This window comes from Bombina bombina, chromosome 1, assembly GCF_027579735.1.
Source record: "Bombina bombina isolate aBomBom1 chromosome 1, aBomBom1.pri, whole genome shotgun sequence".
In the NCBI taxonomy this organism is placed as follows: Eukaryota; Metazoa; Chordata; class Amphibia; order Anura; family Bombinatoridae; genus Bombina; species Bombina bombina.
Window position 1 is genome coordinate 1,152,635,071 of NC_069499.1, and position 222,500 is coordinate 1,152,857,570.

At 41.2% G+C, this 222,500-nt stretch overlaps 1 protein-coding gene across 1 annotated transcript; it reads right to left on the reverse strand.

Annotated features, from left to right (window-relative positions):
• Nucleotides 1-7,066: 7,066 nt before the first annotated feature.
• VAT1 (vesicle amine transport 1) lies at nt 7,067-208,183 on the reverse strand. Its single transcript, XM_053699584.1, has 6 exons — nt 207,710-208,183; nt 104,226-104,433; nt 74,070-74,240; nt 25,580-25,669; nt 17,823-18,064; nt 7,067-11,917 (listed from the first exon to the last, which is right to left on the reverse strand). The coding sequence occupies exons 1-6, from the start codon at nt 208,112-208,114 to the stop codon at nt 11,816-11,818; spliced, it is 1,218 nt and encodes a 405-aa protein (XP_053555559.1). The 5' UTR covers nt 208,115-208,183; the 3' UTR covers nt 7,067-11,815.
• Nucleotides 208,184-222,500: the final 14,317 nt, after the last annotated feature.

The window sequence follows — 222,500 nt, forward strand, 5'->3', positions numbered from 1 at the left end:
ATGAGACATGAGACCGAACAATGCAGAAGAGCTGAAGGCCGCTATTGAAGCATCCTGGTCTTCCATAACACCTCTGCAGTTCCACAGGCTGATAGCTTATACTTTTCAGAGGTCCGATATTGTTCTATGTACAATCCTTGTTTTATGGATTGCATGTAATATTCTAATTTTCTGGGATTTGAAGTTTTCATGAGCTGTAAGCCATAATCATCACAATTATGACAAATTACGGCTTGAACTATCTTGCTTTGAGTCTCTCTCATATTAGTTTCACCTTTTAAGTTGCATTAGTGAAATAAATTAACTTTTGCACGATATTCTAATTTTTTGCCTTTCACCTGTAAAGGGGGGGGGGGGGAAATCCCAGTAGTGGCTATTAATGGTTGGTTATATAAAACAATCGATGTCCTTATTCAGACCATGTGGATCCAGGCATTTCAAAGCATGGGTCCAAAAGGTCTCCCTTTTTCTAAGTTCCAGCAGCCTACTGCCACCGCTAGGACCCATCTGTACCTGCTAAATCGCTTTAATAAAGAACTGGGAGGAATCACCGTTATAAGACACAAAAAAAAACCAACATAATTTATGTAAGAACTTACCTGATAAATTCATTTCTTTCATATTAGCAAGAGTCCATGAGCTAGTGACGTATGGGATATACATTCCTACCAGGAGGGGCAAAGTTTCCCAAACCTTAAAATGCCTATAAATACACCCCTCACCACACCCACAATTCAGTTTAACAAATAGCCAAGAAGTGGGGTGATAAGAAAGGAGCGAAAGCATCAAAAAAATAAGGAATTGGAATAATTGTGCTTTATACAAAAAAATCATAACCACCACAAAAAAGGGTGGGCCTCATGGACTCTTGCTAATATGAAAGAAATGAATTTATCAGGTAAGTTCTTACATAAATTATGTTTTCTTTCATGTAATTAGCAAGAGTCCATGAGCTAGTGACGTATGGGATAATAAATACCCAAGATGTGGAACTTCCACGCAAGAGTCACTAGAGAGGGAGGGATAAAATAAAGACAGCCAATTCCGCTGAAAAATTAATCCACTACCCAAATCAAAAAAGTTTCAATTTTTATAATGAAAAAAACTGAAATTATAAGCAGAAGAATCAAACTGAGACAGCTGCCTGAAGTACCATTCTACCAAAACTTCTTCTAAAGAAGAGAAAACATCAAAATGGTAGAACATAGTAAAAGTATGCAAAGAAGACCAAGTGATTGCTTTGCAAATCTGACCAACAGAAGTTTCATTCTTAAAAAGCCCAGGAAGTAGAAACTTACCTAGTAGAATGAGCCGTAATCCTCCGAGGCGGGAATCCACCCGACTCCAAATAAGCAAAAACTTTAAACAAGATGCCAAATAAATGGCAGAAGCTTTTTGACCTTCCTAAAACCAGAAAAGATAAAAAATAGACTAGAAGTCTATCTGAAATCTGAATAGCTTCAACATAGAATTTCAAAAACTCTTACTATATCCAAAGAAAGTAAGAATCTCACCAAAGAAGTCTTAGGAAAACAATAATTCCTCCCTAATGTTTGTTAGAATTTACAACTTTAGGTAAGAATTGAAATGAGAACAGCAAAAACCACCTTATCCTGATGAAAAAAAAAAAATCAGAAAAAAGAGATTTCACAAGAAAGAACAGATAATTCAAAAACTGTTCTAGCTGAAGAGATGTCCAAAAAGAACAATACTTTCCATGAAAGTAATTAGTCCAGAGCAAGCATATGCTCAAATAGAAGAGCCTGAACAACCTTCAGAACCCAATTAAGACTCCAAGGAGGAGAAATTGGCTTAATGACAGGTTTGATACGAATCAAAACCTGAACAAAATGATGAATATCAGGAAGTAACACTGCCTTATCCTGATGAAAAATCAGAAAAGGATATTAAAAAAAAAGAGCAGATAACTCAAAAACTCTTCTAGCAGAAGAAATAACCAAAAGGAACAATACTTTTTCCAAGAAAGTAATTTCAGAAAATGCATAGTTTCAAACGGAGGAGCCTGTAAAGCCCTCAGCACCAAATTGAGACTCCAAAGAGGAGAGATTGAATTAATGACAGGCTTGATATGGACCAAAGCCTGTACAAAACAATGAATATCAGGATGATTAGCAATCTTTCTGTGAAAAAAGTACAGAAAGAGTAGAGATTTGTCCTAACAAAGAACTGAAGACAAAACCTTATCCAAACCAACCTGAAAAAATAATAAAATTCTATGAATTTTAAAAGAATGCCAAGAAAAGTAGGTCTTCCAGACTCAATAATAAATCTTTCTAGAGACAGATTTACGAGCCTGAAACATAGTATTAATCAATGAGTCAGAGAAACCTCTATGACTAAAAACCAAGCGTTCAATCTCCATCCCTTGAAATTTAATGATTTGAGATCCCGATGGAAAAAATGGGCCTTGAGAAAGAAGGTCTGGTTTAAACGGAAGTGTCCAAGGTTGGCAACTGGCCATCCGAATGAGATCCGCATACCAAAACCTGAGAGGCCATGCTGGAGCCACCAGCATAACAAATACTCCATAAGAATTTTGGAAATCACTTTGGAAGAAGAACTAGAGGCGAAAAGAAATAGGCAAAAAGATAATTCCAAAGAAATGTCAATGCATACACTACTTCCGCCTGAAGATCCCCGGACCTGAATAGGCCCCTGGGAAGTTCTTTATTCAGATAAGATGCCAACAGATCTTTTTCTAGAAATGCTCACATCTGAAAAATTGAAAAACATATCTGGGTAAGAGAGACCATTCTCCCGGAAGTAAAGCTTGATTAACAGAGATAATCCGCTTCCCAAATATCTATACCTGGGGAAAAAAACACAGAATTTAGATAGGAGCTGGATTTAGCCCAAGCTAATATCCGAGACACTTCTGTCACAGCCTAAGGACTGATAGTCCTACCCTGATGATTGACATACACCATAGTTGTGATATTGTCTGAAAATCAATAAACGTCTCCTCTTCAAAGAGAAACTAACTGAAAAACTCTGAGAAAGCACAGAGTTCTAAAATATCAAATGGTAATCTCGCCTCCTGAGATTTCCAAACCCCTTGTGCTGACAGAGATCCTCAGACAGCCTCCCAACCAAAAAAGACTCACATCTGTAGAGATCATGGTCCAGGTTGAAAGAAACAAAGAGACCTGTAGAACTAAATGATGGTGATCTTAACCACCAAATCAAGAGAGATGAATATTAGGATTCGAAGATTTGAATTGAATCCAATGCTGTGGCCATAAGACCTAAAACTTCTATGCATATATAGCAACTGAAGGAAATAGAAACTAAAGGTACCGACATACGGAACCCAATAAAATTGTCCCTTGTCCGATAGAGACAAAGACAGTGACACAAACTATCTGGAAACCTAAAAAAGGTGACCCTTGTGTGAGGAATCAAGAGCTTTTGAAAAAAAGATCCTTTAACTATGTCCTGGAAGAACAAAGTGAATATGAGATTCTGCATCCTCAGAAAATAATCTGAATGAAAACAGAAAAATGAAAATATGCATTTATTGTATCTAATGAAAACAAATAATGCTATCACTGACCAAAAAAAAGGCAGAATAGTTTGAATACAACTCCAAAACCCAGTTCCTAAAAATGGAACTGGAAGAAATACCCCAGAAGATTCCAGGTCTGAGCAGCGCTTGAACCCCACGGGTGATCAGCCATGCTTCAACAGTACCCAAAATATATAGGACCGAAACACACTTAAAGTGTTAGCCTTACTGGAATAAAATCAAAGAAATTTGGACCGAATAGAACCAAAAAAAATTTCAAAAAAGTCTTAACCTGCCCCTTGCCAGCCAAGCTGGAATACGGCACGTACATCACATTTTTAGGGAGCTGATTTCGAACTGAAAAATTTCCAATTAAAAACATGTTACTTGGGAAAGAATTCAGAAATTCGTTCCTTAATAAGAACAACCAAACTAGTATAAGCTTAAAGTTTTAGACTTAGAACTCAATCTTGAAGCCCAGAGTAACAGTTAAGAATTGAATCCAATTATAAAACAAATAATTGATTATCTTAGAACAAAAGAAATATGGATTTTTAGAAATCACAAAATTCTTCTAGCTAAAACAGCTAGACATAGATTAAACCTCATTTGTGAAAATATTCAATAAAATGAAGACACAAATGAAATTATTAGCATGATAGTCCAGTTAAAGGACCAGTCAATACAGAGGACTTGCATAATCAATAAATGCAAACAGCACCTAGTCTAGTAAATTTTGTCCCTTTAACAATGCTAAAATAAATCATAATCTGATACTTGATCTTAAAGTAAACAGAAAAAATGAAGCAATTGCAGCATCCAAATAAATCACAGGTCCAAGAAAAGTACCTGAAACTAAATAATTTTCCATGAATAAGATACAACCATCTAAAGGAAAATAAATACTATTTTGCTATAGAAAAAATAGCATAATTAGTAGGAGTAGAGATAGCCCCAATAAATTGGAGAACCCTCCAAATTGAATTTAACTGCTGGCAAAGAATATAGTTTAAAACCCTTGAAGAAGGAATAAAAGAAAATTCTCAGCCTATTCCATTCCCTAGTATGAGGAATTGGAAAAAACCTCTGAAAACACAGAAGAATAAATAAGTAGAAATAGTGTTAGCTAGTCTTGAAAAATAACTAGTTACCTTAATATCCAAAATAATCAACACCTTTTCAAAAAAGAATGTACTTTAATAAAAAAATAAAATAAAAAAGTAGATTTGTTAGTGTCAATATCTGATGAAGAAAATTCTGAATGAGAAAAATCATCATCAGAGAAGGATAAATCAGTATGTTGTTGGTCATTTGAAAATTCAATAATTAAAAAAAGAAGTTTGAAAAAGACCTAAAAAATTTTTATTAGAAGGCACGATGTCAGACAAAGCCTTTAAAATAGAATCAGAAAAATATTTCTTACCCTAAATATTTCTTGTACATAAGATGTAAAAAGAATGGCAATATATAAAGCATAAATACTAATGGATTCTGCATGTAAAAGTTTATCATGATAACTTATTACAAACCATAGCTAAAGATAAACATTCATAACATTTAAAATAAATGAACTTAGCTTTGGTAGGACTGAACTCAGTCAACAAGAATCCTTTTAGATTGTTTTGAAACAGGAACAGTGAAATCTTGCAATATGTAATAGAAAAAAACAATATTTAAAGCAAAATTATCAAATTCCTTAAATGACAGTTTCAGGAATGGGAAAAGAATGCAAAATAATAAGCTTCTAGAAACCAGAAGCAATAAAAAAAGTGAGGTTTAAATAATGTGAGGAAAAAAAGTGAAACAAAATACGCCCACATTTTTTGCGCCAAATATGACGCCCACATTATTGGCGCTAAATACAACGCCCATATTTTCGGCGCCAAGTATGACGCCACATCCCCTGACGCCAGAACCGACGCCCACATTTTTTGGCACAAAAAAAATGTCTGAATACACATGCGTCAAAAATGACGTATTAACAGAATACAACTTCTGGCTTCAACTACGGCGCCGGAAATGACAAAATTTTTGCGCCTAACAGCACACAGGGAAAAATGATTAATTGAAAATTTTCAAGGTAAAGAAAAATAAATTGAATTAAAATGCATTATCCCAAATAATGAAACTGACAGTCTGAATTTTAAAGGAATACTGATTATCCTGAATCATGGCAAATATAAGTTTAAAGACATATATTTAGAACTTTACATAGAAAGTGCCCAACCATAGCTTAGAGTGTCATAATAAAATAAGACTTACTTACCCTAAGACACTCATCTACATATAGTAGATAGCCAAACCAGTACTGAAACGAGAATCAGTAGAGGTAATGGTATATAAGAGTATATCGTCGATCTGAAAAGGGAGGTAAGAGATGAATCTCTACGACCGATAACAGAGAACCTATGAAATAGATCCCGTAGAAGGAGACCATTGAATTCAAATAGGCAATACTCTCTTCACATCCCTCTGACATTCACTGCACTCTGAGAGGAAAACCGGGCTCCAGCCTGCTGCGAAGCGCATATCAACGTAGAATCTAGCACAAACTTACTTCACCACCTCCATGGGAGGCAAAGTTTGTAAAACTGAATTGTGGGTGTGGTGAGGGGTGTATTTATAGGCATTTTAAGGTTTGGGAAACTTTGCCCCTCCTGGTAGGAATGTATATCCCATACGTCACTAGCTCATGGACTCTTGCTAATTACATGAAAGAAAAAAACATAAGTGGCGTTTTCAAAATCCCCGCCTCTATACTCTTAATGTGCTCCAAGCACCTTACTTTAAAAATGATTTTGGTTCTTCCTATATATCTTAACGGTATCTGCCACTTGGACTCCAGCATGTACACAACATGATCTGACAATTGCTGGAAAAGGATCAAGCTGCATTTTTTAGTGGCCGTCTGCCGCACAGCGTCTTAGCCATACCTCATAGGAGTTGAGGTGGAAATACACGAGTGTCCATTTGGCTTTATTCTTTAGATCATCTTCAAGTTTACTTTACAAACACCAGGAAGGTCTCTTTTGTTGTGCGCCCTTCCCTCTTCTGTTCTAGATTTTCTTTGGAAGTTTTCCGGTCTCCAGGTGGACTCCATTTGCTTTTTTGGGATTAGGCTGCGAGTGAAGGATAAACCTCTCACTCCCATTCATACTGGACTGGTGTGTTTGGGATTTTCTGGGGAGACCTACAAGTTCAGGACATTACTGGTACTCCAAATTTTGGGACATTTATATTTGTAGCTCTGCATTTATTTTTCTGTGTGTATATCTATATATCTCTCTCTAGCTCTATCTATACATCTCATTTCTCTTGTCTATACTACAAACCTTGCTGGTGTGAAAGATTGCTGGGTAAGTTTACAATTAATTTTATAAAATTCCCTAAGAAATACAATACTAGGCAACAACAGTTTTTAAAGCGTATAACTAAAAGGTACCACTAGATTATGCAGCACAATTTTCAGTAATCAAGCACTCATCTGAGAACGTTGCTCATCTGGAGATCTAGGTGAAAAGAAAACAGGCAACAGATGAATTGATTTTATTATGCTTTTAATTGACATTTGAAACATGTAAGGCAAACGGCAACATTAGGCATAAAAGCATTACACTTTAGGCTCATGTAAACAGCATTGGCACACAAGTTTATTTTTGTTCAACTTTTACAAGTACAAAAAGCAAGGAATTTAAAGAGGTTAAACAAAACAAAAAATACACAAACCAGACACCCACCAGAAATGTGAGGACCAACTTTTAGTAAAGATTTTTTTTTTTTAGCTGGTTACCAGTTAACTATTTGCAATGCAGAGTGGAAGTTTACAGTGAGGACTATAGATGCAACTGGAATGGTGCAACAGGCATTTTACGATTTTAAAGCTGAAATTAACACTACATCATTTCCCCCCTCTTTGGATCTGTGGAACGTCTCAATATTATTGATAAAAATGTAAACACATCATCGGCTAATGCCAAAAAAAAAAAAATGGAGTAAATTAGTCACAATATTACTGCAACATTAGACCCATTTTTGACCATTTCAGAAGCAGGATGAAGGCTGCATCCTCTCCTGGTGTAAGCCTACCACAACCTAAACCAGATAGTCTAGTATACTGTACTTTCAGATACAAAGTAGTTACAATGTCTATACATATGGTCAAAAAAAGGCTCATGTCATCTCCAGATCAATTCTTTATTTTCACAGCTTGTCAAGATTTTTCACATTGACTGGCAAAGTTACGAGTGCTGCAAACATCGTATAGTAGGAAATTTAACATCCATGCCAGTGGCATCTCCTCTATGTGTACTGTCTACCAAGCAAGCAGTAACCAGCACAAAGAACTCACATAAATCATTGCATGAGAAACTGAAAACATGAAAGTAAAATTGGAGAGGAATTTTTTATTTATTTTTACAAAACACAAACTGCCACAGTATTTTGCAAGAAATGAGGCAGCTCTTGTTCCTTGTAAGGGCTAGGTGTTCTACACTGGCTGAGCAAGCAGATGTGTGTTTACATCAGCCAGCAGGGCCACAGTGGTGATTCAAATACATTTGTTTACAGACACAGACGTTAAAGAAATTGCCATTACAGATGGGTATTTTGGCAGTAAATTCCATAGTGATAAGAAATCACACAAACGACAAGTATTTACAATCAAACGCAACATTTTTGGGTTTTATTTTGGGGTGGGGTGAAGAATGCGAGCCTTGAGAGCTTGCCAATTTCACATCAACTATCCCACAACTACATTCTCTCTCTCACACATTACTCAGTCTTTTTAGACTGACCAGTATAACCCCTAAACATGATAGGATTTAGACTTACTTAAAATAGCAGTTTTATCAATTCAATGTGGCATTTACCAATTCAAGCTACAGCTCTATTTAGCTTAATATCTAAAAGATTGTTATATATCCATTTTAAAATTGCCTTCTTTAAAAAAAGAAAAAATTCTATCAGGTTTTTCTGGTAATAGTATTTACTATTCTAGCCAGCAGAAGAATCCCATGCATGCTGCAAGATATCAAGGAGGAACTACATAGCCTAAACCTGCTCCAAGTAGAAATTATGTATAAAACTAGACAAAAAAATAAAATTCAATAGTTATTTTGGACATTGACATTTATTTTGGTCATACACCGCAGCATGACTAAAAAAGGACTGACATAAGGTTCCCTAGTTATATACATTCAAACAAGATCTCCACAACCAATGGTATGAATTCTGCAGTGTATGCTATAGACCCTATTCTTATATAGGTAATTAGATTTGCATGGGATGAGACTGTTTTGACAAAGGGACCCCGTTTGTCTTTCCCAAACATTGCTCTAGAACACAGACATCTCAATCCCGACAATCTGTTAATTCTATTTGTTATCAGTCAAGCACTGACTATTCCATATTTATACCAGTAACGTTATTCTTCCCATTCATATTCCCCATTAGTGTTCAGAGGACTTGCGTAAAGACAATTAACAAACATTTAGAGAGTTGGAGTTAAGTCAGGAAATACTGACTTTTGGGTTCACTGAGCACCTTTGTGTGCCAATAGTGGAGAGTATGCATTTCCACTAAATCTATTGTAAGCATGAAATAGATGGTCCTCCTATTAGGCAGTGCCGTCTATACAGTATGGTATTTGGAGGATGGCAGCAATTTGGTATTCTGATAGTCTCTACCCCCTTTACAAGGAAAGGGCAGGTTTTCAATGGGCTGTGTTACTCCAAGGAGAGATAATAAATAAAAATTGAGTTAGAATGGAAACGGCCCAGTGCCATTGTGCATTATGTTACTGTCATGAGATAAAGGCAAGAGAAGTAACAAACTTATCCCAACATCTGCCTTATTCATGGGGATTTTATATCCAGGACATGCACTTAAAGTTAAGTCAAAATTAATGAAGACTAGGCTGAACATAAGGTGTTTGTTTTTTACTTTTTAAGTTCAAATTACCTTGCAGGAGTTCTGCATCAGTTTAAAACCACCAGAGTTTATTTTATGTAGCTACTTTCAAGCTGATTTTGTGGCCAGTTTAAATAGGAAAAACAAGCTGATGGTTCTTAGCAGGAAGAGCTCTTAAGAGAAGGTTCCTCATTTTGTTTAGGGTACTTCCACTAAAATATGCTAGTTTTACACGCTAATTCTGATTAGTGCCAAGCTCAACTGAGTCCACAAGACTAAGTGCTAGAGATAAGATGCTTTTAGTGGTAAATTTAATGCTGGCATGGGAATTCTTAAGTCAGGCAGTAAGAAAATGCCTGAATTAAAGATTTTTTTTTTTTTTTAAAACAGTTATAGTAACAACGGTTAGCTAGAGACTATGGAACAAGTAGTGCAACTTGCTACTGAACACTTCAGTGATTAAAAACTTACTTGTACAGTGCAGTAGTGATAAAAACCCAAGATTATAAACTGCATTAAACTATTCATTACAGGTTGCTTGTAAACACAAAAAACTCCATCCTTTATCTTTTATGTTTGGAATTCATCAATGGCAGTAAAAAGGAATTTTTGGCACTCTTAAAAAACCCTCAAACTGAAATTAGAGGGGCAAAAAAAAACAAGCCCTTTTCTGCTGTATGCATCTGCATTGCTTTAGGAGATATGGAGACAAAAAGTTTTGTGCTTTGGCAATAAGGCACCCTGTGGTTAATCTGGGAACATGCCCCAAAACCAAACTACACACTAGAGTGAGGTTCACAGGTGAAATCAAACTAACAACCTCCACTTAGTATATTTGTAGTTTTACATAGAGGAAGAACCACCATCTGCCATAAATATGGCTCCTTTAAGGCTGTGGCTGCAATCAGGACTTCTATCCGCTAGCCACCAACACCCTTTAAGTCAGCAACATTTCCCAAATTGAATCACAATTGCTGAGATTTTAATCACAACTGCATAGTTTAAACAAGCTTCATCCCCCCTCCAAATTAGATTAAAGTTTGATTACTTTTATTTCATTGAACATAACTTGTCGAACCCTACTACATTCAGTATTTGAGGAAGGCTGACGATTTAAAGCAAGTCTCAAACACAGAACTGGTAAGAAATGGAATGTGAACTATACACTTTAGTGGTTTGTAAACTTACTAGCAGCTTTTCTAACTGGAATGCTATTTTTCACAACTACTAAGGGGGGGGGGGGTTGAAGAAAAAAAAAAAAAAAAAACAACCTTTCCCCTAATTCCTTAGGAGCATGGTAATTTTAGTTCTAGTGCTCCTTGCAAACTGTCATAGGTTTTGTTTTAACCCCATGGCTGTTAAAACGTAGCTAAAGTCCAACTTGGAAATAAGTGCAAAGTCTACAATAATTTTATAAAGTCTAATGCAAATTGCTTTGGCACAGATGGGTAAGTGACATGTTCTAGATTGGAAATATTCAATTAAAACAAAACCTTACTCTTCATGAATGGTCATTACAGCAAATCCTACATTTAAAACATTTGAGATTCAGGAGCTTTAATCAACAATGAAACGGCTGCATAAACTTTAGATCATATGTTTTGATGTTACCATTTAGTTCAATGGCAAAACCCTTTAGTAAAATTAAATCTCTACAACCCGCATAATATTTAAAGGGTTTTGTCATTGGAGTGGTATTCTGCAAACTAATATATCAGCCACCATAATTATAAGAATTGTTTTGCAGTATACAACATATGAAGGTCTATTTTAGTATTGACTTTTATTTTAAATTTCCCTTTTATAAACCTTGTTTCAATTTCATGAAAAAAAAACAAAAAAAACGTAGAAACTGCCTCATTTTGATCGAAATGTTTAGTGTATAAAGAGGTTTATTTAGCAGGAATTTTATAAATTTACCCATGGTAAAATAAAGAAAATGTAAATTTGTGTACAAAAAGGAATAGGTCCCATGATCTCTGCATAAAAAGCATATGCAGATTTTCTACAAAAAGCTAGTTGAACCTGACAGGATATAAAATTAGTGTAAATCTCCATATACAATTCATTTATCCAAGGAATGTGATCATCTTAAAGTTTCCCTCCCATAGCAGAGCCAGCAAGAGATCAAATAAACTGGGTAGGCCTTTGCCAATTCTTAGGCTATTCATAGTTACAGGAATGTTACAATATCCACTAGTTAAAGAAATCCGAGAAACCCATATAAGTGCCAGAGTGGGGTGATAACTGGGAACTAAAAGATTTATTCAAGGCCTAATCACACCCACCCACAAAAAAACCCACGCACATTAGTATAACATTGTTTCACAACCGGCAACAACCTTTACAACCTCCCCTTATACTACAGAAAAAAATAAATCATCAATTCTCTTCCTTCTTTGCTTCTTCCTTTGGCATTTCAGGAACCAGAACAACTTTCCCAATGTTTTTCTTCTCTTGCATCTGTCTCATAGCATCTCCCACCTGTGTACAGAAGACAAAACGGTTACTACAAAATGGTAAAACATACAATTACTCTTCATAAAGTCCCCAAAAATTCTGCCGTGCTGCCCATGGGTACAAAGACTTACAAAGACGTACAAATACACATAATATTTAAAGACGTACAAATACACATAATATTTAAAGAGACAAAATGTTAATCAAGTACAAGGGGAATTGAGGGCCCCATTCTCGTGGGAACTTACAATCTAGGAGGGCAAGAAACAGGAGATGGGGACTGAAAGATTAAGGTTAGTACAGAGTTAGATGAAGATAATTACGTAAGCAATACATTGTAATCTTAAACTATACCATTTATGTAGCCCTCCATTGAGCAGTTTTCAATTCATGTATATCCTTGTGAGATTTAATATCGTCTAGTTCTGGAGACATTACAAAGGCCTATCCATAAAGTGACAAAACTAAATACCCATCTGTTATACAGCAGGATTTTAGTTTAAATTGCAATGTGGTAATGCAGCAGGGGAGTAGTTTACTTCCCTGCTGAATTACCGCATTGCAGTTTAGTTTACTCCCCTGCTGCATTAGTGCATTGTTTACCAAACTTAAAATAACAAAACTAATCTTTGTTTCACACCTTAAATTGATCTTTTGCACTATGGAGTTAACAGTGTGCATAGTAATTTGCAGATCTTATCAAGTTGTACAATTTTCTCAGACTAAAAATATAATCAAAGGTCTCATTTGGATAGTCCTTTTTTAAATCTTGATAGTAGGGATCCTTTTAAACAGGGGAGATCTGCACAGAATGACCCTGTAACCACAGAAATTCTTTAAGCTATAGTAGCTATGAACATGGGAGTAAAGTCCTTAAAGATAAGCACCCAAATTGAAACCCCTAACCAACGCTGGAACAAAAAGTGATAAATAGCATATGTCTGAAACCTTATGTTAATGATTTATTAAGTGGCCAATGTGAGACACCAAATGGTGACACTTCTTTAAAGGGACAGTCAACACCAGAATTTGTTTAAAAAGATAGAAAATTTCTTCATTGCCCATTCCCCAGTTTTGCATAACCAGTTAGAATACACTTTTTACCTCCGATTACCTTGTATCTTAGCCTCTGCAAACTACCCCCTTATTTCAGTTCTTTTGACAGACTTGCATTTTAGCATCAGTGCTCACTCCAGGGTAACTTCACGTGCATAAGCTCAATCTTATCTGACACACATGAACTAACTCCCTCTAGTGGTGAAAAACTCAAAATGCATTCACATAAGGATGTGGCCTTCAAAGTCTAAGAAATTAGCATATGAGGCTACCTAGGTTTAACTTTCAACTAACACCAAGAGAACAAAGCAAAACTGGTGAAAAAAGGAAATAGGAAAGTTGTTTAAAATGACATGCCCTATTTGAATCTTGAAAGTTTATTTTGGACTTAACTGTCCCTTTAATCGCATGTTCATGAGCTATAGTAGCTTAAAGTCCTCTTGGAATGGAAGAACTTATGTGACTTTCGTTTGAAGTCTACAAGGATCTCTGCAAATATGCTCTTATGTGAACAGTAATTATATGAGCCTTAAAAAAAAAAAAAAAAAAAAATATGAAACCCAAAAAAGGATATGAAACCCAAAAATTCTCTTGTGCTTCAAAACGGAGTGCACACACGAAAATAAAGTCACCCGATTTATTATCACATTTGCTTTGTTACCATGGTATTCTTTGAGATAAAGGCAGGTGTCGAACACTACATGGCAGGAAATTGAGCAGCCATCTAGAAAAATCTGAATCATGAAAAAAAAAAAAAAAACTTTGGGGTTTCAGATCTCTAAGCCTTTTACCAAATCTCACAAATGAATGTTAACAGACCCCAGCACAAACCCTTGAGGCACACAATAGTGCCACCCCCATGGATCTCAAACAATCCATAGAATATGAATGCAGATGACGCTATCTTGAGTTGCGTTTCCTACAGAACTAATTTTTCTAAATTAAGTGACATCATAAAAAAAAAACATTTTTTTGTTTTTCTAAGTGCCAGAGTTATATGTATAGACCAAATAAAAATTGGTGTTAATTTTTTACAAAGAAACTCACAAAGGCTGGAAAAGCGATATAAAAGCAGGAACACTTCTTCCTTTCCTAAAAGCTGCCACACAGCTAACACTTAGTGGACATTAGAATATAGAAGTAAACTTTTTTTAATATGTGCCCAGCATTACATCACTGTTCAAAAGGGTTAAAAACACTGTACACGATCGTGCAGTTTTGCCTGTTAAACATTTTAGGTATACAGTAGCTGATCTTCATGTATTATAGGTTAAGACTGACATTTCTAAAACTACAAAAAAACATAACAAAAAAAACACAGCCCCCCCAAAAAACCTGTTTACAAGGTGGGCGTTTCATATACTCTGAGGAGTTCTGCAGTTCATATCCATCAAAACCAATGATTCTAAATAGAGAGCTCATAACTAGTGATTCTAAATAGAGAGCTTAACTGCATAATGGGTTTGCGTTGTTTCAAACTATTGTTCCAGGAGATAATCCACTATATTTACAAAATAAGTTTTTTTGCATTTGAGCCACTTTTAAAAACGTATTCTACTGAAAATTCTTACGGCTAGATTACAAGTCTTGCATTAGCCTTAAAAAGCAGCGTTAAGGGGTCCTAATGCTGCTTTAACGCCCGCTGGTATTACGAGTCAGGCAGGAGAGGATCTACCGCTCACTTTTTTCCCCACGATTTTAGCTTACCGCAAATCCCCTTACGTCAATTGCGTATCCTATCTTTTTAATGGGATTTGCCCAATGCCGGTATTACGATCGCCTGAAAAAGTGAGCAGTAGACCCTTTCCTATCCAGACTCCTACCGCATATAAAAGTCAGTAGTTAAGAGCTTTATGTTACGGCGTTGCCAATAAAACTCTAAACTAAAGTGCTAAAAAGTACACCAACACCCATAAACTACCTATTAACCCCTAAACTGAGCCCCCCGCCACATCGCAAACACTATAATAAAATTATTTAACCCCTAATCTGCCGACCGACATCGCCGCCACTTTAATGTATTAACCCCTAAGCCGCCGCACTCCCGCCTCGCAAACACTAGTTAAATTTTATTAACCCCTAATCTGCCATCCCTAACATCGCCGACACCTACCTACATTTATTAACCCCTAATCTGCTGCCCCCGTCGCCGCTACTATATTAAATTTGTTAACCCCTAAATCTAACCCTAACCCCCCCTAACTTAAATAATTTAAATAAAACTAAATTACTACAATTAAATAAATTAATCCTATTTAAAACTAAATACCTATAAAATAATCCCTAAGATAGCTACAATATAAATAATAATTACATTGTAGCCATTTTAGGGTTTATTTTTATTTTACAGGCAACTTTGTATTTTATTTTAACTAGGCACAATAGTTAACTATTTAATAAAAAGTACCTGTACAATGAACCCTAACATAGGTTACAATTACACCTAACACTACACTATAATTAAACTAATTACCTAAACTACCTACAATTAATTAAAATTAAACTAAATTACAAAAAAAACAAAAAAAAAAAAAACCTCTAAATTACAGAAAATAAAATTACAAGAATTTTAAACTAATTACACCTAATCTAATCCCCCTAATAAAATAAAAAAGCCCCCCAAAATAATAAAATTCCCTGCCCTATACTAAATTACAAATAGCCCTAAAATGGGCCTTTTGCAGGGCATTGCCCCAAAGTAATCAGCTTTTTCACCTGTAAAAAAAAAAAAATACATTACCCCCCCCAACATTAAAACCCCCCACACACCCAACCTTACTCTAAAACACACCCAATCCCCCCTTAAAAAAAAAAAAACCTAACACTACCCCCTTGAAGATCACCCTACCTTGAGACGTCTTCACCCAGCCGGGCACAAGTGGTCCTCCAGAGGGTCCAAAGTCTTCATCCTATCTGGCCAGAAGAGGACATCCAGACCGGCAGAAGGCTTCATCCAGGTGGCATCTTCTATCTTCATCCTTCCGGAGCGGAGCCGGTCCATCTTCAAGACATCCGACCAGAGCATCCTCTTCATCAAACGACTGAATGACTGGTCCTTTAAGTGACGTCATCCAAGATGGCGTCTCTTGAATTCCGATTGGCTGATAGGATTCTATTGGCTGATCCAATCAGCCAATAGAATGCAAGCTCAATCCTGATTTAACTTCAATCCTATTAGCTGATTGCATCAGCCAATCGGATATTTCCTACCTTAATTCCGATTGGCTGATGGGATTCTATCAGCCAATCGGAATTCAAGGGACGCCATCTTGGATGACGTCACTTAAAGGACCAGTCATTCAGTCGTCTGATGAAGAGGATGCTCTGGTCGGATGTCTTGAAGATGGACCCGCTCCGCAAGGATGAAATAGAAGATGCCACCTGGATGAAGCCTTCTGTCGGTCTGGATGTCCTCTTCTGGCCGGATAGGATGAAGACTTTGAACCCTCTGGAGGACCACTTGTGCCCGGTTGGGTGTATTTTTTTTTTTTTTTTTTTTACAGGTAAAAGAGCCTATTACTTTGGGGCAATGCCCCGCAAAAGGCCCTTTTAAGGGCTATTTGTAATTTAGTATAGGGTAGAGAATTTTATTATTTTGGTTTTTTTTTTTATTTTATTAGGGGGATTAGATTAGGTGTAATTAGTTTAAAATTCTTGTAATTCTTTTCTTCTTTTCTGTAATTTAGCGTTTGGTTTTTTCGTAATTTAGTTTAATTAATTGTAGGTAGTTTAGGTAATTAGTTTAATTATATAGTGTAGTGTAAGGTGTAATTGTAACTTAGGTTAGGGTTTATTTTACAGGTAAATTTGTATTTATTTTAACTAGGAAGTTATTAAATAGTTAATAACTATTTAATAACTATTGTGCCTAGTTAAAATAAATACAAAGTTGCCTGTAAAATAAATATAAATCCTAAACTAGCTACAATGTAACTATTAGGAATAATTTATTTAGATTTATTTAAATTATATTTATTTAAAACTAAATAAATACCTATAAAATAAACCCTAAGCTAGCTACAATATAACTAAGTTAGAGGAATGTTAGACTTAGGTTTAGGGGTTAATAAATTTATTATAGTGGCGGCGACAGATTAGGGGTTAATAAATTTAATATAGTTGCGGTGACATTTGGGGCAGATTAGGGGTTAATAACTATAATGTAGGTGTCGGCGATGTTGGGGGCAGTAGATTAGGGGTTCACAAGTATAATGTAGGTGGCGGCGGTGTCCGGAGCGGCATATTAGGGGTTAATATTCTAATGTAGGTGTCAGCTATAGCGGGGGCGGCAGATTAAGGGTTAATAAGTGTAAGATTAGGGGTGTTTAGACTCGGGGTTCATGTTAGGGTGTTGGGTGCAGACATAAAATTCCTTTCCCCATAGGCAACAAAGAGGCTGCGTTAGGAGCTGAACGCTGCTTTTTTGCAGGTGTTAGGTTTTTTTTTCAGCCAGCTCAGCCCCATTGTTTCCTATGGGGAAATCGTGCACAAGCACGTTTTGCCAGCTTACCGCTAACGTAAGCAATGCTGGTATTGAGGTGAGATGTGGAGCTAAATTCTGCTCTACGCTCACCTTTTTTTGCGGCTGAAACTAAGAGTTAGCAAAGCACCCCTGTTACCGCAAAACACGTAATCTCGCCATTAGATTTTTAAAACTATGAATTATCCAATGCCTAAAATAATTAGAATTTATGCAATTGAACAAAGATTTTTAACTCTTAATAGCATCTCCACAATATTCAGGAAAAGCTATGCTTTCACATGCATAGTCCCCTGAAGAGCAGAACTTTAAAGTTACAATGGTAAGTCACAAAAATAAAGCAGATTCCTGATGTGCTTAATAACTATTGCATATGCTTTGTCTCCACATTACCTGCTCAAAAGGAAACACTGTATCAATCTTGGGCTTTATCTTCCCCTGTTTGTAGAGGTCAAGCAGTTTGGTCACCACCCCTGTGATGAGCTCAGTTTCATCATCCAGGTGGCCAAGGTGAAAGCCACACACTGCTTTGTTGGATGGAATTAGTTGCATGGCATTTATGCTGAACTGGTTCCACCAGGTCTTTGCCAATGCCATGAGGTTTTTCTTCTGCCCAGTTAAGAGATTTGCTGCACCTAAAAACATTTTTAGATTTATAAAAAGAACATTCATTTTGCAAAAACATATGGGGAGGGGGGGGCACAATATTACCACAAACGCACACCAAAAACATAATTTATGTAAGAACTTACCTGATAAATTCATTTCTTTCATATTAGCAAGAGTCCATGAGCTAGTGACGTATGGGATATACATTCCTACCAGGAGGGGCAAAGTTTCCCAAACCTTAAAATGCCTATAAATACACCCCTCACCACACCCACAATTCAGTTTAACGAATAGCCAAGAAGTGGGGTGATAAGAAAAAAGTGCGAAAGCATATAAAATAAGGAATTGGAATAATTGTGCTTTATACAAAAAAATCAAAACCACCACAAAAAAGGGCGGGCCTCATGGACTCTTGCTAATATGAAAGAAATGAATTTATCAGGTAAGTTCTTACATAAATTATGTTTTCTTTCATGTAATTAGCAAGAGTCCATGAGCTAGTGACGTATGGGATAATGATTACCCAAGATGTGGATCTTTCCACGCAAGAGTCACTAGAGAGGGAGGGATAAAATAAAGACAGCCAATTCCTGCTGAAAATAATCCACACCCAGAATAAAATTTAATGAAAAAACATAAGCAGAAAATTCAAACTGAAAACACTGCCTGAAGTACGTTTCTACCAAAAACTGCTTCAAAAGAAGAAAACATATCAAAATGGTAGAATTTAGTAAAATTATGCAAAGAGGACCAAGTTGCTGCTTTGCAAATCTGATCAACCGAAGCTTCATTCCTAAACGCCCAGGAAGTAGAACTGACCTAGTAGAATGAGCTGTAATCCTTTGAGGCGGAGTGTTACCCGACTCAACATAGGCATGATGAAATAAAGATTTCAACCAAGATGCCAAAGAAATGGCAGAAGCTTTCTGGCCTTTTCTAGAACCGGAAAAGATGACAAATAGAGCTTTGTAATATTATGTTGAAGCTACTAAGTCTTTCCGAAAGACTTCTAGTCTAACAGCATCCAAAGAATGCAATGATTTCTCCTTAGAATTCATAGGATCAGGACATAATGAAGGAACCACAATTTCTCTACTAATGTTGTTAGAATTCACAACCTTAGGTAAAAAATTCAAAAGAAGTTCGCAGCACCGCCTTATCCTGATGCAAAATCAGAAAAGGAGACTCACAAAAAAGAGTAGATAATTCAGAGACTCTTCTGGCAGAAGAGATGGCCAAAAGAAACAAAACTTTCCAAGAAAGTAAAATAACGACCAAAGAATGCATGGGTTCAAAAGGAGGAGCTTGAAGAGCCCCCAGAACCAAATTCAAACTCCAAGGAGGAGAAATTAACTTAAAGACAGGTTTTATACGAACCAAAGGTTGTACAAAACAAATATCAGGAAGATTAGCAAACCTTCTGTGAAAAAGAACAGAAAGAGCAGAGATTTGTCTTTCAAGGAACTTGCGGACAAACCTTTATCTAAACCATCCTGAAGAAACTGTAAAATTCTCGGTATTCAAAAAGAATGCCAAGAAAAAAGATGAGAAAGACACTAAGAAATATAAGTCTTCCAGACTCTATAATATATCTCTCTAGTTACAAATGTACGAGCCTGTCACATAGTATCAATCACAGAGTCAGAGAAACCTCTTTGACCAAGAATCAAGCGTTCAAACTCCATACCTTAAAATTAAGGTTTTGAGACAGACTGGTCTTAACGGAAGAGTCCACAGCTGGCAAGAGGCCATCCTGGACAAGATCCGCATACCAAAACCTGTGAGGCCATGCTGGAGCTACCAGCAGGACAAACGAGCATTCCTTTAGAATATTGGAGAATACCCTTGGAAGAAGAACTAGAGGCGGAAAGATATAGGCAGGATGACACTTGTAAGGAAGAAAATAATGCATCCACTGCCTCCGCCCGAGGATCCCGGGATCCGGACAGATACCAGGGAAGTTTCTTGTTTAGATGAGAAGCCATCAGATCTATTTCTGGGAGTTCCCACATTGAACAATCTGAGGAAATACCTCTGAGTGAAGAGACCATTCGCCCAGGTGCAACGTTTGGCGACTGAGATAATCCGCTTTCCAATTGTCCATACCTGGGATATGAACCGCAGAGATTAGACAGGAGCTGGATTCCGCCCAAACCAAAATTCGAGATACTTCTTTCATAACCAGAGGACTGTGAGTCCCTCCTTGATGATTGATGTATGCCACAGTTGTGACATTGTCTATCTGAAAACAAATGAACAACTCTCTGTTCAGAAGAGGCCAAGACTGGAAAGCTCTGAAAATTGCATGGAGTTCCAAAATATTGATCGGAAATCTCACCTCCTGAGATTCCCAAACCCCTTGTGCCGTCAGATACCCCCACACAGCTCCCCAACCTGTAAGACTTGCATCTGTTGAGATTATAGTCCAGGTTGGAAGAACAAGAAGCCCCCTGAACTAAACGATGGTGATCTGTCCACCATGTGAAATAAATGTGATAAAGAAATAAACGTGACAAGTGATTAGTAAAGTATGCTTAAGTGTAAACTAAATACTTAAAAAGTTCATATAAGGATATGTATGTTCTTCCACAATCTTCACGCTTCTATTTTCTTTTGATCCTCATATGAAAAGAAAGAAAGAAATGCCACATAGCGTAATTCTGTAACCTTTTCAAATGCAGAATGCGTGTGTGCAAATGCTTACTCACATGAGATGGAGCTATAGCCAAGCTCAGGTTTGTGCGCACACCCAATGTTATACTGTTGGGCAAACAGTTGCTTGAACCGGATATTTGAATAAAATGGATTTATTTAAAATATAAGTATAAAAAGCGCCACAAGAGCTGCAGAAATCACCAAATACAATGAGATCGGCAATACAATCAAGTAATTGCTCAAATTGAGCTTATACACAATGCTAGAGACCGTGGTAAGGAGTGCAGAAACTTAACCACACAACCTCCCCCTTAAGAGTCCAGCATATGTTGCTCTCCTCGCTTGGTGTGCAGATTCTTGGAAGGACGCCAAAGAACAAGAAACAATGTATCCGACGTACGTTTCGCAAAAGAGCTTTTTCAAGGAATCCTTGAAAAAGCTCTTTTGCGAAACGTACGTCGGATACATTGTTTCTTGTTCTTTGGCGTCCTTCCAAGAATCTGCACACCAAGCGAGGAGAGCAACATATGCTGGACTCTTAAGGGGGAGGTTGTGTGGTTAAGTTTCTGCACTCCTTACCACGGTCTCTAGCATTGTGTATAAGCTCAATTTGAGCAGTTACTTGATTGTATTGCCGATCTCATTGTATTTGGTGATTTCTGCAGCTCTTGTGGCGCTTTTTATACTTATATTTTAAATAAATCCATTTTATTCAAATATCCGGTTCAAGCAACTGTTTGCCCAACAGTATAACATTGGGTGTGCGCACAAACCTGAGCTTGGCTATAGCTCCATCTCATGTGAGTAAGCATTTGCACACACGCATTCTGCATTTGAAAAGGTTACAGAATTACGCTATGTGGCATTTCTTTCTTTCTTTTCATATGAGGATCAAAAGAAAATAGAAGCGTGAAGATTGTGGAAGAACATACATATCCTTATATGAACTTTTTAAGTATTTAGTTTACACTTAAGCATACTTTACTAATCACTTGTCACGTTTATTTCTTTATCACATTTATTTCACATTTTCTTTGGTTTTGTGATTTTTTGGTATTTGTTATCACGATCTGTCCACCATGTCAGAGAGTGTCGTATAATCGGTTTAAAGATATTAATTGAGTAATCCCTGCACCATTGGTTCAGCATACAGAGCTGAAGAGGTCGCATGTGAAAACGAGCAAAGGAGATCGCATCTGATGCGGCAGTCCTAAGACCTAAAAATTTCCATGCATAAGGCTACCAAAGGGAATGATTGTGACTGAAGGTTTTGACAAGCTGATATCAATGTTAAACTTCTCTTGTCTGACAAGGACAGAGTCATAGACACTGAATCTTATCTAGAAACCTAAAAAGGTTACCCTTGTCTGAGGAATCAATGAACTGATTGGTAAATTGAACCTCCAACCATGAACTTGAAGAAACAACACAAGTCGATTCGTATGAGATTCTTCGAAAATGAGAAGACTGAGCAAATACCAAGATATCGTCCAAATAAGGAAATACCAAAACCCTGTTCTCTGATTACAGAAAGAAGGGCACCGAGAACCTTTGAAAAAAATTCTTGGAACTGAGGCTAGGCCAAACGGTAGAGCCAAAAAACTGGTAATGCTTGTCTAAAAAGAGAATCTCAGACACTAAAAGTGATCTGGATGAATCGGAATATGCAGATACACATCCTGTAAATCTATTGTAGACATATAATGCCCTAGCTAAAAAAACAGGATAGTCCTACAGTAACCATCTTGAATGTTGGTATCCTTACATAACGATTCAATATTGATAGATCCGGAACTGGTCTGAAGGAATTGACCTTCTTAGGTACAATGAAGAGATAAAATAAAACCCCAGCCCCTGTTCCAGAACTGGAACTGGCATAATTACTCCAACCAACTCTAGATCTGAAACACATTTCAGAAATGCTGAGCCTTTGCTGTGTTAACTGGGACACGGGAAAGAAAAAAATCTTAGCAGGAGGCCTTAACTGAAGCCAATTCTGTACCTTTCTGAAACAATGTTCTGAAACCAGAGATTGAGAACGGAATTGATCCAAATTTCTTTGAAGAAAACGTAATCTGCCCCATACCAGCTGAGCTGGAATAAGGGCCGCACCTTCATGGGTACTTAGGAGCTGGCTATAGATTTCTATAAGGCTTGGATATATTCCAAACTGGAAATAGTTTCCAAACTGATACCGCTCCTGAGGATGAAGGATCAGGCTTTTGTTCCTTGTTGTGAGGAAAGGAACGAAAAAGACTATTAGACCTAAATTTACCTTAGATTTTTTATCCTTTGGTAAAAAAGTTCCCTTCCTTCCAGAAACAATTGAGATAATAATTTAATACCCTGGAAAGAAAGGGAAAGCAAAGTTGACTTAGAAGACATATCAGCATTCCAAGTTTAATCCATAAAGCTTTTCTAGCTAAAATAGCTAGAGACATATACCTGACATCAACTCTAATGATATCAAAAGATGGTATCACCAATAAAATTATTAGCATGTTATAGAATAATAATAATGCTATAAAATTATGATCTGTTACTTGTTGCGCTAAAGCTTCTAACCAAAAAGTTGAAGCTGCAGCAACATCCGCTAAAAATATAGCAGGTCTAAGAAGATTACCTGAACATAAGTAAGCTTTTCTTAGAAAGGATTCAATTTTCCTTAAATAAAGTACTATCTGCCGTAGGAACAGTAGTACATTATAACAGGAGTAGAGACAGCCCCATAACCTTAGGGATTTTGTCCCAAAAAAACTCTAATCTGTCAGATGGCACAGGATATAATTGCTTAAACGTTTAGAAGGAGTAAAAGAATTACCCAAATTATTCCATTCCCTGGAAATTACTTCAGAAATAGCATCAGGGAGATTAAACACTTTTGGAATAACTACAGGAGATTTAAAAACCTTATTTAAACGTTTAGATTTAGTATCAAGAGGACCAGAATCCTCTATTTCTAATGCAATTAATACTTCTTTAAATAAAGAATGAATAAATTCCATCTTGAACAAATACAAAGATTTATCAGTATCAGAATGATTATGTTCATTTAAAAATTCATCTGAAAAAAGAGAAAAAAGTTTTAAAAGACTTTTATGTAAACTAGAAGGAGAAATAACAGACATAGCCTTCTTAATGGATTTACAAAAAATAAAATCTCATATGTTTATCAGGAACACTCTGAAAATTAGATGTTGACGGAACAGCAACAGGTAATGTAACAGTACTAAAGGAAATTTTATCTGCATTAATAAGTTTGTCATGACATGCAATACAAACAACAGCTGGAGAAACAGATACCAAAAATTATAGCAGATACACTTAGCTTGGTAGCTCCAGCACTAGACAGCGATTTTCCTGTAGTATCTTCTGACTCAGATGCAACGTGAGACATCTTGCAATATGTAAGACAAAAAAACAACATATAAAGCAAAATTGATCAAATTCCTTAAATGACAGTTTCAGGAATGGGAAAAAATGCCAAAGAACAAGCTTCTAGCAACCAGAAGCAATGAAAAATGAGATTAAAATAATGTGGAGACAAAAGCGACGCCCATATTTTTTAGCGCCAAATCAGACGCCCACATTATTTGGAGCCTAAAATGCTTTTGGCGCCAAAAATGACGCCACATCCGGAACGCCGACATTTTTGGCGCAAAATAACGTCAAAAAAATGACGCAACTTCCGGCGACACGTATGACGCCGGAAACGGAAAAGAATTTTTGCGCCAAAAAAGTCCGCGCCAAGAATGACGCAATAAAATGAAGCATTTTCAGCCCCCGCGAGCCTAACAGCCCACAGGGAAAAAAAGAGTCAAATTTTTGAAGGTAAGAAAAAAATTATTAATTCAAATGCATTATCCCAAATATGAAACTGACTGTCTGAAAAATAAGGAAAGTTGAACATTCTGAGTCAAGGCAAATAAATGTTTGAATACATATATTTAGAACTTTATAAACAAAGTGCCCAACCATAGCTTAGAGTGTCACAGAAAATAAGATTTACTTACCGCAGGACACTCATCTACATGTTTGTAGAAAGCCAAACCAGTACTGAAACGAGAATCAGCAGAGGTAATGGTATATATAAGAGTATATCGTCGATCTGAAAAGGGAGGTAAGAGATGAATCTCTACGACTGATAACAGAGAACCTATGAAATAGACCCCGTAGAAGGAGATCACTGCATTCAAATAGGCAATACTCTCCTCACATCCCTCTGACATTCACTGCACGCTGAGAGGAAAACCGGGCTCCAACTTGCTGCGGAGCGCATATCAACGTAGAATCTAGCACAAACTTACTTCACCACCTCCATCGGAGGCAAAGTTTGTAAAACTGAATTGTGGGTGTGGTGAGGGGTGTATTTATAGGCATTTTAAGGTTTGGGAAACTTTGCCCCTCCTGGTAGGAATGTATATCCCATACGTCACTAGCTCATGGACTCTTGCTAATTACATGAAAGAAATAATCATACCAGTAAAATTCACTTCAAGATTTTCATTGCAATCTGCATAGAGTGCGCTAAACAGCAATTTGTATGTGGGGGGGTTGCTAAAGTGGAGTTCTCCAAGTGCTCCCTCCTCTCTATAACCATCAACCTTCATATTGAAAAAAAAAAAACCTCTTTAGGGAAAAAAGAGACTGCTCCCTTTAACAATAGTGTACCAGGTTTAGACACGTAGCAGAGTGCTGTAGGAATAATGTACAGCCATACTGGCAGAATGGGCTTAGAATGCCAAGTTCAGGAGTTCAACTACTAAGATGCTGGGGGAAGAGAAACAGTCTGTAGAAATTTATTTAACGGTCATTTAACTACAATGGAAGCACATTTTGTCTATGAAACTTTCTAAAACAGTATTTGTAACAGTTTTTGTACTTACCATAAATAACCAGTTTTCCCATAGGTTTCAGAAGGTTGAAGGCTTTGCAGGTATCTGAACCTCCCAGAGGGTCCAACACAATGTCCACACCTAGAAAAGCAGATTAAGAACTATGGAATGTTATCCTCAAAAAAACAAAAAACAAAAACAAAAACAAAAAACAAACAAAAAAAAAAAAACTCAAGTTTAACACAAGGACAATGTTATTCAGGATATTGCCTTTTGCAAAATTGTACTTTCTACCTTGCAAATAGCACAATGTACAGTAGTAAAAAAATAAAATAATTCATGATTCAGATAGAACACACAATTACTACCTTCCATAATCTGAATGTGCACATCTTTATATGCACACTGAGGCCCCAGGATGATTGATGGCTGATAAATTCCTCTTTCCTGGCAGGGAGAGTCCACAACTTCATTTATTGCTGTTGGGAATATCAACACCTGGCCACCAGGAGGCGGCAAAGACACCCCAGTCAAAGGCTACAAATATCCCTCCCACTTCCCCAATCCCCACAGTCATTCAGCCGAGGGGACAAGGAAAAGTAGGAGAAACATTGGGGTATAGAGATGCCAGAAGAAAAAGTAAAAGGGAGCAGCCCCAAAAAGACCACAGGGTGGGGTCGTGGACTCTCCCTGCTAGAAAAGAAAGGAATCTGGTAAGCATAAATTGTTTTCTTTCCAAAGGCAGGGAGAGTCCATGACTTAATTACTGTTGGGAACCAATACCCAAGCTCCAGAGGACACAATTAATAAACGGGAGGGCAAAAAAATTAAAAGAAAAAAATAAACAGACCCTAATCTTAAGGCGCACAGCTTGCAACACCTTTCTCCCAAAAGCTGCTTCAGCCAAAGCAAAAACATTGAATTTAAAAGAATTTTGAAAACGTATGCAAGGAGGACCAGGTAGCCGCCTTACAAATCTGATCCAGAGGCTTTGTCCTTAAAAGCCGATAAGGAAGCAACTGCCCTACTATGATCTGTAGCTGCTTAAGATCAACAGCATGCATGGGTTCAAACGGAACCTGCCGCAAAACATGAGCAAGGTTGAGGCTCCAAGGCCGAGAAACGGGTTTGAATACAGGTCTGATTCTAGTCAGAGCCTTAAAAGGACTGCATGTCCGGAAGATCTGCTAACCTCTTGTGCAATAAAACCGATAGGGCCAAGATCTTAGCGCTGCAGAACCTGTTGGCGCTCTACAAATAATTAGTATTAAATTTATTATTTATTTTTATTATTTTTATTATTTCTATTATTTCAGAGAGCAGGCAGACAGTCCTTCACCGTGTGCCATGGAAAACCCACATTCCTCACACCAATGAAGGCAAGTCCACCACACCTTATGGTAAATGCGCTGAGTAACTGACTTACAAATCTGACGCTATCAGAGAACCATCTTGAAGATTTAGCGTTCAATTTCCACACAGTCAGCCTCAGAGAAAATAGATTTTGATGTAGGAATGGGCCCTGCATTAGAAGGTCCTTCCGATAAGGTAACCTTCATTGAGGGGATGAAGACATTCTCACCAGATCTGCAAACCAGGTCCTTCGAAGCCAGGATGGTGCTATTGGAATCACCTGAGCCTGCTTGATGCAAGCCACTACTCGAGGGAGAAGAGCCAATAGAGGGGGGGGGGGGGGAAATGGAAGCATTAGCGGTTCCATGGAGGTTCAAGCTCATATTTATTTTACCATTTCTGCTTGAGGGTCCCTCAATCTCAACCCGTACCTGGGTAGTTTGGCATTGAGACAAGAAGCCATGAGGTCGATCTCTGGAATCCCCATCTCAGTTCTCTGCAAACACCTTGGGGAGGAGAGCCAATTAACCCGGGTGAAAGGTATGTCTGAGGAAGTCCGCTTCCCAGTTTTTCACCCCGCAGGATATGAATTGCAGAAAGGCAGTTGTGGGCATTTCGCCCATTGTAGAATTAGACACCTCCTTCATCACTAGGGAACTTCTTGTTCATCCCTGATGGTTGATGTAAGCGACTGAAGTTATATTGCCTGATAGGAATCCGATATACTGGGCAGAACAGAACTGGGGCCATACCCTTAGAGCTCCGGGCGATTCACAATTCTCTAAGATATTGATCTGAAGAGAAGCTTCTTCTCAGGAACACGTCCCCTGAGCCTTCCTGGGATCCCAGACTGCTCCCCAGCCTGAAAGGCCGGTATCCGTAGTCAATCTCCCAGAACAGTTTTAAGAAGCATGTGCCTAGAGACAGGTGATCTTGACAGAGCCACCAAGAGTGTCTCTTGTCAGGCTGTCTAAAACGATCTGTTGAGACAGGTTTGAGTGATCGCCATTCCATTGCCTCAGCATACATAGTTATAGAGGTTGGAAAATGAAGCAGGCAAAAGGAATAATGTCCATACAAGATACCATGAGCCCATGCACTGAGCCTCCAATGGGCTTAAGATGGCTTTAATTGCTAGAAATGCTGCAACCAGCTTGGATCTTTATGGACACAGAGTCCATAAATCCCTTCTACTACGGAGGAGATATTTTACCCAGATCCTCTAGAGGAATGTCAAGCGTCACACTGACTAAAGAGGTCCCTGATGCATCTTAGGGGGATTGAAAAGACCCACTAGGCACATTCCACTAAGATAAAAATAATGTATTCTTACCCTCCAGGATCAGCGCTGTGGAGCAGACAGCATCTCAAGGTATGACAGTCTCTCTGCATTGTGCTGACAGGGACCTAAGTGAAGGGGGAAAACAGTAAGTCTTCAACACTGGTTGCCCAGGGGTTGTTAGATTAGTTGTCTAGATCAATGACAGAGACCAATCCCTGCACATCTAGATGCCAACCTTCACCACCACTCTCACCGAGAGATTTACATGATTACTTGAAAAACCCCAGTAAAAGTCAAAGGAAGAGACTGCACCATGCCATATGACAACCAAAGGGATACCTCAAGTTCCCAAAACCCTACTAGCAGGGCTAGTCTCCCCGTCACCTCCACATAGGCAGAGGAACCAATCACACTGCAATTCAGACACCTTCCGAACAGAAGAAATAACAGAAGAATCAAAACTTTCCAAGATAACTTAATATTTATGGAATGCCTAGGCTCAAATGGAGCCTGAAGAAAAAAACAAACAAAAAAAAAAAACTTTGAGTCAGTTGCTCACTTAGAGTCTTAACCTTGTTCTTAAACAGTCCTGATTCAGGCCAGGACTTGACAAAAAGGATTTTACATCCAGCATGTCCGCTAGACACTTGAGCAGCAGAAAAGAGCTGAATCTGACTCTTAAAAAAGGTACCAACAAATAACCCCTTCTCAAGGCCTACCTGGAGAAAGGAAAAGATCCTTGAGATTCTTCCATATATTCTAGATAATATTTCTAGTAATAGGTTTACAAAATTGAATTGTGGTCTCAACAACCGATTTGAAAAACCCATGTAGCTAAAAACAAGTGTACTATCTCCAAACAGTCAGCAACAGAGAAACTATATTTGGATGAAGGAAAGACCCCTGAAGGAGAGGATCCTTCCTCAGCAGAAGTTTTCATGGAAGTAGAGACGGTATCTCCACTAGATCCAACTACCAGATCCTGCAAGGCCACGCAGGAGCTAGGAGAAAACCAATGCTCTCCTACTTGATCCAAACGATGACACCTGGAAGGAGTAGAAAAGAGGAGTATACGCCAACCTTAAGTTCAAAGGAACTGCCAGAGCATCCATTAGAAAGGCTTGAGGATCTCTTGACCTCGATCTGAACTTGGAAACTTGAAGTATAGACAAGACCACATCAGAAGCCATTCTGGAAACCACCATTTGGTAGATAACATGGAGAACATTTACGGATTGAGTACCACTCCCCAGAATGGGAAATCTTTCTGCTCAGAATCCGCTTCCCAGATGTCCACTCCAGAAATGTGGATGGCAGACAGGAACTGTGAGCACCCACCCACAGAAAAACAGAATTTATGTTTACCTGATAAATTACTTTCTCCAACGGTGTGTCCGGTCCACGGCGTCATCCTTACTTGTGGGACATTCTCTTCCAACAGGAAATGGCAAAGAGCCCAGCAAAGCTGGTCACATGATCCCTCCTAGGCTCCGCCTTCCCCAGTCATTCGACCGACGTAAAGGAGGAATATTTGCATAGGAGAAACCATATGATACCGTGGTGACTGTAGTTAAAGAAAATAAATTATCAGACCTGATTAAAAAACCAGGGCGGGCCGTGGACCGGACACACCGTTGGAGAAAGTAATTTATCAGGTAAACATAAATTCTGTTTTCTCCAACATAGGTGTGTCCGGTCCACGGCGTCATCCTTACTTGTGGGAACCAATACCAAAGCTTTAGGACACGGATGAAGGGAGGGAGCAAATCAGGTCACCTAGATGGAAGGCACCACGGCTTGCAAAACCTTTCTCCCAAAAATAGCCTCAGAAGAAGCAAAAGTATCAAACTTGTAAAATTTAGTAAAAGTGTGCAGTGAAGACCAAGTCGCTGCCTTACATATCTGATCAACAGAAGCCTCGTTCTTGAAGGCCCATGTGGAAGCCACAGCCCTAGTGGAATGAGCTGTGATTCTTTCAGGAGGCTGCCGTCCGGCAGTCTCATAAGCCAATCTGATGATGCTTTTAATCCAAAAAGAGAGAGGTAGAAGTTGCTTTTTGACCTCTCCTTTTACCAGAATAAACAGCAAACAAGGAAGATGTTTGTCTAAAATCCTTTGTAGCATCTAAATAGAATTTTAGAGCACGAACAACATCCAAATTGTGCAACAAACGTTCCTTCTTTGAAACTGGATTCGGACACAAAGAAGGCACGACTATCTCCTGGTTAATGTTTTTGTTAGAAACAACTTTCGGAAGAAAACCAGGTTTAGTACGTAAAACCACCTTATCTGCATGGAACACCAGATAAGGAGGAGAACACTGCAGAGCAGATAATTCTGAAACTCTTCTAGCAGAAGAAATTGCAACTAAAAACAAAACTTTCCAAGATAATAACTTAATATCAACGGAATGTAAGGGTTCAAACGGAACCCCCTGAAGAACTGAAAGAACTAAATTGAGACTCCAAGGAGGAGTCAAAGGTTTGTAAACAGGCTTGATTCTAACCAGAGCCTGAACAAAGGCTTGAACATCTGGCACAGCTGCCAGCTTTTTGTGAAGTAACACAGACAAGGCAGAAATCTGTCCCTTCAAGGAACTTGCAGATAATCCTTTCTCCAAACCTTCTTGAAGAAAGGATAGAATCTTAGGAATTTTTACCTTGTCCCAAGGGAATCCTTTAGATTCACACCAACAGATATATTTTTTCCATATTTTGTGGTAAATTTTTCTAGTTACAGGCTTTCTGGCCTGAACAAGAGTATCAATGACAGAATCTGAGAACCCTCGCTTTGATAAGATCAAGCGTTCAATCTCCAAGCAGTCAGTTGGAGTGAGACCAGATTCGGATGTTCGAACGGACCTTGAACAAGAAGGTCTCGTCTCAAAGGTAGCTTCCATGGTGGAGCCGATGACATATTCACCAGGTCTGCATACCAAGTCCTGCGTGGCCACGCAGGAGCTATCAAGATCACCGATGCCCTCTCCTGATTGATCCTGGCTACCAGCCTGGGGATGAGAGGAAACGGCGGGAATACATAAGCTAGTTTGAAGGTCCAAGGTGCGACTAGTGCATCTACTAGAGTCTCCTTGGGATCCCTGGATCTGGACCCGTAGCAAGGAACCTTGAAGTTCTGACGAGAGGCCATCAGATCCATGTCTGGAATGCCCCACAATTGAGTAATTTGGGCAAAGATTTCCGGATGGAGTTCCCACTCCCCCGGATGAAATGTCTGACGACTCAGAAAATCCGCTTCCCAATTTTCCACTCCTGGGATGTGGATTGCAGACAAGTGGCAGGAGTGAGTCTCCGCCCATTGAATGATTTTGGTCACTTCTTCCATCGCCAGGGAACTCCTTGTTCCCCCCTGATGGTTGATGTACGCAACAGTCGTCATGTTGTCTGATTGAAACCGTATGAACTTGGCCCTTGCTAGCTGAGGCCAAGCCTTGAGAGCATTGAATATCGCTCTCAGTTCCAGAATATTTATCGGGAGAAGAGATTCTTCCCGAGACCAAAGACCCTGAGCTTTCAGGGGTCCCCAGACCGCGCCCCAGCCCACCAGACTGGCGTCGGTCGTGACAATGACCCACTCTGGTCTGCGGAAGCTCATCCCCTGTGACAGGTTGTCCGGGGACAGCCACCAACGGAGTGAATCTCTGGTCCTCTGATCTACTTGTATCGTCTGAGACAAGTCTGTATAGTCCCCATTCCACTGACTGAGCATGCACAGTTGTAATGGTCTTAGATGAATTCGCGCAAAAGGAACTATGTCCATTGCCGCTACCATCAAACCTATTACTTCCATGCACTGCGCTATGGAAGGAAGAGGAACAGAATGAAGTATTTGACAAGAGTTTAGAAGTTTTGATTTTCTGGCCTCTGTCAGAAAAATCCTCATTTCTAAGGAGTCTATTATTGTTCCCAAGAAGGGAACCTTTGTTGACGGAGATAGAGAACTTTTTTCTACGTTCACTTTCCACCCGTGAGATCTGAGAAAGGCCAGGACAATGTCCGTGTGAGCCTTTGCTTGAGGAAGGGACGACGCTTGAATCAGAATGTCGTCCAAGTAAGGTACTACTGCAATGCCCCTTGGTCTTAGCACCGCTAGAAGGGACCCTAGTACCTTTGTGAAAATCCTTGGAGCAGTGGCTAATCCGAACGGAAGTGCCACAAACTGGTAATGCTTGTCCAGGAATGCGAACCTTAGGAACCGATGATGTTCCTTGTGGATAGGAATATGTAGATACGCATCCTTTAAATCCACCGTGGTCATGAATTGACCTTCCTGGATGGAAGGAAGAATTGTTCGAATGGTTTCCATTTTGAACGATGGAACCTTGAGAAACTTGTTTAGGATCTTGAGATCTAAGATTGGTCTGAATGTTCCCTCTTTTTTGGGAACTACGAACAGATTGGAGTAGAACCCCATCCCTTGTTCTCCTAAAGGAACAGGATGAATCACTCCCATTTTTAACAGGTCTTCTACACAATGTAAGAATGCCTGTCTTTATGTGGTCTGAAGACAATTGAGACCTGTGGAACCTCCCCCTTGGGGGAAGCCCCTTGAATTCCAGAAGATAACCTTGGGAGACTATTTCTAGTGCCCAAGGATCCAGAACATCTCTTGCCCAAGCCTGAGCGAAGAGAGAGAGTCTGCCCCCCACCAGATCCGGTCCCGGATCGGGGGCCAACATCTCATGCTGTCTTGGTAGCAGTGGCAGGTTTCTTGGCCTGCTTTCCTTTGTTCCAGCCTTGCATTGGTCTCCAGGCTGGCTTGGCTTGAGAAGTATTACCCTCTTGCTTAGAGGACGTAGCACTTGGGGCTGGTCCGTTTCTGCGAAAGGGAAGAAAATTAGGTTTATTTTTGGCCTTGAAAGACCTATCCTGAGGAAGGGCGTGGCCCTTGCCCCCAGTGATATCAGAGATAATCTCTTTCAAGTCAGGGCCAAAAAGCGTTTTCCCCTTGAAAGGAATGTTAAGCAATTTGTTCTTGGAAGACGCATCCGCTGACCAAGATTTTAACCAAAGCGCTCTGCGCGCCACAATAGCAAAACCAGAATTTTTCGCCGCTAACCTAGCCAATTGCAAAGTGGCGTCTAGGGTGAAAGAATTAGCCAATTTGAGAGCATGAATTCTGTCCATAATCTCCTCATAAGAAGAAGAATTATTATTGAGCGCCTTTTCTAGCTCATCGAACCAGAAACACGCTGCTGTAGTGACAGGAACAATGCATGAAATTGGTTGTAGAAGGTAACCTTGCTGAACAAACATCTTTTTAAGCAAACCTTCTAATTTTTTATCCATAGGATCTTTGAAAGCACAACTATCTTCTATGGGTATAGTGGTGCGTTTGTTTAGAGTAGAAACCGCCCCCTCGACCTTGGGGACTGTCTGCCATAAGTCCTTTCTGGGGTCGACCATAGGAAACAATTTTTTAAATATGGGGGGAGGGACGAAAGGTATACCGGGCCTTTCCCATTCTTTATTTACAATGTCCGCCACCCGCTTGGGTATAGGAAAAGCTTCGGGGGGCCCCGGGACCTCTAGGAACTTGTCCATTTTACATAGTTTCTCTGGAATGACCAAATTCTCACAATCATCCAGAGTGGATAACACCTCCTTAAGCAGAGCGCGGAGATGTTCCAATTTAAATTTAAATGTAATCACATCAGGTTCAGCTTGTTGAGAAATTTTCCCTGAATCTGAAATTTCTCCCTCAGACAAAACCTCCCTGGCCCCCTCAGACTGGTGTAGGGGCCCTTCAGAACCAATATCATCAGCGTCCTCATGCTCTTCAGTATTTTCTAAAACAGAGCAGTCGCGCTTTCGCTGATAAGTGGGCATTTTGGCTAAAATGTTTTTGATAGAATTATCCATTACAGCCGTTAATTGTTGCATAGTAAGGAGTATTGGCGCGCTAGATGTACTAGGGGCCTCCTGTGTGGGCAAGACTGGTGTAGACGAAGGAGGGGATGATGCAGTACCATGCTTACTCCCCTCAATTGAGGAATCATCTTGGGCATCATTTTCTCTAAATTTTGTGTCACATAAATCACATCTATTTAAATGAGAAGGAACCTTGGCTTCCCCACATTCAGAACACAGTCTATCTGGTAGTTCAGACATGTTAAACAGGCAAAAACTTGATAACAAAGTACAAAAAACGTTTTAGAATAAACCGTTACTGTCACTTTAAATTTTAAACTGAACACACTTTATTACTGCAATTGCGAAAAAGTATGAAGGAATTGTTCAAAAGTCACCAAAATTTCACCACAGTGTCTTAAAGCCTTAAAAGTATTGCACACCAAATTTGGAAGCTTTAACCCTTAAAATAACGGAACCGGAGCAGTTTTTATATTTAACCCCTTTACAGTCCCTGGTATCTGCTTTGCTGAGACCCAACCAAGCCCAAAGGGGAATACGATACCAAATGACGCCTACAGAAAGTCTTTTCTATGTATCAGAGCTCCTCACACATGCATCTGCATGTCATGCTTCTCAAAAACAAGTGCGCAATAGAGGCGCGAAAATGAGACTCTGCCTGTGATTAGGGAAAGCCCCTAGAGATAAGGTGTCCAATACAGTGCCTGCCGGTTATTTTACATAATTCCCAAGATTAAAATAATTCCTCAAGGCTATGGAATATAAAATATTTTTATATATAAATCGATTTAGCCCAGAAAATGTCTACAGTCTTAAAAAGCCCTTGTGAAGCCCTTTTTTTCTTTCTGTAATAAAAATGGCTTACCGGATCCCATAGGGAAAATGACAGCTTCCAGCATTACATCGTCTTGTTAGAATGTGTCATACCTCAAGCAGCAAAAGTCTGCTCACTGTTCCCCCAACTGAAGTTAATTCCTCTCAACAGTCCTGTGTGGAAACAGCCATCGATTTTAGTAACGGTTGCTAAAATCATTTTCCTCTTACAAACAGAAATCTTCATCTCTTTTCTGTTTCAGAGTAAATAGTACATACCAGCACTATTTTAAAATAACAAACTCTTGATTGAATAATAAAAACTACAGTTAAACACTAAAAAAACTCTAAGCCATCTCCGTGGAGATGTTGCCTGTACAACGGCAAAGAGAATGACTGGGGAAGGCGGAGCCTAGGAGGGATCATGTGACCAGCTTTGCTGGGCTCTTTGCCATTTCCTGTTGGGGAAGAGAATATCCCACAAGTAAGGATGACGCCGTGGACCGGACACACCTATGTTGGAGAAATCAGAAACACATCCTTTATGACCAAGGAACTCAGAGTTCCTCTCTGGAGGATGATGTAAGCCACAGAGGCCAAGTTGGCTGACTGGAACCCGATAAACTGGGCTAAAGGCAACAGAGGCCAAAACAGAGCATTATAAATTGCATTCAACTCCAAATGATGAAGGGGAGAGCAGACTTCAGAGTCCCTGCGCCTTCAACGAGTTCCAGACACCTCCCCAGCCCAGCAGGCTGGTGGCTGCGGACCCAAACACCCAGGGAGGACTCCTCCAGATAAAACCACCACAGGAAGAGACCCTGATCGACAACTAGATTCTCAGACACAATCCAGACAATCCCCTCCAATATCTGAGCATGCACAACTGCAGAACTTTTAAAGGATAACTAGCAAGGGAATGATGTCCATAGAAATCACCATCAGACCAATCGCCTCCATACACAGAGCCACTGATTCCCAGGACCAGAGTCCCTGTCAAACAGTAGACTGAAGAGAGGCAAGAAGGAAGGATTTTGGTTCTTCTGACCAACGTCAAACAGATTTTCATCGATAAACAATAAAATAGTCCAAGCACACTACCCTTGTAGCTGGAACAAGGGAGCTCCTTTCCAGCTCCACTTCCATTTGTGGAACCAAGAGGCCAACAAAAACCTCTCAATGAGATATTGCTTGTAGAAAGATGGTGCTCGAACCAATAAGACATCTAGGGACGCCCCTGCAATTCCAGGAACAAGTTGCAGCCCAGAAAGAAAACATTGGGAGCTGTGGCGAAGCCATTGTTGAACCACAAACTGAATGTTTGGGTGGAAAGTCAAAACTCACAATATCTGAGATAATTGAATGGGAAGCTAAGGGAAAACATCCTTAAAAAGGACAGTTTACCCAAAAAGTGCTCAATTTTTAAATACAATAGTAGGAATAGTTAAGTATAGTGGAGCTGAACATTCTGTTTTAATCATGCTCTATATTTAGAAATTGTTTTTGAAATGTCTGTTTACAAATTACATTGCCTAAACCCCTTAGAATACTTTCTGGCCATGCAGCCAGACTGCTGTTACTCCCATTCAGTGCATTGCTCATGTGCTTTCCTCTCAAAGCTATTGCAACAAGCTGACTGATGACTTGAGCGCACAGAATATTTAAATACATTGTATAGCTGTTTTATGGCATGCTTCGATGCCGTGGCTGCCCTTACAAAATACCTATGTGTAATAAACATCAGCTTTCACTGCAGACATTGTCTCTGTAATATTGATGAGACTGGGACAGGCTGTGGATACAGCAAGACAAGCAGAGAAATCACTTAAGAATTAGAGGATTTGTGCAGGCAAATTTCTAATGTTCATTTGACATAGGAATTTGCATATATAGCCTATGATTGGAGGGTGGGCGTGCTAGACTAAAGCACAGCTCAGCCCTTTCCTGGAGGAGTGCCAGCACTGTGGAAAATACTCACAAGAACAGCAATAAAAAGCTAACATTGCCAAAATGTATTGTTAGCAAGTTTAACTATATAGGACTAATTTCTTTAGTCACTTTATTACCTTTAGGAATATAGTCTTTTGATTGCGGTGTAAACTGGCCCTTTAAAGTCTAAAGTCGTTATAAACTGACCCTCTTGCACCAAGGAAGAATGGAACGAATAGTCTCCATCTTGAGGAAAACTGTACTCCGAGAAACTTCGACAAAAAAAAAAAAAAAAAAAAAAAGTTTCCTCTTTCTCCCCCCCCGATAGCATGAAAAAGAAACTAAACTCTGTTCCAAAACTGGAACAATAACTCCAAGGGAGGAAGATCCTGACCACATTTCAAGAACGCCTCTTATCTGGTCTACAGATAAACCAGAGGAGGTGGAACCTGCTCCTGGGAGGAAAGAGTTTAATTCCAATTCGTAACCCTGGAATACTATATCTACAGCCCTTTAGAGATCTAGGGCATCTAGTATCCAGGTATGAGAAAAAACTGAGATAGACTGCCCCCCTACAGGACCCAATCCTGGCTCGGGGCAAACCCTACATGCTGAATGAGAGCTGCAGGTTACCTTAAGTACTTCCCCCTGATCTAACACTGATTGGGTATCCAAGAAGACTTTAACTGCTCCTGCTTGGACGACAAAAGGGAAGACTTCCTAAATTTACAAAGGAAGCAACATAAATAAAAGATTGGCCCACAGCCCTTGTCCTGGATCTTCTCATGGAGTACTCCAAATGGAATCAGCCAAGGTGTCGCATAAAAAGGATGCTGCACTTGTCCATAAAGACTTCCATCTTTTAAAAGAGCATCTATGCTCTATATAGATTGATTGTCTCTTAAGCAGAATATCAAAGGCCCCTACTGCTTCAACCACCCTGTGCCAAAACATTTTAAAAGGAGACAGCTTATTACTGACAGGAGATAGGGAAACTGGAATCCTTTACTTCTCCCATACCTGAGAAAATTCTCCTAGCACTGGAAAGGGACCAAGATTCAGAGGATTGACAACGACCGGGGAACCGAGGACTATCCAGTAGCCAACCCCTCTTAATACCCAAAGGAGCTCAGGCTTAAATCTGAAGAGAACTACTTCAGTACCAGATGAAGGAATTATACTGTCCGATTCTGAGTTTTAATCCTCAGATGCTACCGACTATCATCCTTATCGGACTATAAGAGGGGCAATATGCATAGCAGCAAGCAGAGCAGAAACCTTACTATCCGATACATTAAACTTCCTCTTGCGATTTCCCTTTAAGATGGGAAAAACAGATAATGCCACAGATATCATACTAGTCGTTATTAAATCACTGTAATCAGGCTTACCTTAAATAAATCCGGTATTAACAGCATTTTCTAGCATATTCATTTCTCTAGAAAAATTTAAACTTCACATACCTCATAGCAGGAGACCCTGCACGCCATTCCCCCAGATGAAGTTACCTATCTCTTCAGTTATGTGTGAGAACAGCAATGGATCTTAGTTACAACCTGCTAAGATCAAAGACCACAGGCAGACTCTTCAACTTTCTGCCTGAGGCTAAAATAGTACAACTCCGGTGCTATTTGAAAATAAACTTTTGATTGAAGATAAACTAAATAAATACACCACTTCTCTCTAGCTACTTCCTTTCTTGTCGAGAGCTGCAAGAGAATGACTGGGAGTGGCAGTTAGGGGAGGAGCTACATAGACGGCTCTGCTGTGGGTGATCCTCTTGCAGCTTCCTGTTGGGAAGGATAATATCCCACAAGTAATTGATTATCCGTGGACTGGATACACCTTACAAGAGAAATACCTGGGCAGAGCATTCTGCAAGCAATTAACGCCGCCTGGAGATAGAGAGGAACCGCAGGGCACTGCATGTGACACCATACAAGGCTTGGAACGTCAGGAGAGAAAGCTGCAACAGTCAAAACGGCATCATCCAGGGAGACACATGGCTAAGCAGCTATAAATAACCTTGGAAATTATAGTATTTAAAATTTATAATAAATACATTTAGATTTTTAGGTAAGCCTTATAATCTTAAAGTGAGTTTTTTTTTTTTTTTTTTTATTAACAGACCTCTGTTCCAAACTCTAGCCAATAAAAATATTGGATAAGAGAATTTATACCAATATGTGGAACCTATTTAACACAAATACAAACAGGTCAACATTTCTTTACACAAATTTTATTGTTGCTTCAAAGGTAGGGGGGAGAAAAGATTCCTTATTTGCTTCTGATCCATTCCCTTTCACTCTTGCAGAGTCTGTTCATCCCTCTATGCATGCAATTGTCCCAATATGCAAGCTAAGTAATGCCCTTCTTTTAGCTCTAGGATTACAGCTTACCCTCCTGGGTAAAATGTCAGCCTTTCTGAAATAGTCTCTCCATAAAAAAATATGACTGAACATACCTTATTGCTGCATAGCATGAAACAGTTCCTCACACTGAAGTTTCCTGTACTCCTCAGCCTCTGTGGGAACAGCAATGGACCTTAGTTACAAATGCTAAGATCATCCTCCAGGCAGCAGTCTTCATCCATCTGCTGCCTGAGAGTAAATAGTACAAACCGGTACCATTTAAAAATAACAAACTCTTGATTGAAGAATTAAAAACGAATATTTTATCACCTTTTTCACATTACCCTTCCTAGTACTTAGAGTAAGCAAAGAGAATGACTGGGGGGTGGAGCTAAGGGAGGAGCTATATAGACTGCTCTACTGTGGTGCTCTTTGCCACTTCCTGTAGGGAAGGATAATATCCCACAAGTAAAAGGATGAATCTGTGGACTCGTCTTACCTTTATAGAAGAAAATGGCACCAATTATGCTTAAAAAGAAAAGCGGGAGCTTCAGATCTTAACAGTCCCTATATCATTCTCCCGATTAAGGAGCCTACAATAAAGCATAAAATCTATACAGCAAATACAATATTAGCCCAACTGGTCGTTAACGCCTTCCTAGCTGTGAAGGAAGTAACAGTCTCCATGTCACATGCATTGTGCCTGCTACTGCCATATAATCTAAAAGGATGTCCCATATAAAAGCAGATGGTCTTAACCCCTGAAGAACAAGGCACTTACCTGCATTCTTGCCGTCCGGCAGTCAGACGACAATGTATGAGAGACCTGTGTAAAAAGAAAGAGTAAACTTACTCAGGCTTTCTATACCAGGGCAGCAACAGGTTAGGAAAAACGCAGCAAAGCCCACTTTACAAGTTCCTAACTGCTTTGAAGCTACCACAGCCCTGCTGAAGAGACTAACGTGGAGTACAGCTAGACCCAAATTGTGATGGAAGATCAGAACAATCTTGCCCTGACTTCAAAATAAAAAAATCTTGATAAAAGAATCTTAAATCAGGACACATTACTTCACCTCCTCCTTGCACTAGAGGCAAAGAGAATGACTGGGGATTGTGGGAAGTGATACTTAACAGCTCTGCTGTGGTGCTCTTTGCCTCCTGCTGGCCAGGAGTGATAGTCCCAACAGTAATTGATGATAATCCGAGACTCACCATGTCATTAGAAAGAAAGCTTATTCTGTAACTCTGTTTGGGACTCTTGAGTATTAAACAACCTCACACTTTAACTAGGCCTACTGAAACCAGTTCAATCTGATCCAACCAGAGATGGGTGGCATGGAGGCTGCACCTTCATGCTGACTTGGAAGAAACAAAATAGTCCAATAAATCTTCAAAATACTCTCCAAGAAACTCCTGACTTCCAGGATGATTTAGTAGTCTGATTGAGAATCAATAGGACTCTTCTGTAGAACCCCGAATTTGATTGCAAAAAGGATTAAAAAAGCCCAGCCTTGCCTTGTTCTTTGACTGCTTATCCTAAAGGTAAAAAGGCTCCCTTACCGCCTGTACCAGTGGCGATAATGGAATCAAGGCAATGACTGAATAAAGACTTTCCTTTGAAAGATGCAAAAGTCTACTCTTCGAAACCATATCAGCTGACCAAGTATTTAACCAGTGTCCTAGCTAGCACAGCTAGACACACATTCAAGAGGACAATATCAATGGTTGCCTTGCAAATTTGATCACCCTCCAGCAATCCTGCATCTATTCTATGGAAGTTTCCTCTGTAACCAACTCCAAAAGCAAAATCACACCACAAGGTGATCGCACCTGCCACACAGGCAATGCTAACAGCTGACCTGAAGAGAAAAAAACACCTTCCTGAGGTAGGCCTTCAAGATTCTTATCCATGGGTTCCTTGAGAAGTCCTGTCTTCTACTAAAGAACTTGTGGTTCTTCTTGAAAGTAGATATGGCAGAGTCTACCTTCAGACTGAGGAACAGGATCCCGGAAACATCTTAAGAAATAGCTTCAGGAATTTGAAAAACCAAGGCAGGTTAGCTCCAATTCCTGAAGCTATTTCTCAAAGTTTAAATAATAAAAAAACAACAAAAAAACGATTCGTCTGTAGAGACTGGAACATCTAGTGTAGAAAGAAGGTTCTAAATATTGCTCAAACCTAATCCTGGCCTGACAAAAGTTCACCTTCAGAAAATTAATCTGAGCCAGCTGATTGACTCCTTAGGACCATCAGTCTGGTCAGAAATTGAAGAAACCCTGGCTATTGGTGAAAGATGCTTGAGTTTACCGGAAGGCAGCATCACCCCAACACCTCCTCAAAAGGACACTGAACTCAAATTTTCTCTTTTGTGATTCAGATAGAGCATGCAATATTAAGCAACTTTCTAATTTACTCCTATTAAATCTTACTTTCTTGCTTTCCAAATAAAGATACCAAGAGAAAGAAGTTTAGATGCCAGCCTATTTTTGGTGAACAACCTGGGTTGTTTACTGGTAGGTGAATTTATCCACCCATCAGCAAGAGCAAGTGCACTCCAGGGTCCTGAACCAAAAATTGACTGGCTCCTTAGCTTAGATGCCTTTTTCAAATAATGATAGCAAGAAGAAAAAAGTAATAAAAATATATATGCCTGTCTTAACAAACAGGGCGGGCCGTGGACTCGATACATCACAGGAGAAATAAATTTATCAGGTAAGCATAAATTATGTTTTCTCTTGTAAGATGTATAGAGTCCACAGATTCATCCTTACTTGTGGGATACCAATACCAAAGCTTTAGGACACTGATGAAGGGAGGGACAAGACAGGGACCTTAAACGGAAGCTACCACTGCTTGTAGAACCTCTCTCCCAAAAATAGCCTCCGAAGAAGCAAAAGTATCAAATTTGGAAAAAGTATGAAACGAAGACCAAGTCGCCGCATTACAAATCTGTTTAACAGAAGCCTCATTTTTAAAAGCCATGTGGAAGCAACAGCTCTAGTAGAATGAGCAGTAATTCTTTCAGGAGACTGTTGGCCAGCAGTCTCATAAGCCAAACGGATGATGCTTTTCAGCCAAAAGGAAAGAGGTAGCCATAGCCTTCTGACCTCTCCGCTTACCAGAATAAACTAACAATTAAGATGTTTGATGGAAATCTTTAGTTGCTTGTAAGTAGAACTTTGTTGCACAATCTTGATGTGGTTCGTGCTTTAGACATTCCTTCTTTGAAGCATTAGGACACAGTGAAGGAACAACAATCTCTTGATTGATATTCTTATAAGAAACAACCTTAGGAAGAAACCCAGGTTTGGTATGCAAAACCACCTTATCTGCATGGAAAATAAGATAAGGGGAATCACACTGTAAAGCATATAGCTCAGAAACTCTTCGAGCCGAAGAGATGGCTACTAAAAACAAAAAACTTTCCAAGATTGAACCTATGCATTCCGTGGATATTAAGCTTCTAACGGAACCCCTTGAAGAACTTTAAGAGCTAAATTTACACTCCATGGCGGAGCAACAGGTTTAAATACAGGCTTGATTCTGACCAAAGCCTGACTAAATGCTCGAACGTCTGGGACATCTGCCAGAAGTTTGTGTAGATATTTGTCCTTATAAGGAACTAGCTGATAATCCCTTCTCCAAACCTTCTTGGAGAAAAAAACAATATTCTAGGAATCCTAACCTTACTCCATGAGTAACCTTTGGATTCACACCAATAAAGATATTTGCGCCAAATCTTATGATACATCTTCCTGGTGACAGGCTTTCTAGCCTGAATCAGGGTATCAATGACAGACTCAGAGAAACCACGCTTTGATAAAATCAGGCGTTCTAATTTCTCTGCGTCTGACTGCTTGGAGGTTGATTTGGTTGCGTGAACAGACCTTGGATTAGAAGGTCCTGCCTCATTGGCAGAGTCCATGATAGAACCGAGGACATGTCCACTAGGTCTGCATACCAAGTCCTGCGTGGCCACGCAGGTGCTATCAGAATCACCAAAGCTCTCCTGCTTTATTCTGGCAACCAGACGTAGGAGAGGAAATACATAGGCCAGATTGAAGGACCAAGGCACTGCTAGAGCATCTATCAGTACCGTCTTGGGATCCCGGGACCTGGACCCGTAACGAGAAAGTTTGGCATTCTGACGGGACGCCATCAGATCCAATTCTGGTGTGCCCCATAGCTGAATCAGCTGGGCAAATACCTAGATGAAAAGTAACTACTTAGCAATCCACATCCCAGGAGTAGAGAACTGGGAGGCGGATTTCCTGAGAGATGGCAAGAGTGATCCTCTGCCCATTGGATTATTTTGGTTACCTCCATCATCGCTAGAGAACTCCTTGGTCCTCCTTGATTGATATAAGCTACAGTCGTGATGTTGTCCGACTGAAACCCGATGAATTTGGCTGCAGCAAGCTGAGGCCACGCCTGAAGCGCATTGAATATCGCTCTCAGTTCTAGAATATTTAAAATCGGGAGAAGAGATTCCTACTGAGACCATAAGTTCTGTGCTTTCAGGGAGTTCCAGACTGCATCCCAGCTTAGCAGGCTGGTATCTGTCGTTACAATGAGCCACTCTGGCCTGCAGAAACACATTCCCTGAGACAGGTGGTCCTGAGACAACCACCAGAGAAGAGAATCTCTGGTCTCCTGGTCCAGATGCAGTTGAGGAGACAAATCTGCATAATCCCCATTCCACTGTTTGAGCATGCATAGATGTAGTGGTCTGAGGTATAGGCGGGCAAAAGGAACTATGTCCATTGCCGCTACCATGAGTCCGATTACCTCCATATACTGAGCCACTGATGAATGGGAATGAAGGAATGGAATGAAGGAATGGAATGAAGGAATGGAATGAAGAGCTCGGCAAGTGGTTAAGAGCTTTGATTTTCTGACCACCATCAGAAATATTTTCATTTCTACCGAGTCTATCAGAGTCCCTAGGAAGGAAACTCTTATAAGAGGGAAGAGAGAACTCTTATGTTCACCATCCACCCGTGAGATCTCAGAAAAGCCAACACAATGTCCGTGTGAGACTTGGATAGCTGGAAAGTTGACGCCTGAAATTAGATGTCTCGTCTAGATAAGGCGCCACTGCTATGCGCTGTGGTCGTATAACCGCCAGAAAATTCTCTTAATAGGGATGTGTAGATACGCATCCTTTAAGTCCACGGTGGTCATATATTGACCCTCCTGGATCAGAGGTAGAATAGACCGAATATTCTCCATCTTGAATGATGGAACTTTGAGGAACTTGTTTAGAATGTTGAGATCCAAGATTGATTTGAAAGTTCCCTCTTTTTTGGAAACCACAAACAGGTTTGAGTAAAAACCTAGCCCCTGTTTCTCTTTTGAGACTGGGTGGATCACCCCCATGGTATGTAGGTCTTCTACACAGCGTAAGAACGCCTCTCTTTGTCTGTTTATAGACAATCGAGAAATGTGAAAAGTCCCCCTTGGAAGAGAGCCTTTGAATTCCAGAAAATATCCCTGGGACACGAGAAAGAGAGGAAGAGAGAGAGCCTTTGAATTCCAGATAATATCCCTGGGACACGAGAAAGAGAAACAGAGCCTTTGAATTCCAGAAAATATCCCTGGGACACGAGAAAGAGAGCCTTATTTAGCCAGTTGAAAAGCGGCATCTGTAACAAAAGAATTAGCCAATTTAAGGGCCTTAATTCTGTCCAAAATTTCTTCTAATGGAGTCTCCATCTGAAGAGCCTCTTCTAGAGCCTCAAACTAGAAAGCAGCTGCAGTAGTTGCAGGAACAATGCACGCAATAGGTTGAAGAAAACCTTGAACAAAAATTTTCTTCAGGAGACCCTCTAATTTTTTTATCCATAGGATCTTTGAAAGCACAACTGACTTCAATAGGTATAGTTGTACGCTTAGACAGAGTAGAAATAGCTCCCTCCACCTTAGGAACTGTCTGCCACGAGTACCGCATGGTGTCAGATATGGGAAACATTTTCTTAAAAACAGGAGGGCGAATGAACGGAATACCTGGTCTATCCCACTCCTTAGCAATAATATTCACAATCCTTAGGGACTGGGAAAAAAAAAACAGTGTAAACAGGAACCTCTAAGTATTTATCCATCTTACACAATTTCTCTGGGACCACTATAGGGTCACAATCATCTAGAGCCGCTAATACCTCCCTGAGCAATAAGCGGAGGTGTTCAAGCTTAAATTTAAAGGCCGTCATATCAGAATCTGTCTGAGGAAGCGTCTTTCCTGATTCAGAAATATCTCCCTCAGATAACAAATCCCTCACCCCTACCTCAGAGCATTGTGAGGGCATATAAGATACGGCTACTAAAGCGTCAGACTGCTCAGCATTTTTCCTTAACCCAGAGCTGTCCGCTTTCCTTGAAAACCAGGCAGTCAGGATAAAACCTCTGTGAGGGTTGTATTCATAACTGTGGCCATGTCTTGTAAAATAAATGAATTTGACGCACTAGAGGTACTTGGCGTCACTTGTGCGGGCGTTACTGGTTGTGACACTTGGGGAGAGCTGGATGCTAAACCCTCATTTACTTCTGACTGAGAATCATCTATTGCTCTATTTTTAGGTGCTAATATATGTTCTTTATAGTTTATAGACATATCAGTACAATTGGGACACATTCTAAGAGGGGGTACCACAATGGCTTCCAAACATATTGAACAAGGATTTTCCTTTGTGTCAGACATGTTAAACATGATAGTAATGTAACAAGCAAGCTTGGAAAACACTGTAATCAAAGTAAATAACACTTAGAAATAAAACGGTACTGTGCCTTTTAGAGAAAAAAAGCTGCACAAATTCTGCAAAACAGTGTAAAAAAGCAGTAAACATAACAAAATTTTTACAGTAGTATCATATAGCCTTAGTAACTTTGCACAGCTATGCAAATAAACAATTAACCCCTTAATGGCAAAATCGGATTGAAAAAACATCAAAACCAGTAAAACACAAAATTTATGCTTACCTGATAAATTTCTCTCTTGTGGTGTATCCAGTCCACGGGTTCATCCATTACTTGTGGGATATTCTCCTTCCCAACAGGAAGCTGCAAGAGGACACCCACAGCAGAGCTGTATATATAGCTCCTCCCCTAACTGCCACCCCCAGTCAGACCGAAGACAAGCAAGAAAAAAGGAGAAACTATAGGGTGCAGTGGTGACTAGTTTAAAAATAAAAAACACCTGCCTTAAAGGGCGGGCCGTGGACTGGATACACCACAAGAGAAAGAAATTTATCAGGTAAGCATAAATTTTGTTTTCTCTTGTAAGGTGTATCCAGTCCACGGGTTCATCTATTACATGTGGGATACCAATACCAAAGCTTTAGGACACGGATGAAGGGAGGGACAAGGCAGGAACTTAAATGGAAGACACAACTGCCTGCAAGACCTTTCTCCCAAAAATAGCCTCCGAGGAAGCAAAAGTATCAAATTTGTCGAATTTAGAAAAAGTACGACCAAGTCGCCGCCTTACAAATCTGTTCAGAGGCCTCATTTTTAAAAGCCCATGTGGAAGCTATCACTCTAGTGGAATGAGCTGTAATTCTTTCAGGAGGCTGCTGGCCAGCAGTCTCATAAGCTAAACGGATTATGCTTCTCAGCCAAAAAGAAAGAGAAGATGCCGAAGACTTTTGGCCTCTCCTCTGTCCAGAGGAGACAACAAACAATGCAGATGTTTGACGAAAATCCTTAGTAGCTTGTAAATAAAACTTTAAAGCACGAACCACGTCAAGATTGTGTAATAGACTTTCCTTCTTTGAAGGATTAGAACAAAGTGACTGAACAACAATCTCCTGATTGATATTCCTATTAGATTCCACCTTAGGAAGAAACCCAGGTTTGGTACACAAAACTACCTTATCTGCATGGAAGATCAGATAAGGGGAATCACACTGTAAGGCAGATAACTCTGAAACTCTTCGAGCCGAAGAGATAGCTACCAAAAACAGAACTTTCCAAGATAAAGCTTGATATCTATGGAATGCAGAGGTTCAAACAGAACCCCTTGAAGAACTTTAAGAACTAAATTTAAACTCAGGCTTGATTCTAACTAAAGCCTGACAAAATGCCTGAACGTCTGGAACATCTGCCAGACGCTTGTGCAGAAGGACAGAGCAGAAATCTGTCCTTTTAAGGAACTAGCTGACAATCCCTTCTCCAATCCTTCTTGGAGAAAGGATAATATCCTAGGAATCCTAGTTACTCCATGAGTAACCCCTGGATTCACATCAATGAAGATATTTATACAATATCTTATGATAGATTTTCCTGGTGACAGGCTTTCGAGCCTGAATTAAAGTATCAATGACCGACTCAGAGAAACCACGTTTTGATAAAATCAAGCGTTCAATCTCCAAGCAGTCAGCCGCAGAGAAATTAGATTTGGATGTTTGAATGGACCTTGGAGTAGAAGGTCCTGCCTCAGCGGCAGAATCCATGGTGGAAAGGATGACATTTCCACCAGATCTGCATACCAAGTCCTGTGTGGACACGCAGGTGCTATCAAAATCACTGAAGCGCTCTCCTGCCTGATCTTGGCAATCAGACGAGGGAGGAGAGGAAATGGTGGGAACACATAAGCCAGGCTGAAGGACCATGGCACTGCTAGAGCATCTATCAGCACTGCCTGGGGATCCCTTGACCTGGACCCGTAACAAGGAAGCTTGGTGTTCTGACGAGACGCCATCAGATCCAGTTCTGGTTTGCCCCATAGTTGAATCAGCTGGGCAAATACCTCCGGATGGAGCTCCCACTCCCCTGGATGAAAAGTCTGCCGACTTAGAAAATCCGCCTCCCAGTTCTCTACTCCTGGGATATGGATAGCTGAGATATGGCAAGAGTGAACCTCTGCCCATAGAATTATCTTTAAAACCTTTCTTGTTCCCCCCTGATGGTTGATATAGGCTACAGTTGTGATATTGTCCGACTGAAATCTGATGAACCTGACCGCAGCTAGTTGAGGCCAAGCCTGAAGAGCATTGAATATCGCTCTCAGTTCCAGAATGTTTATCGGAAGGAGGGCTTCCTCCTGAGTCCATGAACCCTGAGCCTTCAGGGAGTTCGATTGTTCCCCAGCCCAGAAGACTGGCATCTGTCGTCACTATAGTCCACTCTGGCCTGCGGAAACTCATTCCCCTGGACAGATTGACCCAAGATAACCCCCAGTGAAGAGAATCCCTGGTCTCTTGATCCAGATTTAGCAGAAGGGACAAATCTGTGTAGTCCCCATTCCACTGATTGAGCATGCAAAGTTGCAGTGGTCTGAGATGTAGGCGGGCAAACGGAACTATGTCCATTGCCGCTACCATTAGGCTGATTACTTCCATACACTGAGCCACTGACGGCCGAGAAGTGGAATGAAGAGCACGGCAGGAAGTTAGATTCAGTAGAAATGAAATTTTTTCTGACAGAGGTCAGGTTATCAAAGCTTCTATCAGTGTTCCTAGGAAGGAAACTCTTGTGAGAGGGGAGAGAAAACTTTCTTTGTTCACCTTCCACCCGTGAGACCTCAGAAAGGCCAGAACAATGTCTGTATGGGACTTGGCGATTTGAAAAGTCTACGCCTGTATCAGAATGTCGTTTAGGTAAGGAGCCACCGCTATGCCCCGTGGGCTTAGAACCGCAAGTAGGGACCCTAGAACCTTCGTAAAGATTCTTGGTGCCGTGGCTAACCCGAAGGGAAGAGCCACAAACTGGCAATGCCTGTCTAAGAAGGCGAACCTGAGGAACTGATTATCTCTGAATCGGAATGTGGAGATAAGCATCCTTTAGATCCACAGTAGTCATATATTGACCCTCCTGGATCATAGGAAGGATGGTTCGGATAGTCTCCATCTTGAAGGATGGGACCCTGAGAAATTTGTTTAGCATCTTGAGATCCAAGATTGGTCTGAAAGTTCCCTCTTTTTTTGGAACTATAAACAGATTTGAATAGAAGCCCTGCCCCTGTTCCTCCCTTGGAACTGGGTGGATCACTCCCATAACCAGTAGGTCTTGAACACAACGTAAGAATTCCTCTCTCTTTATCTGGCTTACAGATAATTGTGAGAGATGAAATCTCCCCTTTGGAGATTAAGCTTTGAAGTCCAGAAGATATCCCTGGGAAACAATCTCTAATGCCCAGGGATCCTGGACGTCTCTTGCCCAAGCCTGGGCGAAGAGAGAAAGTCTGCCCCCTACTAGATCCGGTCCCTGATCGGGGGCTACTCCTTCATGCTGTCTTAGATTCGGCAGCAGGCTTTTTGGCCTGCTTCCCCTTGTTCCAAGCCTGGTTCGGTCTCCAGACTGGTTTGGACTGGGCGAAATTTCCCTCTTGTTTTGCATTAGAGGAAGCTGAAGCTGCACCACTCTTGAAGTTTCGAAATGAACGAAAATTATTCTGTTTAGTCCTTAATTTATTGGACCTATCCTGAGGAAGGGCGTGACCTTTTCCTCCAGTAATATCAGAAATGATCTCCTTCAGGCCCGGCCCGAATAGGGTCTGTCCTTTGAAGGGGATGTTAAGAAGCTTAGACTTTGAACGTCTGCTGACCAAGATTTAAGCCATAGCGCGCCAGAATGGCGAAACCTGAATTCTTAGCCGTTAGTTTGGTTAGATGAAAAACGGCGTCAGAAATAAAGGAATTAAGATGATATTTTAGACCGTATTAAAAGCTCTCAAGTTAGCTAACGGGGTCTCCACCTGTAGAGCCTCCTCAAGAGACTCGAACCAAAAATGCCGCTGCAGCAGTAACTGGGGCAATGCATGCAAGAGGCTGGAGAATAAAACCTTGGATGGATAAAAATTTTCTTAAGGAGACTGTTACGGTTACCCTTAGTCTCGCTGAGAGATGGACCGCTTAGTAGCCTGGATCCCTATTGCTAAAGAGGGGAGAAGCTGCTTTCCATAGTATTCTATATGAGTCTCGCAAATATAGAATAATCTCCCTTAGCTGCAGTACAGCTAGGATACCCTTCTGCCCACAAAAACGAGTCAACGCTGCGATTGAGGGTCAAACAAGAACTCAGGACTGGGATGCCCAGCCTGCTTTTTATTAAGGTTACATGCACACAGGGCACTCCCAGGGGGAGAGGGGGGGAAGCACAAAATCCCCCATCACACATTTAGATAGAGAGCACTGTCCTTTGACAGGCCACAATAGGATTACAGTACTTAAGATAACAAGTTCACAAGTTCATCTTATCAATTAGCAGTCTGGCTCCAGAGGTGATTAGACAATAGTTTCTAAAGCTGAAAAAAAAGAGTTAACTCTTTATGAAATGAAACTTGTTACAGTTTTCTTGGAGCCCTTCTTAGGCGCTGGCTTGCTGGTTCAGGCATTGCTGCTGGGAAATAAGCTCTTCACAACAAAATAACTAATGCTTCTGTAACATTGCTCCCTTTCTGTGGAACACTCTGGCAGACACGGTCTGACCCCTTTTCGGGGCAGACTAAGGCTGTCCAGACCGCTGGTTATGCGGGGCTGAGGTCGGTTTGTCTGGACAACCCGTCGGCGTTGCCATTCTGTTTCCCAGGTCTGTAAGTAATGGTGAAATTGAAGGTTTGCAACGATAAGCTCCAACGTAATAGCCTGCCGTTATCTCCAGAGACCCGGTTCAGCCACACCAACGGGTTATGGTCGGTGACCAGAGTGAACTCCTGACCATATAAATAGGGAGTCAATTTCTTTAATGCCCACACCAAAGCCAAACACTCCTTTTCGACCGCTGCATAGCTGACTTCGCGGGGCAGGAGCTTCCGGCTGATGTAGGCAACTGGATGCTCCCCTCCATCTTCGCCTACTTGGCTGAGGACGGCTCCCAGCCCGAACATGGAAGCATCTGTATGGACGATAAAACGTTTGTTAAGGGCTGGGGCCGCCAAGACAGGAGCGTTAATTAGAGCATTTTTGAGAGCCTGGAAAGCCGTTTCACAGTGGGGAGACCACAGGACCTGTCGAGGTAAGTTCTTCTTGGTCAAGTCAGTCAGGGGTTTGGCAAGTGTGCTGTAGTCTGGTACGAACCGTCTATAGTACCCTGCCGTGCCCAGGAAGGCTAGGACCTGAGTCTTAGTGATGGGGGTGGGCCAATTGGCGACAGCTTCTATTTTGGCCGGCTCTGGTCGCTGCTTTCCACACCCCACCCGGTGACCCAGGTACTGTACCTCGGCCATCCCAAAGTGGCATTTTTCTGGCTTCAGAGTCAGGCCAGCAGCCCGGATCTGATCCAGAACCATTCCCACATGAGCTAAGTGGTCCTCCCAGGACTCACTGTGGATCGCTATGTCGTCCAGGTAGGCGCAAGCAAAACTCTGGAAGCCATCCAGGAGCCTATCCACCAAGCACTGGAATGTAGCTGGGGCATTCTTCATCCCAAACGGCATTACCCTAAACTGATATAAGCCGAATGGGGTGACGAATGCCGACTTGGGGATAGCCTCCGGGGCCAGGGGAATCTGCCAGTAACCTTTGCAGAGGTCAATAGTGGTCAGGTAATTTCCCCTGGCTATACGATCGAGTAGCTCGTCTACCCTGGGCATAGGGTAAGCGTCCGTCACGGTATTTTCATTGAGCCTCCGATAGTCTACGCAGAACCGGGTGGTCCCATCTTTCTTGGGCACCAAGACAACTGGGGAGGCCCAGGGACTATCGGAGGGCTCAATTACCCTGAGCTGGAGCATCTCATCGATCTCCTTCTTCATTCCTGTCCTAACTGCTTCGGGGATTCGGTACGGAGCCTGGTGCAAGGGAGCTTGTCCCGGAGTATCTACCTGGTGGGTGGTTAAAGTAGTGTACCCTGGCTTCGGGGAGAAGGTGAGGTGTTTGGACTGGAGGAGTTGGTTGAGCTGCTCCCTTTCAGTGGGGCTAAGTCGGTCCCCTATCTGAACCTGCGCCACTATACCTGTGGGGAGGCTCTTTTCTAATAGGTCTGGAATGGGTAAACTGTCGGGGTCTTCCTGAGGGGAACAACATACGGCCGTCACGTTCTCTGGTCGCTCAAAATATTCCTTGAGCATGTTTACATGGAATGTCTTTCTAAGATTGTTGTCGTGGCAGCTAGCTATCACATAAGTGGTGTCTCCCCTTTTCTCTACGATCTGGTAGGGACCCTGCCAGGACGCCTGCAATTTGTCTGTCTTCACCGGCTTAAGTACTAACACCTTTTGTCCTATGGTGAAGATTCTCTTTCGGGCCCCCCGATCGTACCATACTTTCTGTCTTCTCTGGGCCAACTGGAGATTAGCCCGCACGGATTTGGCTAATTGCTCCATTCGGTCCCTGAGTTCCAGCACGTATGGCACAATTGGGACACCGTCAGCCTCCATCTCTCCCTCCCAGTGCTCCCGGATCAGGTTTAGGGGTCCCCGTACCTTTCTTCCGTAGAGCAACTCGAAGGGAGAGAACCCTGTCGTTTCCTGGGGCACCTCCCGATAAGCAAATAGGAGGTGCGGCAGGAAGCGTTCCCAGTCTCGGTATTCCTGAGTGAACGTCTTGAGCATTTGCTTGAGGGTCCCATTGAACCTCTCACACAGCCCGTTCGTCTGGGGGTGGTATGGGGAGCTTAGGAGGGACTTAATTTTGCAAACCTGCCAGAGTTGTTGGGTCAATTCAGCCGTAAATTGGGTGCCTCGGTCGGATAGGATTTCTTTTGGAAATCCTACCCGGGAGAACACCTGTACTAGTGCATTCGCTACCGTATCCGCTTGTATGTTGGATAGGGCGACAGCCTCTGGGTACCTGGTAGCGTAGTCCACTACGGTAAGAATGTATCGCTTACCGGAGGGACTAGGGGTAGCCAGTGGTCCCACTAGGTCAATAGCAACCCGGCTGAAGGGTTCCTCTACAATGGGCATATTTACTAGCTGGGCTTTAGGGTGATCGCCTCGCCTTCCTACTCGTTGACACACATCGCAGGTGTTACAGTAAGTTCTAACGTCAGCGTGCACCCCTGGCCAAAAGAACGTGTGAGTAATGCGGTGTAGGGTACGGGTAACGGCTAGGTGGCCTGCTAAGGGGATGTCGTGGCCTATTTTGAGGATTTCTTGACGGTATTTGTGGGGCACTACCAGCTGTCGCCTACGCTGTCCCCTTTTCTCTGTCCAGCGGTATAGTTTCCCTTTTTCCCATAAGAATGTTTCGTTATCTGCCCCGCCCCCTCCGGTCTCTGCTCGTTCCCGGTACTTTTGTAAGGTCGGGTCAGTCTTAGACTCTGCCTCGAAGGCATCTGGGGTGTCCCAGGGTATGGGGCCTAACCTGTCAGGCAAGGTCGGGGTAGGTCTTACCTGTGTCTCCCGCACTGGTGAGAGCTCTCGCTCCGTCCGGGCTTGGGCCCGTGTAGTCACTGGGTCCGCCTCGTTGTTGCATACTGGAGCATAGGCAGAAGTCATGGGGCCCAAATCGTTGCCCAGTAGTACTTCGGCAGGTAAATTATCCATTAGGCCCACGTTCACAGCCCCCTTTCCCGCTCCCCAATCAAGATGCACTTTAGCTGTTGGAATTTTGTACACATCCCCCCCCGCCACTCTAACGGCCACAGTCTGTCCGGATCGCTTGTGCTCTGGCACCAAATGACTCTGTACCAGCGTGATAGTAGCCCCTGTGTCTCGCAATCCCTCGGTAGATCGCCCCTCGAGCCATACCCTCTGCCGATGGTGCTGGCGGTTATCTGAGGCAGCATATACAGGGTCTGCCTCGTGAAGCGGCCCCACATATCCCTCCATAGGGGCCTCTTGGTTAACACAGAGGGCCCGGGCCGGACGATAGGACCCAGAGGGGTAATTGTAATTCCTGGGTGTCTGGTGCGTATTAAGGGGGCAGCTAGCCATGAAATGCCCTGGTTGCTTGCATCGGTGGCAAGTCGGTCTGGGACGCTCAGAGCTGTTATTGGGTGGTCCTGAGTGTCGGACGGGCCCTGTGGGCACCGGGGCTCGGAATTCAGCACGAGGGGGTGCACGGTAAACCTCTCTGGGTTCGACCCGTGCTGGAGCTCGGTAGTTCATGGGTTCGTGAAGACGGGAGTCATAATGTTCATCGGCCAATTTGGCTGCTTCTTCTAAGGTAGAAGGCCGCCTGTCTCGCAGCCATTCCTTCCCTTGCTGTTCCATGCCATTATAAAAATGTTCTAAGAGAAACAATTGTAAAATTTCCTCCCCAGTCACCGCTTTACTTCCGCTCAGCCAGTGATTTGCCGCTCTCCGCATTCGGTGCGCCCATTCCATATGGGTATCGTTAGGCTTCTTTTCCGTGCCCCGAAACTGTCGGCGATACGTGTCCGGAGTTACAGCGTACCGTCGCAACAGTGTCTCCTTAACTAGCTCATACTGTGTCACTTCCTCAGCACCCAGAGTACGAAAGGCTTCCAGGGCTCGCCCGGATAGTTTCCCAGACAATATCGTGGGCCACTCTCTGTTGGGAATCTGGTGCAGGGCACATTGCCTTTCGAAGTCCGCCAAATATTCATCAATCCCTGTCTCGCTCTCTAGGAAGGGTCGAAATGCCGCATAGGGTATCTTGGGCCTCCCAGCATTTTCGACAGGGATGATTACCTGCGGGGCTTCAGCATTGCGGTGTGCGTTCGCTAGGTTGAGTTCGTGGGCTCGAGTCTCTCGTATATCCTCGTCCGCCTCCGCCATCAACTGCTGTACCAATTCCATGGAGGGGTTCGGCCCGTATAATGAGAGCCTTTCCCGAACAATCCTGGTTTTTTCGTCACTAATCGTGGTCGGTGTTTCCGCCATTGTGAAGCTCTGATCCAGTTCGGTCAATTCTGCGATCAGCTCTCTCCTCGGCCGGTTGCTGGCGTACCCCCCTCTGCTTTCAAGTAAATCCTTTAGGGTTGTACGCTTCAATTTTTCGTAAGCGCTCTCCATCCGTTCTGTACCTCTCCTAGGAAATCCAGGAAAATCCCGCCGCTGCCGCCAAATGTTACGGTTACCCTTAGTCTCGCTGAGAGATGGACCGCTTAGTAGCCTGGATCCCTATTGCTAAAGAGGGGAGAAGCTGCTTTCCATAGTATTCTATATGAGTCTCGCAAATATAGAATAATCTCCCTTAGCTGCAGTACAGCTAGGATACCCTTCTGCCCACAAAAACGAGTCAACGCTGCGATTGAGGGTCAAACAAGAACTCAGGACTGGGATGCCCAGCCTGCTTTTTATTAAGGTTACATGCACACAGGGCACTCCCAGGGGGAGAGGGGGGGAAGCACAAAATCCCCCATCACACATTTAGATAGAGAGCACTGTCCTTTGACAGGCCACAATAGGATTACAGTACTTAAGATAACAAGTTTACAAGTTCATCTTATCAATTAGCAGTCTGGCTCCAGAGGTGATTAGACAATAGTTTCTAAAGCTGAAAAAAAAGAGTTAACTCTTTATGAAATGAAACTTGTTACAGTTTTCTTGGAGCCCTTCTTAGGCGCTGGCTTGCTGGTTCAGGCATTGCTGCTGGGAAATAAGCTCTTCACAACAAAATAACTAATGCTTCTGTAACAGAGACCCTCCAATTTTTTTATCCATAGGATCTAAGAAAGCACAACTGTCCTCGACGGGGATAGTTGTACGCTTAGCTAGGGTAGAAACAGCACCCTTCACCTTAGGGACTGTCTGCCACGAGTCCCGTATAGCGACATCTATGGGAAACATCTTTTTAAAAGCAGGAGGGGGAGAGAACTGAACACCTGGTCTATCCCATTCCTTAGTAATAAATTCCGAGAACCTCTTAGGGACTGGAAAAACATCAGTGTAAACAGGCACTGCAAAGTATCTGTCCATTTTACACAATTTCTCTGGAACTACAATGGGGTCACAGTCATCCAGAGTCGCTAAAACCTCTCTGAGCAATAAGCGGAGGTGTTCAAGCAAGGCTGTCATATCAGAATTGGACTGAAGTAACTTCTTCCCTGAATCTGAAGTCTCACCCTCAGATAGCAACTCCCTTGCTGGGGCTTCGGAGCATTGTGAGGGTATATCGGACATAGCTACTAAAGCGTCAGAAAGCTCTGTATTTGTTCTAGCCCCAGAGCTGTCTCTCTTTCCTTGTAACCCTGGCAGTTTGGACAATACCTCTGTGAGGGTATTAGTCATAACTGCCGCCATGTTTTGTAAGGTAAACGCATTGGACGCGCTAGATGTACTTGGCATCACTTGAGCGGGAGTTATAGGTTCTGACACGTGGGGAGAGCTAGATGGCATAACCTCCCTTTTGTCAGTCTGAGAAACCTCTGTTGATAAATCTTTAAATGCCATAATATGGTCTTTATAATTTATAGAAATTTCAGTACATTTGGTACACATTCTAAGAGGGGGTTCCACAATGGCTTCTAAACATATTGAACAAGGAGTTTCCTCTATGTCAGACATGTTTAACAGACTAGTAATTAAGCCAGCAAGCTTGGAAAACACTAATAAATGTTAAACAGCAATTAAACAAAAACGGTACTGTGCCTTTAAGAGAGAAAAAAAAAATATCACATAAACTGCAAAACAGTGTTAAAAAGTAGTAAACTCTTCGAAATTTTTACAGTGTGTATAAGGGACTAAAGCAGCATTGCACCCACTTGCAAATGGATGATTAACCCTTTAGGCCCCAAACCAGATTTGAAAAAAGTTAAAAAAACGTTAACAGTTAAACACCTTGCCACAGCTGTGATGTGGCTCCTACCTGCCCTCAAATACGATTTAGGGAAGAAATAAGCCCTCTATAGTGGTCCTCAGATGCCAAAAGACTCCTTTAGGGAAGCTGGATGTCTCAGTCTGAAGAACTGCGCACCTGGAGCGCGAAAATAGGCCCCTCCCACCACTCGATGTCAGAGGGCCTTAAGAAAATACTCCTAGGAGTATCTGACTAGCCATGTGGAAACTAGGCCCCAAAAAACAATTTATCACCCTCAGAGAAAAAAAAAAAACGTTCTTTCTATATAACATGTAAACGTTTTGCCACTAAGAAATATGAGTATTAACATGAATATTACCCTTTTTGTAAGCATGATCCCAGTCGTTAAATCACTGCATCAGGCTTACCTCAATTATACAAAGCTCTGTCAGCATTTTCTAGATCTTATCTCTCTAGAAATAAATATGCTGAACATACCTCAAAGCAGGTAATCTGCAAACCGTTCCCCCAACTGAAGTCTTTCCCATACTCTTCAGTTGCGTGAGAACAGCAATGGAGCTTAGTTACAAACCGCTAAGATCAACCTCCAGGCAGATTCTTCTTCTAATTTCTGCCTGGGAGTAAAACAGTACGACGCCGGTACCGTTTAAAAATAAACTCTTGATTGAAGGTAAAAACTGCACTAAGTCACCACATATCTCTAATACTTCCTATCTTGTCGAGAGTTGCAAGAGAATGACTGGGGGTGGCAGTTAGGGGAGGAGCTATATAGACAGCTCTGCTGAGGGTGTCCTCTTGCAACTTCCTGTTGGGAAGGAGAATATACCACAAGTAATGGATGAACCCATGGACTGGATACACCTTACAAGAGAAAAGACTTTCAGCACTTTGCCACAGTTCTGCTGTGGCTCCTACCTGCCCTTCAGAACAATTTGTGGGAAAAAAAAAACTTTTTACAGCCCTCAAACACGGCAGGAACCTCTGGAGAAGCAGTTGTGCAGTTTCTTTTCCTCTGAGACTTCTGAGGCACGAAAAAATTTATGTAAGAACTTACCTGATAAATTCATTTCTTTCATATTAGCAAGAGTCCATGAGCTAGTGACGTATGGGATATACATTCCTACCAGGAGGGGCAAAGTTTCCCAAACCTCAAAATGCCTATAAATACACCCCTCACCACACCCACAAATCAGTTTAATGAATAGCCAAGAAGTGGGGTGATAAGAAAAAAGTGCGAAAGCATAAAAAAAAAAATAAGGAATTGGAATAATTGTGCTTTATACTAAAAAATCATAACCACCACAAAAAAGGGTGGGCCTCATGGACTCTTGCTAATATGAAAGAAATGAATTTATCAGGTAAGTTCTTAAATAAATTAGGTTCTCTTTCATGTAATTAGCAAGAGTCCATGAGCTAGTGACGTATGGGATAATAAATACCCAAGATGTGGAACTTCCACGCAAGAGTCACTAGAGAGGGAGGGATAAAATAAAGACAGACAGCCAATTCCGCTGAAAATAATCCACACCCCAAAATAAAGTTTAAATCTTATAATGAAAAAAACTGAAATTATAAGCAGAAGAATCAAACTGAAACAGCTGCCTGAAGTACTTTTCTACCAAAAACTGCTTCAGAAGAAGAAAACACATCAAAATGGTAGAATTTAGTAAAAGTATGCAAAGAAGACCAAGTTGCTGCTTTGCAAATCTGATCAACCGAAGCTTCATTCCTAAATGCCCAGGAAGTAGAAACTGACCTAGTAGAATGAGCTGTAATCTTTTGAGGCGGAGTTTTACCTGACTCAATATAAGCATGATGAATCAAAGACTTTAACCAAGACACCAAAGAAATGGCAGAGGCCTTCTGACCTATACATTCCTACCAGGAGGGGCAAAGTTTCCCAAACCTCAAAATGCCTATAAATACACCGCTCACCACACACACAATTCAGTTTAACGAATAGCCAAGAAGTGGGGTGATAAAAAAGTGCGAAAGCATATAAAATAAGGAATTGGAATAATTGTGCTTTATACAAAATCATAACCACCACAAAAAAGGGCGGGCCTCATGGACTCTTGCTAATATGAAAGAAATGAATTTATCAGGTAAGTTCTTACATAAATTATGTTTTCTTTCATGTAATTAGCAAGAGTCCATGAGCTAGTGGCGTATGGGATAATGATTACCCAAGATGTGGATCTTTCCACACAAGAGTCACTAGAGAGGGAGGGATAAAATAAAGACAGCCAATTCCTGCTGAAAATAATCCACACCCAAAATAAAGTTTAATGAAAAACATAAGCAGAAGATTCAAACTGAAACCGCTGCCTGAAGTACTTTTCTACCAAAAACTGCTTCAGAAGAAGAAAATACATCAAAATGGTAGAATTTAGTAAAAGTATGCAAAGAGGACCAAGTTGCTGCTTTGCAAATCTGATCAACCGAAGCTTCATTCCTAAATGCCCAGGAAGTAGAAACTGACCTAGTAGAATGAGCTGTAATCTTTTGAGGCGGAGTTTTACCTGACTCAATATAAGCATGATGAATCAAAGACTTTAACCAAGACACCAAAGAAATGGCAGAGGCCTTCTGACCTTTCCTGGAACCGGAAAAGATAACAAATAGACTAGAAGTCTTTCGGAAATCTTTAGTAGCTTCAACATAATATTTCAAAGCTCTAACTACATCCAAAGAATGTAACAATCTTTCCTTAGAATTCTTAGGATTAGGACACAATGAAGGAACCACAATTTCTCTATTAATGTTAAAATTCACAACTTTATGTAAAAAGTCCGCAACACCGCCTTATCCTGATGAAAAATCAGAAAAGGAGATTCACAAGAAAGAGCAGATAACTCTGAAACTCTTCTAGCAGAAGAGATGGCCAAAAAGAACAACACTTTCCAAGAAAGTAATTTAATATCCAGAGAATGCATAGGTTCAAACGGAGGAGCTTGTAAAGCCCCCAGAACCAAATTCAAACTCCAAGGAGGAGAGATTGACTTATTGACAGGTTTTATACGAACCAAAGCCTGTACAAAACAATGAATATCAGGAAGATTAAAGATTAAACGGCACAGAAAGAGCAGAGATTTTGTCCTTTCAAGGAACTTGCAGACAAACCTTTATCCAGACCATCCTGAAGAAACTGTAAAATTCTAGGAATTCTAAAAGAATGCCAGGAAAATTGATGAGAAGAACACCAAGAAATGTAAGTCTTCCAGACTTGATAATATATCTTCCTAGACACAGATTTACGAGCCTGTAACATAGTATTAATTACGGAGTCAAAGAAACCTCTATGACTGAGTATCAAGCGTTCAATCTCCATACCTTCAAATTTAATGATTTGAGATCCTGATGGAAAAAAGGGACCTTGAGATAGGAGGTCTGGTCTTAACGGAAGAGTCCAAGGTTGGCAAGTAGCCATCCGAACAAGATCCGCATACCAAAACCTGTGAGGCCATGCTGGAGCCACCAGCAGAACAAACTAACGCTCTTTTAGAATCTTGGAGATCACTCTTTGAAGAACTAGAGGCGGAAAGATAGGCAGGATGATGCTTCCAAGGAAGTGACAATGCATCCACTGCCTCCGCCTGAGGATCCCTGGATCTGGACAGATACCTGGGAAGTTTAGATGAGAGGCCATCAAATCTATTTCTGGAAGTCCCCAGATTTGAACAATCTGAAGAAATACCTCTGGGTGAAGAAACCATTCGCCCGGATGTAACGTCTGGCGACTGAGATAATCCGCTTCCCAATTGTCTATACCTGGGATGTGAACCGCAGAAATTAGACAGGAGCTGGATCCTGCCCATGCAAGTATCCAAGATACTTCTTTCATAGCCAGAGGACTGTGAGTCCCCCCTTGATTGACATATGCCACGGTTGTGACATTGTCCGTATGAAAACAAATGAACGATTCTCTCTTCAGAAGAGGCCACCACTGAAGAGCTCTAAAAATCGCACGGAGTTCCAAAATGTTGATTGGTAATCTCGCCTCCTGAGATTCCCAAACCCCCTGCACTGTCAGACCCCCATACGGCTCCCCAACCTGTCAGACTCGCATCTGTTGAGATCACAGTCCAGGTTGGAAGAACAAAAGAAGCCCCTTGAACTAAACGATGGTGATCTGTCCACCACGTCAGAGAGTGTCGTACAATCGGATTTAAAGATATTAACTGTGATATCTTTGTATAATCCCTGCACCACTGGTTCAGCATACAGAGCTGAAGAGGTCGCATGTGAAAACGAGCAAAGGGGATCGCGTCCGATGCAGCAGTCAAAAGACCTAGAATTTCCATGCATAAGGCTACCAAAGGGAATGATTGAGATTGAAGGTTTCGACAAGCTGAAACCAATTTCAGACGTCTCTTGTCCGTCAGAGACAAAGTCATGGACACTGAATCTATTTGGAAACCTAAAAAGGTTACCCTTGTCTGAGGAATCAATGAACTCTTTGGTAAATTGATCCTCCAACCATGTTCTTGAAGAAACGACACAAGTCGATTCGTATGAAATTCTGCTAAATGTGAAGACTGAGCAAGTACCAAGATATCGTCCAAATAAGGAAATACCACAATACCCTGTTCTCTGATTAGATAGAAGGGCACCGAGAACATTTGAAAAAATCCTTGGAGCTGTTGCTAGGCCGAACGGCAGAGCCACAAACTGGTAATGCTTGTCTAGAAAAGAGAATCTCAGAAACTGATGGTGATCTGGATGAATCGGAATATGCAGATATGCATCCTGTAAATCTATTGTGGACATATAATGCCCTTGCTGAACAAAAGGCAGAATAGTCCTTATAGTTACCATTTTGAATGTTGGTATCCTTACATAACGATTCAATATTTTTAAATCCAGAACTGGTCTGAAGGAATTCTCCTTCTTTGGTACAATGAAGAGATTTGAGTAAAACCCCAGACCCTGTTCCAGAACTGGAACTGGCATAATTACTCCAGCCAACTCTAGATCTGAAACACATTTCAGAAATGCTTGAGCCTTCACTGGATTTATTGGGATGCAAGAAAGAAAAAATCTTCTTGCAGGAGGCCTTACCTTGAAACCTATTCTGTACCCTTGTGAAACAATGTTCTGAATCCAAAGACCGTGAATCGAATTGATCCAAATTTCTTTGAAAAATCGTAATCTGCCCCCTACCAGCTGTGCTGGAATGAGGGCCGCACCTTCATGTGGACTTGGGAGCTGGCTTTGGCTTTCTGAAAAGCTTGGATTTATTCCAGACTGGAGATGGTTTCCAAACAGAAACCGTTCCTTTAGGGGGAAGGATCAGGCTTCTGTTCCTTATTCTGACGAAAGGAACAAAAACTATTAGCAGCCCTATATTTACCTTTAGATTTTTTATCTTGAGGTAAAAAAAGTTCCTTTCCCCCAGTAACAGTTGAAATAATAGAATCCAACTGGGAACCAACTTGGAAAGAAAGGGAAAGCAAAGTTGACTTAGAAGACATATCTGCATTCCAAGTTTTAAGCCATAAAGCTCTTCTAGCTAAAATAGCTAAAGACATATACCTGTTTCAACCCTAATGATATCAAAGATGGCATCACAAATAAAGTTATTAGCATGTTTAAGTTTAACAATGCTATGAGTATTATGATCTGACACTTGTTGTGCCAAAGCCTCCAACCAAAAAGTGGAAGCTGCCGCAACATCAGCCAAAGAAATAGCAGGCCTAAGGAGATTACCTGAACATAAATAAGCTTTCCTTAGAAAGGATTCAATTTTCCTATCTAAAGAATCCTTAAAGGAAGTACTATCTGCCGTAGGAATAGTAGTACGTTTAGCAAGAGTAGAGATAGCCCCATTAACTTTAGGGATTTTGTCCCAAAACTCTAATCTATCAGATGGCACAGGATACAATTTCTTAAACCTTTTAGGAGTAAATGAATTACCCAGATTATTCCATTCCCTAGAAATTACTTCAGAAATAGCATCAGGGACAGGAAAAACTTCCGGAATAACTAAAGGAGGTTTAAAACCCGAATTTAAACGCTTAGTAGATTTAGTATCAAGAGGACTAGAATCCTCCATTTCTAATGCGATTAAAATTTCTTTAAGTAAACGAATAAATTCCATTTTAAATAAATATGAAGATTTATCAGTGTCAATATCTGAGACAGAATCCTCTGAACCAGAAAAATCATCATCATCAGAAACAGACAAATCAGAATGATGATGTTCATTTAAAAATTAATCTGAAAAATGTGAAGTTTTAAAAGACCTTTTACGTTTACTGGAAGGAGGAATAACAGACATAGCCTTCCTAATAGATTTAGAAACAAAATCTATATTAACAGGAACATCCTGAGTATTAGATGTTGATGGAACAGCAACAGGTAATGGAATATTACTAATGGAAATACTATCTGCATTAGCAAGCTTATCATGACATTCATCACAAACTACAGCCGGAGGAACAGTTAGCACAAGTTAACAGCAAATACACTTAACTTTGGTAGAACCAGCATCAGACAGCGTTTTTCCAGAAGTAGCTTCTGATCCAGGGTCAATCTGAGACATCTTGCAATATGTAAGAGAAAAAACAACATATAAAGCAAAATCTATCAAATTCCTTAAAAGACAGTTTCAGGAATGGGAAAAAATGCCAATGAACAAGCCTCTAGCAACCAGAAGCAAATGAAAAATGAGACTGAAATGTGAAAAAAAAGGTGGAGACAAAAATGACGCCCACATTTTTTAGCGCCAAAAAAGACGCCCACATTATTGGTGCCTAAATGCTTTTGGCGCCAAGAATGACGCCACATCTGGTGACACCGACATTTTTTGCGCAAAACGTCAAAAAAATTACGTAAACACGAACAACTTCCGGCGACAAGTATGATGCCGGAAATGACAAAGAAATTTTTTGCGCCAAAAAAGTCTGCGCCAAGAATGACGCAATAAAATGAAGCATTTTCAGCCCCCACGAGCCTAACAGCCCACAGGGAAAAAAGGCAATTTTAAGGTAAGAAAAAAAAATGTTTTATTCATATGCATTATCCCAAATAATGAAACTAACTGACTGAAAAAAGGAATATTGATCATCCTGAATCAAGGCAAATAAATGTTTAAACACATATTTAGAACTTTATATAAAAGTGCCCAACCATAGCTTAGAGAGTGTCACAAAAAATAAGACTCTTACCCCAGGACACTCATCTACATATAGTAGATAGCCAAACCAGTACTGAAACTGTAATCAGTAGAGGTCATGGTATATAAGAGTATATCGTCGATCTGAAAAGGGAGGTAAGAGATGAATCTCTACGACCGATAACAGAGAACCTATGAAATAGATCCTGTAGAAGGAGACAATTGAATTCAAATAGGCAATACTCTCTTCACATCCCTCTGACATTCACTGCACGCTGAGAGGAAAACCGGGCTCCAGCCTGCTGCGAAGCGCATATCAACGTAGAATCTAGCACAAACTTACTTCACCACCTCCACGGGAGGCAAAGTTTGTAAAACTGATTTGTGGGTGTGGTGAGGGGTGTATTTATAGGCATTTTGAGGTTTGGGAAACTTTGCCCCTCCTGGTAGGAATGTATATCCCATACGTCACTAGCTCATGGACTCTTGCTAATTACATGAAATAGGCCCCTCCCAGACAAACACTAGAGTGTCTCTAAATTAACCATGTGGGTTAGAAAACTCAAAAACAAGCCACAATTACCCCTTTAGTCCCTTCAAAAAAACGTTATAATTGCATCATTCACTGAATAAACAAAAACGTTTTTACCAAACAGTGTCACCAGTAACTAATGAGCCCTTCATGCAAGCTGAAATTCCTATCCAAGTGTCTGAATACAGCATACCCTTCCCTCATGGGGATATTATTGCCAGCCTTTTCTAGAAATAACATAGTCTGTCTAGAAAAAAAAAAAATAGACTGAACATACCTTAACGCAGTTTAGCCTGCAAACTGTTCCCCTGTACTCTTCAGCCCTAGTGAGAACAGCAGTGGATCTTAGTTACAAAATGCTAAAGATCATCATACTCCTTGCAGAAATCTTCATCCCTTTTCTGCCAGAGAGTAAATAGTACACACCGGTACCATTTAAAAATAAACCTTTGCTTGAGAAAATAAAAACCTAACGTTTGTCACCACACTCCTCTTTGCCCTTCCTAGCAGTTAAGCAGGCAGAGAGAATGACTGGGGGTGGAGCTAAGGGGGCGAGCTATATAGGCAGCTCTGCTGTGGGTGCTCTCTCTGCCACTTCCTGTAGGGGAGGAGAATATCCCACAAGTAAGGATGAATCCGTGGACTCGATACATCTTACAAGAGAAAAATTGTTTGTGTCCCTTTAATCTGAGAAGGCAATGCTTAAAAATCAGGGGGAAATTCAAACTTCCTCCATGAGATGTACACTGGAGCGGGGCAAGTCCCCTGAGCATGTAGTACAGGTGGAGCGTTAGTAATCCTCTCTGCTGGAGGACAAACCTGAACAATTTTGCAAAGTAAAACACTGTTTGCTCAATCAGCCTGTTCCTTCAGAGGAAGGATCTGCAGATATTAGTCCTCCGTGGGGACAGTTCCGGATTGCTCCATATTACATAAGTCTAGGAGTCACTATGTCACTAAGTAAACGGCACTAATCTTGAATAAAATGTCTGCTCAAGTATTTAGCTTGATAAAAAGTATGCAAATATATACAGACACTATATATTGGCACAGAAATAGCAAGTATTCGCTATAACATAAGTAAATGTACTAACGTATTTGAAGTTTGCCATATTTAACGCAGTGTGCAACTGCCCCCCCCCGAACCAAAAAGGAGGCAGAAAGCACAAATTACAAACATCAAAGAACCTTCAATAGTTTCCAACAGATGGTGCTCTAGATTAACTTGCCTCTAAAAATGGGCGAATTAAGTCAGGCACAAGGTCCAACGTACACACCTCAGTAGCTTTTAATAGTTTAACATTGCTTTACCTCACCTCATTTACTGAAGTACTTCTATGTTGTTGTAAGCTTGCAGTCGGATCATCTAGCCCAGTGTGTACACATGTAAGCTTGCAGTCGGATCTAGCCTTGTGTGTACACATGTAAGCTCTCAACAAACAAAGGCCGGTCCAGCACTTCAGGCCACTGCACGCAAAACCAAGGTCACCACAACAGCCTTAAATGGAACTTCAAAAAGGATGGCAGCAAATGGTGGATAACAGGATTTATTTAGCACACAAACATAGCAACGTTTCGGGAATACCTTCCTTAATCATGCAGTAAAACATAATGGTACACAGCCCCATTATATACCAAACCGCCACAAGAGGGCAGTAAGGCTATATTTACAATCTTAACCTTTTAAAATCTTAAACAAGTGCACATAAGGGATGCTATGAGACCTTACAAGAGGGCAGTAAGGATAAATTTAAGATTTTAGAGGTGAAAGGGTTAAAATTGTAAACAAGTGCACATAAGGGATGCTATGAGACCTTACACTGAGCAGCAGTCAGACAAGGGCAAATTAAACAAATATCAAAATATAACTTGTCAGCAAACTAATAAAGCAACAAAAACATAATTTATGCTTACCTGATAAATTCCTTTCTCCTGTAGTGTAGTCAGTCCACGGGTCATCCATTACTTATGGGATATTAACTCCTCCCCAACAGGAAGTGCAAAAGGATCACCCAAGCAGAGCTGCTATATAGCTCCTCCCCTCTACGTCACACCCAGTCATTCGACCGAAAACCAAACGAGAAAGGAGAAACTATAGGGTGCAGTGGTGACTGGAGTATAATTTAAAATTTAGACCTGCCATAAAAAACAGGGCGGGCCGTGGACTGACTACACTACAGGAGAAAGGAATTTATCAGGTAAGCATAAATTATGTTTTCTCCTGTTAAGTGTAGTCAGTCCACGGGTTATCCATTACTTATGGGATACCAATACCAAAGCTAAAGTACACGGATGACGGGAGGGACAGGCAGGATCTTTATACGGAAGGAACCACTGCCTGAAGAACCTCTCTCCCAAAACAGCCTCCGAAGAAGCAAAAGTCAAATTTGGAAAAAGTATGAAGAGAAGACCAAGTTGCAGCCTTGCAAATGTGTTCAGAGGCCTCATTCTTAAAGGCCCAAGTGGAAGCCACAGCTCTAGTAGAATGAGCTGTAATCCTTTCAGGAGGTTGCTGTCCAGCAGTCTCATAGGCTAAACGTATTATGCTACGAAGCCAAAAAGAGAGAGGTAGCAGATGCTTTTTGACCTCTCCTCTGTCCAGAATAAACGACAAACAGGGAAGAAGTTTGGCGAAAATCTTTAGTTGCCTGTAAATAAAATTTCAGGGCACGGACTACGTCTAGATTGTGCAGAAGTCGTTCCTTCTTTGAAGAAGGGTGAGGGCACAATGATGGAACAACAATCTCTTGATTGATATTCTTGTTAGTGACTACCTTAGGTAAGAACCCAGGTTTAGTACGCAGAACTACCTTATCTGAATGAAAAACCAGATAAGGAGAATCACAATGTAAGGCTGATAACTCTGAGACTCTACGAGCCGAGGAAATAGCCATTAAAAACAGAACTTTCCAAGATAACAGCTTGATATCAATGGAATGAAGGGGTTCAAACGGAACACCCTGTAAAACATTAAGAACTAAGTTTAAGCTCCACGGTGGAGCTACAGTCTTAAACACAGGCTTAATCCTAGCCAAAGCCTGATAAAAAGCCTGAACGTCTGGAACTTCTGATAGAAGTTTGTGTAAAAGGATGGACAGAGCAGAGATCTGTCCCTTTAAAGAACTTGCAGATAAACCCTTTTCTAAACCTTCTTGTAGAAAAGACAATATCCTAGGAATCCTAACCTTACTCCATGAGTAACTCTTGGATTCGCACCAGTGTAAGTATTAACGCCATATCTTATGGTAAATTTTCCTGGTAACAGGTTTCCTAGCCTGTATTAAGGTATCAATTACTGACTCCGAAAATCCACGCTTTGATAAAATCAAGCGTTCAATTTCCATGCAGTCAGCTTCAGAGAAATTAGATTTTGATGTTTGAAAGGACCCTGAATTAGAAGGTCCCGTATCAGAGGCAGAGACCAAGGTGGACAGGATGACATGTCCACTAGATCTGCATACCAGGTCCTGCGTGGCCACGCAGGCGCTGTTAGAATCACCGATGCTTTCTCCTGTTTGATCCTGGCAATCAAAACGAAGAAGCATCGGGAAGGGTGGAAACACATAAGCCATCCTGAAGGTCCAAGGTGCTGTCAAAGCATCTATCAGGACCGCTCCCGGGTCCCTGGACCCGTAACAAGGAAGCTTGGCGTTCTGGCGAGACGCCATGAGATCCATATCTGGTTTGCCCCAACGTCGAAGTATTTGGGCAAAGACCTCCGGGTGAAGTTCCCACTCCCCCGGATGAAAAGTCTGGCGACTTAGGAAATCCGCCTCCCAGTTCTCCACGCCTGGGATGTGGATCGCTGACAGGTGGCAAGAGTGAGACTCTGCCCAGCGAATTATCTTTGATACTTCAATCATCGCTAGGGAACTCCTTGTCCCTCCCTGATGGTTGATGTAAGCCACAGTCGTGATGTTGTCCGACTGAAACCTGATGAACCTCAGAGTTGCTAACTGAGGCCAAGCCAGAAGGGCATTGAGAACTGCTCTCAATTCCAGAATGTTTATTGGAAGGAGACTCTCCTCTTGAGTCCATGATCCCTGAGCCTTCAGGGAATTCCAGACAGCGCCCCAACCTAGTAGGCTGGCGTCTGTTGTTACAATTGTCCAGTCTGGCCTGCTGAAGGGCATCCCCCTGGACAGATGTGGCCGAGAAAGCCACCATAGAAGAGAATCTCTGGTCTCTTGATCCAGATTCAGCATAGGGGATAAATCTGAGTAATCCCCATTCCACTGACTTAGCATGCACAATTGCAGCGGTCTGAGCTGCAGGCGTGCAAAAGGAACTATGTCCATTGCCGCTACCATTAAGCCGATTACCTCCATGCATTGAGCCACTGACGGGTGTTGAATGGAATGAAGGACACGGCAAGCATTTAGAAGCTTTGTTAACCTGTCCTCTGTCAGGTAAATTTTCATTTCTACAGAATCTATAAAAGAGTCCCCAAGAAGGGAACTCTTGTGAGTGGTAAGAGAGAACTCTTCTCCTCGTTCACTTTCCACCCATGCGACCTTAGAAATGCCAGTACTAACTCTGTATGAGACTTGGCAGTTTGGAAGCTTGACGCTTGTATCAGAATGTCGTCTAGGTACGGAGCTACCGAAATTCCTTGCGGTCTTAGTACCGCCAGAAGAGAGCCCAGAACCTTTGTAAAGATTCTTGGAGCCGTAGCCAACCCGAAGGGTAGAGCTACAAACTGGTAATGCCTGTCTAGGAAGGCAAACCTTAGATACCGGTAATGTTCTTTGTGAATCGGTATGTGAAGGTAAGCATCCTTTAAATCCACTGTGGTCATGTACTGACCTCTGGATCATGGGTAAGATTGTCCGAATAGTTTCCATCTTGAACGATGGAACTCTTAGGAATTTGTTTAGGATCTTTAAATCCAATATTGGTCTGAAGGTTCCCTCTTTTTTGGGAACCACAAACAGATTTGAGTAAAACCCTTGTCCGTGTTTTCCGACCGCGGAACTGGGTGGATCACTCCCATTAGTAAAAGGTCTTGTACACAGCGTAGAAACGTCTTTCTTTATCTGGTTTGTTGACAACCTTGAAAGGTGAAATCTCCCTTGTGGAGGAGAAGCTTTGAAGTCCAGAAGATATCCCTGAGATATGATCTCCAACGCCCAGGGATCCTGGACATCTCTTGCCCAAGCCTGGGCGAAGAGAGAGAGTCTGCCCCCCACTAGATCCATTTCCGGATCGGGGGCCCTCACTTCATGCTGTCTTAGGGGCAGCAGCAGGTTTTCTGGCCTGCTTGCCCTTGTTCCAGGTCTGGTTAGGTTTCCAGCCTTGTCTGTAGCGAGCAACAGCTCCTTCCTGTTTTGGAGCAGAGGAAGTTGATGCTGCTCCTGCCTTGAAGTTACGAAAGGCACGATAATTAGACTGTCTAGCCCTTGGTTTGGCTCTGTCTTGAGGCAGGGCATGGCCTTTACCTCCCGTAATATCAGCGATAATTTCTTTCAAACCGGGCCCGAATAATGTCTGCCCCTTGAAAGGTATGTTAAGTAATTTAGATTTAGAAGTTACATCAGCTGACCAGGATTTTAGCCACAGCGCTCTGCGCGCCTGAATGGCGAATCCGGAATTCTTAGCCGTAAGTTTAGTTAAATGTACTACGGCATCAGAAATAAATGAATTAGCTAGCTTAAGGGTTTTAAGCTTGTGTGTAATCTCATCTAATGGAGCTGAGTCAAGGGTCTCTTCCAGAGACTCAAACCAAAATGCTGCCGCAGCCGTGACAGGCGCAATGCATGCAAGGGGTTGCAATATAAAACCTTGTTGAACAAACATTTTCTTAAGGTAACCCTCTAACTTTTTATCCATTGGATCTGAAAAGGCACAGCTATCCTCCACCGGAATAGTGGTACGCTTAGCTAAAGTAGAAACTGCTCCCTCCACCTTAGGGACCGTTTGCCATAAGTCCCGTGTGGTGGCGTCTATTGGAAACATTTTTCTGAATATAGGAGGGGGTGAGAAAGGCACACCGGGTCTATCCCACTCCTTAGTAACAATTTCAGTAAGTCTTAGGTATAGGAAAAACGTCAGTACTCGTCGGTACCGCAAAATATTTATCCAACCTACACATTTTCTCTGGGATTGCAACTGTGTTACAATCATTCAGAGCCGCTAACACCTCCCCTAGTAATACACAGAGGTTTTCCAGCTTAAACTTAAAATTTGAAATGTCTGAATCCAGTTTATTTGGATCAGATCAGTCGCCCGCAGAATGAAGCTCTCCGTCCTCACGTTCTGCAAATTGTGACGCAGTATCAGACATGGCCCTAGCATTATCAGCGCACTCTGTTCTCACCCCAGAGTGATCTCGTTTACCCCTAAGTTCTGGCAATTTAGACAAAACTTCAGTCATAACATTAGCCATGTCTTGTAAAGTGATTTGTAATGGCCGCCCTGATGTACTTGGCGTTACAATATCACGCGCCTCCTGAGCGGGAGATGCAGGTACTGACACGTGAGGCAAGTTAGTCGGCATAACTTCCCCCTCGTTGTCTGGTGAATGTTGCTTAACATGTACAGATTGGCTTTTATTTAAAGTAGCATCAATGCAATTAGTACATAAATTTCTATTGGGCTCCACCTTGGCTTTTGAACATATTGCACAAAGAGATTCCTCTGTGTCAGACATGTTTAAACAAACTAGCAATTAGACTAGCAAGCTTGGAAATACTTTTCAACTAAATTTACAAGCAATATGCAAAACGTTACTGTGCCTTTAAGAAGCACACAGTTGAATAACAATGAACCGGATTAGTTATAGAAACCAAATTTTCACAGTAAATGCATAAATTTAGCAAAGGATTGCACTCATTAGCAATGGATGATTAACCCTTAATATCAGAAAAAACGGATAACAATTGAAAATAAAAGCGTTTTTATCACAGTCAAAGCACAGTCTCACAGGTCTGCTGTGAGTGATTACCTCCCTCAAAACTAGTTTTGAAGACCCCTGAGCTCTGTAGAGACGTCCTAGATCATGCAGGGAGAAGAAGGCAGACTGTGACTGAATTTCTAATGCGTAGTAAAAGCGCCAAAATAGGCCCCTCCCACTCACAATACAACAGTGAGGGAAGCTCAGTAAACTGTTTTAATTCAAAACAAACGACAGCCATGTGGAAAATAACGCCCAAAACAATTTTTCACCAAGTACCTCAGATAATTAAACGATTTAACATGCCAGCAAACGTTTAAAATCTAATTTATGAAATGTCATTAAAAGCCTGCTGCTAGTCGCTCACACTGCAAGTTAGGCTAAAAGTTATATGCATACAGTATTTTCCCAGTGAAGTGCCATTCCCCAGAAATACTTAAGTGTAAACATACATACATATCAGCCTGATACCAGTTGCTACTACTGCATTTAAGGCTGTACTTACATTATATCGGTATTAGCAGTATTTTCTCAGTCAATTCCATTCCTTAGAAAATATACTGCAACATACCTCTTTGCAGGTGAACCTGCCCGCTGTCCCCTGTTCTGAGGTTACCTCACTCCTCAGAATGGCCGAGAACAGCAAATGGATCTTAGTTACGTCCGCTAAGATCATACACAAAACTCAGGTAGATTCTTCTTCAAATGCTGCCTGAGAAGAAAACAACACACTCCGGTGCCGTTTAAAATAACAAACTTTTGATTGAAGATATAAAAACTAAGTTTAATCACCACAATCCTCTCACACATCCTATCTATTATTTGGGTGCAAGAGAATGACTGGGTGTGACGTAGAGGGGAGGAGCTATATAGCAGCTCTGCTTGGGTGATCCTCTTGCACTTCCTGTTGGGGAGGAGTTAATATCCCATAAGTAATGGATGACCCGTGGACTGACTACACTTAACAGGAGAATAAAGGAATACAATAGTAAAAAAAAACCAAAAAAAAAAAAACTTCATAAAAATAATGAAAGATCCCAATCCCTATTCATACCCTCAGTTTCCATAGTGTCTAGTTCATATATCCAGAAACACTCCCTCTTTTTATATTATTTACAGATACAGGGCAAAGCACTGGGTTCCAAAGTCGCTCCTAATTATGCCAACTTGTTAATGAACACGTTTGAAGTAAGATTTGTTTTTCCTAATGTAGATTTCATTTGGTGTGGCACCTGGTGGTGGCGCTACATCGATGTCTTCTTCGGAATATGGTTGAGCAATGTTGGAACCCTGATTGCATTGGTTAATGATTTGAATAGTTCCACTTCTCACTATGAGTTTAAACTTCAAATGAGGAGATCTGGTATTTCTTGACAGTAGGGTTATCAAATTGGGTAACTCATTAAAAGGTGGATCTCTTTAGGAAATCTGACCGCAATAGCATTTTACACTTTGACAGTGCTCACCCCCTAGCCAATTACTCAGGATTTGTAGAATTGTGACTGACGAGACTGTTTGATATTAGACTTAGGGAAATGAGAGATAAATTTGTAGAAAGAGGCTATCCGCTGACCATGGTTGAAAATGAGATGAATTTGGTCTCAGCGGTCCCTAGAGACCCTTTTGGGTCCTAAGAAGGATTCTGTGACTAAATATAATAGTCAACAGATGGTCTTTGAGTTTAACTCCCAAAGCTATGTAATTCATAATATTAAAAAACATTGGGGTATTCTAGCCAAATGCAACCCTGATGTGATTGAATTTGCAGATGTACCTATGCCGGCCTTTAAAACGGGGATATAACATTCATCAAAAATTGATTAGAGCTGATCTCGATTACCCTGCTATTTGTGATAAACAAAAAGGTATTTAACCAGTAAAAACAGTGGGTGCTTTCCATGTCTTGGATGCTCCTGTTGTAGGAACATGATTAATGGTTCGGCTTTTTTCCATCCTAGATCTGGTAAAAAGTATTCTATCAAGGGGTACCATACCTGCAATACTCAATATGTGATCTATTTGGTTAAGTGTCCTTGTGGGCAGGGCTATGATGGGGAGACTACTAGGCCCATTAGGGAAAGGATAATTGAACATAAAAGCAATGTGAGGACTAATATGTTCACCCCTGTATCCTGCCGTTTTTCCAAAATGGCACATGCTGTTAACCAGCTCAGATTTCAAATTATTGAAAGAGGGGGTGATAGAGACTTCCTGCTAAAACAGAGGGAGTGTTTCTGGATGTATGAACTAGGCACTATGGAACCTGAGGGTATGAATAGGGATTTGGATATTTCAGTATTTTTATCAAGTTTTTTCTATAACTATTATACAGTATTCCTGTTTTTGTTGCTTTATTAGTTTGCTGACATGTTATATTTTGATATTATGTTTCATTTGCCCTTGTCCGACTGCTGCTCAGTGTAAGGTCTCATAGCATCCCTTATGTGCACTTGCTTACAATTTTAACCGTTTCACCTCTAAAATCTTAAATATATCCTTACTGTCCTCTTGTGGCAGTTAGGATTTATTTAGCACACATAGCAGCGACGTTTCGGGAATACCTTCCCTTAATTATGCAGTAAAACATAATGGTACACAGCACCCTTATATACCCGTTATCCACCATTTGCTGCCATCCTTTTTGAAGTTCCATACACATGTAAACTTGCAGTCGGATCTAGCCGTGTGTACACGGGTAAGCGGGCAGCATTTTTCCTAAGCATTTGCTAAATCTCATGGACCGAGGTAAGAAATTTGTTATTTTAAACCAAAAACTGTACCTTTTGGCGAGACTTTTTTAAGCTCATCCACATAATCTGTTGTCCTATAGTCTATGGGATGGGTCACACCATTTTCCTTTAGACTTTCGTGTTTTGCTGCTGATGCAGTTCCAAATATGGTCACATTTTCCACAGTTTTACATAGTTGTGTTGCTGCAGTCCCAACACCACCTAGAGAAAGAGGGGGGAAAAAAAAAAAGTTATGTGCAACAGTCGGCATTAAACCATGGTAACGTTTATAAAATGGTTTTGAAAACAAATGGCTAGTGACACTCAAACCCAAGTCACCCTTGGAGAAAGTGAAAAGCACAATTTAGATTTATTTTACAGCAAAATAATGAATGTATATTGCAATAATGAAACATTTTACGAGTCACTGAAATATAAACTTAAATAAATATAAACACTCCTTTTAAACATAGCACCACATGCGTGTTTGTAAACAAATGGTGAGGCCACGTTTTCATTTTTGCAGTAGAAATATCCAAAGCACTCAGATCTAATGAACTCCCAAAAAAGAATGTATAGGTAGTCTGTTGCTTAATCTAATAAAAAGCTGTTGTGTACAAGAATCAGATATCTGTTCTATAAATTCCTGGAATTCACATATTCCCTGTGTGTGGGAGGAAAATGCATTGTGCATTTAACAGACAGCTAACGACCCAAGTTATTATTGTATGCCTGCAAAACATTCATAAAAAAGTACTTCCTGACTTGGGAACAAGTCACTAGTGGACTACAAAGACCTTAATGAACCATGGCACCTGACAAAACTCAATTTTGAGATGTTAACATACTGTACACTATTAATCCCCAAGTCACATGCATTTCAAATCACCGGGGTAGCCACCTCATTCCACTTATGCATCGTCCAACCTAAGCCACCTTTCTGATCAATATTCTCAAACCACCACACAGATTTTTAGTGTAATTTCCAATGTATTTCTCGCTTTGCATACTTTGCTAAGCATGCAGGCTCAGGAGTGTGCATGTGCCTGGAGCAATAAACAGCAGTTCTGTAACAATGCTATCAACACTTCTACATTTACAAGAGCACTAGAAGGCAGCTATTTCCACAAACTGTTACCATACATGTGCATACTAAATATCTAGGTATGCTCTTCAGACGATACAAAAGTAGTAAAAATGTAATGAGTCATTGGGTTCATGAATATCTAAGCTTAAAAATGGCAGCTTCCAGAATAAAAATGCAAAGCCATTTTAACCCCTTACAGGTCAGCATGGTGAAAAAAAAAAACACAACTCATTACTATTAGTCTAGTAAATGGAGTTCTGGAAATTTGGCATCTGCCCCTGTATTATGGAGGGGCGGTTAGCATTAAAGAAAAAAAAAAGCCCACAAACTACTGTGTGCGCCACCACAAACACCAATGCTCCAAACCTGCACCGATACTTCATAAGGGGTGCCGCGGCAGTGTTCAGTTACAAACACCCTTACTCTACCACACTGGAAGAACAAGTAATATTCATAAATATGATTTACATGGATCGGTTGCTTATCTCATCTACATGCAAGGTGATCGACTAGTTGTCAGTTCAGTAAATGTAGAATTAGCATTAAAGTACATTTTAGAGGAGCTGGATACATTTTAATCCCAGGGATACACTCCTGTTAAACAGATCCTTATGACCTGAAAGGTTACAAACCAGAATGGAAGTAGGATAAATAGGAATTGCAAGTGAGCATAACCCCCCCCCCCCCCCCAAAAAAAAAAAAAAAAAAAAAAAAAACACAACCCACCAACATTTACTCTAGTGGCCAAAATGTCTGCAAACTGGAATATGGACTCATTTCAAATAACCATGGAAAAGCAGAGCTCAACGGAACCAAGGATGACCGTTGCTACAATTCTTAGGCGTCTGAAGTTTATTTCTGCTCTTCTAGCACTGGGTTTAGACCATGAAGTAGAGGAAAAAAGACAAAATTATGCTTACCTGATAATTTTCTGTTCTTCAGATGGAACGAGTCCACAGCTGCATTCATTACTTTTGGGAATTCAGAACCTGGCCACCAGGAGGAGGAAAAAAAACCCACCCCAGACAAAGGCTTAAATACTGCTCCCACTTCGCTCATCCCCCAATCATTCTGCCGAGGAACAAGGAACAGAAGAATCAGGATGCAAAGGTGCCAGAAGAAAAAAATAACGGCCGCCCCACATAAACACGGGCCTAGAGCCGTTTTTCTTCATAAATGGAAAGTCCACAGCTGCATTAATTACTTTTGGGAAAATACCCAAACTATAGGAGGACACTGAATGCTAAAACGGGAGGGTACAAGAGGCGGCCCATTCTGAGGGCACCAGGCCTGAAAAACCCCTACCCAACAAAATCCCGCTAAGTCCGAAGCCGAGAACAACCCTTTGAAAAAAAGGAGAAAGGCCCCAGGACACTGCCCTGCAGATAGTCCACAAGCCTTGCTAGAGACCGCAGGAACTAGATGTGACTGAGCCAACAGCCTCCAGGAGACCCCGTCGCCCAGCAGTCTGTCTGTTCCTTTTCTCTAGTAAGGGGTGTTTTTGCAAACTACCGTACTCTTCCACAAAGAAAAGAGAACAAGCATAAGGAACTCCAGACAAAACCCAAAAAAAAAAAAAAAAAAAAAAAAAAAAAAAAAAAAAAGGCACAACGAGTCCTTAAACCCAAGAAACAGAGTCAGGCTAATAGAGACCCAACCAGTCTTATAGAAACAAGGGGAGGCAACACCCAGACCCCAGAGATACAGAAACCACAGACTAAGGCCTGAAGTTTGAGCAGAGAAGAAAATCTTCCCCTAACAGTGCAACTGCACTCTGGGGACCTTAGTCTTCAATCTTAACTGGAGTCGTAAAAAATTTTTTTTCAGAACTGAACATCGTGCAGCAAGCTCAGAAAGGTGAAAATCTGATATACAACCCCTGGAGACAAAACACTGCATGCTGCAGTCATCGAAAGGGACGCAGAAACTTGCTAAGCATCCACCAACCAGCGGATAACCTCACAGGCTATCCAAGAGCCGCCAGTCTTTCCCACAGACCTTTGAGGTTTTTTTTTTTTTTTTTTTCTCTCCATGTTCAAAGAGGCTCACCGTACCTCGAATGACCCAAGGATAATTAGCAGAGCAACAGTTCCTGCTCCAAACACCGGACCAGCCCAAGCAACAGGCATGACTGATATACCGGGGAACAGAAAAACCAACCACAGGCCCCCAAAGACAGGAAATAATGGGGGACTCACCCACCCCAACAGAGCTCGGGTGCAAACCCAATCCAATAAGGCACGCCCAAGGAGAACCCCCTAGGACCTGGAAAAGAGAAAGTGCAATAGATCCTTAGGAAGACCTATCAACTCTTTGAAATCTCCATGTAGAGACTGTATTTCCAACAGTTGGAACAGAGAATTCCACAGAGCAGCAGACTGTAGTCCCTCACAGAAGAAACAGAAGCCACCTGTTCCAACCTCCTACACACAGGGAAGGACAATTACCTTCCAGAGAGGAAACCCAAGCTCTTAAGGAAGACAAGCTACCCCCTCAAAGGGGAGGGCACAGATAAGAACAGCACACATGCCCCAAGACATGACGACAGACTGATCTAAACACAGAATGAAAAAAATCAGACACCACAGTTTAATCCACAGAGAAAACCCCCCATGAAAGGAGCACACTCCGTCCGAAGGACAAGTCAGGCCTTAAAGTTTAAACCCAGGACCCGAAGGTGGATATGAACCCTGGCCTTCCTGCATGCAAGCTCAATGAGCTAGCACCTATGTCCAAACAGTCTTCCTGAAAAAACTGGGTGTCCCGAACCAGTCTGCAGGATCATAAGTCTCTTAAGAAAACTGCCACAGCAGGATTCAAACTCCAAGCCTATGGCTTGCTAGGCCAGAAGTAATCCCTTCGACCACTTAGTCCTGTGGGCCCTGGACCCGGGACCCAGATTGCCTTAAAAAACGAACGACACCCTCAGGGAACACAAGATACCCAGTCTGATAAAAAAAAAAACTACCTCACAGGGGACAATAACCGGGCTAACCCAGAGAACGGGTACAGGACTCTCTGGTAATTCCCAGCCCAAAGTGAAGAAAAACACCCTTAGCAGGAGATAAACACCCCCAACACGGTACTAGGCCTCAACAAAGTGACGCCATCACTCTAGAGCTCCAGGCCCCAAGGACAACACGAAGTCCAAGACTAAGGGAATAACGAGAACAGAGTCACCCGAAAGAGGAAGAAAAAGGCTAGTCTCCATAATCCTTTCAGACTAACTTACCGGAGGACCACACCCAAGGAAGAAGAATGCAGAGCATCCCAAACAATGGTAGAAACATCCCTTAAGCAAACACTTGGAAAAGGAGACAACGCCGCATTTCGTCCGACATGGAGACGACTAACTCTCTGAAGTAGACAAAGCCGCATGACCCTCACTACCAAAATAAAATTAAATGATGAATCTGGCAGCAGTGGGATCTGAACCCACGCCTCCGAAGAGACTGGAGCCATATCCAGTGCCTTAGACCACTCGGCCACGTTACCTAGCTCAAAGCTGTCCAGAAGTCTTGACTCTAAGAGAAACTAATGAACAAGCCCTAAAAGGACACTCCCAAATGGACCTTAAAAAGGCAAGGCCGCCAAGAACCGGCGGCATGAAGGACCTAAATCCTCCAACCCACAACAAGGAGAACTATTCCCGCAAAATTCGGAAACTGAGCATGTTGCAGCGGATGTCAACGGACACCTGACCGACTAGATTAACAGGCTAATGAGGACTGAACTATCCCCCATGCCCCTAAGCAAACCACGGACCCTCAAGTCATCTCAGGATGCTAGTTGAAACTTGTAAAGGAAAACACCACAAGTCATATTGTGAGCACTAGGCGCCCTCACCGGACCAGCCAGGCATAAAAAGGCGACACGTGTCGGTACAAATCCTTCTCTCTTTGAGGCCTAGTTCACAGTCAGGACCAGCCTGAAACTAAGGGCCCCAGCACTGTCAAGGCCACATAGAGTCTTCCCCGAGAAGGAGGGATAGACAGAAACATAGGACTAGCACGTCCTCACTCAAACAAGAAGGTTGACCCCCCCGAGACCTCAAGGGCAGTCGCTCCCCTGGAGGACTGAACTGGACCAGGCGATCCCACGCCTGACGAGCCCCGGTAAACGGAACGCTGACAATATCGTAAGCACACTCCCAGGAGGTGCAGATGCGCTAGCTCCAAAGATATGGGAACAGGCCACTCTCCATAGAAGGATAAGCAGCGTTTGGGTTACCTGCATGCGTAGTAAGAGTTGGGGGTAGAGAACTCTCCTTGTGGGAAATTGAATCCCCAGAAGCAGATGGCTCAGCGGGCCGCCGATTCCCAATCTTGAGGGACAGAGCACTCTAAAACGCCATTCGGAACATAACTGATGGGCATGTATCACCCGGGCCAATTCATATTCTTCAGTAGAATCTGAATCAGATACACCCGTCTCCACAAAATCAGAATCCTCCATAACTGGGATATTGATTAAAAAAAAATGGACAGATAAGAAAAATCTAAACTGCACCTTACACCCCCCCAATGGCTGTGACACTCACCACACTCTGTGAACCAGACACCAGCGGACCAAAATGTCTCCGTCGCCACACGGTCAGGTATGCAGAGCTAAAATGTCCCAAGGTAAACCGTGCAGTCCCTGAAAAAACATAATTTATGCTTACCTGATAAATTCCTTTCTTCTGTTGTGCGATCAGTCCACGGGTCATCATTACTTCTGGGATATAACTCCTCCCCAACAGGAAATGCAAGAGGATTCACCCAGCAGAGCTGATATAGCTCCTCCCCTCTACGTCAGTCCCAGTCATTCGACCAAGAATCAACGAGAAAGGAGTAACCAAGGGTGAAGTGGTGACTGGAGTATAATTTAAAAGATATTTACCTGCCTTAAAAAACAGGGCGGGCCGTGGACTGATCGCACAACAGAAGAAAGGAATTTATCAGGTAAGCATAAATTATGTTTTCTTCTGTTATGTGCGATCAGTCCACGGGTCATCATTACTTCTGGGATACCAATACCAAAGCAAAAGTACACGGATGACGGGAGGGATAGGCAGGCTCATTATACAGAAGGAACCACTGCCTGAAGAACCTTTCTCCCAAAAATAGCCTCCGAAGAAGCAAAAGTGTCAAATTTGTAAAATTTGGAAAAAGTATGAAGCGAAGACCAAGTTGCAGCCTTGCAAATCTGTTCAACAGAGGCCTCATTCTTAAAGGCCCAAGTGGAAGCCACAGCTCTAGTGGAATGAGCTGTAATTCTTTCAGGAGGCTGCTGTCCGGCAGTCTCATAGGCTAAACGTATTATGCTACGAAGCCAAAAAGAGAGAGAGGTAGCAGAAGCTTTTTGACCTCTCCTCTGTCCAGAATAAACGACAAACAGGGAAGAAGTTTGGCGAAAATTTTTAGTTGCCTGCAAGTAGAACTTGAGGGCACGAACTACATCCAGATTGTGTAGAAGACGTTCCTTCTTTGAAGAAGGATTTGGACACAAGGATGGAACAACAATCTCTTGATTGATATTCCTGTTAGTAACTACCTTAGGTAAGAACCCAGGTTTAGTACGCAGAACTACCTTATCTGTGTGAAAAATCAGATAAGGAGAATCACAATGTAATGCTGATAACTCAGAGACTCTTCGAGCCGAGGAAATAGCCATTAAAAACAGAACTTTCCAAGATAAAAATTTTATATCAATGGAATGAAGGGGTTCAAATGGAACACCTTGTAAAACGTTAAGAACTAAGTTTAAACTCCATGGCGGAGCAACGGCTTTAAACACAGGCTTGATCCTAGCTAAAGCTTGACAAAAAGCCTGGACGTCTGGATTTTCTGACAGACGCCTGTGTAACAAGATGGACAGAGCTGAAATCTGTCCCTTTAATGAACTAGCCGATAAACCCTTTTCTAAACCTTCTTGTAGAAAAGACAATATCCTAGGGATCCTAACCTTACTCCAGGAGTAACGTTTGGATTCGCACCAGTATAGGTATTTGCGCCATATTTTATGGTAAATCTTTCTGGTAACAGGCTTCCTAGCCTGGATCAGGGTATCAATAACCGACTCAGAAAAACCACGCTTTGATAAAATCAAGCGTTCAATTTCCAAGCAGTCAGTTTCAGAGAAGTTAGATTTTGATGTTTGAATGGACCCTGTATCAGAAGGTCCTGTCTTAGAGGTAGAGACCAAGGTGGACAGGATGACATGTCCACTAGATCTGCATACCAAGTCCTGCGTGGCCATGCAGGCGCTATTAGAATCACAGATGCTCTCTCTTGTTTGATTTTCGCAATCAATCGAGGAAGCAGCGGGAAGGGTGGAAACACATAAGCCATCCCGAAGTTCCAAGGTGCTGTCAAAGCATCTATCAGAACCGCTCCCGGATCCCTGGATCTGGACCCGTAGTGAGGAAGTTTGGCGTTCTGGCGAGACGCCATGAGATCTATCTCTGGTTTGCCCCAACGTCGAAGTATTTGGGCAAAAATCTCCGGATGAAGTTCCCACTCTCCCGGATGAAAAGTCTGGCGACTCAAGAAATCCGCCTCCCAGTTCTCCACTCCCGGGATGTGGATTGCTGACAGGTGGCAAGAGTGAGACTCTGCCCAGCGAATTATCTTTGATACTTCCATCATTGCTAGGGAGCTTCTTGTCCCTCCCTGATGGTTGATGTAAGCTACAGTCGTGATATTGTCCGACTGAAACCTGATGAACCCCTGAGTTGTTAATTGGGGCCAAGCCAGAAGGGCATTGAGAACTGCTCTCAATTCCAGAATGTTTATTGGAAGGAGACTCTCCTCCTGATTCCATAATCCGTGAGCCTTCAGAGAATTCCAGACAGCGCCCCAACCTAGTAGGCTGGCGTCTGTTGTTACAATTGTCCAGTCTGGCCTGCTGAATGGCATCCCCCTGGACAGGTGTGGCCGATAAAGCCACCATAGAAGAGAATTTCTGGTCTCTTGATTCAGATTCAGGGTAGGGGACAAATCTGAGTAATCCCCATTCCACTGACTTAGCATGCACAATTGCAGCGGTCTGAGGTGTAGGCGTGCAAAAGGTACTATGTCCATTGCCGCTACCATTAAGCCGATCACCTCCATGCATTGAGCCACTGACGGGTGTTGAATGGAATGAAGGACACGGCATGCATCCTGAAGCCTTGTTAACCTGTCTTCTGTCAGGTAAATCTTCATTTCTACAGAATCTATAAGAGTCCCCAAGAATGGAACTCTTGTGCGAGGAAAAAGAGAACTTTTCTTTTCGTTCACTTTCCATCCATGCGACCTTAGAAATGCCAGAACTAACTCTGTATGAGACTTGGCAGTTTGGAAGCTTGAAGCCTGTATTAGAATGTCGTCTAGGTACGGAGCTACCGAAATCCCTCGCGGTCTTAGAACCGCCAGAAGGGCACCCAGAACCTTTGTGAAGATTCTTGGGGCCGTAGCCAATCCGAATGGAAGAGCTACAAACTGGTAGTGCCTGTCTAGGAAGGCAAACCGTAGATACCGTTGATGATCTTTGTGAATCGGTATGTGAAGGTAAGCATCTTTTAAATCCACTGTGGTCATGTACTGACCCTTTTGGATCATAGGTAAGATTGTCCGAATAGTTTCCATTTTGAACGATGGAACTCTTAGGAATTTGTTTAGAATCTTTAAATCTAAGATTGGCCTGAAAGTTCCCTCTTTTTTGGGAACCACAAACAGGTTTGAGTAGAACCCTTGTCCTTGTTCCGACCGCGGAACTGGATGGATCACTCCCATTAATAACAGATCTTGTACACAGCGTAGAAACGCTTCTTTCTTTATCTGGTTTGTTGACAACCTTGACAGATGAAATCTCCCTTTTGGGGGAGATAATTTGAAGTCTAGAAGGTATCCCTGAGATATGATCTCCAGCGCCCAGGGATCCTGAACATCTCTTGCCCAGGCTTGAGCGAAGAGAGAAAGTCTGCCCCCCACTAGATCCGGTCCCGGATCGGGGGCTCTCGGTTCATGCTGTCTTTGGGGCAGCAGCAGGTTTCCTGGCCTGTTTGCCCTTATTCCAGGACTGGTTAGGTTTCCAGCCTTGCCTGTAACGAGCAACAGCTCCTTCCTGTTTTGGTGCAGTGGAGGTTGACGCTGCTCCAGTTTTGAAATTCCGAAAGGGACGAAAATTAGACTGTCTAGCCTTAGCTTTGGCTTTGTCTTGAGGTAGGGCGTGGCCCTTACCTCCTGTAATGTCAGCGATAATTTCTTTCAACCCGGGCCCAAATAAAGACTGCCCCTTGAAAGGTATATTAAGTAATTTGGACTTAGAAGTAACATCAGCTGACCAGGATTTTAGCCACAGTGCTCTACGTGCCTGTATGGCGAATCCAGAGTTCTTAGCCGTAAGTTTGGTTAAATGTACTACGGCCTCCGAAATGAATGAATTGGCTAGTTTAAGGACTCTAAGCCTGTCCATAATATCATCTAGCGTAGATGAACTAAGGTTCTCTTCCAGAGACTCAATCCAAAATGCTGCCGCAGCCGTAATCGGCGCGATACATGCAAGGGGTTGTAATATAAGACCTTGTTGAACAAACATTTTCTTAAGGTAACCCTCTAATTTTTTATCCATTGGATCTGAAAAAGCACAGCTATCCTCTACCGGGATAGTGGTACGCTTAGCTAAAGTAGAAACTGCTCCCTCCACCTTAGGGACCGTTTGCCATAAGTCCCGAGTAGTGGCGTCTATTGGAAACATCTTTCTAAATATTGGAGGGGGTGAGAACGGCACACCGGGTCTATCCCACTCCTTAGTAACAATTTCAGTTAATCTCTTAGGTATAGGAAAAACGTCAGTACTCGCCGGTACCGCAAAGTATTTATCCAACCTACACAGTTTCTCTGGTATTGCAATGGTGTTACAATCATTGAGAGCTGCTAAGACCTCCCCTAGTAATGCACGGAGGTTCTCCAATTTAAATTTAAAATTTGAAATATCTGAATCCAATCTGTTTGGATCAGAACCGTCACCCACAGAATGAAGCTCTCCGTCCTCATGCTCTGCAAGCTGTGACGCAGTATCAGACATGGCCCTAGTATTGTCAGCGCACTCTGTTCTCACCCCAGAGTGATCACGCTTGCCTCTTAGTTCTGGTAATTTAGACAAAACTTCAGTCATAACAGTAGCCATATCATGTAATGTTATCTGTAATGGCCGCCCAGATGTATTAGGCGCCATAATATCACGCACCTCCCGGGCGGGAGATGCAGGTACTGCCGCGTGAGGCGAGTTAGTCGGCATAACTCTCCCCTCGCAGTTTGGTGAAATTTGTTCACATTGTACAGATTGACTTTTATTTAAAGTAGCATCAATACAGTTAGTACATAAATTTCTATTGGGCTCCACCTTGGCATAGGAACAAATGACACAGATATTTTCCTCTGAGTCAGACATGTTTAACACACTAGCAATAACTTGCAACCTGGTTATAATCTTTTTTAGCAAAAACGTACTGTGCCTCAAAGAGGTACTTAAACGATTAAATGACAGTTGAGATAATGAACTGAAAAACAGTTAAAGCATCAAGTTTAAAATAACACAACTTTTAGCAAAGGTTTGTTCCCATTAGTAAATAACTAAATTTGACATAAAAAATTATAGAGTAACGTTTATATTCACAGTCAATAAAAATTCTCACAGCTCTGCTGAGAGAATGTACCTCCCTTCAAAGAAGTTTGAAGACCCCTGAGATCTGTCAGTGAACCGGATCATGCAGGAAATATGATAGTAGCTGACTGGAATATTTTGATGCGTAGCAAAAGAGCGCCAAAAACGGCCCCTCCCTCTCACACACAGCAGTGAGGAGAAACGAAACTGTCACAATTTAAAGCAGACAATTGCCAAGTGGAAAATAATGCCCAAACATTTATTTACTCAGTACCTCAGCAATGTAAACGATTCTACATTCCAGCAAAAACGTTTAACATGACATATTTATTAAAAGGATTAGTGACCTTTAACAGAGTAGTTCCGGTGAAAAACCATTCCCAGAATACTGAAGTGTATACATACATGTCATTATAACGGTATAGCAGGATTTTTTCATCAATTCCATTCAGAAAATAAAAACTGCTACATACCTCAATGCAGATTCATCTGCCCGCTGTCCCCTGATCTGAAGTCTTTACCTCCCTCAGATGGCCGAGAACAGCAATATGATCTTAACTACTCCGGTTAAAATCATAGTAGAAAACTCTGGTAGATTCTTCTTCAAACTCTGCCAGAGAAGTAATAACACGCTCCGGTGCTATTGTAAAATAACAAACTTTTGATTGAAGTCATAAAAACTAAGTATAATCACCATAGTCCTCTCACACATCCTATCTAGTCGTTGGGTGCAAGAGAATGACTGGGACTGACGTAGAGGGGAGGAGCTATATCAGCTCTGCTGGGTGAATCCTCTTGCATTTCCTGTTGGGGAGGAGTTATATCCCAGAAGTAATGATGACCCGTGGACTGATCGCACATAACAGAAGAAAAGCACGCCTGACCATAAAGGCTGAGTCACTAGACTTATGTTCCAAAATAGCCATGAGCCGAAGTATCACTACACTGTGGCAGACAATCACATAAACATGATTAAAACCCCCCTGTTCAATAACCCCCTTTAGGAGATATTAATCCTCGATTCCAATATGTTAAGGTTATCCCTGAAAGGTTGTAGTCCCTCTCGAATAAACAGTTGTAATTACAATACAACCATGATTAACGTAAAATGAAACAATCTTACCGGAATCTACACCATGGAACAGGAACAAGAGCCTTCAAGTGTGACAGTGTTGCTTCTGCCATGGACTTGAGAGAAGAAATCAGACAGTGAAACTCGTCAACGCCGATTGCTTGTGGAGCGGTTGAGTCGGGATGGTTTCTCAGAAAGACTCTCCCTGCATCTCCGGACTCTAACTTTAGTCAATTCTCTCATTGAGAGGCTGACAGGACTACTTTAAACTCCAGTCCCATGCCCAAGAGTACTACCCTCCATAAGAGACTATCGAAAACTCCTGGGACAAAAGGCAAAGAATGACTGGGGGATGAGGGAAGTGGGAGGAGTATTTAAGCCGTTGGCTGGGGTGTCTTTGCCTCCTCCTGGTGGCCAGGTTCTGAATTCCCAAAAGTAATGAATGCAGCTGTGGACTCTTTCGATTTATGAATAAAAAATTAATCTAAATATTGGATTATGTATAGGATTAGGGACATTAAAACGTAATTTATGTAAGAATTTACCCAATAAATCCATTTCTTTCATATTGGCAAGAGTCCATGAGCTAGTGACGTATGGGATATACAATCCTATCAGGAGGGGCAAAGTTTCCCAAACCTCAAAATGCCTATAAATACACCCCTCACTACACACACAATTCATTTTAACGAATAGCCAAGTAGTGAGGTGATAGAGTAAAAGCATACAAAAAAAAGAAGAGGAACTGGAAATATAATTGTGCTTTCATACAAAATCAAAACAACCATAAAAGGGTGGGTCTCATGGACTCTTGCCAATATGAAAAATGATTTTATCAGGTAAGTTCTTACATAAATTATGTTTTCTTTCATGTAATTGGCGTCCATGAGCTAGTGACGTATGGGATAGCAATACCCAAGAAGTGGAACTCCACGCAAGAGTCGCTAGAGAGAGATAATAAAAACAGGCATTTCCCTGAAAAAAAAAATTAATCCACAACCCAAATAAGTTTATTCTCATAAATGAAAGGAAAAACTTAAATCATAAGCAGAAGAATCAAACTGAAACGGCTGCCTGAAGAACTTTTCTACCAAAAACTGCTTTCGAAGAAGCAAATACATCAAAATGGTAGAATTTAGTAAATGTATGCAAAGAAGACCAAGTTGCTGCTTTGCAAATCTGATCAACTGAAGCCGCATTCTTAAAAACCCACGAAGTGGAGACTGACCTAGTAGAATGAGCTGTAATTCTCTGAGGCGAGGCCTGACCCAACCCAAATAAGCGTGATGAGTCAAAAGCTTTAACCACGATGCCAAAGAAACGGCAGACGCCTTCTGACCTTTCCTGGAACCAGAAAGGATAACAAATAGACTAGAAATCTTCCTGAAATCTTTAGTTGCTTCAACAAAATATTTCAAAGCTCTTACCACATCCAAAGAATGTAAAGATGTCTCCAAAGAATTCTTAGGATTAGGACACAAGGGAAGGACAACAATTTCTCTATTAATGTTGTTAGAATTTACAAAATTAGATAAGAATTTAAATGAAGTCCACAAAACAGCCTTATCCTGATGAAAAATCAGAAAGGAGGAGATTCACAAAAGCAAATAATTCAGAAACTCTTCTAGCAAGAGATATGGTGAAAAGAAACTTTCCAAGAAAGTATTTAAAAATGTTTAAAAAAAAAAAAATGCATAGGCTCAAATTGAGGAGCATGTAAAGCTTTTAAAACAAAATTAAAACTCTGAGGAGAGATTGATTTAATGACAGGCTGGATATGAACCAGAGCCTGAACAAAAACGTGAATATCAGGAAGCTTAGCAATCTTCCTATGCAATAAAAACAGAAAGAGCAGAGATTTGTCCCTTCAAGGAACTTGGAGACAAACCATTATCCAAACTATCCTGAAGAAACTGTAAACTCGATAATAAATCTTTCTAGAAACAGATTTATGAGCCTGCAACACAGTATTAGTGCTTAGTCAGAGGTTTCTCTGACCTTGTGATTAAGTGTTTAATTTCCATACCTTCAGATTTGAAATCCTGATGGAAAAAAACAGAAGGTCTAGCCTTAATGGAAGTGGCCAAGGTTGGCAACTGGATATCCGCACAAGATCCGCATACCAAAACATGTGAGGCCATGCTGGAGCCACCAGCAGCACAAACGATTGCTCCATGATGATTTTGAAGATCACTCTTGGAAAAACTAGAGGCGGGAAAATGTAAGCAGGATGATAACACCAAGGAAGTGTCAAGGCATCCACTGCTACCGCCTGAGGATCCCTGGATCTGGACAGGTACCTGGGAAGTTTGTTTAGATGAGAAGCCATCAGATCTATTTCTGAAAGACCCCACATCTGAACAACCTGAGAAAACACATCTAGATGGTAGGTACTACTCCCCTGGATGTCAAGTCTGACAGCTGAAATAATCCGCTTCCCAATTGTCTATACCTGGGATATGAACCAAAGAAATTAGACAGGAGCTGGAATCTGCTCAACCAAGTATCCGGGATACTTCTTTCATAGCTTAAGGACTATGAGTCGCATCCTGATAGAGGCCAAATCTAAAGAGCCATGAAAATCGCACGAAGTTCCAAAATATTGATTGGTAATCTTGTCTCGAGACTTCCAAACCCCTTGCACTGTCAGAAATCCCCAACCTGAAAGACTCACAGCTGGTGAGATCACAGCAGTCAAGGTTGGACAATTGAGAGGCACCTAGAACTATATGATGGTGATTTAACCACCAAGTCAGAGATAGTCTAACATTGGGGATTTAAGGATATAAATTGTGATATTGTTGAAAAAACCCTGCACCATTGGTTCAGCACACAAAGCTAGAGAGGTCTCATATGAAAACAAGCAAGGGGGGGGGGGGGGAAATCACGTCCGATGCTGCAGTCATGAGACCTAAAACTTCCATGCACATAGCTACTGAAGGGAATGACTGAGACTGAAGGTTCCGACAGGCTGCAACAAATTCAAAACGCCTCTTATGTTAGAGACCGAGTCATGGACACTGAATCTATCTGGAAACCTAAAAAGGTGACCCTTGTCTGAGGAATCAAAGAACTTTTTAGTAAATTGATCCTCCAACCATGTTTTCGAAGAAACACTAGTTTATTTGTGTAAGATTCTGTACAATATAAAGACTGAGATAATACCAAGAAATAGTCCAAATAAGGAAACACTGCAATACCCCATTCTGATTACATAGAGTAGGGCACCAAGAACATTAGAAAAGATTCTTAGAGCTGTTAATAACCAATATTTGTAACTTTTTCTGCAGTGCTTTGTGAGGTCTGAATGGGTTAAATTTCTATGCAGGCATAGTTAGTCAGGAGAGGCCACTCTTGCTTAAGGTGGCATTGTTTTATGGTAGCTAGTGTATGTCTGTATTCATTCTAAATCTAATCCCTTCCTATCCTTGTATGAGATTACTCAAGCTCCTTGCTGTCCTGGTAGGCCAAATATATGCGAGTGTATGTATACCATAAATTAGTAAGCTTATAGAATGATATGCTTTACACACAACTCTTTGTTAACATAAGAGCAGACATTAGTTCATCCCTGACCTTTGCCTTTTTTGATATTCGGTCAGACAGTTAAACCAGCTACTTTGAGGAATAAAACTTAGTGAATAGAATTCTGTCTAAACTGTATTTTTTACTTATGTCATAACCATATTTGGTAAAAACCCTTGCATTTTAGCTAGCCAATCAAACTGTATTAGCCTAGATATGGAGTCCCAAACTGTATTAGCCTAGATATGGAGTCTTCCCCCCCCCCCCCCCGAGAAAACTATTCATTCTCTCCTCACTGCAGTGTGTCTTTCAATAAAACGAACCCTTTTTAACCTGTCGTGGTCTGAAGAGTTATTCAGTCCAGGGTGAATATCACCAACACATGGCGTCACGAACAGGATGGCACATTCTCAGACACCAGTCAAAGTGGCAAAGACTGCTCCAGGGGCACTCAATTAAGACCGGTCTTCTGAATGGTAAGACCATTTTCTGTTTTTAGTGTAACAGTAATTGAGTGTCTCTGGGTAAGGGGTCAGAGCTGTTTGGCGTCCTGGGTGACGCTATCCTAAGAGGCTCCGTTTATAGATTTATTAATGTTGTGTGTTGTATTGTGTAAATTGTTTTTTTTTTTTTTTTTTACAAAAACACCTTTTGACCTAGGAGAGTGTCTATTAAAAAGGCAACTGTGATTAGGAGACTGGGTTTACAGTTCTAGCCGCCCCAAACTGACTGCAAGTCCCACGGAACGTTAAACAGTCAGTGTTTGAATGCAAGGGGAACGGTGACAAACCTATATCCAAAACTGTGACCTGGCAGACATCCCAAGAGGAAACAGTTATATGTTATCTGATTATTTGTTTAGGAAAACCTCCTGGATAAGCCCTGATTAGACAGCTTTATTTCTTGTATGAGCACTGATAGTATTCCCAGTGAAGAAAAGGGAAAAGGAAATTTATGCTTACCTGATAAATTTGTTTCTTTTACGATAGGACAAGTCCACGGATTTCATCCTTACTTATGGGATATTGCTTCCTGGTCAGCAGGAGGAGGCAAAGAGCACCACAGCAGAGATAGAGATAGATATGATATATAGATAGATATGATATATAGATAGATATGATATAGAGATAGAGAGAGATAGATAGATAGATATGATATAGAGATAGAGAGAGATAGAGAGAGATATGATAGAGAGAGATATGATAGAGAGAGATAGAGAGAGATAGAGAGAGATGAGATAGAGAGATAGGATAGAGAGAGATAGAGAGAGGAGAGAGAGAGAGATAGAGAGAGGAGAGATAGAGAGAGATAGAGAGAGATAGAGAGAGATGAGATAGAGAGAGATGAGATAGAGATAGAGAGAGATGAGATAGAGAGATAGGATAGAGAGAGATAGAGAGAGATGAGATAGGATAGAGAGAGAGAGATGAGATAGAGAGAGATAGAGAGAGGAGAGATAGAGAGAGATAGAGAGAGGAGAGATAGAGAGAGATAGAGAGAGATGAGATAGAGATAGAGAGATGAGATAGAGAGATGAGATAGAGAGATAGAATAGAGAGATAGAATAGAGAGATAGAATAGAGAGATAGAATAGAGAGATAGAATAGAGAGATAGAATAGAGAGATAGGATAGAGAGATAGGATAGAGAGATAGGATAGAGAGATAGGATAGAGAGATAGGATAGAGAGATAGGATAGAGAGATAGGATAGAGAGAGATAGAGAGAGATGAGATAGGATAGAGAGAGAGAGATGAGATAGAGAGAGATAGAGAGAGGAGAGATAGAGAGAGATAGAGAGAGATAGAGAGAGATGAGATAGAGAGAGATAGAGAGAGATAGAGAGAGATGAGATAGAGAGATAGGATAGAGAGAGATAGAGAGAGGAGAGATAGAGAGAGATAGAGAGAGGAGAGATAGAGAGAGATAGAGAGAGGAGAGATAGAGAGAGATAGAGAGAGATAGAGAGAGATGAGATAGAGAGAGATGAGATAGAGAGATAGGATAGAGAGAGATAGAGAGAGGAGAGATAGAGAGAGATAGAGAGAGGAGAGATAGAGAGAGATAGAGAGAGGAGAGATAGAGAGAGATAGAGAGAGATAGAGAGAGATGAGATAGAGAGAGATGAGATAGAGATAGAGAGAGATGAGATAGAGAGATAGGATAGAGAGAGATAGAGAGAGATGAGATAGAGATAGAGAGAGATGAGATAGAGATAGAGAGATAGAATAGAGAGATAGAATAGAGAGATAGAATAGAGAGATAGAATAGAGAGATAGAATAGAGAGATAGAATAGAGAGATAGAATAGAGAGATAGAATAGAGAGATAGAATAGAGAGATAGAATAGAGAGATAGGATAGAGAGATAGGATAGAGAGATAGGATAGAGAGATAGGATAGAGAGATAGGATAGAGAGATAGAATAGAGAGATAGAATAGAGAGATAGAATAGAGAGATAGAATAGAGAGATAGAATAGAGAGATAGAATAGAGAGATAGGATAGAGAGATAGGATAGAGAGATAGGATAGAGAGATAGGATAGAGAGATAGGATAGAGAGATAGGATAGAGAGATAGGATAGAGAGATAGGATAGAGAGATAGGATAGAGAGATAGGATAGAGAGATAGGATAGAGAGATAGGATAGAGAGATAGGATAGAGAGATAGGATAGAGAGATAGGATAGAGAGATAGGATAGAGAGATAGGATAGAGAGATAGGATAGAGAGATAGGATAGAGAGATAGGATAGAGAGATAGGATAGAGAGATAGGATAGAGAGATAGGATAGAGAGATAGGATAGAGAGATAGGATAGAGAGATAGGATAGAGAGATAGGATAGAGAGATAGGATAGAGAGATAGGATAGAGAGATAGGATAGAGAGATAGGATAGAGAGATAGGATAGAGAGATAGGATAGAGAGATAGGATAGAGAGATAGGAAAGAGAGATAGGATAGAGAGATAGGATAGAGAGATAGGATAGAGAGATAGGATAGAGAGATAGGATAGAGAGATAGGATAGAGAGATAGGATAGAGAGATAGGATAGAGAGATAGGATAGAGAGATAGGATAGAGAGATAGGATAGAGAGAGATGAGATAGAGAGAGATGAGATAGAGAGAGATGAGATAGAGAGAGATGAGATAGAGAGAGATGAGATAGAATAGAGAGATAGAATAGAGAGATAGAATAGAGAGATAGAATAGAGAGATAGAATAGAGAGATAGAATAGAGAGATAGAATAGAGAGATAGAATAGAGAGATAGGATAGAGAGATAGGATAGAGAGATAGGATAGAGAGATAGGATAGAGAGATAGGATAGAGAGATAGGATAGAGAGATAGGATAGGATAGAGAGATAGGATAGAGAGATAGGATAGAGAGATAGGATAGAGAGAGATGAGATAGAGAGAGATGAGATAGAGAGAGATGAGATAGAGAGAGATGAGATAGAGAGAGATGAGATAGAGAGAGATGAGATAGAGAGAGATGAGATAGAGAGAGATGAGATAGAGAGAGATGAGATAGAGAGAGATGAGATAGAGAGAGATAGGATAGAGAGATAGGATAGAGAGATAGGATAGAGAGATATGATAGAGAGATATGATAGAGAGATATGATAGAGATAGAGATATATACACACACACACATAGATCCTCCCTTCTTCCCACTCCAGTCATTCGACTGAAGTTAGGACGAGAAAGGAAAAGCCAAGGTGCAGAGGCGACTAAAGTTTAAGAAAAATAAAGACCTGTCTCAGAAAATGACAGGGTGGACCGTGGACTCGTCATATCGTAAAAGAAATAAATTTATCAGGTAAGCATATATTTCCTATTTTTTTTTTAACAAGATGATATGAAGAGTCCACGGATTTCATCCTTACTTATGGGATACAATACCAAAGCTATAGGACACGGATGAAAGGGAGGGACAAGACAGGTAACTTAAATGGAAGGCACCACTGCTTGAAGAACCTGTCTCCCAAAAATAGCCTCGGACGAGGAAAAAAGTATCAAATTTGTAAAAAAAAAAGTGGAGACGACCAAGTTGCAGCCTTGTGTTACGGTTGCCTCCAGGCTGGCTGGAAGTTGGACCGTAGAAAAGGATGCTCCTAGCGCTCACCAAAGAATCATCAGCACCATAGTCAGCAATCCCTGTAGTGATATTAGCTGAAGCTGTCCCCTACAAACATGAGTCAAAGCTGCAAGTTAGAGGGACAGAAAAATAGGTCTGAAGTGCTGGAGCACACAGCCTGCTTTTTATTGAGGTTACATGCAAACAGGACACTCTCAGGGGGAGGCATAAAATCCCCCATCACACATTTGATATTAGATAGAGAGACACTCCCTTTGACAGGCCACAACATTTACTTCAGCAGATAACATTACACACAATAAAACAATGCAGTCCACCTTATCAATACTAGTCTGATTAGACAATGGGAAAGTTGATCACTAAACCTAATTAGAGCTAATCCCAGCAGACTTGTATTTAGAATAGGTTTCTTGAAGCTGAACAAAATTTAACTCTTAATGGCACACACTGAAACTGAACCAAATGGGAGAAAGCCAGGGACAAGTCATTTCACAGGTCTGGGGACATAGTCTTAAAGGGGGCATTGTTCACCAGAGTCACAATATGTCCCCAGACGTTTCCCAAAGGGCCACACACACCCAACAAAAGTCAATATACTCTCAGGGGCACAATCTTCCAGGGGCCATAGTCATGAGGAAGGAGGCTGGCAAATAGGCTTCTCCAAAATCCAAGGAAGCAGGGCAACCTTCCATTTAAAGGGCCAGTCACAAATAGCAGTTTGTAACATATCTCCCCTTTTGGAGGGAGACTAACCAGGCACCTGACCTTCTGTCGGTCAGTGCCTAAGTTAGTCTCGCAACCCACCCACAAATAAACACTAGCAGCAAAGTAGCCCCCCCACAATAAGTAGTACTGGCCTGTAGGTTCCAGGTTATAGGATGAAATGGTAGCATCCTCTGCCTTCCTGGCGCAGCTGGGCAAATAGCTGATGGTACTTGGGGGGCAGAGGCCAGCGGCACTCTGCCCTGGTGCCAGCGCTTCTGCTGGGGTGAGGGGTTTGCAGGCCAGTCCTGTAACAAGGGGGTCTGTAGGGCAGAGGCCAGCAGCGCTCTGTCCTGATGCCAGCTCTTCTGCTGGGGGAATTGGGGCATAGTCCTGCCCGGTGGCAAAGGGAACGTGGGGGTCAGTGGGGGTTAACATCTCCACTGTTAACCCTGGGCCCAAGTTAGGAGTTAGCTGGGGAGGGGGAGATTGGCTTACCTCCTCCTCCTGATACTCCGGTGGCCGTTGGGAAGGGAGGTCGATGCTCTCCGCTTCCTGTGGAACATGCTGCGGCTGGGGAGAGAGACCGGTTGTCTCCTCTCCCTGGAAGGCACACTCCGGCTGGGGAGGGAGGTCGATGCTCTCCCCTCCCTGTAGCTGGGTCTGTCGCTGGGGATCTGGGCCGCCTGCCCAGCATCCCTGTAGGGCCGGTAGAGAGACTGCGGTCCCATCTCCACCTGCCTGCTGGGGGTCCTCCCAGGACCAGTCTATGAGGCCTGCTGCCTCTGGTATCTCTGGTTGGGGAAGGAGACTGGTTTTCTCTTCCCTCTGCACAGTATACTGCCGCTGGGGAGGGAGGTCGCTGCTCTCCTCTCCCTGTGGAACATGCTGCGGCTGGGGAGAGAGACCAGGTGTCCATACCCTCAAACTCCACAGTTGGCGCTCAAAGGCTCGTGCCGCTTCGTTCTCAGTAGCCAATTCCCGGATGAGGCGACTGACTACCTCCTGTGCAGGGTCTGGACCATATCGGACTAGCCGCCTCTTTACCTCTGGAACGAAATCAGCGCCCTCATAGCGACGGATCAGGTTGAGGTGCTCTTCACAGGGTTCTGACCAGTATCTTGTCAGCTCCATGCTGCTGTAGGTAGGGACGCTGCGCAGTGGCTAGCGTTGCCCTCAATAACTTTCCTACGATACCAGTGCTGTTGTGGTGCTGCTCCTTGCGCTAGGACGCCAATCCCACCGCTGCCGCCAAATGTTACGGTTGCCTCCAGGCTGGCTGGAAGTTGGACCGTAGAAAAGGATGCTCCTAGCGCTCACCAAAGAATCATCAGCACCATAGTCAGCAATCCCTGTAGTGATATTAGCTGAAGCTGTCCCCTACAAACATGAGTCAAAGCTGCAAGTTAGAGGGACAGAAAAATAGGTCTGAAGTGCTGGAGCACAGAGCCTGCTTTTTATTGAGGTTACATGCAAACAGGACACTCTCAGGGGGAGGCATAAAATCCCCCATCACACATTTGATATTAGATAGAGAGACACTCCCTTTGACAGGCCACAACATTTACTTCAGCAGATAACATTACACACAATAAAACAATGCAGTCCACCTTATCAATACTAGTCTGATTAGACAATGGGAAAGTTGATCACTAAACCTAATTAGAGCTAATCCCAGCAGACTTGTATTTAGAATAGGTTTCTTGAAGCTGAACAAAATTTAACTCTTAATGGCACACACTGAAACTGAACCAAATGGGAGAAAGCCAGGGACAAGTCATTTCACAGGTCTGGGGACATAGTCTTAAAGGGGGCATTGTTCACCAGAGTCACAATATGTCCCCAGACGTTTCCCAAAGGGCCACACACACCCAACAAAAGTCAATATACTCTCAGGGGCACAATCTTCCAGGGGCCATAGTCATGAGGAAGGAGGCTGGCAAATAGGCTTCTCCAAAATCCAAGGAAGCAGGGCAACCTTCCATTTAAAGGGCCAGTCACAAATAGCAGTTTGTAACACCTTGCAAATCTGTTCAGAGGCATCATTCTTAAATGCCCATGAGGAAGCCACAGCCCTAATAGAATGAGTCGTAATTCTCTCAGGAGTTTGCTGTCCAGCAGTCTCATAAGCCAGACTGATGATACTCTTAAGCCAAAAGGAAAGAGGTAGCCATAGCTTTCTGGCCCCTACGTTTGAAGATGATTGACAAAAATCCTTAGTCGCTTGCAAGTAAAACTTCAGAGCACGAACCACGTCTAAATTGTGTAACAGACGCTCCTTCTTAAAAGGATTAGGACACAAAGAAGGAACAATTTCCCGATTAATATTCTTACCAGAAACAACCTTAGGAAGGAAACCAGGTTTGGTACGTAAAGCCACCTTATCAGAATGGAAAAAGATAAGGAGAATCACATTGTAAAGCTGAAAGCTCCAAAACTCTGCGAGCATAAGAAATCTTAGAAAATTTTGTTTTTGGTTGCTAACAAGTTTGAACCTATGCATTCCATAGATATTAACGGAACCCCTTGAAAAACATTAACCCCTTAATGATGCATGTCGTACAGGGTACGATGCACACAACCTGGTCTTAAAAGACTATCAACGTACCCTGTACGACATTAGGGGTTTAAAGCGGCTGGAAGCGATCCTGCTCGATTCCAGCCGTTTTCCGGTTATTGCAGGATGCCTCGATATCGATGCAACCTGCAATAACACCCCTTGGCCATCCTATGCAGAGAGAGCCACTCTGTGGCCCTCTCTGCACCTGACATCGATGGCCGGTATCGTTGGTTGGTGGGAGCCGACTTGGGAGGCGGCCAGAACCGCTACACTACAGAAAAGTTTTGGTTGTACAAGTGGGAGAAAGGGGTATTTTAATGTTTTTTTTTTAAAAAACAAATCTAAGGTATCTAGGAGGGGGTGGGGGGTTGGTCTTTGGTGGGGGGGGGGAGCTACACTACAGAAAAATGGGAAAAATTTAAAAACAAAAATATTATTCTAAACTGGGTACTGGCAGACAGCTGCCAGTACCCAAGATGGCACCCATTAAGGCAGAGGGGGAGGGTTAGAGAGCTGTTTGGTGGGGGATCAGTCAGGTTGGGGGCTAAGAGGGGGTCCTACACATCAGCATATGTAAATATGCTTAAAGAAAAAAAACCCCACCTAAATATACCTTTTATTTTAGTACTAAAGATAGCGGGGACAATTGTGGGGTGGGGATAAGGGGGTCTGATATTTTAGGTGGGAGGCTGAGCTCTACACTAAAGCTAAAATTAACCCTGCAAGCTCCCTACAAGCTACCTAATTAACCCCTTCACTGCTAGCCATAATACACGTGTGATGCGCAGCGGCATTTAGCGGCCTTCTAAGTACCAAAAAGCAACGCCAAAGCCATATATGTCTGCTATTTCTGAACAAAGGGGATCCCAGAGAAATATTTACAACCATTTGTGCAATAATTGCACAAGCTGTTTGTAAATGATTTCAGTGAGAAACCTAAAATTGTGAAAAATTTAACTTTTTGTTTTTTATTTGATCGTATTTGGAGGTGAAATGGTGGCATGAAATACCAAAATGGGCCTAGATCAATACTTGGGGTTGTCTACTACACTAAAGCTAAAATTACCCCAAAAAGTTCCCTAATTAACCCCTTCACTGCTGGGCATAATACACGTGTGGTGCAGTGTGGCATTTAGCGGCCTTCTAATTACCAAAAAGCAACGCCAAAGCCATATATGTCTGCTATTTCTGAACAAAGGGGATCCCAGAGAAAAATTTACAACCATTTATGCCATAATTGCACAAGCGGTTTGTAAATTTCAGAGAGAAACCGAAAGTTTGTGAAAAAGTTAACTATTTTTTGTATTTTGATCGCATTTGGCGGTGAAATGGTGGCATGAAATATACCAAAATTGGCCTAGATCAATACTTTGGGATGTCTACTAAAAAAAAAAAATACACGTCAATGGATATTCAGGGATTCCTGAAAGATATTAGTGTTCTAATGTAACTAGCGCTAATTTTGAGGAAAAAAAAAATTGTTTGGAAATAGCAAAGTGCTACTTGTATTTATGGCCCTATAACTTGCAAAAAAGCAAACATGTAAACATTGGGTATTTCTAAACTCAGGACAAAATTTAGAAACTATTTAGCATGGGTGTTTTTTGGTGGTTGTAGATGTGTAATAGATTTTGGGGGTCAAAGTTAGAAAAAAAGTGTTTTTTCCTCAGATTTTATAATTTTTTATAGTAAATTATAAGATATGATGAAAATAATGTCATCTCTAGAAAGTCCATTTAATGGCGAGAAAAACTGTATATAATGTGTGGGTACAGTAAATGAGTAAGAGGAAAATTACAGCTAAACACAAACACCGCAAAAATGGCCTTGGTCCCAAAAAGGACAGAAAATGGAAAAGTGCTGTGGTCATTAAGGGGTTAAGTAAATTCAAACTCCAAGGAGGAGCAATTAGTCTAAACACATGCCTGATTCTAGTGAGCCCGACAAAAAGACTGAACGTCTGGAACATCTGACAGACGTTTGTGTAACAGAATAGACAAAGCAGAGATCTGTCCCTTTAAGGAACTTTATGACAACCCTTTCTCCAAACCTTCTCGGAGAAAAGGAAATCCTGGGAATCCTAACCTTACTCCATGAGTAGCCCTTGGATTTGCACCAATAAAGATATGTACGCCATATCTTATGGTAAATCTTTCTAGTAACAGGCTTACGTGCCTGAATCAAGGTATCAATGGCCGCATCAGAAAACCCTCGCTTAGATAAAATGAAGCGTTCAATCTCCAAGCAGTTAGCTGCAGAGAAACTAGATTCGGGTGATGGAAGGGTCCCTAAATGAGAAGGTTCTGCCTCAATGGAAGCTTCCACGGCGGCAGAGAGGACATGTCCACCAGATCCGCATACCAAGTCCTGCGTGGCCACGCAGGAGCGATAATTACCGAAGCCCTCTGCTGTTTGCTCTCCTTCCCCAGGTAATTGCTCGGATCAAACAGTGGAAACACATAAGCTAGGTTTAACGACCAAGGCACTGCCAAGGCGTCTCAGTTCGGCCTGAGGATCCCTTGACCTGGATCCGTATCTTGGGAGCTTGGCATTCTGACGAGACTCCATCATATCCAATTCCGGTCTGCCCCACCTGAGAATCAGAGAGGCAAAGACCTCCGGATGGAGTCCCCATTCCCCCGGATGAAACGTCTGCTCAGAAAGTCTGCTTCCCAGTTGTCCACTCCTGGGATGTAGATTGCCGACAGATAAGAGTGAGCCTCTGCCCACCGAATTATCTTGGATAATTCTGTCATCGCTAAGGAACTCCTTGTTTCTCCCTGATTGATGTAAGCCAGTGTCGTGATGTTGTCCAACTGAAACTGGATGAATTTGGCCGAAGCCAACTGAGGCCAAGCCTGAAGCGCATTGAATATCGCTCTTAACTCCAGAATATTGATTGGAAGCAACGACTCCGACCGAGTCCACACACCCTGAGCCTTCAGGGAATTCAAGACTGCGCCCCAACCTAGTAGACTGGAATCAGTTGTCACTATCACCCATGAGGATCTGCGAAAGCACGTCCCTTGGGACAGATGATCCTGAGACAACCACCAAAGAGAGAGTCTCTTGTCTCCTGATCCAGATCTATCCGAGGAGACAAATTTGCATAGTCTCCATTCCACTGTCTGAGCATGCTCAGCTGTAGACTTCTGAGATGAAAACGAGCAAACTGAATGATGTCCATTGCGGCCACCATCAATCCAATTACCTCCATGCACTGAGCCACTGAAGGTCGAGAATTGGACTGAAGGGCTCGGCATGTATTCAGAATCTTTTACTTCCTGACCTCCATCAAGAAGATTTTCATGGATACGTAATCTATTAGAGTTCCCAGGAAAGGAACCCTTGTCTGTGGAATTAGTGAACTCTTTTCTAGATTCACTTTCCACCCGTGAGTCATTAGAAAGGCCAGAACCATGTCGGTATGAGACCTTGTTAGATAGACGCCTGGATTAGAATATCGTCAAGATAAGGCACCACTGCAATGCCCGCGGTCTGAGAACCGCCAGCAGAGACCCTAGAACCTTTGTGAAGATCCTGGGTGCCGTGGCCAACCTGAAAGGCAGAGCCACGAACTGAAAAGGTTTGTCCAGAAAGGCAAATCTTAGGAACTGGTGATCTTTGTGGATAGGAATGTGAAGGTATGCATCCTTTAAATCCACGGTAGTCATATTGACCCTCCTGGATCAATGGAAGAATTGTCTGAATCGTCTCCATCTTCAATGATGGGACTGAGGAACTTGTTTAGACTCTTGAGATCCAAAATGGGTCTCAACATTCCCTCTTTTTTGGGAACCACAAAAAGATTTGAGTAAAACCCCTGCCCCTGTTCCTCTATTGGAACGGGACAAATGACTCCATAGTGGAGAGGTCTTTTATACAACGTAAGAACGCCTCTCTTTATCTGGTCTACAGACAATCGTGAAAGAAACTTTCCAGTTGGGAGGGAATTTTTGAACTCTATTAGATACCCCTGAGACACGATTTCTAGTGTCCAGGGATCCTGAACGTCTCTTATCCAAGCCTGGACAAAGAGAGAAAGTCTGCCCCCTACTAGATCCGGTCCCAGATCAGGGGCTGCCCCTTCATGCTGTCTTGTGAACAGCAGCAGACTTTTTTTTTTAATCATGTTCCAAGCCTGGTTGGGTCTCCAGACGGCCTTGGCTTGTGTAAAGTTCCCATCCTGTTTAGTGGAAGAGGGGACTCCCTTGAAGTTTCGAAAGGAACGAAAATTAATCTGTCTACCCCTCTGTTTAGAAGTCTTATCCTGAGGTAGGAGATAAACCTTACCTCCCGTAATGTCAGAAATGATCTCTTTCAAGTCAGGCCCGAATAGGGTCTTACCTTTGAAAGGAATAGCCAAAAGCTTGGATTTAGAGGAAACATCCGCAGACCAAGATTTTAACCATAAGGCTCTGCATGCTAAAATGGAAAAACCTGCATTTTTAGCCGCCAATTTTGCAATTTGGAAAGCGGCATCTGTAACAAAAGAATTCACCAGCTTAAGGGCCTTAATCCTATCCATTATTTCCTCTAAAGGAGTCTCAGTTAAATGTCGGGAAAACCAGAATCATTTAACAGTTAATGTGTCCCTCAAAGTCAACCCTTGCCACAAATAAAGGTATAATAAAACCCTTTAAACACCATCTTTCTCCAGCGTCAGCCTGCTCAAAAGTGTGACCGTGTCTGATCCCTTAGCAAAAAAAACGGATCGCATAAGTACACCAAATCAATGCATATTATACATCACTGCATATTATGCAAATAGTATAAGAGAAACAGATAGGGGAATAAACATTTTATTATGTAAGTTAGTTACCCCACTTGTGTTGCAGCAGCTAATGTCCAGTCTGTTCTGATCTACACTCTCCCCAGAAAACAAAAAAAGACTGTACATACAGTAGTGCTGATCCAAACCTGTCCCACACGAAGAGGACTCTTTACATCACCTCCTGCAAGTCTGTGGGGACAAATAGGGCTTTGTGACATCTTATAAGAGCATTAGCAGGGCAGCACCAACATGGGGAGTGAAGTGATAATGTAGAAAACTCAGTTCCCATTGCTGAAACTCTGATGCTCCACCCTGAGAAAAATAGTACTCACTGTCACCATTTGAAAATAATAAACTCTTGATTGAAGAATCTAAACTAAGCTCACTTTACCTCTTCCTATCACCAACACAGGCAAAGAGAATGACTGGAGTGGGAGGGAAGGGAGGAGCTATATATACACAGCTCTGCTGTGGTGCTCTTTTCCTCCTCCTGCTGACCAGGAGGCGTAATCCCATAAGTAAGGATGAAATCTGTGGACTCGTCATATCTTGTAAAATAAATGGGTTGAGCTTGTAGGTATGATTAAATCTCATGTAATTTTCACATTTTGTACATATACAGGCCTCTTAATCTTATACATGCTTCTCTCCAAGTATTGCTCTTTGGACAGATAAAATAAACTATGGAAAATTAACATTACCTTCTTTCTATATCCCACTGGGTATATATAGCTTGGATCTAAGGCCAGAATTTTTTTAGAAAATCTGGGGATACCACAGGCTAAATCAACTATTTCAAATGCCAATGTAAGGGTAAAGAAAATGCACTCCAGCAAAGGAGATCATTAGGAACAAATTAAAGGGGAGACATTTTGAGTAAACTGTCCCTTTATCCCAGCTACAGAGGCTGTGAGGCCTTAATCAGGTATTCCTTTATATAAAAAGGTAGTTGTATCTTACAATTGTCCTGTGTACCTGTTACCTAATAAAATTTGAGTGAATACACTCACTCATGAACCAGTAGAGAATAACCTTCAATCTCTTAGCCTCTGCAACATATACATAGATTAATTGCTTTTTATGTACAAAATATTGTGGTAATTAAAATGGAGCTACTATTGCTCTTAGAGAACACTTTTTAAAAAGCTTGTAGTCCCTAATACAAGTGAAATCGGACCAGTGGCATAAGCCAGACCACAAGAGTGCTGCTCATGTATAAAGAGGTTAGACTTCACTGGAATGACCAGTGCCGTTTTCAGAACTAAAATGGGGCATAATTAGTAATGTTAGCTAGCTTAATCACTGCATACGTAAGTGCATTGCTCAAGAGCCGATATATTTTTAGGGTTTCCCCACCACCATTTCACAACAGAAGAAATCTAGGGAAAGGTCACGTGTGTTTTCCCATTGTATACAAGGATAACTGGAGCAGCTGAGGGTTAACATGCAAGCAACTATACTTAAACAAATGTGAAGTGATAAATGCTTTATTTTGTTTGTTCAGGCAACAGAAAATAAATTTGACTACAAAAGAATTCAAAGGCTGAACCTAAACAGGAAGTAACATTATTGGGCAGGAAGAAAGATCTTTAGACAGGAATCTGAAAGGATGTATGTTTAGTGCTAGCTATAATCCAACAGGAAGTGAGTTTGTCTAGTATTCAATGGAACATCCTTGCAATTTTTCAGTACAATAGTTAAAGGGACAGTTCACCCAAAAACTCTCCCCTTTAAATTATTCCCAATGATCCTTTTTACCTGCTAGAGTGTATTAAATTGGTTGCAAGTGGCTCATTTACTCCTATTTCAGCATTTGAAATAGCTGATTTAGCTTGTGGTTTTCCCCAACCTATACTGAAAGTTTTGATACTTGAGTATATGCTATTGACAAGCCTAAGTAAACACAGTCAGCAGAAGAAGTTACTCTATGGGATGTAGGATAGTTAAGTAATAAAACGATAATTTTCCATTGTTTTCTCTATGTATTTTAGCTTTGGTTTTCCAGACAATTATAAGATAACGAAGCTAGTCTTTGTACACTAAGTTATAACATAATGAGATCTGATAATACCTTATGTTCAACCCCTTGTAATAGCTGTGTATATGAAGTAGGCTGTGGTTTCAAAGCACAAAACCAAATAAATCCGAAAACCCAATTTCTCAAATATTCTATACTCTGCAGGTGGTATAACAAGTAATTTAAAATACATTAATGGAAAAACAATTTTACAGTGTACTGTTCCTTTAATTACATTTTCCTTAAATTAAGTGAGCATGTAGGGCTTCAATACAATACAACATTCCTGCAAAAAAAAAGCCAACACCATCCCCCAACAACCCTTAAAAGGATTTCAGGCAAACCCAAAATGTTAAAATCGACTACCAACATTATCGCTGGAATAGTAAGAATCTCTAAGCTGTAGAGGTGGTGGTTTCAAAAGGCAAAACAAACTATGTAAACGAGAGGCAATAGCAGAAATCAGCAATATGGGATGGGAGAGAGCTCAGATGTTACAAGTTTGTAACCGTATTTAAAGCAACTGCAACAGTAAAGACTTGGGCTAGCAACGGATCTGAAAGCGCAGAAAACACAAACCAAAAAAACCTCACATTATGCACCACTATCTTATTTGATTGTTCTTATCCCATGCCCCCTTGAGAAGCAATATGGGACATTAAGTAACCTAGGTTTGTTACAAATCCAAATCAATGGCTGGTTTAGGCATAGAAAATAAGTTATAGAAACAAAAAAAACCCTTACCTGCTGCCATGTGGATGAGAACACTCTGATTGGGTCTCAGATTTCCAAAATCAAATAGGATCATGTAGGCTGTGATGTAGTTTACCAGCAAGGCAGCACCCTCCTCAAAACTCATTCCCTCTGGCATAATGAAGGTGTGGTTGGTTGGGATGGATACAACCTCTTGCCACAGGCCAAACCGGTTGAGGACCAATACTTTATCTCCAACCTGAGGATACAGAACAGCATACGAATTTATAAAACCAGAACTCTGTACATGAAACTGATTAAAAAGGGAAAATAGTGTTCTAGAGAGCATTGTTACTTTTTTTTAACCAACTGAAAGAAAAAAAAAAAAAAAAAAAAAAAAAAAAAAACCCTATACATACAAATACACAAAATAAAGCAAATAAAGAAGCCAACATTTAGATTATATTCATCTAGGGCTGAAACAACTAATCGACTTAATAGATAATGAAAATCGTTGTCAAGATTTTCATTATCGATTAGTTGGTCAGTCGATTAGTTGGGCTGCATGCAGCGCACGTGTGCAGAATGAAAGAGGAAGACGCGCTGTGGGACAGTTCACGTCGCTCATGCTGCGCTGTTGTAAGGTAGGTCCCCCCCCCCCCGGTTATCTAACTTAGTTTACATGCTTACTACACTTCTTAGGGCGTACTGGAAGTTGCTTTTTTTGTTTAAAATATATATTGGGCTTGGCTGAATGGCTTGCAGATCCTGCAATATATTTATAAAAAAAGTCATTCCCTCCATGGTAGTCTAGTGGGGGAGCATTTGGTCTGCACATCTGAGAGCTGGAAATTGGAGTAGCAATTAGTATGGTTTGTCTGTAGTGTTAGTACACTACAATTTCCAACGCTCACTGACTTGCATCACTGAGCCAGCCAGAAGAAGCTATATATGGTCTGTAGTGTACCAGACAGAGGTGCAGATCAAATTCTCCCCCACTAGACTACCAGAGAGGGAATACTAGTACATATATACACATATATATATATATACATATATATATATATATATATACATATACATACTAAAAAATGAAACTCAAAAAGTTAAGGATTTTTTCCTTTATTAAACAAAAAAACACCCCACTGCCACGCCACTGGATCCCCAGGGATTTGAAATTGATATTAATTGTACATTTATAATATATTTATTATATATTTATATAATCTTCAAGTTTTTGCTATGTGTGATTTTTTTTTTAAATGTGTGTTTGAATCTGTGAGTGTATGAATCAAATTCAATGAATGTATTATTGTTCCTGCTAAGAATACCCACAACTTAATATAATGTGCTTAGCTTTTAGAGAGCAGACCAAAAGAGTACTTAAAGTATTGCTATCTGAAAGTAAACTGTGATAAATAAAATGAGTAGAGAAAATCAGAAAATTAAAAGGGAACATATATTAGTACCTCTGTTTATGTTACAACCCCACTGGGAGCATAATCATGAGGACATCCCATGTAAACCTAAACTAAAAATTGAGAAAACGTCATTTTATTTTTTGGTTTTCTGGAACCGGCAGCAGAGAGAGGATGAACTTGAAACCAGTCCACATCTAATATTTTTATTTATTTTTTTGTAGGTTTTTTTTTTTTTTTTTAAACCGATTAATCGAAAAAATAATCGACCAACTAATCGATTATGAAAAATAATAGTTTCAGCCCTATATTCATCATGGTGTTACACACTAACTTAGTGCCATGAATTAGTCTCTCTCCAAAGCTACAAACCTTAGAAGCTCAGTCACTAGCTTTGTCCTGCTTGGAAGCTTTGACTGACCAGCCTATTGTTACTCTTGGGGAGCTGCAGCCTTAGATAACTGTTGAATCCCTTTGGAGTTAGAGCATGTGATACATGCATTAGTGATCTTGTATTTCCTAACATAAGAGCATGCAAGCCAACCCTCAGTAATCTTAAGTTAATTGTACTTCAGTTGGTGCCTCACTTGAAAAAAAAGTTTGTTTGAAGACCCACACTAAAATCACTTTCAAGTAAAAAAAAAAAAAAAAAAAAAAAAAAAAAAAAAAGTATATCGTCGATCTGAAAAGGGAGGTAGCTTAATCTCTATGACCGATAAAAGAAACTATGAAATAGACCCCCGTTAGGAAAATCATTGCATTCAATAGATGATGCTCTCTCCACATCCCTCTGACATTCGCTGTACTCAGAGGAATCGGGCTTCAAAAAAGCTGAGAAGCGCATGTCAACGTAGAAATCTTACAAACTTTGCCTCCTATGGAGGTGGTGAAGTAAGTTTGTGCTAAAACTGAATTGTGGGTGTGGTGAGGGGTGTATTTATAGGCATTTTGAGGTTTGGGAAACTTTGCCCCTCCTGTACTCTATACGTGATAGACTCCTGTGAACCCACTATCCCCACCCCATGCAGTAAATACATTAGTATAGTATACACTGGTCATTAGTGGCAGTTTGCCATTTAATTGCAAGGTAATAATACCTCCCTGGAAAGGAGTATGTTAAAAAAAACATAATTTATGCTTACCTGATAAATTTATTTCTCTTGTAGTGTGTTCAGTCCACGGGTCATCCATTACTTATGGGATATATTCTCCTTTCCAACAGGAAGTTGCAAGAGGATCACCCAAGCAGAGCTGCTATATAGCTCCTCCCCTCACATGTCATATCCAGTCATTCGACCGAAACAAGACGAGAAAGGAGAAACTATAGGGTGCAGTGGTGACTGGAGTTATAATTTAAAATTTAGAACCTGCCTCAAAAAGACAGGGCGGGCCGTGGACTGAACACACTACAAGAGAAATAAATTTATCAGGTAAGCATAAATTATGTTTTTTCTTGTTAAGTGTGTTCAGTCCACGGGTCATCCATTACTTATGGGATACCAATACCAAAGCTAAAGTACACAGATGATGGGAGGGACAAGGCAGGAACATTAAACAGAAGGAACCACTGCCTGTAGAACCTTTCTCCCAAAAACAGCCTCCGAAGAAGCAAAAGTGTCAAATTTGTAAAATTTGTAAAAAGTATGAAGTGAAGACCAAGTTGCAGCCTTGCAAATCTGTTCAACAGAGGCCTCATTCTTAAAGGCCCAGGTGGAAGCCACAGCTCTAGTGGAATGAGCTGTAATTTTTTCAGGAGGCTGCTGTCCAGCAGTCTCGTAGGCTAAGCGTATTATGCTACGAAGCCAAAAAGAGAGAGAGGTAGCCGAAGCCTTTTGACCTCTCCTCTGTCCAGAGTAAACGACAGAGAAGAAGTTTGTCGAAAATCTTTAGTTGCCTGTAAGTAGAACTTCAGGGCACAGACCACGTCTAGATTATGCAAAAGACGTTCCTTCTTTGAGGAAGGATTAGGACATAATGATGGAACAACAATCTCTTGATTGATATTCCTGTTAGAAACAACCTTAGGTAAAAACCCAGGTTTAGTACGCAGGACTACCTTGTCTGAATGAAAGATCAGATAAGGAGAATCACAATGTAAGGCAGATAACTCAGAGACTCTTCGAGCCGAGGAAATAGCCATCAAAAACAGAACTTTCCAAGATAAAAGCTTAATATCAATGGAATGAAGGGGTTCAAACGGAACACCCTGAAGAACTTTAAGAACCAAGTTTAAGCTCCACGGAGGAGCAACAGTTTTAAACACAGGCTTAATCCTAGCCAAAGCCTGGACGTCTTGATTCTCTGCCAGACGCTTGTGTAAAAGGACAGAGCAGAAATCTGTCCCTTTAGTGAACTAGCAGATAAGCCCTTTTCTAAACCCTCTTTTAGAAAAGCTAATATCCTAGGAATCCTAACCTTACTCCATGAGTAACTCTTGGATTCACACCAATATAAATATTTACGCCATATCTTGTGGTAAATTTTTCTGGTAACAGGTTTCCGAGCCTGTATTAATGTATCAATAACTGAATCCGAAAACCCACGCTTTGATAGAATCAAGCGTTCAATTTCCAAGCAGTCAGCCTCAGAGAAATTAGGTTTGGATGGTTGAAAGGACCCTGAATTAGAAGGTCCTGCCTCAGGGGTAGAGACCATGGTGGACAGGACGACATGTCCACTAGGTCAGCATACCAGGTCCTGCGTGGCCACGCAGGCGCTATCAGAATCACCGATGCTCTCTCCTGTTTGATCCTGGCAATCAGTCGAGGTAGTAACGGAAAAGGTGGAAACACATAAGCTATGTTGAAAACCCAAGGGGCTGCTAGTGCATCTACCAGCACCGCTCCCGGGTCCCGGACCTGGACCCGTAACAAGGAAGCTTGGCGTTCTGACGAGATGCCATGAGATCCAGATCCGGTTTGCCCCAGCGACAAATCAGTTGAGCAAATACCTCCGGGTGAAGTTCCCACTCCCCCGGATGAAAAGTCTGACGACTTAGAAAATCCGCCTCCCAGTTCTCCACACCTGGGATGTAGATCGCCGACAGGTGGCAAGAGTGAGACTCTGCCCAGCGAATTATCTTCGAGACTTCCAACATCGCTTGGGAACTCCTGGTTCCCCATTGATTGATTGATGTAAGCCACAGTCGTGATGTTGTCCGACTGAAATCTGATGAACCTCAGTGTTGCTAACTGAGGCCAAGCTAGAAGAGCATTGAATATTGCTCTTAATTCTAGAATGTTTATTGGGAGGAGTTTCTCCTCCTGAGTCCACAATCCCTGAGCCTTCAGGGAGTTCCAGACTGCTCCCCAGCCTAGTAGGCTGGCATCTGTTACAATCGTCCAATCTGGTCTGCGAAAAGTCATTCCTTTGGACAGATGAACCCGAGACAACCACCAGAGAAGAGAATCTCTGGTCTCCTGGTCCAGATCTGAGTAATCCCCGTTCCATTGACTTAGCATGCATAGTTGCAGCGGTCTGAGATGTAGGCGCGCAAATGGCACTATGTCCATTGCTGCGACCATTAAGCCGATTACTTCCATGCACTGAGCTACTGATGGGCTTGGAATGGAGTGAAGGACACGGCAAGCATTGAGAATCTTTGATAACCTGGACTCCGTCAGGTAAATTTTCATCTCTACAGAATCTATAAGAGTCCCTAGAAAAGGGACCCTTGTGAGTGGTAACAGAGAACTCTTCTCCACGTTCACTTTCCACCCATGCGACCTCAGAAATGCTAGAACTATCTCTGTATGAGACTTTGCATTTTGAAAACTTGACGCTTGTATCAGAATGTCTAGGTACGGAGCCACCGCTGTGCCTCGTGGTCTTAGCACCGCCAGAAGTGAGCCCAGAACCTTTGTAAAAAATTCTTGGGGCCGTAGCTAACCCTAAGGGAAGAGCTACAAACTGGTAATGCCTGTCTAGAAAGGCAAACCTTAGGTACCGATAATGATCTTTGTGAATCGGTATGTGAAGGTAGGCATCCTTTAAGTCCACTGTGGTCATATATTGACCCTCTTGGATCATGGGTAGGATGGTCCGAATGGTTTCCATCTTGAACGATGGAACCCTTAGGAACTTGTTTAAGATTTTTAAGTCTAAGATTGGTCTGAAGGTTCCCTCTTTTTTGGGAACCACAAACAGATTTGAATAAAACCCTTGCCCCTGTTCCGTTCGCGGAACTGGGTGGATCACTCCCATCACTAAGAGGTCTTGTACACATTGTAGAAATGCCTCTTTCTTTACTAGGTTTGTTGATAACCTTGACAGATGAAACCTCCCTTGTGGAGAAGTTTTGAAATCCAGAAGGTATCCCTGAGATATAATCTCCAACGTCCAGGGATCCTGTACATCTCTTGCCCAAGCCTGGGCGAAGAGAGAAAGTCTGCCCCCCACTAGATCCGTCTCCGGAAAGGGGGCCCTGTCTTAATGCTGTCTTAGGGGCGGAAGTAGGCTTTCTGGCCTGCTTGCCCTTGTTCCATGACTGGTTGCCTTTCCAACCCTGTCTGTAACGAGCAGTAGTTCCTTCCTGTTTTGGAGCGGAGGAAGTTGATGCTGCTCCTGCCTTGAAATTACGAAAGGCACGAAAATTAGACTGTTTGGCCTTTGATTTGGCCCTGTCCTGAGGAAGGGTGTGGCCCTTACCTCCAGTAATGTCAGCAATAATTTCCTTCAAGCCGGGCCCGAATAAGGTCTGCCCTTTGAAAGGAATATTCAGTAGTTTAGATTTAGAAGTTACATCTGCTGACCAGGATTTAAGCCATAGCGCTCTGCGCGCCGGTATGGCGAATCAGGAATTCTTAGCCGTAAGTTTGGTTAAATGCACTACGGCATCCGAAATAAACGCATTAGCCAGCTTAAGGGTTCTAATCTTGCTCAAAGACTCATCCAATGGTGCTGTGCGAATTGCCTCTTCCAGAGACTCAAACCAGAATGCCGCTGCAGCAGTGACAGGCGCAATGCATGCAAGAGGCTGTAATATAAAACCTTGTTGAACAAACATTTTCTTAAGGTAACCCTCTAATTTTTTATCCATTGGATCTGAGAAAGCACAGCTATCCTCCACCGGGATAGTGGTACGCTTGGCTAAAGTATAAACTGCTCCCTCCACCTTAGGGACCGTCTGCCATAAGTCTCGTGTGGTGGCGTCTATAGGGAACATTTTTCTAAATATCGGAGGAGGGGAAAAAGGCACACCGGGTCTATCCAACTCCTTGCTAATCTCTGTAAGCCTCTTTGGTATAGGAAAAACGTCAGTACACACCGGTACCGCATAGTATTTATCCAGCCTACATAATTTCTCTGGGATTGCCACCGTGTCACAATCATTCAGAGCCGCTAACACCTCCCCTAGCAACACGCGGAGGTTCTCAAGCTTAAATTTAAAATTTCTGAATCCGGTCTCCCCGAATCAGAACCGTCACCCACAGAATGAAGCTCTCCGTCCTCATGTTCTGCAAATTGTGACGCAGTATCAGACATGGCTCTCGTGTCATCGGCGCGCTCTGTCCTTAACCCAGAGCTGTCGCGCTTGCCTCTTAACTCGGGCATATTGTATAATACTTCTTTCATAACATTAGCCATATCATGTAAAGTGATTTGTAAGGGCCTTGATGTACTTGGCGCCTCAATCTCACGCACCTCCCGAGCGGGAGACGAAGGTACTGACACGTGAGGAGAGTTAGACGGCATAACTTCCCCCTCGTTGTCTGGTGATAATTTCTTTATCGGTACAGACTGACTTTTATTCAAAGTAATATCAATACAATTGGTACACATATTTCTATTGGGCTCCACATCGGCTTTTAAACATAATGAACAAGCAGATTCCTCTGTATTAGACATGTTTAAACAGACTAGCAATGAAGCTAGCAAGCTTGGAAATTACTTTCAATAAGTTTACAAGCAATATAAAAACGCTGCAGCGCTTTTAAAAAAAAAAAACAAAAAAAAAAAAAACAGTTGAATAACAAAGAACTAATTCAGTTATAGTCAACAATTCTTTAAATGTATTAATTAGCAGAGGATTGCACCCATTAGCAAAAGGGATGATTAACCCCTCAGTACCCAAAAAACGGATATCAAATTAAGATTTAACGCGTTTATCACAGTCAAACACACTGTCACAGGTCTGCTGTGACCGATTACCTCCCTCAAAAACGAATTTTGAAGACCCCTGAGCTCTCTAGAGACGTCCTGGATCAAGGAGGAAGAAGCAGGAAGACTGCTAGAATTTTAACTGCGCAACAAGGCGCTAAAAAAGGCCCCTCCCACTCATTTACAACAGTGGGAGACCTGATATAACGGTTTCTATGCAGAAATATATGTTAGCCATGTGTACAAAAATCATGCCCAAAAGGATTTATCACCAAAGTACCTCACAAAACGAATAACATGCCAGTAAACGTTTTAAAAACAAACTTTTTTAATGTCATGCAAAGTTATCACTAAGCCTGCTACCAGTCGCTTCCACTGCAGATAAGGCTTAAGCATTATTTCAGTATTAACAGTATTTTCTCAGTCAAATTCTAGTCCCTAGAAAATAACTCTACTGTGCATACATTTATCAGCCTGATACCAGTCACTACTACTGCATTTAAGGCTGTACTTACATCATACGGGTAACAGCAGTGTTTTCTTAGTCAATTCCATTCCCAGAAAATATTGTACTGCACATACCTCATTTGCGGGGGACCCCGCATGCTATTCCCATTTTCTGAAGTTACCCCACTCCTCAGAATGTCGAGAACAGCCAGTGGATCTTAGTTATGCCTGCTAAGATCATAGAAAACGCAGGCAGTTTCTTCTTCCAAATACTGCCTGAGATAGAAAAACAGCACACTCCGGTGCAATTTAAAATAACAAACTTTTGATTGAAGAATAATTAAGTAAAAACTCCAACTCCTCTCGCGACCTCCTTTGTTGAGGGTTGCAAGAGAATGACTGGATATGACATGTGAGGGGAGGAGCTATATAGCAGCTCTGCTTGGGTGATCCTCTTGCAACTTCCTGTTGGGAAGGAGAATATATCCCATAAGTAATGGATGACCCGTGGACTGAACACACTTAACAAGAGAAAAAAAACATTACTCAGAGCTAGCTAGAGCATGGTCCACAATGCCTTAGAAACCATCTATAGAAATAAAGTTACCAAAGTAATACACCAGTCTGGTGTCTTCTGTTTTCCCTAACAGAGGCTACCTATACAGTGACTGGTATCTAAAAGTTAAAGTGCCAATGAACAAAAAGAGCAAAACCAGCAAGTAAAATAAAACGTAGTGTTTATTCAGATGCTTTAAAAACAGGATCAAAGAGACATCCTATGAGAGTAATAAACACCTCGGGGCTGGCAGGCTTACGCGTTTCGGCATTGCGCCATAGTCATAGTTTGCCAGTCCCAGGTGTGTAATTTATACACAATTCTATTGGTTAAAAGATTGAAGGACATGTGATTAAAACAAACACGCCCACAAGAGTAGCTATCAAATTACCGAGACAGAGCAAAGTGATTGATATTTTGTAGAACAGAAATAACATGTTGCAAATAAATAAATACCAGAATACATGTTAAGTACATAGACAAATTCAAAAAATAGTCTACAGGATAGAGATAGAATATATATATAAATATATACAAGAGACATAGTAGGTGTTGAAACGTTGTGTACACTGTTTAAATGAGGGTAATAATAACTCGACATACATATACAAAATTTGTTATAGTATGGTATTCATACTGCATACATTCTAAATAATCAAGATACATAATAGTTCCTAAAACGCGTAATCCTGCCAGCCCCGAGGTGTTTATTACTCTCATAGGATGTCTTTGATCCTGTTTTTAAAGCATCTGAATAAACGCTACGTTTTATTTTACTTGCTGGTTTTGCTCTTTGTTCATTGGCACTTTGTTTATTGCCTGTTTGAGCACCAGCACCTGCCTGACCTATATCGTGTACACCCCTACTACGTTAGCCAGTGTGACCGGATTACAGTTGGATACAGAGGATTCTACACGCATGGCGGTTCACCCATTATGACACGGATGTCTGCTCGTGCCTGATAGGCTCTACCCGCAGAAGTATCCAGGAGGGCGGGACCTGAGCGGCACTGAGCGGGAGAGAGGATGCCAAACGCTGACAGGAACAAGCGCTAAGTGAGTAACACGAGAAGGGCTCTGCACTTTACAGCGGCACTGAATGCGACCCAATTACAGTGTATGTTTGCTGGGACTCTGCTTTGGGTGGTGAGACACCTGTGTATAGCTATATACCGGATAAGATAGTAATTGGGAACTGTGCCTGGATATTAATTGACAATTTCTTTTGACCGCTAAAGCAAAGCAAAGTATAGAATCTGGCACTACAGGGTCACACTGTGAATGAGGCCATCAGCCTTTGGGTTATACTCTCTATGAACTACAAGATTTTGTTCAGTATTGGTGTTAACTTCCCATTTTCTCTCTTTGGTTGATTCTTTGGTATCTAAAGTTAACATGCTGTAGGATCAAGATGGGCAGAAAGTAAAAGTATTGATTTCCTAGTAATCTTTTGCTGCATTTAAAAAAAAACTAACTAGGGGTGCCAGCCAGCTGCCCCCCACAAAAATGTTGGACAATTTCTAGCTGATTTGGCACAATGGAAGGTTGGGGGGGTCAATACACCCCCCCCCCCCCAAAAAAAAAAAAAAAAAAAAAAAAAAAATCCGGTAGTCAAGCAGTAGTCGTGTCTTCGTATTTTTAACACCAGATGAAAAATTCTATGATATGTTCTTGGAAAATGTATGGTTAAATTAATTTACTAAAAACATCTATTATCCTAAGTCAGTTATTTATTACTATTGCATGTCAAGCTTTTAAGTATATGGCTGTATACATCAAGACTGGACAGTAAGAGGAAATGTATCAATAACTAAGATGGTATATTTACAAATTAATGTACACACTTTATTCCCATGGTAGTCTTTGCTGGATACTAGGTAAGTGTAGAACTACTTGGCAGGAAATAGCACAGCCATCTAGTGCTCTTGCAATGGATAACATTCTTGAAAAAATACTGCCATAAGCTCAAGAGTGCACGTGTCTGCTTTTCCAGAAGATTCAAAGAGAACAAAAAATTGTTTAAAATTGCAAGCTCTGAATCAGAGAATTTTGTTTTGATGTGTCATGTCCCTTTAAAAAAAAAAAATTGAAGTTAAAGGGACACTGTACCCAAAAAATTTCTTTCGTGATTCAGATTGAGCATGACATTTTAAGCAACTTTCTAATTTACTCCTATTATCACATTCTTCATTCTCTTGGTATCTTTATTTGAAATGCAAGAATGTAAGTTTAGATGCCGGCCCATTTTTGGTGAACAACCTGGGTTGTCCTTGCTGATTGGTGGATAAATTCATCCACCAATAAAAAAGTGCTGTCCAGAGTACTGAAACCAAAAAAGCTTAGATGCCTTCTTTTTCAAATAATGATAGCAAGAGAACAAAGAAAAATTGATAATAGGAGTAAAATTAGAAAGTTGCTTAAAATTGCATGCTCTTTCTGAATTACAAAAGAAAAAAATTTGGGTACAGTGTCCCTTTAAGGAAAATAAGTCCAGTACAAAAACTTCAATTTTATGTATAATAAATAAAAAAGCCAAACACACAAAACTGTTTTGAGATGCAGGTGAAATGTGGTTTAACGATACACTGTATTCAACTGTTTTCTATACATCTGTCTAAGAAGAATTTCTAAACAGGGACACTGATGTACATCCCCCCACCAAAATAAGACTAAAGTAAACATTTTGGGTATGTGCTAGAAACATCTATATAGATATTATGCTACAGCAGATAAGAGAAAAAAGATCTATCGCCATCTATATCTAGTTAGACGCACACCTCACGTTTACAACTGTGCTGTCTGGATGCAAGATTGACTTAGTTTGAAAACTCACTAATACAAGACAAGTTTTTCCCCCCATAAGGGGCAAGTGTCTCCCTTTGTTCAAGAGCTCTTATTTGGGATATAATCATTTAAAAAAAAACTTAATGCATTTGTTTTTTGCAGTTGTGGAACCTTTAAATGCAGTCCCTAAATATGCTTTTAACATTTTACTTCAAATTTAACATAAATTATGCTTACCTGATCATTTCAAATACATTGTTACGATGAGTCCACGGCTTCATTTGTTACTTGTGGGAAATACAGAACCTGGCCACCAGGAGGAGGCCAAGACACCCCAGCCAAAGGCTTAAAGTGAAAGTAAACTTTGATGAATGAAAGTCCGTTTTTTAAAAATAGTAATAAAAACAGGGGCACTTTCATTCAAAGTTTACAAATCCGTTTTGATAAAAAACAAAAAAAAAAACAAAAAAAAAAACCCAAAAAAAACCCAAAAAAAAAACCCAACAACCCTTACCTTTTTTCCTTTTCACAGCCAGAGCAGCTTCCCCCTCCTGGAAATCCTCTTCACATGTCAATGACTAATCTGGCTTCCTCCAATCACAGCATGGTCTCAGGCAATAACCACCCTGGGGGAAAGCCGTGATTGGAGGAAGCCAGATTAGTCATTGCTGATGTGTAAAGAGGATTTCCAGGAGGGGAAAGCTGCTATATCTGAAAAGAAAAAAAAAGTTAAGTTTTTAATAAAAACGGCTGCTTTGTAAACTGATGAATGAAAGCACCCCTGTTTTTAATAGTATTTTAAAAAACTTGCTTTCATTCACCAAATTTTACCTTCAATTTAAATACCCCACTCCCCTCATCCCCCAGTCATTCTGCCAAGAGAACAAGGAACAGAAGGAAAAATATCAGGGTATGAAAAGGTGCCAGAACAAACAAGAAATTTAGGTCCGACCAACAGAGAACTGGGCGGGAGCCATGGACTCCTTGTAGCGATGGAAATTAAATTATCAGGTAAGCATAATTTATGTTTTCCATTTAATATGATTAGAGTCCACGGCTTCATTCATTACTTGCTGGAAATACCCAAGCTCTAGGACGCCGAATTAAAAATGGGGAGGGTAATAAAAAAAAAAAAAAAAAAAAAAAGGAGACAACCCTATTCTGAGGGCACCACAGCTTTCAAAACTGTTCTCCCAAAAGCTGCTTCAGCCAAAGCAAAAACGTCAAATTTGTAAAACTTTATAAGAGTATGTAAGGAGGACCAGGTAGCTGCCTTACAAATCTGCTCCATAGAGGGCTCATTCTTAACTAGAGCTGTGGCCTCTTGGGCCTTTAAGTGAGCCGTAATCCTCTCAGGATGAGTATGTCCCTCTGTCTCATAAGCCCAAGGAATCATGCTTCTCAGCCAAAATGATAGTTAAGTAGAAGCTTTCAGCCCCTTGCGCTTCCGCGCTTCTGGTGCAACAGCACAGATGGAGCCGAAATCTGTCCCCTTAAGGAACTGGCAGCAAGTCCCTTCTCCAGACCGTCCTGGAAGAAGGAAAGAATGAGACCCTGACCTTATGCCAGGAATAGCCACAAGATTCACACTAGAGTAAGTAGGTCCTCCACACCTTATGAAAGATGTGACAGTTGACAGTCTTTCTGGCTTGAATGAGAGTATCACCCTCTCAGAAAAACCCCTTCTGGCTAAGACTAAGCGTTCAATCTCCACGCAGTCAGCCTCAGAATCTAGATGCTGATGCACAAAGGGGCCCTGTACCAGCAGATCCCTGTGACAGGGCAACCCTTCATGGAGGGAACAATGACATCCCCACTAGGTCCGCAAACCACGTCATCTGCCGCCATGGAGCAACCAGAATAGTTGATACTTGCTCCAGTTTGATGCGTGCTAAGAAACAAGGTAGAAGTGGTTATGGTGGAAAACCTATTATATGTAAGAACTTACCTGATAAATTCATTTCTTTCATATTGGCAAGAGTCCATGAGCTAGTGACGTATGGGATATACAATCCTACCAGGAGGGGCAAAGTTTCCCAAACCTCAAAATGCCTATAAATACACCCCTCACCAAACCCACAATTCAGTTTAACGAATAGCCAAGCAGTGGGGTGATAAAGGAGTAGAAAGCATCAACAAAAGAAATTTGGAAATAATTGTGCTTTATACAAAAAAAAAAAAAAAAAAAAAAAAAACATAAAAAAGGGTGGGCCTCATGGACTTTTGCCAATATGAAAAAAATGATTTTCAGGTAAGTTCTTACATAAATTATGTTTTTTCATGTAATTGACAAGAGACCATGAGCTAGCGACGTATGGGATAGCAATACCCAAGATGTGGAACTCCACACAAGAGTCACTAGAGAGGGAGGGATAAAAATAAGCCATTTTCCGCTGAAAAAAAATTAATCCACAATCCAAAAAAAATAAGTTTCTCATAAATAAAGAAAAAAAAAAAAACTTAAATCAAAAGCAGAAGCAGCAAACTGAAACAGCTGCCTGAAGAACATTTCTACCAAAAACTGCTTCTGAAGAAACAAATACATCAAAACGGTAGAATTTAGTAAATGTATGCAGAGGACTAAGTTGCCGCTTTGCAAATCTGATCAACTGAAGCTTCATTCTTAAAGGCCCACGAAGTGGAGACTGATCTAGTAGAATGAGCTGTAATTCTGAGGCGGGGCCTGACCCGACTCCAAATAAGCTTGATGAATCAAAAGTTAACCACGAAGCCAAGGAAATAACAGGAGCCTTCTGACCTTTCCTAGGACCAGAAAATAAAACAAATAGACTGGAAGTCTTCCTGAAATCTTTAGTAGCTTTCACATAATATTTCAAAGCTCTTACCACATCCAAAGAATGTAAGGATCTTTCCAAAGAACTCTAAGGATTAGGACACAAGGAAGGGACAACAATTTCTCTACTAATGTTGTTAGAATTCACAACCTTAGGTAAAAATTGAAAAGTCTGCAAAACTGCCTTATCCTGATGAAAGATCAGAAAAGGAGACTCACAAGAAAGAGCAGATAGCTCAGAAACTCTCCTAGCAGAAGAGATAGCCAAAAGGAACACTTTCCAAGAAAGTAGTTTAATGTCCAAAGAATGCATAGGCTCAAATGGAGGAGCCTGTAAAGCCTTCAAAACCAAATTAAGACTCCAAGGAGGAGAGATTGATTTAGTGACAGACTTAATACGAACTAAAGCCTGTATAAAACAGTGAATTAGGAAGTATAGCAATCTTTCTGTGAAACAGAACGAGCAGATATTTGTCCCTTCAAGGAACTTGCAGACAAACCCTTATCCAAACCATCCTGAAGAAACAGTACAATTCTAGGAATTCCAAAAAAAATGCCAGGAGAATTTATGAGAAGAACACCATGAAATGCAAGTCTTCCAAACTCTATAATAAATCTTTCTTGTAACATAGTACTAAGTCATAGAGGTTTCTCTGACTCCGATTAATACTAAGCATTCAATTTCCATACCTTCAAATTTAATGATTTGAGATCCTGATGGATAAACGTACCTTGAGACAGTAGGTCCGGCCTTAACCGTAGTGGCCAAGGCTGGCAACTGGACATCCGAACCAGATCCGCATGCAAAAACCTGTGTGGCCATGCTGGAGCCACCAGCAACACAAACAATTGTTCCATGATGAATTTGGAGATCAATCTTGGAATGAGAACTAGAGGCGGGAAAATGTAAGCAGGATGGTAACACCAAGGATGTGTCAGCGCATCCACTGCTTCCGCCTGATCATCCCTGGATAGGTTTCTGGGAAGTTTCTTGTTTAGATGAGAGGCCATGAGATCTCTCTGGAAGACCCCACAACTGAACAATCTGAGAAAACCCATCTGGATAGAGAGACCACTCCCCTGGATGTAAAGTCTGACGGCTGAGATAATCCACCTCCCAATTGTCTACACCTGGGATATGCACCGAAGAGATTAGACAGGAGCTGGATTCCGCCCAAGCAAGTATCAGAGATACTTTTTTCATAGCTTGGGGACTGAGTCCCACCCTGATGATTGATATATGCCACTGTTGTGATATTGTCTGTCTGTTAAAGAGAGAACCGTTCATTTGTTTTCAGAGGCCAAAACTGAAGAGCTCTGAGAATTGCACGGAGTTCTAAAATATTTATTGGTACTCTCCTCTTGAGATTTCCAAACCCCTTGTGCTGTCAGAGATCCCCAGCCTGAAAGACTTGCATCTGGTTGTGATCACAGTCCAGGTTGGCCGAACAAAAGAAGCCCCTTGAATTAAATGGTGATCTATCCACCACGTCAGGGTGTCTTACATTGGGATTTAAGGATATTAATTGTGATATTTGTATAATCCCTGCACCATTGGTTCAGCATACAAAGCTGTAGAGGTCTCATGTGAAAACGAGCAAGGGGGGGGGGGGGGGATCACGTCCGATGCTGCAGTCATGAAACCTAAAACTTCCATGCACATAGCCACTGAAGGGAATGACAGACAGACGGTGCCGGCAGGCTGCAACCAATTTTAAACGTTTGTCTGTTAGATTCAGTGTCCATGCCTGTCTATCTGGAAGCCTAAAAAGGTGACCCTTGTCTGAGGAATCAAAAAACTTTAGTAAATTGATCCTCCAACCATGTTTCCGAAGAAACAACACTAGTTGAATCATGTGAGATTCTGCAGAACGTAAAGGCTGAGCTAGTACCAAGATATCGTCCAAATAAGGAAACACCACAATACCCTGTTCTCCGATTAGAGAGTAGGGCACCTAGAACCTTTGAAAAGATTCTTGGAGCTGTTGCTAGGCCAAATGGAAGAGCAACAAATTGGTAATGCTGTCTAGAAAAGAATCTCAGGAACTGATAATATTCTGGATGAATCTGAATATGAAGGTATGCATCCTGCAAGTCTATTGTGGACATATAATGTCCTTGCTGAACAAAAAGGCAGAATAGTCCTTAGTCACCATCTTGAAAGTTGGTACAATGAATAGATTTGAATAAAACCCCAAACCTCGTTTCTGAAAAGGAACTGGCATGATTACCCCTGAAGACTCCATGTCTGAAACACTTCAGGAAAGCCTGAGCTTTTACTGGATTTGCTGGGATACGTGAGAAAAAAAAAAAACCAAAAAAAAAAACCACACACCTTCCCACAGGAGGTCTTACTCTGAATCCTATTCGATACCCTTGAGACAATGCTCTGAATCCATAGATTTTGGACAGAATTTATCCAAATATCCTTGAAAAAAACCTTAATCTGCACCCTAGCAGCTCAACTGGAATGGAGGGCCGCACCTTCATGCGGATTTAGGAGCCGACTTTGGTTTCTTAAATAGCTTGGATTTATTCCAATTGGAAACAGATTCCTTGGGGGGGGGGGGGGGGAAGGATTGAGTTTGTTCCGTATTTTGACAAAAGAAACGAACAGTTAGAAGCCTTAGATTTACCCTTAGTTTTTCTGCCTCAGGATAAAAAAACAAAACAAAACCCCTTACCCCCAGTAACAGTTGAAATAATAGAATCCAACTGAGAACCAAATAAATTATTACCTTGGAAAGAAAGATAGAAATCTAGATTTAGATATATAAACATTCCAAGATTTAAGCCACAAAGCTCTTCTAGCTAATATAGCTAAAGACATGGATCTAACATCAATTTTGATATCATCAAAAATGGCATCACAAATAAAATGGATTAGCATATTGCAGTAAGCGAATAATGCTAGATATGTCAGAATCCAATTCTTGTTGCGCTAAATTCTCCAACCAGAAAGTTGATGCAGCCGCAACATCAGCCAAAGAAATTGCAGGTCTGAGGATGGCTTTCCTTAGATAAGATTCAAGTTTCCTATCTAAAGGATCCTTAAAGGAAGTACTATCTTCCATAGGAATAGTGGTACGTTTAGCAAGAGTAGAAATAGCCCCATCAACTTTGGGGGATCTTTTCCCAAAACTCTATAGAAATTGCTGGTAAAAAGATACAATTTTTTAAACCTTGAAGAAGGAATAAAATAAGTACATGGCTTATTCCATTCCTTAGAAATCATATCAGAAATAGCCTCAGGAATAGGAAAAAAAACCCTGGAGAAACCACAGGAGGTTTAAAAACAGCATTTAAACGTTTATTAGACTGAACATCAAGGACCAGTTACCTCAATATCCAAAGTAATTAACACTTCTTTTAATAAAGAACGCATATACTCTAAAATAAGTAGATTTGTCAGTGTCAATGTCTGAGGAAGGATCTTCTGTATCAGATAGATCCTCAGAGGAGGATAAAGTATTATGTTGGTTATTTGAAATACACACACACACACACACATACCGCCTAAAGAACTGAGTAAATGGTCAAAGTGAAGGTAAAGTTAGCAGGATAAGATTATAGTCAATGTTACGACTTATAAAATTAATGGTACTTTATTTCATGATTTTGTTTAATTTCATATATTTTACAGAGTTATCACCTTATTTGTTTCTATTTCGTTTTGTTTCCCAAACAACCGGTTTTTGTTGTTGTTTTTTTTTATCTGTCCGGTCACGTTTGGGCATCATCCAATAGTAAGTCTGGCCGTTTGACTGTTGTGACGTCAATTGATGGCCGCCTGTGTCCTTCTCCGCATGCGTTTGGATTACTTTCTCTCCATTTTTAGCCAGGCTCGCTCCAGTTTCGCGCCTGCGCAGATAAAAGCAAGCACTGACAACGAAACAGGGATTGACGCCTGCGCTTTAAGGTCGCAAAGGATTTCAGTCACACAGGCGCAAATAGAATATAGGGAGAAGTGTGCGCATGCGCAAATGGTCCGGCAAGCGAGAACGTGCTTTTGAAGTACGTATAGAGCGGGTGAGACCGCTCTGTACGTAAGAGTGAAAAACCAGGAAATTCATGGAGGGAGGAGCTAAGAATGGAAGCGTAAGTAAAAAAGAACACTTTATAATACAATCATATATATTGAAATACTAAAAAAAAAAAAAAAAAAAGCGATCATACTATATAGCATATGCGTAATAAGATAAAGCTTAAAAAACAGGAAACCTTTACCTTCACTTTAATGACTAAGGGGTTAATTGTTGAGCATATATACTAAAACATCTCTTCCATTATATTTCCTTGCCCGGTATATAAAGGGTTAGAGGCCAATTATTTAATTTAATTTTTAACCAATTAGAATGAGTTGTTTATTACTTAAGTTTAATGCAGCTTTAACAGTCTTATGTCTATAAATGGCCCACTTAGGTAGTTTTTTTATGTCTATGATTACCGGTCAGATATGCTGGCCATCTCCTGTGTGCCGTTTTTAACTTTTTTGGAATAAAGAACAATTTTTTATATGAGGCTCTTTGGATTTCTTTTTTTGCCTTATGTATAACATTGTTGCAAAACGCTGCAGACACGTGCACACTCTTGAGCTCACATTTGATTTTTAACAAAGGATAACAAGAAAAATTAATAGAAGTAAATTAGAAAGTGGTTTAAAATGTTAAGTTCCATCTAAATAAAGAGAGAATTTTTTGGCGTTATGTCCCTTTAATGTTTTTAGTTTTGAGGGTGCTGTGCCCTCAGGAGAGGTGGTTTTCGGTGTTGATCAAGTCTTCCTCCGATTTTTTTTCTTTTTAAAACAGACACTTATGATTCATTTTAAATCTATTTAAATCCAGTTTTTATAACAAACTTTTCAGATTTTTCCAGTTCTATCACACCAGTACCAATTTGTATTTTATATTACCTATATATCATTAGATATGCAACCACATGGCCATTGGCTGCACACTCCGGTTTAGTTATAATTAGGTCACTAAACAGTTTATGAAATATTTCTAGAAAAGTTAGGTAGCCAAACCCCCAAGAGATAAATACCCAATTCCACAAACCCAAGTATACAAAAGGGCAGTGGGGAAACGCACATCAAAATGCTGCACTGCTACTTCCACCACTATGTGTTATATCAACCATAAGCACCTGTTTTATACGATACAAGTATTTTTCTAGGAGATGCAGCATGGGGATACCCAGCTTTTTTAAGCAATTACCTGGCAGTACAGTGAAAGAATAGATAAGCCTATATGGGCAACAATATACATTAGTGGGGATGGTAACTGTCCATTAGTGCAAGGTCAGCACAAAATTGACAATTCAAGCATTACCTAGTTTCTTTAAATCTATATTTTATTGTGGGAGTAGCGTGCTTTAGTGTATGTTTTTCTAGATATTTTTGTAGTCTATTCTTAGTTTTGCTATTAAGTTTAGTTAAAGGATTACTTTAATATGTTAGTTGTTTAGCTTAAAAATTATAACAAAGTTAATAAACCTTAATTAAAACCTACTGACCTATATTTTCTCCAAAACGAAGTTTCATAACGTTCTAAAAGTTATCTTTTATTCGCCGATGATGTCACGTTATCCTGCCCACTATTTTCAGCACTGCATGTTCAAAATACTTAAACCAATAACTTTGTGTTTAAAGCGCCATTTTGAAACCTAGGTATTGTAAACGGATTGGTACATAGTAAAGGTTACCCACGGAGTGGGTTTGGAAAACAATTCAATTTGCAGACAAGATTTCTTATATACGGTAGAGATATGTTAATGAAATGCTATTGATAAAAAGCGTATTTGGGGTAGTTTGTAAGTAAATATTTTCTATGCCTGTTACTGTGGCCCTTTAACATTACAGGTTCCTTTTACCTTTATATTTGTCCAACCAGTTTCATAGTATTAAATATTTTATTCCCATTCTAGTAAGTGAGTCATACCCCTTTTCCCTGTGCATATCACATAAGTGCCAGTATATGCCTCTTTCCTCTTATTTTTTATTTATAAGTGCAAAAAACGTAACCCAAGTTACAATATGGCAGCTCCTAGTTTAGACCCTAAAAAAAAAAAAAAAAAAAAAAAATTTACACATTTTGTCAATTTAAAGCTAATGGGGAAACCCCACATGTTATTCTCAGACTAATCTTTTCTTTGAATACATCATTCTCTCTAGCATTTTTTAGCATAGGACTACTATGTGACTTCAATATATCTTCCCCAGGGATATATAGACTGATGGTTTGTGGTAAACACTGCTCTATTTGGTGGTTGTGCCTGATTAACAAAGGACGTCCTTCCAAAATGATTGTATAAATTTGAAGATTGGTTAAAAAAAATATTTTTTTTTAAAAATTGTAAAGTCTTAAACGGCATGCTCTTTAAATCATGAAAGTGTCCATTTAATACTGCCAGGTTTCTGCAGCTACACAGTAGGCAATTTTACTGTGAAGAATGACAAACAGGAGGATTAAAAAACAAACAAAAACCAGGGGGCGGAGCTAGCTAGCTGTTAGAGAAGACGTGTTCATACATAGCTCCTGCCATATATGTATATAAAATAGCTAAAAAGCCATAATTTTGCCTTCAAAGGATAGAATCTCGCTTTGCCTACAATCCGGAGAGCAGTTGGGTTATTAATTGCTGTAAACAAGAGAATTATAAGTGTTTGTTGACTTCGGTCACATTGCAGTACCGGGCCTAAAAGTCAGGACTGACACAGCAGAGGTGGCCTTTCCTCCTGCTATCATTGTTACAGCTGAGCCGTTTGTGCCGGAGGGCAGATATTGAGCAACGGAGGGTCACCCAGAGCATGGGCATCTGACCAGTCGTTTGGGTAATAGCCCCATGAGTAGAACCTCTCCTAACACCTTCTGGTGACACTGTCAGCAACGACACTTACTGTATCGATAGACCTCCCGTACTTGACTGCCCTGACATGGGGCGTGAGTTGGAGTGACAAACAGCCTGGAGGGGGAAGGAGATAGAGGATAGCTGATTGACGGCCTGGACGACGCCTAGCACGAGTTGCCATTTTGGTTCAGCAAGTAAGTGCGTAGTGAATCACACGCTAATACAGGGCTCAGACCACGGAGGAGTTCAGCGCATTATTTGTGAGACTTATGGCCGACTTTGAAAGGAAGTTCTGCGAGAGAGCTGATAAAATTATTGCTGCGCAACAGAAAAGTGACCTGACTTGCAGCCCATTGCCAGGCCCTGGGGAGGAGGAAGTAACTACAGGGGTGAGAGATACCCCAGGCCGGCAGACAGTGTCGTTAGGCATTATGTTATCCTCGCAACCCATATGTAAACCCAAGTCAGAAGGAGAAGGTGTAATAAGGTGGGAGCTGCAGACCATAGTGGACCTCTGCAATCCAGTTGCATGGCAGGGGAATGGGATCTCCACTAAAGCATGGAAAGATGTGTGTGGTCAGCATATTGACATTGCAAAGCTGTATGAAACAGGATGGGGACTATTGCGAACAAGCACTGCTTGTCCTCAATCTACATTGGAACTGCACCTATAGATCTGGCATAGGGTAAACTTTCCCCCATTGATGTGACTTATTGAGAGCACGAAATGTTTTAACTTAATGACGGCCTCCAAGCTTGATATCCGTTTTGTGATATATGAAAGTGGCCTGCTTTTCCCTTAAGAAATGCATTGTGTATACTTTTTTTTGACACTTGCCATTTATCTGACCAATTGTTTTGCAGCATCAGGGTTAGTTTTAGACAGATATATTTTCAGGATCAGCCTTTCATAAACTATGGGGTCTACCCTGTTAAATACATATTCTCTGCTATTTGTTTAACACTGGGTCTAACTTATGTATTTCATAGGGCTAAGGTATTAAGCAGCAGCTATTTTCTTACAATATCTTGTATATACAATTGCCTCTGTCATCTGCGGCCGGGATGATGGAGTCGCAGAGGCTGCCTAGTCTAACCCTTTTGATAATATATTGCAGATGGCATGTGCTTTATCTATAAGTAGCTTGTAATTTAATGTTTGCCTTCTGGGTTAATGAGGAGAATTACATAATCAACTTCTCTAGAGCAAGCGACTACTAAAATTTGGGCACTGCCTCCTATGTTTGCTCTAACCAGGGTGTAGATGTTTCAAGAAGTATAAAAAGTTATATTAGACATTAAATGTGAGTAATGCTCGAGTCCCTGTATGCTTATGTCTATTAATAGTGAGGTTAGTGGGGCCTGTGGGGAGGTGTGAGTGTATTTCCCTCTACTTGTGTATGTATCTAACTCTGAAATTCAGACTTTTTGCACCCTATGGTTGACTTATACCTGGTTATTTATTTATACTCCTTGCATATGATTTTATGTATAAAGTTTTATATTTCTTATAGTATACACAGAGAATCTCTAGACTGAGCAGGCCACATACTATATTAGTTTCCGCCCCCCCCCCCCCCCCCTACTAATTTTACTTGTAGGGGATGGAGGTGACTTGTCACCCTCCACAATCTCGGGCAGATCTGGGAAGTCTCTGCCCATCCTTGTTATGTTTATAAATGGCCCACTTAGGTAGTTTTTTTTATCATAGACCTGTAAATGTTCCACAGGGGGCGAGCACAAGATTTCCTATAGAGCTTTTCCAGCCTGTTAAAAGGCGCCTCCCCCTGAAGCTCATACTCATTACTCTCTCTCTGGCGCTGCCTACCTGTGGAGTGTATATGTTTGCGATCTATTTCATTGAAGGTCATGTAAGGGCCTATTGAGTCTTCCTCCGACTGACTATTAAAGTGAATGGAAGTCCATAAGTGACTTCGTACTATGGAGGATGCACGTCAGATTAAAATGGTTGAAATAGAAAAAACCGAGGTAATATTTTATATGTTCTCCTGTGTGTATGATGGGCATTGCTACTTATATTTCAAGGGCTCCAGCCCACATTGTTTTTTAGAGGGTTCTGCTTCAACTTGGTATATTATAGCATATCTCACTTGTTAGGTTTATTCAATCCTGGCATTGAATACTGTATAGTGTTTGAGATTCCAAGGAGTTTATACTGGAATGTTGATACTTTTATACATTTTCAATATATATCAGACATGAAATCAGAGTATATATGCAATTTTTGCTTGAAGCGTACTCTTATGATTGTAGCAATGTCTATGCATTTACCTCAAAAATAATTTAAAAAAACAAAACCAACACAACAACTCTCCACTGAGTGTGCTACACAAAAAACCTTGTATGAGTAAAATCCAGTAAAAAACTAGATGGCATCACTATAAATGAAATTTGCACTTTTAAAACTGTACAATGTTGTATGCATGGAATTGGGGAAGTTATTGTATAAACAGCACAATTATTAATTATATTAAAGAATTTGCTGCAGTTGTGCAATTGACGGCTGCTCTGAATAGTACAATAAAAAAACAAGGTTTTGCCGATATGTTGTAAGCCAATTGGGCAAGTAGAATTAAAAACTGCTGCACCCCTGGATCTCTCCCTCTGCAGCTTGGAGACTTGTGGAGTTCATAGGCTTGGAATTTTTGTTTTATAGCAATTCCAAGATAATTTGGCCACCTGAGCCAGACTATTCATTTTCACATGAAAGCATGGATTTCTGTATATTAAACTGCTTATGTCACAATTTTTACTTATTATTTTGAATAGCACCGTTTATAAGATTTAAATTTAAAGAGTTCACTATCTTATAAATAGAATATACATAAGTCCACACACACTTTAAAAAGGGACAGTCAACTAAAAAAAATGTTTTATTATCATTTTAAAAAAAAACCCAGATAATCCCTTTATTACCCATTCCCCAGTTTTGCATAACCAACACGGTTATAGAAATACTTTACCTCAGATTACCTTGTATCGGAGCCTCTGCAGATTGCCCCCTTATCACATGGTTATCTATTGACTTGCCTTTTAGCCAATTAGTGCTGTGTACTGTACAACTTCACGGGCATGAGCACATTGTTATCTATATGGCCCACATGAACTAGCAGTCCCCTGTTGTGAAAAGCTAATAAAAAAAAATTTTGTTAAAAAAAGGCATGTGATGAGAGGCAATCTTAGAAACCGGCAGAAATTTAGAGGTTTAAATGTTATAAAGTACATTAATCTAATAATGTTGGTTGTGCAAAGCTGGGGAATGGGTAACAATTTTGGTGCTGACTGCCCCTTTTAAACAGTTTAATACCTTTTCATACTCCTAAGAAGTCTAAAGATTATTCTTGAGTTCAAGAGTGAAAAGCAGATGTCAACCCACATACACTGCCAGATCTGGCTGTTATATGCAGCACATGATGTGTGCATTCCAGTGGTGGGAAGTAACTGAGGATTGAGAATCCCACAGGGATTCTTTAGCTGTAGTAAAATATGCTACAAGACAAAAGATCTGCATACAAAAAGTGTGTTTTTAATTTTCCACAACATTAAATCTTTGGTAAATACACCCCTTGAAAAACAAACATTCAAGTATGTTTAGTTGACTCCTGCAGGAGATTTTTTACATGTGATGTTATTAGCCACACCAGAACCTTTAGCAACAGGCAAGCTGACCTACAATGTTATTGCCTCCAGGGACTGGAACATACATAAAGAAATAAAATGTTAAGTAACATAAAATGACTAATTACTACACTGCCCCCACCCAGCTACTTCATAAATGCCACCAGACTGGCAATTTTCTGTGGAGACCAGACAAACAAGGGGTTAATTATGGCATGCAGCTAGAAAGGAAGTCAATACAATGTCATGAGCTTGAGCCAGGAAACCACAGCCAGATCATGTGCAGTCTCTGGCTTTAAAAACACTTTAACCCTGATGTGTCATGTGGCTGGTCCTGTGAACAAGATATAGCAAATCTAAAAATCTATTTGATCGAGAGACTCATTTTAGAGCATTTAGGCCCCTAAACATTTCAGTTCTGGAGGAACACTGGTATATCACTATGGGAACACTGGTATATCACTATGGTGATTATAGAATGAGTTCAAAATACAGACACTCCTGACTACCTAGATTTACTACTCAAACACAAAGAAATCTGATACAGCATGTCATTTTAAACAACTTTCACTACAATTAAAAGTAAACTGAAAATTTTAGTGCACATCCCTTTGATTTACTGCAATGAAGACCACTAATGGCTTGTTCTGTTCCTTAAACAGCAGTACAGCTAATAGGGATTTACGATTGTTGGCTGACAAATTCATTTGGCGATGCAGAGATTTTTCCATTTGTTGTCGTGAGTACAACTATCCCTGTTAAAGGGACAGTCTACAATAGAATTGTTATTGTTTTAAAAGATTAATCCCTTTATTACCCATTCCCCAGTTTTGCAGAACCAACACAGTTATATTAATATACTTTTTACCTCTGTAATTACCTTGTATCTAAGAACCTTCTTCCAGCCCCCTGATCACATGACTGACCGTTTATTATCTATTGTCTTGCAGTTAGCATTGTGTGCCTAAACAGTGTTATCTATATGGCCCACGTGTACTTTGTCTTTGTGTTGAAATGGAATTTAAAAAGCATGTGATAAGAGGCAGCCGTCAAGGGTTTAGAGATTAGCATATGAGTATGCCTAGGTTTAGTTTCAACTAAGAATACCAAGAGAAAAAAGCAAATTTGATAAAAAGTAAATTAAAGTTGATTGAAATGACATGTCCTATCTGAATAATGAAAGTTTAATTTTGACTAGACTGTCCCTTTAAGCTTCATAACCTGTCAACATTATGCATGCCCCCAGTAAACATCTGAAGAATGGCATTGAGAGATGGAGAAACAAGTCATACTTATAAGAAGAGTATAAAAGTGATTAACAGTTAAAGCCTGAAAGAACCAAAGATATCCGTACTTTCTGTATCAAGATATACAAGTTTTCCAACAAGAGCAGTATTAGGCTCAATTTGGGCAGAATAAGGTTAGATGAGTTGCACTGACCAAGGCTTCGAAAGTGTGAATATAGTACACAGCAAACCTACATCAAAGCAGTATTACTCATAACACTGAGTAATTATTAAAAACAAATTCCACAAAAAAGTTATAGGGGCTCAAAGGGAGGGATGGGATAAAGCGATTGGATGAAGGGGATGGGATGGGAGAGATGGGATGATATGGCGAAAAAAAAAAAAAGTATTCATGTCTAAATATGTATTTAGAGATTTATACACAGATCTACACAAGTGCATTGAAGGCCTTTTTATGTTTTCATCTACTTAAACTGCAAACATTTATGCAATATTCACATTTAATAAAGTGTCTGTATTTACTGTAAATATTTCACATCCCAATGTTCTTCACAAAGGGGAATATGTTCTGTTTTTATATCCCTATCCATCCCTACCCCATACCTCCCAACATTTCAGAATTACAAAGAGGGCCCGAATTACAAAAAACATAATTTATGTAAGAACTTGCATGATAAATTAATTTTTTTCATGGTGGCAAGAGTCCATGAGCTAGTTCACTCTTGCCACCATAAAAAAAAAAAATGTATCAGGCAAGTTCTTACATAAATTAGGTGTTTTCATATAGGTGGGTTGAGTCCATAAGCTAGTGACGCCTAGGATAAATACCCAAGATGTGGAAGTCCACGAGTCACTAGAGAGGGAGGGATAAAACCGCTATTTCCGCTGAGAAATTAAATCCTAAAAATAAAAAAATAAAAAAAAAATAAAAAAAACTTAAGAAAAGACACCTCAAACCATAGGCACTAGATTAAAACTGAGACAGCAGCCTGAAGAATAAGATTTGAATCAAAAGCTTCAACCAAGATGCCAAAAAAATGGCAGAGGCTTTATGACCTTTTCTGGAACCATGATAAATAAATAGACTAGAAGTCTTTGAAATATGTTGAGGCTACTAAAGATTTCACAAAGCTCTTAACACCGGTAAGTACCGGGCTCCACAGTCAGTCTGAGTCACTTGCCTCGACTACCAGCATTAGTAGATTAGTCACAACTAAGACGGTTATTAGCAGTCCTCAACACAATTTCACCGCTGCACACAGCTCTGAGCTCACTCAGAGAAAAGGCACATGTAGAAACGTGTGCCAAAAACCTGTGACTGGGTGGTGCATGTCACGTGAACCTATGGGCCCAATAATATAGAATAAAATAAATGCAGAGCAGCCCGGGGATGCCAGCAATGCAGGACAGACACCAAAAATCAGGACAGTTGGGGGTATGCTACCCATCTATACCTACAATAATCTCTACACCTATAATTTGTACCAAATATCGGGGGGGGGGGGGGGGGAGACAAACGCACAAACTACCTTAAAGGGACATAAATACTCATGATAAATCACTTGAAATTGATGCAGCATAACTAAAAAAGCTGGCAAGGAAATATCACCTGAGCATGTAAAAAAAATAAAAATATATATGACCTCATAACTTTTTACACAGCACTTAGTCTGGTGAGCCGAGGAAGTTATTTTAATTAATGCCCAGCTGCAGGTTAAAAAAAAAAAAAAAAAGCGCAGCAGCCAATCAGCAGTGCTGAGGTCATGAACTCATGATTTCCTAGTAAGCTTCTTTAAACTGAATAGGGAAATAACTAGTGTGCATGAGGCTCGCTCCCTTGCATGTACCAGGACAGGCATACCGATTTGCTGCTTAAAGTCCTTTACAATGGGGTGTGAATACTTAGGACATTTTGAGGTACAATATCTATCTTTTTTACATAGAGATGTTAAAGGTGATATTTTCTAGTCAGCTTTTTTTATAGCTATGTTTCAACATTCGGGTATTATGGCCCTTTATACAATTATGAAGCTAAAACTAGCTAATTTTCCAAGGTTTGTTGCACAAATCAAATTTTGTATGTTAAGCTATCCAAAGCACACAATTACATAGTTAAAGTACCACTCAATGCAGTAGAACTGGATACAGTATTTGAAATTAAGATTAGGTGTGAAATTAAGCAGATTTTTTTTTTCTTTGATAATTTATAAAATAAAAAAACAGAACATTTTATAACATTGCTAAGTATTACACTGCCCCATCTAGATACTTCACAATGTCACAGTTTGCACTATGTGCAGCAAAGAAAAAAAAATGCCATGTCCTCCAGAGTCAGTTATATAAAAGCAGCTTTTAAAAAAAATCCACTAAATTTTAAGCAAATTCTAGTTTGAATATATTCAGTGTCAAAGTGTAAGCAATACAATTAGCACTCAAGGGGTTAATTTTTTTTTATTTTTTTTTACATAGTGAATCTTAGTTTCTTAAAATGCCTGTATTACTGTAGTAACTTTTCAAAAAGCCATAATGCTAGGACTCAGTTCTGCAAGAGTTTTAAATAGAAAAATGACCTTTCTAAAACTCAGTATGTGTTCCCCTTTCAAACCAGGCTTCATTAAAATCATGGCTTTACCAGCTAGAATCTATGCTTAAAGGTATACTGAATCCAAATTTCAGTCAGAGCACGCAATGTTTAGCAGCTTTCTAATTTACTCTGATCAAATTTTCTTCGTTCGCTTGCCAACTTTATTTGACAAAGCAGGAATGTAAGCTTATGAGCCGACTCATCTTTGTTTCACCACCTGGGTAGCGCTTGCTGATGGTGGCCATCATGTGATCTCTTGACCTGGCACAAAATACAGGAAGTTAACGGCTGAATTTGGATGCGACTAGGATTTCAGGAAGACCCCACCTCAGGACTAACTGATCTAACATGCCCTGATGAAGAGAATTCCCCCTGGATGGACTGACTGCTTAGGTAATCTGCTTCCCAATTGCTCACTCCCAGAATGTGAGTGGCCACTTGGGTGCAGTGGTTTTCCACTGCACATGACAGAATGCAAGATACCTCTCGCATTGCTAAGGGTTTTGGAGTCCCTTCCTGATTGATGTATGCCACGGCAGTGACGTTGTCTGAGAGGAATACAAATGTTCCTATTTGAGAAGGAGCCAAGATTGAAGGGTCCGAAGTTCAAGGATGTTAATAGGTAACCTTGCCTCCAGAGGGGACCATACTCCTTGCGTCCTTACAGACTGCCCCAATCCATCAGACAGGCCAAAGAAAAGAAGCGCCAAGGGTCAAAATTGGGACTCTCCACCATAAGAGATTGAAGAACCGAGTTCAGTGGTCAAAGGATGGTTTCCCATCTGGAACCATGGACAATTAGAGGACAAAGATGAAAGTGAGAAAAAAAAAAAAAGAAAAAAAAAAAAAGAAAAAAAAAAAAAAAGAAGAAGAAGTGCTGCATCTGATGCTGCTACCATAAGACCCACTACAGAGAGAATGAGCCATCTGTATTGAACAAAAGGCAGTCTGGTTCTGTGAAAATCTGAGAAATAATGTGAAGATGCAAGGGGCGGTGGCAAGACCCCCGGGAGGGTCACAAATTGTTAATGCTCGTTAAGAAAAGCAAACCTTAAAATATTCCAGTTCACAAAGATCATTTTCAGTTTGTTTGTTTATCTCTAGCTCTCTATATCCATTTGAAAAAGATACAAACCTATTCAGTCCAAGAAAGGACAGTAGGTGCCTTCCATCTTTAAACAATGAAGAGGCATAGAAACCCTGTCCCTGTTGAGAGATTGGAACAGTTTTGATCACTCCCATATCCTTTGAGTCTTGAACACATTGAACAAAGGCAGCCTCCTTTACACTAAGAAAAAAAAAATGTGCAAAAATTGTACCTTTGAGGGCAGTGCCCCAGTGAAAAGCTGTTGTACCCCTAAAGTTACACCAGCTGTATCCTTTGCAAGGGTACCAATATGTACCTATGTTAGATTGTACCTTTGGTGACTAGATTGGACCTCAATACTATGGCACCATAATGTACCCTTATAAAATAGTGAAAAAATAAATTATGCTTACCTGATTCTTTTCTTCTAATGGAAAGTTCAAAGCTGCATTCATTACTTTTGGGAAAATACCCAAGCTATAGAGGACACAATGCCAAAATGGGAGGGTACAAAAGGCAGCCCATTCTGAGAGCACCAAGCCAGAAAAACACAAACCATCCCAAACCCTGCTTCTTCAGAGCCGGGCAGAAAATTAAGAGTGAAAAAGGCCCCCCAAGGACACACTCATAGCCAGTCCGAAGCCCAACCAGAGATCCCAAATGGACTCACTAAACCAACACTCGACCAAAAGGACCGTCGCCCCATAGGCATTGCCACACTCCCTATACTAGTACAAATATCCAAAAAGGTATAAAGATCTCTAAAGGAACAATCTCCTGTAGACCATAAGAGCCTAAGGATCGTACAGAAGGATAAAAAAAAAATTTAAATAAAAAAAAGTATACGACAGCTGAAAACCAATTTCTTGACATCAGGGAAAAAAAAAAAAAAAAAAAAAAATAGTAATGAAATACTGTAGGAAACCCAGTAAAAATTGTCTGAGTACAGAGACTCACTGTCCTTGGTACAAATCTGAAAACGCCACAAGGTAAACTGCTGACAAGGCAAATACCAAATTGCCCACCCTCCCAGACAGAGGGCACCCACCAGGTAAACTAAAGCGCCAGACTAACCAAAGTCCACTGGCCCCCCAAAGACCTGCGAACGAACAACTGATCTTAGATCGCATCCCCAGCCAAAGCACTGGCAGATCTGAGCAGGGAAAAGGTAACTGAAGGCCGACCCACAAAAGCGAAAGCTACTCCATCTAGAGACACTCAAGAAGGCACGAGATCCAAAGAGAACTTGTGAGCCAACCACATAGTCTCATCAGCCAATAGCCCAGTCAGGAAAGAACAGAAGTTGACCATTGTTCTAAACTAAGTCCCCGGAGAGCTCCCACACAGGAATTACACCTCCGACGAGTAGACGATATAGGGAACCCCCAGAAACGAGAGCATTGAGACAGACATCTGCCCAAGGAACAGGAAAGTCAAGGAAGAAACCAGGAGCACACCTCATCGAGTCAGCGGAAATAAAAACGTCGCCCTTGCAACTGTCCCCCTGTTAAGCTGGAACCATCACCGACAAGGGACGGCTGACCCCAGGGAACTCCAGCTACCCGGCTCCCAGAAAAGCTGGCCCAAAGAAAAAGCCAGAACAAGGATGAAGGCAGAGGAACACGGAACACTGAAACTCCCAGGTCCGACCTAGGATCTTACATCCAGTAACATCCCCCGGCAGGATCCAAATGAAGGACCTGAGAACAACCGAGACAACAGGAGCCCCTCTCTCCTAAAAATGTTAAACTAAACCATCAAGCAGGAACAGGAATCCCTGGTCTGAGAGACCAATAGACCTCCCAGGGAACATCCGGACAAAGCCAGATAAGAGCAAGAGCTCTGCAAGTCCCAATCCTAAGGGAAGAGACCCCCTCACAGAAGACCAATGCTCTAAAAGTAGCAAGGACATTAAAAAAACAAACAAAAAAACACAACCTCAAATTAGTCAGCCAAGCGACATGAACACGAATGTGCTTGAACAGCGCAGCCAATTCCCTACCAGGGATCAAGCGCCACCTCAAAACTACCCGAAGGAGGGAAGGCTGAACACACCTCACTGTGGACCGAAACTGTAACCCATTAGCTTACCACGATACAGAGCACCTTCAGAGTACAGCACATTCTGATCTAGCCTTCCAGCTAGTCACAAACCCCAGAATCAAGGGAACAGTGAGGACAAGTTACCCACAGAACATTGCAGGACTCTACACCCCTCAGGATTAATCATAACAGAAATACGTGGTTGTGGGTGCTACATAAGCAGCAATCCCTAAACCACCTAAGAAAGGTCATTAGGACCTATAGATCAGACTACACTGTGACTGCATCACAAAATTAAATCATTGGCCATCTTAAGGACTTTAATACAGTTGCTAATATCCTCAGAAGATTTATCAGAAAGCACCGGAGAACACAATAAGGATGCCGCAACGGCTACACAGGCAATTGCTACAGCAAGTCTAAGCTGAAGAGCTGATTTGGAGAGTTACTTAAGCAAGGACTAATTTTTAGGGATCCAATGTACCACAAATATAACTATCCTTCATATGATTAGTAGTACATCTAGCTTAAGTGCAGATACAGCCTGGGAAGTAATCCCTAAGCTTGATAGAGCTATTTTCAGAGAAGAATTTATTTTAAATCTGTTAAAAAAGGTGCCTGGTTTCTTCAAAAACATACTGAGGGCTGCTAAAGGGTAATAGGGCAAAGAAAACAATTTATGTAAGAACTTGCCTGATAAATTCATTTTTCATATTGGCAAGAGTCCATGAGCTAGTGACGTATGGGATATACAATCCTACCAGGAGGGGCAAAGTTTCCCAAACCTCAAAATGCCTATAAATACACCCCTCACCACACCCACAATTCAGTTTAACGAATAGCCAAGCAGTGGGGTGATAGAGTAAAAAGCATCAAAAGAAATTTGGATATAATTGTGCTTTATACAAAAAAACAAAACATAACCACCATAAAAAGGGTGGGCCTCATTGACTCTTGCCAATATGAAAGAAATTCTGGTAAGTTCTTACATAAATTATGTTTTCTTTCATGTAATTGGCAAGAGTACATGAGCTAGTGACGTATGGGATAGCAATACCCAAGATGTGGATCTCCACACAAGAGTCACTAGAGAGGGAGGGATAAAAATAAAAACAGCCATTTTCCGCTGAAAAAATTAATCCACAACCCAAAAAATAAGTTAATTCTCATAAATGGAAAAAAAAAAAAAAAAAAAAAACTTAAATCAAAAGCAGAAGAATCAAACTGAAACAGCTGCCTGAAGAACTTTTCTACCAAAAACTGCTTCTGAAGAAGCAAATACATCAAAACAGTAGAATTTAGTAAATGTATGCAGAGAGGACCAAGTTGCCGCTTTGCAAATCTGATCAACTGAAGCTTTATTCTTAAAGGCCCACGAAGTGGAGACTGATCTAGTAGAATGAGCTATAATCCTGAGGCGGGACCAGACTCCAAATAAGCTTGATGAATCAAATGTTTCAACCAAGAAGCCAAGGAAATAGCAGAAGCCTTCTGACCTTTCCAAGGACCAAAAAATAACAAATAGACTGGAAGTCTTCCTGAAATCTTTAGTAGCTTCCACACATTTCAAAGCTCTTACCACATCCAAAGAATGTAAGGATCTTTCCAAAGAACTCTAAGGATTAGGACACAAGGAAGGGACAACAATTTCTCTACTAATGTTGTTAGAATTCACAACCTTAGGTAAAAATTGAAAAGTCTGCAAAACTGCCTTATCCTGATGAAAGATCAGAAAAGGAGACTCACAAGAAAGATCAGATAGCTCAGAAACTCTCCTAGCAGAAGAGATAGCCAAAAGGAACACTTTCCAAGAAAGTAGTTTAATGTCCAAAGAATGCATAGGCTCAAATGGAGGAGCCTGTAAAGCCTTCAAAACCAAATTAAGACTCCAAGGAGGAGAAATTGATTTAACATGCTTAATACGAACTAAAGCCTGTACAAAACTGAATATCAGGAAGTATAGCAATCTTTCTGTGAAATAAAAACAAAGTGCAGAGATTTGTCAAGGAACTTGCAGAAAAACCCTTATCCATACCATCCTGAAGAAACTAAAATTCTAGGAATTCTAAAAGAATGCCAAGAGAATTTATGAGAAGAACACCATGAAATTTAAGTCTTCAAAACCCTATAATAAATCTTTATAGAGACAGATTTACGAGCTTGTAACATAGTATTAATCACTGAGTCAGAGAAACCTCTATGACTTAATACTAAGCGTTCAATTTCCATACCTTCAAATTTAATGATTTGAGATCCTGATGGAAAAACGAACCTTGAGACAGTAGGTCCGGCCTTAAAGTGGCCAAGGCTGGCAACTGGACATCTGAACCAGATCCGCATATCAAAACCTGTGTGGCCATGCTGGAGTCACCAGCAACACAAATGATTGTTCCATGATGATTTTGGAGATCACTCTTGGAAGGAGAACTAGAGGCGGGAAAATGTAAGCAGGATGATAACACCAAGGATGTGTCAGCACATCCACTGCCTCCGCCTGAACATCCCTGGACCCGGACAGGTATCTGGGAAGTTTCTTGTTTAGATGAGAGGCCATGAGATCTATCTCTGGAAGACCCCACAGCTGAACAATCTGAGAAAACACATCTGGATGGAGAGACCACTCCCCTGGATGTAAAGTCTGACAGCTGAGATAATCCACCTCCCAATTGTCTACACCTGGGATATGCACCGCAGAGATTAGACAGGAGCTGAATTCCGCCCAAGAAAGTATCAGAGATAAGTCTTTCATAGCTTGGGGACTGAGTCCCACCCTGATGATTGACATATGCCACTGTTGTGATATTGTCCGTCTGAAAACAAATGAACGGTTCTCTTTAACAGAGACCAAAACTGAAGAGCTCTGAGAATTGCATGGAGTTCCAAAATATTTATTGGTCATCTCGCCTCTTGAGATTTCCAAACCCCTTGTGCTATCAGAGATCCCCAAACAGCTCCCCAACCTGAAAGACTCGCATCTGTTGTGATCACAGTCCAGGTTGGTCGAACAAAAGAAGCCCCTTGAACTAAACAATGGTGATCTATCCACCACATCAGAGAGTGTCGTACATTGGGATTTAAGGATATTAATTGTGATATCTTTGTATAAGTCTTGGTAAGTGAATTTTAAAACTTTTTTGCGCCGCCTTATTCGGGTAAGCCCTGGCTCCTAGGATATTTTCCCCCAAAAATATCTAGTTTTGGTATACAGGAGGGATATAGGTTTAGGAGTGTGGGGTGCAAATGGATGCTAATACCCTTATATTTTGAAAGTAAATGACAGGATTTTTACAATCTGTTTCAAATATATTTCAAATATATTTCAAATATTACAACGTGCTTAATTTTGAATAATATTTTATTAGCTCAAGGAGAGTGAAATATAAGTATACATTAAAAAAGCTTATATGTCTGTACCCCTAATCAGTGGGTATGTGGAAGATCTTGTATATAGTTTTGACAGAAATTAGATATGTTGTTGGATATCTGTCCAGATATGATAATGCAGATAAAATGGTAATCCTGTAATAGGATAGGAGCTGATCCGAGTATTTTGGGACTAATCTAAGGTGTGTGTGTGTGTGTGTGTGTGTGTGTGTGTGTGTGTGTGTGTGTGTGTGTGTGTGTATTACCATGAATATAGTTAATATGCCATAAACAAGCTCTTTATTAGTTTGAAAATAAGGTACATAAAAATATTAATGAAAATATTTAACAGAAGTATGGTTCTAAATAAATATTGTCTTAATAAAATGTTTTCTACTGGTCGGCCGACAGGTTAAAAATATATATATTGTGAAGAATATTTTTTTTAAAAAAAATTCTTATTTTGATGCCCAAATTAGGTTAAAATACCACCGGTGGGTTTGAAAGTGAATGTTCAAAAAGTCTTAGACGACAATGTGTGTCAACTTTGCCATTTCTTAGCATAAACTGTACTCCTTATATTGAAATAATGTTGCGAGGTCCTTTGTATATCCTCCTCTCGTTACTATATGTGAGAGTGCGGTCTGTGTATTGCTTAACTGTTGCCAGAGCTCTATGGTCTAAAGAGGTAAAGCAGTAAGGAGCGGTATTATACTTACTGTGCTCTTAGCCGATTCTGGAGCCTGGTGGAAAATGGTCCCGCTCAGCTGGTCTCTAAAGAAAAAATCTGAAAATATAAGCAGAAGATTCAAACTGAAACAGCTGCCTGAAGTACTTTTCTACCAAAGACAGCTTCAGAAGAAGAACACATCAAAAAGGTAGAATTTAGTAAAAGTATGCAAAGAAGACCAAGTTGCTGCTTTGCAAATCTGATCAACCGAAGCTTCATTCCTAAACGCCCAGGAAGTAGAAACTGACCTAGTAGAAGGAGCTGTAATCCTTTGAGGCGGAGTTTTACCCGACTCGACATAAGCAAGATGAATTAAAGATTTCAACCAAGAGGCCAAAGAAAAGGCAGAGGCCTTCTGACCTTTCCTAGAACCGGAAAAGATAACAAATAGACTAGAAGTCTTTCGGAAATTCTTAGTAGCTTCAACATAATATTTCAAAGCTTTAACTACATCCAAAGAATGAAATGATTTCTCCTTAGAATTCTTAGGATTAGGACATAATGAAGAAACCACAATTTCTCTACTAATGTTGTTGGAATTCACAACCTTAGGTAAAAATTTAAAAAGTTCGCAACACCGCCTTATCCTGGTGAAAAAAAAAAATCAGAAAAGGAGACTCACAAGAAAGAGCAGATAATTCAGAAACTCTTCTGGCAGAAGAGATAGCCAAAAGGAACAAAACTTTCCAAGAAAGTAATTTAATGTCCAATGAATGCATAGGTTCAAACGGAGGAGCTTGAAGAGCCCTCAGAACCAAATTCAAACTCCAAGGAGGAGAAATTGACTTAATGACAGGTTTTATACGAACCAAAGCTTGTACAAAACAATGAATATCAGGAAGATTAACAATCTTTCTGTGAAAAAGAACAGAAAGAGCAGAGATTTGTCCTTTCAAGGAACTTGCAGACAAACCTTTATCCAAACCATCCTGAAGAAACTAAAATTCTAGGAATTCTAAAAGAATGCCAGGAAAAATGATGAGAAAGACAGCAAGAAATATAAGTCTTCCAGACTCTATAATATATCTCCCTAGATACAGATTTACGAGCCTGTAACATAGTATTAATCACAGAGTCAGAGAAACCTCTTTGACCAAGAATCAAGCGTTCAATCTCCATACCTTTAAATTTAAGGATTTGAGATCCTGATGGAAAAAAGGACCTTGCGACAGAAGGTCTGGTCTTAACGGAAGAGTCCACGGTTGGCAAGAGGCCATCCGGACAAGATCCGCATACCAAAACCTGTGAGGCCATGCTGGAGCTACCAGCAGAACAAACTAGCATTCCTTCAGAATCTTGGAGATTACTCTTGGAAGAAGAACTAGAGGCGGAAAGATATAGGCAGGATGATACTTCCAAGGAAGTGACAATGCATCCACTGCTACCGCTTGAGGATCCCTGGATCTGGACAGATACCTGGGAAGTTTCTCGTTTAGATGAGAGGCCATCAAATCTATTTCTGGAAGTCCCTACATTTGAACAATCTGAAGAAATACCTCTGGGTGAAGAGACCATTCGCCCGGATGCAACGTTTGGCGACTGAGATAATCCGCTTCCCAATTGTCTATACCTGGGATATGAACCGCATAAACTAGACAGGAGCTGGATTCCGCCCATACCAGAATTCGAGATACTTCTTTCATAGCCACAGGACTGAGTCCCTCCTTGATGATTGATGTATGCCACAGTTGTGACATTGTCTGTCTGAAAACAAATGAACGATTCTCTCTTTAGAAGAGGCCAAGACTGAAGAGCTCTGAAAATTGCACGGAGTTCCAAAATATTGATCGGTAATCTCACCTCCTGAGATTCCCAAACCCCTTGTGCTGTCAGAGACCCCCACACAGCTCCCCAACCTGTAAGAATTGCATCTGTTGAAATTACAGTCCAGGTTGGAAGAACAAAAGAAGCCCCCTGAACTAAACGATGGTGATCTGTCCACCACGTCAGAGAGTGTCGTACAATCGGTTTTAAAGATATTAATTGAGATATCTTTGTGTAATCCCTGCACCACTGGTTCAGCATACAGAGCTGAAGAGGCCGCATGTGAAAACGAGCAAAGGGGATAGCGTCCGATGCAGCAGTCATAAGACCTAGAATTTCCATGCATAAGGCTACCGAAGGGAATGATTGTGACTGAAGGTTGACAAGCTGATATCAATTTTAGACGTCTCTTGTCTGTCAGAGACAGAGTCATGGACACTGAATCTATCTGGAAACCTAAAAAGGTTACCTGTGTCTAAGGAATCAATGAACTTTTTGGTAAATTGATCCTCCAACCAAGATGTTGAAGAAAAAACACAAGTCGATTCGTATGAGATTCTGCTAAATGTAAAGACTGAGCAAGTACCAAGATATCGTCCAAATAAGGAAATACCACAATACCCTGTTCTCTGATTAGACAGAAGGGCACCGAGAACCTTTGTAAAAATTCTTGGAGCTGTAGCTAGGCCAAACGGCAGAGCCACAAACTGGTAATGCTTGTCTAGGAAAGAGAATCTCAGAAACTGATAGTGATCTGGATGAATCGGAATATGCAGATATGAATCCTGTAAATCTATTGTAGACATATAATGCCCTTGCTGAACAAAAGGCAGGATAGTCCTTACAGTTACCATTTTGAATGTTGGTATCCTTACATAACAATTCAATATTTTTAGATCCAGAACTGGTCTGAAGGAATTCTCCTTCTTTGGTACAATGAAGAGATTTGAATAAAACCCCAGTCCCTGTTCCAGAACTGGAACTGGCATAATTACTCCAGCCAATTCTAGATCTGAAACATTTCAGAAATGCTTGAGCCTTCGCTGGGTTTACTGGGACACAGGAAAGAAAAATCTTTGCAGGAGGCCTTATCTTGAAGCCAATTCTGTACCCTTCTGAAACAATGTTCTGAATCCAAAGATTCAGAACGGAATTGATCCAAATTTCTTTGAAAAAAACATAATCTGACCCCTACCAGCTGAGCTGGAATGAGGGCCGCACCTTCATGTGGACTTAGGAGCTGGCTTTGATTTTCTAAAAGGCTTGGATTTATTCCAGACTGGAGATGGTTTCCAAACTGATACCGCTCCTGAGGATGAAGGATCAGGTTTTTGTTCCTTGTTGTGACGAAAGGAACGAAAAACGATTAGACCTAAATTTACCTTTAGATTATTTATCCTGTGGTAAAAAAGTTCCTTTCCCTCCAGTAACAGTTGAGATAATAGAATCCAACTGAGAACCAAACAATTTATTACCCTGGAAAGAAAGGGAAAGCAGAGTAGACTTAGAAGATAACAGCATTCCAAGTCTTAAGACATAAAGCTCTTCTAGCTAAAATAGCTAGAGACATATACCTGACAACTCTAATGATATCAAAGATGGCATCACAAATAAAATTATTAGCATGTTGTAGAAGAATAATAATGCTATGAGAATTATGATCTGTTACTTGTTGCGCTAAAGCTTCTAACCAAAAAGTTGAAGCTGCAGCAACATCCGCTAAAGATATAGCAGGTCTAAGAAGATTACCTGAACACAAGTAAGCTTAGCAAGAGTAGAGACAGCCCCATCAACCTTAGGGATTTTGTCCCAAAATTCTAATCTGTCAGATGGCACAGGATATAACTGCTTAAAACATTTAGAAGGAGTAAATGAATTACCCAAATTATTCCATTCCCTGGAAATTACTTCAGAAATAGCACCAGGGACAAGAAAAACTTCTGGAATAACTACAGGAGATTTAAAAACCTTATCTAAACGTTTAGATTTAGTATCAAGAGGACCAGAATCCTCAATTTCTAATGCAATTAGGACTTCTTTAAGTAAAGAACGAATAAATTCCATTTTAAATAAATATGAAGTTTTATCAGCATCAACCTCTGAGACAGAATCCTCTGAACCAGAAGAACCATTATCAGAATGATGATGTTCATTTAAAAATTCATCTGAAAAATGAGAAGTTTTAAAAGACCTTTTACGTTTACTAGGAGGAATAACAGACATAGCCTTCTTAATGGATTTAGAAACAAAATCTCTTATGTTATCAGGAACACTGAGTATTAGATGTTGACGGAACAGCAACAGGTAATGTAACAGTACTAAAGGAAATATTATCTGCATTAACAAGTTTGTCATGACAAACAGTACAAACAACAGCTGGAGGAACAGATACCACAAGTTTACAGCAGATACACTTAGCTTTGGTAGCTCCAGCACCAGGCAGTGATTTTCCAGAAGTATCTTCTGACTCAGTTTCAACGTGGGACATCTTGCAATATGTAATAGAAAAAAACAAACATATAAAGCAAAATTGATCAAATTCCTTAAATGACAGTTTCAGGAATGGGAAAAAATGCCAGTGAACAAGCTTCTAGCAACCAGAAGCAATAAATAATGAGACTTAAAAAATATGGGCATCACTATTGTCTCTACATTATTTTAGCGCCAAAAATGACGCCCACATTATTTGGCGCCTAAATGCTTTTGGCGCCAAAAATAACGCCACATCCGGAACGCCGACACTTTTGACGCAAAAGAACGTCAAAAATGACGCAACTTCCGGCGACACGTATGACGCCGGAAACAGAAAAAAAAATTTTGCGCCAAAAAAGTCTGCGCCAAGAATGACGCAATAAAATGAAGCATTTTCAGCCCCCACGAGCCTAAAAGCCCACAGGGAAAAAGTCAAATTTTAAGGTAAGAAAAAAATTATTCATTCATATGCATTATCCCAAATATGAAACTGACTGTCTGAAATAAGGAATGTTGAACATCCTGAGTCAAGGCAAATAAATGTTTGAATACATATATTTAGAACTTTATAAAAAAGTGCCCAACCATAGCTTAGAGTGTCACAGAAAATAAGACTTACTTACCCCAGGACACTCATCTACATGTAGTAGAAAGCCAAACCAGTACTGAAACGAAAATCAGCAGAGGTAATGGTATATAAATAAGAATATATTGTCGATCTGAAAAGGGAGGTAAAAGATGAATCTCTACGACCGATAACAGAGAACCTATGAAATAGACCCCGTAGAAGGAGATCATTGAATTCAAATAGGCAATACTCTCTTCACATCCCTCTGTCACTGCACACAGAGGAAAACCGGGCTCCAGCCTGCTGTGAAGCGCATATCAACGAAGAATCTAGCACAAACTACTTCACCACCTCCATGGGAGGCAAAGTTTGTAAAACCGATTTGTGGGTGTGGTGAGGGGTGTATTTATAGGCATTTTGAGGTTTGGGAAACTTTGCCCCTCCTGGTAGGAATGTATATCTCATACGTCACTAGCTCATGGACTCTTGCTAATTACATGAAAGAAACATAGGTAACTATGTAGTATCTATTTAAGGAGGAGATTACAAGAGTTCCTAGGCTGTATTTAGTGTCCGAGTCACTTACCCAAACTGCAACACCACGCCACTATCTTACAAGCTTGCAGAGGCCTTTCTCCCTGCGAATGTGGATCCAGTAGAGAGCTCATCCAGTGCAAGTAAATATACAGCAGAGAATACTGTATGATATACTATCAACCCCTCAGGTGGAGGCTAAGACAAGGTCCCTGTGAAACCTGAGGGCAATTATGGCTTCGATTTATCCATGAGGGTATCGACATGCCATAACGGAGGTATTCCTTTATCCCTGTTTGGATAAATTATCACGAAGTCTTCCCTGAGTAAAGATGGAAGATGGATATTGGGTCTCAAGTCAGGTCTGAACTCCCAGATCTACTTAGAGGGCCCTGGTGCAATATTTTAGCCCCCCCCAAAAGTAATAAGATTCTGCTCAATATAATGATTGAGGATAGACAGAAGTACCTGCAATTTGCAGTAATAAAAGGCTTCCCTGCATTTGGATTGTACACATTCTGCATAAGGCTATTTATAGACTGGCCGTTATGGGCACCCTCCAGCTTTTGGGCCCTGGTGCCACTGCACCAATGGTAGTTCCACCCCTGCTTTCAATATAGGAGTAAAAAGAAAAAAAAAAAATCTTGCTTGCAGAGCACCACTCAACCTCTCTCCTAGGACAGTGGGGAGAAGACGTGTTTAAGCTTGAGGGTTTTTAACCTAGTAGCAGGAAATATATCCCACATGATATGGGAACCTATTGGCTCATTTTATGAAAAATCAGGTTCGCTTCATAATGATTGTGAGTCCATGACCTTACTCGTGGAAAACTATACCCAAGCATAAAACAAAAAACCCCACCAGTTACTAGGTCCCTTGAAATAAAGGCTGAAAGCCTTTACTTACTAATTTCTACAAGTCTAATTTTAAAGATCCACAGAGCCAATAGTGTGGCCCACACTCTTTGCTAAACTCCGGTATGGAAGTCTTACCCCCTCCTATAGCTGGTGCTCATGGAAGCCAGAACTGCGGTCCACAGCAAAATCAGATGCAAGCTGCACAAGTAGCACAGTTGGCTTGGTCCACTAGCAAAGTAGTGAAGGGGCAGGTATGCACACCAAGAGTTTGCTTTGGCACAAAACTAAAAATTAACACCCTCCTTACTGTAACGGATCACACTGCCACCCGTAGCAACATAAAGATCCCCACTCTGCCTGTATTATAAGGCACAGTTTACCCTCTCAGGGTGTCAAACAGTGAGCCACTGCCAAAACACCAGGTTATGAACCCCCTGTGTAGTATGTCCTGGTGCACACAGCAGAGTAGTGTGTCTAACAAGAGGCAAAGAGCAAAGTTGTGGACTCAACCACTAGAAAGAAAGTTATATTTACAGGGAGATAGTTAAACTTATACCCAGGTATAAAATGCCACAGCGCCCAGTTGTGTTGGTTGCAAGAGGGTGAAGTTATTAAGCACACTAAGTTATATAGTGACGTGATGTAGAATTTAGCAGGGTCATGGCGACTGTTGAACTTGTAATTTTAGTGAAAAGCTGAATCTTTTCCATAACCCATAGTTTACACCATCAGGAATCGACAAGTTTGTTCAAAATCTAGGAGAAATTTTGTCCACCCTTATGAGACGAGTGAAATTTTCATAGGCAATTATATTGTGTATATACATAACTGATTTAGATTTCACATCTGCGAGGCATAGGAAGGATCCAGCTGCACCAAGCTAAAAATTGTGTAGTTAGTAGGGGGTCCCTTTGATGCTCTAAACCAGGGAACGAGGGCCAGTTGCTTCCTGGGTCATAACCTCATCTTCCTTTGAGCAATACTCGCTGCTTGGTGAGTGCATATGCAAGATTTACACAATTTTTTCCTCAAGTTGTTGAGCAAAAAAAAAAAAAAAAAATTGAACAAGAAAGGTAAAAAGGGAGAGAATTTAAGGAGTGATACACCCACACTAGAAGCCGGTGACTCCCTCCTTGGGGAGGGACCCTGCATTCTGTAAAACAGACAATACAGTAAAAACAGCAGATTGAAGACTGTCATGAGGGTAAACAGTCTGATTACAATACTGACTCAGATTTCCAGGAGCCTGCAGTAGGAAGCAATCAAGAGCAGAAATGATATGCATGCAACTTAATTAAGCAAGCTACATGATTAAGGATGTTGTGTCGGGATTTCCTGTGTGTTGTCCCATAGTTTATGGAGTTATAACCTTCAGACACAAGCGTGTTCAAAGATAAATGAGTGATATCCAAGCAACAGGATACAGGCAAAGCTGATGCATAGTACAGGGATTTTTGGAGACCCAGGTTAAAAAAAAAAAAAAAAAAAAAAAAAAAGTCATGATATTTGCATTATATATAAAAAACAAATCAGTGTTCTGCCAGGACTTTAATGGGTGCACTCACTGCCTAATATTCTACACATTTATTTTGTATCTTAGATTACTATACATTTATAATTTTGTTTATGTGCAATAAAAGGATATAATGTCTATGTCTTCTCCTGTTCAGGATGATTGCACCTCCAACAGAAAGGAAATTCCACCTAACGGTGGAGTCCTGTTTATTAGAGAGACAAGCCAAAAGAAACCATACTCCCATCTGATGAAACTTACGTCGCATTGGACACTGAGGCCCGATTACAGAGGGTTTGGACTTCTAACAAACTACTTGCTTAATCGCTGTGCAGATGAGTCTCAGTTCTGCCAAGAGTTTTGTAATTTGCAGCAGTTTCCCATTGTACCCAAATGATTATTTTATTTTCACATGTGTAAGGCAGGAACAATTCAAAAACCCTTTTTATTCAATGAAGTTAGAATATTCATGGGCTATTACGTAATGAAGAGCTATATCTTAGAGTACAGTTTATTTTGGCTTCTATCTCAATAGTCAGGACTTCACTATTGTGTTATCTTTCCTCTGTTAGAGGTGCAATCATACTTAACAGATTACATATGGATATATCCTTTAGTCTACATAGACATTTGATTGTTGAATATTTGTTTTAGACTATTTGCATTTTAGAACACAAAAAAAAAAAAAAAAAAAAAAAAAGGAGGATTGTGACCAACAGGCAGGGAAACTGGTAATACAATAAAAATTTAAAGTCTGGTTTTCAGAATAAGTTCGTTTTGGAATTCCAAATTTGGGGCTTTGTACATGTTATAAATTGGCCATTGGGGGCAGTATAATTCATGGACAACACTGCAGTGATATAGCAAAAGGTATCTCCCATGATAATGGGACATCAGAACAGTCCAGGTTTAGTTTGTGAGGTCCGAATGATACTGGTTACTCATTGTTTATAAACAGCAACATAGGATTCCTCTGGGTCCTCATTGATCACACTTTTCCCTTAAGCTAGAGCCACAGAGTACATTTATGATCATTTAAAGACAGGTTCATTTTAGTATTAGAATAAATGGTTTTGAGGAGGTGGTGAAATCTCCAGTAGAAATTATTAGATGCCTACACCTTGCCAGGAAAAACTGATATAGCATCAGCTAGATAATTACATAAATTATATAAAGAGAGATACACAAAAAGAAAGCATGCCAGACCCTGTGTATAAAAAAAAAAAGAAGTCACCACCTAATCTGAGTTAAATATAGATCTAAATAGAGATATGAAAGTATATAAAATTTATTGAATATACACAGTCACACAAGAGATAACCAATGCTCTGGTAATATGATATAAGGGAATCAAAAAGAAGGCTATCACTGCAGCAAAAAGTTCAAGTTATGAATGTCTAGGCTCCTACAATCTGGAAGCCACAATTAACATGTAAGAAGCAGATGTTGCAATCAAATGGAACATTCCCTATTAACCATATGCCCAAATATCAGGATCTTAAACTAATGTTAGAACATCCGGAGAGTTCTCATCTATTTTTTTTTATTTATACTGACATGCGTTTCACATAACGCTTCCTAAGGAGGTGTGCACCATCACTATGAGAGCGTATTTAACAAAGTCCTTCTCCCTCATATCTATTGGCTTCCATGGGTATAAAGGTATATGCCTATTTGTCCGATGGCCTTGACAATCATATTAGAGATGCACAGAAATGAATTCAGGATGCCCTTGGCTGAAAATGACCAACTACAGTGTTAGTGTGAATTGGTGGAATAGGGGCTGCAGGTTTTTAATTTTATTTCCCCCCTCCCTGCCTCTTACCTGACACCAGGGAGGGGGGACTACATTCCATGGTGGTTCTGCGAGTACCAGTGCAGTCCTGTCTAGGTGCAGGGGCCCAGGACACTAACCATTCTCTGGTGGTCTGTCGAGGTACAGGAGTGTGCCCATCTTAGTAGGAAAGATACTGGCTATTCTATTGTCTGGCCCAGGAGACTCCTGATTCACTTGCAATAGGTCTTCCCCCTCTCTCGTGAGGCAGAGTTCTCTGTGCGTTTGAGTGTTGCCATGGTAACCTGCACAACAGACTACCGGGCCTCGCGAGGGGGGCATGATGTCTCAAACAATAGTTTAATCTTTCACTTCCTGATAGTATGTAATTGGTGGATCACCGTTTACAATTGTGCTTGCATCGTAGTGAGTTGGAAACAGTTATTAGCCTGCAAAGATGCATTTTATGAGTGATAGCAAATTAGTTGCGCCAACGGTATTGGCAACTAGAGTATTATGCAGATGATATTTCACACGGATCGCTTGTATCATGTGAATCAAAATCATGTAATCACTCTAAAAACGAAGAGTTTATGCTTACCTGATAAATATTTTTTCCGGATATGGAGAGTCCACAACGTCATAAATTACTAGTGGGGAATATTAATCCTGGCCAGCAGGAGGTAGCAAAGAGCACCACAGCAAAGCTGTTAAGTGTCACTCCCCTACCCACAATCCAGTCATTCGACTGAAAGAAAATGGAAAAATGAGTAACACAAAGGAGTAGGTGCCTGAGGTTTAGTAAAGAAAAATAACTGTCTAAAATAAAGGGTGGGGTCGTGGACTCCATTTACAGAAATAAATTTATCAGGTAAGCATACATTTTGTTTTCTTTCCTAACATGAGTCCACGACATCAGTTACTAGTGGGAACCAAATACCCAAGCTAGAAAACAGATGACTAGGGAGGGAGAACAAGACAGGCAGACCTAAAAAGAAGGCACCACCGCTTGAAGAACCTCTCCCAAAAGAAGCCTCAGCCGAGGCAAAAGTATCAAATTTGGAAAAAGTATGCAGGGAGGACCAAGTTGCAGCCTTGCAAATCTGTTCCACAGAAGCTTAATTTTTGAAAGATAAAGAGGAGACAGCCCCCCGTGGAATGAGCCACCGTAATTATCAGGAGGCTGCTGACCAGCAGTCTCATAAGCAAAACGAATTATACTTCTCAACCAGATAGAAAGTAGCAGTAGCTTTCTGACCTTTACGTTTTCCAGAGAAACATGGCAGGGGAAAATCCTTAGTCGCCTGTAGGTAGAATTTTAGAGCATGTACAACATACGTTCCTTGTGCAAGGAAGGATTAGGACAGAGAAGGAACAACAATTTCCTGATTAATATTTCTATCCGAAACCACAATTTAGTACAAAGAAACGCCTTATCAGAATGAAAAATAATGCAAATCGACCTGCAAAGCAGAGAGTTCCGAGACTGAGCAGAAGAGAAAGCAATAAGAAACAACCTTCCAAAATAACTCAATAGCTTAAACTGAGCCTGCTGCAAAAAAAACTTTAAGGCTAAGGCTCCAAGGAGGAGCAACAGACTTACACAGGCCTTGGATTCAAACAAAAAAAAAAAAAACAAAAAAAAAAAAGTGCATTTACGCCATACCTTATGGTAAATCTTTCTAGTAACAGGCTTGCGAGCCTGGATCATGGTCTCAATGACAAACTCAGAAAAACCACGCTTAGACAGAACTAAGCGTTCAATCTCCAAGCAGTAAGCTTCAGAGAAACGAGATTTGGATAAAAGGAAAGGACCCAGAGTTACAAGGTCCTTACTCAGGAGGCACCCTCCAAGGTGGAATAGATAACATTTACTAGGTCTGCATACCAGATCCTGCAAGGCCATGCAGGAGCTATATTACTGATGCTCTGTTTTATACGAGCAATGACTCGTGGAAGAAGAGCAAACCGATATGCCAGACTGAAATCCCAAGGAACTGCCAGAGCATCTATCAGGGCGGCCTGCGGATCTCTCGACCTTGAATCTGATGGCATCTCGGCAGAACATCAAGCTGTCAACTCCCGCTTCTGCCAGTATAAATCCAATATTGGCAATGAGAAACAATCCCATCTTCCTGTCTCCTCCCACTTTTTGAAAAAGGGCCATCAAGCCAACCAGTTAAGATTCATGGTCATAGATCATTCCAATAAAAAGCCAAGAGGGGGAGACAGAATGAGGGATCAGTTGTATAGAGAAGCAAAATGGATTTGGTTATTAGACACCATGACACTTAAAGGCCTCAATAGGGAATTTGATCTAATGCCCTTAACTTGATTTGTTTGCTTAATTTAATATTTATAGATATTCCTTTAATGCCTGCCTTCTGTATTACTTTTTTGTTTTTAATTTTATATAATATTTGAGGGCCCAATCCCCTTATCAGTTTCCATTGGGTTATTACTTACAAGTGTTTGTATTATACATGTCTGATGTCATTTACTCACGCCCCCAGTCAGCCTGGGGATTGTTCCTTCATTAAAATTGCCTTGTGAATAAAGTTGTGTTCACACCTCAGTGTATGTAAGCTTGAGAAAGGGGCAGGAAGCCTTGAAACGTTGCTCCAATAAAAGGTGTTTTCTTTCATCTGAGTGCTACCTTCCTTGTTTGTACCATATTCAGGTCTATGGTTGTCATGAACTGACCCTCTTGGACCAAAGGAAGAATGGAACGAATGGTGTCTATTTTGAAGGATGGTACCCTGAGAAACTTGACACTTTAGGTCTAGAATAGGACAAAAAGTCCCCTCTTTTTTTGGGAACCATAAACAGATAAATAGAATTCTAGACTGTTCCCTTACTGGAACGACCACTCACGGGGAAGAGTGGTTGCAAACGCAATTCAAGAACGTCTCTTTATCTGGTCTGCAGATAATCTTGAGGTGGAACCTGCCCCTGGGAGGAAAGGTTTTGAGTTCTATTTGGTAACCCTGAGATACTATGTCCACAGCCCAAGGATCTGGGACATCTCATTTAAGTTTGATGAAAAAGAAAGTCTGCCCCCCCCATTTGATCCGATCCTGGATCGGGGCAAACCCTTCATGCGGATAGACTCTGCTGCAGGTTTCTTAGATTGCTTCCCCTTGTTTTAAGACCAAGCAGGTACAGGAAAACCACTCGGACGAGGAAGACTTTCCTTTGAAGTTACGAAAGGAACAAAAATTACTTTGACGTCCTTTAGGTCTATTTTTGTGGTAAAAAAAAAAAAAAAAAAAAAAAAAACCCTTTTCCACCAGTAATATCAGAAATTTCTGCCAGATCAGGTCCAAACAAGGTCTTACCCTTGCAAGGAAGCGCCAGAAGCTTGGACTTAGAGGTAACATCCGCTGACCAGGATTTCAGCCACAGCGCCCTGCGGGCTAGGGCAGTGAAGCCAGATATCTTGGCTCCCAGTTTAATAACTTGCATGGTAGCATCAAAAATAAACGAAATGGCTAGTTTGAGAGCCTTAATTCTGTCTTTGATCTCCTTCAAAGGGGTCTCTACTAAGATTAGATCAGACATGGCGCCACACCAATAAGATTCTGCACTTGGCACAGTGGCAATACAAAAATTCAGGTTGTCATTGAAGACCTTGAGGCACATATCTTCAAAATAAGCCTCCATTTTTTTTGTCCATTGGATCCTTTAAAGAGCAGCTATCCTCTATAGGGATAGTAGTTCTTAGCCAGAGTACAAATAGCCCCTTCTACTTTAGGCACTGTGCTCCATCAATCTTTAATGGAGTCAGCGACAGGATGGAGAGAGATAGATATAATATCCCTGGCTTCTCCCATTCCTGTGAAATAATCTGTGGCACGGTCTGAAACAGGAAACACTTTGAGAGGAAGGAACATCATAGTATTTATAAAGTCTATGAGATTTCTTAGGACAAGAACAGGAGTATCGAGTCATCCAAGGTAGCCAAAACCTTTAATACACAAAGGTGCTCAAGCTTAAATCTAAAGGTTAGTACTTTAGCATCAAATGAAGGAATTACACTGTCCGAATCGGAGATTTCACCCTCAGGCTACCAATGTATCCTCAAACTTTTGAGAAAGGACAACCTGTGTAGCAGCAGGTTGAACAGAAACCTTACCAGCTGAATCTTCTTATTTTCCTTTTGCGTTTTCCCTTCAACATAGGAAAAGCAGATAATGCCACAGCAGATACATAGCAGCAATTTCTGCTTGGGATGTTTGAAGAGAAAGCTGTTGCATTGCATGAACAGCATCATCCTGAGAAACATTTGGCTCAGAGGGCAATAATTTATCTTTGCATTCTAAAGTTCTAGATAAAAACTAGAACTGAGGCCTAGGTGCAACAATATGGGTCTCTAGGCATAAGCATTTATGCAAAACAATGGGGTCAGATACCATGTTCATAGCTGGAGAAATCCCACAAAAATAAAAAACAATTAAAGGGACAGTCAAGTTAAAAAAAAATTTAATTTTTCAAATATGGCATGTAATTTTAAACAACTTTCCAATTTACTTTTATCAAAAATGTTGCTTTGTTCTCTTGGTATTCTAGTTGAAAGCAAACCTAGGAAGGTGCATATGATAATTTTTAAGCCCTTGAAGACTGCCTCTATTTTATTTACTTTTCACAGCAGGGGAGAGCAAGCTCATGTAGGCCATATAGATAGCATTGTGATCACGCACGTGGCTAGTGGCAGACACTGCACTAACTGGCTAAAATGCAAGTCAATAGAACTAAAAGTCATGAGATTAGGGGCGGTCAGAAGATGCTTAGATAAGTCACTGAAATAAAAAAAAATTAACAAAAAAAGTGTACCAATATAACCGTATTGGTTTTGCAAAACTGGGGAATTGGTAATAAAGGGATTATCTATCTTTTTAAACAAACATTCTGGTGTTGACTGTCCCTTTAAATACATAATTTTGATGGAAAAAAACAAACAAAAAAACCCCATCACTTAACATTATGAAACGTTAATAATGACAACCTCTACACCCAGGTTTCTGAGGTTCCCTACCGTACATGGGAAGGGTAGAATTGGTGACTTGAGTGGACCAAAACTTCCTCCTCCATTGAGGGAGGCAAAAGAGAATGACTGGGGATTGTGGGTAGGGGAGTGACACTTAAAAGCTCTTTGCCTCCTGCTGACCAGGAATGATATTCCCCACTAGTAATTGAGGATGTCGTGGACTCTCCATATCTTAGGAAAGAAAAACATTAAAGGGACAGTCTAGGCCAAAATAAACTTTCATGATTCAGATAGAGCATGTAATTTTAAACAATTTGCCAATTTACTTTCATCACCAATTCTGCTTTGTTCTCTTGGTATTCTTAGTTGAAAACTTAACCTAGGAGGTTCATATGCTAATTTCTTAGACCTTGAAGTCCACCTCTTTTCAGATTGCATTTTAACAGTTTTTCACCACTAGAGGGTGTTAGTTCACGTATTTCATATAGATAACACTGTGCTCGTGCACGTGAAGTTATCTGGGAGCAGGCACTGATTGGCTAAACTGCAAGTCTGTCAAAAGAACTGAAAAAACAGAATTTATGCTTACCTGATAAATTACTTTCTCCAACGGTGTGTCCGGTCCACGGCGTCATCCTTACTTGTGGGAATCTCTTCCCCAACAGGATATGGCAAAGAGTCCCAGCAAAAGCTGTCCATATAGTCCCTCCTAGGCTCCGCCCACCCCAGTCATTCGACCGACAGGAGGAAAAAAACAGGAGAAACCATAGGGTGCCGTGGTGACTGTAGTTAGAGAAAATAATTCATCAAACCCGATTAAAAAACCAGGGCAGGCCGTGGACCGGACACACCGTTGGAGAAAGTAATTTATCAGGTAAGCATAAATTCTGTTTTCTCCAACATTGGTGTGTCCGGTCCACGGCGTCATCCTTACTTGTGGGAATCTCTTCCCCAACAGGATATGGCAAAGAGTCCCAGCAAAAGCTGTCCATATAGTCCCTCCTAGGCTCCGCCCACCCCAGTCATTCGACCGACAGGAGGAAAAAAACAGGAGAAACCATAGGGTGCCGTGGTGACTGTAGTTAGAGAAAATAATTCATCAAACCCGATTAAAAAACCAGGGCAGGCCGTGGACCGGACACACCCTTTGAGAAAGTAATTTATCAGGTAAGCATAAATTCTGTTTTCTCCAACATTGGTGTGTCCGGTCCACGGCGTCATCCTTACATGTGGGAACCAATACCAAAGCTTTAGGACACGGATGAAGGGAGGGAGCAAATCAGGTTACCTAAACAGAAGGCACCACGGCTTGCAAAACCTCTCTCCCAAAAATAGCCTCCGAAGAAGCAAAAAGTATCAAATTTGTAAAATTTGGCAAAAGTGTGCAGGGAAGACCAAGTCGCTGCCTTACATATCTGATCAACAGAAGCCTCGTTCTTGAAGGCCCATGTGGAAGCCACAGCCCTAGTAGAGCGAGCTGTGATTCTTTCAGGAGGCTGCCGTCCGGCAGTCTCGTAAGCCAATCGGATGATGCTTTTAAGCCAAAAGGAAAGAGAGGTAGCTGTCTATTCTGGTAAAAGGAGAGGTCAAAAAGCGACTAACAGAAGAAGTTTGTCTGAACTCTTTTGTAGCTTCTAAATAGAATTTTAGAGCACGGACTATGTCTAAAATTGTGTAACAAACGTTCCTTCTTTGAAACTGGATTCGGACACAAAGAAGGTACAACTATCTCCTGGTTAATATTTTTGTTGGAAACAACCTTTGGAAGAAAACCAGGCTTAGTACGCAAAACAACCTTATGTGAATGAAACACCAGATAGGGCGGAGAACACTGCAGAGCAGATAACTCAGAAACTCTTCTAGCAGAAGAAATAGCAACCAAAACTTTCCCAAGATAACAACTTAATATCTATGGAATGTAAAGGTTCAAACGGAACCCCTTGGAGAACTGAAAGAACTAGATTTAAACTCCAGGGAGGAGTCAAAGGTCTGTAAACAGGCTTAATCCTAACCAGAGCCTGAACAAATGCTTGAACATCTGGCACAGCTGCTAGTCGTTTGTGTAACAAGACAGATAAAGCAGAAATCTGTCCCTTTAGAGAACTCGCTGATAATCCCTTATCCAAACCCTCTTGTAGGAAGGAAAGGATCCTAGGAATCTTAATCGTACTCCATGAGAATCCCTTGGATTCACACCAACAGATATATCTTTTCCATATTTTATGGTAAATCTTTCTAGTTACAGGTTTTCTGGCTTGTACCAGAGTATCTATCACAGAATCCGAAAACCCACGCTTAGATAAAATCAAGCGTTCAATTTCCAAGCCGTCAGCTGCAGAGACTAGATTTGGATGTTCGAATGGACCCTGTACCACAAGATCCTGTCTCAAAAGGTAGCATCCATGGTGGAACCGATGACATATTCACCAGGTCTGCATACCAAGTCCTGCTTGGCCACGCAGGAGCTATCAAGATCACCGAGGCCCTCTCCTGCTTGATCCTGGTTACCAGCCTGGGAATGAGAGGAAACTGTGGAAACACATAGGCTAGGTTGAAGGTCCAAGGCGCTACTAGTGAATCCACTAGAGCCGCCTTGGGATCCCTGGATCTGGACCCGTAGCAAGGAACCTTGAAGTTCTGACGAGACGCCATCAGATCCATGTCTGGAATGCCCCATAATTGAGTTAATTGGGCAAAGATCTCCGGGTGAAGTTCCCACTCCCCCGGATGGAATGTCTGACGACTCAGATAATCCGCCTCCCAGTTTTCCACTCCTGGGATGTGGATCGCAGATAGGTGGCAGGAGTGATCCTCCGCCCATTCTATTATTTTGGTCACTTCTCTCATCGCCAGGGAACTCCTTGTTCCCCCCTGATGATTGATATAAGCAACAGTCATGTTGTCTGATTGGAATCTTATAAATCTGGCCTTTGCTAGCTGAGGCCAAGCCCCGAGAGCATTGAATATCGCTCTCAGTTCCAGAATGTTTATCGCGAGAAGAGACTCTTCCCGAGACCATAGTCCCTGAGCTTTCAGGGATTCCCAGACCGCGCCCCAGCCTGCTAGACTGGCGTCGGTCGTGACGATGACCCACTCTGGTCTGCGGAAGCTCATTCCATGGGACAAGTGGTCCAGGGTTAGCCACCAACGGAGTGAGTCTCTGGTCTTCTGATCTACCTGAATCACTGGAGACAAGTCTGTATAGTCCCCATTACACTGTTTCAGCATGCACAGTTGTAATGGTCTTAGATGAATTTGCGCAAAAGGAACTATGTCCATTGCTGCAACCATCAATCCTACTACTTCCATGCACTGAGCTGCACTGAGCTACGGAAGGACGTGGAATAGAATGAAGAACTTGACAAGCGTTTAGAAGCTTTGACTTTCTGACTTCTGTCAGGAAAATCCTCATTTCTAAAGAATCTATTGTTCCCAAGAAAGGAACTCTTGTCGACGGAGACAGGGAACTTTTTTCTATGTTCACCTGCCATCCGTGAAATCTGAGAAAGGCCAGAACGATGTCTGTATGATCCTTTGCCTTAGAGAGACGATGCTTGTATCAGAATGTCGTCCAAGTAAGGTACTACTGCAATGCCCCTTGGTCTTAGGACCGCTAGAAGGGACCCGAGTACCTTTGTGAAAATCCTTGGAGCAGTGGCTAACCCGAATGGGAGCGCCACAAACTGGTAATGTTTGTCCAGAAAGGCGAACCTTAGGAACTGATGATGATCCTTGTGGATAGGAATATGTAGATATGCATCCTTTAGATCCACGGTAGTCATAAATTGACCTTCCTGGATTGTAGGTAGAATCGTTCGAATGGTTTCCATTTTGAACGATGGAACCCTGAGAAATTTGTTTAGGATCTTTAAATCCAGAATTGGTCTGAAAGTTCCCTCTTTTTTGGGAGCCACAAACAGATTTGAGTAAAATCCCATTCCCTGTTCCGCCGTTGGAACTGGGTGTATCACTCCCATTTTTAACAGGTCTTCTACACAATGTAAGAATGCCTGTCTCTTTATTTGGTTTAAGGATAAGTGAGACATGTGGAACCTTCCCCTTGGGGGTAGTTCCTTGAATTCCAGAAGATAACCCTGAGAAACTATTTCTAGTGCCCAGGGATCCTGAACATCTCTTGCCCAAGCCTGAGCAAAGAGAGAGAGTCTGCCCCCTACTAGATCCGGTCCCGGATCGGGGGCTACTCCTTCATGCTGTCTTGTTAGCAGCAGCAGGCTTCTTGGCCTGCTTACCCTTGTTCCAGCCTTGCATGGGTTTCCAGGCTGGTTTGGTTTGTGAAGCATTTCCCTCTTGTTTAGAGGATGCGGAGTTGGAAGCCGGTCCGTTCCTGAAATTGCAAAAGGAACGAAAATTAGACTTATTCTTGGCTTTGAAAGGCCTATCTTGCGGGATGGCGTGGCCCTTTCCCCCAGTGATGTCTGAGATAATCTCTCTCAATTCTGGTCCAAAGAGAGTTTTACCCTTGAAGGGGATATTAAGTAATTTTGTCTTGGAAGATACATCCGCTGACCAAGACTTTAGCCAAAGCGCTCTGCGCGCCACAATTGCAAACCCTGAATTTTACGCCGCTAATCTAGCTAATTGCAAAGCGGCATCTAAAATAAAAGAATTAGCCAACTTGAGTGCGTGAACCCTGTCCATAAATCTGAAATTTCCCCATCTGACAAAACCTCCCTCATGGCCCCTTCAGATTGGTGTGAGGGTATGACAGAACAATTATCAGTGCCCTCCTGCTCTTCAGCGTTTAACAAAGAGCAATCGCGCTCTCTGATATGCAGGCATTTTGGATAAAATATTTGCTATGGAGTTATCCATTACTGCCGTCAATTGTTGCATAGTAATAAGCATTGGCGCGCTAGAAGTACTAGGGGCCTCCTGCGTGGGCAAAACTGGCATAGACACAGAAGGAGATGATGTAGAACCATGTCTACTCCCTTCATCTGATGAATCATCTTGGACAACTTTACTATCTGTGGCAGTACTGTCCTTACTTTGTTTGGACGCTATGGCACAATTATCACACAATTTTAAAGGGGGAGACACATTGCTCCTTCAGATAAGCTATGTTCTATACGTTTGAAGATCAGACATGTTAAACAGGCTTAAACTTGTCAAGAAAGTACAAAAAAAAGTTTTAAAACCAAACAGTTACTGTCTCTTTAAATTTAAAGCATTAAAAGTATTGCACACCAATTTTCAGAGGGGAATACGATACCAAAAGAAGCCTTCTAGGAACTTTTCCAACCACTTTCAGATCCACACACATGCATCTGCATGTCTTGCTCTCAAAAGTAACTGCGCAGTAATGGCGCGAAAATTAGGCTCAGCCTACAACTGGGAAGGCCCTTCCTAACTGGAAAGGTGTCTAACTCAGTGCCTGATGTTAAAAAACGTTCCCCAAGCTTATAAGTGTGAATTTCAGACATAAACATGTATAAAATGCTCAAATAAATCAATCGATTTTGCCCATAAAAGTGTCTACCAGTTTTATAGCCCATATTAAGCCCTTTATTCTGTTTGAGACTAAGAAAATGGCTTACCGGTCCCCATGAGGAGAAAATGACAGCCTTCCAGCATTACACAGTCTTGTTAGAAATATGGCTAGTCATACCTTAAGCAGAAAAGTCTGCAAACTGTTTCCCCCAACTGAAGTTACTTCATCTCAACAGTCCTATGTGGAAACAGCAAACTATTTTAGTTACTGCTGCTAAAATCATCTTCCTCTCACAAACAGAAATCTTCCTCTTTTTCTGTTTCAGAGTAAATAGTACATACCAGCACTATTTTAAAATAACAAACTCTTGATAGTAGAATAAAAACCACCACATACTCTTAACCATCTCCGTGGAGATGTTGCCTGTGCAACGGCAAAGAGAATGACTGGGGTGGGCGGAGCCTAGGAGGGACTATATGGACAGCTTTTGCTGGGACTCTTTGCCATTTCCTGTTGGGGAAGAGATATTCCCACAAGTAAGGATGACGCCGTGGACCAGACACACCAATGTTGGAGAAAAGGGGCAGTTTGCAGAGGCTTAGATACAAGATAATCACAGAGGTTAAAAGAATATTATAACCGTTTGTTATGCAAAACTGGGGAATGGGTAATAAAGGGATTATCGATCTTTTAAAACAAAAATTCTGGTGTAGACTGTCCCTTTAAATTTTAGGAATAATTTGTGATTACAGCAAGAGATATGTTTTTGGTTTATTGATCATCAAAATCACTACAATTTTTTTATGAAGAGTTAAACAATTAAAAAAAGAATTAAGTGACAATTTGTGGTGTGTGTGGGTATAATTGGTGTCAAAATGTTAGGAGAGAAAAAAAAAAAAAAAGTGAAAAATTATAGATGTTATAATTAAAATGTGTTATAGGTGAAAATAGGACTGAATTTAGAATCTAATCAAATTTAGATCTACACTTTGTTTTTTCTACCAACATACTTCATTCTCAATTTAAAAAGGATGAATGGTAATGGTGTGAAGAAAGTAAAAGGTTGCAACTAAAATATAAGTAGTATATGTATTATATAACTGATATGTAGAACACACGATTGATGCAAGAACAATTGTAAACAATAATCAACCAATTACATACTATCAGGAAGTGAAATGATCCACCAATTACATACTATCAGGAAGTGAGAAAATTTAACTATTGGTCAAGACATCATGCATATTTTAAGAAACCCCATGTGGGTGACCGATAGGATATCGAAAATGATAGACAATGTTATCGGACCAATAGGCATAAACCATTATAAATACGGAAGCCAAATGACACAAGAGGGGGGGGACTTAAATATGCTCGCATAGCTGTGGCTCACACCCCCTCTGAGGAAGAGTTATGTTTAACGCATGTCTTGACCTCTGGAGTGTTCGCACTTCTCCCTGTTTATTAATATGCCAACATTAGTTTAAGAAATACTAATATTTAGGCATATGGTTAATAGGCAATTCTCCCCTTTGTTCATAGCATCTGCTTAGTGAATGCTAAATGCGGCTCCTGTATTGTAGGAGCCTAGTCATTCATAATTTGACCTTTTTGCTGCAGTAATAGACATGCTTTCTTTTTGTATGTCTATATACAAATTATTTTGCCAAGGTTCATTTTAGTACAATAGACTACTGGTAGTAACTTGGGGGTTGATTATAATTATTTGATAATCACCATGTAACAGATGACACAAATACATTTTTAGCTCATCTGAAGCACTCCATGAAAATAACCTATACTTAATGTGAGTGTTCTGCTTTTGCTGATTGCAATCCAAAATTGTGACACATTTATAAGTCCATTTTCACTTTAGAAAAGCAGTTAAGGACTTTATAAACCAGACTAGAGAATGGCAAAACGTTTTTCAAATTAAACCTATGTTTAGCGTTTGTCAAACAATGAAAATACCCACCTTCACATTAGACGACAACATGAAGCAATGTCAGCGTTAAGTGTTAAAGCCAAAATTAACCCTCCACGCAATAAATGTAAACACAGATTTGCACTATTACCTCAGAACAGAAAATTCAGGTCTACCAGAGTTGTAACATTTGTGAAGCTGCATTATTAGTACTTATCGTTTAAAATTGCTGGCAGAAATAAGAATAAGATCTTAAAAATACAGAATGCTCACTTTATTTAAACATCAGTTTTATCTGCAAGATGCAAGGTGTTTGACTGCAATTTCTCTAAATATAAAAGGAGAGCACAATGCCAAGATCCAGCCCGAGGATGGTAATTGCTTCAGCCTGCCGATTAAATTTTAGCACCCCCTTAGACTCCCGGGAGCCTCTAAGCCATGAAAGTCCACAAAAAGTTATGGTCAGTTTGCTAGCTGCTAATGGCCTCATCTACAACGGCAGAACACCAAAGAGTCAAAAAAAAAAAAAAAAAATTGCATGAAATACAGTTCTAGGTTCTGCTCATGGCCAGGACAGACTGCAGCAGCAGGTCTGGAGGGGACCTGGAACCATTTAATTTGCTTTCTAAGGCCTGGTTTTCTCTTAAAGGTTAAAAAGGTGGCGTGGTGCTTCAGAACACTGACACTTAAATCAAATTCAACCTGTCGTGGCACATCAAACATTTACCCTGGTGTTCATTATTTGAAGAGGTTTCATTTTAATCAGTGATTTTAATCATGAATCAGTAATGGTCTGATATAGCTGGAAGTAGGGATGGGCGAAGGTTTCTAAAAATTCAAAATTTAAAACAAATTTTTATACATTCGTATCAAATGTTTATATAACATTCTATTTTCGTTTTCGAATTTTTCAATAAAATTCAAAAATATTAGAATAGAATGTTTAGCTATGTATTCATTCAATTTGCAAATGTAATATTCTAATGTGACATTCAAATGCGAAATTATTTCTAGTCTACAACTGTGTTTAATAAACTTAGAGCTGCAACAACTAATCGGCATAATCGATAATGAAAATAGTTGCAAACCAACTAATCGATTATGAGATTTGTTGACAATTAGTTTTCACAAAGCACCAGCTGCTTCACTCCAATGAACTCCTGCACATGGTATTGTGTTTTATGGTTATGCCCTTAGCCTAAAGGACGTCTACAGACATTTTAAGTTTCACTTTTCAGGACACTATCAGTTTTTTTTTGTTTTTTTTAAAGTTTACAACTACTCCTGTTTTTTGTGCAACCCAGAAATAAAATAGGAGTCATCATTAGGATTGTTTCTTAGATCAGGTAATTTGGGACTGTGCTTTGCATGATAGTGCCCAGCTTGTTATTTACACCTTGCCCGAGATTGATGAGATTTGTTATATGAATTGATGCCCCTATTACCTGTTTGCACAATTTTTAGCAGATCGCCTGCTATTGCTGATTATATGTACTCTATAGATATGTGTAAGGCTGTGTCCTGTTACCAGTGTGTCCATTTTTCCCCCCTATATTTTTAATTTATGAAATATGTACCAAATTCAACCTCTGTTAGTTTAAGAGTGGACTAAATATTTTTCCTCCCCTAACCTTATAGTCGGTTGTTTACCATTGATATTAAAGATATTTTTATGCCAGAATGAAGTCCAGGCTTACTTTATTAAGAGGCCCCTTGCAATGGTGGAGCGCTAAGAAAATATACCACCTTGGTGATGACAAAACCCTACTTATGTATCTCAGGCACCATCTGAGTGCCTCTTCTCTGCTGCAGGCAAAATAGCTTGCAAAAAAAAAATAAAAAAAAAAAAATAATCCTTCTTACCCACTCCACAGTTTTGCATAACCAACACTTCTATTTTACCTCTTGTACCTAAAGCCTATGCAGACTGCCCCCTTATCAGTTCTTTAAAGACTTGCATTTTAGCAAATCAGTGCTGACTCAAATAATTCCACGTGAGCACAATGATCTATATGGCACATTAACTAGCAACTAAAAAAACCTCAAGATGCACTGAGATAAAAAAGGCAGCTTCAACGGCATAGAAAACAGTTGGCTTTTAACAAAGAAAGCAAATTTGAAAGTTTAGTCAAAATGAAACTTTCATGATTCAGAGGGCATGCAATTTTAGACTGTTCCTTTAACCTTTCACGATTCATAAAAAAAAAAAAAAAAAAAAAAAAAAAAAATTAAATTCAATTTACTTCTCTTAACTAATTGTATGCCTCTTGGTATACATAGTTGAAAATCATACATAGGCTCAGAAGCAATTAAAGGGACATGAAAGCCATTTTTTCTTTCATGATTTAGAAGGCACAAATTAAACAACTTTTTAGCTTACTTCTATTATCCAAGTTGCTTTAGTCTCTTGATATCCGTTGTTGAAAAGCATATCTAAATAGGCTCAGTAGCTGTACATAGATGCTTCACGTGATTGTCTCACCCATGTGAATTGGTGTTTGTTCAACAAAGGATATCTAAATTATGAAGCAAATTAGACAATAGAAGTAAATTGGAATGTTTAAAAATTGTAGTCTCTGAATCATGAAAGAAAAATATTGGTTTCATGTCCCTTTAACTACTGTGAGCTAGCTGCTTGTCACGGTCTCACAAAAATGTGTTCAGCTAGTTCCCAGTAGAGCATCTCCTTCAAAAGGATACCAAGAGAATGAAGCACCTTTGAGAATAGAAGAAGCTTGTATGCTCTATTTAAAACCCAGAAGTTTTCATTGTGTCCCTTTAAGCTCTATTTCTCAACTATGTTTTTATAACATTTTTGCTGTGAGGAAGGTGCATGTTATTTGTGCACACAAATTCATTTATGAGAATTACAAAACCCATAATCTGTGGTATTTTTAAGATTGAAAAAAAAAATGCAAAATATAAAGGGAGTATAGCCTGAGCAGCAGCGCAGTACTGGAGGCTAGCTGTTGATTGGTGGCTACACATTTGTCTTTTGTCATTGGCTCACCGGATGTGAGCAACTCGCTCCCAGAAGTACATTTCTACTCTGGAACTGACTAGCAAAGGGATTAAACACAAACTAGTGATCATGTACAAGCATTTTCTTTTTTGCAATGTTCTAGATCTAGTCCTTTAATACAGGTTAAATTATGAAGCTTCTAATCACTTCCCTTACTAATAAAAAACCCCACAAAAAAAAAAAAAAAAAAAAAAAAAAATTTATGCTTACCAGATATATTCCTTTCCTTCCTGGCAGGGAGAGTCCACGACTTCATTCCTTACTGTTGGGATAAACACCTGGCCACCAGGAGGAGGCAAAGACACCCCAGCCAAAGGCTTAAAGGGCCATTAAACCTTAAATTTTTATTTCATGATTCAGATAGAAAAACAGAATTTATGTTTACCTGATAAATTACTTTCTCCAACGGTGTGTCCGGTCCACGGCGTCATCCTTACTTGTGGGATATTCTCTTCCCCAACAGGAAATGGCAAAGAGCCCAGCAAAGCTGGTCACATGATCCCTCCTAGGCTCCGCCTACCCCAGTCATTCGACCGACGTTAAGGAGGAATATTTGCATAGGAGAAACCATATGGTACCGTGGTGACTGTAGTTAAAGAAAATAAATTATCAGACCTGATTAAAAAACCAGGGCGGGCCGTGGACCGGACACACCCTTGGAGAAAGAAATTTATCAGGTAAACATAAATTCTGTTTTCTCCAACATAGGTGTGTCCGGTCCACGGCGTCATCCTTACTTGTGGGAACCAATACCAAAGCTTTAGGACACGGATGAAGGGAGGGAGCAAATCAGGTCACCTAAATGGAAGGCACCACGGCTTGCAAAACCTGTCTCCCAAAAATAGCCTCAGAAGAAGCAAAAGTATCAAACTTGTAAAATTTGGTAAAAGTGTGCAGTGAAGACCAAGTCGCTGCCCTACATATCTGATCAACAGAAGCCTCGTTCTTGAAGGCCCATGTGGAAGCCACAGCCCTAGTGGAATGAGCTGTGATTCTTTCGGGAGGCTGCCGTCCGGCAGTCTCGTAAGCCAATCTGATGATGCTTTTAATCCAAAAAGAGAGAGAGGTAGAAGTTGCTTTTTGACCTCTCCTTTTACCTGAACAAACAACAAACAAGGAAGATGTTTGTCTAAAATCCTTTGTAGCATCTAAATAGAATTTTAGAGCGCGAACAACATCCAAATTGTGCAACAAACGTTCCTTCTTTGAAACTGGTTTCGGACACAGAGAAGGTACGATAATCTCCTGGTTAATGTTTTTGTTAGAAACAACTTTTGGAAGAAAACCAGGTTTAGTACGTAAAACCACCTTATCTGCATGGAACACCAGATAAGGAGGAGAACACTGCAGAGCAGATAATTCTGAAACTCTTCTAGCAGAAGAAATTGCAACTAAAAACAAAACTTTCCAAGATAATAACTTAATATCAACGGAATGTAAGGGTTCAAACGGAACCCCCTGAAGAACTGAAAGAACTAAATTGAGACTCCAAGGAGGAGTCAAAGGTTTGTAAACAGGCTTGATTCTAACCAGAGCCTGAACAAAGGCTTGAACATCTGGCACAGCTGCCAGCTTTTTGTGAAGTAACACCGACAAGGCAGAAATCTGTCCCTTCAGGGAACTTGCAGATAATCCTTTTTCCAATCCTTCTTGAAGGAAGGATAGAATCCTAGGAATCTTAACCTTGTCCCAAGGGAATCCTTTAGATTCACACCAACAGATATATTTTTTCCAAATTTTGTGGTAAATCTTTCTAGTTACAGGCTTTCTGGCCTGAACAAGAGTATCGATAACAGAATCTGAGAATCCTCGCTTCGATAAGATCAAGCGTTCAATCTCCAAGCAGTCAGCTGGAGTGAAACCAGATTCGGATGTTCGAACGGACCCTGAACAAGAAGGTCTCGTCTCAAAGGTAGCTTCCAAGGTGGAGCCGATGACATTCACCAGATCTGCATACCAAGTCCTGCGTGGCCACGCAGGAGCTATCAAGATCACCGACGCCCTCTCCTGATTGATCCTGGCTACCAGCCTGGGGATGAGAGGAAATGGCGGGAACACATAAGCTAGTTTGAAGGTCCAAGGTGCTACTAGTGCATCCACTAGAGCCGCCTTGGGATCCCTGGATCTGGCCCCGTAGCAAGGAACTTTGAAGTTCTGACGAGAGGCCATCAGATCCATGTCTGGAATGCCCCACAGGTGAGTGACTTGGGCAAAGATTTCCGGATGGAGTTCCCACTCCCCCGGATGCAATGTCCGACGACTCAGAAAATCCGCTTCCCAATTTTCCACTCCTGGGATGTGGATAGCAGACAGGTGGCAGGAGTGAGACTCCGCCCATAGAATGATTTTGGTCACTTCTTCCATCGCTAGGGAACTCCTTGTTCCCCCCTGATGGTTGATGTACGCAACAGTTGTCATGTTGTCTGATTGAAACCGTATGAACTTGGTCCTCGCTAGCTGAGGCCAAGCCTTGAGAGCATTGAATATCGCTCTCAGTTCCAGAATATTTATCGGTAGAAGAGATTCTTCCCGAGACCAAAGACCCTGAGCTTTCAGGGATCCCCAGACCGCGCCCCAGCCCATCAGACTGGCGTCGGTCGTGACAATGACCCACTCTGGTCTGCGGAATGTCATCCCTTGTGACAGGTTGTCCAGGGACAGCCACCAACGGAGTGAGTCTCTGGTCCTCTGATTTACTTGTATCTTCGGAGACAAGTCTGTATAGTCCCCATTCCACTGACTGAGCATGCACAGTTGTAATGGTCTTAGATGAATGCGCGCAAAAGGAACTATGTCCATTGCCGCTACCATCAACCCGATCACTTCCATGCACTGAGCTATGGAAGGAAGAGGAACGGAATGAAGTATCCGACAAGAGTCTAGAAGTTTTGTTTTTCTGACCTCTGTCAGAAAAATCCTCATTTCTAAGGAGTCTATAATTGTTCCCAAGAAGGGAACCCTTGTTGACGGGGATAGAGAACTCTTTTCCACGTTCACTTTCCATCCGTGAGATCTGAGAAAGGCCAGGACGATGTCCGTGTGAGCCTTTGCTTGAGGAAGGGACGACGCTTGAATCAGAATGTCGTCCAAGTAAGGTACTACCGCAACGCCCCTTGGTCGTAGCACAGCTAGAAGGGACCCTAGTACCTTTGTGAAAATCCTTGGAGTAGTATCTAATCCGAAAGGAAGCGCCACGAACTGGTAATGTTTGTCCAGGAATGCGAACCTTAGGAACCGATGATGTTCCTTGTGGATAGGAATATGTAGATACGCATCCTTTAAATCCACCGTGGTCATGAATTGACCTTCCTGGATGGAAGGAAGAATAGTTCGAATGGTTTCCATCTTGAACGATGGAACCTTGAGAAACTTGTTTAAGATCTTGAGATCTAAGATTGGTCTGAACGTTCCCTCTTTTTTGGGAACTATGAACAGATTGGAGTAGAACCCCATCCCTTGTTCTCTTAATGGAACAGGATGAATCACTCCCATTTTTAACAGGTCTTCTACACAATGTAAGAACGCCTGTCTTTTTATGTGGTCTGAAGACAACTGAGACCTGTGGAACCTCCCCCTTGGGGGAAGTCCCTTGAATTCCAGAAGATAACCTTGGGAGACTATTTCTAGCGCCCAAGGATCCAGAACATCTCTTGCCCAAGCCTGAGCGAAGAGAGAGAGAGTCTGCCCCCCACCAGATCCGGTCCCGGATCGGGGGCCAACATTTCATGCTGTCTTGGTAGCAGTGGCAGGTTTCTTGGCCTGCTTTCCCTTGTTCCAGCCTTGCATTGGTCTCCAAGCTGGCTTGGCTTGAGAAGTATTACCCTCTTGCTTAGAGGACGTAGCACTTTGGGCTGGTCCGTTTTTACGAAAGGGACGAAAATTAGGTCTATTTTTTGCCTTGAAAGGCCGATCCTGAGGAAGGGCGTGGCCCTTACCCCCAGTGATATCAGAGATAATCTCTTTCAAGTCAGGGCCAAACAGCGTTTTCCCCTTGAAAGGAATGTTTAGTAGCTTGTTCTTGGAAGACTCATCAGCCAACCAAGATTTCAACCAAAGCGCTCTGCGCGCCACAATAGCAAACCCAGAATTCTTAGCCGCTAACCTAGCCAATTGCAAAGTGGCGTCTAGGGTGAAAGAATTAGCCAATTTGAGAGCATTGATTCTGTCCATAATCTCCTCATAAGGAGGAGAATCACTATCGAGCGTCTTTATCAGCTCATCGAACCAGAAACATGCGGCTGTAGCGACAGGGACAATGCATGAAATTGGTTGTAGAAGGTAACCCTGCTGAACAAACATCTTTTTAAGCAAACCTTCTAATTTTTTATCCATAGGATCTTTGAAAGCACAACTATCCTCTATGGGTATAGTGGTGCGTTTGTTTAAAGTGGAAACCGCTCCCTCGACCTTGGGGACTGTCTGCCATAAGTCCTTTCTGGGGTCGACCATAGGAAACAATTTTTTAAATATGGGGGGAGGGACGAAAGGAATACCGGGCCTTTCCCATTCTTTATTAACAATGTCCGCCACCCGCTTGGGTATAGGAAAAGCTTCTGGGAGCCCCGGCACCTCTAGGAACTTGTCCATTTTACATAGTTTCTCTGGGATGACCAACTTTTCACAATCATCCAGAGTGGATAATACCTCCTTAAGCAGAATGCGGAGATGTTCCAACTTAAATTTAAATGCAATCACATCAGGTTCAGCCTGTTGAGAAATGTTCCCTGAATCAGTAATTTCTCCCTCAGACAAAACCTCCCTGGCCCCATCAGACTGGGTTAGGGGCCCTTCAGAGATATTAATATCAGCGTCGTCATGCTCTTCAGTATCTAAAACAGAGCAGCCACGCTTACGCTGACAAGGGTTCATTTTGGCTAAAATGTTTGACAGAATTATCCATTACAGCCGTTAATTGTTGCATAGTAAGGAGTATTGGCGCGCTAGATGTACTAGGGGCCTCCTGAGTGGGCAAGACTCGTGTAGACGAAGGAGGGAATGATGCAGTACCATGCTTACTCCCCTCACTTGAGGAATCATCTTGGGCATCATTGTCATTATCACATAAATCACATTTATTTAAAGAATAGGAATTCTGGCTTCCCCACATTCAGAACACAGTCTATCTGGTAGTTCAGACATGTTAAACAGGCATAAACTTGATAACAAAGTACAAAAACGTTTTAAAATAAAACCGCTACTGTCACTTTAAATTTTAAACTGAACACACTTTATTACTGCAATTGCGAAAAAACATGAAGGAATTGTTCAAAATTCACCAAATTTTCACCACAGTGTCTTAAAGCCTTAAAAGTATTGCACACCAAATTTGGAAGCTTTAACCCTTAAAATAACGGAACCGGAGCCGTTTTAAACTTTAACCCCTTTACAGTCCCTGGTATCTGCTTTGCTGAGACCCAACCAAGCCCAAAGGGGAATACGATACCAAATGACGCCTTCAGAAAGTCTTTTCTAAGTATCAGAGCTCCTCTCACATGCGACTGCATGCCATGCCTCTCAAAAACAAGTGCGCCACACCGGCGCGAAAATGAGGCTCTGCTTAAGCTTTGGGAAAGCCCCTAAGGAATAAGGTGTCTAATACAGTGCCTGCCGATATTATTATATCAAAATACCCAGATAAAATGATTCCTCAAGGCTAAATATATGTTAATAATGAATCGATTTAGCCCAGAAACAGTCTACAGTCTTAATAAGCCCTTGTGAAGCCCTTATTTATGATCGTAATAAACATGGCTTACCGGATCCCATAGGGAAAATGACAGCTTCCAGCATTACATCGTCTTGTTAGAATGTGTCATACCTCAAGCAGCAAGAGACTGCTCACTGTTCCCCCAACTGAAGTTAATTGCTCTCAACAGTCCTGTGTGGAACAGCCATGGATTTTAGTTACGGTTGCTAAAATCATTTTCCTCATACAAACAGAAATCTTCATCTCTTTTCTGTTTCTGAGTAAATAGTACATACCAGCACTATTTCAAAATAACAAACTCTTGATTGAATAATAAAAACTACAGTTAAACACTAAAAAACTCTAAGCCATCTCCGTGGAGATGTTGCCTGTACAACGGCAAAGAGAATGACTGGGGTAGGCGGAGCCTAGGAGGGATCATGTGACCAGCTTTGCTGGGCTCTTTGCCATTTCCTGTTGGGGAAGAGAATATCCCACAAGTAAGGATGACGCCGTGGACCGGACACACCTATGTTGGAGAAATACAATTTTAAACAATTTTCTAATTTACTGCAATCTTTAGATCTCCTTTGTTAAAGAAATAGCAATGCACGTTGGTGAGCCAATCACGAGGCATCTATGAGCAGCCACCAATCAGAAGCTACTGAGCCTATCTAGATATGCTTTTCAGGAAAGAATATAAAGAGATTGAAGCAAATTAGACAATGGAAGTAAATTAGAAATTTGTTTAAAATGGTATTCTCTATCTTAATCATGAAAGAAAAAAACAGAATTTATGTTTACCTGATAAATTACTTTCTCCAACGGTGTGTCCGGTCCACGGCGTCATCCTTACTTGTGGGATATTCTCTTCCCCAACAGGAAATGGCAAAGAGCCCAGCAAAGCTGGTCACATGATCCCTCCTAGGCTCCGCCTACCCCAGTCATTCGACCGACGTTAAGGAGGAATATTAGCATAGGAGAAACCATATGGTACCGTGGTGACTGTAGTTAAAGAAAATAAATTATCAGACCTGATTAAAAAAACCAGGGCGGGCCGTGGACCGGACACACCGTTGGAGAAAGTAATTTATCAGGTAAACATAAATTCTGTTTTCTCCAACATAGGTGTGTCCGGTCCACGGCGTCATCCTTACTTGTGGGAACCAATACCAAAGCTTTAGGACACGGATGAAGGGAGGGAGCAAATCAGGTCACCTAAATGGAAGGCACCACGGTTTGCAAAACCTGTCTCCCAAAAATAGCCTCAGAAGAAGCAAAAGTATCAAACTTGTAAAATTTGGTAAAAGTGTGCAGTGAAGACCAAGTCGCTGCCCTACATATCTGATCAACAGAAGCCTCGTTCTTGAAGGCCCATGTGGAAGCCACAGCCCTAGTGGAATGAGCTGTGATTCTTTCGGGAGGCTGCCGTCCGGCAGTCTCGTAAGCCAATCTGATGATGCTTTTAATCCAAAAAGAGAGAGAGAGGTAGAAGTTGCTTTTTGACCTCTCCTTTTACCGGAATAAACAACAAACAAGGAAGATGTTTGTCTAAAATCCTTTGTAGCATCTAAATAGAATTTTAGAGCGCGAACAACATCCAAATTGTGCAACAAACGTTCCTTCTTTGAAACTGGTTTCGGACACAGAGAAGGTACGATAATCTCCTGGTTAATGTTTTTGTTAGAAACAACTTTTGGAAGAAAACCAGGTTTAGTACGTAAAACCACCTTATCTGCATGGAACACCAGATAAGGAGGAGAACACTGCAGAGCAGATAATTCTGAAACTCATCTAGCAGAAGAAATTGCAACTAAAAACAAAACTTTCCAAGATAATAACTTAATATCAACGGAATGTAAGGGTTCAAACGGAACCCCCTGAAGAACTGAAAGAACTAAATTGAGACTCCAAGGAGGAGTCAAAGGTTTGTAAACAGGCTTAATTCTAACCAGAGCCTGAACAAAGGCTTGAACATCTGGCACAGCTGCCAGCTTTTTGTGAAGTAACACCGACAAGGCAGAAATCTGTCCCTTCAGGGAACTTGCAGATAATCCTTTTTCCAATCCTTCTTGAAGGAAGGATAGAATCTTAGGAATCTTAACCTTGTCCCAAGGGAATCCTTTAGATTCACACCAACAGATATATTTTTTCCAAATTTTGTGGTAAATCTTTCTAGTTACAGGCTTTCTGGCCTGAACAAGAGTATTGATAACAGAATCTGAGAACCCTCGCTTCGATAAGATCAAGCGTTCAATCTCCAAGCAGTCAGCTGGAGTGAAACCAGATTCGGATGTTCGAACGGACCCTGAACAAGAAGGTCTCGTCTCAAAGGTAGCTTCCAAGGTGGAGCCGATGACATATTCACCAGATCTGCATACCAAGTCCTGCGTGGCCACGCAGGAGCTATCAAGATCACCGACGCCCTCTCCTGATTGATCCTGGCTACCAGCCTGGGGATGAGAGGAAACGGCGGGAACACATAAGCTAGTTTGAAGGTCCAAGGTGCTACTAGTGCATCCACTAGAGCCGCCTTGGGATCCCTGGATCTGGACCCGTAGCAAGGAACTTTGAAGTTCTGACGAGAGGCCATCAGATCCATGTCTGGAATGCCCCACAGCTGAGTGACTTGGGCAAAGATTTCCGGATGGAGTTCCCACTCCCCCGGATGCAATGTCTGACGACTCAGAAAATCCGCTTCCCAATTTTCCACTCCTGGGATGTGGATAGCAGACAGGTGGCAGGAGTGAGACTCCGCCCATAGAATGATTTTGGTCACTTCTTCCATTGCTAGGGAACTCCTTGTTCCCCCCTGATGGTTGATGTACGCAACAGTTGTCATGTTGTCTGATTGAAACCGTATGAACTTGGCCCTCGCTAGCTGAGGCCAAGCTTTGAGAGCATTGAATATCGCTCTGTTCCAGAATATTTATCGGTAGAAGAGATTCTTCCCGAGACCAAAGACCCTGAGCTTTCAGGGATCCCCAGACCGCGCCCCAGCCCATCAGACTGGCGTCGGTCGTGACAATGACCCACTCTGGTCTGCGGAATGTCATCCCTTGTGACAGGTTGTCCAGGGACAGCCACCAACGGAGTGAGTCTCTGGTCCTCTGATTTACTTGGATCTTCGGAGACAAGTCTGTATAGTCCCCATTCCACTGACTGAGCATGCACAGTTGTAATGGTCTTAGATGAATGCGCGCAAAAGGAACTATGTCCATTGCCGCTACCATCAACCCGATCACTTCCATGCACTGAGCTATGGAAGGAAGAGGAACGGAATGAAGTATCCGACAAGAGTCTAGAAGTTTTGTTTTTCTGGCCTCTGTCAGAAAAATCCTCATTTCTAAGGAGTCTATTATTGTTCCCAAGAAGGGAACCCTTGTTGACGGAGATAGAGAACTCTTTTCCACGTTCACTTTCCATCCGTGAGATCTGAGAAAGGCCAGGACAATGTCCGTGTGAGCCTTTGCTTGAGGAAGGGACTACGCTTGAATCAGAATGTCGTCCAAGTAAGGTACTACAGCAATGCCCCTTGGTCTTAGCACAGCTAGAAGGGACCCTAGTACCTTTGTGAAAATCCTTGGAGCAGTGGCTAATCCGAAAGGAAGTGCCACGAACTGGTAATGCTTGTCCAGGAATGCGAACCTTAGGAACCGATGATGTTCCTTGTGGATAGGAATATGTAGATACGCATCCTTTAAATCCACCGTGGTCATGAATTGACCTTCCTGGATGGAAGGAAGAATAGTTCGAATGGTTTCCATCTTGAACGATGGAACCTTGAGAAACTTGTTTAAGATCTTGAGATCTAAGATTGGTCTGAACGTTCCCTCTTTTTTGGGAACTATGAACAGATTGGAGTAGAACCCCATCCCTTGTTCTCTTAATGGAACAGGATGAATCACTCCCATTTTTAACAGGTCTTCTACACAATGTAAGAATGCCTGTCTTTTTATGTGGTCTGAAGACAACTGAGACCTGTGGAACCTCCCCCTTGGGGGAAGCCCCTTGAATTCCAGAAGATAACCTTGGGAGACTATTTCTAGCGCCCAAGGATCCAGAACATCTCTTGCCCAAGCCTGAGCGAAGAGAGAGAGTCTGCCCCCCACCAGATCCGGTCCCGGATCGGGGGCCAACATTTCATGCTGTCTTGGTAGCAGTGGCAGGTTTCTTGGCCTGCTTTCCCTTGTTCCAGCCTTGCATTGGTCTCCAAGCTGGCTTGGCTTGAGAAGTATTACCCTCTTGCTTAGACGTAGCACTTTGGGCTGGTCCGTTTCTACGAAAGGGACGAAAATTAGGTTTATTTTTTGCCTTGAAAGGCCGATCCTGAGGAAGGGCGTGGCCCTTACCCCCAGTGATATCAGAGATAATCTCTTTCAAGTCAGGGCCAAACAGCGTTTTCCCCTTGAAAGGAATGTTAAGTAGCTTGTTCTTGGAAGACGCATCAGCCGACCAAGATTTCAACCAAAGCGCTCTGCGCGCCACAATAGCAAACCCAGAATTCTTGGCCGCTAACCTAGCCAATTGCAAAGTGGCGTCTAGGGTGAAAGAATTAGCCAATTTGAGAGCATTGATTCTGTCCATAATCTCCTCATAAGGAGGAGAATCACTATCGACCGCCTTTATCAGCTCATCGAACCAGAAACATGCTGCTGTAGCGACAGGGACAATGCATGAAATTGGTTGTAGAAGGTAACCCTGTTGAACAAACATCTTTTTAAGCAAACCTTCTAATTTTTTATCCATAGGATCTTTGAAAGCACAACTATCCTCTATGGGTATAGTGGTGCGTTTGTTTAAAGTGGAAACCGCTCCCTCGACCTTGGGGACTGTCTGCCATAAGTCCTTTCTGGGGTCGACCATAGGAAACAATTTTTTAAATATGGGGGGAGGGACGAAAGGAATACCGGGCCTTTCCCATTCTTTATTAACAATGTCCGCCACCCGCTTGGGTATAGGAAAAGCTTCTGGGAGCCCCGGGACCTCTAGGAACTTGTCCATTTTACATAGTTTCTCTGGGATGACCAACTTGTCACAATCATCCAGAGTGGATAATACCTCCTTAAGCAGAATGCGGAGATGTTCCAACTTAAATTTAAACGTAATCACATCAGGTTCAGCTTGTTGAGAAATGTTCCCTGAATCAGTAATTTCTCCCTCAGACAAAACCTCCCTGGCCCCATCAGACTGGGTTAGGGGCCCTTCAGAAACATTATCAGCGTCGTCATGCTCTTCAGTATCTAAAACAGAGCAGTCGCGCTTACGCTGATAAGTGTTCATTTTGGCTAAAATGTTTTTGACAGAATTATCCATTACAGCCGTTAATTGTTGCATAGTAAGGAGTATTGGCGCGCTAGATGTACTAGGGGCCTCCTGAGTGGGCAAGACTCGTGTAGACGAAGGAGGGAATGATGCAGTACCATGCTTACTCCCCTCACTTGAGGAATCATCTTGGGCATCATTGTCATTGTCACATAAATCACATTTATTTAAATGAATAGGAATTCTGGCTTCCCCACATTCAGAACACAGTCTATCTGGTAGTTCAGACATGTTAAACAGGCATAAACTTGATAACAAAGTACAAAAAACGTTTTAAAATAAAACCGTTACTGTCACTTTAAATTTTAAACTGAACACACTTTATTACTGCAATTGCGAAAAAACATGAAGGAATTGTTCAAAATTCACCAAATTTTCACCACAGTGTCTTAAAGCCTTAAAAGTATTGCACACCAAATTTGGAAGCTTTAACCCTTAAAATAACGGAACCGGAGCCGTTTTGAACTTTAACCCCTTTACAGTCCCTGGTATCTGCTTTGCTGAGACCCAACCAAGCCCAAAGGGGAATACGATACCAAATGACGCCTTCAGAAAGTCTTTTCAAAGTATCAGAGCTCCTCTCACATGCGACTGCATGCCATGCCTCTCAAAAACAAGTGCGCAACACCGGCGCGAAAATGAGGCTCTGCCTATGATTTGGGAAAGCCCCTAAAGAATAAGGTGTCTAAAACAGTGCCTGCCGATATTATTATATCAAAATACCCAGATTAAATGATTCCTCAAGGCTAAATATGTGTTAATAATGAATCGATTTAGCCCAGAAAAAGTCTACAGTCTTAATAAGCCCTTGTGAAGCCCTTATTTACGATCTTAATAAACATGGCTTACCGGATCCCATAGGGAAAATGACAGCTTCCAGCATTACATCGTCTTGTTAGAATGTGTCATACCTCAAGCAGCAAGAGACTGCTCACTGTTCCCCCAACTGAAGTTAATTGCTCTCAACAGTCCTGTGTGGAACAGCCATGGATTTTAGTGACGGTTGCTAAAATCATTTTCCTCATACAAACAGAAATCTTCATCTCTTTTCTGTTTCTGAGTAAATAGTACATACCAGCACTATTTCAAAATAACAAACTCTTGATTGAATAATAAAAACTACAGTTAAACACTAAAAAACTCTAAGCCATCTCCGTGGAGATGTTGCCTGTACAACGGCAAAGAGAATGACTGGGGTAGGCGGAGCCTAGGAGGGATCATGTGACCAGCTTTGCTGGGCTCTTTGCCATTTCCTGTTGGGGAAGAGAATATCCCACAAGTAAGGATGACGCCGTGGACCGGACACACCTATGTTGGAGAAATGTGGGTTTAATGTCCCTTTAAATATCCCTCGCACTTCCCCTATCCCACAGTCATTCTGCCAAGGGAACAAGGAAAAGTAGGAGAAACAGGGTCAAAAAAAAAAAAAAAAAAAAGTGCCAGAAGAAATATAAAAAGGGAGCCGCCCATCAAAAATAAATAAATTATGGGCGGGGTCATGCACTCCCTGCCAGGAAGGAAAGTAATTTATCTGGTAATCATAAATTCGGGTTTTCCTTCCATAAGGAAGGGAGAGTCCATGACTTCATTCCTTACTGTAGAGAAAACTATACCCAAGCACCAGAAGACACTGAATGAATAACGGGAGGGAAATGAAGAGGCGGACCCTAGTCTGAGGGCACCACAGACTGCAAAACGTTTCCCCCCCCCCAAAAAAAAGTAAAATTGAGAGAAAAAAAAAAAAAAAAAAAAAAAAAAAAAAAGGCAGAGGACCAGGTAGCCGCATTACACATCCAATTCATTGAGGCTTCGTTCTTAAAAGCCCAAGAGGAAGCCACTGCTCTAGTGGAATGAGCAGTTATCCTCCTCTGGAGGCTGTCGGCCAGCGGTCTCATAAGCTAAGCAGATGAAAATCCTCAGCCAGAAAGATAGAAGTCGTAGTAGTCTTCTGCCCCTTATATATGAGGAAGATTGAACCACATCTAGATTGTGAAGCAAACATTTCATCGCTGGAGGATTAGGACACAAGGAAGAAACAATTTGATTAATGTTATGATCCAACACCACCTTAGGGAGGAACCCTAGATTAATGCGTAAAACCACCTTTGCAGTATGAAAAAACAGACGGGGGGGGAAATGAACCTTAGACGATAAAAATTTAATGTCAAAAGTATGCATAGGCTCAAATGGAGCCGGCTGCAAAACACTAAGAAAGATTGAGGCTCCAAGGCGGAGCTCCAGATCTAAACATGGGTCTGATCCTAGCCAGAGTCTTAAAGGACTGCACATCCGGAAGCTCAGCCAGCCAATCTACTGTGCAGTTATACTGACAGGGCCAAGATATGTCCCTTCAGGAAACTAGCTGATAGGCCTTCTCCAGTCCCCAGTCCATCCTGGAGGGGAAAAAAATAAAATTTCTGGCAACCTTAACCTTATGCCAGGAAAAGCCACACTCTTCACACCAGTACAAGTAAGTCCTCCACACCTAATGGTTGGTTCAAGCTCGTAAGCTAGTTACTCATTGTATCAGAGTGTCGATAACACTCAGAGAACCCTCTCTTGGCTAAGCGTTCAATCTACACAGTCTACTCAGAATCTAGATTTTGATGAACGAAGGGACCCTGTATCAGCAGATCACTGCGACAAAGTAACCTCCACTGAGGAAATGACATCCCCATCAGATCCTCAATCCACGTCCTTCGCGGCCAAAACGGATCAGAATCAAAATGCTCACTCCTGCTTGATGCGAGCCACCATACAAGGAAAAAGCGGTAAATGGAGGGAGGATCTCTCGACCCATACCTGGGTAGCTTGGTATTAAGGTGGGATGCCATGAGATCTCCGGCATCCCCCCCACTCGCTGCATATCTCTGCAAACACCTCAGGGTGAAAGGATTGCCTGCTGAGGAAGTCAGCTTCCCTGTTGTCCACACCCAGAATGTGAATTGCTGACAGCGTACATTTGAGAGAGTCTCTGCCCACTCTAGTATCTGAGATAGTTCTATCACCAAGAAACTTCTCGTTCCCCCTTGATGGTTGATATAGTCAACTGAGGTTTTATTGTCAGATTGGAATCTGATAAAGGGGCCAAGCCTTCAAGGCATTGAAGATAGCCCAGAGTTCCAAAATATCGGAAGGGAGGACTCCTAAATCCACAGACCTTGTGCCTTCTTAGCTCCCCAGCCAGAAAGGCTTGCGTCTAGTCACAATCTCCCAGGACTGTCTCAAAAAGCATGTGCCTTGGGACAGATGATCTGGACAGAGCCACCAGGAGAGCGAGTCACGACAAGCTGTCCAGCACAAGTTGACAGATCTGAATGGTTGCCGTTCCATTGTCTCAGCATGCATAGTTGTAAGGGTCAGAGACAGAATCTGGCAAAAAGGAATTATGTCCATGCATGACACCATGAGTCCAATTACCTCCATACACAGAGCCACTGAGGGTCTGAGGCCTGGAGGGCAAGACATGCAGACGTTAGCTTGCAACATCTGATCTGTGAGTAATATTCTAATGGATATTGAGTCTGTTATAGTTCCCAGGAAATTAACCCTTGTACTTGGAGCAAGAACTCTTTTCCAAGTTTATCTTCCATCCATGTGATGGAAGAAGACTGAGAAAGGACACCGAATGTTCTTCCGCTAGACCAAAAAAAATACCTTGTGTTCTGGCAACCGCTAGAAGAGCCCCCAGAACTTTTGTAAATATCCTTGGAGCAGTAGCTAGGCCAAAAAACGGAAGAGCTATGAACTGGAAGTGCTGATCTAGAAAGGCAAACCTCAGGAACTGAAAATGATTGCTGTTAATTGGAACGTGAAGGTATGTATCCAGGTCTATTGTGGTCATAAACTGTACTTCCTGAACCAGAGGCAGGATTGACCGTATTGGTTCCATCTTGAAAGCGGAAACACTCAGAAACTTAATTGAATGGAAAGTTCCCTCCTTTGGAACCACGAAAAGGTTTGAATAAAACCCCAAACCTCTTACTGCTGTAGGTACTGTGACAAAAACTCCTAGAGAGGAGAGATCTGGGCAGATGAGACTTTAATCCTATCCTGTATTCTTGAGATACAACCTCCAGGACCAAGGATCCTGCACATCCTGGAACCAAGCATCTAGGGGGAAAAAAAAAAAAAAAAAAAAAAAAAAAAAACACATTCTGCCCCCTACTCGATCTGATCCCGGATCGGGGGCCAGCCCCTTCATGCCGATTTGTTCTCGGCAGGCTTCTTAGTCTACTTTGACTAATCAGGAGTGAACTGGCTTTCAAGTACTCTTAGGCTGCTTGGACTTGGAAGAGGACTGCTGTCGTGTATTGTCAGCACGAAAGGAACAAAAATTAGACAGTTGCCATCTTAGGCCTATACTTATCCTGTGGTAGGAAGGCACCTTTACCTCTGGTAACCATAGAGAGAGTCCAGCCCTGGACCTAATAAAGTCTTCCCCTTGAAGGGAAGAGAAAGGAGTCTGGATTTAGAAGTTTTATCCGCAGACCAAGACTTTAACTTGAGAGTTCGGCGGGCTAGAACCACAAAACCAGCATTTATGTAAATAATCTGCATATTCGCATCACTGATGGAGTTAACAATTCAGTGCCTTAAGTCTCTACTAAATATCCTCAAGGGGAGTCTCCACCTCAATGAGCTCTGCCAGTGTTGCACCAGTAACTAGCTGCTTCCAGCTGAAATAAAAACCATGTTGAAATATCTTCCTCAGAAAAGTTTACATTTTTTTTATCCATAGGCTTTCTAAAAGAAAAACTATCCTCCAGAGGGATAGTAGTATGCTTAACCAGCATAGAGATAGTGCCATTCACTTCGGGATGGAGCCCCACAAATCTAATTGAGAGTTAGGGACCGGGAATACATTTTTTTTTTAAAGGGGGAACGTTCCTAGTCTTTCCATTCGTTACTAATAATGTTAGCCATCTTAACTGGCACAGAATGAGTTAGAGGGACTTTCCTATCTTTGTAAACCCTGTCTAATTTAGGGATCTTAGGCTCCTCAGGGAGTGTAGCCTCTGGAACCTCTAGAGTAGACAGAGCCTCCTTTAGATTCAAAATTGAGCATCTGCGTTTACAAAGTAGGGTTCCTCCTCTGAAGGAGGTTTAGTAACTGAAGTCTGACTCATCCACTGATAGCTGGGATATAGTAGCTAAATCCGACAAATCTTTAGATGACTAGGTCAGGAGAACTATGTTTAACCTTTCTCTTGTGTTTGCTGCCCCGAGTGCCTTACCTCACTCTGACACCACCGATTCCAACTGTGCGGTAAAGTCTGCTGGAAAAAAAGCCCCCTCCAGATGGGGAGTTGAGCCACAGGGGAACTGCATGTGGAGCAGGTAAAGTAGAAAGGGTAGTAATTTCTCAGGACCCACATTCCTGAGAAGTAGGCGGCTCAGAAGGGCTAATAGTGCTATGAGTATTAGCAGGCTTGTCTTAGACTTTAGAACAGGGTTTAGGCAAATGGAACAAAAAAAAATAAAAATAAATTGATCCTCACAATAAACATAAATTAGGCAGTACAGAAGGAGCAGAACCTTCTAAAGGACAAGCAAAAAGAAATTTTATTTAAAAAAAAAAAAAAAAAACAGCACCTTAATACTCCCAATGGCTGGGGCACTCACCACCTCCTAGACCCAGACATCTAACAGTGAACACGCTCTCAGGAGTGATGTCAGCAGCAGGATCTTAGAAAAGACTGCCAGGTCACGTGGTAACGTAAGATAGGACTTTCCATGCTATGAACAAGGGTGCCAAGCTATTATGAGCTGGGCTACACTTCAAAACTAAAAGTGAAACCCATTTGTTCCAAGCCTAAAAAAACCAAACCCCGACTTACCCTCCAGGATCCATGCTGTGGAACAGACACAGCCTCAAGTGTAACAGTCTTGCAGCAGCGCTTCTTACATGGACTTAAGTGTGTTAGCAGCAAGCAGTGAAACTCGGCAGGAGTATTTAGCTACATTCTGGATGTGTTTGCAGAAACTTTCCCTGCATCTCCTGACTATCAATAATCACTGTGAGGTTGACATGATTACTTCAAACTACAGTCCTTTCTCAAAGGGAACATACCCATTACAGTACTATCCAAATTTTGACACTTCTCTGCCGCCACCTATAGTAACAAAAAGGCAAAGAATGACTGGGGGATAGGGGAAGTGGGAGGGATATTTAAGCCTTTGGGCTGGGGTGTCTTTACCTCCTCCTGGTGGCCAGGTGTTGTATTTCCCAACAGTAAGGAATTAAGTTGTGGTTTCTCCCTACCTTATGGAAGGAAAATTACTATTTTCCCTGCAGTAACAAAAGTAAAGGTATGATATCAGTTAATAGTTAGATAAGATGTATTGTGTAAATTTAAATATTGCCTAAATGACATAAGATTGTTTTTTACACCTCCAACTGTCATTTTAAAAATACAAATATTCCAAAAGAAAACTATTCTGAAATCTAAACCTTGTGGTCACAAGCATTTTGGATATAATGGCTTTCCAACATACACCCTTATTTGTTTTGTGCATAACTGTATATGTAGCTACAGTTTCACCAGAAATATTTTCCATAAACATTTTGACAGTTTCCAATAACCAGCACAATGGTCCCCTGCTCATGGCTTCAGGAATGTTGGATAGTGACAGCAATATTCACATTTGGTGGTTCTGGGCAGGTAATGCATATGCAACTCACACTGCACCTCCACAGCTCTATTTCAAGCAGCTAGAGTAATTTTATCTGTATCTGATTAAGCTCATGCACAAAACTCAGATGCTAGGGAGCCCACTGCTGTATTTGTAGGGTCACATCCAATAAAGCATTGGATTCTACCTATCCTTGGAATCAGCATCTTGTTCGTTCATAAAAAAAAAAAAAAAAAAAAAAAAAAAGTATCTGTAGGTTTGATCCAGAACAGCAAGTACAGGAAGAGACCAGCATGGATGATCCTTAGTCTCACAGATAGCAGTACTGCGCAGAGCGAGTGGCCACATAGCCAGAGTCTCCAGGACAATGAAGTCCAAAGACAAAAAAAAAAAAACCCACAAATATCCTGGGAGATTCAGGACTGTTGGCAACTATGACCTAAGGATAACCCCAATATTATACAAAAACTGATAGGCCTGGGTTGTGAACTGCAAGGTAGACATAAAACACAACTGCAATGCAAATTACTTGAATCTTTTTAAAAATGTGTTAACTCCAAACATCTCCAATAAAATTACAAAAAATAGTTGTGCACAGTAATTAAGTAGAATATTTAAAGGACTCCAGGAACAGACATTAACCTTCTGAGATCCTGCAGGATTATCACAAGCTGGAAGGAGTGTCCCAGCATGCACCCTACCCCACCATCATCCCAGTAGATCACCACCCACAAGTTCCCCAGCCTACTTGTCCTAAAAATCCTCCAGAAAATACTTTAAAGTATGCAGGAAAATACCCACTGAAAAGCCTAGCATAGGTTCTTGTGCAATACTTGCTGAAGGCACGTCTTTATGTAAGGGGGCAAGTGTATAAAGCACATGAAGAAGCAGGGTGTGGAGATTGAAGCTACTGCTCCCTTTACTGGTTGATAGTTCAGTGTTAAGATAAAAAAAAAAAAAAAAAAAAAAAAAAAGGACATAACTCATATGCTAAATCACTTAAACTGATGCAGTATAGCTGTAAAAAGCAGACAGGAAAATATCACCCGAGCATCTCTGTGTGGTAAAACCAGAATTTATGCTTACCTGATAAATTTCTCTCTTACGGTGTATTCAGTCCACGGATTCATCCTTACTTTTCAATCCCTACAGGAAGTGGCAAAGAGCACACAGCAAAGCTGTCCATATAGCTCCTCAGGCTCCGCCCCCCCAGTCATTCGACCGACGGTTAGGAGAAAAAAAGGGAAACTATAGGGTGCAGTGGTGACTGTAGTTATTTTAAATTAAATTTGAACCTGACTTAAATGTCAGGACGGGCCGTGGACTGAATACACCGTAAGAGAAAGAAATTTATCAGGTAAGCATAAATTCTGTTTTCTCTTACTTGGTGTATTCAGTCCACGGATTCATCCTTACTTTAGGATACCAATACCAAAGCAAAAGGGAGGGAACAAGTCAGGTAACCTAAACGGAAGGCACCACTGCTTGCAAAACTTTTTCTCCCAAAAATAGCCTCCGAAGAAGCAAAAGTATCGAATTTGTAAAATTTGGTTAATGTATGCAGTGAAGACCAAGTCGCTGCCTTACAAATCTGTTCAACAGAAGCCTCATTCTTAAAAGCCCATGTGGAAGCCACAGCTCTGGTGGAATGAGCTGTAATTCGTTCGGGAGGCTGCTGTCCAGCAGTCTCATAAGCCAATCTGATGATGCTTTTCAGCCAAAAGGAAAGAAGTAGCAGTCGCTCTGACCTCTCCTCTTACCAGAGTAGACGACAAACAAGGATGATGTTTGTCTAAAGTTAAATTTAAAAGCGACTAAAGATTTCAAAGCATGAACCACGTCAAGATTGTGTAAAAGTCGTTCCTTACTAGAAACTGGATTAGGGCACAGAGAAGGAACAATAATTTCCTGGTTAATATTCTTATTAGAAACCACTTTTGGAAGAAAACCAGGTTTGGTACGCAAAACAACCTTATCTGCATGGAACACCAGATAGGGTGAATCACACTGCAAAGCAGACAATTCATAAACTCTTAGAGCAGAAGAAATGGCTACTAAAAACAAAACTTTCCAAGATAATAACTTAATATCTATGGAATGCAAAGTGTTACAAACTGCTATTTGTGACTGGCCCTTTAAATGGAAGGTTGCCCTGCTTCCCTGGATTTTGGAGAAGCCTATTTGCCAGCCTCCTTCCTCATGACTATGGCCCCTGGAAGATTGTGCCCCTGAGAGTATATTGACTTTTGTTGGGTGTGTGTGGACCTTTGGGAAACGTCTGGGGACATATTGTGACTCTGGTGAACAATGGCCCCTTTAAGACTATGTCCCCAGACCTGTGAAATGACTTGTCCCTGGCTTTCTCCCACTTGGTTCAGTTTCATTGTGTGCCATTAAGAGTTAAATTTTGTTCAGCTTCAAGAAACCTATTCTAAATACAAGTCTGCTGGGATTAGCTCTAATTAGGTTTAGTGATCAACTTTCCCATTGTCTAATCAGACTAGTATTGATAAGGTGGACTGCATTGTTTTATTGTGTGTAATGTTATCTGCTGAAGTAAATGTTGTGGCCTGTCAAAGGGAGTGTCTCTCTATCTAATATCAAATGTGTGATGGGGGATTTTATGCCTCCCCCTGAGTGTGTCCTGTTTGCATGTAACCTGAATAAAAGCAGGCTGTGTGCTCCAGCACATCAGACCTATTTTTGACCCTCTAACTTGCAGCTTTGACTCATGTTTGTAGGGGACAGCTTCAGCTAATATCACTACAGGGATTGCTGACTATGGTGCTGATGATTCTTTGGTGAGCGCTAGGAGCATCCTTTTCTACGGTCCAACTTCCAGCCAGCCTGGAGGCAACCGTAACATTTGGCGGCAGCGGTGGGATTGGCGTCCTAGCGCAAGGAGCAGCACCACAACAGCACTGGTATCGTAGGAGAGTTATTGAGGGCAACGCTAGCCACTGCGCAGCGTCCCTACCTACAGCAGCATGGAGCTGACAAGACACTATTCAGAACCCTGTGAAGAGCACCTCAACCTGATCCGTCGCTATGAGGGCGCGGATTTCGTTCCAGAGGTAAAGAGGCGGCTAGTCCGATATGGTCCAGACCCTGCACAGGAGGTAGTCAGTCGCATCATCCGGGAATTGGATATGGAGAACAAAGCGGCACGAGCCTTTGAGCGCCAACTGTGGAGTTTGAGGGTCTGGACACCTGGTCTCCAGCGAGAAAGTGAGTCACAGGGAGCGGAGAGCAACGACCTCCCTTCCCAGCGGCAGCCAGAGTTACAGGGAGAGGAGAGCAGCGACCTCCCTCCCCAGCGGCAGTATACTGTGCAGAGGGAAGAGACAACCGGTCTCCTTCCCCAACCCCAACCAGAGATACCAGAGGCAGCAGGCCTCATAGACTGGTCCTGGGAGGACCCCCAGCAGGCAGGTGGAGATGGGACCGCAGTCTCTCTACCGGCCCTACAGGGATGCTGGGCAGGCGGCCCAGATCCCCAGCGACAGACCCAGCTACAGGGAGGGGAGAGCATCGACCTCCCTCCCCAGCCGGAGTGTGCCTTCCAGGGAGAGGAGACAACTGGTCTCTCTCCCCAGCCGCAGCATGTTCCACAGGAAGAGGAGAGCATCGACCTCCCTTCCCAACGGCCGCCGGAGTATCAGGAGGAGGAGGTAAGCCAATCTCCCCCTCCCCAGCTAACTCCTAACTTGGGCCCAGGGTTTACAGTGGAGATGTTAACCCCCACTGACCCCCACGTTCCCTTTGCCACCGGGCAGGACTATGCCCCAATTCCCCCAGCAGAAGAGCTGGCATCAGAACAGAGCGCTGCTGGCCTCTGCCCTACAGACCCCCTTGTTACAGGACTGGCCTGCAAACCCCTCACCCCAGCAGAAGCGCTGGCACCAGGGCAGAGTGCCGCTGGCCTCTGCCCCCCAAGTACCATCAGCTATTTGCACAGCTGCGCCAGGAAGGCAGAGGATGCTACACTTTCATCCTATAACCTGGAACCTACAGGCCAGTGCTACTTGTTGTGGGGGGGCTGCTTTGCTGCTAGTGTTTATTTGTGGGTGGGTTGCGAGACTAACTTAGGCACTGACCGACAGAAGGTCAGGTGCCTTGTTAGTCTCCCTCCAAAAGGGGAGATATGTTACAAACTGCTATTTGTGACTGGCCCTTTAAATGGAAGGTTGCCCTGCTTCCCTGGATTTTGGAGAAGCCTATTTGCCAGCCTCCTTCCTCATGACTATGGCCCCTGGAAGATTGTGCCCCTGAGAGTATATTGACTTTTGTTGGGTGTGTGTGGACCTTTGGGAAACGTCTGGGGACATATTGTGACTCTGGTGAACAATGGCCCCTTTAAGACTATGTCCCCAGACCTGTGAAATGACTTGTCCCTGGCTTTCTCCCACTTGGTTCAGTTTCATTGTGTGCCATTAAGAGTTAAATTTTGTTCAGCTTCAAGAAACCTATTCTAAATACAAGTCTGCTGGGATTAGCTCTAATTAGGTTTAGTGATCAACTTTCCCATTGTCTAATCAGACTAGTATTGATAAGGTGGACTGCATTGTTTTATTGTGTGTAATGTTATCTGCTGAAGTAAATGTTGTGGCCTGTCAAAGGGAGTGTCTCTCTATCTAATATCAAATGTGTGATGGGGGATTTTATGCCTCCCCCTGAGTGTGTCCTGTTTGCATGTAACCTGAATAAAAGCAGGCTGTGTGCTCCAGCACATCAGACCTATTTTTGACCCTCTAACTTGCAGCTTTGACTCATGTTTGTAGGGGACAGCTTCAGCTAATATCACTACAGGGATTGCTGACTATGGTGCTGATGATTCTTTGGTGAGCGCTAGGAGCATCCTTTTCTACGGTCCAACTTCCAGCCAGCCTGGAGGCAACCGTAACACAAAGGTTCAAACGGAACCCCTTGAAGAACTGAAAGAACTAAATTTAGACTCCATGGAGGAGCCACAGGCTTGATTCTAACTAGGGCCTGTGCAAACACCTGAATGTCTGGTACAGCTGCCAGACGCTTATGTAACAGGATAGACAGAGCAGATATCTGTCCCTTTAAGGAACTAGCTGACAGACCTTTCTCCAATCCTTCTTGGAGAAAAGACAATATCCTTTGAATCCTAACGTTACTCCACAAGTAACCCTTGGATTCACACCAATAAAGATATTTTCGCCATATCTTATGGTAAATTTTCCTGGTGACAGGCTTTCTGGCCTGTATCAGAGTATCTATAATCGATTCAGAGAAACCACGCTTAGCTAGGATTAAGCGTTCAATCTCCAAGCAGTCAGTTGCAGAGAAACTAGATTTGGATGCTTGAAAGGACCTTGAATTAGAAGATCCTGCCTCGATGGCAGTTTCCATGGTGGGACCGATGACATGTCCACTAGGTCTGCATACCAAGTCTTGCGTGGCCACGCAGGCGCCATCAGTATTACCGAAGCCTTCTCCTGTTTGATTCTGGCTATTAGCTGAGGGAGAAGAGGAAACGGTGGAAAGACATAAGCTAGACTGAATGACTAAGGCGCTATTAAAGCATTTATCAATGCCGCCTTGGGATCCCTGGACCCGTAAAGGGGAAGTTTGGTGTTCTGACGGGACGCCATCAGATCCAATTCTGGAATGCCCCATAGCTGGGTTAGCTGAGCAAAGACCTCCGGGTGGAGTTCACACTCCCGTGAATGGAAAGTCTGACGACTCAGATAATCCGCCTCCCAGTTGTCTACTCCTGGGATGTGAATTGCAGATAGATGGCAGGAGTGATCCTCCGCCCATTTGATGATCTTGAATACTTCCTTCATCGCCAGGGAACTCTTTGTTCCTCACTGATGATTGATGTACGCTACAGTTGTGATGTTGGCCGACTGAAATCTGATGAATTTGGACTCCGCTAGTTAAGGCCATGCTTGGAGCGTGTTGAATGTCGCTCTCAGCTCTAAAATGTTTATCAGGAGAAGAGATTCTTCCTGAGACCATAGACCCTGAGCCTTCAGGGAGTTCCAGACCGCACCCCAGCCTAACAGACTGGCATCGGTCGTGACAATGATCCACTCCGGTCTGCGGAAACTCATTCCCTGAGACAACCACCAGAGAAGAGAGTCTCTGGTTTTCTGGTCCATTTGTATTTGAGGAGATAAATCTGCGTAATCCCCATTCCACTGCTTGAGCATGCACAGTTGCAGTGGTCTGAGATGAATTTGGGCAAAAGGGACTACGTCCATTGCCGCCACCATTAAACCAATTACCTCCATGCACTGAGCCACAGATGGCCGCGGAATGGAATGAAGAACTCGGCAGGTGTTCAACAGTTTGGACTTCCTGACCTCTGTCAGAAAGATTTTCATTTCTACCGAGTCTATTAGTGTTCCCAGGAAGGGAACCCTTGTAAGCGGGGACAGAGAACTCTTTTCTACGTTCACCTTCCACCCGTGAGACCTTAGAAAGGCCAGAACAATGTCCGTATGAGCCCTGGCTCTGTGGAAAGACGACGCCTGTATTAATATGTCTAGGTAAGGTGCTACTGCAATGCCCCGCGGTCTTAGCACCGCCAGAAGGGACCCTAGCACCGTTATGAAAATTCTGGGAGCGGTGGCCAACATGAAATGAAGGGCCACGAACTGGTAATGTTTGTCCAGAAAGGCAAACCTTAGGAACTGATGGTGATCTTTGTGGATAGGAATATGTAGGTACGCATCCTTTAAATCCACGGTAGTCATATTGACCTTCCTGGATCATCGGCAAGATTGTCCGAATGGTTTCCATCTTGAAAGACGGAACCCTGAGGAATTTGTTTAGAATCTTTAGATCCAGGATTGGCCTGAAAGTTCCCTCCTTTTTGGGAACTATGAAGAGGTTTGAGTAAAAGCCCAGTCCTTGTTCTGCAATTGGAACTGGGTGTATTACTCCCATCTTTAGGAGATCTTCTACACAGCGTAAGAACACCTGTTTCTTTGTTTGGTCTGAAGACAAACGAGAAATGTGGAACCTTCCCCTTGGGGGAGAATCCTTGAATTCTAGAAGGTACCCCTGAGCAACTATTTCTAATGCCCAGGGATCCGGAACGTCTCTTGCCCAAGCCTGAGCAAAGAGATAAAGTCTGCCCCCTACTAGATCCGGTACCGGATCGGGGGCTACCCCTTCATGCTGTCTTGGTAGCAGGAGCAGGCTTCTTGGCCCGTTTACCCTTATTCCAGCCCTGCAAGGGTTTCCAGGTTGCTTTGGGCTGGGAAGAGTTATCTTGCTTTGCGACAGCAGAGGTTGCAGCAGGTCCGCTCCTGAAGTTGCGAAAGGAGCGAAAAGTAGCCTTGTTTTTGGCCTTAAACGGCCTATCTTGTGGAAGGGCATGACCCTTGCCCCCCGTGATATCTGAAATAATCTTTCAGCTCTGGGCCGAAAAGGGTCTTTTGCCATGATGGCAAAACCTGAATTTTTCTCTGCTTGCTTAGCTAATTGGAGAGCGGCATCAGTGATTAAAGCTGGCTAATTCTTTTGAGCATGAATTTTATCCATGACCTCATCGTATGAAGTCTCCCTCTGGAGAGACTCCTCCAGGGCCTCGAACCAAAAAGCCGCTGCAGTAGTTACAGGAATTATGCAGGCAATTGGTTGAAGTAGAAAACCTTGCTGAACAAAAATTCTTAGCAATCCTTCCAATTTTTTTATCCATCGGATCTTTGAAAGCACAACTGTCCTCTATTGGTATAGTTGTACGCTTAGCAAGTGTTGAAACAGCCCCCTTTACCTTAGGGACCGTCTGGGGTCGTTTATGGGGAACAAAGGGTACACCTGGTCTCTCCCACTCCCCAGTCACAATATCCGCCACCCTCTTTGGGATCGGAAATGCCTCAGTGTAAACGGGGACCTCTAAAAACCTGTCCATCTTACACAATTTTTCTAGGACCACCATGGGGTCACAATCATCTAGCGTAGCTAAAACCTCCTTAAGCAGTACGCGGAGGTGTTCCAGCTTTAATTTAAACACTAAGGAATCTGAATCTGCCCGCTGAGAAACTTTTCCTATATCTGAAATTTCTCCCTCAGACAGACCTTCCCTCACTGCTATTTCTGAGTTTTGTGAGGGTACTACAGATAAATTATCCACAGCGTCTGATAGCTCAGTTTTAAATACAGAGGATGAGCAATCACGCTTTCTTGGAAAAACTGGCAGTTTAGATAAAAATGCTGCAAGAGAATTATCCATTACTGCTGCCAATTGTTGTAAAGTAATAGGAGCCAATGCGCTAGAGGTACTAGGCATCGCTTGCGCGGGCGTAACTGGTGTCGACACATGGGGAGAGGAAGAAGGACTATCCTAATTACCCTCTGTTAAAGAATCATCTTGGGCTACATTTTTAATTGTCACTGGATGGTCTTTAAAATGCTTAGATGTTTTAGCACACTTGACACATAAATGCAATGGGGGTACCGCCATGGCTTTTAAACATAAAGAACAAGGTCTATCTGAAGTCTCAGACATGTTTGACAGAGTTATACAGCACTACAATACAGAAAAAATAACTTTTCAAATCAATTAACCCCTTATTGACCAAACCGGAGCAAATTGTAGTAAATAACCAGTTAAAACCACTACAGCACGGTGCCAGTGTCTTTGCTGCTGCCCTACCTTCCCTTAAGGTTATTTGTAGCAGAAATATAAGCCTCCTTGATGTCCTCCTGCACTCTCAGGACTCTACACATGAAGCTGCATGAGCTGTCTTGAAAATCAACTGCGCAAATGAGGCGCGAAAATGAGGCCCCCTCCCTCCTCAGTCCAGAGTTATGGGGCCTTCCCGAGTCAGACTAGGCATCTAATAATATGCCAGGTGAAATAAAAACCCCAAAAAGTTTACAACATTTCAAAAATCTAAGATTCCATCAATAAAATAATCGATTTAGCCCATCACAGTGTCTACCAGTATTTAAGCCCTAAACTGAAGCCATCCTTCTATACTACGTTTCAGAAAATTGCTTACCTTCCCTCATGGGGATTTCTGTCAGTCTTCTAGCATTGATATAGAGAAATATGGGAAGTCCTCTTCTAATATGCAATATGTAAGTGCAAGTGCAAGGTGCATACAGGTGAATGCTGTTGTGTCCGGGACTTACCCTTAAGGAGCCTAACCGCCCCCGGAATCTGTATGTGCCGTGCAGTACCTCAGACTGGAAATCAAGGATGCCGGGGGACCTCAGTGGTCAAACCGAAATCGATTCGGTGGGCTGTCTGCTCCAAACCAACCGGCAAAATGTAAGAATCTCCAGCAGCGCTTCAGGCTGAACACAGGTACACTGCGTTGTCTGTGACGTAGCAGGATCTCCGGTAGGGGGGCGGTGCTCTTGCTTCACCCGGGTTTTACAACAGAAGTGCTCCGTATGTAAGGGCTATAAGCTGATCCAACTGGTGCAATACAGGCAATCAAAGAAGAAGTATAGGATCCAGCTTTATGCAAATAAAATCCATCTTTATTGGCAAAGTTAAAACGCCAAGAGTGGCTCAGCGAACAGCATACATAGATAGTAAGCAAAAACCAGTGTGTGAGCGTGACACCACGGCTTACACGTTTCGGCGCTCAGCCGTAATCATAGCCATAGGTGTCATGCAGGTGAATGCAAGTTTAAAAAACTGTTACAATTGTGATTGGTTAAAAACAATGAATACAAAACACGCCCACACCAGGTAAAGAGTAATTTGATTAACCCTTAGTATCCAAGCTACGCTACAGTAAGAGTACACACACTAAAGTATATATAAGATAAATCCTTAGAAATATGAACAAATTTCTAAAATAGAAAACTCATAATGATGATAAGAGAACATTGTGGGAAGAATTACCCTAACTGACGCAAATTATTTCTGCACTAAATGTCATTATAGTTAGCAAGCACTAAAGTATCATGTATATATTTTACATTTTACAGATTCTCAAATGGCATATTGAAACTTGAATGTAGAGTAATAATAATATTAATTAACTGTGATAAGAACCCTTACAGTATTATGTCTCCCAGGTATGTACCCCATTAAAGAATGTAGTTATGTATTCGCATGTGTGAATATACATACACAGGTACGTGCAAGATACGCATATATATTCGCACAGCTTGGAGGGCAAGCTGAAGTGTAACCTTCAATACGTATGGAAGGATAGTTCAGAATAGATATTGAAAGAGCGAAACTCATCTAAAACACGTCTAAAAGTACCGACAAAATGGGACAAAGGGATGGAATATAACCAAATATCAATACCCTTAAGTGAATAGTATGTATATGAAGTAGTTTGAATGTGAATGTTAGTGTTAATATTTGTAGTTATTCCCAGAAATTAATCAAATCATATCTTGAGTTTAAACCCAATGGTAATCTGGTTTTGAGGGTGTATATCCAATATACTTCCCTTTTGGCAAGTATGTTATCCAGATTGCCACCTCTCTTGGGCACCTTAGCTTGTTCTATTGCTGCCCATTTAAATGAGTTTAGGCTACTGTGATGTTTTGTGGCAAAATGTTGCACAAGTGGTGTGCTAGATGTACCCTTTTGTAATAGTCGAAAAGTGTTCTCTAATACGGGAATTTATATCCCTAGAGGTTAGCCCTATGTATTGAATATTACATAGGGTACATGTAATGATATATATAACGTTAGTGCTTTGACAATTTAAGCAAGTTTTGATAGGATATGTCTGTCCTGTTATTGCTGAGGTGAATTCTTTGGTAACCCATGCAAAGTCACATGGTTTGCATTTCTTATGGCCACACTTGAACATGCCCAGATGATGTAACCATGAGCTAGTATGACTTGAAGTCTGTTTTAATTCTGTGGGAGACAAAATGGAAGCCAAGGTAGGGCTCTTCTTGTAAGAGCACCTAACACCTTGTTTTACAGTTTCAACCAACTTCTCATCAGCTGCTAATAGCGGGAAATGTTTCCTGACTATGTCACAGATTTGGGAATATTGTGTGCTAAAAGTTGTTACAAAATGTACACCTGAAAAATCTCTGTGTGTATTAGCAGGTTTATCCACCAAAAGTTGGTCTCTGTCCAGTTGGTCAACAGCTAATCTAGCCTGTCTAATATGGCTACGGGTATATTTCCTCTTTTAGTCTCTTCTCTAGACAAACAGCCTCCTGCACATAGTCCTCATTCTTGCTACAATTTCTTTTAAGCCGAGTAAACTGGCCTTTAGCAACAGCATATGAAGTATTTTTAGGGTGGCAACTGGAGGCGTGCAGGAGGGTGTTGCCTGAGATAGGTTTACGGTACACTTTTGATACAATATTACCACTTCTGTCACCTGTAAGACACAAGTCTAAATAGTTGATGGAATGACTGTCAGTGGTGTATAAAATGAGTGATTATTAGGGTATTTCTATGGACATACGTTTACAATTCATATCTGCTCAACATGGGCCAGATAAGTGAAGCGCGAAAAGGGTTTTATCGCGGCTGTTTGGGCAAACGTGTGATTGAGCACAATTGAAGTTGACGTGCATTGGGATAGTGAGTCCTCAGCTCTGGTTAACCCTTTTGCACACAACAAATAAAAAATGGACATAAGTGCTTTGAGCCCTTTGCAGTCAAGTAGACTCACACGAGATAATCTAAATTTTGATTTTTGCGCTTATAAAGTTAGCGATTGTTCAAAAACAGTGATAAATACAGCTTCACTTCTAATAGGGTCCTATGTGTATAATGTCACCTAGAATCCTCCTTATAGTCCTTAATTGGATCTCCTATTGCACACACTTTTTAAATTTGCTTTCCTTATTCAATTAACTGAATTCATTGTATACTATATTTTCCAATGTGGGTTTATCAATATAGGTATCAACTACTTACCCTTAGTTGGTGTCATAGTATATTATGCATAGATATTCTTGTCATCCGTTATCTCAGCATAATGCCCCCTTATTGGCATTTACATCGGATAACCATTCAACTTTAGTTTTTTGCTCATTTGGCAAATGTCAGTGGCTGAGTCGGCATGGTGTTAACATTTTGTAACAGTTTTAGAATGGAGTCCGTTTAATTTAAACGATACAGTGGAGAAAAGTGGTCCTTTAAATCAAGGGCAAAAAAAAAAAAAAAACACAAACTACACCTTTTATCAGGTGTTTGCCCCATCTATAAGAAAGCCAGTTTAGAATCTCACATCACTTCTAAAACTTTAGATTTTATTTGATTCTATAATTGCAATTCACAAAAATTACCAGATCTCAAGTTATTTAAATGTGCTAGACTAGTCACAATAGTCTAGGTAGCAAAACCTTCAACCAATATATTATCGGTTATTTGTAGAGCACCAACAGATTCCACAACGCTATATTAGATTTTGTCTTGATCAGGTGACCATCTGCTTCAACAATAATGTTTAGACTGCACCTTTAGCTAGTTAGGGTCCCTATAGAGATTAGGGACTTCAGCTGTATCTCAGATGAATTCTAAAAATTAAGTTTCACACTTTTAGTTTATGATCCCTATTAAAACCAAAATACATAGCTCTTTACAAGTGTAGACTATATACCTTGTGCAAGCTAGATCGGTATAAATTATGAAGGAATCAGTCAGCTTCAGAAGTCCCATGCTCAACACTTCTGTCACACAATGTGATTATATTTAGGCAAATAGTAAAGTCTTCTTGTTATAGTTCATTGAGAATATACAATGAGACTATTCAAACTCATGCGTTTATTTTATTGGGTAATCGGAAGTCATGTTGCACGCAAACTAACTTTCAAATAGCTTATTCGGTTTACTTGGTGTCATTCTAGTATACATTGTGGGTCCACTAGTGGCCCCCTTGTTCTATTCTCCCAAATCTCCCCTTTGCTTCATAGCCGAGTGTTAGGTGGTCCAGGAGAGGCCACTATCTAGCTCTAGCATTTGGGGAATTTATATTTTTATATGTAATTTAGAACCTTTGGGGGGGGGGGGGGATATCTAAAACATAATATACCCTTTAGTACCCCTGCTGCAGTAATTTTATTACATTGTTGGTAGTTATGCTAAGAATGATATCTTTGTACGTATGATTATGGCTCTTTGAAAATACTTTATTGTAATGTTTATTATTAAACAGAGTACATCAGACTGCAACACATTTCTGGTCCATGTCTGAACACAGCCAGTAAGCTAAGAGCCACATATACACAACCAATAGACATGTTCTGGAGCAGACTGACCATGTGTTTAAACAGGGATAAAACTGTTCTATGCAAGATGCAGTGCAATAATAAAATGCTCCAATACATTATAATGTGTGTACGTTATTTAGCTAGAATGAGCATAACCCAGCTGTTAAACATACCATACAGAGGCATAAATGCTAACCTACCAGGTCCCTCTGTGCAGAAGGGTTTTCACTGGCATCATTTTAAAGATACAACTGTAGATTCTACAGAGCTGATTACCTATAATCAACTTAGTGTCTGAACCAATACAGGTTGTTTTACATACAAATTGTCACACACTATGTAATAGAATTTTCCAGAAGTCACATCACATGCCATGGATCCCTTAATTGACCAAGCAATGCATTAATCCAAATGAACCTTAGGCACCAGTATAGAATTGTTTAACCCTCTGACAATTATACAAATTCCAAGTATCCCCTTCCCCCTGCTGCTTCATTCTTTGGATCCTTTATTCTTCCTGAATCCTTGATACCAACACAGTCTCTATTGTTAAAGAGTGAAAGGCGGCAATGGTAGTTTTGAAGCTGCTTAATATGCTTCATGTCACACCCCCTCAAATGGATCTAGAGTTGAGACATTCAAAGCCCCCCAATAGGGGTTTCATTTAAAGGTTAGAGGTAAAGGCCCACCACACTATTACTGAGTCTAGAGGCCAATTAAAGATAGGGACAAACCCTGCACAACAACAACACATGCAAGAACGAACAACCCAACCTTTGCAGATTTTTTTTAAAGAAATTGGTTGCTTCAGTAATTAAACCAGTCAGTGTATGGCAATAAAGTTCTTTACTGCTCCATGTCACTAACCACTCTCGAACCTGAAAGGTTCCTGGCTCCTATAAAGTGACTTAGTACCTAGGAGTTGGCTCAAAGCAGAGTAACATAATTTCATGCTTTACTACAGAAACCGGGAAAATCTTGCTAGTTATAGTATTCCCCCCCCCCCCCATATGAATGTAGCTTATGGTCACACACAGCAGATACCATGTCAAAATGTAGGGCAATAGTTGGAAATACTCAGGTTATTAGTGAATGACCATCACCACACTAAAGGATTGAATTTAGGGTCCTTTGCAAATGGCTGAAATTCTATTATGCTGTTCTTGATCATGACATGGCGGGCAAGCCCCAAATAACTGGCCAAGTTTTGATCAGCATTTATGTCAAGGGTCCTGCATATAGGGCTCTATTTTCAAAGACTCACTAGATTTGAGTGAAGTCACACCAAACCTTGCAAGGGAAGACCGAGCCATGGCAAAGTGGCTACCTTAAAGCAATGGTAAATACAAAAGGGGGGGGGGGAAGATGAGTTATCTAGTTTTAGGCAGCACCCACAATACTGACAGACAACTTGGATTTGTCAAAGCCCAAAAAGACTTGAGGTTATCACCTTATCCCCTTTCCTACAGGTAATTTGAGAAACACAAAAATATCAAAGAATGTAGCATTTTTGCCATCACGCCAATTTAAAAAAGAAATGGAGCCTTTATTTAATTGTATGTTGGTAACTAGAATGCCACCAATTACAGCTGCACAACACACTTCTAATATTTCTGGCTGTGAAAGGGGTTAATTAGCAAGGGTAATATAGGTATTACCCTCCCAAACAAATCCCTACCTGATCCCTTCCAAACAGCTCTCCCCACTGGTCACCGCCATCTTAGATACTGGCATACAGAAAGCCATTTTATGCTTTTTTTTAATTTTATTTATTGTAGAAATCCCTATTCAACCCTCACACCTCCATGATCCCTTACATTATGAAGGCAGATGCCTTCTGCCCCTGGCTGCAGTCTTAGCCAGTAGAGACTGCAGCATAAGCCAGAGTGTTGGGCAAAGTACCTACATCCATTTGTCTTAGACAGTCAAGACAAAAACTAACTTTCACGGTTCAGATAGCGTATGCCATTTTAAACCACTTGCCCCAATTTACTTCTGTTATCAAATGTGCTTTGTTCTCTTGGTATCTTATTCAAGAGTAAACCTAGGTAGGCTCATAAGAGCTCAGGGATGTGCATGTGTCTTTTGTACACTGTAGCAAACCACTGCTGCCATAGAATACTAAAGACGTGCACACTCCTGAGCTCTTATGAGCCTACCTAGTTTTACTCTTCAATAAAAAGATACTAACAAATCAAATTAATCATGAAACTGTCCCTTTAAGGGGTTAAACACCTCTCCAAACGACAATGTCAGAGACTAACATTTATTATAGTAGTGTCAATATTACAGTTAGTATTATCCCCTTGGATAACATTCCCATATATAGAATCAATATGGGAGAATTCCAGGTACTCAATAGGGTTGCACTGATCTTTGTGTCTGGAAGAGCATGTGTGAAGAATTGAGGGTTTTAGAAAAGCAATGCTTTCATTGTGCAAAGGGGCATCTGCACAAGAAGGCATGTTACCAATATCTCTCAAGAACTAGAACTGTGTGCAATGTCAGACTGCCATGATTTTTACTGAACCAGGTGTTCTGAATTGAGACAGGGCCCAAACCCACTAGGTATGGAGAGAAAGTTGGAGGTGTCAACTTTAAAGGGCACTCAAGTCAAACAGTTTTAAGACACTTTCCAATTTACTTCCATTAATATAGAGATAGAGAGAGATAGAGAGAGAGATAGAGAGAGAGAGAGAGATAGATAGAGAGAGAGATAGAGAGAGAGAGAGAGATAGATAGAGAGAGAGATAGAGAGAGATAGAGAGAGATAGAGAGATAGATAGAGATAGATAGAGAGAGATAGATAGAGATAGATAGAGAGAGATAGATAGAGAGAGATAGATAGAGAGAGATAGATAGAGAGAGAGAGATAGAGAGAGAGAGATAGAGAGAGAGAGATAGAGAGAGAGAGATAGAGAGAGATAGATAGAGAGAGAGAGATAGAGAGAGATAGAGAGAGATAGAGAGAGATAGAGAGAGATAGAGAGAGATAGAGAGAGATAGAGAGAGATAGAGAGAGATAGAGAGAGATAGAGAGAGATAGAGAGAGATAGAGAGAGATAGAGAGAGATAGAGAGAGATAGAGAGAGAGATAGAGAGAGAGATAGAGAGAGAGATAGAGATAGATATACACACTGTATGGGGAAGACGATCCTACTGAGAATGTGCACAAGCTCAGAGTATATGTATACTAGTCTGATTGGGTGATGTCTGTCACATGATACAGGGGCCGGAAAATACATTTCTCTGAAGAAAAAGAAAAATCTGATTCTTATTTGAAATTCATTGTAGGTGTTAAATCAGTCTTTATATACCAATCGATTATGACATTATACTGCATTGAGTGGTCCTTTAACATGTCATAGGAACTCTTTTAAATGTACCCAAAAAAAAACAAACGCATCATAAAGCAGAAAAACTGTACTAGCATTAACTGATAAGTTAATTCTATCCGAAAAGGTGTAAATAAATTTGAATATTAATTTTTCAAAATAAAAGCCATCAAAGAAACCGCATTGCTTTGATGGTAGCTTGTGTGCAAATGCTGCAGGAAAGATACTAGCTACTGGTGTTTTCTGGGCTGTATACTTAGAGGAAGGCAATTATGTTTTGCCTGCAAGCTACTTGGCTGAACTAGATTAACCTCTGTTTGGAGAAGGGCTGGGTGGACCATGTATACTTCATATGCAATATATCAGCACCTGCCAAGATATGTACAGGGAATGAGAAAAGGTTGCTTTTAACTTGTCCTAGCACTAAGTTGTTAGGAAGTGGTCTCATTTATTGCCCAAGTTTGTAATTGATACTTTAAGTGGTGTAAGAACATGCAGTTTTAAGAAACTTAAGATTTACTACTGTGTGGTCATCAGCTAGCTCACACATGCTTCTTGATATTGGCTAAGCAGATATTGTTTGCAAGATGTGCAATACTCAATGCATTAGAGCAGGGCTCGACCAACACGCCACCTTTAAATTAAGCCCTGGCTTGAAGTCTCTAAAATACCTTTTTGATTTTTCACATTTGCCGCCCCCCCCAAAACACTGCCCAACACCTAAAATTCAGCTTGTGCTGCTCGGTCCTTTCTAGGCCACATGGCAGGAACTATAAGTCCCAGAATGCTGCATGGCCAATGAAGAGCAGCCTGGTCTGGACAGATATCGAAGATACGGCCAATACATGACTCTACCCTGTGCTTTATTTGGGTGCTCACAATAATGACAGAGCTTCCTCCTATATGTGAGCATCATGAGAAAGCTTAGTACACTGGGAGCTGGATAGGTAGTGCTCAGTCAGCACAGGAGTAGTGGGTCTGGGTGATCTAAATACTGCCAATTGCCCACAGGATAGTGCACTCTAACTAGAGACATGTCAGGAGCGGATTGAATCTGCCCAGCAGTGATCTGCAGCTTCAAAGTTCAGCACCTCAGACACTCACTCCTGGTTTCGCCAACTTTGCACCCACACTCTACCCTGTTAAATCTGCTAGGGGAGTAGTTGAAAGGCAAATAAAGGCGTTGTTCCACCATCCTGCGCAAAGAGTTTGCATTGTGCTCACAGCACACAAGAGGTTGAAGGATGGCGTCAATTAGAAAGCTTACACACTGTAGTCCTATGTCTGCTCACTGCAGCAGCAGACAATGAGCTTGAGCACTTAAGATACAGCTTGCTTTTGTAACTATGGAATATATACACACTAATTTGTTTAAAAAAAAAAAAAATCTATATCTATCTCACAGCCATGATAAAGCTAATGTATATACACAAATTATGCACACAAAATCCTGGCCCCTAGATTTTGAACATATTTGTCTAGCACTGCATTAGAGCATTTTCTTTTTGCGCTTCTATCCCTTTAATACAGCCTCTAAGATCAGTGCTCTAGCATAGCATCAGGTGATTTCTACTGCTGATGAAGCTATGTATATGGTGTAAGTCTAATATGACTACTCTGCTGAGCAAGTGACACCAACATATATACAAATATGATGCCAACTCCAAAGCAGGGGTTAATAAACCACGACTTTAAAAAAAAAAAAAAAAAAAAAAAAAAAAACCACACACAATCAGCCGAATGAAGGGAGTGAGCCAGTAATGTGTGCCAAGTCAGAAGCTGAGTGTAGCATATGTACTCAGGCATTCTCTTTGGCTGCTTTCAAAGCTCTGATGACCTGTCCTTAAAAGGGAAACACCTTTTAATTAGAAGACATTTCTGCTGTGGAATATATATATATATATATATATATATATATATATATATATATATATATATATATATATATATATATATATATATATATATATATCTCAATGTTGTTTCATTAGGCAAGAAAATCTTTAAGGGAGACGAAACCTAAAAATTCTCATTCATGATTCAGATTAAACATTTGTTTAAAAATTGCATGGTCTAGTTAACTTATATAAATTTCTTGTTTTCTTAAACTCTTGTTGAAGAGCAGGGACGTATGCATAGAAGCCAGTCTTTTAGAGCACTATATGGTAGCAGTTTTGCAAGAATGTTATCCATTTGCAAGAGCACTATTTCCTGTCATGTAGTGCTCCAGATGCCTACCTAGGTATCTCTTCAACAAAAATATCATGGGAAAGAAGTAAATTGGAAACTTTAAATGTAATGCTCTATCTGAATCACAATATTTTTTTTGTTTCCCATATCCCTTTTACAGTGTTTACTGTCCATTTAAAGGGCCATAATACCCAAATGTTTAAACACTTGAAAGTGATGCAGCATAGCTGTAAAAAGCCGACTAGAAAAAAAAATCAGATTTTACCTCAAAAGTTCCTCAGTAGCCACATCCTATTGAAAAAGGATTTCTAAGCAGCATATTCGTATGTCTGTCCTGGGACTGCTGACAGGATGAGCCTCGTGCATTATTTCACCAATCAGGTAAAGGAAGCTTACTATGAAATCTCATGAGAGTTAAGTCAAATCTCATGAGATCACAGTAAGAGTATATGACCTCATCACTGCTGATGCTTATTGGCTGCTGTTCATTTTTTTTTTTTTTTTTACCTGCAGCTGGGAACAGCTGAGTATAACTTTTTACACAGAACTTACTGAGCTGAGGAAATTGTGAGGTAAAATATCTTCCTTTTTTACATAGAGATGCTCAGGTGATATTTTCCTGTCAGCTTTTTACAGTTATACTGCATCAGTTTCAAGTGATTTAGCATACGAGTATTATGTCCCTTTAAGGTTCTCCAAAGGGACTGTCAACAGCAGTTTTGCCAAACAAGGTACCAAATTGAACTCCATAGCTTACTAGTTACTATCCTTTAGAGTCTCTAAAGCTTCGGTTTTGATAGCAACTTTATACATACACATGCTGTAACCCACCAGAGACTCAGAATACTCTTCTCCCCAGGAACAATTAAAATGGTCAGACACCACCTTGGTAATTTTACTTAGCTGCTAAACCTGAAGCCAATATTAAGCAAAAATTCACTAATATAAAAATGTGTTTCAATGTTTGTTGCACGGATTAAACCAATTTAGTTTAAAACACAAATTGTGCTTTTGATAGCTTCAGTAACCTTGTAATATTATAAACTAGTGTTATTAAACTATTGATCTACCCCCACCCAGTTGGTAAAGTTTTCTAGAGAGAACACCGATACCAGTTTTTACACATACATATTACACAAATCCTTTACCCAAACTAACTTGGAGAAGCAATAAAGCCATAAACACCCCTGAAACTAAGACATGTCTCAGTAAATTTGAAAGCAAACTTTTTACAGATAGAAAAAGACAATAGAGAAAGCTGTATCAGTAGCTCTTCATAGGTACTGTCCCACATTATCTAGATAAGTGCCAGCAACTTTGTGGAGCTTCTAGATAAACCCTTAGTTTTAAATTTGTAGCATCAAGCCAGTTTGTCCAACCTAAAGCCTGTGGACCAATTTCTAGTGCCCATATTAGCCATCATTTTTAAATTACGAACATGCAGTGAAATACAAAAAGAAAAAGCCCCTCCACATGCTATTTCCTCCCCAGTACAAAACAGGGTTTTTCAAAAGACATTTGACCTTGCATGTACACGGTTGTACATTTGTTCATAATACTGAAGTTACATAAGTCAATTTGTTTTAGATAAGGGAGCAAGTTATCAGATGAAGTGAAAAGCAGCAAAAGCTTAAAGTGATGGTAAACTTTTAATAAGATCTAGAATGTTAGTGATTTTAGATTGAGTTTAATTAATCAGTTATAATGAAGATGTGCATTAAAGGGACATTATGCACTAGATTTTTCTTTGCATAAATGTTTTGTAGATGATCCATTTATAGCCCATGGTGTTTTTTTTTTTTAAAATTGATAGTTTTGCTTATATTTAAATAACATTGCTCGGATTTTTAGAGTCCTAATCAAGCCCCAAAGTTTGAGAATACCGACGTATACTTACTCCAGCTTCTGTTTGTGTAAAGGGTCTTTCCATATGCAAAGGAAGGGGGGAGTGTCTTAACCAACACTTGCAGTGGGTGTTCCAGTAACCTTTTAAACAGAGCTAAAGTGGAAGCTTCCAAGTTTTTAAACTGTTTTATACTGGATTTTTATCTCAGTATCTGTGCATATTCTTTATAGTAGTGTATTACATGCAGTTATATGAAAATTGGTGTATACTGTCCCTTTAACTTATTTTAATAGATATGACATTCAAATACTGCGACACACCGTCCACTTCAAAAGTAAATTTTTCTGTGAGCCAATGGTTTGAATTGTTCTCCAATCAGCGCTATAGCTACACCAAAAGGCACGCCGATTGGTTGAATAGTTGAAAACAGCTCAAAGAAAAAAAAATACAAAAAATGGATGTACTGTTAAAGTGGGCAGGGTATTTGAATCTCATATCTATGATATTAAGATAGTGCATCTTCATTAAAAAATTATTTAAACTCCATGTAAAAATATTACCAACATTCCAGATTTTAAAAAGGGGAGAGTTCACCAACAAATGGACCAGTAAATACAGTAGATTTGCATAAACTAATGCATGACAACGCAATAGCACTTAGTCTAAAATTCAAATGAGTGGTAGGTTTTGAAGTCTGATTATGAAAAAACACTATCACTAATTTTCCACTGCAGGAAGAATAGACTAGGGGAACCTACCTTAAAACATGGCAGCACCCATTTTTATAATAACACAGTGGAATTAAAGGGAAATTGCAGTCAAAATGTAAATGCACAGATGAATTACATCTTCAATTAGAAAGATTTTACAATATACATAATTTTGGGGGGGGGGGGGGGGGGGAGGGAATGCTTCTAGTGAAAGTTATCACTGTTTAAGCGTTAACATTTTTCAGCACATGAATGCTAAGCATAGCTAATTATTCTCAGTGCACCAGCATTTTAAATACTACAGCAGCTCAGAGCATCAGTTGGGCTTGTATCATGTCGGCAAGCAAATTGAGTCATTCCCAGATGGTACAAGCACCTTATGCTCTCTGAAGCAGAGCAGAGTTTAAAATGCTGGTGCACACTCAAATACACTATTGAAACCACTATAGCTTATTAGAAACATTTTTGCCAATACATGTATGTTACTATGTTACAAAAATGCTTCTATAAAAAAATAAAAATGCATCCATGTGGGTTCCAGTTTTGGCTGGAATGTCCTTTTAAGTTAAAAAGGGGGACAAAAATTAAAGTAAATTTAAAGAAAGACAAAAAAAAAAAAAAAAAAAAAAATATGCTGCTCTTGCCAAGATTAGATTTTCACACTGCCTAAACCAGCTGCATACTAGTCAATTGCTTAGAGGAGCAGATACTTCTACATGCAACATTTTAGACATTCCAAACTGTCTTTAGTAGGTTACATGGAAACCAAAAAACCAAACTCATTTATATAAATATATCTATATTTCTCATCAGATTTATTTCTATGATCAAAATTTGCTTCATTCTCAGAATTTTCCTTGATTTAGAGAATACCCTAGATAGGTAGCATGTATGTCCCTGCAGCAATGTATGGCAGATAACACCGTCAAATGCTCTTGCAAATGAACAGTTAAAGGGACAGTCTACACCTTAGTCATTTTAAAATCTTAGATTAAGCTGCAAATAGCCTCCTGCACCCCTTTCTATATCATGCAGCAGGAACAGTAAAAAAGGTCTTTTGAAATGAATAGAATATTGTTTCTGGCCAGTTTGAAATTGCTGCCAAGCTCCACCCACTTATGACATCACGATCTGGCCTGTATATAGTTTCCAATCACAAAAGGCTCACTAGTTGGATTCAGATTGTCAATGCTATTCAGCAGAGTACATAAATGCAGCCCAGATTGTGATGTCAGTGGGTGGAGCTTGGCAGCCATTTCAAACTGGCCATAAACAATATTCATTTAAAAATAACTTTACCATTCCTGCTGCATGATATAGAAAGGGGTGCAGGAGGTTATTTTCAGCTTAATCTAAAAGGTAAGACTTTAGGACTGTCCCTTTAAAATAATTCTTGCAAAACTGCTGCCATAGAGTGACAAGCATGCGCCTAAACCTATCTGCTTTTTAAAAGGATGTCAGGTTTTCCCAAACAAAAAAAATTGAATCATGAAAGAAAATGTTGAGATTTCATGTCACTTTAAAAAAGGATAATGAAACCCAAATGTAAGCTTTTAACAGAGCATGCAATGTTAAGTTTCCAATTTACTTCTATTATCAATTTTGCTTGATTCTCTTGGTATCCTTTATTGAAGGAGCAGCAATGCAATATACTGGGAGCTAGCTGAACACATTTGTAAACCAACAACAAGAGGCATACATCTGCAGCCACCATCTCACAACTCCTGTTTTTACCAAGAGAACAAAGCAAATTAAATAGAACTTGGAGAGTTGTTTATAAATGAAACTATCTGAATTATGAAATAATGTGTGGGTTCCATGTCCCTTTAATTGATTAGTTAAAATCCTCTAGAAGAGGATCACAGTAAACACAATGGGGCTCTAAGGATCACCTGGACATATCAGAAGTCTAACAGTGACAACGCAGCAGTGTAGAAATTCTACATGATGCAAGAGGGAGAGATCTGACTAATCCCAACACTTCATGTTATGATTATATGGGCATTTACATATGCTCTTTCCATTGCTAGAAAACACTTTTATTTAGAAATACTAAATTTATAAACAGGTTTTCCCATTAGACATACGTGCCAATTCCAATTAAAAGGGATATTAAACAGCATCAGGCTGTAAGATTTTTTTTTTTTTTTTAAAGTGTACTTAAAGATTGCAATATGCTTGAATTATTTTGTTCATTTCCTGTAATTTAACTCTGAAAATGTTGGTTTTCTTAATTCCACTCCGGTTTCTATAAAGTAATGGTTGCCGCCATGTTTGTACTCAAGTTGCATATTATCCCGTTTCCCCTAAAGGGACAGATATTAAACAGGCAATAAGACAGACTGTCTTAAACAACCCTGTGTTGAGCACACAATTAATCTAAAGGGGATTTCACTGTTTTGTTTGCACAAGCAGATAAATAGAAAACTAAAGCTCTCTTAAGCTTGTCTAACCTATAGCTGGTTGTCCTGGCAAACTTAGGCAGTGCAGATTTGCTGTAAATTTGTCCCCAGACAAAAATCCAAGAAAAAGGTTAAAACCTTTTCTACTGCTCTTGTGACAGACTCAATGTCCCATGTCATGTCTGTGGTGCCCCAAAAAGCTGGAAGCAGGTGTAACGTTGTTTATAAAGACAAGCCCAGCAGGGAAGCCTCAACGGAGCAGAGATGGAAAGGTACAGTATGGTGCTACTAAAGATAGATATGACCAATAAAAAAAATAAAAATTTAAAACTGCCATATCCAGTTATGAAGTTGCACCATAAAATAAAAATTGCACACATCTTTAGAGATCATATAATATTAAACAAAAGCATACATGCAAGCACCTCAAGGTGTGTTAAAACCCAGGACAAAGCTTGCATGGTTAGGCTACCAACTATAGGTGAACATAAAAATTATACATAGTGTACATTTATAATTTCATAAAAGGATAATCAAACAAATCAGTATAATCCATCACAAACACCCTTCTCAGCTGGGTGTGTCATCTTGGAATATAAAAACACAGATAAATCCTACACAGAGGAGCCAATGGTACTACAGATCATGTTCATTGTATATATAATTATATTATCTAGGTGATTAAAGTTATTTTGTTAGTGACATAGCCATGCATAAATATTTAGGTTTACATATCATGGCATAACATTTTATAGGTAAAAAAAAAATAAAAATAAAAAAATCACTTTTTGTTACAGATCTAAGGTTGATGGATTTGGAATTTTAGCACAAAGATGCTGTGAGGGTGTGGTCACCAGCCTTACTGATGGCAATAAGGTACTGTCGCCATTAACAAGCCTTCCTGGCTGAGAAACCGAGAAGGGTGTGGTCTGAGTGTTCAGTCACAATCCCACTCAAATTCGCTGGCAAACGTAGTAAGGACTCCTCACAGTGACCAATCCCATTAATTAGATGACAAATGTGTTAACCACTACATCCTTTAAACCTATCGCACTGGCAGCCAATGTTTTATTCGCACATATTAAGCAAAATAGACAATTTTGAAAACATGTTTTATTGCAAAGACAGGAGAATAGTATTATGGAATAGGGATTTTTATTTTTAGAGGCAACCCCTAATAACGTAAGAGCCAGCGTCTCTTGCATTCCGTTTGATAGCAGATGTGAAACATAACATACAATACTACAACACTGACAAATAGCAACTGAACATAAAGAATAGAGAACGGGTTAATAAAAAAAAACACTTGTAAGAGAGGCGTTCGGGCATTATTATCTTTGCCTCAATTACGTGCAGCTGTAATAAAGCTGCAATAACAGCAGGGTGATACTGCTAGCAAGAAGCTGCTATATAAAAGTGCGAATAGAATACATAAAATTGTATTTTTATCTCTAGAGAGTTAGTAATGAGCCGATGTAAACGATGACAGATAACCACCATAGAAAATGAGTCCTATGTCTAGCAGTTGCACAATACATATGTGCTTCCATGGTTAAATAAAAAGTGATTGCCAACATCTTTAATAGTCACTGATCAAATTGGGAGTGGCTCAGTATTAGAGAAAAGATTACTACAGAAGCATCAAAGCTTTAACATTGGAAGAAAAAAAAAAACGTTTTGGTTTTTTTCCCCTTAATTATTTTGCATCTGCTTACAAAGTAGCACTGCTTATATAAATTATATTCGCCCACCTACCTTTCTGTCAGTGACCCCCTCGCCCAGCTCCTCCACGGTGCCGGCACACTCCATGCCCAGGGACACTGGCAGGGAGGGCAACCTATCATACACGCCCTGTCTGGCCATCAGGTCGGCAAAGTTGAGCCCGCAAGCTTTGACCCTGACCAGCACCTCGCCCGTCTTGGGGGCCAGGGAGCCCTTTTTAGTGACCAACTTGACTTTATCATAGCCCCCATGAGCTGATAGCACCAGGGCACGGTAGGTGGGCTCGGGCTGCTGGGGTTCCTCCTGCTGAGCGGGTGCTGCTGGTTGTTGTTGCTGCTGCTCCTCTGGCGCCGCTGGGGTTTCTTCCTTAGCTGCCTCCTGTGGCTGCTCCTCGGTTTTGGGTGGCTGGGCTGGTGATGCTTCTTCTCCTCCAGACATGTTGCTGGCAATCTGGTGTAGTCTGCGCCTCAGCCGGGAGTAGCTCTGCAGGGAGGAAAGGAGGAGCAGACACTGGGTTGGCGTTAGATTTATACCGCCTGTTTAAAGCAACAGCGGCGGGGATCCTCCCCTCTCCAGTCTCTCTGCCTGAGCTGTCGGGCGTGCCATGCTGCACAGTAAGATGAGAGGGTACATAGGGCTAGCCATACCTGGGGTGCACAGCGATATTATAATAGTATGTAAGGTGGCATTGTGCTTTGTGAGATCCGAACAGTGGTCAGAGTAGCCTGTATATATCTATAGATCTAAGGCTCATGGTGCAGGTGTTCATTTCCTTTTGTAGTAGAAGGAACTGATAACAGTAGGAGGTGAATTACAAAGTTAGGCAGGTAAAGTCCATCTGGGTGAAGCTGGCATACATAATTATATAATGATAGCCAAAGCTATATAAATGATATGCACTGTGTACTCTATATAACATTTGTGGCCAACGTCCTAGCACATGGAGACAACAGCGGATCAATATTTTAGAAGCCTTAAAGGGCCATAATAGTCAAAAATTACATGTGCCAATACGTTAGCGCAACCCTGCTGAACTTATGTGTATTTAAAGTGAATGTAAAGTTTAATGAAGAAGAGGACTGTATCTAAAAATACTCTTAAAAACAGGGGCACTTTAATTCACTGCTTTTGACACAGTTGACCTGACCACCCTCTCATTAACATCCTACATTAATTTGGCATCCATGACACAGCCCTCTCCTGGTTTGCCTCATATCTCTCACACCACAGTTTCCTTTAACAACATATCTTGGGATCCTATGCCTCTCTCAGTTGGAGTACCACAAGGCTCTGTCTTTGGTCCCTTGCTTTTCTCGCTCTATACATCCTCCCTTGGAAAACGTATAGCCTCCTTTGGCTTCCAGTACCATTTATATGCTGATAATACCCACATTTATCTTTCCTCTCCTGATATATTTCCCTCTTTACTCAACCACATTTCCAACTGCCTCTCTGCAATTTCCTCTTGGATGTCTTCACACTACCTCCAACTCAATCTGTTCAAAACTGAGCTGCTTCTTATTCCCCCCTCTTTAAGACATCCAACACCTGACATTTCTCTGACGGTTGGAGACTCTATTCTCAACACCTCACCCCAGGTCCGCTGTCTTGGAGTCACACCTGACTCAGAACTCATGTTCAACCCACATATACAAGCGCTTACCAAATCCTGCCGTGCACACCTACGCAACATTTCAAGAATTCACCCTTTCTTACTCAAAAAAATACTAATTAATTCCCTCATTTTGTCACACATTGATTATTGCAATCTACTTCTAAATGGCCTTCCAAAATACTGCCTCTCCTCCCTCCAATCTATTATGAATGCTTCATCTAGACTCATCTACCTAAGTTGCCAATCTACATCAGCTGCTCCACTCTGTCAGTCTCTACACTGGCTCCCCATACAATTTAAAGTATTAACGCTAACTTACAAAGCACTCAACAGTCTAACTCCCAACTACATTTCCTCTTTCATCTCCAAATATTCCCCATCCTGTCCTCTTCGATCAACCTCTGACCTACGTCTCTCTCTACTCCTGTTATCTCTACATCCCACTCCCGCCTCCAAGACTTCTCACGTGCTGCTCCTGTTCTCTGGAAATATCTACCACCCAGCTCCATAAAATTGTCTCCAACCTTGTATAGCTTCAGACGCTCATTGAAAACTCACCTATTCAGAGAGGCGTACCATATCTCCTCCATCTCTCATCTTAACCAAAATAATTCTTGAACTGCCTGACTGCTGCAATCCATGTGACAAGCTACCCCCAAACCTTATGTCTTTGCACCCTCAACCTGTAGACTGTGAGCTCTACTGTGCATGACCCTCTTCCTCCTGTACTAGATTTGTTTAGTTTATTATGTTTTGTATTTTATCACAGATCCTTGTCATTGTATACCCCTATCTTTGTACCCAGCGCTACAGAATTTTTGTGGCGCTATACAAATAAATTATAATAATAATTAAACTTTACAATGAAACTGATTTTTTAAAATACTTACCTTTGTTTTATAGAAATCAGACCAGCGATTCTCCGTCCGCAGCTCCTGCTGTAGTTAGCAGATCAATAACAAATCCGGGTTCCTCCGATTGTTGCGTTGCCCCATGAGCTGGACGCCAAAGGGGGCACACAACGATTGGAGGAAGCCAGATTCGTCATCAATCTGCTAACTACAGCAGGAGCATAACACTATTTAGGCCCTTTAGGGCCACATATACATTTATGGCTATTAAATAATATATTTTCTAGGCATGTGTATTTGTGTACTTTGTTAGCAAAAGAATGATGAAAATGGCCACATTGGCTCTTTTCTAAGCTGAATTTCTTCTTTTGAAAGTGTAACACACTAACGCCTAGATTTAGAGTTCTGCGTTAGCCGTCAAAACCAGCGTTAGAGGCTCCTAACGCTGGTTTTGGGCTACCGCTGGTATTTAGAGTCGTGTAGGTAAGGGTCTAATGCTCACTTTCCAGCCACGACTTTTCCATACCGCAGATCCCCCTACGCCATTTGCGTATCCTATCTTTTCAATGGGATCTTTCTAACACCGGTATTTAGAGTCATGGCTGAAGTGAGCGTTAGAAATCTAACGACAAAACTCCAGCCGCAGAAAAAAGCCAGGAGTTAAGAGCTTTCTGGGCTAACGCCGGTTCACAAAGCTCTTAACTACTGTGCTCTACAGTACACTAACACCCATAAACTACCTATGTACCCCTAAACCGAGGTCCCCCCACATCGCCGCCACTCTATTAATTTTTTTTAACCCCTAATCTGCCGACCGCACACCGCCGCCACCTACGTTATCCTTATGTACCCCTAATCTGCTGCCCCTAACACCGCCGACCCCTATATTATATTTATTAACCCCTAATCTTCCGCTCCCAACGTCGCCACCACCTACCTACAATTATTAACCCCTAATCTGCCGACCGGACCTCACCGCTACTATAATAAATGTATTAACCCCTAATCCGCCTCACTCCCGCCTCAATAACCCTATAATAAATAGTATTAACCCCTAATCTGCTCTCCCTAACATCACCGACAAATAACTTCAAGTATTAACCCCTAATCTGCCGACCGGACCTCATCGCTACTCTATTAAATTTATTAACCCCTAAAGCTAAGTCTAACCCTAACACTAACACCCCTCTAACTTAAATATAATTTTTATCTAACAAAATAAATGAACTCTTATTAAATAAATTATTGCTATTTAAAGCTAAATACTTACCTGTAAAATAAACCCTAATATAGCTATAATATAAATTATAATTACATTGTAGCTATTTTAGGATTAATATTTATTTTACAGGCAACTTTGTAATTATTTTAACCAGGTACAATAGCTATTAAATAGTTAATAACTATTTAATAGCTACCTAGTTAAAATAATTACAAAATTACCTGTAAAATAAATCCTAACCTAAGTTACAATTAAACCTAACACTACACTATCAATAAATTACTGTAATTAAATAAAATTCCTACAATTATCTACAATTAAACCTAACACTACAATATCAATAAATTAATTACATACAAATACCTACAATTATCTACAATTAAATAAACTAACTAAAGTACAAAAAATAAAAAAAGAACTAAGTTACAAAAAATAAAAAAATAATTTACAAACATTAGAAAAATATTACAACAATTTTAAGCTAATTACACCTACTCTAAGCCCCCTAATAAAATAACAAAGCCCCCCAAAATAAAAAAATGCCCTACCCTATTCTAAAATAAAAATAGAAAAGCTCTTTTACCTTACCAGCCCTTAAAAGGGCCTTTTGCGGGGCATGCCCCAAAGAAAACAGCTCTTTTGCCTGTAAAAAAAACATACAATACCCCCCCCAACATTACAACCCACCACCCACATACCTCTAATCTAACCCAAACCCCCCTTAAATAAACCTAACACTAAGCCCCTGAAGATCTCCCTACCTTGTCTTCACCACGCCGGGTATCACCGATCGGTCCAGGCTCCGAAGTCTTCATCCAAGCCCAAGCGGGGGCTGAAGATGTCCATGATCCAGCTGAAGTCTTGGCCCAAGCGGGGGCTGAAGATGTCCATGATCCGGCTGAAGTCTTGGCCCAAGCGGGGGCTGAAGATGTCCATGATCCGGCTGAAGTCTTGGCCCAAGCGGGGGCTGAAGATGTCCATGATCCGGCTGAAGTCTTGATCCAAGCGGGAGCTGAAGAGGTCCATGATCCGGCTGAAGTCTTCTATCAAGCGGCATCTTCAATCTTCTTTCTTCCGGATCCATCTTCATCCCGCCGACGCGGAACATCCATCCTGGCCGAAGACTTCCCGACGAATGACGGTTCCTTTAAGGGACGTCATCCAAGATGGCGTCCCTCAAATTCCGATTGGCTGATAGGATTCTATCAGCCAATCGGAATTAAGGTAGGAAAATTCTGATTGGCTGATAGAATCAGCCAATCAGATTCAAGTTCAATCCGATTGGCTGATCCAATCAGCCAATCGGATTGAACTTTAATCTGATTGGCTGATTCCATCAGCCAATCAGAATTTTCCTACCTTAATTCCGATTGGCTGATAGAATCCTATCAGCCAATCGGAATTTGCCGTGAAACGCGCGTCAGGGGTCCGGCAGGGGCAGCTTAGTCTCTCCTGTTGTTTTGTTTTTAATGTGCTTACTCTTGTGGAAAATAGATTAAGAAGTGGTTTAATTTATGTCCTCCAATCCTTTATTATCATATATTAATATTAATACAGCCCTCGGATTGTAAGGGCTTAGTTAATTCTAATTCAAAAACGGATTGGGGATATTGAATAGTGGACTGATATATCTAATAGCTATAACGCAAACCACAGAGTTCAAGTGGTTTTAATTCACAGCCTTTGCTACTGAATGAGTGTGAGTTCCTTAGTTAATTTAATAAACTTTAATGTATGAATGATTGGGAACGATTTAATTATTTTGAACACTTTTTGATATTAGTAGAGTTAGTCTGATAATACTCAGTGGAATTATTCTCTCTTTAAACTTTGTTGTACTCTCAGTTACAACTAGTTTGTCTAGTTGTTAATAATATGCAGGGGTCAGCGATAGCGGGGGCGGCAGATTAGGGGTTAATAAGTGTAAGGTTAGGGGTGTTTAGACTCGGGGTACATGTTAGGGTGTTAGGTGCAGACTTAGAAACTGTTTCCCCATAGGAAACAATGGGGCTGCGTTAGGAGCTGAACGCTGCTTTTTTGCAGGTGTTATGTTTTTTTCAGCTCAAACTGCCCCATTATTTCCTATGGGAAAATCGTGCACGAGCACGTTTTTTAAGCTGGCCGCGTCCGTAAGCACCGCTGGTATTGAGAGTTGCAGTGGCGGTAAATTATGCTCTACGCTCCCTTTTTGGAGCCTAACGCAGCCATTCTGTGAACTCTAAATACCAGCGGTATTTAAAAGGTGCGGGGGAAAAAAAGCACGCGTAGCTAACGCACCCCTTTGTCCGCAGAACTCTAAATCTAGCCGATAGATCTGTACAAATCCAGAAAGAGCCGAATGCTGCTGGTGGCGGACATTTTCTGCATTCACTTGTTACACAAATGCACAAGCCTAATATTTATAAAAATATTCAGTGACACCAGGACAGATTTAGGTAAGGTTGCAGGGTCACCCCAAAGCACAAAGTTTTAGTTTTGTTTTTTCCTTGTGCCACAAAAAAACTATATCACACATTGTTAGATCTTCTTTTCCCAAACGGCTGAAAAAACTAGTGCCAGGGGCCGCATTTAGACCTTGGGCCACCAGTTGGTCATCCCTGCTCTTTATGTATAACTTGTTTTGTACATATAACATACATGTATTGGTATAACATGGCCTACATGGCAGTGTGTGGCACAGATTATGTATGAATGAGTTGTAAAAAATATGCAGTGCAGTGAATTTTGGTGTTATACAGAGCATTACAGTACAGTTCCCATTCTTGTTTTCTAATGTTGTGTAAAATTATTTAGAAGAATGTAAGGCAAGGCCAGGTGAAGAAAAGCACCTAATTGTGTTGGAAATGTATTTATAATGCAGTGCAATGTATTAAGGACCTGTCTTATAAGATACCTCATTGTGCATTGCAAAGCTGTGTGCTATGTTGTGTATCAACCTGCTGTACAAATTAAATAGCTAGATGAAAGATAGACTTATATGTCAGAACGTGCAACTTGTTTTAGATTTCCATTGCTAAAAAGTTCAGAGCAAGGAACTGCAGAACTTACATTAAACACCTAATGCTTTTGTGGGAATAAACAGTTTTTTTCATATGCTTCCTACATAGTCCTAAAAGTAAATTTAGTAGCCTGTAAATGATGCAAATCAAATAGTATAAACATTATATTCAGCATTTTGAAAACCTCGATGAAATATTTTCCTATTTCGCTTCTTTAGGTAGTATGGGACAAAGCACAATTTTTTATACAAAAGCAAGAGGTGTTTTTAATGTCCCTTTAAGATGCTGGAAAGTTTGTTCAACTTGAAGCCAAATGCCACTGTACAGAATGCTCTTCTGCTCCTCTGCTCTCATACTCAATCCAGGTTTGGGGCTTATGTCAGCTTAGGATGATTAGCCCGTGCCTTGGTCAGATCATTTTGAGGGGTAGTTTTAGTTAAGGTGACCACCTGTCCCACATTGTGTCCTAGATTTTCCCGAATTTACATATTTTTTAAAGATAACTCATGTCCAGTTTGCACACATAAGCCTGACAGGAGTACATATAGAGTATGGGAGCCTGCACAGCCTGCACAATATATAGGATATGGTAGCCTGCACAATATATAGAGTATGGGAGCCTGCACAATATATAGAGTATGGGAGCCTGCACAGCCTGCACAATATATAGAGTATGGGAGCCTGCACGATATATAGAGTATGATAGCCTGCACAATATCTTGAGCATGGTAGCCTTCACAATATATGGATTATGTTAGCCTGCACAATACATAGAGTATGGGAGCCTGCACAATATATAGAGTATGGGAGCCTGCACAATATATAGATTATGGGAGCCTGCACAGCCTGCACAATATATAGAGTATGGGAGCCTGCAGAGCCTGCACAATATATAGAGTATGGTAGCCTGCAAAATATATAGAGTATGGGAGACTGCACAATATATGGATTATGGGAGCCTGCACAGCCTGCACAATATATAGAGTATGGTAGCCTGCACAATATATAGAGTATGGTAGCCTGCACAATATATAGAGTATGGGAGCCTGCACAATATATAGTGTATGGGAGCCTGCACAATATATAGAGTATGGGAGCCTGCATAATATATAGATTATAGGAGCCTGTACAATACATAGAGTATGGGAGCCTGCACAATACATAGAGTATGGGAGCCTGCACAATATATAGAGTATGGGAGCCTGCACAATATATAGAGTATGGGAGCCTGCACAATATATAGATTATGAGAGCCTGCACAGCCTGCACAATATATAGAGTATGGGAGCCTGCACAGCCTGCACAATATATAGGGTATGTTAGCCTGCACAATATATAGAGTATGGGAGCCTGTACAATATATAGAGTATGGGATCCTGCACAGCCTGTACAATATCTAGAGTATGGTAGCCTGCACGATATCTAGAGTATGGTAGCCTGCACAATATCTAGAGTATGGTAGCCTGCACAATATATAGTGTATGGTAGCCTGCACAATATATAGAGCAGTGTTTTTCAACCAGTGTGCCGTGGCACACTAGTGTGCCGTGAGAGATCCTCAGGTGTGCCGTGGCACACTAGTGTGCCGTGAGAGATCCTCAGGTGTGCCGCGGCAGACTGACAACAGTGCGGGGATGTCCCTCTTTCAAATTTTGAAATATTGGGAGGTATGTGACAGGCTCATCAGGCATCATTTACAACCATGACATTGACATTCATTCACAGACAATCATTATGACATTATGATTGTTTGTGAATGAATGTCAATATGTCATGTATAGTTTGTGGGAGGCATGGCATGACAGCACAGTACAGTGTGTATATATATATATATATATATATATATATATATATATATATATATATATATATATATATACACACACACTGTATATATATCCTGCATTAGGCTACAATGTGTGATTGGTAGGTAGTATGGGACAAAGCACAATTTTTTATACAAAAGCAAAAGGTGTTTTTAATGTCCCTTTAAGATGCTGGAAAGGTTGTTCAACTTGAAGCCACATGCCACTGTACAGAGTGCTCTTCTGCTCCTCTGCTCTCATACTGAATCCAGGTTTGGGGCTTATGTCAGCTTAGGATGATTAGCCCGTGCCTTGGTCAGATCATTTTGAGGGGTAGTTTTAGTTAAGGTGACCACCTGTCCCACATTGTGTCCTAGATTTTCCAGAATTTACATATTTTTTAAAGATAACTCATGTCCAGTTTGCACACATAAGCCTGACAGGAGTACATATAGAGTATGGGAGCCTGCGAGGTTGCACAATATATAGGGTATGGTAGCCTCGCACAATATATAGAGTATGGGAGCCTGCACAATATATAGAGTATGGGAGCCTGCACAGCCTGCACAATATCTAGAGTATGGGAGCCTGCACGATATATAGAGTATGGTAGCCTGCACAATATCTAGAGTATGGTAGCCTGCACAATATATAGATTATGTTAGCCTGCACAATACATAGAGTATGGGAGCCTGCACAATATATAGAGTATGGGAGCCTGCACAATATATAGAGTATGGGAGCCTGCACAATATATAGATTATGGGAGCCTGCACAGCCTGCACAATATATAGAGTATGGGAGCCTGCAGAGCCTGCACAATATATAGAGTATGGTAGCCTGCAAAATATATAGAGTATGGGAGCCTGCACAATATATAGAGTATGGGAGACTACACAATATATGGATTATGGGAGCCTGCACAGCCTGCACAATATATAGAGTATGGTAGCCTGCACAATATATAGAGTATGGTAGCCTGCACAATATATAGAGTATGGGAGCCTGCACAATATATAGAGTATGGGAGCCTGCACAATATATAGAGTATGGGAGCCTGCACAATATATAGAGTATGGGAGCCTGCATAATATATAGATTATAGGAGCCTGTACAATACATAGAGTATGGGAGCCTGCACAATACATAGAGTATGGGAGCCTGCACAATATATAGAGTATGGGAGCCTGCACAATATATAGAGTATGGGAGCCTGCACAATATATAGAATATGGGAGCCTGCACAGCCTGCACAATATATAGAGTATGGGAGCCTGCACAGCCTGCACAATATATAGTGTATGTTAGCCTGCACAATATATAGAGTATGGGAGCCTGTACAATATATAGAGTATGGGATCCTGCACAGCCTGTACAATATCTAGAGTATGGTAGCCTGCACGATATCTAGAGTATGGTAGCCTGCACAATATCTAGAGTATGGTAGCCTGCACAATATATAGTGTATGGTAGCCTGCACAATATATAGAGCAGTGTTTTTCAACCAGTGTGCCGTGGCACACTAGTGTGCCGTGAGAGATCCTCAGGTGTGCCGTGGCACACTAGTGTGCCGTGAGAGATCCTCAGGTGTGCCGCGGCAGACTGACAACAGTGCGGGGATGTCCCTCTTTCAAATTTTGAAATATTGGGAGGTATGTGACAGGCTCATCAGGCATCATTTACAACCATGACATTGACATTCATTCACAGACAATCATTATGACATTATGATTGTTTGTGAATGAATGTCAATATGTCATGTATAGTTTGTGGGAGGCATGGCATGACAGCACAGTACAGTGTGTATATATATATATATATATATATATATATATATATATATATATATATATATATATATACACACACACTGTATATATATCCTGCATTAGGCTACAATGTGTGATTGGTAGGTAGTATGGGACAAAGCACAATTTTTTATACAAAAGCAAAAGGTGTTTTTAATGTCCCTTTAAGATGCTGGAAAGGTTGTTCAACTTGAAGCCACATGCCACTGTACAGAGTGCTCTTCTGCTCCTCTGCTCTCATACTGAATCCAGGTTTGGGGCTTATGTCAGCTTAGGATGATTAGCCCGTGCCTTGGTCAGATCATTTTGAGGGGTAGTTTTAGTTAAGGTGACCACCTGTCCCACGTTGTGTCCTAGATTTTCCAGAATTTACATATGTTTTTAAAGATAACTCATGTCCAGTTTGCACACATAAGCCTGACAGGAGTACATATAGAGTATGGGAGCCTGCGAGGTTGCACAATATATAGGGTATGGTAGCCTCGCACAATATATAGAGTATGGGAGCCTGCACAATATATAGAGTATGGGAGCCTGCACAGCCTGCACAATATCTAGAGTATGGGAGCCTGCACGATATATAGAGTATGGTAGCCTGCACAATATCTAGAGTATGGTAGCCTGCACAATATATAGATTATGTTAGCCTGCACAATACATAGAGTATGGGAGCCTGCACAATATATAGAGTATGGGAGCCTGCACAATATATAGAGTATGGGAGCCTGCACAATATATAGAGTATGGGAGCCTGCACAACATATGGATTATGGGAGCCTGCACAGCCTGCACAATATATAGAGTATGGTAGCCTGCACAATATATAGAGTATGGTAGCCTGCACAATATATAGAAAATGGGAGCCTGCATAAGATATAGATTATAGGAGCCTGCACAGCCTGCACAATACATAGAGTATGGGAGCCTGCACAATACATAGAGTATGGTAGCCTGCACAATACATAGAGTATGGAAGCCTGCACAATATATAGAGTATGGGAGCCTGCACAATATATAGATTATGAGAGCCTGCACAGCCTGCACAATATATAGAGTATGGGAGCCTGCACAGCCTGCACAATATATAGGGTATGTTAGCCTGCACAATATATAGAGTATGGGAGCCTGCACAATATATAGAGTATGGTAGTCTGCACAATATCTAGAGTATGGTAGCCTGCATAATATATAGTGTATGTTAGCCTGCACAATACATAGAGCAGTGTTTTTCAACCAGTGTGCCGTGGCACACTAGTGTGCCGTGAGAGATCCTCAGGTGTGCCGCGGCAGACTGACAACAGTGCGGGGATGTCCCTCTTTCAAATTTTGAAATATTGGGAGGTATGTGACAGGCTCATCAGGCATCATTTACAACCATGACATTGACATTCATTCACAGACAATCATTATGACGTTATGATTGTTTGTGAATGAATGTCAATATGTCATGTATAGTTTGTGGGAGGCATGGCATGACAGCACAGAACAGTGTGTATATATATATATATATATATATATATACACACACACACTGTATATATATCCTGTATTAGGCTACAATGTGTGATTGGTAGGTAGTATGGGACAAAGCACCATTTTTTATACAAAAGCAAAAGGTGTTTTTAATGTCCCTTTAAGATGCTGGAAAGGTTGTTCAACTTGAAGCCACATGCCACTGTACAGAGTGCTCTTCTGCTCCTCTGCTCTCATACTGAATCCAGGTTTGGGGCTTATGTCAGCTTAGGATGATTAGCCCGTGCCTTGGTCAGATCATTTTGAGGGGTAGTTTTAGTTAAGGTGACCACCTGTCCCACATTGTGTCCTAGATTTTCCAGAATTTACATATTTTTTAAAGATAACTCATGTCCAGTTTGCACACATAAGCCTGACAGGAGTACATATAGAGTATGGGAGCCTGCGAGGTTGCACAATATATAGGGTATGGTAGCCTCACACAATATATAGAGTATGGGAGCCTGCACAATATATAGAGTATGGGAGCCTGCACAGCCTGCACAATATCTAGAGTATGGGAGCCTGCACGATATATAGAGTATGGTAGCCTGCACAATATCTAGAGTATGGTAGCCTGCACAATATCTAGAGTATGGTAGCCTGCACAATATATAGATTATGTTAGCCTGCACAATATATAGAGTATGGGAGCCTGCACAATATATAGAGTATGGGAGCCTGCACAATATATAGAGTATGGGAGCCTGCACAGCCTGCACAATATCTAGAGTATGGGAGCCTGCACGATATATAGAGTATGGTAGCCTGCACAATATCTAGAGTATGGTAGCCTGCACAATATATAGATTATGTTAGCCTGCACAATACATAGAGTATGGGAGCCTGCACAATATATAGAGTATGGGAGCCTGCACAATATATAGAGTATGGGAGCCTGCACAATATATAGAGTATGGGAGCCTGCACAACATATGGATTATGGGAGCCTGCACAGCCTGCACAATATATAGAGTATGGTAGCCTGCACAATATATAGAGTATGGTAGCCTGCACAATATATAGAAAATGGGAGCCTGCATAAGATATAGATTATAGGAGCCTGCACAGCCTGCACAATACATAGAGTATGGGAGCCTGCACAATACATAGAGTATGGTAGCCTGCACAATACATAGAGTATGGAAGCCTGCACAATATATAGAGTATGGGAGCCTGCACAATATATAGATTATGAGAGCCTGCACAGCCTGCACAATATATAGAGTATGGGAGCCTGCACAGCCTGCACAATATATAGGGTATGTTAGCCTGCACAATATATAGAGTATGGGAGCCTGCACAATATATAGAGTATGGTAGTCTGCACAATATCTAGAGTATGGTAGCCTGCATAATATATAGTGTATGTTAGCCTGCACAATACATAGAGCAGTGTTTTTCAACCAGTGTGCCGTGGCACACTAGTGTGCCGTGAGAGATCCTCAGGTGTGCCGCGGCAGACTGACAACAGTGCGGGGATGTCCCTCTTTCAAATTTTGAAATATTGGGAGGTATGTGACAGGCTCATCAGGCATCATTTACAACCATGACATTGACATTCATTCACAGACAATCATTATGACGTTATGATTGTTTGTGAATGAATGTCAATATGTCATGTATAGTTTGTGGGAGGCATGGCATGACAGCACAGAACAGTGTGTATATATATATATATATATATATATATACACACACACACTGTATATATATCCTGTATTAGGCTACAATGTGTGATTGGTAGGTAGTATGGGACAAAGCACCATTTTTTATACAAAAGCAAAAGGTGTTTTTAATGTCCCTTTAAGATGCTGGAAAGGTTGTTCAACTTGAAGCCACATGCCACTGTACAGAGTGCTCTTCTGCTCCTCTGCTCTCATACTGAATCCAGGTTTGGGGCTTATGTCAGCTTAGGATGATTAGCCCGTGCCTTGGTCAGATCATTTTGAGGGGTAGTTTTAGTTAAGGTGACCACCTGTCCCACATTGTGTCCTAGATTTTCCAGAATTTACATATTTTTTAAAGATAACTCATGTCCAGTTTGCACACATAAGCCTGACAGGAGTACATATAGAGTATGGGAGCCTGCGAGGTTGCACAATATATAGGGTATGGTAGCCTCACACAATATATAGAGTATGGGAGCCTGCACAATATATAGAGTATGGGAGCCTGCACAGCCTGCACAATATCTAGAGTATGGGAGCCTGCACGATATATAGAGTATGGTAGCCTGCACAATATCTAGAGTATGGTAGCCTGCACAATATCTAGAGTATGGTAGCCTGCACAATATATAGATTATGTTAGCCTGCACAATATATAGAGTATGGGAGCCTGCACAATATATAGAGTATGGGAGCCTGCACAATATATAGAGTATGGGAGCCTGCACAACATATGGATTATGGGAGCCTGCACAGCCTGCACAATATATAGAGTATGGTAGCCTGCACAATATATAGAGTATGGTAGCCTGCACAATATATAGAGTATGGGAGCCTGCACAATATATAGAAAATGGGAGCCTGCATAAGATATAGATTATAGGAGCCTGCACAGCCTGCACAATACATAGAGTATGGGAGCCTGCACAATACATAGAGTATGGTAGCCTGCACAATATATAGAGTATGGAAGCCTGCACAATATATAGAGTATGGGAGCCTGCACAATATATAGATTATGAGAGCCTGCACAGCCTGCACAATATATAGAGTATGGGAGCCTGCACAGCCTGCACAATATATAGGGTATGGGAGCCTGCACAATATATAGAGTATGGGAGCCTGCACAATATATAGAGTATGGTAGCCTGCACAATATCTAGAGTATGGTAGCCTGCATAATATATAGTGTATGTTAGCCTGCACAATACATAGAGCAGTGTTTTTCAACCAGTGTGCCGTGGCACACTAGTGTGCCGTGAGAGATCCTCAGGTGTGCCGCGGCAGACTGACAACAGTGCGGGGGTGTCCCTCTTTCAAATTTTAAAATATTGGGAGGTAT

Coding starts and splice junctions, on each gene's coding strand:
- VAT1 (XM_053699584.1), bottom strand. CDS start 208,114: ATGTCTGGAGGAGAAGAAGCATCACCAGCCCAGCCACCCAAAACCGAG. Junction 74,241..104,225: donor TCTCATCCACATGGCAGCAG/GTAAGGGTTTTT, acceptor CTCTTTCTCTAG/GTGGTGTTGGGACTGCAGCA. Junction 11,918..17,822: donor CAGTGTTTCCTTTTGAGCAG/GTAATGTGGAGA, acceptor TTCTGTACACAG/GTGGGAGATGCTATGAGACA.